Source organism: Bos javanicus, chromosome 19, assembly GCF_032452875.1.
Source record: "Bos javanicus breed banteng chromosome 19, ARS-OSU_banteng_1.0, whole genome shotgun sequence".
Lineage (NCBI taxonomy): Eukaryota > Metazoa > Chordata > Mammalia > Artiodactyla > Bovidae > Bos > Bos javanicus.
This window is the reverse complement of record NC_083886.1, coordinates 45528867-45813481: the sequence shown is the minus strand read 5'-3', so window position 1 is coordinate 45813481 and position 284615 is coordinate 45528867. Positions and strand designations below refer to the sequence as shown.

General features: G+C 45.8%; 7 protein-coding genes, 1 long non-coding RNA gene and 1 pseudogene across 35 annotated transcripts; 5 read left to right on the top strand and 4 right to left on the bottom strand.

Annotated features, from left to right (window-relative positions):
* Positions 1–63274: 63274 nt before the first annotated feature.
* Positions 63275–67813, bottom strand: FZD2 (frizzled class receptor 2). Its single transcript, XM_061392096.1, has one exon. It carries the CDS (start codon positions 66309–66311, stop codon positions 64614–64616), a length of 1698 nt encoding a protein of 565 aa, XP_061248080.1. The 5' UTR covers positions 66312–67813; the 3' UTR covers positions 63275–64613.
* A 42448-nt stretch (positions 67814–110261) lies between these two features.
* Positions 110262–205452, top strand: GPATCH8 (G-patch domain containing 8). 5 transcript variants are annotated; one of them, XM_061392082.1, is made up of 9 exons: positions 131559–131639; positions 137795–137812; positions 139892–139964; positions 157728–157772; positions 159852–159919; positions 161308–161394; positions 181319–181462; positions 194472–194602; positions 199303–205452. In XM_061392082.1, the coding sequence occupies exons 5-9, from the start codon at positions 159893–159895 to the stop codon at positions 203210–203212; spliced, it is 4299 nt and encodes a 1432-aa protein (XP_061248066.1). In that variant the 5' UTR covers positions 131559–131639; positions 137795–137812; positions 139892–139964; positions 157728–157772; positions 159852–159892; the 3' UTR covers positions 203213–205452. The 5 variants fall into 5 exon arrangements, with proteins under 5 accessions (XP_061248063.1, XP_061248066.1, XP_061248065.1 ...); XM_061392081.1 differs by lacking the exon at positions 157728–157772 and adding an exon at positions 132630–132664; XM_061392079.1 differs by lacking the exons at positions 137795–137812; positions 157728–157772 and adding an exon at positions 110262–110558 and having other exon boundaries at positions 131565–131639.
* Positions 161404–181312, top strand: LOC133232548 (large ribosomal subunit protein eL33-like; annotated as a pseudogene).
* Positions 205453–205551: 99 nt separating the features above from the next.
* ITGA2B (integrin subunit alpha 2b) lies at positions 205552–222860 on the top strand. 10 transcript variants are annotated; one of them, XM_061392091.1, is made up of 30 exons: positions 205552–209996; positions 211259–211380; positions 211471–211568; positions 211675–211843; positions 212135–212184; positions 212262–212307; positions 212401–212526; positions 212898–212945; positions 213100–213143; positions 213272–213325; positions 213448–213500; positions 213710–213921; positions 216064–216246; positions 216494–216539; positions 216637–216741; positions 216829–216884; positions 216979–217130; positions 217287–217412; positions 217977–218044; positions 218268–218415; positions 219004–219096; positions 219334–219413; positions 219721–219801; positions 219926–220022; positions 220122–220274; positions 220375–220491; positions 220989–221102; positions 221331–221432; positions 221635–221751; positions 222556–222860. In XM_061392091.1, exons 1-30 carry the CDS (start codon positions 209809–209811, stop codon positions 222610–222612), a joined length of 3105 nt encoding a protein of 1034 aa, XP_061248075.1. In that variant the 5' UTR covers positions 205552–209808; the 3' UTR covers positions 222613–222860. The 10 variants fall into 10 exon arrangements, with proteins under 10 accessions (XP_061248075.1, XP_061248070.1, XP_061248071.1 ...); XM_061392086.1 differs by having other exon boundaries at positions 212262–212526; XM_061392087.1 differs by having other exon boundaries at positions 211259–211568.
* LOC133232549 (uncharacterized) lies at positions 210911–212332 on the bottom strand. The gene is made up of 2 exons (XR_009731396.1): positions 212242–212332; positions 210911–211796 (listed from the first exon to the last, which is right to left on the bottom strand). It is a non-coding gene; the product is annotated as an uncharacterized LOC133232549 (long non-coding RNA).
* Positions 222861–228055: 5195 nt separating the features above from the next.
* FAM171A2 (family with sequence similarity 171 member A2) lies at positions 228056–238761 on the top strand. Of its 3 annotated transcripts, none has more exons than XM_061392075.1 (8): positions 228056–228299; positions 231641–231868; positions 232099–232191; positions 235244–235402; positions 235496–235675; positions 235780–235896; positions 236022–236148; positions 236756–238761. In XM_061392075.1, exons 1-8 carry the CDS (start codon positions 228182–228184, stop codon positions 238227–238229), a joined length of 2496 nt encoding a protein of 831 aa, XP_061248059.1. In that variant the 5' UTR covers positions 228056–228181; the 3' UTR covers positions 238230–238761. The 3 variants fall into 3 exon arrangements, with proteins under 3 accessions (XP_061248059.1, XP_061248061.1, XP_061248060.1); XM_061392077.1 differs by lacking the exon at positions 228056–228299 and adding an exon at positions 228825–229190; XM_061392076.1 differs by lacking the exon at positions 228056–228299 and adding an exon at positions 230878–231178.
* Positions 238762–238872: 111 nt separating this feature from the next.
* Positions 238873–245935, bottom strand: GRN (granulin precursor). Its single transcript, XM_061392078.1, has 13 exons — positions 245836–245935; positions 242988–243132; positions 242745–242870; positions 242543–242627; positions 241742–241854; positions 241508–241643; positions 241298–241392; positions 240937–241060; positions 240568–240665; positions 240231–240476; positions 239769–240002; positions 239435–239665; positions 238873–239345 (listed from the first exon to the last, which is right to left on the bottom strand). The coding sequence occupies exons 2-13, from the start codon at positions 243123–243125 to the stop codon at positions 239208–239210; spliced, it is 1764 nt and encodes a 587-aa protein (XP_061248062.1). The 5' UTR covers positions 243126–243132; positions 245836–245935; the 3' UTR covers positions 238873–239207.
* Positions 245936–264068: 18133 nt separating this feature from the next.
* On the top strand, positions 264069–268655 carry SLC25A39 (solute carrier family 25 member 39). 4 transcript variants are annotated; one of them, XM_061392072.1, is made up of 12 exons: positions 264069–264213; positions 265109–265208; positions 265341–265400; positions 265509–265553; positions 265821–265930; positions 266493–266560; positions 266707–266831; positions 267004–267177; positions 267487–267596; positions 267812–267893; positions 267975–268055; positions 268147–268655. In XM_061392072.1, exons 2-12 carry the CDS (start codon positions 265124–265126, stop codon positions 268260–268262), a joined length of 1056 nt encoding a protein of 351 aa, XP_061248056.1. In that variant the 5' UTR covers positions 264069–264213; positions 265109–265123; the 3' UTR covers positions 268263–268655. The 4 variants fall into 4 exon arrangements, with proteins under 4 accessions (XP_061248056.1, XP_061248054.1, XP_061248057.1 ...); XM_061392070.1 differs by having other exon boundaries at positions 265797–265930; XM_061392073.1 differs by lacking the exon at positions 264069–264213 and adding an exon at positions 264505–264790.
* A 613-nt stretch (positions 268656–269268) lies between these two features.
* RUNDC3A (RUN domain containing 3A) lies at positions 269269–278948 on the bottom strand. 10 transcript variants are annotated; one of them, XM_061392067.1, is made up of 11 exons: positions 278553–278916; positions 274835–274950; positions 274358–274506; positions 274089–274174; positions 272885–272974; positions 272684–272764; positions 272329–272494; positions 272056–272213; positions 271113–271250; positions 270887–270993; positions 269269–269858 (listed from the first exon to the last, which is right to left on the bottom strand). In XM_061392067.1, the coding sequence occupies exons 1-11, from the start codon at positions 278657–278659 to the stop codon at positions 269716–269718; spliced, it is 1341 nt and encodes a 446-aa protein (XP_061248051.1). In that variant the 5' UTR covers positions 278660–278916; the 3' UTR covers positions 269269–269715. The 10 variants fall into 10 exon arrangements, with proteins under 10 accessions (XP_061248051.1, XP_061248048.1, XP_061248044.1 ...); XM_061392064.1 differs by having other exon boundaries at positions 269269–270458; positions 274358–274491; positions 278553–278910; XM_061392060.1 differs by having other exon boundaries at positions 274358–274491; positions 278553–278910.
* Positions 278949–284615: the final 5667 nt, after the last annotated feature.

The window sequence follows — 284615 nt, the reverse complement described above, 5'->3', positions numbered from 1 at the left end:
CCTCCTTCGGGGCAATGGCTACCCATCCCAGTTCACTTCCACTGTTATAGTCAAGTTTGCTTAGAGGAAACATCTAAGCACTCCTCCTGAGGTATATGATTAGGACAGCCAAGGAGTAGCAAAGAAACACCCCTTTCCTCATACAGCACTTTACTTCACGCCCTGGCTAAGCTATCAGGGATCAATGTCACCCTTGCTTCGTAATATTCTGTGTTCTGAATGGAGTCCCATGCTGGCTGACCCAGCTGTTTTTTGTTTGCTTGCTTTGTTTTCTATTTATTTGGCTGTGCTGGGTCTTGGTTGTGGCATGGGGGACCTTGGTTACAGCATGTGGGATCTACTTCCCTCACCAGGGTTGGAATTCAGGCCCCTGAATTGGGAGCACAGAGTCTTAGCCACTGCACCACCGGAAAGTCCCTGGCCCAGCTGTTTTAACTGTCTCCTTGGCTAGAGCTGAAGCTGCTATCTGCAGCTGAAGCCTCAACTGCAAGCCTGGGAGACATCATTAGCCTAAGGGGACGTTTTGAGTGCCATCTCTTCTCAATCTGCTCACCCAGCACCCTCTAGGAAAGGTGTGATGCTCAGGGATGTCAGAGAGCACTATTTGGAGACATTGCTACTGCTGCTGCTAAGTCACTGCAGTCGTGTCCAACTCTGTGCGACCCCATAGATGGAAGCCCACCAGGCTCCCCCATCCCTGGGATTCTCCAGGCAAGAACACTGGAGTGGGTTGCCATTTCCTTCTCCAATGCATGAAAGTGAAAAGTGAAAGTGAAGTCACTCAGTGGTGTCCGACTCTTCGCGACCCCATGGACTGCAGCCTACCGGGCTTCTCCGTCCATGGGATTTTCCAGGCAAGAGTACTGGAGCGGGGTGCCATTGCCTTCTCCAATTTGGAGACATTAAGTGTAAACAAATCAGAAACATGTGGACTGGCTTCCCTCAGAAGAAATTCACATTTTCAAGTGGAAAGAAAAATAAATGGGACAACAATCAGCTGGGCTTGGAGTATTGCAAGGCAGGGTTATAGTACATCAGCAAATCCTAATCACACAGCCCCGGCCCCCCACCCCCACAGGTGCAGAAAGACAGCCCACCTCTGGGCTGGTGTGGTCCTGGGTCTGTGTTCTCAGGAGACAGAGGCCCCAGATGTGGAAGCAGGAGGCGTGGGTTCATGGTGCAGCAACACCACTTAGCACCCCATGTGACCTTTGTGACCTGCAATACACCTGGTCCTAGTACATTTCCTCGTCTGTTAAACAAAGAGGAGGTTTACGATGATAGGATCTTTCTTACCTGATGAAGTTTTTTATGACATCATAGTTACAGTTTAGTTCCGTTTAGTTGCTCAGCCGTGTCAGAGCTCAGTCGTGTCAGTTGCTCAGAGCTTAGTGGCTCAGTCGTGCCACCCCATGGACTGCAGCACACCAGGCTTCCCTGTCCATCACCAAATACTGGAGCTTGCTCAAACGCATGTCCATTGCATCGGTGATGCCATCCAGCCATCTCATCCTCTGTCATCCCCTTCTCCTTCTGCCTCAGTCTTTCCCAGGATCAGGGTCTACTCCAGTGAGTCAGTTGTTCGAATCAGGTGGCCAAAGTATTGGAGTTTCAGCTTCAGCATCAGTCCTTCCAACTGATTTCCTTTAGGATTGACTGGTTTGATCTTCTTGCAGTCCCAGGGACTCTCAAGAGACTTCTCCAACACTACAGTTCAAAAACATCAATTCTTCAGCGCTCAGCTTTCTTTATAGACCAGCTCTCACATCCATACATGACCACTGGAAAAACCATAGCTTTGACTAGATGGATCTTTGTCAGCAAAGGTTACAGTTTGCTGTAAATTATTGTCATTATTATTTAGCTGCATGATAAAGACTTTGGAGAGATAATGAGTAATGATAATGACCAAATGCACTGGTCAATGCATTGGTCAAATGCACTGACAATTTGAGGCTTCCCTGATGGTCCATTGGTTAAGACACCGATCACGCTTCCACTGCAGAGAGCAGGGATTCAATCCCTAGTTAGGGAAGCAGCATGGCCAAAAAATAAGAAAAAAATGTGCTGACAATTTGTAAAATGGCTATAAGATTTTTCCTTCATGAAGAATTTAGATAAACACTAATTTCAATAACTATTTTTATTAGATTACCCTTCATCATACTGGCCTCCTAGGTGACATACTCCGTCAATAATAACAAGAACCCAATCCTGGGGGCTATGTATGAGTGTATTTGGTGGGTGGGAGTATGTGTGTAGTATTGGGAGTAGTAATGAGCTAAAAGATCTTAATACTGGAAGGAAGATAAAAAACCATTAAGTCCAATTTTCTTATTTTCCAGGTCAGAAAAATGAAGCCCAGAGAGACAAAGTAATTTGCCTGAGGTCATACAGCAAATGGCTGGAGTAGGGTTCAGACTCAGCTTTTCATTCTTTTCGCACACTTGTTATTGTTCAGTTGCTAAGTTACATCTGACTCTTTTTCGACCCCATGGACTATAGCCTGCCAGACTCCTCTGACCCTGGGATTTCCCAGGCAAGAATACTGGAGTGGGTTGTCCTTTCCTTCTCCAGGGGATCTTCCCAACCCAGGGATCAAACCTTCATCTCCTGCATTGGCAGGCAGATTCTTTACCACCGAGCCACGAGGGAAGCCCCATACACTTGTTAGCAGTTTCCCAAACCGCAAGTTACAACCCATTAGTGAGTTGTAGAATCAGTTAGAGGTGTAATCAGCGCTGAAAAAGAATAGGTTCTACACACGTCCTCCTACCTGCTTCCTCCTCTCTTCCTTGCCATCCTACGTGTGGTTGAATTTGCTCCTCACCATGTCTTCTCACAAGACGTTCAGCATCAAGTGATTCCTGGCCAAGAAATAAAAGCAGAGTCATTGCTTTCCCCAATGAATTGGAATCAAAACTGGTAACAGAATCAGGTACAACTCCAAGGGAAGACATTGGAGAAGAACCAAGCTGTGTCTCTAAGGAGCCTTGCACATGAGGTGGCACACATATTTATGCTTGTGTCAAGGTCACTTGGGGCTTCCCAGGTGGCACTAGTGGTAAAGAATCTGCCTGCCTATGCAGGAGAGGTAAGAGATGTGGGTTTGATCCCTGGGTTGGGAGGATCCCCTGGAGGAGGACATGGGAACCCACTCCATTATTCTTGCCTGGGAAATCCCATGGACAGAGGAGCCTGGTGGGCTACAGTCCATAGGGCTGCAAAGAGTCGGACACGACTGAGTGTCTGAGCACACACACAGGGTCACTTAGATCTTACCATATTACTCTGAGAACATCACTACTTTCTGAACAGCTGGACATGTTTTATTGGGAAAATGATTTTTCTCTTTGTGTTAGTATTTCTGCACTAGTGCTTTGGCTCAGTAATAAATATGTGAGATCTTTTGTTGGGAAAAAAAATAGAAGAGAATCAAATAGGAAAGATCAGAGTGCATAACCAGTAGGAAGAGTAAGTACATATTGCCTTGAGAAACTTTTGACGCACTTATATAAACAGTAAAAACTGTCTCAGCCACCAGGGAAGCCCAATGCACTTATATACTTTTATAAATATATGTTACCTGGGACATACAAAAGATATATTTCTTGCTGTGGGTTACGGATTTTGTTTATCCGTTTTATTTATTTATTTTTTGCCTTGCCATGCAGCATGTGGGATCTTAGTTCTCCAACCAGCAATTGAACCCACACCCCCTGCAATGGAAGCATGGAGTCTTAACCACTGGCCTGTCAGGGAAGTCCTGGTTATGGTTTTCAAAAGTCTAAAAAACTGACACTCTAAAGGGACATGGTTCTGCCCTCAGGTTCTTATAGTCTAGTAATTCAAAGAAAGAATAAATGAATATGAACTAATTCCTATCTACATTTCACACGCACATGCATACACACACACACACGTTTTACTTGCTGTTTGATGCTGCTGCTGCTAAGTTGCTTCAGTCGTATCCGACTCTGTGCGACCCCATAGACTTCAGCCCACCAGGCTCCCCCGTCCCTGGGTTTCTCCAGGCAAGAACACTGGAGTGGGTTGCCATTTCCTTCTCCAATGCATGAAAGTGAAAAGTGAAAGTGAAGTCATTCAGTCGTGTCCGACTCTTCACGACCCCACGGACTACAGCCTACCAGGCTCCTCCATCCATCGGATTTTTCAGGCAAGAGTACTGGAGTGGGGTGCCATCGCCTTCTCCGTTACTTGCTGTTTAACTATGTGCTAATGATGACGTCTACATCCCTCTAACAAACATTTTGCTTACTAGCTAATTATCTATCCTTAAAACATCTTAAGATATTTCACTCGTATTTTACATACTACACACTTATCTTTCATAACAGGATTGAACAGTCTCAAAGTAAATTGACATTATAGGCTTCTCTTGGCCCACATTCCTGTAAACCCCAATCTATCCCCTGCTGCCCCAAATCTCCTCCTCCTTCAGTCTTCTTCCATCTCAGAAATGACATTTCCTGTCAACCTTGACAACATGTTCTCCTTACCCTTCACATAGCCAATTCGTCATCAAGACTGACCTCACGCTGCTACTCCTAAGAAACACTTCTGTGTGCTTTCGTGCTAAGTCAATTTGGTTGTATCTGATTCTGTGCAACCCCATGGACTGCAGCCTGCCCAGCTCCTCTGTCCATGTTGATTCTCCATGCAGAAATAGTAGAATGGGCTGTCATGCCCTCCTCCAGGGAAGGCACACTTCCAGCCCCATCCAAATCATCACTAGCCTTCTAAGACAATTGCAATTTGCTCCATCCTGGTCACTTTAACCCTGTTCCATACAACATCCCAGAATGAATTTTCTGAGAAATCAGCTGAATCATATAACTCCCCTGCTTAAACTGGCTTCTCCTTAAGTTAGGATCAAGCTCCAGTTCTGAACGTGATATACAAGGGTGTGATGGCAGGGTTGTTCTGCTTCTCCAACCTCATCTTGACACCCTCTGGCTCCCTCACGTGATCTTACATTTCTTCCTTAGGGCCTGGGTGCTTTCAATTTTACCTGGAATGCCCCCTCCCCGCCCTTGGTCAAGACTCTGTCTCCCTCATACATACACCAATCTTTGATTCTTTTTCAAAAAATTAACAATAAAAATATTTATTTGGCTGCACAAGGTCTTAGTTGGAGCATGTAAGATCTTTTTTAGTTGTGGCATGCAAGATCTTTAGTTCTCTGACCAGGGATCAAAGGCAGGCCCCCCTGCATTGGGAGAGTGGAGTCGTAGCCACTGGACCACCAGAAAGTCCCTTGATATTTTTTAACTTTTATCTCTTTATGTGGATTTTGTGGTCAGGGTTCTGACTTTGAGTGTTGATTCTTCCATATACTAAGGGTGACCATTAGCAAGTGATGCTATTGTTGATTCTCAGCATTTCTCATTTATGAAACGAGACAGATGAGTACCTCACAAGTTGCTGTGAGAATCCAGCATGATTAGATCCAGGAAAGCCCCTGGCTTGGCAACTGACATGGAGCAGATGCTCAGGAAACACTTACTTCCGCTCATTGCTCGCCTGTCCCTCACCTTACCCTGCTCTCCTCCATCTGGGTCGTCCCACCTCCTTCTCCACTTGTCTAGGTCCCTCAAGGTCTCCATTACATGTCTTCAGGGAGCCCCCTTCAGCGGCCCCGCCCATGGTGGAGGCTGCTCCTTTCCAGTCTTTGAAATGTACGATGCTGACAGTTTTTTTGTTTTGTTTTAAAATCTTTTATGCATCTGTCCTGTTTCTCCAACTGGACTCTAAGCTCTTTGGCCGAAAAGTTCCTACCTCAGGCTTCTCGCACACCCCACAGCGCCTGGCTCAGTCTCCTGCATAGAGTTGCTCAACTCGAATACAGCTAACACCTGTGAGTACCCACAGGCTACCAGACACTGAATGGCTTTCATGTTCATTATTGCCTGATTTAATATTTTAAAAATTAATTTTGTTGAGGTACAGTTGATTTACAATGGTGTGTTAATTTCTGCTGTACAGCACAATGATTCAGCTATATGTGTATACGCATTCTTTTTCATAATCTTTTCCATTCTGGTCTATCTCAGGATATTGAAGAGTTCCTATACAGTTGTTGTTTTAGTCGTTCAGTAGCTAAGTCATGTCTGACTCTTTGCAAGCCCAGGAGCTGCAGCACGCCTTTCTTCCTGTACAGCAGGACCTTGTTGTGTATCCACTGATATGTAATAGTTTGCATCTGCTTATTCCAACTCCCAATCCATCCCTCCCTCACCTCCTCTCCACTTTGGCAACCACAAGTCTGCTCTCTATGTCTATGAGTCTGTTTCCGTTTCGTAGATAAGTTCACTTGTGTCGTATTTTAAATTCCCCATGAGTGATATCATATGCTATTTATCTTTCTCTTTCTGACTTATTTCACTTAGTATGATAATCTTTACTTCCATTTATGTTGTTGCAAATGGTACTATCTCATCCTTTTTATGACTGAGTAGTATTCCATTGTATTATATATGTACCACATTTTCTTTATCCCTTCATCTGTTGATGGACATTTAGGTGTTTCCATGCCTTGGCTTTTGTGAATAGTGCTGTTATGAATATAGCGGTGCAAGTAATTTTTTGAATTATAATTTTGTCTGGATATGTGCCCAGGAGTGGGACTGCTGGATCATATAGAACTCTATTTTTTGTCAGCTTCATTTTTCATGAGAATCCTGCCAGTCAAGTCATGATGCCTGTTGTGAGAACAGAGGCTCAGAAAGCTTAATGATCTGCCTAAGGGCACCCAGTTAGCAAACAGCAGTCTTTTTTCTCTCTGGTTGATAGCATGGCAGAGTAGATGAGGAACAAATACTTGTTAGTGCTCTTTCTACTACATCGTGTTGCCTTTCTCTGAAATACTTATTCCCAGTGAGGATGATTATCATCATGTTCTCAGTCCCCACCCCACCCCCAGGAACTTAGCTTAAAATCCCTCATCCTTGATCCTCTCCTCTGAAGTCCTTCCAGTTCTGTACTCCTGATTCCACTCGGTTTCCTATTAGTGCTACGTCTCTTTGCTGAATTCTTACCGACCCTGCCACAACATGTCCCTGGGTCTCCCCACAAGTCCTCCTCTCTTCCACATTTTCCTCCCACTAAAGCTTCTCTTCTTCACTGTCCCCCCAACCTCCATCCCCTCTCCAGTCTGGCTCTAACTCAGGTTGCTGGGATTAAATACAGCCCCACCTGAAAATGCCCTCTAAACTAGAGTACTTATGGCTGGAAGGTTCTGGAATCATTACTATTCATTAGTTGAGCAGCTTGGGCAAGTCACGTCCCCTCTCTAAGCCTTAGGCTCTTCGCATAAGAAATGGTAAGTAAGCCAGAAGGAAAAACACCAATACAGTATACTAACGCATATATATGGAATTTAGAAAGATGGTAACAATAACCCTGTGTACGAGACAGCAAAAGAGACAGTGATGTATAGAACAGTCTTATGGACTCTGTGGGAGAGGGAGAGGGTGGGAAGATTTAGGAGAATGGCATTGAAACATGTAAAATATCATGTATGAAACGAGATGCCAGTCCAGGTTCGATGCACGATACTGGATGCTTGGGGCTAGTGCACTGGGACGACCCAGAGGGATGGTATGGGGAGGGAGGAAGGAGGAGGGTTCAGGATGGGGACCACATGTATACCTATGGTGGATTCATTTTGATATTTGGCAAAACTAATACAATTATGTAAAGTTTAAAAATTAAATAAAATTAAAAAAAAAAGAAATGGTAAGACTAGCTAACATTTATAAAGCACCTACATAAATTACATGGGCTTCCCTGGTGGCTCAATGGTAAAGAATCTGCCTGCCAATGCGGGAGACACAGGCTCGATTCCTGGGTGGGGAAGATTCCCCTGGAGGAGGAAATGGTAACCCACTCCAGTATTCTTGCCTGAAAATGTCATGGACAGAGGAGACTGGTGGGCTAGAGTCCATGGGGTCACAAAGGAGTCGAACACAACTTAGCGACTATAAACGACAACTGAAAGCATATAAGCACTGTATATATTATCAGAAATCAGTAACAGCGGACACTTAACTAGCACTTACTGTGTGCCAGGCTTGATACCAAATGAAACACCTATTCACTTAATTGTCACAACAACCATCCGAAAATGTTATTCTAACACTATTTCGCAGATGGAAAAACAGGAGGTCTTCAAAGTTAGTAATTTATCCTAGATCATCCCAGTTGGGGGATGGTGGAGCTGGGCTTACAACTCAGGCAGTTCTAGCTCCAGAGTCCTTTGTCTTGACCACTGGCCTAAACTGCCTCTATTTTCTCATAAAACGAATAGGGCTAATTAAATATAATCCCTTAGCATTTTTATAGCACTTCTCCAATTCTAAACCTCTGCTCACATTCCGTACCTATTTGATCTTCACAATAACCCTAGGGGTAGACATTATTAGCCCAATTTATGGGGCAAGAGCTAAGACTTCTTAAAAAGGTCGCGTGTCCCAGGGCACACAGCCAGCGAGGGCAGATTCAGGACTAGAACCCAGTACTGCTCATTCCCACTGCTCCTCCTATTATACATCAGATGCCAAAGGGCATAGCCTGTCCTTTCTCACCTCCTGCAGCCTCAACATCGTACTCTATTCTTTCTTCTTTGTGTTTCTCTAAAGAGGTCTCTTGAGAAACCTGTATGCAGGTCAGGAAGCAACAGTTAGAACTGGACATGGAACAACAGACTGGTTCCAAATAGGAAAAGGAGTACGTCAAGGCTGTGTATTGTCACCCTGCTTATTTAACTTATATGCAGAGTACATCATGAGAAATGCTGGGCTGGAAGAAGCACAAGCTGGAATCAAGATTGCCACGAGAAATATCAATAACCTCAGATATGCAGATGACACCACTCTTATGGCAGAAAGTGAAGAGGAAATAAAAAGCCTCTTGATGAAAGTGAAAGAGGAGAGTGAAAAAGTTGGCTTAAAGCTCAACATTCAGAAGACTAAATTCATGGCATCTGGTTCCATCACTTCATGGCAAATAGATGGGGAAACAGTGGAAACAGTGTCAGACTTTATGTTTTTGGGCTCCAAAATCACTGCAGATGGTGATTACAGCCATGAAATTAAAAGACGCTTGCTCCTTGGAAGGAAAGTTATGACCAACCTAGATAGCATATTAAAAAACAGAGACATTACTTTGCCAAGAAAGGTTCGTCTAGTCAAGGCTATAGTTCTTCCGGTGGTCATGTATGGATGTGAGAGTTGGACTGTGAAGAAAGCTGAGTGCCGAGGAACTGATGCTTTTGAACTGTGGTGTTGAAGACTCTTGAGAGTCCCTTGGACTGCAAGGAGGTCCAACCAGTCTGTCCTAAAGGAGATCAGTCCTGAGTGTTCATTGGAAGGCCTGATGCTAAAAGCTGAAACTCCAATACTTTGGCCACGTGATGCTAAGAGTTGACTCATTGGAAAAGACCCTGATGCTGGGAAGGATTGGGGGCAGAAGGAGAAGGGGACGACAGAGGGTGAGATGGCTGGATGGTATCACCGACTCGATGGACATGAGTTTGAGTAAACTTCGGGAGTTGGTGATAGACAGGGAGGCCTGGCGTGCTGCGATTCATGGGGTCGCAATGAGTCGGACACGACTGAGCGACTGAACTAACTGACTGACTGACTGACTGAAAGAGGTCTCAGTGTTCCCTCAGAAATCCCTGCGGGTCATCCCCACACCCACTTTGCATTATTTACAAACAGCAGCAGGGGGCGCTGTAGACCAACTCACAGGGACGGTGCTGCCCGGGGAGACCCTGTTGAAGGAAACAGCCACAAGCCTCCCTCTCTTCTTTTTAATTTGTTTGTATTAAAAATGTTTTCGTAAGTACTCCTTGCACATAGAATAAAATTTTAAAGGTACAAATGAGTATGTGTACGGTGTATCTGCTCCCCAGCTACCCAGATCACCAGGCTGGAGGCAAACTCAGGAAGTTTTCTCCTGTTCCTTTTTCAAAGTATTCTATATTTATATAACCAAATACGTATTTTTCTTTCCACACAAATGAGAGCATACAAATATACACACACTGATTTTTTATTGTTCACACGAATGTTACCCTACTACATCTGCTATTCATCCTCTAGTTTTTTGCAGTAATTTATCTTGCAAATCAGCCCATATCATAAGTCACAGTATTTAATTGGATAGGTAAGCCATCATCAGTTTTATCAGCTCTTTATTATTTTTTATCTTCTGCAATTAGAAGCAACTGTACACAGATCACTTTGCACACTTTGTATGTCTGCAGGATAAATCTCCAGAAGTGAAATTGCTTGCTTGCAAATTACACACATTTGTGATGTTGATCTATATTGTTAGCTCGCCTCGCACAGTAACTACCCATTTACAGCTGCATGGGCGGGCCATGCGAAGGTCTGTTTCCAACACTCTTACTAACACAGGATCTTCTCAAGCTTTCTGATCTTTGCCTGTCCCATAGGTGAAAGATGGTTTCTCACTGCAATTTAATTGCATTTCTCTGAAAATGAGTGCCTTCTGACTTCTGAGATTCATTCATGCAATCCATAAATAATCAGCCTCCTGTGTGTTAGGTACCGAGTTGGAGCATCCTCCTCCAGCTCTCCCTGGTCCGACTTCCACTGTATTCTCCTGCCTGCCCTGCACTGGCCTGCCTTACCATATCCTCCAAGAAGCTATTTTCCTTGCTTGGCCATCCTCACCAGGTCAAGCAGGGGCGACCTCGCTTGACCTCTTCTTTAGAGGCTTAGGAGTGAGGAGAATGTAGTTTCTCTGTTTCTCATGACTAATTCCTGTAACCCAATTAAGCAAAGCTGAGAGGTGGGGGACATGTGTCTTGAGGTCAAAGTTAACCCTGAGTCATAGGGCTTCTCAGACCCACCCAGTCTAGTGGGTTAGTCAATGCCTAACACTTTGGGGTGTTAGAAAGGAAGACAGAGAGCAGGTACCTGAACACTTTGTCTGTGTTCTGGACACTTGTCTGTGTTCGTTCAGCAGATGTTATTTGCTTCCTGACTCAGACTACTGCTGCTGCTGCTAAGTCGCTTTAGTCGTGTCCAACTCTGTGCGACCCCATAGATGGCAGCCCACCAGGCTCCCCCGTCCCTGGGATTCTCCAGGAAAGAACACTGGAGTGGGTTGCCATTTCCTTCCCCAGTGCATAAAAGTGAAAAGTGAAAGTGAAGTCGCTCAGTCGTGTCCGACTCTTAGTGACCCCACGGACTGCAGCATACCAGGCTTCTCCGTCCGTGGGATTTTCCAGGCAAGAGTACTGGAGTGGATGCCATTGCCTTCTCCAGACTCAGATTAGGTGCCCCTTAAATGTAAAATATGTTTAGGAGCAGGACCATTTAGTTACTTATTTTTATAATTTTATTTATTTATTTTTGGCTATGCTGGGTCTTTATTGCTGCTCATGGGTTTCTCTTGTTGTGGCAAGTGGGGCTACTCTAGTTGTGTGCACAGGCTTCTCATTGTGGTGGCTTCTCTTGTTGCAGAGCTCGGGCTCTAGGGCCCGTGGGCTTCAATAGTTTCGGCACATGGGCTTAGTAGTTGGGGCTCCCGGGGTCCAGAGCACAGGCTCAGTGGTTGTGTCTCACAGGCTTAGTTGCTCCACGGCATGTGGGATCTTCTTGGACTAAGGATGGAACCCATGTCTCCTGTACTGACAAGTGGATTCTTTATCATTGAGTCACAAGGGAAGCCCAGTAATAGGACTATTTAGATTAAAGTGGGAAGATAAGACATTAGGATCACTGTTCTCTTCTTGGAGAGAAACCTCTGAACTGTTTCCCACATCCTCCTTCTACTGGGGTCCCAGCACACTTGACCTCATCGCAGGGTAACTGCTCCTTTGCCGGCTTTCTCCACAAGGCTAGGAATCAACTGGAGTCTGTGTCTTTGTTTATCTTTGTATCTCTCGTTAGAATAAAGGCAGAATCATCACATAGGCATTTAAAATGAATATCTTCCGGCCTTCTGGTTCCCAAGAACAGCAACCTCGCAAAAACCTGAATCATTCTCTAGTAACTTAACGAGAGAGACCTCCAGAGACATTCAGCTGCCAGAGTTTTCCTCCCAAACCATTCTCTAAGCCAGTCACTTGCAGGGGTTCCCTATGGCCTACTAAATGAAATGCAAATTCCTTAGCTTGGAATTTAAGGGCCTCTGTTTTGATACGGCTCCAATCTACCTTTCCAGTCCTTTTTTCCACTACCTCATGCTCCAATCAAGCAGAATTACTCAATGTTTCTCAAGTGTGCCCACATTCCACTGCATTGCGTGTGCCCTTGGCAGTCTTCCTCTGCCTGGAACACTCTCCTCTTTGTTTTCCTTCCATCACTGATGCCCTCTTCTCTCTCTGTTCGCACTCCACCCTTTGTTTAAAAAGTATAAGTCATCATTATCAAAATTCCAATGGCATTTTTTACAGAACTAGAACAAATAATTCTCAGATTTGTATGGAACCACAAAGGATCCCAAATGGCCATGGTAATCTTGAGAAAGAAGAAGAAAGCTGGAGGTGTCACTCCCTGATTTCAAACTATACTACAAAGCTATAGTCATCAAAATAGTATAGTACTGGTATTAAAAATAGACATATAGATCAATGGAAATGAACAGAGAGCCCAGAAAGAAACCCATGCATATATGATCAATGAATTGATAATGAAAGAGCAAAGAATGTACTATTGAGAAAGGAGTCTCTTTAATTAATGATGTTGGGGAAACTGGACGGACATATGCAAAAGAATAAAACTAGACCACTATCTTACACCATACACAAAAATCAACTCAACATGGATTAAAAACTTGAATGTAAGACCTGAAACCATAAAATTCCTAGAAGAAAACAGAAGTGGAGCTTCTTGATGTTGATCTTAGCAATATATTCATGGATCTGACTACAAAGGCAAGGCGAAACATAAAGTTGAATAACTGGACCACGTTGAAGTAAAAACTGTGCAGTAAAGGAAATCATAAAAAAAGCAGAAGGAAGCCTACTGAGTGGTAGAATATATTTGCAAATCATATATCTGATAAAGGATTACTATCCAACATATATAAAGAACTCATACATCTCAACAATAGCAAAAAAAAAGAAAAGAAACCCAAACAACGTGATTTTAAAAATGGGCAGAGGATCTGAATAAACATTTTTCCAAAGAAGAAATATAGATAGCCAACGAAATGCATGAAAATATCCTTAATTATTAATTATTAGAGAAATGCAAATCAAAACCATAGTGAGATATCACCTCACACTTGTCAGAATGACTTATTTAAAAAAGACAAGAAATGCCATGTGTTTGTGAGGATGTAGAGAAAAGAGAACCTTTATGCACTGTTGGTTGAATTATAAATTGGTGCAGCAACTATGGAAAACAGCATGGAGATTCCTTGCTGCTGCTGCTGCTGCTACGTCGCTTCAGTCGTGTCCGACTCTGTGCGACCCCATAGCCGGAAGCCCACCAGGCTCCCCTGTCCCTGGGATTCTCCAGGCAAGAACACTGGAGTGGGTTGCCATTTCCTTCTCCAATGCATGAAAGTGAAAAGTGAAAGGGAAGTCGCTCAGTCATATCTGACTCTTAGTGACCCCATGGACTGCAGTCTACCAGGCTCCTCCGTCCATGAGATTTTCCAGGCAAGAGTACTGGAGTGGGGTGCCATTGCCTTCTCCGATGGAGATTCCTTAAAAAATTATAATCAGAGATAGAACTACTATATGATCTAGTATTTGACTTCTGGGTATTCATCCAAAGAGCACAAAAACACTAATTTGAAAAGACCTATGCACCCCTATGTTCATTGTAGCACTATTTACAATAGCCAAGATATGGAAACAACCAAAGTGTCTATGGATGGATGAATAGATAAAGAGGTTGTCACACATATACACACACAATGGAATACTACTTGGCCATAAAAAAGAACAGAATCCTGCCATTTGTGAAAACATGGATGGACCTTGAGGGTATTATGTTAAGTGAGGCATGTCAGAGGAAGAGAGACAAATTCAAAATGATTTCACTCCTACGAGGAATCTGAAAAAACAAAACAAATGAACAGGAAATTCTCTGGTGGTCCAGGGGTTAGGACTCCACTCTTCCAATCCAAAGGGCAGGTGTTCAGTCGTTGGTTGGGGAACTAAGATCCCATGTCTGCAGTGTGGCCAAAGCAAAACCCCAAAAACAAACAAACAAAAACCCAAATGCACAAAAAACAAAAACATCAAAGTCAGAGATACAAAAGTAGATTGGTAGTTGCCCAAGGGGAATGGAGCTGGGGGAGGATGAAATGAGTGAAGCAGATCAACTGCATGATGGCGGTACGGGGAGGGGTAGCTAGACCTTCGGCGTTGATTGCTTTGTAGTGCATACTGATGGCAAATTGCGTGTGTTGCACACCTGAATGGGGCTTCCCTGGTGGCTCAGACAGTAAAGAATCTGCCTGCAATGAGGAAAACCAGTGTGTTTGCTCCTTGCATTGGGAGGATGCCCTGGAGAAGGGAATGGCGACCCACTCCAATATTCTTGCCTACAGAGGAACCTGGTGGGTTACAGTCCATGGGGTCACAAAGAGTTGGACACAACTGAGCGACTTTCACTTTCACACCTGAAGCTTGTATAATGTTACACATCAATTTTACCTCAATAAAATAAAAAGAAAGAATATTTTAAAACTTAAATGAACAAACAAAAAGTGGGAGTTATCAAGGTTTAAAAAGTTGAAAGAAAATAAAGCTTACATAACCACCCAGTTCCCTCTCAGATGTAACTGCCCACAAAGACTCCTGTTCAAATCCGTAATAAGCTACTCCCTCCTTCACTCAGCTCCCCAGTCAAACTGTTTATGTGTCTGATGATGCTCTATCTTGCACCCTCATTCCCACCCCACCTCAGAGCAAGTGCTGGAAAGCAGAGCTGGGTGTGGCCTTTTTGTGAACCGCCAAGTATGTTGAGTCGGGCTGAAATGGGAGGAGCCCCTTCTCGAGGCTGCGGGTTCTCTTTTCCACTTTTGAGTATGGGAAGAGTTTGGCTCCTGTCCTGGTGATCTTCACAGTCATTCCTTCAGCCCCTCTTCTAAAAGGGGTCTCAGAACTTCCCTGGTGGTCCAAAGGCTAAGATTCTGTGCTCCCAGTGCAAGGTGCCTGGGTTCAACACCTGGTCAGGAAACTAGATCCCACATGCCACATCTTGTGTGCCCCAAGGATGGGAGATCCAGCATGTCTAAACTAAAAGACTCCACTCAGGACTTCCCTGGTAGTCTGGTGGATTAAGAATCCGCCTGCCAATGTGGGGGTCAAGGGTTCGATCCCAGGTCTGGGAACTGAGATCCCACATGCCCTGAGGCAACTAAGCCAGTGCACCAGCTGGAGAAATCCCATGTGCCACAGGGAGACCCAGCACAGTGAAAAGTAAATAAGTCAATATTTTAAAATGCAAGCTTCCCCTCCAAACAAAGACACAACTCAGCCAAATAAATATTTAAATAAATAAATGAATAATAAATAAATAAAGGCTGCTATGTAAAAAATAAAAAATAATTTTAAATAGGAAAGGTCTCCTTTTGGGTCAGAGTTGCCCCACTGGTGTCAGGAGATAATGTCATACCATATCTTCCAAAATGAACTCCAGACAGAACACCGGGCACCTATGCCTGGGACTTGGGGAAAAAACTGTCCTGTCTGCCCTTGTCCTGAGGGATGGTACAGTGGTTACATGTGTAAATGACCGAAAGGAGGAGCATCTATTCACTTCAAGTTCGTGGAAGGGATGAGGCCAGGAAAAGGAATTGGAAAGTCATCTTCCCCTTTCCCTTCAGCCCTGGCCTCCCCCACTGAGCAGATGGGCTGGGGCACTTTTCTGTTAAAAGTCCTGCCAGTGTGCCGGGGAGGAGGTGTGTGCCTTGGCCAGGCTGGAGGAAGACAACCTGGGCCTTCTCCTGGGCTTGCTTCTGGTGCCTTCCACAGAAGAAAGAGTGGTACCTTGGAGTTCCAAGACCCCAGTTTTAGCTCTCATTCCACATCTAATAGCCAGTTGCCCCTGACCAAGTCTCTTCATTTCTCTTAACCTGAAAATAGAAATAGCTTTACTTTCTCTATTAATGCCTTCCACCTAAGCTATTCTCAACCCTAAAACAGAAAATGTATCTGAGGGTGTTTTGAAAATTGTACTTTTAAAAATGTTATGTATGCTCTGCCTTGTTGGGGGTAATGGATTTCCAAGAGGCTTAAGAGATACAGAGGGGACTTCCCTGGTGGCCTAGTGCTTGGGACTCTGTGCTCTCAGGGCCTGGGTTCCATACCTGGTCAGGGAACTAAAACTCCCACCAGCATGCAGTGCTGTCAAAAATAAATAATATTTTTTAATGATACAGAAGATGTAAGCTAGCATCAATTAAAAGTGAGAATAAAGCAGAAGAAAAAAAAGTAATAACATAATGAGCCCCAAACGAGGTAAAAGGCACCCCTTATTTGCTACAGGTGGATCTCAAGGTTTGCTGGGAAACTAAAGTGTTATCTGAGTCTGTGGAAGGGGTCCCTGAGGTGGTGGTGTTTCAGGGTGTTTGGCGTGGAGACTGAAGGCTCATAGCAGGGCTGACACATTCTGGATGGGCCCTGGATCCCTGTGGGCAGGGACTGGTCCCAACTATCCCCTTGGCACAGATGCTATTGCTTTAGTCCAGCCCAGATCCGCTTGAAGCTGGAGGCAGCCACGTCCTCCTAACCTTCTTGTCCATTTCCCCCACCACCACCTACCCTGCACAGACAGAATTACCTCCTTCTGGAGACAGACTCACCTGCCTCCCACTCAGACACTCCGGAAACAACAACAAACCAGCTTTGTTGATGTATGTAATAGATTGATACATACCATGAATTCACCCTTTTCAAGTGTACCGTTCAGTGGGCTTTGGTATACAAAACACTCAACCTCTCATTGGGCCTTCTTTGCCACCCAGACTAACTCCGTTCCTTTTCCTTTGCACTCCCCTTACCCTAATTCTTCTTCTTCTTCTTCTTTTTTTTTTTTTTTTTTGAGTATGATTGCTCTACAGTGTTGTGAGTTTCTGCTACCCAGCAACGTGAATCAGCTGTACGTACACATAGATCCCCTCGCTCTTCGACTGGCCTCCTCACTGCATCCCACCCGCACGGGGCTGAGCTCCCTGTGCTACACTGCAGCTTCCCACTAGCCTTAAGAGAAAACGTTTACCATTTTATACATGGTAGTGTATACGTCAATTCCAGTCTCCCAATTTGCCCCACCCTCCGCGCGCCCCTCTGTGTCCCCAAGTCCATTGTCTACATCTGCATCTCTATTCCTGCCCTTCAAACAGGTTCATGGGCAGCATTTTTCTAGATTCCATATATAGGCATTAATCTATGATGTTGATTTTTCTCTTTCTGACTTACTTCACTCTGTATGACAGACTCTAGGTCCATCACCCTAATTCTTAACTCCCTAAGAGTCTGGACTCAAATTCTGGAAAAGTTGCCCCATATTTCCAGCATTTTCCACCTCTGACCCATCTCTTTGGCTGGTGTCCCCGTCAGATGGGCTCTCTGGAAAGTAATAACTGGAGCTGGGATGGGGGAGGGTGGGGGGCACAGAAAAGCCAAGGCACGATCTCTGAGTTTTTCAGACTGAGGAACGCCCAGGGAGGATCCGGGCGGCGGGAGGCTGTGGGTACAAGCAGCCCAGGGAGCTGCAGCACTTGACAGATCACATTGTTAGACCGTGACTCACTCCCGCCGCCAGAGTCTGGAAAGCTGAACCTCTCGGCCCAGCCTTCAAAGGAGGGCCGCTCGGACTGTGGGTGGACCCCCTGAGCCAGCCTCAGAGGGCCAGGCTGGGCCGGCAGGGTTGGGATCTCCTCATTCCTGAGCTGGACTATTTCACGCCCCTTGACCCTACATGTTCAAAGGTCACGTGCTGGGAGCCTGCAGGAGGCGAGGAAAGGTGTCCTCTCTGTGCTTCTCAGGAGCGGAGGGGGACTTATCTGAGCTCCTGACCCCTCCTCCCCCAAAGATTTGGGCTCTGTTGCCTGGCTCGGGGGACCCAAACCCCAGCTCTGGAGTTAGTGAGAATCAAACAGCTCCGCCCCAACCCCCCAGGGACGCTTTCATCATTTTCTTCTCCATGTTCAAGACTGTTCCTTGACCTTGTGGTGCTCACATACCTTTCTTCTCACTCCTCTCTTTACCCCCCACATTCTCTTTCCCATTATCCGACTGTTTCTTAAACACTAAATCAGCCCATTAGATTGTTCACGATATACAGAAGAGAGGGGAGAAAGAAAGTGAAAGTCACTCAGTCATGTCTGACTCTTTGTGACCCTGTGGACTGTAGCCCACCAGGCTCCTCTGTCCATGGGATTCTTCAGGTAAGAATACTGGAGTGGGTTGCCATGCCCTCCTCCAGGGGATCTTCCCAACCCAGAGATCAAACTCAGGTCTCCCACACTGTGGGCAGATTCTTTAACTGCTGAGCCACAAGGGAAGCCCAAGAATACTGGAGTGGGTAGCCTATCCTTTTGCCAAGGGATCTTCCCAACCCAGGTATCAAACCAGGGTCTCCTGCATTTCAGGTGGATTCTTTACCAGCTGAGCTACCAGGGAAGATTGTTCACGATATAAAGAAGAGAGGTGAGAAAAGTCTTCCTTCTATACCTTACTCTATTGGTTTCAATTCCCTCTATTTGAGCACCCATTGGAGTCTGGGTCTCTAACAAGATTGTCCCATCCCAGGGGCCCGGGGTGGGGCTGTGGAAACATTTCCCTCTGCAAGTCTAGCATATCACACATCCACTCTCCTGGCATGCTTGGAGTGTTGAGAAGGTGACCCAGAACTCCCTGTCTGGTGGAGAAACTTAGATGAAAACAATGAAATCGTATTTCCCAGAGCTGCTGCTGCTGCTAAGTCACTTCAGTCACGTCGAACTCTGCAACCCCATAGATGGCAGCCTACCAGGCTCCCTCGTTCCTGGGATTCTCCAGGCAAGAACACTGGAGTGGGTTGCCATTTCCTTCTCCAATGCATGAAAGTGAAAAGTGAAAGTGAAGTCGCTCAGTCGTGTCCAACTCTTAGCAACCCCGTGGGCTGCAGCCTACCAGGCTCCTCCATCCATGGAATTTTCCAGGCAAGAGTACTGGAGTGGGGTGCCATTGCATGTTTAAATCCTACAAAGCAATATAAATCCTACAAAGCCCTGAAGTTCCAGAGAGTGGGTTGGATGGTGGCAAGAGTCCTTCAAAAGTTCCTTCCTGGGACTTCCCTGGTGATCCAGTGGTTAAGACTCTGTGCTCTCAATGCGGGGGGCCTGGGTTCGATCCCTGGTCAGGCAACTAGATCCCACATGCTGAAACTAAGAGTTTGCATGCCAAAACGAAAGATCCCGTACACTGCACCTAAGACCTGGCACAACCAGATAAACAAACAAATACTTTCAGAAGTTCCTTCCTTAAAGCCATTGCGGGAACTATCACCTTTAGGTAGTCAAGATTTCTAACCCTCCCCTAAGCAAAGCCAAGTAGAGTGTCCATTATTTGGGGAAATTAACCCTGGGCTGAAATAGGCGAAGGCACTGCTGGACTCTGCTCAGTCGTGTCCAGATCTTTGCGACTCCATGGACTGTAGCCTGCCAACCTCCTCTGTCCATGGGGATTCTCCAGGTAAGAACACTGGAGTGGGTTGCCATGCCCTCCTCCAGGGGCCCTTAGATTGCTAAGTCGTTTCAGTCGTGTCCGACTCTGTGGGACCCCATAGACGGCAGCCCACCGGGCTCCCCCATCCCTGGGATTCTCCAGGCAAGAACACTGGAGTGGGTTGCCATTTCCTTCTCCAATGCATGAAAGTGAAAAGTGAAAGTGAAGCCACTCAGTCGTGTCCGACTCTTCGAGACCCCATGGACTGCAGCCCACCAAGCTCCTCGGTCCATGAGATTTTCCAGGCAAGAGTACTGGAGTGGGGTGCCATTGCCTTCTCCGGCCCCTAGATTAGGTGTCTTTAAAAACAAGATATCCAAATCCAGTGGGGTGGGTTGTGCAGTCAAGTAAGAAAGTTGCAAGATGGGGAGACTAATAAGGGAAGAGACATAAAGAAGCTGATCCAGGGTTTTTTTTAAATATTTAATCTTATCTATTTGACTGCAGCAAGTGGAATCTTAGATTTTTGTTGCAGCATTCGGAATCTTTCACTGCAGCATGCAAAGTCTTAGTTGCAGCAGGTGGGATCTAGTTCCCTCAACAGGGATAGAACTTGGGCCCCTGCATTGGGAGCACAGAGTCTTAGCCACTGGACCACCAGGGAAGTCTTAATCTTTGGTTTCTTGAAACCGTATTTTCTCTTCTGTGGGAATAGCCAAATGTATCTGGAGGAGACAAGGACAGCTTTCTATTTGGGGAGGAGATGCCACTCACACAGGTTGGGGCATCATCTCATAGCCAACAGCTACGCAAGCACTTGGACCAGCTCACTGATTGCTCACAACCACCCCGTAAGGCATGCCGCTGTCTTACTCCCATTTTCTAAGTAAGATTCTGAGGCGTGAAGTCACTGGCAGCTGGCTCGCTGCAGATCTGGGACTCGAGCCCAGGTCTTCTGATTGGAAGTCTACTGGTTGTCGAGCTCTTGTGCTGGTCACTCCATGAGGCTAGTGCCTGGGGTCATTGCTGATTCCGAGGTCCTCATTGTAGACCCTTATCCTTGACCCAAGCAACTTCCCTGTTCAGTGTTTTGGGGGAAGTTGGAAAGGCTCTTGTTCAGAGCTCAGAGACCCCTGGCCACTCTCCCAGGCTGTTCTTTCCCAAGAGGTTCTTAGGCTCAGTTTTACACCCTCCCTCCCACCCACATGCACACCCTTCTAGCCCCAGCTGCCTTGGAAGCAGGGAGAAGGAGGCAAGACCAGAAGGCTTTTGTTTTCCAAAGATGGAGAAATGGCTGAAATCCCGGCATCTCCCCCAGAAGACAGAGGCAGCTCTGGATTTCCTGTTGCTCCCAACACGGGCCAGATAATTGGAGACAGATTTTTGGGCTTGGGTTGGGAGGTGAAGCTTGAAGTACAGTCATCGGGCCTCCTGTAAGTCTGTGTGTGTGTGTGTGTGTGTGTGCGTGTGTATGCGCTGCTTTTTGGAGATTCTTTGTTAGTAGTGAATGTATGTGTGTAGGCGTGTGTTTGAGACAGTGTGTGCACATATCTAAGCGTGTGTGCCTGTGTATTTGTGTGGCACGCCCATGTTCCCTGTACTTTCTTGTTTTCGTGTATAGGACTCTGTGTATGTGTGTGTGAGAGAGAAAGTGTGTAAGCACGTGTCTGGCTCTCTGTGAGTGGCTCCCTTGTTTTGTTTTGTTCCTTTGCGAGAGTCAATCCAGCCTGGGGATATCTCACTGGCTCTTTAGGATCCTATTACTCAAGACTTGGTGATTAAATGTAAAACAATAATTAAGATTAAAAAAAAAAAAAAAAGACAGGAAGGCAGATGGCCTTCAGGGAGAGGATATGAGGGAGAGAAACAGCCAGAGTAGAGTCAGAGAGGAGACCAGAGGGGGACCATCTTACAGAGCAGAGGGTCTCATTTAAGGGGCACAGATGAAACCCCAGCCCCTCCCCCTCACCTCTCTAATAGAGAAAGTCACCACACAAGTCCAGAAAGGTTCAGCTTCCTCCACGTTTCCACGGTTGCGCAGGGGAGGGAGCTACTACTGCCTTCCTGCTGGAATCACCACCCTGGAAAGATTTTCAGCCCCAGTCTTCTGAGCCCTTCTGCGCAGATTCACAAATGTAGGTTCTTTTGGCTACAAATGAGACACAGACCGGTAGGGAAGTAACCTAAATTATGAACCATTTACACCCCACCATTGTGTACCTGCTGCATGTTAGACTCTGGGCTGCACATTCTACATAGTTCTTGTATCAATAGTATGTCTGTCTGTATGTATATGGATGTGTGTGTGTGCATGTATGGTTTCATAAAACCACTTATGAGCTGGGTAATACCTCTTGGCAGAGGACGCTGAAGCGTATGATAGAACCAGGACTTTAACCCTCTGTGGTTCCCCCAAGGGATTGTTCATTTGTTCATTCAACAAACAGGGACTGAACCCCTCTCTTTTCTTAGGCATGGGGGACACAGAGATGAACCAGATGCAGTTTCTGCCCTCCAGGGGATTGCTGATGGTCCAAGGATTGAACTGCCAACTCTTTGGGATTTGACTTACCTCAGTGCCAGAGCCACGTGGCTGTTATGGAATCGGGGACTTTTCAGACTGGGACAAGATTTGTTCCTGGAATCAGTTGTTCCTTATAAAGACATTTAAGATAAGGACTGGCTGAGGAGGAGAGGATGTGGGGAAGTGGAGGGCAGTGACTGTGTGTGCTGGGGCTGGAGGGGGAGGAGGGGAGGACTTCAAGGGGTCAGCTTCACAGCACAGCATTCGCTGGGTGGAGATGATGTTCTTAAATGGTCCAGCCCCTCAGGCAGAAGGAAGGAGGGAAGATGGGAGACAGCACACACCCTCGCCTTTCTGCACTGGTCTCTGAGGTTCCAGGGTGGCTGGTTGGGGGTGGGGAGGGTAGAGTCCTCTACTAGCACCTGGCGACCTGACTCAAAACCCTAATGCTGCCGCCTCAGAGCTGCCGCCAGCATTCTCTGGCCTAAATCGCTTCCAGTTTGTTTAGTCAAAACCCTTGGCCCCAACATCAAAGCCCCTTTGGAGTTTCTGGGGGTTGTTGTTCTTATATGGTGTTTATTTCAGAGATGGTTCTTCTGTTACTGGCTGTGTGGGGTGGCACAGGAGGGGTTGCTGGGGCTCTTGATTATAGAGACAGCAGGTTGGCCTGAGTGGAGGGCTACTGGACAGTGTCCACGACAACTGTTCCCCAGACGCTATCCCCCCCGTACGCCTGCCTGCCTCTGCCTGGGGAGAGCACAAAGGCAAGCTGCCTTCTCACCTGCCTAGGGCCCCACAGAGAAGCCTCCATTCCCTTCAAATTTATGCCAGACATTTGAGTCTGGCCTTCTAGGGGTCAAGTCTATGCCACCTCCCACAACCCCCATCCAAGCCCTGCCCTCACCTCAGGACCCAGACTCTCTCCAAGACAACGGTTCTCCACCCTGCGCCTCCCTGTCTTAGTCCTTCTGGGCCTGGGCCTGGGCCTGGACCCCAGCTCCCTGTACACCTCCTTGCCATCTTCTAAAGAATCTCTCTGATTTTTCTTTTAATCTGATTGGTTGAATGTGTGCTCAGCAGTTTGACTGACTCTTGGCTCTATTTGGCTCTGGAATCTGCACCTTCCTTACTTCTGTAGGACCCCTCCTTCCTGGGGTCCATTCTCCAGTGCCTGGCATGGTGTGTGCACACAGCGAAGAGGGATGCTCTGTCTGGGTGGTGGATGGAGGCGCTGCCTTCAGGGAAGCTGATAGCAAAGGATGCAAGGCTGGTGGCTGGGAGAGAGGTAGAGCTCCGAGGACTTGCCCTGCAAGAAAATCTGCACCGAGTGAAGAGGAAGCCAACTCCAGGCCTTAGCTGTTCGCTAGAGTATGAACAAAGAAGAGAGAGAGAGAGGAAGAGAAGAGGACAGATGGTAAGAGGGCCGGTGTTTGGTAAGCAGTTGTTGAACATAAAAGTTTCCAACCAGGGGCATTCCCTGGCAGGCCCAATGGTTAGGGTTCTGAGCTCTCACTTTGGAGGGCTTGGGTTCAATCCTCAGTTGGGGACCTAAGATCCCACATCCCACAGGAAAAAGAGAGAGAGAAGTAAGATGTTTTCGTAGCAAAAAAAAAAAAAAAAAAACTACCTCTATTTAAAAAAATTTTAAACCATGAGCTACAAGGACAGTCCTCTCTGAGTCAAATACCTTCTTCCTAGGGAGTTCCAAAGAGCCAGAGGCATCTCCATACCCTCCTTAACCTGTCTACTCTCCCTCCACCACCTCATTGACTTCTGTTTTTTTTTCCTTTCATCAACCCAGGCTATGCCTTTCTTGCCTTCTTAACTTCCTCTCTGCTGTCTCAAAAGGATCTATCTTGAGTGCACCAATGGTCACCTTTAGCCACCACCACCACCACCACCCCACCCTCACACACCATCCCCACCCCCACCCCTCCCCCACACACACCCTCACCCCCACATTGGACAAATTCTTTACCATCACAATCACATGCTAAAAATGGGATCCCAGTCTGGGAGGGGTGGAGGTAAGACTAGGAGTGGACTAGGATCCCCGTCATGCTGCTGCTGCTGCTGCTGCTGGACAACGGCAAAGTCTCTGGGTCTGAATCTCCTGCATTCTGCACACACTTGTGAGCCAAGAGCTAGGTCTTTACAGGGGCCCCAGTTAAGAACTTGGCTGACCACAGGTGAGCGCCCTGCCCTGTGGACTCTCCCACAGGGAGCCTAATTCGTGGTTCCCCCAAGATGTGGTAATACAGAATGCCTGGAGATAGGTACCCCATCCCCAAACCAGTGTCTTTAATGTCCTAAGGAGCTGGTCTTCTGACTGGGGTGGGGGCGCGGAATTCCATTTTGAGCCACTCTCTTCCAGGGTGGCCCCTTGGCTCAGCCATCTAGCAGGTGTCTCCCTCTCCACCCCACTCTCTGCCCACCCCGCCTTGCAGACTTCTCATTAGTAAGTAATGTTAATGTGACTGCAGTTAGTGATTAAAACCATTGGTTGGACTGAGGGTTAGCGATCAACATCCCTGGCATAGTTGCTAATTCCTTGGAAATATGTTTTTAATAATCACAGGGGAGGAGGTCAGGGTGGGTGGTCCTGGGAGCTGGGATCCAACGTCTCCTGCTCCCCTCAGCCCTCGGTTCCTGCGGTTACTCCTAGGCAGGCTCTCTGGGGTATGTTGGGGCAGAGGACTCACTTGGGAAGACTGGCCAACTCTGTGGCAGATGGAGGTGGTGCCTGGTACTCAGCTGCCTCTGCTAACAGGGCAGGAACAGGCTTGTGCCAAGGGTGTGGCTTGTGTAACTAAATGAAGTGTGGGGTCAAGAGGCGTTAGCCACGTGGAAGGATTAATCCTGAGCCCTGGATGCCTCACTTCTATGCCAGATGCCCAGAGAGGAATCATGGGTCCCAAGGATCCCCTTACCAAAGGAGCCCAGTTCCAGATGACATCCTCAGTCTCTCCCAGGCAGAAAAGCCTCAAGTTAGAAGAGCTCCATTTCTGTTCCCTTAGGTTTCTTGCGTCTCCTGATCGTCCCATTCAGTCATCTAGTTTATGTAAGGTCTTTAATAATATATCATTATAATTGTCCTATGAACAATATAATAGCAGGCATATAATACATGTAAACTATATAATAATATATTAAGTGTAATAGTATAATTATTATGGTTAACGTTTTATTGACTGCTTACTTTATCAGGCCCTTTATATAGATTACTTCTTGTATTCATAACACCCTGCCAAGCAAGTTTTATTATCCTGTTTTTTATATGGAGAAATCTGAGACTCAGGAAGGTTAACTTGCTCAAGGTCATATAGCTAATAAGGGGTAAGGCCAGCATCAACCCTAGGTCTCTGGTTGATTCCAAACTCATTCTTTCCAAAGCTTAACACTGTAGGGAACTTAAACAGTAAAACAGTACATTGTCAGCACCATTAAAACACTGATAACCCAGGACATCATACACACACGCGTACACTAACAGATGGCAGCACAAAATAGCTTCTCGGGGACTGATATCAGGACTGATATCAGGCAGGATGGGCAAGGAGGACTCAGGGAGTGGTATGAGGAGGAAATAACACAGTTGGGAGGAGGGAGAAGCCACCAAGGACAGCAGGAATCGCTGAAGACTTTGCAGAGGGAGGAGAGGGATTTGAAGGGTGGGTAGGAGTTGGTGGTGGGAAGGACAGGAGTAAAGGTACACAGGTGGGCATTGAGCAGAAGTGAGATCAGGCTGGTCTACTCCATCCTGATAACTTTTGTCTGCCCACTCGCCCTCCCTGTAAGCAGGCCTGCCCTTAACATCTGTGGGGCTTAGGGCAAGAGAACCAATAAAAAGCCAACAGCAGGGGCTTCCCTCATGGCTCAGTGGTAAAGAGTCTGCCTGCCAGTGCAGGAGACACGGGTTTGATCCCTGATCCGGGAGGATCCCACATGCAGCGGAGCAACTCAGCAGGTGCACCACTGCTCCTGAGCCCGGGAACCACAACTACTGAGCCCGTGTGCCCTAGAGCCCCTGCTCTGCAACAAGGGAAGCTGCCCAAAGAGAAGCCCATGCACCACAGCTAGAGCATTGCCCTGCTCACCGCAACTAGAGAAAAGCCCAAACAGTAACAAAGACTCAGCAAGCCAAAAATAAATAAATAAATATTTTTTAAAAAGCCATGAACAAAAAATTTCTAAATATTTAAAAGTTATAATGAGGACCCACTGCAAAGCACAGGGAACTCTGCTCAATATTATGTAACCGAAATAAAAGAACTGGAAAAAGAATAGATATATGTACTTGTGTAACTGAAGCACTTTGCTGTACACCTGAAACTAACACATTTTAAATTATATAATTATAATTTACATTATATATATATATATATATAATTATAGTAGCTCAACTCTCATAAAACTAAGATCATGGCATCCGGTCCCATCACTTTATGGCAAATAGATGGGGAAACAGTGGAAACTGTGGCTGACTTTGTTTTTTGGGCTCCAAAATCACTGCAGATGGTGACTGCAGCCATGAAATTAAAAGATACTCCTTGGAAGGAAATTTATGACCAACCTAGACAGCATATTAAAAAGCAGAGACATTGCTTTGTCAACAAAGATCCATCTAGTTAAGGCTATGGTTTTTCCAGTAGTCATGTATGGTTGTGAGAGTTGGACTATAAAGAAAGCTAAGCGCCAAAGAATTGATGTTTTTGAACTGTGGTGTTGGAGAAGACTCTTGAGAGTCCCTTGGACTGCAAGGAGATCCAATCACTCCATACTAAAGGAGATCAGTCCTGGGTGTTCATTGGAAGGACTAATGTTGAAGTTGAAACTCCAATATTTTGGCCACCTCATGCGATAGTATCAGATCAGATCAGTCGCTCAGTCGTGTCCGACTCTTTGAGACCCCATGAATCGCAGCACGCCAGGCCTCCCTGTCCATCACCAACTCCCAGAGTTCACCCAGACTCACGTCCATCGAGTCAGTGATGCCATCCAGCCATCTCACCCTCTGTTGTCCCCTTCTCCTCCTGCCCCCAATCCCTCCCAACATCAGAGTCTTTTCCAATGAGTCAACTCTTCACATGAGGTGGCCAAAGTACTGGAGTTTCAGCTTTAGCATCATTCCTTCCAAAGAAATCCCAGGGCTGATCTCCTTCAGAATGGACTGGTTGGATCTCCTTGCAGTCCAAGGGATGCTCAAGAGTCTTCTCCAACACCACAGTTCAAAAGCATCAATTCTTTGGCGCTCAGCCTTCTTCACAGTCCAACTCTCACATCCATACATGACCACAGGAAAAACCACAGCCTTGACTAGACGAACCTTTGTTGGCAAAGTAATGTCTCTGCTTTTTAATATGCTATCTAGGTTGGTCATAACTTTCCTTCCAAGGAGTAAGTGTCTTTTAATTTCATGGCTGTAATCACCATCTGCAGTGATTTTGGAGCCCAGAAAAATAAAGTCTGACACTGTTTCCACTGTTTCCCCATCTATTTCCCATGAAGTGGTGGGACCGGATGCCATGATCTTCGTTTTCTGAATGTTGAGCTTTAAGCCAACTTTTTCACCCTCCACTTTCACTTTCATTAAGAGGCTTTTGAGTTCCTCTTCACTTTCTGCCATAAGGGTGGTGTCATCTGCATATCTGAGGTTATTGATATTTCTCCCGGCAATCTTGATTCCAGTTTGTGTTTCTTCCAGTCCAGCATTTCTCATGATGTACTCTGCATATAAGTTAAATAAACAGAGTGACAATATACAGCCTTGATGAACTGGTAGTATATATCATTATAATTATATAATTATAAATTAACTAAATAAAATTAATAAAGAGATAAATTAATTAAATAAAAATTAATAAATAAATAAAAGTTATACATCAAATGTTTAAAAAGATCTATCTCTTTGACAAATCTGCTTTCAAAATTACTGGAGTTTAGGGCTGGAATGTGGTGGCGCCATCCCCTCCCCATCTACCTACTTTCTCTTCCCACCAGCAGTTCCTTTCTGCTCCACTCAGGTGAGGACACCTCCCCAGTCCCCATGTGCAAACCCTGTCCACTCCCAAAGCCAGCCCGCCCTTGACCGCTGTCAGCCCTGAGCGTATGGGCACTTGCACATGGCCTGTCCTCAGTGGGTAGGATGGATGGAGAAAGAGGTCCACAGGCTTTGGAAACAGTCTGGGGTCACTTAGATAGGAAATTCTGAGGATCAGCGAGGCCCTCAGCTCAGGTACAAAATTTAAGGGATGCCATAAAACTCATTAATAATTATAAATAATATTTTAATATGGACTCCCTTGCTGGTGCAGTGGATAAGAATCCACCTGCCAATGCAGGGAACACAGGTTCAATACCCGATCTGGGAAGATTCCACATGCTGCGGAGCAACTAAGCCTGTGCACCACAACTACTGAGCCTGTGTGCTGCAACCACTGAACCCCGTGCGCCCAGAGCCTGTGCTCCGCAAGAAGAGAAACCACCACAATTAGAAGCCCTGTTCACCTCAAGGAGCGTAGCCCCCACTCACCGCAACTAGGGAAAGCCCATGTGCAGCAATGAAGACCCAGCACAGCCAAAAAATTAAGAAGTAAAATTATAAAAGGGAAGCCCCTGAGGATGCATTTTTAAAATATTTTACAGCAATATTTTTTAAAAATATAAACGACCCATAATAAACAAAATATCAAAAATTTTAGTAAAGATGGGTTCAGTATTGCTGATTTCTTTTTGACTCAGATTTCAATATGGTTCCACACTGTGTTTGGCTAGGAACCCAGAGAATGGTCTAGAAGAGAGGGTAGAGGGGGCCGTGTAGACTCTGGGTATGTGCATCTCATGGACTCTGCTCTGTGGAGTGTAAAGCACCTGGAGGCTCCCAGAACAAAGGACCCTCTTGTCCAGAGCTGAAGAGTGACGCATACTAACTGTGAGCTCCTTGAAGGGCATGCAGCATCTAGCAGATGATCTGGCATGTAGCAGGTGCTCAATAAATACTTCTTGAATAAGCAGATGAATAGCACTGACTTCCACAGTCATCACAGTCAGACTCATCACAAGGTTCCTGGGACAGAGGCTCTCAGTGCAGGCCCAGCACCCTTGTCATCATCACCTGTGGGTCAGGGCCATGAGTCGAGGCACAAAGGCAGGGAACATGTCGAGAGTTAGAGAGGAGACTGAGTCAGGGTCCTGGACCGGTTGAGGGCAGAAGGAGGTCAGGCCGTGTTTGAAGAGCGGGTGAGGGAGATCCAGGTGAGATGGACAGGGGTCTCAGAGGCTCAAGCAGAGCAGGGTGTGGAAGAGAGGAAGGGGGAGGGGATCCCGGCTTAGAGTAGTGGGAGATGGGGAAGGGAGGGTGGAGCTAGTTCTGGGAGGACCAACGGGCAGGCCAGGGATGGGATTCAGGGAAGGGAGCTACAGAGCCTGGCAGGACGGGCACAGGTTCCGGACGGAGTGATGGGTGTGTGAGTTTCTGCTCACTAAGAGTAGAGGCCTGGAGAAAGGGAGGGAAAGCCTCCAATGGGAATCCCAGGAGCCAAGAACAGGTCCCTTCCTCCAGAAAGGTTCTGAGTGGACCCCTCCCCACCGACTCGAGTTACACACTGGTGTTTCCTATTTCAGGCCCTAAGCCCTAGGCGATTCCGGGCCTCCACCCCCTCCTCCCTCCCTCTTGCTTCCACCTTCCCCAGGGAGGGACAAACACACTTGATATATGAAGTGTTTCCACCTCGAAGCTTGGGAATCCCACAAAGGCTTCAGTGTGTGGCAGCCCCTCCTCCCCTCCCCACAGCCCCTCCCCTTCCTCCTTCTGTCTGAGAATCTGGGAATGCCTCCTTTTCCTGGGGGTGTCAGAGAGAAGGTGGACTGGCTGTGGGTGGGGAGGTTCCCTGCCCTCTCTAGCTGTGTCCCCCCACCCCATGGAGGCTGGGTAGGTGTGGATGAGTGCTGGGGCCGTGGGATGGTGATCATTGGTTTCTTTGGGGACCTTCCTGGTGGACCAGTGGTTAAGACTCTGCACTTCCAATCCAAAGGCTGCAGGTTCGATCCCTAGTCAGGGAACCAAGATCCCACATTCGGCAGGGTGCAGTCAATAAAACAAAAACAAAAACCTGGTTTCTTTAGCTTCCCACGACAGCCAGGTTCCAGAGCTCAGAGAGGTGGGTGGGAGGACTTTGCTTCTAATGTACCTCTTTACTTACTCTGTCCACCTCACACCTTGCTGCCAAAGTCCCCTCCCACAGGTCAGGGGAGTGTTTCATGTCCCCCTTTCCTCCAAATAGGAACCCAAAGGAGAAATAAAACTGAGTTTTCAAGTGCCAGGCAGTGTGCTAGCCCATTTTACAGAAGTCATCTCAGTTCCTTCCTGAAAAGCCTTTGAAGTAGGTATTTCTCAGCCAAAGACAGGGTGAGGCAAGCAAAGTTGGAGGCAGTATGGCCCAGGGTTCAAGACCAGGGATTTGGGTGGCAGACAGACCTGGGAACAATCCCTGCTCTTGGCCTCCTGAGCTGTAATGAAGGGGTCAAGACTTTTATCCCCCGAAACCTCAGTTTCCCATCCCTATAGGAAGAAGATAAGACTCTTCATGGGCTTTTGGAAGTATTAAATGAGATATGATGCATGAAATATTAATAGCTGGCAAGTGGGATGTAGTAGATGCTGAGGTTATTTTTGCAACGTCCTATATCTGGTAGAGGGCAGAGCAATCCCTCAGCTTTCCACTCCCGGAAAAGGCTCTTCTAAGATGCCAGGAGCCCTGGGGCTAGGTGCCCAGAGAAGGAGGGGAGAATGAGGCTAGGGAGAGGCAGCAGTAAGTGTGTGTATGTGTGTGTGCACACACACACACACACACACACACACACACTGAAGAGAGAACTCCCTTCCAATCCCCAGGGACCTTCTATGGAAGTACAGATGGTGTAAGGACACCAAAAGAGCCTGAAGTCAGGGAACTCTGAGGACACAAACATCCCCCCTCCCACCCACAGGCAGAGGAAGGACCCATGCCAGCACAGTGGGTGGTCTCTTGGGCCAGCTCCTCCTGTGACTCAGGGAGAGGCAGCAGCTGGCCCCGGGCCACACCAGCCACTCATGCCGCCAGCCACACCACATGTGTCCATCACTCTAATTCTTCTCACCAGCAATAGTACAGCAAAGAGTGGAAATGGCACACTGGGTATCTGGGCTAACATTTCCCTGGTGGCTCAGTAGTAAAGAATCTGCGTGCAATACAGGAGTTGCAGCAAACACAGGTTTGATCCCTGGGTCAGGAAGATCCCCTGGAGGAGGGCATGGCAACCCACTCCTTTTCTTGCCTGGAGAATCCCATGGACAGAGGAGCCTGGTGGGCTACAGTCCATGGGGTCGTGAAGAGTCAGACATGACTGAAATGACTGAGGATGCACGCACACATGCACGAGTGAGGTTACAAGCTGAGCATGCAAACACAGATATCAGGCACCCATGCAGGGGATATGCTTTGGGTTTATGTACATTACTTCTTACTTATATGCAAGAGGGTGCCTGTGTGCATACACATTTGTGGTCACACAACTTCCAGACTTACCCTGGGGTCCCTGGGTGCCTGTGCTTACCGTGTGCCAGGATATATGTGTGTGTCCACGTGTGTGACTGCATGTCAGACAAACTCCCCGGAGCTGAAACTCTGCAGGAAGGGTCAGATGGCAGTCTGAGACACTTTTCATGTGTCAGGAAAACTAGGCTCCCCTTTCAGGAAGCCTTCCCAAGCAAAATAAACTAGCCCAGCTCCTGGGGCAAAGGGGGAGGGAGCAGGGGATGAGGAAAGAGAGAGGGTGACTGAACAGGGTGGAGGAGGTCACAGAGCCCGGCAGTCAAACGACACTCCTTTGACCCCACCTCATGACCCCATCCTGATCTCTGGAAATTCTGTTCCTTTCACTTTGTCCTAAGAGGGCTTTGTCCTCTTGCTTTTCTTCAGATCTTTTTTCTCCTTTCCATCTCTCTCCTCTCCCCTCTCTGCCCTTCTCCCTCCAATTTCCTCTTTTCTTCCAACTCCTACTACTCTGGCTGCCGGCCAATCACCTCTGCTATTCTCTCACCTCCACTGCAGGAGTCAGGACCAGGGTCCACCTATGAGAACAGGTGGTCAGAAAATCCTGATAAGCAGCAGTACCGGTGTGCCAGTTGTTTTTAAGAAGCCCCTGGCTGGTGCCTCCAGCAATAGTGAAGTGAAGTTGCTCAGTCGTGTCCGACTCTTTGCGACCCCATGGACTGTAGCCTACCAGGCTCCTCTGTCCATGGGATTTTCCAGGCAGTCGTACTGGAGTGGATTGCCATTTCCTTCTCCAGTGGATTTTCCCGATCCAGGGATAGAACCCAGGTCTCCCGAATTGTAGACAGACGCTTTACCATCTGAGCCACCAGGGAAGTCCATGCCTCCAGCCGTGGAGGGGCTTTTTATCTGTTGATAACTCACTACATCACTTATCAGATGCTTATTAAACACCTGGTTCAAGCCAGGTACCACGGTTGGCTCTAGGACTACAATAAACAGGCTCTGCCTCATGAAAATTTCAGACTGATAGGTGAGTTAGAAATTAATCAAAATCACACACATAATGTAAAATTAAAACAAGGGAGTTCCCTGGTGGTCCAGTCATTTGCCCTTGGTGTTTTCACTGCCGAGGCCCAGGTCCAGTTCCTGGTAGGAGAACTGAGATCCTACAAGCCACATGGCAAAAAAAGAAAAACATCGTTGAGGGCTTCAGACAAAGGAATATACATACATATGGTGAAAGCCTCTGATGGGGGAATTAGCTTGGTCGGTGATGGGAAAGATTCACTAAGAAAGTGATTAGTCTAGGTTTGAGGGAAAAGTAAGAGTTAACCAGACCAAGGAGCAGAGGGGGTGGGTATGACGCAAGACATTATTGTATTGTTGTAGGCAAAGGGAACAGAGTAAGCAAAGGCCCTGGGGCCAGAGGGAAGGAGGTCCTTTCCTATAATTGAAGAAACTCTTGAGTGGTGAGGAGAGAGAGGGAACTTAGATGAGGCTGGAGCAAGCCACACATGCTCTCCTAGGCTGTGTTAAGAATCATTCATCTTGACAAAATGCCAATATGGTTTATAAATATGAATACTTTTTTAAAATTTAAGAAAACAAAAATTCATTAAGACTCTTAAATGATTTTGTGTTTTTGCACCATGACAGCAACCACACATATTTGAAGAACAATAGTGCATGAATTTGCCAACAAAGGTCCGTCTAGTCAAAGCTATGGTTTTTCCAGTAGTCATGTATGGATGTGAGAGTTGAACCATAAAGAAAGCTGAGTGCCAAAGAATTGATGCTTTTGAACTGTGGTGTTGGAGAAGACTCTTGAGCATCCCTTGGACTGCAAGGAGATCCAACCAGTTGATCCTAAAGGAAATCAGTCCTGAATATTCATTGGAAGGACTGATTTTGAAGCTGAAGCTCCAATACTTTGGCCACCTGATGCGAAGAACTGACTCATTTGAAAAGACCTTGATGCTGGGAAAGATTGAAGGCAGGAAGAGAAGGGGACGACAGAGGATGAGATGGTTGGATGGCATCACCAACTCAGTGGACATGAATTTGAGTAAACTCTGGGAGTTGGTGATGGACAGGGAGGCCTGGAGTGCTGCAGTCCATGGGGTCGCAAAGAGCCAGACACGACTGAGCAACTGAACTGAACGGAACACGTGGATCTGGGAGACAGTGGAAACTGTGCAATCTAGAGGTGATGTTTGGTCCAGGGCCCCCACAGGTGGAGGGTCACTGTGCTGGGGAAGAGCAGAAAGGAGGGGATACAGAATCCCCTCTGTGTGTTGCTAGGGTCTGGGTCAGAAGGAAAAGGCCAGGCTGAGCTCAGCTCTGTACACTCTCCTCCTGCAAGATCTGACTCTGGCCCTCTGCCACCCAGCCATGTGCTTAGCCCCTAACAGCTGGGATGGCTTGTGCAGGGAGTGGGCAGGGCCAGCCGGCAGGGCTGGGAAAGGGATGAGACAGCTGGGGGGCAGGAGTGGCGGGTGGGAGAAGAAGCAACAGAGTGCTACTCAAAGCAGGGCCCAGGGGCTTGTTGGAAATTCCCAGCCCCCACCCTTGACCTCCTGACCTCATGAATCAAAATCTTGAAGTGAGGTGGCCTCTACAGCATCATGTTTTGTTTTGTTTTTAATATTCATTTATTTGGCTGCCCCAGGTCTTAGTTGTGGCATTCAAACTCTTAGTTGTGGCACGCCAGATCTAGATCCCTGACCAGGGATTGAACCCCAGGCCCCTTGAATTGAGAGCATGTAGTTTCAGCCACTGGTTCACCAGGGAATGACCACTATGGCCTCGTATTTTAACAGGCCCACCAGGTGACACTCAGGCTAAAGTTTAGGAACCAGTGGTGTAGAGAGGCAGGAAGTGAGGAGTTGAATCCTCATTTGACCATCCAGTCAGCCATCCAGCCATCACCTACGGCTGGGTACTCTTTTCATGGAAGCCTTTCTGAAGGAAAGGCACAGAGATGGAAATAGCATGGCTGTTGTAGGCCCAACCCTACCCCCAATCTCTCCCCAGCCCCTGTCTGGCCTCTTGTTCTGGGTGGGGGCCCCATCCCAGTCCATGTTGGGTGGGGTGGGGGAGGGGAAGTGTCTCAGGAGGGGTGTCAGGCAGGGCTTCCTGGCAGACCCAGCTGTCCTTTCCAATCCACACCGCACCCCCACACCCCAGCTCCCTCACAGCAAGCACACCCAGCAGCTGCAGAACGCCCAGCCTGGCCCAACTCTCAGAACCCTCCCCCAGCTCCGGGGAAGTGGAGTTCAACCTGTTCTTCCCCCGATGATGCTCCCGGACCTACCACAGCCTGGACCCATGACATCTCCCAAAACCCTCCTCTCCTTCCCCACAGACCTCCCCTTCTTGAGGGTATTGGGGAAAACTGTCAGGAGCCACGTCCTCGCCTGCTGTGCCTCCAGCCTGAGTCCTAGACCCAGCTGTCAGCCCCTCAGGTCACAGCCCACCCCCACTGAACGCCACCCCACACTGTGGGTGGGACCGCATCTCCACACAGGCCAAGCAGCTGGCTGGGCCACCTGCCTCAGGAGAGACCAAATGGAAGGCGGGGAGGAAGGGCAGGGGCGGGGGAGGCTCTGAGGGAGAGGAAGCTGGGGTGAGAGGGCTGGGGTCAGGAAGCCTAGGCTGTTAGAGCTGGAAGGGATCTCAGGGATCAACCGGTTTAGTCTGGACAATTTACAACCTTCTCCAAGAAGCAGAGAGAGTCCGGGCATCCGTGCATCGAAAAGTGCCATCCCCTAAGCAACCCAAGGGAACTTCATTCCGCGGGGTCTTCCTTGAATTAATGGCACATTTCTTCTCCCCCATCACTCATTCTACTACTCCTAACTGCCCACGAATGATGCAAAGTTCATTAGGTCATGTCCTATTCACTCCATGTTTATAACTTTTTGTGTCTGAGGAGTGTGTGTGTGTGTGTATGTGTGTGCTCAGTCGTGTCCGATGCTGCAACCCCATGGACTGTAGCCTGCCTTGCTCCTCTGTCTATGGAATTTTCCAGGCAATATATATATAAAAACTGCCTTCACCATCAGACTGGGGGCTTCCCAAGGACAGACAATCTGTCTCTACCATCGGTCTAGGCGTTCCTAGGGGACAAATGATGTCTCCCTTTCACGAGAATAGAAGTTCCCCAAGGGGAGGGGCCATCTCCCCTATTAGACTGGGGTTTCCTGAAAGCAGGAAATGATTCTCCAGAATTTTGTGGGCCTCCTTTCACCTTCATGATTCTCTTCAGCAGACACAGCCTGCTATTAGTCCCTTAGCTATGTGGTCTGGGACCTAAGAGCACAGAGGCCCTTGAACAAGGAGCACTCAGTTTGGAGACTATCTCTGCCCAGAATGGCTAGTGGCATTTGGAGTCACTGGGCCATGGCTTTGGGACTCAGGAATTTTGACAGCTGTTTCCACTCCTTGCCCATCCCCAGATTCCAAATTTTTGTCACTCTCATAAACCAGCCTTGATGTTAGATGGTTCCTGTCCCACCGGCCCTCCAGAGAAATTCTCTGTTTTGAAGGGAGCTCTCCCTCCCTACGGAGAAGGCAATGGCACCCCACTCCAGTACTCTTGCCTGGAAAATCCCACGGACAGAGGAGCCTGCTGGGCTTCCGTCTATGGGGTCGCACAGAGTCGGACACGACTGAGCGACTTCACTTTCACTTTTCACTTTCACACATTGGAGAAGGAAATGGCAGCCCACTCCAGTGTTCTTACCTGGAGAATCCCAGGGACAGGGGAGCCTGGTGGGCTTTCGTCTATGGGGTCGCACAGAGTCGGACACGACCGAAGCGACTTAGCAACAGCCGCAGCTCCCTCTCTAAGCTGCAGACCCTGTGAACTGAGCAAGTCCTATGGGGAAGAAGAGGGAGAGGAGAGGCCTACCTTCCTCCCTTGGCCAAGGCCCGGGAATGGCTAAGGCATCCCTTTTGGGGATGACCCTTCCCCAAAGCTCCCCAGGCCCCCGTCCCCCAGTGACCTTCCCTCACTCATCTGTCCCAGCCCCTCCCCACCATCTCCCATGACAAGTTGCAATGATGGTTTGGCGAAGACATCAAAGCTAACCCACCCTCTAAGAAATCCATCACGGAAACTTCCTCTCTGCTCGCTAAAGAGGGTGCTGAAATTTTTGTCACAGCTCCCAACCTACCAGAGTTCGAGTAGAGTTCCGGAATCTTTCTGGTATTATCATCCTGCGCATCTGATGACCCCAAGCCCCCAAGCGGGATCTGAGTGACAGCAGTCAATACAGGATACCTCGGTCCTCTGGCAGAGGATCCTCCCAGTCTCTTCCCACACTGTGCTGGGCCTCACAGTGTACCGGGCACCCCCACAGATGTCATCCTGAGAACATACAGGTGACAGGCTGGCTAGCAGTGCTTCCTCCTCCACTCCCTTCTGCACAGAGTTAGAGCACTGTCCACATTCACACTGTATGTGTGTGTGTGTGTGTGTGTGTGTGCGACTAACCCCACCCCACTCCATACTGTTAAGGATGAGCTTTTTAAAATCCTTTCATTTCTATTTTTTTAAAAAAATACTTATTTATTTATTGGTCGTGCTGGGTTTTCAGTGCTGTGAAGACTTTTCTCTAGTTGTGGGGAGCGGGGACTATTCTCTAGTAGCAGTGTGCTCGGGCTTCTCATTGAGGTGACTTCTCTTATTGCAGAGCATAGACTCTAGGGCTCTCGGGCTTTAGTAGTTACGGCACGAGGGCTCAGTAGTTGCAGCTCCTGGGCTCTAGAGCACAGCATAAGTAGTTGTGGAGTGGCGCACAGGCTTACCCCATAGCGTGTGCAATCTTCCCAGATCAAGGATTGAACCTGTGCCTCCTGCATTGGCAGGCAAATTCTTTACCACTGAGCCACTGAGAAGCCCCAAGGATGAACTCCTAATGGTCAGGGTCCTTATTCATTTTTGTGGCCCTGGTAACCAGCAGAGCACGTGACATATAGTAGTCATCAAGTCTGTGGGATGTATGGATGGATACACAGACAAGTAAAGGAACATGACTTATATAGATAACCCTACAAGGTGCTTGAGGGCTTCCCTGGTGGCTCAGTGGTAAAGAATCCACCTCCCAATACAGGAGACTTGTGTTCGATTCCTGGGTGGGGAAGACCCCCTGGAGAAGGAGACGGCAACCCACTCTAGTATTCTTGCCTGGGAAATCCCGTGGTTAGAGGAGCCTGGCAGGCCACAGTCCATGCCGTCGCAGAGTCAGACATGACTTAGTGACTAAGCAACAATAATAACAAGGTTTTTAGGACAGACCCTATCCCAACTTGAGCGTAAAGAAAGGAAGGCTGAGAGAGGTAAGAAATGCATCCAAGGCCTCACAGCTAAGCAGTGGAGATGGAACACTGTGCCAGGTCTTTGGGGTACTGTATCCTATAGCAGTGCTAGATAATCAAAACCAGGGCCCAGGATCCCTACACGCTGGGCACCACACGTGGCCGAGCAGGTCACACAGGGCCAAGCCCCTCCCTCCGGACATCTGTCTCCTTGGTAGATGGCATGCCCTGGAGTTGTGGCAGGTTGTGACCCATGCGGCGGCCTCCACACTCTCACCTCAGCCTGCTCTGTGCACACATTCAAGCAGTTGGGGCAACAGCAATTCATCCACTCCTACTCCTCCTCTCTCATTGCCAGGGTGCCAGCCAGCAGGAGTTCCTGCAGGGCTGTGTGAGGATCCCTGAGGAGGACAGAGCACCCCATCCCAGGACCCCTGGGTGCCTCCCACCTCCCCAGGTAGGAGCACTTCTGTCAAACCTCACCATGGCCCCCAAGGGTCCCCCTCTAAGTGCCCACACTCATCTACACAGGCATATGGACACTCGCAAGGGAGGTCCAAATGTCCAAGCTCCTGTCTGAGACTCAACTGGAGCAGGGGGCTGAGGCCTGGGGGCTGGCCTAGGCCCACCCCCCACCCCTTCTTGTAGCAGAGCCTCTTACCCCTCCACTCGTGTGCGGGGGCCCTGGCTCCTCCCGGGGAACAAGGCTGGGATTAATAAGCGGCCCAGCTCCCTCCCCTAATGGGCTCCAGCTGCACAAACATTCCCAGAATTCAGAGCCGGCTCTGTCTGGGGCCGACCAGGCCTCAGCCCCAGCATTCCTGGCCCCCTCCCCCCCAAGTCTGGGACAGCTGCTCCGGAACTCCAGCAACTGGCTGGGGATCGAATCCCAATTCGGCTTTTCCAGAGGTGGGGGGCATTGGAATGGCTGGGGTGGGGCGGGCCGGCAGGGGTGGGGGCGAGGGTTGAGGAGAGGAGTGTTAAGGCGGAGAGAAGGAAAGAGGTGAACAAACTCTGAAGGGACACCTCAGGAGTTCCTGCCCTACCTGCCCCTTACCCCTCCCGCTCTGCTGCCCACCGCCCCCCACCCCCAACCCCACAACAGCGCTCACATTCTGAGTCCTGGGTTCCAGGGGCCCCAACTCTGTCTTACCTGATTCGTCTCACCAGGCAGTGCCCTTGGCTGGCAGTACCCTGGAGGAGGTGACCCAGCAGGGTGGAGAGGAAACATAAACATTTCCCCTTGTGTTTTAAGAGATCCAGCCGTGTCCTGGCAGGCGCTTCACTCAGATTCTTATCAAGAAGTGGGAGGCGGTGGCAAAAGCAGCAGGAAGAAGGAGGAAAGTGGGGGCTTACTCTCTCATTGCCCGCTCAGGGAGGAACATTCAGGGACCCAGTGGCAGGAGTCCTGGGTGGACAAAGCTGTGCCTGTACTGATGATCGCCGTGCACCTGTCTCTCTTCTTGATCCCACCCCTGGTTCCGGGGCCCCGGCTGGTCATTCAGCTGTCCTGGCTCAGGCGCCACCAGTTAGGCCAGTTTGGGGGACACCGAGGGCTGAGGCCAGGTGAGGAGCCTTGTGACTTGTGTTTGTGCTAGGGTTTGTGTGCATGGAGGGGTGACTGCGGAGAGCACAGGCGACCCCCGTGGAGACAGATGTATGCCTTTCTGGGTGTGCACAGTGCGTGAACAGCTGTGTTAAGTGGCACCACTTGACGGTGTTTGCAGGTGGAGGAGTGCGTGTGCCTGTGCACGTCCACATCTCGGTGTGCAGAAGTGGGCTTTGTGAGTTCCTCACTGATTAGGAAAGACTGCCTGCTGGCCAACCCTCCCCTGGGGGAAGTGCTCTTACCCTGGGCCATGGGCTGGAGAGAAGCAGAGAAGAGAGAACCGTAAAGAGAAAGGGGAGAGACTTAATGGCTAAGACTTCACATCCCCAGTGCAGGGGGCCTAGGTTCCATCCTTGGTCAAGAACTAGATCCCACATGCTGCAACTAAGCATTCACATGCTAGCAACGACGATCCCACATGCCACAACTAAGACCTGGTGCAGTCAAGTAAATAATTATACATGTATTTTTTAAAAAAACAGCTCGGTGTCATGAGACCCTCAATTGCACATGTTTTAAAAAGAAAAGGGAACTCAGAGACGGCAGAGCTGGAGGCCAAGAGCACCAGCTTGGGAGTTTAGAAATTTGGCTTCTGGCCTCAGCTCTTCCATGAACCAGCTGGAAATTTTGGACAAGTGACTTCCCTGAGCTGGGACTTTGTTTCCTTATCTTGAATATGAGAAGGTTGGACTATTCTCTTCTGAGTCCCTGCTTAGATTCCATGGTGACTAGAGCTGAGTTTAGGGGCACAGGAAGAAGCTCCATCTCCATGAGGCTTGGAGAAATGGGCTGTAGGCAGGCCACAGAGAAGAATCAACAGGGACCTCATGGAGGATCCACAGGAGGGGCAATTCAGAGGAAGGGGGTAGTCCCTGCCCCGGGAACCACTAAACACATCTAATCCACTAGACAGGGAGGCAGATAATGGCAGACACTCTCCCAGCAGGCTGAGTTCTTGGTGGCAGTCCTGTGTTAGAAGAGAAGAGGGTCACTGAGACAGAAAGCCTGCGGTCAGTCATGGACATGCAGCAAACACATATGCCCTCCTCACCCAGCCCCTGCTGAGGAATGCAGACAGACCTCTCAGGTCTTTGTCCCCATCAATCACCTGCCCACATCACATCACCTGCTTCCTTGTAGCCCCTGCCACAAGGAAGAAATGTCTTCTTGGAGGCAGAGAGGGGACAGTATCTGAGCCATTTAACTCTTCCTTACTCATCTCCACCTCCAGCTCCTTCCTGAGATGGAGAGAGAGAGATGAGACCTTCCTCCTGGTATTAAAAGAGAAACTGGAGAGTTTAAGTTGGGGACTGAAACTCAGGAATTGGACCTCATTTAGGATGCTCTCCAGGCTTCCCTGGTGGCTCAGATGGTAAAGAATCAGCCTGCAATGCAGGAGACTTGGGTTTGATCCCAAGATCTCAATCTCCCAAGATTGAGAGAACAGCCACTTTGTATTCAGGCCTGCATTAGAAAATGAAGAATACAAAGAAATCACATTTCCCGCAGGGGTATGATATCAGAAAAAAAATTCCTTCCCTCAAATCAAAGGTGGAGTTGGAACCAATCCTAGGTTGACTTAAGGAAACAGTTATCAATCCACAATGGATGTCAGAGCTCTTGGTGTGGACAGGGGAGAAACAAGAGTCCAGGACACCTGAACCTCCTAGATCAAGTCTCCAGACTATGAAGCTGCAGGTAAACTAGCAGAGATATTGGGGATTTTAACAATGAAAAGAAGGAAGCGGCTGACTATGGTAATGAAACTCTAAGGTAGAGGTTCAAAATTGGTTCAAAGTTAGGAAAGGAGTATGACAAGGCTGTATATTGTCACCCTGCTTATTTAACTTATATGCAGAGTACATCATGTGAAATGCTGGGCTGGATGAATCACAAACTGGAATCAAGACTGTTGGGAGAAATATCAACAACCTCAGATATACAGATGAAATCACTCTAATGGCAGAAAGTGAAGAGGAACTAAAGAGCCTCTTGATGAGGGTGAAAGAGGAGAGTGAATAAAGCTAACTTAAAATTCAACATTCAAAAAACTAAGATCATGGTATCCAGTCCCATTAATTCGTGGCAAATTGAAGGGGAAAAAGTGGAAGCAGTGACAGATTTTGTTATCTTGGGCTCCAGAATCACTGCAGACACTGACTGCAGCCATGAAATTAAAAGACGCTTGCTCCTTGGAAAAAGGAGCTCCTTGGAAAAAGGAGCTCCTTGGAAGACGCTTGCTTCCTTGGAAGGAAAGCTATGACAAACTAGACAGCATATTAAAAAGCAGTGACATCACTTTGGTGACAAAGGTCCATATAGTCAAAGCTATGGTTTGTCCAGTAGTTATGTACAGATGTGAAAGCTGGACCATAAGGAAGGCTGAGCACTGAAGAATTGATGCTTTCAAACTATGGTGCTAGAGAAGACTCCTGAGAGTCCCCTAGACTACAAGGAGATCAAACCAGTTAATCTTAAAGGAAATCAACCCTAAATTCTCCTTGGAAGGACTGGTGCTGAAGCTGAAGCTCTAATACTTTGGCCACCTGATGTAGAGAGCCAACTTATTGGAAAAGACTCTGATGCTTTGGAAAGATTGAAGGCAAAAGAAGAAGGGGACTGCAAAGGATGAGATAGTTGAATGGGATCACCAATTCAATGAATATGAATCTAAGCAAACTCTGGGAGATAGTTTGGCATGTTGCAGTCCAGGGGTTGCAAAGATTTAGACATGGCTTAGCAACTGAACAACAACAGCAAGAAGAACAGGTAAGAGCTCATATTCTCTCTCTCTCCCACCCCTTTCTACCTCTTTCAACTGTCTATTGAGTAGCAATACACCCCAAAACTGACTGGCTTAAAACAAGAGCAATCTTTTATTTGCCCACAACTCTGCAATTTGGGCAGGATTTGGTGTGGACAGCTCATCTCGGCTCCACGCGGTATTGACTGCAGCCTGGGCTTGCTGTGGCTGGAAGACATGCAGGCAGGCTGGACCTCCCTCTTTCTTTTCATTGTTTCTCATCCTCCAAAGGGTGTCTCTCTCCCTCTCTTTCTATGTAACCTCTCTCTGTTCTGCAGGGTATTTGGACTTCTTGACGTGGTGACCAGCTTCCAAGAAAGCAAAAGAGGAAGCTGTGCCAAGCCTTTTTAAGACTTAGACCTGAACTGTCAGGGCATCAGTTTTGCTACATCCTGTTGGTCAAAGAAAGTCACAAGGCCACACAGATTCAGGAGAAAGAAACACAGATGAAAGTACAGGAAAGGCATTTCTGGTGGCCATTTTGCGGACTATCTGCCACATTCCCTTAACTGTACCCCTTTGGTTCCCCCTTGACTCACTGAAGGGCATTCTCCTCCTCCCTGACATGTCATCTTTAACCCTTCCCTCTTTCATACCCCATGTCTAATCAATGCCTACGTTCTGTTGTTTTTGCTTCCTCAGAGTCTCTAATCATTCCCATGGTTGCTATCATCCTCTCTTACCTGGAATGCTCAATAGCTTCCTAAAAAATCTCCTGTTTTCACTCTTGCTTTGTTGCTGTGTTGCTTAGCACACTGCAGCCAGAACAATCATTCTGAAAGCCACATCTATGGGGAGCAGGGCAAGTCTGGGACAGGAGAGCTAGGGAGACCCGTGCTTCATCATATGCCCTTTTGGCATTTTCTCTAAAAGCAGGATTAAGACCAAGATGCCTATTCTTACCACTTTTATTTAACGTAGTATTGGAAATCCTAGCCACAGCAATCAGATAAGAAAAATAAATAAAATGAATCCAAACTGAAAAGGAAGAAGTAAAACTCATTGTTTGTAGTTACATGATACTATACAGAGAACATCCTAAAGATGTCACCAAAAAATTACACATCAATGAATTGAGTAAAGCAGCAGATACAAAATTAATATACAGAAATCTGTTGCATTTCTATACATGATGTGGCCTTTTTACCATGTGTATACCTACCCTAAAACTAAAAACTAAAATACCTTTTAAAAAATGATTCACAATCAAAATCAAATTTAATAATAGATCAAATAAACCAAGCCCTCATTCACTATTCTAATGAAAGACCCTCAGTGATGGCCCAGGGCTCCCAGATAAAATTTGGACTTCTTAATGGAGCTTAGAAAGCCCCTCATGATCTGCCCCACCTGGCTCTCAGCCTTATCACCCACTTTGCACTCTGTGCTCCAGCCAAGCAAAACTAGTACTTTGAACTTCCTGTAGTTCCTTGAAAGCACCAGTTTTTCTCTTGCTTTGTAGCTTTTATACAGGTGACTGCTCACAACACTCTAATCATCCTTCAGGCCTCATTAGAGGTTTCCTCCGTCACGGAAGACCAAGGAAGTCTTCCGTGGTCCCTAAAGTTGGGGTTGGACGCCTATTCTATGAATATACATGGTGCCCTGGACTTGACAAGCTCTGTGCTCATCATGCTGTACTGTACTGTAATGATCTGGTGCTTCACCCTGTCCTTCCTACTAAGGCACGTGCTTCCAATAGGGCAGGAACCAAGTCTGCCTTGCTCACTGTTGTTTCCTGACCACCTGTGCCAAAGGTACTTATAATACTACACATTGGTAGAAGTGGAAAAGGAAGGGAGGAAGAAAGAAAAGGAGGGAAGTGGAAGAGAAGAAAGGCAAGGGGGTTTAAAAGCTGGAGTGGTTCAGAATGTGGTCAGGAGCCCCCCCATAAGGATGGATCTCATAGACATTAGATACAAAAGACAGCGTATTATATGATCCCATTTCTAGACATTCTGGATAGAAGTCAGAATAGTGGTTATCTCTAGACCAGGACTCACTGGAACATGGCAGGAGGAAAATGTCCTACATCTTGATTTAAGTTGTGTTTACATAAGTGTAGACAAACGTAAAAATTCATTAATCTCCACTTAAAATTAAAATGCAATTTATGCATTTTACTGTTATATCTCAATAAGAAAGGAAGGAAGGATGGAAGGAAGGAAGTAATTATCTGGCCAGAAATTCAGGTAAACTGCCTAGCTGGTAACAGTGATGAAACAGTTATAATCTAGGACTAAGACATAGAAGTGGGATCTGGGCAGAAAAGGTGTGGTGGGGTGGGTAGTGTACACACGTGTGCATGTAAGTGAGAAAGGGAGCTGGTTTATACTAAAAGGAGAACAGTAATGCAAAAACTTTTCTTCACACATCAACCTGCCTGCTCCCAGAGCCTTCCTGTTATTCTGTAACTACAGCATAGAGCCTGGGCTCCTTGAGTTGGCGTTGAAATATTTCACTATCTGTTCACTCCTTGCAGAGCTTCTCTTGTGGCTCAGATGGTAAAGTGTCTGCCTACACTGTAGGAGACCTAGGTTCGATCCCTGGGTTGGGAAGATCCTCTGGAGAAGGTGATGGCAACCCACTCCAGTACTCTTGCCTGGAAAATCCCATGGACGGAGGAACCCAGTAGGTTATAGTCCATGGGGTCGCAAAGAGTCGGACACGACTGAGCGACTTCACTTCACTTCACTTCCACTCCTTGCTCTTCTATGCTTATCTCCTTTGCCTTGTGCTCCTTCTCCCGGAATCCACCGTAGTATGCGGCTTCCACAAACTCCTTACCTTCCTAGGTCTCTCAGTCTACTGAGAGGTCAGCAATCATTGCTGTTTGCTTAAGAGACTTCTACTCACCATCACGGAATTCACTCCTCCTCCATCTTTCGTTTCATGGCTATTTGTTCATAGCCAGATAGCATATAACTTGACTTCTTATAGATACAGCTATTTTTGTATGTTTCTGTTTCTGCCTAGAATGTAAGCTTTCTAGAAGGCAGGGACAATGCTAGTAAGCTCAAACCTACAGCTCAAGCTCCCAACTCTTGTCTGAGCATCAGAATCACATTTCCAATTGCCTACTGGATATCTCTTCCTTAAAGTTAATGGTGTTCAGGGACTTACCTGGTTGACCAGTGGCTAGGACTCAAAACTCTGAATGCAGGGGGCTTGGGTTCGATCCCTAGTCAGAGAACTACATCCTACATGGTGCAACTGAGGATCCTGAGTGCCACAAATAAGACCTGGCACAGCCAAATAAGTAGGTAAATAAATAAATATTTTTTAAAAAGTAAATCTGTTCAAAACTGAGTTCATTATCTCCACGTGGCTGAGATAATCATGCTCACCAGGTATCCCATATTCTCCCCTACACTTTCCAACTCTTTATAGTTAGGACAGTCCACAAGACTGGTTCTGGCAAATTAAATGTGAGGACTAGAGTAGTAAAAGAAACCCATACATGATTTTCTAGTATCTCTCTCTTCTCTTGCCATGTAACTGAAGAGGTGTCTGAAGAAGCCATGAGTTCCAGATGGTGGAGCTACAAGATGGTGGAGCCCCTGTTAGCTTCGGTCTCTGAATGATTGCATGGAGTAGAGACCCCTGCTGACCACGTGTATCTGTAAAATGAGTGAGAAAACAAGAGACCTTTATTTTGTTAAGTCAGTGAGATTTTCAGGTTACTTGTTACTGCAGCATAATCTATCGATACCCGATCCTGACTAATAGATTCTCCACTCTCCCAGTGTTATCTTTATTCTTTTCAATGGTAAATGTCTTATCATCCCAGGTAGAAACCACCTTCAGTTCCTTGCTCCTTTCTTCTTCACCTTCCTCTTGATTTGACAGATAATGCTTGGTCTATGTCTCATCACCTTTCCCTTGGATTAGAGATGTTAGTCGCTCAGTCTACCCAACTCTTTGCAACCCCATGGGCTGCAGCTCACCAGGTTCCTCTGTCCATGGGATTTTCCAGGCAAGGATACTGGCATGGGTTGCCATTTCCTTCTCCAGGGGATATTCCTGACCTAGGGATCGAACCTGGGTCTCCTGCACTGCAGGCAGATTCTTTACCAACTAAGCTACAAGAGAGACCCCCTCCTTGGATTAGAAGCACCATCTTACTTGACCTCTCTGACTTCATCATCCTCTCTCCAACCATTTTCCATATCTTTCAGAATTCTCTTTCTAAAACACAAATCTGATCACAACATGCATTGGCTTAAAACCTCCACCTGTTCTTCAGTTTCTATAGGACAAAAGCCAAAAAACCTGAGGCTGGTACCAAGCCCCCTGTCTGCCTGGTCAGCATCCCCTTGTCACCTAGTGGTCTAAGATCTAGCTGCATGGGATGACCTGTGAGTCCTCAAACATACTGGACTTTTTTTGCCTCTCAGTCTATGTACCTATAGCTCTTGCTATCTGGAATGCCCTTCCTCCCATTGCCCATCTGGCAAACTCTTACTCATTCTTCAAAACCCAGATCAAATGTTCCTATGAAGCTTTATTCATGTCTCCAGGCAGAATTATTTTCTTCCTCTTTTGTGTTGTCCAGGTAACTTGAACCTATCAGTATTTCTCACTAGAACTTCAATAATTCATTTACAAGATTGCCTCTCCCACTAGGCTGGAATTTCCTTAGGAGCAGAAATGGTATCATTCACTTTCATGTCCCTAGAGGCAAAGCAAGTTGAAAGAAAGAGTGAAGGAATGGATGGGTGGATTGAGGAAAGAATTCTCTTACTTAACATATATGTTATTTGTACCCCTGAGTTTCTTCAACATGTAGTGTATTATCTATTGCTATGTAGATAATCACCCCAAACTTAGTAGTTAACAACAAGCAGGAACTTCACTGGCAGTTCAGTGGTTAAAACTCTGTGCTTCCAATGCAAGGGGCAAAGGTTCTATCCCTAGTCAGGGAACTGAGATCTCACATACCAGAGGCACAGTTAAAAAATAAAGTTTAAAATAAAATAAATAACAAGCGTGTATTCTCTTGCAGTTTCTGTGGGTCACAAAGTTGGGCACAGCTTAGGTGGGTAACTTTGGTGCAACATCATGGGGTGGCACTTAAGATGCCAGCTGAGGCTGTGGTCTTACTAAAAGACTTGACTGGAACAGGGCTGGGGGATGAGAATCTGCTTTCAAGTTCACTCACTTGGAGGTGAGCAGGCCCTAGTTCCCTTTGGAAGGAGATTACACAAGGAAAGGAACCCCAGGAAGCAGACATCAATGGAACTAACTTAGAAGTTGCTCACCATGTGCGGTCATAGAGTTTTTCCATTTTAGATGACATGAGGAAAGAATGAGAAAAAAGAGGACAAGAGAAATTCCTTAATGCAGGACCTAGAGCCAGGTTAATGCCTTTGAGAAAAAAATTCCCGATCACTGAGATAGTATCAATATAAATTTTACCTTCCTCTGACGAAAGTGTGTGTGTGCACCCAGAAGTCCTGAGGAGGAGCTAGATTTTTGCACATCTACGGTCAACAGCAGAGGTTGAAACCAAGATTTTTGGTAAGGTGACCCTGGGACAAGAGGCAGTTACTATGGTCCAAAAGGAAAGGGTTTTTCATTTAAACTTATTTATTTTTAATTGGAGGGATAATTGCTTTGCAATATTGTGTTGGTTTCTGCCACGCGTGCGAGCTAAGTTGTTTCAGTCATATCCAGCTCTTTGCAACTCCATGGACTGTAGCCCTCCAAGCTCCTCTGTCCATGAGCTTCTCCAGGCAAGAATACTGGAGTGGGTTGCTATGTCTTCCTCCAGGGGATCTTCCAGACCTAGGGATCAAACCTGTATCTCTCATGTTTCCTGCATTGGCAAGTGGGTTTTTTACCACTCGCAACTCCTGTTATATATCAACATGAATCAGCCATAGATATGTCTCCTCCCTCTTGAAACTCGCTACCACCTCTCCTACCCCATCCCACCCCTCTAGGTTGTCACAGAGCACCAGATTTGGGCTCCCGTGTCATACAGCAAATTTCTACTGGCTATCTAATTTTACATATGGTAATGTATATGTTTCAATGCTACTCTCTCAATTCATCCCCGCTTCCCTTCCAGGAAGGGGGTTTAGAGATAGAAGAATGTTCCATTCTGTGTTTTCCATAAACTTGAGAGTCAGCAAACTTGGGATCTGGTCCTGACTTGGCACAAAGAGACTGCCGAGTCCCAGGGTTCTTCTTTTTTTTAATATTTATTTATTTGACTGCATCAAGTCTTAGTCATTGCATGTGGGATCTTCATTGTATCATGCAGGATCTTTCCTTGTGGCACACAGACTCTCTAGTTGTGGCATGTAGACTTCAGTGGACGCAGCACACAGGCTTAGTTGCCCCATGGCTTATGGGATCTTTGGGCTACTCTCGTAGCTCAGTCAGTGAATAATCTGCCTGCAATGCAAGAGACCCAGGTTCGATTCCTGGGTCAGGCAGATCCCCTGGAGAAGGAAATGGCAACCCACTCCAGTATTCTTGCCTAGAGAATCCCATGGATAGAGGAGCCTGGCCGGCTACAGTCCACGGTGTTGCAAGAGTCAGACGTGACTTAGTGACTAAAGCACCACTTATGGGATCTAGTTCCCCAACTAGGAATTGAACCTGTGTTCCCTACATTGCAAGGCAAATTCTTAACCACTGGACCACCAGGGAAGTCCCCTGGGGTTCTTCTTTTAATTCTCCTGCTGCTTCATTTTTTAAATAGATAAACTGTGGCATGTTCATACAATAGAATATTATTGAGCAATAAAAAGAAATGAAGTACAGATACACAAGTCAGCATGGATGAACCTTGAAAAGATACTTTGTGAAAGAAGCCAGACACAAAAGGCATCATGTTGTATATCATTCATATGAAACATCCAGAATAGGTGCACACTATAGAGATGGAAGGCAGGTTAGTGGACTCTGAGGAGAGAGTGGAATTAGGGAGTGACTGCTGATAGATACCAGGTTTCTTTTTTGCAGGGTGATGAACATGTTGTAAAATGAGATAGTGCTGATGGTTGTACAGCTCTATGAAGAAACTAAAACCATTGAATTATATGCTTAATAAGGGTGAATTTAATGGTATTCCCTTCTTTATCTGTAAAATAAAGGAGTTCAGTCACAGGATCTTTGTGCACACTAAGTCGCTTCAGTCGTGTCCAACTCTGTGTGACTCTATGGACTGTAGCCCACCAGGCTTCTCTGTCCTTCACCATCTCCCAGAGTTTGCTAAAACTCATGTTCATTGAGTTGGTGATGGCATCCAACCATCTCATTCCCCCCGCCTCCCCTTGCCCTCAATCGTTTCCAGCATCAGGGCCTTTTCTAGTGAGTTGGCTCTTCACATCAGGTAGCCAAAGTATTGGGGCATCAGCATCAGTCTTTTCAATGAATATTCAGGGTTGATTTCATTAAGGATTGACTGGTTTGATCTCCTTGCTGTCCAAGAAATTCTCAAGAGTCTTCTCAAGCACCACATTTCAAAAGCATCAGTTCTTTGGTGCTTAGCCTTCTTTATGGTCCAGCTATCAGATCTGTACATGACTACTGGAAAAATATTTTGACTATATGAACCTTTGTCAGCAAAGTGTCTCTGCTTTTTAATATGCTGTCTAGGTTTGTCATAGCTTTTCTTCCAAGGAGTAAGTGTCTTTTAATTTCGTCACAATCCACAGTGATTTTGGATTGCCCAAGAAAACAAAATCTGTCACTGCTTCCATTTCTCCCCCATCTTTTTGCCATGAAGTGATGGGACTAGATGCCATGATCTTAGTTTTTCAATGTTGTGTTTTAAGCCAGCTTTTTTACTCTCCTCTTTCACCCTCTTCAAGAGGCTCTTTAGTTCCTCTTTTCTTTCTGCCATTAGAATGATATTATCTACATGTCTAAGGTTGTTGATATTTCTCCTGGAAATCTTGATTACAGCTTGGGATTCATTTAGCCTGGCACCTCACATGATGTACTCTGAATATAAGTTAAATGTGCAGGATGACAATATACAGCCTTGTTTAATTCCTTTCCCAATTTTGAACCAGTCCATTGTTCTATGTCCAGTTATAACTGTTGCTTCTTGACCTGCATACAGATTTCTCAGGAGATTGGTAAGGTAGTCTAGTAATCCTATCACTTTAAGAATTTTCAACAGTTTGTTGTGAAAAAGGCTTTAGCGTAGTCAATGAAGCAGAAGTAGATGTTTTTCTGGAATTCCCTCATTGTTTCTATGATCCAGTGGATGTTGGAAATTACATCTCTGGTTCCTCTGCCTTTTCTAAATCCAGCTTGTACCTCTGGAAGTTCTTGGTTCCCATACTGCTGAAGCCTAGCTTGAAAGATTTTGAGCATTACCTTGCTAATTATCTGGTGTTGTTGTTGTTGTTGTTGTTTTTAACCTGGGTTCAGTTCTAAGTGATCCCACTTATGAGCTATTCCCTTGAGTTAGGAATCCTCTTCTTAGAAATCAATGAGTTAATACACATCAAATACTTAGAGCAGTGCCAGACACATAGTACGTATTTAATAAACTTAATTATTATTTCCACTTGTTTCAGTTATCTATTGCTCTATAGCAAAGTACCCCAAAACTTAGTGGCTTAAAACCACAATCATTTTATTATATCTCACCATTTAATGGATTAGGAATTTGGACAGGGCTTGGCTGGGTGATTCTTCTGTTTCACAAAGCATCATTGAGGGTACTTGATATTCAGCTAGAAGATAGGCTGGTCTGGAGGATTCAAGATGGTTTCACCCACATGTCTGGGCTCAGCTAGAATAGTTTTTTTTTTTTTAATAATTTATTTACTTATTTATTTTTGCTTGTGCTAGATCTTCATACTGCATGCAGGCTTTCTCTAGTTGCGGCGAATGGGGGCTGCTCTTCCTTTCAGTGCACAGGCTTCTCACTGCAGCAGCTTCTCATTGCAGTGGCTTCTCTTGTTGCAGAGCATGGGATCTAGGGTGTGTGGGCTTCAGTAGTTGTGGCTCCCAGGCTCTAGAGCACAGGCTCAGTAGTTGTGGTGCATGGGCTTAGTTGCTCTGAGGCATGTCAAATCTTCCCAGACCAAGGATTGAACCCTTGTCCTCTGCATTGGCAGGAAGATTCTAATCCACTGTACTATCAGGAAAGTCCCTCAGTTAGAACTATTAAGCAGAACATCTATGTGTGGCCTCACTAGCATGGTGGTCTCAGGCCAGTCTGATTTCTTATGGTAGCTCAGGCCTCTCAAGGGGTTCCAGAGAACATGGTTGAAACTACTTGAGCTCTCCTGACCCAGACTTGGATGTCATAGAGCATCACTTCCATCATACTCAGTTGGTCCAAGTAGCCCAGATGCAAAGTAAGGAGACACAGACCTCACCTCTCATTAGGAGGAGTGTCAAATAATTTGAAATGATGTATTAAAGCCACTTCATTTTTCAAGCCTCAAAGAAATTTCCCCTGTAAATGCCAGAGGGGCATCAGTGGAACCATCTGTCTCTCTCTGGCAAGGAATTGGAATGATATCTCCTGAGATTTTGAATGAATCCCTGCCCAACCCCAGAGGTGTACATGTGTACACTGACACATTTACATGCAAACACACACACAGAGGCACAGTCACACAGTCAGATCGGTCCATACATGTAGCCAAGCCCACCCCCATCTCTAGATGAGACCCAAAAGTGAAAGAAAGTGAAGTCGTTCAGTTGTGTCCGACTCTTTGTGACCCCATGGACTGTAGCCCACCAAGCTCCTCTGTCCATGGAATTTTCCAGGCAAAGTACTGGAGTGGGTTGCCATTTCCTTCTCCAGGTGATCCTTCTGACCCAGGGACTGAACCTAAGTCTCCCGCATTGCAGGCAGACACTTTACTTCCCCCACGATGGAAGCCTGATGAGACCCAAAGTCCTGCCATAAAGTTCTTTCCCTGACCATTTTTGCTCCTGAAAGTAAAAGGCACTCAGTCATGTATGATTCTTTGCAACCTCATGGACTATACAGTCCATAGAATTCTCCAGGCCAGAATGCTGGAATGGGTGGCCTTTCCCTTCTCCAGGGGATCTTCCCAACCCAGGGGTTAAACCCACGTTTCCCGAACTGTAGGAGGATTCTTTACCAGCAGAGCCACCAGGGAATCCCATTCTTGCTCCTACTTGTGTGGAAAGGGGACACTGGTAGGAATGGAGCCAGTCATTGATGGGAGGAAGGGCATAGGTCCTAAATCCACTACCACTTGGCCCTAACATGCTCTGTTAGGGACCTCCCTGATGGTCTAAGATCATGGCATCTGGTCCCATCACTTCATGGCAAATAGATGGGAAAACAGTGGAAACTGTGGCTGACTTTATTTTTCTGGGCTCCAAAATCACTGCAGATGGTGATTGCAGCCATGAAATTAAAAGACACTTGCTTGCTCCTTGGAAGGAAAGTTATGACCAACCTAGATAGCATATTAAAAAGCAGAGACATTACTTTGCCAACAAAGGTCTGTCTAGTCAAGGCTATGGTTTTTCCAGTGGTCATGTATGGATGTGAGAGTTGGACTGTGAAGAAAGCTGAGCGCTGAAAAATTGATGCTTTTGAACTGTGGTGTTGGAGAAGACTCTTGAGAGTCCCTTGGACTGCAAAGAGATCCAACCAGTCCATCCTAAAGGAGATCAGTCCTGGGTGTTCATTGGAAGGACTGATGTTGAAGCTGAAACTCTAATACTTTGGCCACCTGATGCAAAGAGCTGACTCACTTGAGACCCTGATGCTGGGAAAGATTGAGGGCAGGAGGAGAAGGGGAGGACAAAGGATGAGATGGCTGGATGGCATCACTGACTCAATGGACATGGGTTTGGGTGGACTCCGGGAGTTGGTGATGGACAGGGAGGCCTGGCGTGTTGCGGTTCATGGGGTCGCAAAGAGTTGAACACGACTGAGCGACTGAACTGAACTGAACTGATGGTCCAATGGCTAAGACTCCACACTGCCAATGCAGGGAGCACAGGTTCAATCCCTGACCAGGAAACTTGATCCCACAGGCTGGATCAAAGACCCCATGGGCTGCAACTAAGAGACCTGGCACAGCCAAATAAATAAATAAAAATTTTAAAAATGGTGTGTGTGTGTGTGTGTGTGTGTATAAGTGTCTCCTGATTCTAATTGGCTTCTGTGGTAAAGAAATAAGATCTGGTATTGAGAGCAAGCAGAAATGGCTCAGACATGTGCTACAGGGCCAAGCCACCGTGAGATTTACATTTTGCTGGGGATCAGCCCAAATCCTCACTTAGATGGGCCCTGCCACTCTCCTCCACATGCAGCCTATGTCCCAGGCCCTCTCTCCTCCCTGGTCCCTGATCAGGCCATGTTCTTCCATAGCTTTGCCCGTGTTGTTCCCTCTGCACAGAATACCCTTGTCTTTTTCCTGACGATGCCAGGGTCTGCTTTTTGTATCACATGCCATTGCAATTATCTGCTTACATGTCCACTTTCCTCAAGAGCAGAGACCAATGCTCTATTCACTGCTGCGTCCCCAGTGCCTGGCACAGAACAGTTCTTAACAACACTGATTGAACCAATGATTGAACGAGCAGCTATTGCTCTCAGATTCAGCAACCACTTCTGCATGTCTATGTGCAGTCCATCCAACTCCAACCCAACTCCTCGGGTCCCTGTGAGAAGGGGCAAAGGTCTCAAAGCTTTGAGGGGAAAGTTTAGGCTGGATTCTTGAGGCCCCAGGCAGACTCTGCAGAATCTCAGAAAACAGAAAAGGACATGGTGCTGAACTGCAGACCCAAAGGCACCCACATCCCCAGTGGGAAGAACCAGAGAAGCAAGCAAGGTTTTTCCAAAGTAAGGGACGATGTCTTAAAGTCTTTGTATGTGTGCGTGTGCGTGTGTGTGTGTGTGTGTTCAATCGCTCTGTTGTGTCCAACTCTTTGCGACCCTATAGACTATAGCCCACTAGGTTATCTGTCAATGGGATTTTCCTGACAAGAATACTGGAGTGGGTAGCCATTTCCTACTGCAGGGAATAGTCTCCATCCAGGAATTGAACCTGCATCTCCCACATCTCCTGCATTGGTAGGCAGATTCTTTACCGCTGAGCCACTGCCATGGCTCTAAAGTCTTTATACCTCAGTTGAAATAATCCAGGGACTTGCCTGGTGGTCCAGTGGTTGAGACTCCATGCTTCCACTGCAGGAGATACAGGTTCAATTCCTGGTCAGGGAACTAAAATCCCACATGCCTTGCAGCCAATAAATAAATAATAAAGAAAGCATTGGTTTGCTAAAGTATATTATTTATAAAAAAATAAAGAAATTGTCCATAAATACACCTGGTTTTTCTGGGTTAAGTATTAGGGTCCATGGGGAATAAGTAGAACTATACCTGAGCCAACACCTTTCTAGAAGTTGATTCTAGCTACTAAGGTGGGGGCAGGTAAAGAATTTCTTATCAAAGCAAATGAAGACTTTGAGTAAAGAGGTCTCTTGGAGCAGTGCTCCTCATACTTGAATGTGCAGACAAATCCCCTGGGAATCTTGTTAAAATGCAGCTTGCAATTCAGTAGGTATGAGGTCAGACCCAAGATTCCTCTTTTCTAACAAGCTCCTAGGTGATGGGACTGCTCAGTGTGGGGGGAGGCTAGGGAGGGCAGAGAAGAAAGCAGATGGAATCACACTTTGAGTAGCCAAGACCTTGAAAAGTGGCACTGAGATCCAGACACTGAGGGAGGGCTCAGGGCTTAGGCCTCAAAGGAAGAGGCTGTCATCAGTAATGTAAAAAAAAAAAAAAAATATATATATATATATATATATATATACATACATACATATATTCAGGAGATGATATAAGAGGCAGTATAGTATAAAACCAGCCTGACAAGCATCTGGCATGCTTGCTAACCTTTACATTCCCTGATTCTGAGACCATGACAGACATCACTAGTAGATCCCAGCACTATCACCCACTGAACCAAGAGGATGCCTCAGAATCCATCTCAACATGGTACTCCAGGTAGCTGCTACCTGGAGTGGTTAATTGGTAGCCACTACCAATTAGATAAGTAACTCTATTTGCTATTTCTGGTATTGTGGTTAAGAGTCTGATTCCCTTTGCTCTGCTCTGACTAGTTCGATGTTCTCAGAATAGCTGATTCCATGAATCTCAGGTACTTTAATACGCTGTCTATAATTTGAGGTAAAGATAGTACTCATTTCATAGTTCTTTTGAACCTTAAATACTATTATGAATGTATTGAGCTTAGCACAGTGTCTTGCATATAGAAAGTATTCAATAAATGATGACTGCTATATGGAAGGATGAATGGAGTGGCTGCACAATTAGAGGGGCTGTGAGTGGTGCGGGTGGGAAAGAGGAAGTCAAGGGAGAGAGAAGAGCTAAAGACATAAAGGTGGAGAAGAAAAGGTGGACAAGGGCTGTGCCAGCCTGGGGATGGCTGGGAGATTTCCAGCTCTCTTTGGATGGAACTGGGCTCCCTTCTGGCACTATAGCTCATTGACTGGAAGGGGTGGTGGCACTGGTTATCTTGAGGTATCTGAGTTCAGAACTTCTTATCAAAGCAAATGGAAGACTTTGAAGTGGTCAAAAATATTGCTGTACGTCCTTGAAGATTATCTCTGAGTTTTATTATTGTTCAGTTATTTTACAGCTCAAGACGACTGGTAGTAAGGGAAATGATTTTTGTCCATGCAAACTGTGTCTGTGTTACAACTTACTGTTGCCCATTGGAAGCTGCTCAGTTTTGCATTAAATGAATTTATTTCTTGATGGCCTACATTTGTTCTGTGCTTTGGATTCTAGTCTGAATGTTTCATCTTCATATACAATGAACACATCAGAAGTTTCATTTAACTTAACTAACTAAGGAGTTAAATGAAACTTCTGATGTGTTCATTGTATATTTCTATAAGTAATTACTCTTCTTGGAGAAAAAATATTTTTTAAGCATTCTCATTAGCACTGAAGATTGAGCAGAAGGCTTCTAGGACCCTCTGTCCTGGGCAAGCTTCCCATGTGCTCCTAACACCAGATTACATATGTCAGGTTATTAAGGCATTGTCCCCAACTGCATTGCTTGTTTTACACACACCAAGTAGATTCATCGTGATCCCATATTTGAGCCTGCACACATTTTCAAACAATTACATAGTGAGCTTGTTTAACAAGACATGTAACAACCAAACTCACAAGTACCACACCTAATACTTATCCATTCTTTGATGCAAGAAACTGGATGGTAGGCTACATATGGGCAAGGACTGCATGTGTGCATTTCTAGAACTTAGCAAGTGCCTGGCTCCTGGTAACCACTAAATACACATCTACTGAGTCAACACAGGATGAATAAGCTTAACTAGCACTGGTTAAGCACTTACTATGTGCCAAGCACTATTTTAAGCCTTTTACTTGAATTAGTTTAATTCTCCAACCAGTCTTGCATGGTAAACATAACCACTATCCTCATTTACAAATAATACACAGAGAGGTTAATTAACTTGCCTAAGGTCGACAGCTAGCTGAGGCAGGATTCAAGCCCACATAGTCTGGCTCCAGAACCTGTGATCTTGGGCACTTACCATGTGCCAGGCATATTCCTAGGCTCAGGGATACAGAGATAAAAGACCAAACACAGACTCTCTCTCAAGGAGGTCACAGTCAAGAAAGGAGATAAGTAACAGTAATGTGTTATGCTGTGACAGATGAGAGCATAGTATGGGGACAGGACTGGCCTGGAATCTGGCTATCAGCAGGAGGGCCCCCCGACCTCAGGTAAGTTCTGAGGCTCTAGGAGTTCATCATATCCAGGGTAGGGGAAGGGAAGAGCACTTGTGTCACAGAAACAGCATTTGCAAAGTCGCAGAGCACGACTGGTCTGAGGACATGAAGGCTCTGGAGGCTGGCAATATGAGAGTGTAGGGAAGAATGAGTGGACATAAGACTGGAGATATAGCAGCCAGACCCACATCTTGGAAACCTGTATGTGCTCAGGGCAGGAGCTGGGACATTCCTTGGAGGCCTAATAGGATTGTAAGCAAGGGAGTTAGAAGCTCAGATCCCAGGACTTCCCTGGTGGTCCATTGGTTAAGACTCTGTACTCCCAACACAGAGGGCCGGGGTTCAATCCTTGGTCAGGGATTCACGTGCCACAACTAAAGATCCTGAATGTGGCAACTAAGACCTGGCGCAGCCAAATAAATAAATAAAAATGTTTTAGAAAGGGCTTCGCTGGTGGCTCAGTGGTAAAGAATCCACCTGCTAATGTAGTAGACACAAGTTCAATCCCTGATCCGGGAAGATCCCACATGCCTTGGAGCAACTAAGTCTGTGCATCACAACTGTTAAGCCTGTGCCCTAGAACCCTGGGACTGCAACTACTGAAGCCCATATGCCTAGAGTCCATGCTCTACAACAAAAGAAGCCATCGCAATGAGAAGCCCAGCTCACTGCATCTAGAGTGGCACCCCACCTTGTCGTAACTAGAGAAAAATCCATGCAGCAACAAAGACCAAGCACAACCAAAAATAAATAAATAAAATTATTTTTTTAAATATTAAAAAAAAGGAACTCTGCCTTCTCCCCACCCCACAGGACACAGGACACGAAGCCCAGTACACTTAATTGCCTACAAGCCACATCTCATACCAGAGTTCCCTGGGAGGCCTAGACCTGGAGGGAGAAGCTAATTGATTCTGGGACACATCCAGGGCCACCTGGAGCAGTGGCCAGGCATCCTCTCGCCCTCCTGTCCAGGATTCCTGCTGTCACCCCCACTCCCCAACCACCACTGCTGTGGCCACCTTAGGTACATGCCCTCCCGTCAGTCACATGCCAGGTAAGGCCAGAGATGAGAATTAAGTATTATTCCTTCCTACATCCTTTTGCGGCCCACCCTCTAACTCCACCATCCCCATCAACCGCAGAGCCCGGCACACTCCAGGCCACAGTCAGAGGAAGGAGAGTAGGGAGACCGGAGCTCCCTGGGGGAGCCAAGGCTCTGGGCTGTACCCTCCCCTCCCACCAGGCTGAGGTTGGTGATTAGCTGGGTTAATTATATCCAAGCCATTTCCGATTGGCACAAGCCCACCCACCCACAGAGCCTGCCCAGAGGCGTGCGGGCCTGGCCCAGGATGCTAGGGCGCCAACTACCCTGGGAGGGGTCCTGATGCCTGCAATGGTCTGATGGAGGGTAGAGGTCCTTCCCTCTCCAGGACCTCCTTCTCTGTCCCTCACCCCAAGTCTCCTTCTCATTACTTCCTACCCCTATCCTCCTTTTGGCTCACCCCCACACAAACCCCATCCCCTCCCCTCCCTTCCTCTCTCCCCCCAAGGTCTGGAATGAAATCACGGGGCTCTGAGTTCCGCACAAGGCACCGACATAAACACTCTGATTGGGGCTAATTATAAGGGCCAGGTTGGGAGGCTGGAGCCTTCAGAAAACTTGGCTTTCAAACAAAGGGCCCAGGGCTCAGCCCCCAGCCCAGGCCGGCTCCTCTCCAGGCTAAAGAATAGGACAGTCCCAGGCCATAGGCAGTCCTCTCTAAACCCAATCAGTGGCCTGTGATCTTGTTCCATGTCCCAGGTCCTATCTCGTCCTTTCTTGGTTGCTGTCACTTTGGTCCTTCCCGGCCCTGAATCCCAGGGCCTTCCCAGGTGGCCTGGACCAGCCACAAGCTTAGAGGGGAAGGCCAGGCAGCTGGGGAGGGGCTCTCAGGCTGTGAGGCTGGGGACAGGGCTGAACAGAGGGAAGGGGGGAGGCGCCAGGGAAGCCAGCTGTGACAGCCCTAACCCTAATTAGCCAGCTTCAAAGCCGTCCAGAGAGAGAGCCGGCGCGTGTGTGTGCCCTGCTCACTCAGGCGGGTAAGACATTTCAGTCCTAATCAGAGAAGAGAGAGGGAGAAAACCGCTGCCCACCTCCACCCTGGGGATCCCCTAGATCGTGAGCAGGCACCCCAAGTCAGGTAGAGCAAGTGGGAGCACAGGAAATCATTCTATTTTAAAACAGGTAGTTAAAACTACCTGTAAGTCCAAAAGCCTAGAGATGCACGTCCTTTGATCCAGTGATTCCATTTTTAGGAATTTATCCTAAGTATAGAAGATTGTCACAATTTATCGAGCTTCCTCAATGTTAGCTCTTTACATGCATCATCTGACCCAATCTTCACCACGACCTTGCCAGACAGGTACTATCACCTTTTTAACAGATGAGGACTGAGTCTCAGAGGTTAGGAGACATCCACAAGGGCTCACAGCTGGCACTGTGTCGTGCCAACGCCTGTAACTCTCTACACACGTCTGTCTCTTTCTCCTTTTCTCCCTCAACTATAAAAGTCTTATATGTTTATTACATTGTGCTTCATCTTGATACCTGCAGGAGAGACAGGATCTAGAGAATAATCTGGTTTGGAGGTGTTCCTGGTTTTGTAGGTCTGATTGTTTGCCGTCCAGAGCCTCCCTTTTCCATAGCAGAGGGAATTACAGATGGAAAGGGGGACACTGGGGTCTGAGGTGAAGGCTGCCCCAGTGATAAAGACTAGATAATGTCTAACCAGGGATTGAAAAATCAGCTTCGGGGCAAGATGGGGGAGGAGATGTGCACAGATAGACAGACCATACACCCTCTATCAGTTCAGTTCAGTTGCTCAGTCATGTCCGACTCTTTGTGACCCCATGAATCACAGCACGCCAGACCTCCCTGTCCATCACCAACTCCCTGAGTTCACTCAGATTCATGTCCATCAAGTCGGTGATGCCATCCAGCCATCTCACCCTCTGTCTCCCCTTCTCCTCTTGCCCCCAATCCCTCCCAGCATCAGAGTCTTTTCCAATGAGTCAACTCTTCGCATGAGGTGGCCAAAGTATTGGAGTTTCAGTTTTAGCATCATTCCTTCCAAAGAAATCCCAGGGCTGATCTCCTTCAGAATGGACTGGTTGGATCTCTTTGCAGTCCAAGGGACTCTCAAGAGCCTTTTCCAACAACACAGTTCAAAAGCATCAATTCTTCGGCTCTCACCTTTCTTCACAGTCCAACTCACATCCATACATGACTACTGGAAAAACCATAGCCTTGACTAGATGGACCTTTGTTGGCAAAGTAATGTCTCTGCTTTTCAATATGCTATCTAGGTTGGTCATAACTTTCCTTCCAAGGAGTAAGCGTCTTTTAATTTCATGACTGCAATCACCATCTGCAGTGATTTTGGAGCCCAGAAAAATCAAGTCTGACACTGTTTCCACTGTTTCCCCATCTTTTTGCCATGAAGTGATGGGATCATATGCCATGATCTTCATTTTCTGAATGTTGAGCTTTAAGCCAACTTTTTCACTCTCCTTTTTCACTTTCATCAAGAGGATTTTTAGTTCCTCTTCACTTTCTGCCATAAGGGTGGTGTCATCTGCATATCTGAGGTTATTGATACATGCAAAATTGTTTTCACCAAAGTCTGGCCATTTTTTCCCAGGAGAATGTCCAAAGATACTGCAGTTTCTCAGAGGAGTCAGCGGAAATTTAAGATTCATTTCAAGGTGAGGAGACTATGTCCGGAGAAGGAAGGGACCTACTACAGTGAGTAGTGAGTTTACCAAAGGGACAATGCCTTGGAAATGGTAGGAACTTGGGCTCTGCTCCCCCAGACATGTTCCCCAGGGCACCCTGGGACAGCATCTCCCCAATTCCAGAATCCAGCTCAAGTCTAGGATCTCAACACCCTCTCAGAGAGCTTTTTGGAATGATCTAAATTACAGATTCCACTGATCCTCACTCTTTGAGGATGTTCAAAAGAATTTTGTCTTGGAAAACCTTAAGTGTTCTTTTCTGGGGCACTTTAAAGGACAAAGAATTTGCAGGGAAAGGAAGCGTCTTTAGGAGGGGAGTCTGTGATGGGGGGAGTCTCATCTGTGAAGCAGGGGAGCTGGAGGACCAAGCACAGTTGCTGCTTTGTGGGATGGGGTGCGGGAAGGAGGGCAGGTAGAAAGCCTCTGTGGTCTGACACCTGCCCAGGGCTGGGGGCCTCAGGTGAAGGGCTTTCTTACTTGGCCCTTGATCCTCCACCAGACAAAGCTGCCCTCTTTCGGAGGGAGGGCAATACCAACCCACTCACAAGGGGTTGAGGGCGACCCAGAAATCTGCTAAAGCAGACCTGGGGCTCATGAGTTTAACTAGGTTTTCCCAGCTAGGGAGTGGAGACAGATCCCTCTCCAGCGGTGGCAGTGAGCTCAAGCGGTTCACTTATGGGTCTCTTCTCCATGGCACTTTATCCCCTAAATCCTGTACACCAGCAGTCCCCAAGCTTTGTGGCACCAGGGAACAGTTTTCATGGAAGACAAGTTTTCCATGGACCAGGGTGGGGTGGGGGATGGTTTGGGGATGATCTGTGCACAAGAGATTTATGGTGCACTTTATTTCTATTATTATTCCAGCAGCTTCACCTCAAACCATCAGGCATTAGATCCTGGAGGTTGGGGACCCCTGCTCTACACCCTCACTGTAAGAGTTGTTTCATTAGACCAAAGAGAGCAGCCAGAGAGAAAGTTCCCCACTTTCCCTAAGGTAATTCAGTCTTCGGCTACCCCTCTGGAGAATGGGAGGGCATCTAAGAGAGATATCCTTTCCTAGCGAGGCAATTATCTTATTATCTATCCTCTCCCTAGCTGTAAAACCTATTTTTCCAGTTTTCTCAGGTTCTTTTCCCTCTGTTGGCAGACTTTGAGGGAGGAGGGTTGAGAAGGATCTTGACCAAAATTCACTCCCTCCCACCGGGCTCCGGAAAGAAAAAAGTAATTGTTGCTAGTCTACCATCCCCTCCTGCCCTCAGCATGAGGGCCCACTGACAAGTGTACCCAGGGTACAGGGGCCTGGGGTCTGGGAGGCAGAGGAGGCTTTTCCCAAATCTTCAGCAAAGACCAGCACTCCTCTTCCCACTGGGCTCCAGCTCAGCCACTGGAAACCACCCTCCCCCCATCCCCCCTTTCGCAAGCTTTGGCCATTCTTTCCGGGAGAGGCGCTCACAATTTGTTTGTAATTTAACTCTTTCCTGCAGCCTTTGTGGGGTTCCTTTAGAATCTTGCAACAAATGGAGCTACAGGGTGGTGCCACCTCCCTGGCCTGCTTCTTTGATAGTGGAAGGTAACTCCCCATTGGGACTTCACACATATCATCATTTGAGAAACGTCTAGTTTTAACTTACAACATGGGCCACTGCTACAAATCATCTAGGGGAGGGTTATATATTTTGGGAAGGGGGGTTTTCTGAAATCCCCAGGCTTCATTCAATTCCAAACAAAGCCCCACATACGTGTTCAATTACCACCAAACATTTCCAGGTCCCCTCCCCCAACATAAACTAACACACGCCAACACTTCGAACTAGGGGTTCTAACTTACTTTCTCCCTTGTCCCAAAGACTGCCAACAAAGGGTGTTAAGGCACCATTTTCCCTACCACCGTTTAGCTAAAAAAGCAAGATGGGAACTGGGAACCTCTTCTCCATCCTAGCCCCAACCAACCAGGTCAGGGGGAGATGGAAGGAGGAGGTGTGGTTTGGTTAAACTAATAAAATGTTACAACCCTGTTAAATACAATTAAAGGGCTAGATCTCTAGAAGATAATTAAATGCACTTTATTATGATGATTATTAGCTTTTAATCTGCACTATTATCAAGACACAGGAGATGGTGAAAAGTTGAGTTATGGGGGCAAACTTGTTTCACCCCACCCCTTGGTCTTCAAATCAATCCATTGGAATTGAAATTCTAAAATACTTCAAATATTTGGTTGAGGGAAATGATGTGTATTGGAAACTGCAGTTCTCATACCAGCATGAATGATACTTTAAGAAAAGTCTTGACTTTTATTTGGGGGGGTATAAGGGGAAGACAGAAAACATCTGTTATAAACATTCTATCAATCTTGTGATAGAGAATGTCATGTAAACACTCAACCCCATCCCCACAGTCACAAAGAGCCTGCCCAGAGCCTGTGTCCAAAGCAAAGATACCCACTTCTCCCCTCCCCTCCCTTTTCTGGGCAAGTTTGAAAAGAAACCAGTCTTTTGTCAAAGAAAAACTAAAAATCCCACCAGCCCGTCCATCCGTTCCCTCCCTCCAACCCAACCCATTTTATTGCTTTTTGAAAAAAAAACCAAAAACCCACACGGACCACACAAACCACCCACAAACGGCTAACCTGGGTGCCAGAGGAGACATTCAGTTGGGGGCAGGAGTGGGGGAAAGAGCAGGCGTGGAGTAGACAGCAGGGGAAAGGATAGAGATGCAAGGTATCTCCAGACCTATACATCTGAGAACTTGATGATGCTCCCCCTAAAAATGGAGGCAGTCAGGATCCGTACTCAACCTAGTGGGGTGGGGGTGGGGGGTTGTTTCAAAACACACATCACAAAGCACTTTCTGCCCACTCCAAGAGTTCCGGGCAGCCAGTTGAAAAGAAGAAAAGTCAGAAGAGAAAGATCTTCCTGCCAGCAGTGGGGTGGGCCTGGGATGGGGGTGTGTGGAGGCCATTCCTCACTCGATCTCCGCCCTCTCCCCACCACCCCACCCGTCGGTTCGGGTTAGATTTTTTTTTCCCTCCACGTCTTCATCTCCGTTGGGAGGTTTCCAAAGACTGAGTGAAGGAGACAGCATAAGTGAGGAGAGAAAGGGGGAATGGGAAATCAAAATGAATCCAAGTCTTGTTCAAAACTATCCAACAGCTTCCATAGGCCCAGCGTCAGTGAGAAAGCTCACAAATTTGGCTTGAGAAGTTGAATGTGCCAACTCCTCAGAGCCAACACCTCTTCCAGCAGGCCCGGCCCTGTCAAACCAGGGATGGTGTTTGAAAGGGCCCTGAAGAAAGGAGAGAACCCCTCAGATCCCCCACCCCCTACTCCTCAGGCCCTGGCGCCCTTGCCCTCCCCCCGTTTTTTTTCTTTTAAATACAAAATATATAATTAAATTTACAAAGACTATTTACAGTTTTAATTACAAACCTGGTGGGGCTGTTGGGCAGAGTTTTCTTTAAAAAGCGACCTAAAAAAGAAATGGTTTCGATTGTTCTTTATTTAAAAAAATAAAATAAGGAGTCTGTAGGAGCCCCCGCCCCACCCCCTCCCCGCGGGCGGTGAGCGCACGGTGCGGGCCCGGCCGGGGACGCGGCGCACAAGCGCCGGGCTCACACGGTGGTCTCGCCGTGCCGGCTGTTGGTGAGACGGGTGTAGAACTTCCTCCACGAGTGCAGCGTCTTGCCGGACCAGATCCAGAAGCCCGACGTGATGCCCACGATGAGCGTCATGAGGTATTTGATCATGTAGACGGTGAAGTCGGGAGACATGCGCGGCGTGTAGTGCGCCGGGCACGGGATGGCCAGGCTCTTGCAGTGCTGGCTCACCCACGAGCGCTCCCAGTGCTCTCGGAAGGCCTGCTCGTAGAAGTAGCAGGCGATGACGATGGTGGCGGGCACCGTGTAGAGCACCGAGAAGACGCCGATGCGCACCATCAGCCGCTCCAGCTTCTCCGTCTTAGTACCGTCGTGTTTCATGATGGTACGGATGCGGAAGAGGGACACGAAGCCGGCCAGGAGGAAGGACGTGCCTATGAACAGGTACACGAAGAGCGGCGCCAGCACGAAGCCCCGCAACGGGTCCAGGCTATTGAGGCCCACGAAGCACACGCCGCTCAGCAGGTCGCCGTCGATCTGGCCCATAGCCAGGATCGTGATAGTCTTGACGGCGGGCACGGCCCACGCGGCCAGGTGAAAGTACTGCGAGTTGGCCTCGATGGCCTCGTGGCCCCACTTCATGCCGGCCGCCAGGAACCAGGTGAGCGACAAGATGACCCACCAGATGGAACTGGCCATGCTGAAGAAGTAGAGCATCATGAAGAGGATGGTGCAGCCCTCCTTCTTGGTGCCCTGCACCACCGTGCGGTAGCCGTCCTCGGAGAAGCGCTCGTTACACACCACGCGCTCCTGGAGCACGAAGCCCGCGATGTAGGCCACCGACACCATAGTGTAGCAGCCGGACAGAAAGATGATGGGCCGCTCGGGGTAGCGGAAGCGCTGCATGTCCACCAGGTACGTGGTGACGGTGAAGAAGGTGGAGGCGCAGCACAGCACAGACCAGGTGAGGATCCAGAGGCGCGCAAAGCGCGTCTCCTCCTGTGAGAAGAACATGGAGCCATCCGGCCGCGCCGGCTCGCAGGGAGCCGCGCAGTCGCGCTCGCCCAGGAACTTGTAGCTGAGATAGGACGGCACCTTGAGGACGCGCGGACAGTGGAACGGGTGCTCCAGCGTGGCATAGCGCGGGGGCGAGCCGCCGCCACCCGGGCCGCCCGGGGTGCCCCCCGCACCCGGCTGCAGGCCGGGCGGCGGCGCGGTGGTAAGAAGCGCTGGCGCGCCGTCCTCCGAGTGGTTCTGGCCCACGCAGATCTGCTCCGCGCCGTGGCGAGGGAAGTGCTCGCAGCGCAGGCGCTCCGGCCACTGGAAACCGAACTTGTTCATGAGCGCCTCGCAGCCCTGGCGCGCGCGCTCGCAGATGGAGCGGCACGGCGGGATGGCCTGCTCCAGCACGGTGCACACGGGTGCGTACATCGAGCACAGGAAGAAGCGCAGTTCGGGCGAGCACTGCACCTTTACCAACGGGTAGAACTGGTGCACCTCCAGTCCGGCGTCCTCTTGGTTCGTGTGGCCCAGAAGGTTGGGCATGATGGTCTGGTTGTAGGCGATGTCCGTGCACAACGGGATGGAGATGGGCTGGCAGAAGCCGTGGTCCGGGATGGATATGCCCTTCTCTCCGTGGAATTGGGCCGGCCCGGCGGCGGGCAGTAGCAGCAGCGGCAGCAACAGGCGGGGCAGGGCGCTGCGGGGCCGCATGCTGGCCGCCGCCCCCCACTCGGCTCCCGGGCGCCCCCCCGCCCCCGCCCCCAGCCCGGAGACCGCGCGCCTTCCCCGCCGCCTCCTTGCCGCGGCCGCCGCCTCCCGCGCCTCTTTGCAAACTTTGCTCGCGGCTGCCGAGTTGGGGAGGCCGGGCGGGGGAGGGGGGCGGCGCGCCTGCCCGCTAGCTCGCCGAGGTCGGACTGAGCCGCCGGAGACACCGCGCGCGGCTTGCCCTCTCTCCTCCTCTTCCTCCTCCTCTCGCCTCTCCCCTCCCTTCTCCGCCCAGCGACTCCTTTGTGCCTTCCTCCAGCCCTCACCTCGGCCTCTCCGATCCCAATTAGTCGGTTTCAAGGGGGCCCCCGCCGGCGGCCCCGCCCTCTCCTCAGCCCCCCAAAAAAGGGATCCTTGAAACCGCCCCGTCGAGCTCTAAGCACCATCCCAAAATGTTCTCTCGGCCAATGAGATTTAAACCCGAGGACCAGCCCCGAGGGCTGGATTGGTCAACCACAACATAATGAGATCAGAAACCAGATGCCAACAAAACTTTCCCCCCCCTCCTTTTGCTTTTTAAAGAGACAAGCTATTATTATATTAAGGGCTTTTTGCCCAACACGGGATTTCTCTGGAGTCTCGGCGGCGAGATTCGGAGACACACGTTCCTCAGAACTGCGGAGGCCCGCGTCACTCAGCCCTGGATCACTCTTCTTCCCGGGGCCACGGAGCTCTAGGGGTAGAGCCTCTTTAAATCCGTGCCTCCGCGCCTGCTCCTCGAACCCCACTTATTTCAGTCCAATTTTTCAGAACAAGTAAAAATAAATCTCAAATTTGAAAAAAAAATATTGTTTAAGGGAGATTTTTTTTAAATTAAGCTAACAGTTTACAAAGACGCTTCTCTCAGCCCATTTTCATGGCATCCAGACAAAAGTTTCACGTCGCCCTATATGTAGACCTCTAGGAGTTTGCCTCGCTTCTCCCTCTACATGCACCCTTAAATAACCCTCTGAAAAATGAGAGCTTGTCTCTTTAAGAGGCTCTTAAAGGGGCCTGGACTCCGGGGCGTAATTGCCCCGTAGCGAGCACAAAGGAGCCCATTATGGTTCTTTGTGTTCGGTGGCACCTCAAAGTGAGAAAACTCAGGAACTCCGAGGCCCTGAGCCGGAGGGTTGGGGCGGGGGTGGGAGGGGGTGAGATGAAGGAGAATGGCCTAGAGCTGCGGCTTCTCCCTCCCCTTTCTTCCGAGGCAAATCTTAATTATGCAAAGTAAAGTTTAGTTGCCATAACGAGGAGGTCTTAATCGGAGGTTAATGGTGGGGGGTGGGGGATGACGAGCAGTTTTCAGGGAAGAGATGGCTCTTTTAGGCCGTTTGGGGGAATTTTCCTCCTCTCTCTGCACCTCTGCCCCCGCCCCCTAAAAGCTTCCAGATATGCTCTCCTGGGAGAGAGGGGAGTTTTACCCAAATCTTAAGTGATTCCACACCAGAAAGGGGTGGTGTGTGTGGCGAGGAAGGAGGCTGGGGGTTGTGGTAGTTGGAGTGCCCCCCCCGCAACACACACACACACACACACACACACACACACACACACACACTTACTGGGGGTTGTGGTAGTTGGAGTGCCCCCCCCGCAACACACACACACACACACACACACACACACACACTTACTGGGGGTTGTGGTAGTTGGAGTGCCCCCCCCGCAACACACACACACACACACACACACACACACACACACTTACTGGGGGTTGTGGTAGTTGGAGTGCCCCCCCCCCGCAACACACACACACACACACACACACACACACACACTTACTTCTCTCACCTGACTAGGGGGTGGAAGGCAGTGGCCAGCAGGGTTCCGGTTGGTTTAGAAAGGTTTTCTTCTTTTTTCTTCATTCTTGGATTTTAAGTTTGGTGGGGAGGGAGTTCTGGGGCGGAGAGGGGGAATTTGCATGTAAATCTCCTGGGCCTGGTGTTGGATGATGGATCAATTATTTCTATTGTTTCTCAGTTAGGGGAGGGAGGCACTTAAAAAGAGGAAAGAAACTTGAGTTTAGAAAATCTCCTTCTCTTCTCTATATGGTCCAAATCCTCCCAGCCTGGCGAGCTGTTTCCTAATTCAATCTAGAAAAGGATTGCTTTAAAAACAAGACAAAAAACCAAACAACAACAAAAGAAACCTAAAAGGAAAAAAAAAAAAAAAAGGAGAGATTAGGAAAAAGGAAAGAAAAGTCTCAGTCATAGATACAAACAATGGATCCAGGTTTGATAGGATTCAATTTTTTCCCCCTCCTTGGTTGAATGAAATACGGATTTTCAGGTTCTTTACAACATGAAAATTGGCCTTATCATTTCCTGGAGAGGTTGACTTTTCAGAGCTTTCGGAAGAAAGAGTTCCTTCAAAATCAGGGAGGCTATGCCTTAGCTCTTCCGTTTTATTTTCATTTCACCCACAAGTCCACCTTCACCCCAGAGCAGTCTAGGGATGGGAACATTGTGCTGTCTTGCTCTGTGGGGCCCAAACTAAGCCCAAGGTGCTGTGCCTTCAAATCTCCCCTCTTACTCTACCCCTAGGACATCTAGAGCTGGTACCAAGCCTCTGAGCTGAACAGTGAAAAAAAAAAAAAAAAATGAGTAAGGCACACTCCTCCACTCCACTCAGGAAGAGCTCACAGTCTGATAGGAAATTGAGAGTAAATCTCCAATAGAAATGCAGCATCTTCAATTTCCTTCCATGACAAACCTGTTTTCCTACCCTAGGGCCAGGCTTGAGTGACAGTTATCCCTTCCACCCCCAAGGCAAAGTGGGAGCTGAAGCTGCAGAAAGAAAAAAGAAATGAAAGACATTCATTCATACAGTCAACCTTTCTGTATGCATCACACTTTTACTGAGTTTTCTGATTTTAAACCACTGTGGTAGAGGTTGTGGCCAAGACAGAGAAAAACGGCAGCATCCCTGCCCTTGAAGAGTTGAATTGAGGTGGTTGAACCTAGAGCTTGTCATTAAGAGTAAATTAAGTCGAAAGAAGAAAAACAAATATCGTATATTAACACATATATATATGAAATCTAGGAAAATGCTACTGATGAGCCTATTTTGCAGGGCAAGAATAGAGACACAGACATAGAGAACTAGACTTGTGGACACAGCAGGGGAAGGACAGGGTGGGAAGAACTGAGAGTAGCGTTGTAATGTACACATTAGTGAAAGTGAAAGTCACTCAGTCGTGTCCTGAGTGACTGTTTGTGACCCCACGGACTGTAGCCCACCAGGCTCCTCTGGTCATGGGGTTCTCCAGGCCAGAATATTGGAGTGGGTAGCCATTCCCTTCTCCAGGAGATCTTCCTAACCCAGGGATCTAACCCAGGTCTCCGCATTGCAGGCAGACTCTTTACTGTCTGAGCCACCAGGGAAGAATGATATATATACATTACCATGTATAAATTATGATAATATAGCAACTTATATAGTGGGAAGCATAATTGGGAAGGAAATTTGAGTTGGAGAGGGCAGAGGAGTGGGAAGTTGTGGGAGAGATTCACAATCATCAAAGTCACTTAAATTTATGTAAAATGGCCACAGGATTCAGTGCTACAAAGGGAAAGGCGGTGGTGCTAGGAGGCCTCTGTGGTTGGAGTGAGGAGTTAAACAGGATGAAACAAAGGGAGGTCAGCAGGTGTCATACCTTCAGGGCCTTGCAGACCAAGTGTTAGGTGCTAGATGTAGAAATATGACCTTATAATCTCAAGGTAGGGATAGGCATTTCAGACAGAGGGAATAGCATGTGCAAGGGTGTAACGTGGTGAAATGGATGGACTGGGCAGGGGGCACAAGTGTACAAGTACTTTGGTCCTGTTAGAGACCCGTGTACACCTGGGAGAGTGACAGCAGAGGAGGTTTTAAATAAGGCAAGACCTGAGATACTGTGCACACAATCTGGACTCCTGGAGATAGAGATGCACTGGCGTATTTAGGGAAGCAAAATGTTTTTTTCCCTCTTAAGTTTTAGATGGTATATTTGGACAGTTAGGTGGAGCATAATTTGAGTCAGCTAAGTCAGAGATTCTAGTTAGCAATAGATCATAAGAGATCAGGCAAGAGATGCTGAGAGCGTGAACTGAGCTGAGGCAGTATAGATGAAGAGAGAGTGAGGGAGGAGCCCAACCAATGTTTCTGACTTAGATGACCTGATGTCATTAACCAGGATAGGAAATGCAGGGACAGGAAGATAATGAGCATAGTCAAGCGAGGTCAAGCCTATATTATGTTCAAAAGAAGATTATATGTTCAATAGAAGGTGACTATTCTAATACAGGGCTTTCCAGGTCGTGCAATGGTAAATAATCTGCCTGCCAATGCTGGAGAAGCAAGAGACTCAGGTTCAATTCCTGGGTTGGGAAGATCCCCTGGAGAAGGAGATGGCAACCCACTCCAGTATTCTTGCCTGGAAAATCCCATGGACAGAGGAGCCTGGTGGGCTACAGTCCATGGGGTCACAAAGAATCAGACATGACTGAAGTGACTGAGCACAGACACACGTTCTAACTCAGGGGCTTGGAAGGAGCTCTTGATGGATTTAGATCTAGTACCTTTAGCTATAGTTCAAGCTATGAGAGCAGCTAAGATCACCTAGGGAAAGGGGATTGAATGGGAAGACTCAAGTTTTGGGGGCATCAGCATTTAAGGACCATGGGCTGTGGAGGAGGGAGACAGAGAAGGAGCGGTGGGGCCAGGAGACATTCTAGTCAACAGAAGGATGTCCCTGGCTTGTTTTTCCTGGGTCTTGAGAGCCTCAAGTCAGAATTTTTTTATTTACCTTGTTTCAGTTGTGAGACTGAAATGAGATAGATTATGGCACTTGCTTGACCTAATGCTAGGCAAAAAGCTTGGTGAGTAATAGCTATTATTTTAATCCAACAAATTATTGAGCATCTACTATAGGCAAAGTAGACTAAGTCTGCAGAGACCTAGGCTGCAGGTTCAGGGACTTAAAGTCTAAGGGGTGATGGTCTGCAGAGAATTGGGCTGATTTTCCTTCCTGAGAAATATTTCTGGTTGGTCTGGGGCTTCCGCAATAGACTGGAAGCCCACGTTGCTTCCAATGCCGCTGCCACTTCTGCCCCAAACCCTGGGACACTACTGTCAATTATCTCTTGGCTTACAAATCTGGTATCTAGGATAATTGTTGAGTGCCCACTGGAAAGATGCCACCCACTCCATTCAATGGGAGCAGAAGTCTCAAGTCAACAGGAGAGCAGAATAAATAGCTGGTGGAGAGGAAAGAAGCCTGCTCTGGGGCTCATTGAGTGACCTCAGGCAAGACATTTTCCTTCCTTAGCATCAACTGCCTCATCTGCATGAGGGGATTGTTAAAAAAAAAAAAAATCTACCGATTTTACCTTTGGGCCAGATGTAGGGGGCTGTGAAAATAATACTTTGGGATTATCACAGCTGTCCTTACTAGGTGCCTCCTGGACAAGGTGAAAGGCTTGTGTGCTGGAGCCAGTCAACAATAGCCAACACACCACAGGGGTACTGAGAGCACAGGGAACTTCTCCCAGCTAAGGAAACCTGGGTGGCTGGGTGGGGAGGAGGGGTCTGCCCACTCTTACAACACAGCCAGGCTTATGGGATCTTAGTTTCGTGACCAGGGATTGACTGGGCCCTCAGCAATGAAAGCGCAGAATCCTAACCACTGGACTGTCAGGGAATTCCTTCTGACCTTTCATTTTGCCAAGAAGAGTCCTGGAAATTGCGTGTGTCCCTGTCTCCTTGCTTACAGAGAAATCGTCCCACCTAGCAGAGTTAGGAGTCCTCCCTTTGTTTCCTCAACCCCGGTCATTAGGTCAGTATTCTTTCCCTTCAGAAACACTGAGGTCCCTCCACCCTGAAGGGAAGGGGTGTGGGGAAGGGGAAGGGGGAGGACTGAGGCTGAGCCCTGAGAATGAGAATCTTCATGCCACAGTGAAGATCCTGAGGCTGGAACTAAGACCCAGTGTAGCCCAATAAATATTTTTAAAAAATACTCTGTTCTCAGTGGGGTAGGTTCTGGATGCCTGGTGAAAAACAGATTTGAGTCTTCAGAGACTCTACTTGGCTACCCCCATCTTCAACTTACAAGGTATTCCTCTGCTCTTCCAGAATCTTCCTTTTCTTCCCTGAGCCTAGAATCTACCTTCCGGTGAGATACCAAATTCCTTCTCCCTGAACTCCATCCTCCATTTAGTTCTTCAGGCACAGAATAATCAGGAGGTCTAGGACTCCTGGAACCCCCACTTGTAGATCTCCTTCAGCGCACTTCAGCCTTCCCCCTGCCAATTCCCAGGCTGCTCGGCTCTGGGGACAGAGGCGGGTGGGGAATTGGCAGAGTATAGCTCTTATCCCCTTTATCTCTCCAGCACTCTTCCCCCAAGCTCTCTGGATGGCAAAATGGGCCATAAAAGGATTAAACAGATATAACAGATGATGTATTAATTAAGGACTTTAATTAGCCCAGGCCTCGGCCAAGCAAAAGCACCGTGTGGGCTGCTAAGAGCAGACAGGGGAAAAAACAAGCTGAAAAAAAGCAGTGCTGAGTTTGGTTAGTGAGGTTCTTGGGGGTGACTCTGCCTTCTTGGCCCAGGAAATAAGTGTCCCTGGGACTGAATGAGACAGATAAGTTTTCTCCTGGAGACTTCTAGAACTGAATGTCAAGAGGAGTGGAATGGGGGAGCCTGAATCATTGACTTGTAGATGCGGAGGGGCCCTCAGAGGGGATGAGTATGGGGGTGCTCACTGGGGAAGGAGAACCGAGACAAAATTGCTTCTGGGTTGGGGGCTCCCCTCCTGGGCCTGCAGAGCATACCCTTCCTTTCCTAGGATGGCAGCCCATCTCCTAACTTGCTCTCCCCTCACTTTTTCTTTCTTCCTTTCTTTCTTCTTCCCTCTCTCCCTTGTCCCCTTCCCTTCTCCCAGAATTTCTCTCCTTCTCCTCCAGGCTGGGCCACCTCGCCCCCCTCCCCTTTCTCTTTCCTGTAACTTAAGCTGTTGTTGGGAGTTGGAGGAGCTGGGCTGGTTTGAAAGGAGGCCCCACTGCTTTTCAGGGAGGAATTGAAACCATGGAGCTGGGGGTGAGGGGAGCAGAGGGGGAGGGGGGGCAACTTGAGAAATCAAAGCGGCTGCAGCTCCATCTGGGAAACCAACATTGATTTACTAGCAAGGACCTGGCTCTCCAACCCACACCCCAGCCCCAGCCCTGTCCCTCCCCCTCCTTCCCTGGACTTTGCTTTGTGGTGATAACTGGGGGGATGAGGAGGCCTGACGCCCTCCCCGAGCCTGAAAGCCTGTTCCTGTCCTAGAAGAACCAGCCTGGAGGAGCAATGCCGCGCCCCCCCCACCCCCGGGGACCCTGGCTGAGCAGGGCTGCAGATGCTTCTAAAGGAGCTGGGTGTGGGAGGGGACCCTCAGGAAGGAGGAGAGCCCCTCAGTCCAGGCAGCCTAGCCTCACAGACTCAGCCCTGCTCTGGCTTGAATTGACCTCCTTCCCCAGAGATGTGGGGCTGGGGGTGCTGACAGGAGGAGGCCACCGCTGCTTCATCTGTTGTGGCCTTTCCCTTGGAACAGGGCGGGGTTTTGGGGCCTGGAGTGGAAAGTAAGAACTAGAAAAAGAAAAGGAAAATCTACTTGAGTGAATTCGTTTGTGTTGAAGCTCAGCATGGGCTGTGGACACCCCTGGGTTTGAGGGGAGACTCAAGGCCATTCTAGATGGCAGTGCCACCTCCCTCCTCCCCACCTCGCCCCTCCTTTTCACTTTGCTCTTCTTCTGTCAGGTCCTTAAATTCCTTGAGGTGTAAGAGCTCTCTAAAGGAGCCTCTGCAATGGGAATAGGGTCCCAGGAGTCCTAGACACCACTGCCAGATGGAAGTAGAGATCAAAGTGAGTCACAATCCCAGGAAATGTTTGTGCAGGTTTTTGACTGACTACCTGGTCCTCCTCAGTTGGGGAGAGGGGTTGGTTTTGTTTTGTTTTGTTTGGTATGTGCTATGGGCCTGTGGGATCTTAAGTTCCCCAACCAGGGATCAAACCCTTGCCCCCTGAAGTGGAAGCATGAATCCCTAACCGCTGGACTGCCAGGGAATCTCCAAGGGGTGGGGGGTTAGATCCCTGGACTCATTCCCCTGCACACTCACATCATTGGTATTTTTCAGGGTTCAAGCATCCAAAATTTAGGGCTAACTCTCAGGAAAAAGAGGAAAAAGAAAGTATAGTCGCTCAATATGTCCGAGTCTTTGTGACCCTGTGGACTGTAGTCTGCGAGGCTCCTCTGTCCATGGGATTTCCCAGGCAAGAATACTGGAGTGGGTAGCCATTCTCTTCTCCAGGGGATCTTCCCAAACCAGGAATCAAACCTGGGTCTCCTGCATTGCAGGCAGATTCTTTACCTTCTGAGAGATCAGGGAAGTCCAGTTCAGCGTGTGCCCCCCACAAATCGAAACTTTTTAGAGCTCGTAGGACTCTATGGGATGGACCCATCAGAGTCAATGGGAGAAGGGCGCCCAGGCAGGATCTGCCTATTAGAAACACAGATTCCTGGGCCCTCCTAATTATAATCCCCAAGTGATTGTGGAATTTTAGTTCCCTGACCAGGGATTGAATTCTGGGCCCTTAGCAGTGAGAGCACAGAGTCCTAACCAATGGACCCCCAGGGTCCTCCCAATTGATTCTTATGCACGCTCTAGAGCTCTCTGTTTTCCAGGCCAGTCAATTCGCTTTCAGAGCCCTGGTTAATCTTGGCAGCTGCCCAGGCTTGCTCTGTCCCCCATGGCAAATGGCAGACCCATTCAATCACCTTTCAAAATCTGACCCTGAAGTATCTTTCCAGCAGTAATTTCTCCCGCACTTGCCCCATTGTGGACAAGATGGACTGGCCCTTAGCATCCATTCTCACCTTCTTCTAGGTACCTTCCTATACTGCAGAGGTTGGAAAGCCAAAAACCTGAGCCTCCCTTGCAGCTAGAGTTCTGGATGCAAAATGCATTCATTCAAGACTTGGAACGTGGAAGGGAGATAAGGTGATAAGGCCATGTTCTTGCTGCTCTAGCTATTTCTGCTGGCAAAGTCCTAGAGATGGGTTTTTTTTCCCAGCAACAACACCTCATTCAGTCTCTTGATGACAGTAGCAGCCTTGCATCTATTCCTATGGGGCCCTAAGGCGATAGAGGTGTATCTGTGACCTCAGTTCCAGTGGCAGCCTCATCGTGGTTCTCCTTACCTGATTCTGGCAGAGAAGACTGCTTCTATTGGAGGCTCATTTCTATGGCTACATTAGAAAGTCTGCCCCTCCAGTCCCTCTCACAATTTTGCAAGCTCTAATTTCCTGTCATCTTAGTCTGCTTTGGCCACCATAACAAAATGCCATAGAGCAAACGGCTTAAAAAATAGGAATTTATTGTCTCCCTTCTGGAGGCTGGAAGTCTGAAATCAGGGTGCCAGCACAGTTGGGTTTTGGTGAGGGCTCTTTTCCTGGCTTGCAGATGGTGTCTTCTTGCTGTGTGCTCACATGGCTTTCCTTGGCATATACCTGTAGAAGAGAGAAAATAATCTTCTTGTCTTTGTTTAAAAAATTATGTATTATTTTTATTTATTTGGCTGCATTGGATCTTAGTTGTGGCAAGACGGATCTTTGATCTTCGTCGCAGCATGCAGGATCTTTAGCTGCAGCATGCAAACTCTTAAGATGTGGAATGTGGGATCTAGTTCCCTGTCCAGGGATCAAACCCAGGCCCCCTGAATTGGAGCATGGAATCTTAGGCGACCACCAGGGAAGTCCCTCCCTCTTCTCATAAAGTCACCAATCCTGTCAGATTAGGACTCCACTTTTATGATCTCATTTAATCTTAATTACCTCCTAAAAACCCCTCTTTCCAAAAATATTCACATTGAAGGGTAGAGCTTAGGTATGTGAATTTCAGGGGGACACAATTCAGTCCATATCACCAGTATTAAATATCCTTCTGCATAAAGCACCTAGAATGGTGTTCATTTCTTGCACTGAATCCTGACTTTACCCATGAATTACAGCATTTAGTATGTGTTACTTATGGTGTCTAACTAGCATCCACTCTCAACAAGATCATCTCTTGAGGGCACAGGTTGTGTCTTAGTTTTTATACACACCCTATGCTTATATAGTTGGTGCTCAGTAAACTTTTGTTAAGGAATCAATGCCCTCTATAAGCAGGACAGAGCCTGAAGCACTTCTTGGGTTGAGTAGTCTAGAAATTCAAGCATCCTGCTCTGGATGCCTCAGTCCAGCTCCCTTACCCTGACCACCTTGCCCCATTCTGGAACCTATACTTCAGAAGGGGAAGAGCTAAGTTCTCAGGAAGAGAAGTGAGCAAACCAGGTCTGGGTTTCCAGTCTCCATTTTTGACAAGATTATCCAGTTCCTTGAAGACATATTTAATTGCAAACATGTTCTTGTCCCTAATCTTGGAAGGGATAAACAACAAATTTGACATAATGGTGAGAACTCATGAAGTGGACCCAGGAAATCCAAATGCTCAGGCCCTGGCCTTAATAGGCCACAGCTGACCTACTTCCTAGCTCTCCAACTTTCTGTGACTCACTTTGCTTTGGAGTATCAGTATCCCTATCTGTAAAATGGGTACAATAAACCTTATTCCCTTTGAACTGAGGACTGAATGATAAAATGGACTTGCAGGAACAATTGCTTTGGGAAGGGACACTTGACTCTGTAACCTGGAAGCAGAATGTCAAGCAGAGGTCACTCAGAGGCCTGAACACAAGTACACAAGTTGGACCTCCTAACAAGGCGGTGTGTTGGAGCCCGGCATAGGCCTCCACAGCGGAAGAGGGGGTTTAAATCTTGGGTCCACTTCCTTGCTACATTCCCTGAGATGGGTCACTCACACTCTCTGAAGCTCAGTCTCTTCATCTACAATATGGGATATTAACCTTCTCTCTCTGAGGGTTGGGAGGATTAGATGAAGTGGTAAGTGAGCTGTAACATTCCTTAGTAGACACTCGGTACAAGTCGTTAGGAGTTATATTTTCTCCTTTCCCTCAATCAGGTAAAGGCAGCTGAAAGGGAGGCTTCCAGGGAAACTGGAGCAGGTGTCAGACTTCTAATAAGCCCTGAGGAGTTCAGGAGGCTTTGCTCCATGGCTGGGTCACTCCGATTAACCCTTGAGGGATTCTGTAGTCTGAGAACTGGCAACATAGACGAACAAATATGTTAATGTTGGGCTAAAGTAAAAATCTACAGGGGACTTCGTTTTGGGGGACAGGGAGACAAGGCCTCTTTGAAGCTGAGGCTGACCCAGTCGTTCTCCAGGCAGCTGTCTTTTGACACCCTCCTGCACTCCTCCAGACCACTCTAAGCGTCCCAAAAGGAGAGAAGCTGACTCATTAGAAAGCAAAGAAAGCGATTAGGACCTCGCCTGAGCCCTCTAAATACCTCCATTTGTTGGGAAGGGCCTTCCTGTTGAGGGTGCCTTTGCAGGAGGGGGAGGTGTAACACCGAGGATAGAACTGGGAGAGGAAGGCCCTACCTAGAGGGTGGGGGTCATTGGGAGGAGAAAACCCACTTCCCTCCTCTCTCCAGGAAGCTTTCCTACCCTGCAGCTGGTGCCCTAAGGATTCCCGCGCTCCATCCCAGGCCCTTTCCTTAGAGAGAGCCTGCTGAGCCTGGAATGAAAAGAATCTGAACTACAAACAGACCTCCCGGAGGCACCCCCAACTCCCCTCCAACCACTCCAAGGCAGCTAGAGACTGGCTTCCTGGAGCGGGAGACCGGGACTGAGAGGCTGGGATGGGGTTTGGGCTACGCTGGGCTTGGAGTTGGGGCCTCAGTGGGGGGACCTTTTTCCTGGAGGGGGATGGGGTGGGGGAAGGATTGAGGGGAGGGTAGGGACTAGGCCATACAAAAGCCATATTTTTTTCAAACCCCAAATCAGAACTGGGAAGAGTATACTGGCAGGGACCATGGGATTGGGCGTTTGAAATCAAGCCTGGCCCTAGCTGTAAGGTCTCCACCCCAGGAGTGCAAGCAGTCACCCAAATATATGAGGAGAGAAAGAATCCAGTCTCTCCCCCTCCCACCCCACCTCCAGCGTTCTCTGTCTCTCTGGACACTGGGGCGTGGTGGGCCAGGGAGCGTCTTGTTTGGTCACCCCTCCGGGAGCCAGACGCTCCCAGTCCTCAGTCTGGGCTGTCCAGCTGAGTCTGAGACAGCTGCAAATGAGCTTTGAGGAGTCGGAGGGCAGGGGCTGGAATCAGAGGAAAGCTGGACAGACCAGCCAAAAGGACCAAAGGCACCGCGCCGGAGAGGCCCCCTCCTGTCCACCACACTTCCCCAGCCCCTGGCCTCCTGCCCGCTGTCCCCTGGGAATCCCTCCCCGCCCCCCTCCACCTGGATCCAGCCTAGGGCTTGGATGTGAGTTAGCCAGGGCTGTCAGTGGCCACGGATGCCCAGACAGGGCATTAGTGGGGGAAACCCTGGGGAGATGACCAGAGAGGACAGGCTGCTGAAGCTGGAAGCTGCCTTAGGCACGATGACCTCTTTGCAGGGGCCGTTCTCTCCGGCTTGTATAACACAGCTCCTGCCAAGGGTGGTATATAGAAAGGCACGGAGCCCACAGCGGGCTGGGGAAGGCCGCTGAAAAGGCAGCTTAAGGGCTTCCTGCTGGGTGAGATGGATTAGGGGCCTGTGGGGAGAGAGCCAGGCAGTAAGAAAGGCACTGGCCCAAAGCCAGAGCCCCTTGGCCCAAGGCCCTCTGGGATCAGGAGCCCCTGGGTGTCTGGCAGGCGAGGGTCAGCGCGCTCCACCTGGACAAGGGGCAGGGAGGATGGGGGCCCAGTCAGGGTGACACATAGTGTTGAGGAGATACCATGGGTTCCCTGTAACAGAAGGGGGAAGGAGACACTCCTGAGTGAACTAACCAACTTCTAGTAAGAAAAGGGAGAAGAGACAGAGCTGATAGACCCTGCTCTTTGACACAGGAAATTGCTGGGTCTCCCTGCTACCTCCCAGAGGAAAGTTTCATCTCAGAGGCTCCCAGGATGGAGGGGGAACGAACAACCCTTCCTACCCATAGATGGCCCCCTCTGCTTCCCAGGGACCCCCGATATGGAATAAAATGAAGGGGACTCAACTGGTCCTGAAGTTGCCACACAGACATTGATTTAGGGGAAGAGTCTAGGTGGCCACCAAGACAAAGTATCTGACTGAGAAACCCTGGCTGGTGCCCGGACTGTGCCATGGGGACTGGCTTCACTCTGGCCCTCAGCTCCGTGGTCTCATCTGTGAGATAATATCTCTTGAGGCCACACTGTGGAGTGGGGTGAGCAAGTGGTGGAGGAGTCAGGAGATCAGACTATCCCGCTGAATTTCAGTTTCATCATCAGTCAACTGTGGAGAAAAAAATCTGTTCCACTTTGTGTATTGTCAAGAGCTGACACAGGCAGTCTGGAAAATTTAAATGTGAGGTTCCAAGACACCTTTGCCTGCCAATGCAGGATTCATAAAAGATGTGGGTTCGATCCCTAGGTCGGGAAGATCACCTGGAGAAGGGTGTTGCCACCCACTCCGGTATTCTTGCCCAGAGAATCCCATTGACAGAGGGACCTGGTGGGCTACAGTTCACGGGGTCGCAAAGAGTTGGACACAACAGAAGCGACTTAGCATGCACGCACACACCAAGACTTCTTTATCCCTGGAGTGTGTGTGTAAAATGATGAGTGTTTCCTAAGAGGGGAGATAACATGGAGAATAGAGACTGCCCCATGGGGTGCTTTCCATCTCTTTCCATCTTTACAAGGACATTTAGAGCATGATATTATTGCCCCCTGTTTCACAGATGAGAAAAGTGAGGCTCAATAACATTATGCAATTTCTTATCCAGGTTTATAGAAGCTTATATAATGGAGCATCCAAATTAGAAGGCAAGACTCCTGGGTCTTTAAGAGGTTAAATGGCCCCAGGGCCTGGAAGCTTTATTCCTCTGTTCCTATGCTTAGAGGATTTCTCTCCAGGTTTTATTCCTTCTCCTTTCGGGTTGGGCTCAGACAGGAAGCAGGCTTGGATCTCAAGATGCTTCCTCATGGTGCAGAAGGGTTGAAGGGTTGGCAAAGTGGATGAGGAAGTCAGAGAAGGTACACGTGGCCACTGGGGCCGTTCTCTGGGGAGAAGGGGCTCCAGCCATGGGTACTTCAAGCTCAGGGCATCCCTGGATCAGAGCTGCCCTGTCTCCCAACTCAGCTGGGCCAGCCCCCTTCTTTGTGCTCAGTTTTTTCCCACAGCCCTGTAAGGGGGGTGCTGGGATCCCAGGCCCACCCCCTCCTGCTGGGCAGCACCCCACCAAGCCTCACCGCAGAAAGCTTGAGAGTGGAGCAGGAGGGGGGTGTCCTCATTCCAAGGAGGCCTCGGCACCCTTCTCCCTTTCTGGGGAACAAGAAGCTTGCTAACGGCTTGGGCCCCTTCCCCAGCCCCTGGCCCCAGCCCTGGCTCCCCCAGACAAAAAGCTGCTTTACATGAGAAGAGCAGACTGGCCTGGCCTTACCCGGGCACTCAAAGAGACGGTAGCCCCTGACAGCCGGGAGACTGCCCCTTCCCCCACACCGAGGTCTCGTTTAGTTGCAATTAGCAATTCTTTGCAACCCACGGGGCTGAGGGGGACGAGCCCCCTTACCTCGCAAACCCTAGCCTCCCTGCCTGGGCTCCTCTTCCCCCTCCTCTCTCCTCTCTCCCTCCACCCTCTCCTCACCGCTCCACCCGCCAGCTCTCCCGCTAGTCCGTCGACTTCCTTGGAGTTCTCCAAACAAGGAAGCACCTAGAAGTGCCAAGCCAGGGGCGGCTTGGTTCGGGATGGGGCGGGGGTGGAGAGGACCCCCTCCTCAACCCACACTGCACTGCCTCTTCTTCCTTCCTCTCTTCCCACTTGCCGCCCCCTCTCCGTAGCAGGCTTAGTTTTTGGATCTGGAGGAGCGGAGAGACGGAAGGAAGATTTTAGAGATCTGAGGACGGGAAAGAGGGTGAGCGGCGGTTCAAGCACCGGGTGATGAGGGAGGCGGAGGTTCGGTCTCAGACAAAGTCGGACACTCGCCTCTTCTCCGTTGGCTGCCCGCCCCCACACCGCCGCCATCTCCGCCGAGGATGCTGCAGTTTGGGTTCCCCCTTCATTCACCGAGCCTCAGTGTAGGGCTGGGGGCCTAGAGCTCTGATTCAAGCAGTGGGAGGGTGCTGCCGCTAGGGAAATAAAAAAGGTGAAATCGGATCCCAGAGTCCTTTTTCAGTTCAGTTCAGTCGCTAGGTCGTGTCCGACTCTTTGCGACCCCACGGACTGCAGCACGCAAGGCTTCCCTGTCCATTACCAACTCCCGGAGCCTGCTCAAACTCATGTCCATTGCGTGGGTGATACCATCCAACTATCTCATCCTCTGTCGTCCCCTTCTCCTCCCACCTTCAATCTTTCCCGGCATCAGGGTCTTTTCCAAGGAGTCGGTTCTTCGCATCAGGTGGCCAAAGTACTGGAGTTTCAGCTTCAGCATCAGTTCTTAGGCTCACACAGATCCGTTTCTGGTCCCCGCGGAGGGTGGGGGTGAGTTGAGGGGCGGGGTCCAAGCCCCTTACTCCTTTAGTTGTTTCGTCCTTGGTCCTCTCCTCCCTTCGGTCAAAGTCTCTGGTAGTAGGTTTTTCTGTCGCCGCCAGGGGGCAGCCTGGATACAGTGGGGGCTCCGGAGCCGGCGGGGAGTCTGTACCCTATCGCTAGTGCGGCCTCCCTGCACCCACCGGCCTTCCTTTCCCCTTGGACCGCGACTGAGCATCCCCGGAAGAGAAGATCCCATCCTTTAAGGGAGTTCGCCCTGATTTTAAAGAGAGGTAGAAGAAAATGTCCAGCATAATGATTCAGCTGGCCATCGAGGGACATAGCAAGGTGCAGCGACAAAGGGCTCCCCTGGGGTCATCGCAGCTCGCTGCCTCACAGCTTTTTGGGAGGAGTTGGGGATGCTTGTTGGCACTGGGGTCCTCAGGATTTATGAAGGGAATAGGACAAGAATGACTTGGAAGTAGAGCAGGGGATTCATAGTTGAGCTGAGATGAGCTGGGTGGTTTTGGGTGGCCCCCTCCCCTGGAGGAGGAAATGGCAACCCACTCCAATAGTCTTACCTGGAAAATCCCAAGGACACAGGAGCCTGGTGGGCTACAGTCCATGGAGTTGCAAAAAGTATGACACAACTGAGCGACTGAGCACAGCACAGCTTGGCTCCCTGTTTTAAGTATTGATACTATACTAGCCACCTCAGGGTGTGTGTGTTTCGGGGGAGGCATGGTTTAGGCTTGGGAAGTAAGGAAGATCCCACCCCTATTACCAACCTTCAGTGGGCTCTCAAAACTCACATCCTAGGAGCCTCATGACCTCATGACCTAGGAGCCTAGGTGACTGCAGCCATGAAATTAAAAGAAGGAAATCTCCTTAGAAGAAAAGCTATGACCAACCTAGTCAGCATATTAAAAAGCAGAGACATTACTTTGCCAACAAAGGTCTGTCTAGTCAAAGCTATGGTTTTTCCAGTAGTCATGTATGGATGTAAGAGTTGGACCATAAAGAAATCTGAGTGCTGAAGAATTGATCCTTTTGAACTGTTGTGTTGGAGAAAACTCTTGAGAGTCCCTTGGACTGTGAGGAGATCCAACCAGTCCACCCTAAAGGAAATCAGTCCTGAATATTCATTGGAAGGACTGATGCTGAAGCTGTAATACTTTGGCCACCTGATTCGAGGAACTGACTCATTGGAAAAGACCCTGATGCTGGGAAAGATTGAAGGCAGGAGGAGAAGTGGACAATAGAGGATGAGATGGTTGGATGACATCACCAACTCAATGGACATGAGTTTGTGCAAACTCCAGGAGATAGTGAAGGACAGGGAAGCCTGGCATGCTGCAGTCCATGGGGTCGCAAAGAGTTGGACACGACTGAACGACTGAACTGAGAAGCCTCACAGCAGAACAAGGAAGGAAATTGCAAATGGAGGCCCCAGATGGTTCTAGGGAAGGAATCACTTAGCACTGTTTCCTGTGGAATTTGCACACACACCCCTTTTACAAAGCCCTATCCTCTGTTGGGGAAGAAAACCTGCCCTATAGATGAAGAAGGGATGTGAGTTCCCACCCAGAGCTGAGGGGTGCACAGGGGTAAACAGGCCCAAAGGAAGGAAAGCGAGATCTTCACCCCAGGGCAGAGAGGCAGGGTTGGCTCTCGCCTCCAAAATCTGTCCTCGGGGAGTTTCACTGCGAGGCCTGGACTCCAGGTCCTCAGAAGGGTCCGGGGAGGTTGGGCCTCTGGACACCTGGGATTCTGCCTCCTTCTGCGGCGGAGGTGCTGGTCTCAGGATCTGCGAAACCCAGGAGGCCCTTGTGGCCACCCACCTCCCCTGGGAGGAAGGGATTTAATGGGGGTCAAGGGTTTGGAGCTCTGGGCAGGAAGTAGTTGTGAGCCAAAGGCAGGAAATGCTCCTCAAGAGCCATCCTCCCACAGCTAAACTCCTCGGAGGAGTCTGTTCTCCCGCACACCCCTCTAGGAGCTGGAGGAGGGGCGACCTGGGAAGCGGAGAGAAAGCTGGGAGGAGGAGGGGGGCGGGGCCTGACACTCACTGCCCCGCCCTCTCTCCCGTCTCCCCAGGAGCCTCGCACTGGCAATTTCCCCCGCCCCTCCAGGCCCTCCCCAACTTTCAGTGTCTGGAGCTCCGTCCTGCCTAGAGCCTTTGGCCTCACAGTCAAAGCCCCCCACAGTCTGAGGTCTCCTGGCCTTGGCTTCCACTACTTATCCCCGGAGCATGAGCTGCCCCAGCCTCCCTGTCTGACTTGCTGTTCCGGCTGCTTGGCTGCTTTGGCCTTTGCTGTCCCCACCTCTCCTCTCTCCAGGATCTTGGGAAGTCTGCTCAAAGCTACCTCCACGGTGAAAGCGGCCCTGGGCTCCTTTCACACCACCTTGTTTTCACTTGCCATAACACAAGCCGTGTTTTCCCTTATTTTAGAACTGAGAGCCTGTCTGTCTTTCCACCGAGGTAAGAGTTCCTAGACCTCTTTTGTTTCCCACGGAGATAAAAGGTGAGCCACCTAAGCCATTTAAAAAGTTCTTTAAAAAATTACTAAAAAATAAAAAGTTCTAGTAGTCACATTAAAGAGAGTAAAAGGAAACAGGTGAAATTAGTTTTGATAATAGATTTTATTTAGCTCAATAGATTCAAAATATCATTTCCACATGCAATCAGTATTAAAATTATTATTGCTATATATTATATACATATGTATTTCAAGCTAAGTCTTTGGAATTCAGTGTGTATTTAACACTCACAGCACCTCTCAATTTAGATTTGCTCAGTAGTCACATGGCTAGTGGTTACCGTACTGGATATCCATATTGGATAGCACAGTTATAGAAATCAGGGATGGAGCCCCAGGTCTATGCTAAAGGTTCAGATAGCATCTTGTTTAAGAAGACTGGTTGTCTGAAATAGACTTCCAGGCTTTGACTACCAGCTCAGCTATTAGCTGTATGATCTTAGATATGCCCCTGAACCATGCTGTGCCTCAACTGTCTCATCTGTAGAATGGGTCTAACGAGCCTCACAGGATTATGTCAAGTGGTTAGAACAATATCCGGAGAAGGCAATGGCACCTCCCTCCACTACTCTTGCCTGGAAAATCCCATGGATGGAGGAGCCTGGTAGTCTGCAGTCCATGGGGTCGCTAAGAGTCGGACACGACTGAGCGACTTCCCTTTCACTTTTCACTTTCATGCACTGGAGACGGAAATGGCAACCTGCTCCAGTGTTCTTGCCTGGAGAATCCCAGAGACGGGGGAGCCTGGTTGGCTGCCGTCCGTGGGGTCGCCCAGAGTCGGACACCACTGAAGTGACTTAGCAGCAGCAGCAGGAGCAAAACAATATCTGGCACAGTAGTAGTTGCTCTATAAAGATTAGACATCTTCATTTCTGGAGGAGGCTAACTTTGGCCCCAAACAATTGTTAAGCCAAAAGACAGAATGGAAAAATAAAAATAAAAAAATAGTCCTTTGCCTTGCAGCAGCTTGAGGCAAAAGTAAGCTGGGTGGGGTGAGTGAGTTTTTTCTCGAGAAGCTGGAATAGGATGGAAAAGGACAAGGCTGTGGGCGGCTGGCAGAAGGCTCCTTCGAGACCCAGACCAAGGTTTACGGCTGTGCTGTCATGGAATTTGGAAACAGTAACAGGGCTGGGATGATTCACTGCTGAAGTGAAGCTTCAGGGGTTCAAACAAGGGGAGGTCTGGAGGGCTGCAGCCTTGAGTAAATGCTCCAAGGAGCAGCGTGAAGTCTGGAAAACCAGCTGGTGGTGGGTGCCAGAGAGTTTGCCCAGTGCGCGGTGAAAGGGACTAGTTGGGACAAAGGGTCTGACTGGAGTCAGGCCTACCCCCGTCAGGTACTCTCCCTCCCTGGCTGCAGGCTTCCAAGGAAACGGAAGCGTCTGCTGGTTGCATTTTGAGGCCCTAGCGCCCTCTGCTGGACACGGGGACCTGGGGCAGCGGTAGCCGTGTAAAGTGCTGGAAATAAGGCGTTGCTGTTCAGTCAGGTCGTGTGCTATGAACTACAGCCCACCAAGCTCCTCTGTCCATGGGATTTCCCAAGCAGGAGTACTGGAGTGGGTTGCCATTTCCTTCTCCAGGGGATCTTCCCGACTCAGGGATCAAACCTGCGTCTCCGGCATTGGCAGGCAGGTTCTTTACCAGGGATAAAGGGAGAAGAAAGTTCTCTGCTGGATAGGGTCCTTCCTGATCCCCAGACACCACTGAGGCAACCACACAAACAGAATTGACAAGAATATAGGAAGCTTAAGCAAAATGAGCATCCCCCAAGGTGTAATTGTCTATTGGATCATCTTTCTTTGCTCAGTCGGTGTAGATAAGTGTATACATACTAATTTCACCTCCTAATGCTTTGGAGTAGCCCTCCAGGCTCCTCTGTCCATGGGATTTTACAGGCAATAATACTGGAGTGGGATGCCATGCCCTCCTCTAAGGGATCTTCCTGACCCAGGGATTGAACCCGCAGCTCCTTCGTTTCCTGCATTGCAGGCAGAGTCTCTACCCACTGAGTCATCTGGAAGCCCCATGCTACCTACTGCTTCTCTTAAATGCTCAGGACTGCTTTCCCCCTTTCATGAGATATGATAAGTCTGTGTGCTGCATGAATCTGAACCTTCTGAGTTTGTCTCTGAGTCTCTGAGCACCGCAAACTGATGTTGAAAAATCAGGCCTAACATTTATTGATTTGTTGTGTGCTAAATACATGCCAGGCCCTGTGCCAAGCACGCTGTTGGTTTATCTCATTGAAGCTCCATAATGGCTCAATGAGATGACTACTATAATCTCCCCTCTTTTACAGATGGGGAAGTGTATTAGTTTTCTATCGCTACATGACAAATTGTCACAAACCTCATGGCTTAAAACAACACATATCAGAAGTCTGAGGGTTTGATTTCTGATCGGGGAACTAATCCCACATGCTATGCAGCGCAGCAAAAAAGAAGTCGAGGCATGGTTTAGTGGATGGGCCTCTGCTCAAGGTCTCATGAGGCTGCGGTCAAGGTGTCAGCAGGACTGTGTTCCTATCTGGGGGTTTGACCAGAGAAGACTCTGTTTCCAAATTCCATCAGGTTTTTGGCAAAATTCATTTCCTCCAGGGTATACTGACCATCTCAGTTTCTTGTCTGTTGTTGGCTGAAGGCAGTTCCTTTCCACAAGGGGTTTCCCAGTCTATCAGTCAGTGTCCTCCAGAGAAAAAGCACCAGTAGGATGTGCTTTATACCCAGCACCAGTGGGTATAAAGATATTTATTCCAAGAAGTTAGCTTACATCCAAAAGGGGGCTGGCAAGTATGACATTCACAGGGCAGATCAGCAGGGTAGAAACAGTCAGGCAGGAGCTAAAGCTGCAGTCTTAAGGCAGAACTTCTTTATTCCTCAGAGAAACTTCAGTTTTGTTATTCTTTTTCTTTTTTTCTTGTTTGGCACAGCTTGCAAGTTCCCTGACCAGGGATGGAACCTTTGTCCCCTGCAGGGTAAGCCCAGAGTTCTAACCCACTGGACTGCCAGGAAACTCCCCAGTTTTGTTCTTAAAGCCTTTTGATTGATTGGATGAGGCCACGTGGCACTAGTGGTAAAGAACCCGCCTGCCAGTGCAGGAGACATAAGAGATGCAGGTTCGATCCCTGGGTGGGGAAGATCCCCTGGAGGAGGGCATGCCAACCAACTCCAGTATCTTGCCTGGTGAATCCCAAGGACAGAGGAGCCTGGTGGGCTGCAGTCCATGGGGTCGCAAAGAGTCAGACACGACTGAGGCGACTTAGGATGCAGCACACACCCACATTACCAGGAACAATCTCCTTTACTTAGAGTCAACTGTAGTCTTCACCACATCTACAAATTACTTCCACAGAAACATCTAGATAAGTGGATGGGATTGAATAAGGGGGTACTAGAGCCTGGCCAAGCTGACACGTGACACTTGCCATCACACCTCCCATGGCCTCTTGCTTCCCCAAGCCAGCAAGCAGCTTCTCTCCAGTGAGCTGTCTAGCAAGGAGTCATATATAAATCATATATAAATGTAACCAATCATGGGCCTGACATCCCATCCCCTCTGCCAGATTCTACAAAATTAGAACCAACTAGAGGGATCCTCCCACAAGCAAGGAAAAGGGATCGCAGAAGAACATAAACCCCAGGAGGTGGGGACATCTTAGAGTCTGTCCACCACAGAAGCAGAGGCTAGGGAGAGGCCTGGGATCCTACAGTGGTAAAGCCTGGGGTCTGTTAAGGGCTATGCTGGAAGCCCCCTCTCCTGCTCTCTGCTAGTTCCACGCCCACGGGCTAGCCCAGCTGTGTGCTGTGCTTCTCATCTTTCCCTCATGCTTTTTCCCCAGACAACTCGGCCTCTTGTAGGTTCAACTGTCACTCGCAAGCTGAGGATGCCAAATCTGGGTTTCCTGGCTTCTGACCGTCTGATTCTCATGGGCCTGTATTTCCACATGGTTGTTAGCGTGTCTCTAATGCTACATGCTACATTGTGGTGAAGAGACCCTGGTGCAGTCTCAGCCTTGGCTCAGCCACCAGCACTTTGAGGAGCCTGGGAAGTCCCTGGACCTCTGCCTCTCAGTTTCCTGGACTCTTCTCCCCTACTCCCCCCAGTCCTCTCCATTTACTCTTCCACATCTGCCCAACGCACTCCATTCTCCCCGTCTCTCAGTGAGATCTCTATTATAGTTCCCCTTACGTCTCCTCCCAAGTCATTCTGCACCCCAGCTGGCATGATCACCTCATCCACTCCCAAAAACCTGTCAATGACTTTCCACTGCCCTTGGCATCAGTGGTGAGCTCCTTGCTCTGACCTACCAGTCTCTGTGCGGCTGGGCCCTGGTTCACAACTCCAGCTTCCTCTCCGGAACCTACAGTTCCCTGAAAACTGAGTTCAGGCACCACTGTGGCCCCAGTGCCGCTCAGCACCATGCCTGGAACCTAGGATGAACCACCGCATACCTGGTCACGTGAAAGAGAGCAGTGAATCAGGCAACCCTTCAGGTCCTCCTTATGATTCCTCTAATCTCTGTCCGCTCCAACCAGTAACAGGTCCCGGGCAGCCAGTGTTATTGCGAATAGATGGATTGGCCACACCGGGCCTGATTGCCATTTCCATGCCCTTTGTTCCTATTCCTTTACTGATGATTCTACAAATTATATAATTACATAGAGGGCATATTGTTTTGGCCTGTACCCTAAACACTACACTGTGCATCAAAGTCTAAAGCTAATCAATATATTTACTTGCTTTCCTCCTGGACCAAAGAACTCTTTAATATAATTTACCATTTATGTTGTACATTTTAATTCTCTTCTTTAACCTCACTGGACATTATTATTATTATTATTTATGTCATCAATACTTATTTAGATTTGTGTACAGATCTTTTCACTTCTTAAAAAATTTCTTTGAATTGAGATAGAGTTCATCATTGTAAGTGTAGAGTTCAGTGGTTTTTAATACAGTCACAAGATTGTACAATCATCAGACACTTTCATAACATTTTTATTATCCCCCAAAATAAATCCTGTACTCATTAGTAGTCATCCCCATACTTTCTTACCCTAGTCTGGGCAACCACTAATCTACCTTCTGTCATTATGGACTTCCCCATTTTGGATATTTCACATAAACAGGATCACTCATTAACTTAATGTTTTAAAGATTCATATGTATCATCAGATCAGGTCAGTCGCTCAGTTGTGTCCAACTCTTTGCGACCCCATGAATCCCAGCACGCCAGGCCTCCCTGTCCATCACCAACTCCCGGAGTTCACTCAGACTCATGTCCATCGAGTCGGTGATGCCATCCAGCCATCTCACCCTCTGTCTCCCCTTCTCCTCTTGCCCCCAATCCCTCCCAGCATCAGAGTCTTTTCCAATGAGTCAACTCTTCCCATGAGGTGGCCAAAGTACTGGAGTTTCAGCTTTTAGCATCATTCCTTCCAAAGAAATCCCAGGACTGATCGCCTTCAGAATGGACTGGTTGGATCTCCTTGCAGTCCAAGGGACTCTCAAGAGTCTTCTCCAACACCACAGTTCAAAAGCATCAATTCTTCGGCGCTCAGCCTTCTTCACAGTCCAACTCTCACATCCACACATGGCCACAGGGAAAACCATAGCCTTGACTAGATGAACCTTTGTTGGCAAAGTAATGTCTCTGCTTTTGAATATGCTATCTAGGTTGGTCATAACTTTCCTTCCAAGGAGTAAGCGTCTCTTAATTTCATGGCTGCAGTCACCATCTGCAGTGATTTTGGAGCCCCCCAAAATAAAAGTCTGACCCTGTTTCCACTGTTTCCCCATCTATTTCCCATGAAGTGATGGGACCGGATGCCATGATCTTCGTTTTCTGAATGTTGAGCTTTAAGCCAACTTTTTCACTCTCCACTTTCACTTTCATCAAGAGGCTTTTTAGTTCCTCTTCACTTTCTGCCATAAGGGTGGTATCATCTGCATATCTGAGGTTATTGACATTTCTCCTGGCAATCTTGATTCCAGCTTGTGTTTCTTCCAGTCCAGTGTTTCTCATGATGTACTCTGCATATAAGTTAAATAAACAGGGTGACAATATACAGCCTTGACGTACTCCTTTTCCTATTTGGAACCAGTCTGTTGTTCCATGTTCAGTTCTAACTGTTGCTTCCTGACCTGCATACAAATTTCTCAAGAGGCAGATCAGGTGGTCTGGTATTCCCATCTCTTTCAGAATTTTCCACAGTTTATTGTGATCCACACAGTCAAAGGCTTTGGCATAGTCAATAAAGTAGAAATAGATGTTTTTCTGGAACTCTCTTGCTTTTTCCATGATCCAGCGGATGTTGGCAATTTGATCTCTGGTTCCTCTGCCTTTTCTAAAACCAGCTTGAACATCTGAAAGTGCACGGTTCACGTATTGCTGAAGCCTGGCTTGGAGAATTTTGAGCATTACTTTACTAGTGTGTGAGATGAGTGCAATTATGCAGTAGTTTGAGCATTCTTTGGCATTGCTTTTCTTTGGGATTGGAATGAAAACTGACCTTTTCCAGTCCTGTGGCCACTGCTGAGTTTTCCAAATTTGCTGGCATATTGAGTGCAGCCCTTTCACAGCATCATCTTTCAGGATTTGGAATAGCTCAACTGGAATTCTATCACCTCCACTAGCTTTGTTCGTAGTGATGCTTTCTAGGGCCCACTTGACTTCACATTCCAGGATGTCTGGCTCTAGGTCAGTGATCACACCATCGTGATTATCTGGGTCGTGAAGATCTCTTTTGTACAGTTCTTCTGTGTATTCTTGCCATCTCTTCTTCATATCTTCTGCTTCTGTTAGGTCCATACCATTTCTCGGAGAAGGCAATGGCACCCCACACCAGTACTCTTGCCTGGAAAATCCCATGGACGGAGGAGTTTGGTGGGCTGCAATCCATGGCGTCTCTAAGAGTTGGACACGACTGAAGTGACTTAGCAGCAGCAGCAGCAGCATACCATTTCTGTCCTTTATCGAGCCCATCTTTGCATGAAATGTTCCTTTGGTATCTCTGATTTTCTTGAAGAGATCCCTAGTCTTTCCCATTCTGTTGTTTTCCTCTATTTCTTTGCATTGATCGCTGGAGAAGGCTTTCTTATCTCTCCTTGCTATTCTTTGGAACTCTGCATTCAGATGCTTATATCTTTCCTTTTCTCCTTTGCTTTTCGCTTCTCTTCTTTTCACAGCTATTTGTAAGGTCTCCCCAGACAGCCATTTTGCTTTTTTGCATTTCTTTTCCATGGAGATGGTCTTGATCCCTGTCCTCTGTACAATGTCACGAACCTCATTCCACAGTTCATCAGGCACTCTATCTATCAGATCTAGGCCCTTCAATCTATTTCTCACTTCCACTGTATAATCATAAGGGATTTGATTTAGGTCATACCTGAATGGTCTAGTGGTTTTCCCTACTTTCTTCAAGTTAAGTCTGAATTTGGCAATAAGGAGTTCATGGTCTGAGCCACAGTCAGCTCCTGGTCTTGTTTTTGCTGACTGTATAGAGCTTCTCCATCTTTGGCTGCAAAGAATATAATCAATCTGATTTTGGTGTTGACCATCTGGTAATGTCCATGTGTAGAGTCTTCTCTTGTGTTGTTGGAAGAGGGTGTTTGTTATGACCAGTGCATTTTCTTGGCAAAACTCGATTAGTCTTTGCCCTGCTTCATTCTGTATTCCAAGGCCAAATTTGCCTGTTACTCCAGGTGTTTCTTGACTTCTTACTTTTGCATTCCAGTCCCCTATAAATGAAAAGGACATCTTTTTTGGGTGTTATTTCTAAAAGATCTTATAGGTCTTCATAGAACTGTTCAACTTCAGCTTCTTCAGTGTTACTGGTTGGGGCATAGACTTGGATTACTGTGATATTGAATGGTTTGCCTTGGAAACAAACAGAGACCATTCTGTCGTTTTTGAGATTGCATCCAAGTACTGCATTTCGGACTCTTTTGTTGACCATGATGGCCACTCCATTTCTTCTGAGGGATTCCTGCCCGCAGTAGTAGATATAATGGTCATCTGAGTTAAATTCACCCATTCCAGTCCATTTCAGTTCGCTGATTCCTAGAATGTCGACATTCACTCTTGCCATCTCTTGTTTGACCACTTCCAATTTGCCTTGATTCATGGACCTGACATTCCAGGTTCCTATGCATCATAACATATGTCAATACCTCATTCCTTTTCATGACTGAATGATATTCCATCGATGGAAGTTCCACTTCTGTTTATCCTTTCATCTGTTGATAGATGTTTGGGTTGTTTCCGCTTTTGTATGCAAGTCTTCATTCCTTCCTGCATCTTAGACCTTCCCTTTGGCATCCCTCTCCTTCTGCTTGAATTGCAACCTTTAGAATTTCCTTCAGTGAGGCTCTGCTGGTAGCAAAGTTTCTTAGTTTCACTAGTTTTCTTTAAAAATTCATGGTTGAACTCTAGGTCAGAAGTTACTTTCTTCCAGCATGTTCAAGGTATCATTCATTCCACTGTCTTCTAGATTCCATTATCGGGTTGAGAAGACTACTTTGAAGGTTTTCTTTCTAGATTTGTCGTTCTGAAGTTTCATTGTGACGTATCTACATGCAGGTTCTGTTTTATGTATCCTGTTTGGGTATTTGGACTCCTAGAACTTGTGGATTGATGCCTTATCAATACTGGAAAATTTGTAGTCATTATCTTTCAAATCTTATCCTTGCCACACTGTCTTGTCTTTTTCTTCTAGAACTCTGATTAATCTATGATTGACTTTTTAAAATTTATCCTCCCTGTCTGTCAGTCTCCTTTCTCTTTTTGCCCCTCTTTTCCACATTCTGGGTAATTTCTTCTGCTCCATCTTCCAATGCCTTTCTGGGATCCCACTTCACCTTAGGCTTCACCTGGAAATTCATTAACTCTTTTGTCAAATATCTGTGATATCGTTGAGATTTAAAAAATCTTTTATGCATCATTTGCTGTTGTTTTCAGTGGGAAGGTTGGTCTAACAGTAGCCCATTATTACTGGAAATGGAAGTCCTTTATCCTCGTTCCTCCTGTTTGTCATATATTCTCCCTTCCCTGCTGCCCCAAATTGGAGCCATTCTCTGAGGACTGCCTCCCTTCCACCAGCCCTTTCCCTTCCTGCCCTTTAGAACTTTCCTACTGCAGAACTAGAACTGACCGTACCCCATTCAGCGGCAGCACCCTCGGACTTGTCTTGCATGATTCACTTATCAAACAATTTGGGGAATGACTTATTATCTCCCCCACTAGATGATCATCTCAGGGAAGGCAGGAAAAGACCCTACCAGTGGCTCCAAATCCTAGCAAATCAGAAGATGTGGGGATGGCGGAGATTCGAGTTCAGGAAGTTTGAAGCCGTTTCTGGGTCTGACTAGACATCTGGAGGTGCAGGCTAAGAACTCCTCCCCTCTCCGACACACACACACACACACACACAGAGTGGATCTTCTGCCCAGACACACACACACACACACACACACACACACACACACAGAGTGGATCTTCTGCCCCCCCCCCCCCCCCCCCGCCACACACACACACAGAGTGGATCTTCTGCCCAGAGCTGAAGGCTTCTGGGAAAGATTGTTTCTGGTCTGGACCCGCCTGGTCTAGTCTGAGATCTCCGTTAGTCTCCTCTGAGAAGGCTCGTCCGCACTGCCTCTAGTCGACAGTAGGTGGCAGCACACACATTCTCATTGCAGCCCTGCAGCTGTTCGCGGACTTCCGGGTGGGGCTGGGACAGATCCGAACATGAAGGAATGTGACTGTCCCAAGTTGGACCTCCTTTTAGTCCCCGATGCCCAAAACAGAAAACAGTAAACAAGTTTTCCTCCAACCCTCTCCCTGTCTCCTCTCCCCTAAGGCTTCGAGCTACTGCGATCCCCACCAAATCCCCGTCTCCTGTCCAGTGTTGTTTTTTTCCCCTACTTAATTTTGCCCTGGCTGACTGTCTTCTCAAATGCTCACTCTTTCGACCCACTGTCTTAACCATTCTACGTTCAAAAAAAATTTTTTTAATTGATTACAATGATCTTAAACTTTACAGATGATAATGAGTGCCAAGAAAACTATGAAAAGGAACAGAAGGAAAGAGGTCTTGCCTTACAGACTATGAAGCCCCCAGAGTTAAATCGACATAGTATTGGTATGGGAATGGATAAACAGATCAGAACAGAATAGAGAATCCAGAAATAAGTCCCACTACCCAGGTTCGATCCCTGTTTTGGGAAGATCCCCTGGAGAAGGGACTGGCAACCCACTCCAGTATTCTTGCCTGGAGAATTCCAGGACAGAGGAACCTGGCGGGCTACATACAGTCCATGGGGTCGCAAAGAGTCTGACAGGACTGAACGACTAACACACACAAACATCAGTTTCTAAGATATAACACAGGGGGTTGTTAAGTTAACCAGGGAAAAAAAAGGAAAATGATTTTGCAAAAGCAGGCTTTCCAAATGAAAGAAATAAAACTAGAGCTTTATCTTACACCAAATACAAAAAAGAACTTTAGATGCATTAAAATTTTTAAATGTAAAAAAGTGACTTATTTTACAACTAGTCGATAGAGAAGTTCTGGAGATCTAATTCACAACATAGTGAAAGTATGCAATAATACTGTATTATAAACTTCAAAAATGCTGAGAGACTAAATCTTAACCGTTCTCAACACACACAAAAATGAAATGATAAATATGATGGAGGTTTTAGCTAACACTACTGTAGTGATCATATTGCTATATGTAAAGGTATCAAACCAATAATTTGTACACCTTAATATTGTATGTCAATTGTATCTTGAAATAATTTCATAAAATCTTGTATGAAAATCTAGAAGCCTACATGTACAATGTAAGGATGAGAAAATCTTAACCAAGACTAAAAACTCCAAAGCTGTAACAGAACTATATACGTTAAAAAAATCATTTTGCAATATACACATCTATCAAATGATCATGATGTACACCTTAAACTTATACAATGTTATATGTCAATTATATCTCAGTAAAGCTGAAAAGGGGCTTCCCTGGTAGCTCAGCTGGTAAAGAATCCACCTGCAATACAGGAGACCCCAGTTCGATTCCTGGGTCAGGAAGATCCCCTGGAGAAGGGAACAACTACCCATTCCTGTATTCTGGCCTGGAGAATTCCATGGACTGGGGTCCACAGACTCACAAAGAGTCAGACACGACTTTCACTAAAACTGAAGAAAGTTCCATTTTTGGATGGAAAAATAGACCATAAACACAGTTGTTTAGATTAACAATAGATTTTTTTCTAAATGTGCAATGCAGTTGGGAAATCATAGGTTAACAGCTCTACCATACAGAAAATTCTTACAAATTCAAGACAACCCCATAGAAAAATGGCAAGGTCATGCTCCTGCTCAGTCATGTCCGATTCTTTGCGACCCTTTGGACTATAGTCTGCCAGGCTCCCCGTCCATGGGATTTTTCAGCCAGGAATACTGGAGTGGGTTGCTATTTCTTTTTCCAGGGGATATTTCCAACCAGAGATCAAACCTGCAACTCCTGCATTGCAGGCAGATTCTTTACCTGCCGAGCCATTGAAATTCATGAAGAATTACTTGAAATTCATAAGTAGATAGAGAAATGGAACATTAAATAGCAAAATAACATGTCACTTTATACCCACCAGACTTACCAAAATTAAAGGATGCCAAGTCATCACTTTCTGGAAGGAATATGGAGAACGGTGGATTCTAGGATGTTGTCGGGTATTGTTGAGGGAAGGAGGTGGTGCCACCGCTCTGAAAAGTAACCTGACAATATCTATTAATATTTAAAACCCTTCTACTCTTTAACTGAGCAATCCCACTCTTGTGAATTTATCTGATGGAAATGAAACCACCACTACACAGGGACAAGTGTATGAAAGTGTACAAAGATGCTCAGTGTAGCATTAATAACAAAGACACCGAAAACAGTGAACACCTGTCAGTGAGTGGTTGAATAAAGGATGACACACAATGGAATATTATGCGGTTTTTAAAAAGAATGAGAGCTGTACCAATTGTCTTGGAGCAATCCTCATGAGGAATGGTTGTATAAGAAAAGCAAGATGCAGGAAAGTGTGAATAATGTGAACATGTATTTTTAAGACTAACAACAAAAATATTTCACATATATGTGTATATATATGTGTGAGTATACAATTATATGAGTGTGTTTTTTTTTTTTTAATGAATGAATACATGGAATTCCCTGGAGGTCCTATGGTTAGGAGTCAGTGCTTTCACTGCTGTGGACCAGGGTTCAGTCTCTGGCTAGGGAACTAAGATCCCACAAACAGTGCAGTGTGGCAAAAAAAAAAAAAAAAGAGTGAATACCAACTGGGGCTGTAGATATGGATTAGCTGGTCAGGGAAGTAGGAGAGGGAAAACCATGTTATTTTTTTAAGAAGAAGACTGCTTTAAAAATTTGGGGGAAGATTACACTTGTATGTGTAGATTAAATTATTTATGATGATATGTGGAAAAAATAAACACATTTGACAAGAATAAAATTGGAAAATATCTATTTCAGACATTCATCATGTTCTGTCTTCTCCTATCAAAAGGAGGTGACATTCCCAGATTTCAGCACCAAAAAAACCCCAAACCCAAAAAACAAAACAAAGTAACAACCAAGAGTTGACTTTTCCTTTGAACCCACACAGTACCCCTTACAAACTCATTCCTATCCCTACACCTGGCCTGGGAACATTAAGAATTATATCTAAATCATGTTTGTCTTCCACAAAGTTTGGGGGTCAGGGGACATTATTATCACAGTTCAGTTCAGTTGCTCGGTTCAGTCGCTCAGTTCAAACTCTTTGCGACCCCATGGACTGCAGCATTCCAGGCCTCCCTGTCCATCACCAACTCCCGGAGTTTACTCAAACTCATGTCCATTGAGTCGGTGATGCCATCCAACCATCTCATCCTCTGCTGTCCCCTTCTCCTCCTGCCTTCAATCTTTCCCAGCACACAGGTCACACAGGTCAGCTGAAGGTTAAATATTCAGTAAGTCTCCCTAAGTGCCTGGTTCATTGCTCAGCCTGAAGAATCTGCAGAAAGGAAGTAGATGCTGTGGGCTCTGACCTCATAGAATCTCTTAGAGTAGCAGGCTTCAGATTTTCATGGTCATCGGAATCATGTTTTTGGGGGGTGGAGGTGGTGTTCAGATTTGGCAGAACTGGAGACAGGGGACACCATAATCTGCATTTTAAACAGCACTCTTGCGTTATTCTGACCCCATTTTGAGAATCTCCTCTAAACTCAAGATCCACATGGACAATTTCTTTTCATCTCCATTTTAATTTTCAGAGACATCTCAGGCTTATCACATCCAAAATGCAACTCTTTATACCCTCTAAATTTGTCTGCCACCCACCCAACCTTCCCAATCTCAGCAAATGACTCCACATTCCATTGGTTATTCATACTAGGAACGTGGAAGCCGTTCTTGATTCTCTCCTTTTCTTATTAGCAACATCTAATCCATTATATTCGGAGAAGGCAATGGCACCCTACTCCAGTACTCTTGCCTGGAAAATCCCATGGATGGAGGAGTCTGGTAGGCTGCAGTCTATGGGGTCGCTAAGAGTCAGACACGACTGAGTGCCTTCACTTTCACTTTTCAGTTTCATGCATTGGAGAAGGAAATGGCAACCCACTCCAGTGTTCTTGCCTGGAGAATCCCAGGGACGGCAGAACCTGGTGGGCTGCCGTCTATGGGGTCGCACAGAGTCGGACACGACTGAAGTGACTTAGCAGCAGCAGCAATCCATTATCTTACCAAATCCTTCTTCAAAATGTACCTTAAGTTACTTTCTCTCCATATCTATTGTTCTGTCAGTCGCTCAGTCGTGTCTGACTCTTTACAACCCCATGGACGGCAACTGCCACCTTAGTCCAGGTCATCACCATTTATCATCTCTCATGGAATTTACTGCAGTAGATGCATTTCTGTTCTTCCCACGTCGATTCTTGCCCCCTTACAATCCATACTCCTTATAGGCAATGACGGAGCTCTTGAAAATGTTAATAGGGTCACATTGCTTTTTTCCTCTAGATCTGCCAAAGACCCCGCCCCGTGTGGAGCTCCAGCTTCTTGCCATGACTTTGAGGTCCTCCTAGGTAAGACAGTCCCTGCCTCCCTTTCTGTTAGAGGACCCTTGACTGAAACCACTGCCTTGGCCAGGCTTAATGATAACCACTTGCATGAGTTGTCTCTCAATAGGAGGTTTCTCCTTCCCTGGTGGCTCAGGCAGTAAAGAATCTACCTGCAGTGCAGGAGACATGGGTTCGATCCCTGGGTTGGGAAGATCCTCTGGGAAGGGAATGGCAACCCACTCCAATATTCTTGCCTGCAAAATCCCTTGGACAGAGGAGCCCAGCAGGCTACAGTCCATGGGGTCACAAAGAGTTGGACACGACTAAGCGACTCTTTCACTTCACATAAGTAACATGGTGCTGCCACCCAAAACTAACCAGGAAGACTTGGGAGGTGCCCAAAGGAGGGAGTTCATAATATTGTTCTACCAACCTCCCAGACTCCTTTGTGCTGGAATCCATCTTGGCTGAGAGATGTGCACACCACCAGGAAGGACCCTGAGTCAGACCAATATGGACCAAGCGAGATGACTGGCCACAGACAACCCAGAAACTAACCCCATTACCATAAAACCTGAGACTGTGAGCCATGTGGCAGAGCAGTTCACCTGGGTTCCCTTACCTTTCTGCTCTCTGCCTGGGAGCCTCTTCCCAATAGTCTTTTGCTTTATCAGCATGTGTGTCTCCTTGGACAATTCATTTCCGAGTGTAAAACAAGAGCTCAAGTGAAAAATGAAAATGTGGGCCCCTTATTTAAAAATTGTTAAGAATTTCAAGATATGTTAGCAGAGTATTAAACCAAGCAAAGAGCCCTTCTGAGTACAGATCCTTGTGCGACTGGCCCTGTCTCTGTCTGGAACTGTCTGCCCCAGTTTATAATAGCCAGCTCTCAGCTCAAATGTCACCTCATCAGAGGTGTCACCTGATTGTCACTGAATTTAAAGTAGGCTCATCCAGTTCTTCTCTATCACATCACTGGGTATAATTTTCTTCCCAGCACCTGGCCATATCTGAAATGATCTCATTTGTTTACTTGAGTATTGTCTGTCTCTCCCCACCTTCTCCCCATGACCAGAATATAAGGTCAATGAAGGACCTTTCTTGCTGTGCTCAGCTCTGTATCTCCAGCAGCTAGAGCAGGGCTACTTCAGACTAGGTACAGGATAAATATTTGATGAATAAAGGAATGAATATGCTAACACAGTCCAGGAAGCTGGTCTAGCATTGACCACCTACCATGGGGGAATCCAATGGCCAGCAGTGTTTCTTTCTTTATATATATATATATATATATATAATTTTATTTATTTATATATTTTTGACTGTGCTGGGTCTGTGTTGCTGCACAGGCTTTTCTCTGGTTGTAGAGAGCAGGGGGCCACTCTAGTTGCGATGCACGGGCTTCTCATTGCGATGGCTTCTCTTGTTATGGAGCACAGGCTCTAGGGTTCATGAGCCTAGGTAGTTGTGACTCCAAGACTCGAGCACAGGCTCAATAGTTGTAGTGCACTAGCTTAGTTGCTCTGCAACATGTGGGATCTTCCTGGATCGGGGATTGATCCTGTGTCTCCTGCATTGGCAGGTGGATTCTTTACCACTGAGCCATCAGGGAAGCCCCCAGTGTTTTCTTTTTATCCTTTGGGTATTGCGAATACCTTAGGCTCTTTTTCTCCCATTGCCTTAATTCTATCCCAAGTCTCACACTTAAGTTCCTATCTTTCCTCTGAGTGAGGAGGGATGAACAGACTGTGTTTGAATCTGATTAGCTGTGTGACCAAGAACAAATGATTTGACCTTTCTGAGACTTGCCTTTTCATCTACCCACTGAGGAATTTTTTTTTCAATTTTAAAATTTTATAATATGTATATATTATTAGTGTAGTTGACTTACAAGGTTTCAGGTATACAGCAAGGTGATTCAGTTATACATATACACATATATAATTTTTCAGATTATTTTCCATTATAAGTTATTACAAGATATTGACTATAGTTCCCCTGTGCTACACAGTAAATCTTTGTTGCTTGTGGCATATCTATTTTTAAAATTAAAAATCTAGCATTCTACTCATGCTAAGTCAAACAAGTGGAGTCAAAATATCATAACTTTTTAGTTTGGCAAAAATTCAGAACTTTACTAAGATATATAATATGCATACTATTTATATATTTGTACACAAAACTTTTGTATTATGCTTGATAAAGGCTTGAGAAAGAATTTTAAAAAAAAAGAAGAGATGGAGAAATGGAAAACAAACTAAATGAAATGGGAGCACTGGATATGAAATAGAAAAAGTGGAACAAGCTAGATAAAAGTAAACGATCATCATCCAGTCCAGTTGTTTTTAAACGTGGCTGCTCATTAGAAACATATCTAGAACTCTGGAGAACAGAGCAATAACTGAGCATATGTATTTTTCAAAAAATTTCAAGGTAATTCTGATATGCATCTGGATTTTCAAAAGTGATTACAGGTTTTTCTATTCGATCCTAGTTTTGATGCTATAGGGGCTTCCCAGATGGTGCTAGTGGTAAAGACCCTGCCTGCCAATGCAGGAGATGTGAGAGACACAGGTTCGATCCCTGGGTCAGGAAGATCCCCTGGAGGTGGGCATGGCAAACCACTTCCGTGTTCTTGGGCTTCCCTGGTGGCTCAGACAGTAAAGAATCTGCCTGCAATGCACGAGACCTGGGTTCAAGCCCTGGATTGGGAAGATCCCCTGGAGAAGGGAACAGCTACCCACTGCAGTATTCTTGCCTGGAGAATCCCATGGATGGAGAAGCCTGGTAGGCTGCAGTCCGTGGGGTCGCAGAGTCGGACACGAATGAAGCGACTTGGCGGTGGCGGCGGCGGCAATATTCTTGCCAGGAGAATTCCATGAACAAAGGAGCCTGGCAGGTCACAGTCCATGGGGTCGCAAAGAATCGAGCATGACTGAACGACTTTCACTTCCCTTGTTGATATAGAGTTCTATTATTTTTCTGTTGACCAATCATGATACATGGTATTAAGTGAGTAATAGTTACATAATCACAATAGTAAAAGATGTTTGTCAGTTTTCACAATCAACAGCCAGAACCGCCCCCCTAAAAAAAGATAATTACAGTTGCAAGCCATAATGGGAACATGATTAACCTAACAATATAAAATAATTACATACAGTTCAAGGGTGTCAAGCAGAGTGATGTAGTAAGTGGAAGTGCATACATGCACATGTTTTCATTCGCCCAGCTAGTCTATGTCATTTGGTTGGTGCATTTAATCAATTTACATTTAAGGTAATTATCAATATGTAAATTCCCCAAGCCAGGCTTGTGAACTTCCAGATGTTCAAGCTGGTTTTAGAAAAGGCAGAGAAACCAGAGATCAAATTACAAACATCCGTTGGATCATCGAAAAAGCAAGAGAGAGTTTCAGAAAAACATCTATTTCTGCTTTATTGACTATGCCAAAGCCTTTGACTATGTGCATCACAGTAAACTGTGGAAAATTCTGAAAGAGATGGGAATACCAGACCACCTGCCCAGACCACCACCTGCCTCTTGTTGCTTCTTCTCTCTGCACTCTAAAGGAGGAAGCTAAGAGGCTCGTGTAAGCTTCCTGATTGGAGGGACTGGGAGTGGGAAACCTAGGTTTTGCTCTGGTGGGCAAGGCCTTGCTCAGTAAAGCTTTAATCCAATCATCTGCTGATGGGTACGGTGGTACTCCCTCCCTATTGTTTGGCCTGAGGCAACCCAGCCCTGGGGTCTACAGGTTCTATAGTAGGGTTAAAGGCAACCTCCAAGAGGGCTTATGCCAAAAGGGGCCTTCCAGGACTGCTGCTGCCAGTGCCACTGTCCCTGTGGTGAGCCCCTGCCAACCCTCACCTCCACAGGAGACCCTCCAACACTAGTAGGTAGTTTTGGTTCAGTCTCCTGTGAGGTCACTACTCCTTTCCTCTGGGTCTTGGCGTACACAAGATTTCATTTGTGCACTCCAAGACTGGAGTCTCTGTTACCCAGAGTCCTGTGGAAGTCCTATAATCAAATCCTGCTGACCTTCAAGGTCAGAGTCCATGGGGATTTCCAGGCCCTTTGTCAGATCCCCAGGCTGGGAAGCCTGATGTGGGGTTCAGAACCTTCACAACTTCTTTGGTATTATTGTTCTCCACTTTGTGGGCCACCCACCCAGTGGGTAAGGGGTTTGATTTTATTGTGATTGTGCCCCTCCTACCATCTCGCTGCAGCTTCCTCCCTGTCTTTGGATGTGGGATATCTTTTTTTGGTAGGTTCCAGCATCTTTCTGTTGATGGTTATTCAACAGCTAGTTGCAATTTTGGTGCTGATATTTATGTTATCAGCTATTTAGATGATTTTGAGATTAAATATGTGAAAATTAATGAAGGGTTGTTGTTATTGTCATGTTATTGTCATCGCTAAGTCATGCCTGAGTCTTTGCAACCCTGTGGACTGCAGCATGCGAGACTTACCTGTCCTTCACTGTCTCTCAGAGTTTGCTCAGACTCATGTCCATTGTGTCAACGATGGCATCCAACCATCTCATCCTGTCACCCCCTCCTCCTCCTGCTCTCATTCTTTCCAGCATCATGGTCTTTTCCAATGAGTCGGCTCTTTGTATCAGGTGGCCAAATACTGGAGCTTCAGTTTCAGCATCAGTCCTTCCAATGAATACTCAGGGTTGACTTCCTTTAGAACTAACTGGTTTGATCTCCTGGCAGTCCAAGGGTGCAGTCTCCAGCACCACAATTTGAAAGCATCTTCAGCACTCAACCTTTTTTATGGTTCAACTCTCATATCAGTACATGACTACTGGAAAAACCATAGCTTTGACTATATGGACTTTTGTCAGCAAAGTGATGTCTCTGCTTTTTAACAAGTTGTCTAGATTTGTCATAGTTTTTTTCCCAAGAAGCAAGCATCTTTTAAGTTCATGGCTGCAGTCTCCATCCACAGTGATTTTGGGGTCCAAGAAAATAAAGTCTGTCACTGTTTCTATTTTTTCCCCATCCATTTGCCATGAAGTGATGGGACCACATGCCATGATCTTAGTTTTTTGAATGTTGAGTTTTAAGCCAGCTTTTTCACTCTCTTCTTTCACCCTCATCAAGAGGCTCTTTAGTTCCTCTTTGTTTTCTTTTTTTTTTTTTTCCCTCTTCGTTTTCTTCTATTAAAGTGGTATCATCTGCATATCTGTGGTTGATGATATTTCTCCTTACAATCTTGATTCCAGCTTCAGATTCATCCAGCCTGGCATTTCATACGATGTACTCTGCATATAAGTTAAATAAGCCAGGTGACAATATACAGCCTTGATGAACTCTTTTCTCAATTTTGAACGAGCCCATTGTTCCATGTCTGGTTCTAACTGTTGCTTCTTGACCTGCATAAAGTTTTCTCAGGAGACAGATAATGTGGTCTGGTATTCCCATCTCTTTAAGTATTTTCCACAGTTTGTTCTGATCCACAGAGTCAAAGGCTTTAGCATAGTCACTGAAGCAGAAATAGATGTTTTTCTAGAATTCTCTTGCTTGCTCTACAATCCAATGGATGTTGGCAATTTGACTTCTGGTTCCTCTGTCTTTTCTAAATCCCTTCAGGGCTCACCTAGGGGGATGTAGTGGCTTGACGGCTGCATTATCTTTTACCTGATATGGCAGGCAACATTTTTTCATTCACAATATGAACAGGGATCCCAACAGGAAGAGATGTACAGTAAACAAAGGATGTTGCATCCATCAAGTCCACATTATAACCTCCCTAACCACTTCAGTATTCTTGCCTTGAGAACCCCATGAACAGTATGAAAAGGCAAAATGATAGGATACTGAAAGAGAAACTCCCCAGGTCAATAGGTGCCCAATATGCTACTGGAGATCAGTGGAGAAATAACTCCAGAAAGAATGAAGGGATGGAGCCAAAGCAAAAAGAATACCCAGCTGTGGATGTGACTGGTGATAGAAGCAAGGTCCGATGCTGTAAAGAGCAATATTGCATAGGAACCTGGAATGTCAGGTCCATGAATCAAGGCAAATTGGAAGTGGTCAAACAAGAGTTGGCAAGAGTGAATGTCGACATTCTAGGAATCAGCGAACTGAAATGGGTGAATTTAACTCAGATGACCATTATATCTACTACTGTGGGCAGGAATCCCTCAGAAGAAATGGAGTGGCTATCATGGTCAACAAAAAAGTCCGAAATGCAGTACTTGGATGCAATCTCAAAAACGACAGAATGATCTCTGTTCGTTTCCAAGGCAAACCATTCAATATCACAGTAATCCAAGTCTATGCCCCAACGAGTAACACTGAAGAAGCTGAAGTTGAATGGTTCTATGAAGACCTACAAGACCTTTTAGAACTAACACTCAAAAAAGATGTCCTTTTCATTATAGGGGACTGGAATGCAAAAGTAGGAAGTCAAGAAACACCTGGAGTAACAGGCAAATTTGGCCTTGGAATACGGAATGAAGCAGGGCAAAGACTAATAGAGTTTTGCCAAGAAAATGCACTGGTCATAACAAACACCCTCTTCCAACAACACAAGAGAAGACTCTACACATGGACATCACCAGATGGTCAACACCCAAATCAGATTGATTATATTCTTTGCAGCCAAAGATGGAGAAGCTCTATACAGTCAGCAAAAACAAGACCAGGAGCTGACTGTGGCTCAGACCATGAACTCCTTATTGCCAGATTCAGACTTAACTTGAAGAAAGTAGGGAAAACCACTAGACCATTCAGGTATGACTTAAATCAAATCCCTTATGATTATACAGTGGAAGTGAGAAATAGATTGAAGGGCCTAGATCTGATAGATAGAGTGCCTGATGAACTGTGGAATGAGGTTCGTGACATTGTACAGGAGACAGGGATCAAGACCATTCCCATGGAAAAGAAATGCAAAAAAGCAAAATGGCTGTCTGGGGAGGCCTTACAAATAGCTGTGAAAAGAAGAGAAGCGAAAAGCAAAGGAGAAAAGGAAAGATATAAACATCTGAATGGAGTGTTCCAAAGAATAGCAAGGAGAGATAAGAAAGCCTTCTTCAGCGATCAATGCAAAGAAATAGAGGAAAACAACAGAATGGGAAAGACTAGGGATCTCTTCAAGAAAATCAGAGATACCAAAGGAACATTTCATGCAAAGATGGGCTCGATAAAGGACAGAAATGGTATGGACCTAACAGAAGCAGAAGATATTACGAAGAGATGGCAAGAATACACAGAAGAACTGTACAAAAAAGATCTTCACGACCCAGATAATCACGATGGTGTGATCACTGACCTAGAGCCAGACATCCTGGAATGTGAAGTCAAGTGGGCCTTAGAAAGCACCACTACGAACAAAGCTAGTGGAGGTGATGGAATTGCAGTTGAGCTATTCCAAATCCTGAAAGATGATGCTGTGAAAGGGCTGCACTCAATATGCCAGCAAATTTGGAAAATTCAGCAGTGGCCACAGGACTGGAAAAGGTCAGTTTTCATTCCAATCCCAAAGAAAGGCAATGCCAAAGAATGCTCAAACTACCGCACAATTGTACTCATCTCACACGCTAGTAAAGTAATGCTCAAAATTCTCCAAGCCAGGCTTCAGCAATACTTGAACCACGAACTTCCAGATGTTCAAGCTGGTTTTAGAAAAGGCAGAGGAACCAGAGATCAAATTGCCAACATCTGCTGGATCATGGAAAAAGCAAGAGAGTTCCAGAAAAGCATCTATTTCTGCTTTATTGACTATGCCAAAGCCTTTGACTGTGTGGATCACAGTTAACTGTGGAAAATTCTGAAAGAGATGGGAATACCAGAACACCGGATCTGCCTCTTGAGAAATTTGTATGCAGGTCAGGAAGCAACAGTTAGAACTGGACATGGAACAGTTTCCATGTCCAAATAGGAAAAAGAGTACGTCAAGGCTGTATATTGTCACCCTGCTTATTTAACTTATATGCAGAGTACATCATGAGAAATGCTGGACTGGAAGAAACACAAGCTGGAATCAAGATTGCCAGGAGAAATATCAATAACCTCAGATATGCAGATGATACCACCCTTATGGCAGAAAGTGAAGAGGAACTAAAAAGCCTCTTGATGAAAGTGAAAGTGGAGAGTGAAAAAGTTGGCTTAAAGCTCAACATTCAGAAAACGAAGATCATGGCATCCGGTCCCACCACTTCATGGGAAATAGATGGGGAAACAGTGGAAACAGTGTCAGACTTTATTTTTCTGGGCTCCAAAATCACTGCAGATGGTGACTGCAGCCATGATATTAAAAGACGCTTACTCCTTGGAAGGAAAGTTATGACCAACCTAGATAGCATATTCAAAAGCAGAGACGTTACTTTGCCAACAAAGGTTCATCTAAAGGCTATGGTTTTCCCTGTGGTCATGTATGGATGTGAGAGTTGGACTGTGAAGAAGGCTGAGCGCCGAAGAATTGATGCTTTTGAACTGTGGTGTTGGAGAAGACTCTTGAGAGTCCCTTGGACTGCAAGGAGATCCAACCAGTCCATTCTGAAGGAGATCAGCCCTGGGATTTCTTTGGAAGGAATGATGCTAAAGCTGAAACTCCAGTACTTTGGCCACCTCATACAAAGAGTTGACTCATTGGAAAAGACTCTGATGCTGGGAGGGATTGGGGGCAGGAGGAGAAGGGGACGACAGAGGATCAGATGGCTGGATGGCATCACTGACTCGATGGATATGAGTCTGAGTGAACTCCGGGAGTTGGTGATGGACAGGGACACCTGGTGTGCTACAATTCATGGGGTGGCAAAGAGTCAGACACGACTGAGCGACTGATCTGATCTGATCTGAACAGGGAGCCCTAAGGGAATTCAGGTTGTAACAGAATGTCCATGGCTGCAGCCATGCCCAAGGGTTCACCCTCAGGAAACTCAGGATGAGAAAGCACAGGATACCGGCACCAGAGAGCTGAGGTGCATTATCACTGAGCCCAGACTCTTGCATCTTCCCATACATAGAAAAGTGCTAAATTCTTTAACTTGAGGTATCTGGTTTTCTTTAATTAATAGTAATCTTTTGATGTCCTGACTACCTGGTCTTTACTGCAAAAACTTCTATAGATTCTGGCTCTTCCCCTCCCCCCCTCTTCAGAGAAGTTCCTCAGAGTGACCTGAGAGTCCTATCTCTCAGGCTTGAAGTCCTCAGAATATCTGCTAAATAAAACATGCTGTGCTTAGTTGCTCAGTTGTGTCCGACTGTTTGTGACCATAGACCATAGACCATAGACCATGGACTGTAGCCTGCCAGGCTCCTCTGTCCATCAGGATTCTCCAGGCAAGAATACTGGAGTGGGTTGCCATGCCCTCCTCCAGGGGATCTTCCCAACCCAGGGATCGAACCCACATCTCCCGCATTGCAGGCAGATTCTTTACCCTCTGAGCCACCAGGGAAGTCAGAATAAAGCATTAACTCTTAACTTTTAGGTTGTGCTTTTTTGTTGTTGTTGTTCCAGCCTCCAGATGGTATAGTCTCTCACTGCGGGAAGCCCAACTCTGTGATCAGAATGTTGCCATCTACCAAAACTTCCCATTTTCAGCATATCTCCCTCTTTTGCTATCACATGAAGCCTCACTGGTTCAGTCTTTTCAGAGACCAACCCTCCAGTTGTTACCTGGGTGGGAAAGGGATTTACAGTCTAACTGCTCCCTGAACTGCTTTGTAACCAGTCCTCTTGTTTTTAACCCCATTTACACCCTCACCTTCAGTGGTACCTGGCAATTCCAGGTCTTGAGCTTCTCTGCTACACCTTAGCTTCAATCAATTTGTTTCCTGGCTTCTCTACTCCAAGACTTTGTTTCTCCATTCTGCTAAAGCCATTTCCATTTATCTATGCTCTCCAGCTTCCAAATGTTGTTGACATCACATCACTTATTTGCTACTGTCCCGTCTTCAGATCTGTTTGTTCATGGGAGCTTATGCCCTTCTCATCCTTTTAAGTGTCATTTCAGTGGGGTTGGCAGAGGGAGAAGAGGTAAATGTGTCTTGTGACTGCATGGAATTCAATCTACCCTATTTACCCTCAAGTCTCTTTATAAAATGTTTCAATTATGTGTGTTCTGCCTCTCCTTAAATAGAGAGCTCTTTTCACTGCTTAGCATTGTATTCTGCTTGGACTGGGGGTAACGTGAGGCAGAGGGTAATAACAAAGGAATAGAAGATACACACGTTCTCAAAACATTTCATTTGACTCTCTCAGGGTAGGGTAAGAGCCATTTTTCCAACGTGTGATTTCTGTCAACTACTATTTTCAAGGTGGCACTAGTGGTAAAGACCCCACCTGCCAACGCAAGAGAAGTTAAGAGATGCAGGGGTTCTGTCCCTGGGTTGGGAAGATCCCCTGCAGGAGGGTACTGGCAACCCACTCCTGTATTCTTGCCTGGAGAATCTCATGGGCATAGCAGCTTGGCAGGCTACAGTCCATAGGGTTGCACAGAGATGGACAAAACTAAAGCGACTTGGCACATCACACTCTTCTTTTAAAAGTCCTGCCACCTCTCCTGTTTTATGTATTTTGGCTAAGGAGGCTGGAGGGCTAGGTGTGGTGCTCAGGAAGTTCAAAGGATGGAAAAATCTGATTCATAAACCATACAAAGTCAGTGCTGGGCAGGGGCAGTAGAGATTACCGAATTCAATTTTCTTATTTTTAAAATAAATTTATTCAATTGGAGGCTAATTACAATATTGTAATGGTTTTGCCATACATTGCCAAGAATCACACACTCCAGTACTCTTGCCTGGAAAATCCCATGGACGGGGAGCCTGGTAGGCTGCAGTCCATGGGGTCGCTAAGAGTCGGACACGACTGAGCGACGTCACTTTCACTTTTCACTTTCATGCATTGGAGAAGGAAATGGCAACCCACTCCCGTGTTCTTGCCTGGAGAATCTCAGGGACGGGAGAGCCTGGTGGGCCGCTGTCTATGGGATCGCACAGAGTTGGACACGACTGACGTGACTTAGCAGCAGCAGCAGCAGCCATGAATCAGCCACGGATGTACATGTGTTCCCCATCCTAACCTCCCTCCCACCTCCCTCCCTATCCCATCCCTCTGGATCATCCCAGTGCACCAGCCCCGAGCACCCTAATTTCCTTATTTTTTAAAAAAGGAAACTTAAGTCCAGAGAGCTGTAGTTTATTTGGATCAACTGTGGTCTCTTGAGAAATACTCTCAAGCGATCGCTTGAAAATGCCACGTTATTAGCAGTCTTTGGCCCTTTGGGTCTAAAGGTTCTCTCGGTCCCAAAGCAGAGTGCCCCTTGCTGCTTCTTGGATCAAAGGTCGTTTCGGAGGTCGTTGCTCTCATCACCCTGTTTGTTTGTTTTCCCCTAGCACTCGTTAACTTTTAAAATTATGTAATTATTTTATTATTTATCTCATTTTCCCCACTGGAATATAGGCCTTGTGAGAGAAGGGATATTTCCTGTCTCGTTCGACGATTAATCTTCAAGGTAAACAAGGATTCTAAACTAAGAAGTCTGGCTCCAAAATCTGCGCTTTCGGCCACTACATTATGCTGTTATTTGGTGAAGAAAGTAGAGGGTGGGCTTCTGTGTATTCAGGCAAACAAGCCGACAAAAAGAGAAACCACTAACAGAAACGAGCTGAAGAAAAACATCCGGATCCAGGAGCTCAGCGCCCCCTCGTGACCTTTCTCTCCGGAAGCGCTTGCGGCCCTCTAGCGCGAGTACGCACGCGCGGCGCCGGGGTCGCTTTGGGTCGCGCGCGAAACCGAGACGCGAGGGAAGGTTCCGCCTCCAGGACAGAAAGGCGCCTGCGCCGTCGGGGCACTGGTCGGGATACGCATTCTCGCTTCCTCCCTCCCTCGCCTGCGCGCGCGGGTGGGCGTGGGAGGAGGCGGGGAACACAGAAGGAGAGCGAGGGGGCGGGTGTCGCGGGAGGGAAGGAGCGAACCGGAGAGCGTCGTCCTGAGAGCAGTGAAGGCGGCAAAATGGCGGACCGCTTCTCCCGCTTCAACGAGGACCGAGACTTTCAGGTAAACACGGGCGTCGCCGAGGTCCGGGGAAGGCGCTGGCCGAACCAGAACCTCCTCATCCCCCACTCCCAGTTTTCTTTCGCTCGGGGCTCTGCTGTGGCTTCCGAACCTGCTCCCTTTTCTCCCGCCTCCGATTCCTCTAGGGGCCTCCGGGTTTGAGGCGAGGCCGCATCTTCTCTCACTCTGTATCTTACGTCTTTAACTCGGGCCGCTGGGTTTGCGGCCTCGTCCTGTTTGGCCTGCGGGTTTGGGAGCCCCAGCCTGGCCGCTGGGTGGGGTGGCTGTGCTGCCCTCGGGTGTGCCCAGCGTGTGCGGGCGCTGGGATGGCTCCCAGGGGAAAGCGGGGGGGGGGGGCGGTGGGAGGTTTTGGGGCGAGTGTTGCTGAGACTGGGGCTCCTAAACCCCTGGATTTTGCTCGCACGGCTCTTCATGGGATCGGTCTCCCTCCTTGCTCACTGTAACAAGTCGCTTTCATTGTCTATTTTTCCATTTCCTCACCCGGAAAAAGGGGGCTTTAGTTATCAGACGCCTCCATGGTTAGTCAAACATTGAGATTTCCCAGAGCGTAAATGTTGCTGTTGTCATTACGTCGTTAAATGGGCTTGCAAAACAGTAAGTTACAGGAGGATGGTCGATGTAAGCTTAGCCCCAAATGCTACCTTGAGAGATTGTAGAAAGCTTCATGATAATGGACTTTACAAGCGGGTGGTGACTGCTACCAACAGCTTGATTTTTCTTTTCTTCAGTTGCAAACGTTGTATGGAAAAATGTCCTTGCCGTGGCCAGCATGATTGAGGAAAAAATTAAGGCCAAATTAGAACAACACGTCTTTCGGCTGCTTCGAGTACCTTCCTGTTGAGCGTTGTTAACGCAGAAATCTCAGCGACTAAAAGGGATTTAGTAGAGATGGGCTATTTCTAGGGTAAAAGACGTCCTTAGTCTCAAAGAAACCCCTGCATTACTGCCGCAGACCCTGGCAACAGCAGTTTGGTTCAAGGGATGAACGTCCGAACTCAAGTTATTATCCCGCTGCAGCTCTTTCTCAAAGTTACGTGGGAATACTCTAGGTAGGTTTAGGAAGGTAGTTTGAAGGGTTTGAATTCCGCCGAATGTTTGGGTTGGTAACTAAACAGGTAAAGCATTGAAGGCAACAATGTAACAATCTAGCAGCTAGAACGCTGAAGAGAAGTTTTGCAACAGTAGAAGACCTAAGGCTGTTGAAAAGCCTTGTGATCATGCGCCTGCTGAATAGGTGCAGCACAATACAGGATCTCAAGGTGTTTAAGGCTGGAATGCAGGTCCTGGAAAGTTTAAAGCAGTTCTTATTAGCTATTTGATCCTTGGGAAAGGTGAGGTTTTTTGTTTGTTTTTTAGGGAGCACCATAAAATAAGAGTAGGCTGCAAGATGTGGGGGTTTTATTGGTAGTTTTTAAGGAGACATGTTGATAATTAAAATCTTCTAGTGCTTTTCAGAATTTGAAGGTCACTTAAAATTGAAAATAGATAATACGGACAAATAAGTTTTGTGGGAAAATGTTAATTAACCACAGGATTTCAGCAGTGTTGAACAGGCAGGATTTTTAGGACCTTAAAAGATTTGAAAACTGGAGAACAGAAAATGAATGCAGTCACCTGAATAAATTGAGGAAAGCTTCTTTTTCAAGTTAAATGACTTTCTCTTCTCATGCTTTAGTTGTGTATATATGATATGCTTTTGGTTGCTTGGTAGGCCTTTGAAGATATTACATATGTTTTATCTTCTGCTTCTATATTGGTATAGCCAATTTCTGCTGTATTGTGTCAGCCGGGTAAATGTTGGTTTTTAAGATTCACATGTCCCAGCATTATGGGTAAATAGGATATTAGTAATGAAAACCTATTAGACAATTACAGGATGCTAAAACTTCTGTAAATTATTGTGCTAACATTTTTTTTAATCATTCATTTTAAAATATTTTAAGTACTATTTTTTCTGAGTGTTTCAATAAAGGGGAAAATGTAGGTGAATTTTCATTAATGATGTCATTTGATTTAAAGTTATTGGAGAGAAAATGCCCTAGGAAGCTCCTGCATATAGCTTATCTGAAACATTGTTCAAGCTCAGGTTATTCAAAATTAACTTGGCCTTTTAAGGCTTTAAGTGATAAATGAGGTGAAGCTACTCAGTGCACTTGAAAACAAATCCAAAGTAGGTTTCCAGATACAGTACATGATCCTGTTTCTTTAAACAGATCTTCTAGCAGTGGAAATTTTTCTGTGCACCTTCTCTGGTAAGTTCTAGATGACTATCATTTTCTTTGCCTTTAATTTGGCAAGGGAATTTAGAATTGTAGAATTTCACTCTTTACCAGTTTACCATTAGGTGCAAATTTTGGAGAGTTTAAGGGTTGTCTCTTGAATTTAGTATGGAGTCAGAGGAGGCTTCACTATTAGATTTTTTTTTTTCACTATTAAATTTTGTGAACACTTAAAAGTTTCAAAGGTGTTTTATATAATATAGAGAGGAGCCTAATTGGCATATTACTTGAAGCACTTAATGAATATAAAGAGTAATCATTATTATCAGGGATATGTTTGAAAGCATTTGATAACTTCATTTTAATAATAAACAGGTACTATTCTGTGGACTTTACATATGTTGTCTCCTAATCTTCCAATAACTCTATGAGGTGCGTAGTGTTACTCTTACTTTCAAACTATCTGTACCTGAGGCAGCTCAGGTACAGATAGTTAAATAACTTGGCCAAGTATCCGCAGCTGGTAATGGCAGAACCAGGATTTAGACTCCTGCTTTTTGACTTTGAACCTGTGCTCATGACCAATAACTTTACTGGCAATTGTGTATTTTACATAACTGTAACTGAGTCATCAAATATGGAGGATAAACTTATAGGTCACAAAGAATAAATGAGCTTTCAGAGAGGTGATACAATTACAGTTTCTACTCTGTTGCATTTTGTCCAGATCTGTTTCTTGTTGGTCTCCCAAGGGCTTCTAGGAAGGCTTCTGACAGTGATGTTACCCTTTGTCATAGAGGATATATTGTTAACTCTTGTCTTAGTTCTGACATTATTTAAAAATACCCCCTTTAAGTGGTGTTTTATCTTTGGAAACCTTTGTGGTTTGGGCTGATGTATTTATTTTTTAAATGTTTTAAGAGTTTTAACTACTTCTTTAAGAATCTGACCTCAATTTCTGAATGAGACATGACTTCTGCCTACATTTACCAGATTAAGGCATATTTGTTCACAGATTGAAATGTTACAGAAACTAGTGGAAAATAGCATGGTATAATTTACAAATGTAGATATATTTTCAACACTTTGAATTCCAAGTTCACTAAAGAAAGTATTTTTTGTACTGGGATGTATAGCAAGCAATGAGGTATATATACACACTGCTTAGCATTTAGTGGTTGCGCAGCTATTAATGATGATGCAGCTGAATGTTAGTGAGGAAATGTTCCTCAGCTTGTGTGCTTGCAGAGGACTGGTGATTTCAAGTAGCTTCTCATTTCCTCTTGTTCTGAATGCATTCTGCTTGAGGTTTCTAATGAAAAGGAGCTACGGTAATAGATCAGTAGGTGATAAAGTAATGAAAAAAACAACTATCTTAAAGGTCATAATAAAAGTGTAGAAATTACCCAAGAACTTTCTGTAACGTATATAGTAATCATAGTGGTACACAGCAATAAGCTATATAACTTTTATGTAGTATGTTTTTTGTGTTTCATATGTGACACCAGGATGTGACCTTCAGATAATTCTTAAGTGAGACCATTGTCAGGAGGTTTACAGTTTTAAAATATTTAGGTCATAGAAGTATATTAATATATTTTCTATGTGGGACTGTGTAATACAGTTGGCATTCTGATGCAGACATGCCAGAGATCACACATGGGCAAATGTTCTAACCTCTGTTTCCTATCATCTGAAAGATACCACTGCTGTGCAAATCATTGTCAGCTTTGCTTAGGATATTGTAACTTATGCAAAATCATTACTGTTTCGATTCCCATACACATGATAATAGGTGGAAAGGCCTGGAATCAAGGCTGTACAAACTTCAGTATACTTACCATGCATTGGTATAGTTATTAGCAAATGCACCATTACTGGTTAGTATATTCTCAAGGGATTAAGAGTGACCAAAGTAAGGTAAACATAAAAGAAGTCTCCCTAGTTGTGATGTCAAGGGTACAGGGTATATATTTAAGGCAAAAGGCATTTAAAAACATGAGACATATTAAGAAATAACATCAGAGAGAAAGACATTTATTACAACCTTCCTCGAAGGGAGGATGGGGTTGGCAAGAACTGTGATCATAGGGCTTCATTTGATGGCAGCCTTACTTATTTCATTTTAAAGTAGGTATGGAAGACCAAGAAGAAAGATATCTAGATAAATATATCATTAGGCTGAGTGCCAATAAAGTTATGGAAAAATAAATGTTCTGTTGTAGTCCTTCCGTTTATTTTGTATATGTCACAAACTTCTCATTAAAGTACTGCGAGAGATATTTTTATTACATTTTCTCAGGTCTATTTATAAGTTAAATAACCAGAACTAACATTTGTGACTTAAAAAAATTTTAAAAGCATATATAACTGGCTACCTCGATTGTGCTGCTTCATCTCTGGGATAATTTCCATATCAATTCAATCTATTTGGATAACATGATAAAATGAATAAAGGACGGTTTGTTTTCTTGATGTGGTCAAGATTACCATTTTCGGAAAAAAAGCAAAAGTTCATGAAATCTTGAACCCCTCCATGTAGAGGTTTCATCTTTGCTCTTGTGACTTAATAAGTTTCTAATGTTTTATTAATGAAAATGAATTCCAGCTTGAGGTAGACATCCAGTTCTTGAATTCTGTTAAAATTCCTTCCTTGAAACTACTTGATACTTATATGTCTGGCATTCTCTTTTCATATTAGCACTGCCATTTAGTATTAAGTGAAAGCTGACTCATGGCAGTTACTAAAGGCATTACAAATGACCACCACAAATACTGAAAGAAGGCATTGATTTGATATTGCAGTGAATACCAGAAGATGTTGTAATGATTTTCCAGTTATAAAAAGTGAATTGTCCATTTAACTGTGGAAGTCTAACCAAATGTGCTTAATACATGTTGTATTAATCAGTGCAAAAAATTAAATATGCCCAAGCTGAATATAGTGTATTGTTATGCCTATACAAAATGATTTCTTTGAGATTTAACATACACTTAGTATTTTATATCTAATTTAGGAATGTTTGGGGAAAAAAAGTATAGCTAAAGTTACTTTGGCATTGTACACAAGTTAAATGTTTTAGTATGTACTATAGTGAGTAAGAAATTAACATTTGGGCCCCAGAGTTTCCTGTTATTTGCCTGAATTCTTCTTTTTACCAACAATGTTAGAGTAAGGTAAATCTTGTATTTTGTGTCACTCAAGTGACCAGAAAGTTACCTTTGTAATATTACATTTACTCTTGTCTCATGAGTTTCCAATTATTTTTGTGATCCTTGCTAAAGCATTTTATGTTGATTTCAAGGGGGGATTTCAGTTTATGTCTCTGTTTATTAGAACTGGAATACAAAATAGCTCTCCAGGTTTAAAGTTATTATAGAGAAAAGTGATTGATCATGTTCTGTATCTGACATTTTAAATAATGATTGTTGGAAAAGTCAGTATTCATATCTCATGGTTCATTCAATATTATTTTTCCAGAGTTGATGAGAGGGAGAGGCTTAATTTTTCACCCTTTTTATAGGCAGTACTGATAAAATCAATAAATTAATATGATACTTTAGGTCTTGACTATAGAAGAAACTAAAGCTGATGCTTGTGGATTATATGCTGTAGTGTCAATAACTTATCTTGTTCCTATGAGTAAAATTATGGAGTATAAAACGGACAAAAGTAGTTGAAAATCTAATTAATACTACTTTAGGGATTCATCTGCACAAGAGATACAAAAAGGTATATTTACTTCAGAAATATTTTTTAGAATATAAGTTAATTTTTTTGAAAAGTCGTTAAAACAGTATTTGAAGTGTTTGTTTTAGGAATAGTATATATGATTATGTCTTTGGGGGAGTTGATTAAGAAGTGGTGTTTTTCAGGGAGCTATTGTTACAGCTGGAGAGATACCAAAAGTAAAAACAGTATGTATTATACACAAGACTAACATGATTATCAGATAAATAGTATTACAGTAAATAAATGCAAAACCCTAAGGGAGAAAGAGAACCCTTAAAGTGGGATGATTAAGTGTGCCTTTATGAAACATTTAAACTGAGTCTTGAAAGATGGGTTTGCATCCTTGCAAAGGGAAAGATTGGGAGGCATTCAGCTGGAGAAAATAGCCAGGGTAAAAATGTAGAGGTAAAACTAGCAGAATTGGTTGTGGGTTTTTTTGTTTTGTTTTTTTTAAGGACAATGAATAAACCATTGGGAATGGGAAAAGGAAAAGCTAGGGCTACAAAAGTTTTATTTTAATGCTGTAAGCAGGCATGCACTAGCTATTTAAGGTGTTAAGCAGGGGAAAAGATGTAGGAAGACTGATTTAGATAGAGTTGTGTTAGATGTGCTACACATACTGTTAAAGCTGTGATGACCAGTCTCCATTAACTGGAATTAATGTGAATGGGGGCAAGGGAGTAGAGTAGAAGGTGTATACAAGGGAATGATTATGATAGTGGGCTATGTGATTTTAAGCTTGACAGAGACACAAGTGAGGACTTCGAGGGTTAAGGGTAGAGAAAGTTGGATCATTGGGTCGTAGGTTCTGATGAGGCTGAAGGATTCTTGGAATGGAGGTTCTAGAGGAGTTGGAAAGACAGAAGGTTGTGGCTGGAGAGCACAGCGTTTGAAATAGAGATAATGGAAGAGTTGACATCGTAATGACCATGAGAGTGAAATGGCTACAGTAGAATGGACGTCAGGATCATTTTAGGAAAGGAAGTTTGGAAACTGAGGCACCAGGATGTTGTAAAATCGTCTAACCTGGATATTAGAATGGTAATATTGTATAGTTGCATACTGTCATGACAGTTTAATAAGTGCCCTTGTAATACAGTCTTGTCTAATTCTCCCAGTAACTCAGCAAGGTAAATAGAGTAGGTAGTAAGTCTATTATAGATGAGGAAACTTGTGTAATACAGACCTGAGTTTTGAACTTTAATCTTCTCATTTCTTTTATAGCATTCTTTATGCTGTGACTTATAGCCCCTTTGAGGTGATGAGTGTTGGTATGGTCTACATTGTACAAAGCATTGTTTCTCTTTAATACTTGGCAGCATTTTCTACCAGTTAACTAACTGGTCGGAAATAGTTGGTATGCTTATCGTTAATTTTTTCCCCCCAGGAGTATCTTACCTTTATAAGCGTAATTGGTCGTTTATGACTTCTTGCCTGCCTTTTTGCTGTTTATAGGTCTACCAGAAATTCCATTCCATTTCCCAGTCATTTATTGAGTTCCTGTTTGTTGGCACGGCATCATAAAATATAAAAAAGGATAAGAAAAGGTTTTAAAAAATCAGTCTATTTTTTTCATTTATTCCAGTAGAAGAGTAGATGGCAGAGAAGAGTGGTACTTCTACTGGATACTGTCAAAATAAGGTGTCAAAATGTATCCATGACCATTATAGCATCAGAAGTTGACTGCTGTGGAATCTAGTGATGAAACTATCAGCTACTGTTTGTTGAATAGTATTAAATGACAGGCTTTGTGCCAAGGCATTTTGGAGATGTTTATCTAAGTAACCATCCAAGCGAGGTGGTAGTATCCTTCACTTTACAGAAGAGAAAACAGAAATTGAGGCCACACAGTAAACTCAGATTTGAACCTTGTTCTCTCCTAAAATAATGACTTTTCCTGTCGTTCCTGATCGTTTCAAGAATAAAATCCAAATGCACTAATTTGGCTTTTGAGATTGTTAAGCATCTGGTGCCATTGTAACAGATGTGTTTCTTTTCTTGCCCTGTCATTGTCTTGCCATCCTGTAGTTTCTGTTTTTATCTGGACCTGCTAGGCTTTTTTGTTGTTTTTGTTTTTGCATGTCCTCCTACCTGTCTGAAATTCTTACCACTCATTCTTCAAGACTCAATTTGTTGTGTCTCTGACATCTTCCCTAGGCAGTTAGTTGCTTATTTTCTTTGGTCATATTTCAATAACAGCACTTTTATTAGTAATAGTAGCAGCTAACAGTACAGAGTGCTCTCTGTTGGGCACTATGTTATGCTTATTATCTCGTACAGTCTCCCAGTTAGGTAGATTCTATTTTTATCTCCGTTTTACAAATGAAAAACTTACCCACTTCACACAGCTAGTGAGTCGAAGAGAGAGCTTTCAAGTAGTTTGGACTAGTCTCAGCCTTTAACCACTGTGTTGTTTTTATCTCTCCTACTGTATACTTTATGATACTTATTATTTTATTATATTATAATGCTTATAATTTATCTCATCTCCCTGGATGTAGAACTCCTTGAATGCAGATTCTTTCTTGTTCATTTTTCTAGAATTGGTTCAGGGTCTGGCACCTACAAGTTGCTCAGATATTTGAATTAATGGTTAAGTAGAGGCACATACAGAGAAGGCAATGGCACCCCACTCCAGTACTCTTTTGCCTGGAAAATCCCATGGATGGAGGAGCCTGGTGGGCTGCAGTCCATGGGGTCGCTAAGAGTTGGACACGACTGAGCGACTTCTCTCTCACTTTTCACTTTCATGCATTGGAGAAAGAAATGGGAACCCACTCCAGTGTTCTTGCCTGGAGAATCCCAGGGACGGGGGAGCCTGGTGGGCTGTTGTCTATGGGGTCGCACAGAGCCGGACACGACTGAAGCGACGCAGCAGCAGAGGCACATGTGTAGGAAGGAAAGACTGTGTAGAGTCTGAGGATTATGTCTAACTTGGGGGATCAACTTCCTGCTGTGTTGTGGATTATCTAAGTTGAACTGTTAGTTCTGTGATATCCTATAAAGCCAACTGAACGATATTTCAGGAATGGAAGTTGTCTTATGGAGAGTTGTAGTCTCACTTTATATTGTATATGTTAATGATAGCAATCTTAGTTGTGAGTTTTCTTTTGTGTGACATATTGTATATACACATTGTTATTCTGTGGAATAGTGCAGAATTTTTGTCACATGTCTAAATAGACATTTATCGTACCAGCAAGTGGCGAAAGAAATAATAAGCATTGATGTGGATCCCATAGGACTTGTTAACTACTGTCTCCATATCTTTTTGAACACCTCAGAAATTGTTTGCTGATTTTACCCGCATTTCTGAAAAAGGTCTATTTCTATTGTGGGGTTTTTAAAAGATACTAATTTTTCAGTGTAGTTAGTTTTTGGAAACCAGTCCTTTCTTGGTCTGAAGTCCAATTATCCAGAAAATTTGATATGTCAAACAGATGTACATGTATTTTTAGACAAGGGTGTGATATGCTCATACCCTTGACTCAGTGTAGTGTGTTTTCAAATTCTTAGATACTTACTGAGATTGCTTAGCCAATTATCTCTCCTACCAAATTACATAGAATTAAATTTAGTAAGTGGATTTATTTTTCTGGGTTACTGACTGGCCTCAACAATGTCTTGAAACAATAATTTATTACTTTTTTTTAACTCTTTAAATCTCAAAGCCTGTGCAGTAATACAGTAGTGTCATCATCTGGATTTGATAGCTGGGGAAACAGGCCTAAGCCCAGTGAGTGGTTTGGTAATCTGCCTAAGGTTATAGATGGCTCAGCGGGTAAAGAATCTGCCTGCAGTGCAGGAGACAGAAGAGACACAAGTTCAATCCCTGGGTTGGGAAGATCCCCTGGAGGAGGAAAATGGCAACTCTGTCCAGTATATTCTTGCCTGAAAAAGCCCATGAATAGAGGAGCCAGGCGGGCTACAGCCCAGGGTCCCAACTAAGTGAGTAAGCACGCATGTGCGCAAAAACACACATACACCCATAATTGGACACAACTGAATGAGTAAGCACACACACACACACCCCCCCCAGCAGACACACACACACACACACACACACCCCTAGTAGACACACACACACCCCTAGAAGACACACACACCCCCACTCCCATCCCCACCCCCAGCAGACTGCTTTGATTTCTGGTGTCTGACTTCAGAGATCTTTGGCTTTACAGTAATGTACTGAAAGTCATTGGAAATCAGACTGTATGATGATGAAAACAATAGTGAAGAACTTGGGTTTTTGAGGAATTGACCCCAGTGGTGGTTCTAAATTTAAATATGTTTTTATTATACTAGTAAAATGATATCAGTAATCCCCCAGGATGTTCATTTCTTTATTTTTATGGCCAAGCCATGTAGCTTGTGGGATCTTAGTTCCCCAACCAGTGATTGAACCTGGGCCCTCAGCAGTGAAAGCTGAGTCCTGACCACTGGATCACTAAGGGATTCCCCAAATGTTCATTACTTTTTGGATATGTTTTTCATCCTGAGATGTTTTCTTTCTGATTTGAGACCATACTAGAATTAGTTTATTTGGCAGGGGTAAGGGAGAGGGAGACAGAGATGAATTCTCATTATTTGTTGTCAGAGGAGAACAAGTTTTGTTCATAGGTGAAATACGAAGCTGTTCTGTATGGCTCTGTACACTAAACAAAACCATTTTTAATCCATGACAGGTGAAATCCGCATCATTATATGTTTTGAATTTAGAAACTCCAAATTATAAACAGATATATTATTTGAGTTGTGATGTAGGGTTACGATTAATATATCTACTTTGTGACTTTAGACAGTCTCTAAGGGGATAATGGTAAATACAGTAGAAAAAATAAATTTTGATTGCAGAGATTTGGAGCCGAGACAGGAACATCTATAACAGGTAGCTTAATAGCTAGAGACAGGGGCTAAGATGGGTTTGCATGAGTGGTACAATAAAGCTGACAAAGAAAACTTTAAACTTGGCTCATACCTAGTCTAGGTAGGAAAGCCAGACAGGATTTAAATTTTCAGTCTGTATAATCCTCCTGTTAATAATGGATTTGATTCAAATTGGAAACTTTGGATCTGCCGACTTTTACTATGAGTAATACTTTTCATCAAAAAAATTTTTTTTAGAAATGGTATGAAATTTTAATAACTAAGAAGACGGAAGAGGCTCACCTCTTCGGGGTCTTAAATATTTTGTTTTGCTATTTGAAATTACGGGTTGTTGGTTGTGATCCTTAAAGAGTGGTCCCACACTTTTCTTTCTCATTTTCCGTATTAATTACCATATAGTTAATTACTGGAAAAGCTGTGGGATCATGTAGATTCCAAAATCAGCACTGGTTAGCAAATAACAAGATTCATTTATATGGATAAATTTAGGGCAACCTTAGTCTCTATTTATATTGAAATGATCACTGCAGCTAAATTTATAATAGAAAATTTCCACATTTGTCCTGTGCTTGGAAGCAGAATCCTTGACCTGTAAGGAACTAAAGCTACCATGTACTTCAATAATACGCAGGTCAGTCAGGTTCTATTCATTTGTAGTTAAGACCTACCCCAAGTTGATCCTTTTTTGAAAGAAGAGGCAGTTAAAAGAAAGTCAGCTGGCAGTATGTATATGTGGGTGTGCATTTAAAAATCTTTGACACATTATGTGTATGTCTGATCTTTTTGAACTTATATTTCTGATCAGCATAAATGAAAACCTATATTTCACTCTAAAAGCAGGTAATATTTAAAAAGGAAGAATTGATTTGGACAATGAAATAACTGTTCAAAACAGTGATCATTGAAATCAAATTTTAAGAATGCCTTAATAATCACAGGATCTGTGAATTTTCACCAGGATGACTGTTTATACCTCTTGTCCAGGGGTAATTAGGATTAGCACACCCTCTTCCTCTGTCTATGCCCTGGTTTGTATGATACAGTCATCCTAGATCTAATGGGATTTCAGAGATCTAAATGTGGTTTTGGAAGCAGGGTAAAGCAGAAAAAATTACTTCTCTTCAAATCCCTGTTGAGGCCAGCAGATAATCAGATGTCTTGCTGATTATTTTTGGAAAGAACAATCTTACTAAATTTATCAGAATGACTTGGAAAAAACTTGTGGGGGAGAAAGGCAAGAAATATTATCATCATCATCACTGCTACTGCTACTATAGTTTGTGCCCTGGGAGTTTGAAATCGCTTCTTATATCCCGTCCTTCATTTTGCTTTTCTAGTACAACATTCAGAAGAGACAGAAGGATTCAGAGTGAAAAGTTAAATCACTTCTTCTCAAAGACAACCACTGTTTAATTATACGTGGATTCTTTCAGAGTTACTTAATATATACAAGCAGTCTCCATTCTACCTTTCCAAAAATACAGTTTTTAGCTCTTTGATTTTTTTCTCATAATATGCTTTCAATAATAATGATAACTAAAAGGTTTTTGCTTTTATTTTTAACTAATTTTAGACTTACACAATAGTCCCCAAAATAGTGTAGAGGGTTTTGGTATACTATTCACTCAAGTTCTTCTGCTACAATATTTGTATAATAACCATAACATAATTATCAAGACTAAGAAATTATCTTTGGTAAGATAATATTAACTAAATCATAGACCTTATTTGAATTTTACCAGTTTTTCCACTGATGTCCTTTTTCTGTTCCAAGATCCCATCCAGGTTTCCACATTGTTTACATTTAGCTGTTTCTTGGTTGTCTTCTCTCATTTGTAATACATCTTCAATCTTTCCATGTATTTTATGATAACTAAATTTTAAAAAATTTATTGGAGAAGTGAGTTCCAGAAAAACATCTATTTCTGCTTTATTGACTATGCCAAAGCCTTTGACTATGTGCATCACAGTAAACTGTGGAAAATTCTGAAAGAGATGGGAATAACAGACCACCTGACCTGCCTCTTGAGAAACCTGTATGCAGGTCAGGAAGCAACAGTTAGAACTGGACATGGAACAACAGATTGGTTCCAAATAGGAAAAGGAGAACGTCAAGGCTGTATATTGTCACCCTGCTTATTTAACTTATATGCAGAGTACATCATGAGAAACACTGGACTGGAAGAAACACAAGCTGGAATCAAGATTGCCAGGAGAAATATCAATAACCTCAGATACGCAGATGATACCACCCTTATGGCAGAAAGTGAAGAGGAACTAAAAAGCCTCTTGATGAAAGTGAAAGTGGAGAGTGAAAAAGTTGGCTTAAAGCTCAACATTCAGAAAACGAAGATCATGGCATCCGGTCCCATCACTTCATGGGAAATAGATGGGGAAACAGTGGAAACAGGGTCAGACTTTTATTTTGGGGGGCTCCAAAATCACTGCAGATGGTGACTGCAGCCATGAAATTAAAAGACGCTTACTCCTTGGAAGGAAAGTTATGACCAACCTAGATAGCATATTAAAAAGCAGAGACATTACTTTGCCAACAAAGGTCTGGCTAGTCAAGACTATGGTTTTCCCTGTGGTCATGTATGGATGTGAGAGTTGGACTGTGAAGAAGGCTGAGTGCCGAAGAATTGATGCTTTTGAACTGTGGTGTTGGAGAAGACTCTTGAGAGTCCCTTGGACTGCAAGGAGATCCAACCAGTCCATTCTGAAGGAGATCAGCCCTGGGATTTCTTTGGAAGGAATGATGCAGAAGCTGAAACTCCAGTACTTTGGCCACCTCATGCGAAGAGTTGACTCATTGGAAAAGACTGATGCTGGGAGGGATTGGGGGCAAGAGGAGAAGGGGATGACAGAGGATGAGATGGCTGGATGGCATCACTGACTCGATGGACGTGAGTCTGAGTGAACTCGGGGGGTTGGTGATGGACAGGGAGGCCTGGCGTGCTGCAGTCCATGGGGTCTCAAAGAGTCGGACACGACTGAGCAACTAAATTGAACTGACAGTTGATTTACAGTGTTGTTGGTTTCAAATGTACAGTAAAGTGAGCCAGTTATATATATGTCTCCACCGTTTTGGTTTTTTTTAAGATTCTTTTCCCATATAGACCATTACAAAGTATTGAATAGAGTTCCCTATGCTGTATATCCATCCATCTGTACAGCAGGTTATTATCTGTTTTACATATCGCTAACTAAGTTTTGACTATTCTGCTTTCTATAGAGAATATTATTTCAGAATTATGGAGGTAAGGTTATTGTTTTTTTAATCTTTGGGTTTTGTATAGTAGAATACAGTGGCAGGAATATGGGACTAAGAATCAGAAGCCTTTGTGAATTTGTGACAATCTCTGTATCAGTTAATGTATCAGTTCTCTTGTTTGTAAAATAGAGATGATTAAAAAAAAATCCCCTAAATTTAACTGGTTCCCAGATCCTGTATTGAGTATATCATGAGCTTATTAGGGTAAGATTTCTAAAGGATTTTATAAAGCTAAAGAAAGCTATACATGTCTGTGTCTGTGGAATGGTATTGATCCTTCCCAAAACTTTTAAAAATAAACCTTTTATCTTAGAACAGTTTTAGATTTACAGAAAGTTTGCTAAGGTAGCACAGTTTTTTTATACACCACACCTCTCATATACTCTGTGCCTGTTTCCCCCTCATTAACATCTTTCATTAGTACGGCACATTTATTTCTGTATTAATGTCTCTAATCACCATGACCATGATGAATTTTGCCTTATGCCTTGACTCCTGCCATTTTCCATGAAATTAATACTGTTATTCTTTTCCCTTGCATTTTCCTGATATGCCTTTACTGATCCATTTGCTGTAAACCTTTTGTAATTTCCATGTGTCAGATGTTACCAGCTTCTAATTGGACATTGCCTTGGTACCCAATCTAAGTTTCACCCATTTGCATAGAAAAATGTAAAGTTTTAAAGCAATTAAAAAGCAAAAATCAGGAAAAAAAACCCTCCACTAAAACAGAGCAAGTAATACAAATGTAAAAGTAGATATTGTTAAAAGTTCAGGCTACATTGTAATAGGAAAAAGTGAAAGAAAGTGCTACTTTATTTCATTTCTTAGAGATAATCATTGTTATCAATTTTACAATTTTGTAGTCAAGTTTTAAAATGAACATACTATTTTGAAGAAATGCTTTGGAAATTTTGACTATGGGTTTACTCAGATTATTAACTTTTTTGTTGTTTACTTTTTAAAAAATACATAGATTTTATTTTTTAAGTCAGTTTTAAATTAGGCTCAACGTTCAGTTTCCATATATCCATTCCCTCCTTCACATCAGCTGTAATCAACAATTCCCACCAGAGTGGTACATTTGTTACAAGAGGTGAACCAACATTGACACCTAATTATCACCCAAGGTCCTAGTATATCTTAGGGTTCACTCTTGATGTAGTTCTGTAGTTTTGGCATATGTGGTATAATGACATGTATCCACCTTTACAGTATCATATAGTTTCACTGTCCTAAAAATCTGTGTTCCATCTGTTTATCCCTTTTTTCCCTTTAAGCCCCTGACAGCCACACACTGTATGTGTGTGTACCTGTAACTGTTTCCATTGTATTGCTTCTTCCAGAGTGTTACTTACTTGGAGTCAAAATATGTTATCTTTTCAGATTGGCATCTCTCACTTAGTAATATGTTTTCAGGACTCCTCTGTGTCTTTCTGTGACTTGATAGCTCATCTTTTTAGTGGTGAATAATATTTTGTTGCATAGATGTATCATGGTCAGTTAATCTGTTCATCTCTTCAACATCTTGGTTGTTGCTAAATTCTAGCAGTTGTGAATAAAAACTACTGTAACTGTCATGCACAAGGTTTTGTTTGATGTAAATTTTAAACTCATCTGGAAAAATACCAAGGAATGCAATTGCTGGATGGTATGGTAAGAGTATGTTTAGTATTGTAAGAAACTGCCAAACTGTCTTTTGTATTTTGTTTTCCCACCAGCAGTGAGTGAGAATTCCTGTTGCTCCCACATCCTTGCTAGCATTTGATGTTGTCAGTATCTTGGATGTTAGCCATTCTCATATGTAGTGGCATTTCATTTTAACTTGCAGTTCTCTAATGAAATAAGTTGTTGAGCATCTTTCCATATAGTATTTGTTATGTGTATATTTTCTTTGGTGAAGTGTCAGTTTAGATCTTTTGCCCATTTTTTAGTTGTTTGTTTTCTTATTGTTTGAGTTCTTTGTATATTTTAGATAACAGCTCTTTGTCCGATGTGCTTTTTTGCAATATTTTCTCCTGATTTGTGGCTTGTCCTCTTATCCTCTTGACAGTGACTTTCACAGAGCAGACGTTTTACATTTTAATAAAGTCCTTAGCAGTTATTTTTTTTTATGCATCATGCCTTTTGTGTGCTGTGCTGTGCTAAGTCACTTCAGTCGTGTCTGACTCTTTGTGACCCTGTGGACCATAGCGTGCCAGGCTCCTCTGTCTGTGGGATTGATTCTCCAGGCAAGAATACTGGAGTGGGTTGCCATTTCCTCCTCCAGAGACTCTTCCCGACCCAGGGATCAAACCTGCGTCTCCTGCATTGGCAGGCGGGCTCCTTACCACTAGTGCCACCTGGGAAGTCCCGTGCCTTTTGGTATTGTATCTGAAAAATCAACAGCAAACCCAGGGTCACTTAGTTTATTTATTGCTTGCTTTTACTTGATTTTCATGTCATTATGTTTATTTTGGTGTAGATGAAAAATGTTTTATGCTTCACCACTAGGGATTATTAGCTTTTTGGTTAACATTTTACTTTTGGTAGTAATTAGGTTTTTGTAGTGGCAAATTTTAAATGTCAGGTTTTTTTTTCCCTTGTAGGATACTTTTAATTCACTTTAAATCTGCAAATTCGTAGAATTTTAGGCCAAGAAATGACATGAGTGTCTAGTTCAAGTTCATTTTGCAGATGAGTACAGAATGGTTGAAAACTATAACATGATTTGTATGAGGCCAAATACAAGATAGTAATAAAAACAGGACGCTAATTGGTTTATTATGGCAAATCAGATACTCAAAATATTGAGAAGTGATCTCTCTCAATTCCCTAAGTTAGTTATGATAATTTGTAGGATATTTCTTTTCAGGCTGTTTAAATTCAAGTGCTATCACTAAAGTCAGCAGATACTTAAAAAACTAAACTTTAGATGTTGGTTAGTTTTTTTTTTTTCCCCCAGAAATACTTACCAGCTCCTGTTATATTTACGTAACATTGCTTGTTTAATTTTTGTCCACATAGTCTCACACAACCTTTTTGAGTTTTTCCCTTCCATTTAACTTCAAATTAACATACTTCCACATAGTTTTAAAACTTTTAAATGACTCCCTAATTGTTGCATTAATAAAATAGAATTAAAGTCTTCCCTTGTTGGACATTGGTCTCTACTTTTTAAAACAAAAGAGAAATGCTACAGTATTATCTGCATTTTAAATATGTAATAGCTGTGGAAAATGTGATACTCTTCTCTCAGTGTTCCCCCCCTAGTACCTTTTACTTTTGGGGAAAAACTCCCAAAGAACACAGCATAATACATAACTGTATTTTTGAATTAACACCATTTAAAATTTCTGGGGAAATATTTTAAAATTTATTTTAAAGTGATACTGATTCAAAAATACATAGAGCTTTCATTTTAAATATTCAGAGATAAAATACAAAGTGATTGTGATTTCTATTAGGATATTTGAGTATTGGGTAGTTAAGTATAAAATTCAAAAGAAAAAAACATGTGCAGTTAAAAATGGCCTCTGTCTCATCTCTTGTCTCTTAAACAGGTTTCTGAGTTAACTTCTAGAATCAAGCAGTTTTTAGGGGGCTGAAAAAACCACTAGTTGGTGTTTTCCTCTAGTTTTGCTTTTTTCAGAATGCTATATAAATAGAATCGGGTAGCTTCTTCAGCATGACCTCTTTTAGTTAGCATAATGTGTTTGAAATTCATACAGATGTTGCTTACATGAGTAGTTTGTTCCTTTTATTGCTGAATATTTGTCCATGTATGGGTGTACTATAGTTTTTACATTCCTTTCCCAGTTGAGGGACATTTGAGTAATTTCCAGACATTCACAGGCAGGTTTTGTGTGAACATAGGTTTTCGTTTTTCTTGTGTGAATACCTAGTGACAATGTTGATGGGCTCTTTGGATAAATGTGTGTAGAAGTGTGTAAGAAACTGCCAAACTATTTTCTTAAGTGGCTGTACCATTTTACATTCCTACCAGCAAACTTTTGCCTACTTTAGAGCTAGATTTTCTTAATATTGTGTTCTGTGACTTCTTTATATATTCTGGATACAAATCTTTTAAGGTTTGTGAATATTTTCTCTCAATTCAATGTTTCAATTTTTTCTTTCATAAGTTGTGCTTCTGGGATTGTATCTTAAATCCTTGTCTCACCCAAGGTCTGCTTTTAGGTCTGTGATATACGTGCAGTGTGGATTGAGACTTTTTTACATATGAGTACCTAGTTCTAGCACCATATATGGAAAATACTTCTCTAATTGTTTTTGAACCTTTTTGAAGAACAATTAATCAATTGTCCTAAGTCAAATAAAGGTTTAGCTGCTTTAAAAAATAGTAGCCAATTATTGTTGGTAGTTTGAAATTATTCTTTTATAATTAAATTATATCAAGCTACAGAGTAAAAGAACTGACGTGAACATGAGTTTGAGTGAACTCTGGGAGTTGGTAATGGACAGGGAGGCCTGGTGTGCTGCAGTCTATGGGGTTGCGAAGAGTCGGACACAGCTGAGCGACTGAAGTGACTGATAGAGTAAAAGAGAATTATGAAATTTGGCCAGACATTGGTGTCCTATGGGCTTCCCTTGTGGCTAAGCTGGTCAAGAATCTGCCTGCAATGTGGGAGACCTGGGTTCGATCCCTGGGTTGGGAAGATCACCTGGAGAAGGGAAAGGCTACCCACTCCAGTATTCTGGCCTGGAGAATTCCATGGACTGTTTAATCCATGGGGTTGCAAAGCATCTGACACGACTGAGTGACTATCACTTTCACTTTGGTGTCCTATACTGTGAGATTTGGGTTAATCTAATTTATCCGGATATTTATTATTTAGGAATTTAGATGTACTTTGCAGTTAACAACTTTTAAGTAACTGTTAAACTTAAAAAATAAATTTATTTATTTATTTATTTTTGGCTGTGCTGGGTCTTTGTTGCTGCACAAGGTTTTCTCTAGTTGCTGTGTGTGGGCTTTAGTAGTTGTGGCACATGGGCTCAGTGGTTGTGTTTCCTAGGCTTGGTTGCTCTGCAGCATGTGACATCTTCCCAGATGAGGGATCAGACCCATGTCTTCTGCATTGGCAGGTGGATTCTTTACCACTGAACCACCAGGGAAACCCCAACTATTAAACTTTTAAATGCTAGAATAGAAGTTAAATGCCAAGAGGCAGGTGTTACTTTAAAGAGATCATTGGATGAAATATTGGAGATTAAGACAGACTTTCAGGATTAATGGCTATTTTTTTTATATTATTTGTTGATGGTTGTTTTTTCATCATTCTGGGAAGGGAGAGTTGTAGTGTTAGTTGCTTAGTCATGTCCGACTCTTTGTGAGCCCGTGGACTGTATGTAGCCTGCCAGGCTCCTCTGTCCATGGGAGTCTCCAGTCAAGAATAATGGAGTGGGTTACCATTTCCTTCTCCAGGGGATCTTTCCAACCCAGCAGTGGAAACCAGGTCTCCTTCATTGCAGGCAGATCCTTTTACTGTCTGAGCCCCTCTGCTCTTAAATCCTGTTCCATTTTTAAGATTAGCTTTTATCTTTGGAAACCCCACTCCTATCCTATTACTCCTTTCTTCTTTTGGATAGACTTTACCATACAGTTTTATTATCTTTAACCTGGTAAAAACAAATAACATAGCATTTTTTCATTTTAATTAAAGTGCATAGTCCAGTGGCGTTAAATACGTTACCAGTGTTATACAACCATTATTACCACTGTCTAGTTCCAGAACTTTTTCGTCACTACAAGACCCCATTCTTGTCCTTAAGGACTTCACAGTCTGGTTGCGAAAATAAGTAACTTAATGTTTACCATATAGTGTGGCAAATTACATGTCAGAGCTTGCTATAGTTAAGCTGTATTCGTTCAACTAAAATTTTACTTTGAAAGAGCAAAGTAATTTTTGGTTAGGTTAACATCCAGGTTGTCCTACCACTCCATACCTGAATTAAATTTAGGCTAGACTGAAATCTTTAGTCTTCTTGGCTTAAATAAATTCAGGACTCACAACTCCTCATGCTCTTACTTTGTAAGATCATTTGAGGAATAGCTGTATTTGGGATGGTAAAATAATCTGCCTGCAGTGCAGGAGACCCAGATTTGATACTTGTTACTTTATAACAAGAAGGAAACTGAAAAATTGATATTCTGATTTAAAGCTAAATTATGAACTCTTCCTTTTCTCATGGAGCAGAAGAAAAAAACAGAGAGAACTTCCTAGTTGTCTGTTCCCACCTCAGTTGAGCTGTTTTGACTTATTCTAGTTGTAGTGACAGCTTCCTTGATTATGGTCAAATATAGCATTATACAGGCATGCTTGTGTCTTTTAGCAGATCATTTGAGGAATAGCTGTATTTAGGATACTGTGTCAAGAGATTGTGTTTCTGAACTCCTTGAAGCTTTGGAGTTGGAAATTGATGATTTAAAGTTGACCATTTTAGCAGTTTTAGTGAAAGGCAGTGTTAGCAACATTGAACAGTGTTGTAATACAGATTTTATTTGCATTCTGCTGTCAGGGTTTGTTTGCTGTAGCACAAGATTGTTTTGGAAAAGTAAAACACAATACAGCCCTTTGTTTTTACGATTCTGCAGTCTTCCTAATATAGTCAGTCTAAGAAAGAGTTGCTATCTCAAATGATGGTTAATATTTTAGTTAGCAATTTCAATGTTTATCGTAAGAAAAGTTCATATTACTAGATCTAGACTTCTAATAAATTGTGTTTACAGATTTAAGAAAGCCTGAATTTGTGACAGTTTTGGTTGTTTATTCAAAAAGAATGAAAAATTAAAGATAACCCCCTAGTTTGATTAGTTTTACTAATAATTTTGGCATTTGCTTTTAGAAAAATAACTGTAGTCTTGTTTTTTTCAGGGTAATCACTTTGATCAATATGAAGAAGGACATTTGGAAATTGAACAAGCATCCCTTGACAAGCCTATAGAATCGGTAAGATCAGTGCTTAATTTGGGGTCATAGATAGTTAGATAGGTAGTGTTCGTGTGACACTTGATGTGAATGAAGTTAAACTTATTAATTAACTTATAGTACAGTTTAGAGCTGTTTTCTTGCATGCCCTACAGTAATCAAGTAGAGTTTGAGTTGTAATCTAATATTTAATATGTTAGGAAATCAGTGAAAAAAATCTAGAAACACTTTAGAATTTTGATGGAAAAATATCATTTTTGGCCCATACTCTGTTAAAGATAATAAGTTTAAGTTTAGTTGAAGTTTTTGTAAATTGAATAAAGGAGTAAAATGTATTTTGATCCTTTAAAAAACTTCACCTTTCCTGGCAACACAATCATGTGTGAAATGTTCCATTAGGAACAGTTAGGGGCTAATATTTTTATTTACCAGACTCTTGTGAGACATGGTAACTTTGGTTTCTATGGTTTAAGAGATGTCTGGTTTTTGTCGAAAGTTGATTGTATCTATTCACATGACTTAATTTTAAATATTGATACAATGCAACAGAACAAGTAGATTTGTTTTCCTGACTCTTTAATTTTTGAACATTATTTTTATTTTGAAAAGCCCTTTATTTTCAGATTACACAGTCCATTGTTAAAATGTCTAAATTTGTCAGTATTGTCAGTATTTAATATTTGTTCTTAAGTGTATGTATTTAGTAAGGGTTTCAGAGTTATTGATTAACTAGAATGCAAAGTCAACAGAGAGAGAGTCTCTATAACAGTCAAGACGTTCCCCCTTCTCCTTTTAAGAAATACTAGCTTCTCCTCCTCCCTCAGGAAAATAAGGCAATTTAGAGAATACAGATATTTTAACTTTAGCTTTTATTTTAATAGCTGTAGCATAGTAAAGGATCAACATATATTTATGTTCCTAACTAGGTTGGTGTTGTGTGTGTTTGTGTGTGTGTTTAGATGTTTACAGAAATTTACACAACTTGGGGTGTTCGACATTTTTCTTCCACAGCAGTTGGCCCATATTAGCTAAGCAGCCATGATCTGGTTTGTATTGCACGGTCTGCCTTTTTTAATTTCTTCTCTAGGGTTTCTTTCTCCCCACCTCCCCTTCTTATTTCTGTTCTTCTGGTCCAGTGAACACTGCATATAGTACCTTCTGTCTTAATGTGCTGGCATGATGCTAGACTTAGGCATGGCAGTAATTGATGACGCATGTGATAATGCTGCAGAGGGAGAATTCACATCTGATGTTGTGCTGAAAGCCCAGTCTTGTGTTTTGACTTAAGGATGAAATGCCAGGCCCACTTTGATGAGTTAAAAAATATTTGAAGTTTTTGTCTTATTTTACTATCGTCTTGGGAATTATCACAAGGTGGAGTTTTACAGTGAAATCTATGGGCTAGCTAGGTCAGTATTTTATACTTGGAAAATAACTTTTCCATATCATTTAAATGTTTCTTTGGGTCAAAGTTTAAGAATAGATAGCTGTCAAAAGAAAGGCCCAGGTGCCATATTCTGCAAGGTACAAAGTTGAATAATATTATACAAGCTATAATTCAGTGGGTACTCTGACTCAACAGTAGCAGGAAATTTAGCTGGACTAAATTTGCGGCCTAGTATTCATTATTTACTCAAGAAAGTTTTAGTAAAAGCATGAAATTAAATGATTTTTAACATTTTAAAAGCCTTCTTTTAGGACTGCATTTAAAGGTTTTTGGAAAGTTCATTCCTTCGGCATGTGGGACTAGTGCTCTTTTTCCTCTCACAATGTCCAGGAATTTTCCCAGCATATGTCATAGAAAGAACACTATCATAAGGCAGTCTGACTGAGTAATCTCAGTGAGTAGGAGTGGAATTGATATATGCCTTATTTATTAAATAGTATTATCTTCTCCACTAGAAATAGCAAGTATCCTTGGACTGGATGTTTAATTTTTTATGAATAAATATATGTTCAGAGATGTATAGTAGTAAATTGTACTTCTAATGAAAATCTACTCCTGAAACACATTAAAACATGGATTATTTGTGATGTAGTAGTTTAGGTAGTAAGGTGCTTCATAGCCAACGTGGTGTTAGATAGAAGTGGGGCAAAAAGAGAAGGATTTTATTTCTGTTCCCCAATCATTTGGGGGTAAATTTAAAGTTTTAAAAGAAAGTCCTAAAATGATTGGCATAAAAATAGATAGTGTAGTAACCTCCAAGAGCCCTGTCACCTTAGAAATGCCCACCAAGTAAGTGTATATTAGTTACATGTCTGGCTGGCTGGCTATCTTGTTGAGCACTATTGAGCTATCTTCTTCTTAGGGGGAAATAGAGGTTGCTTCTAACACACAGAAAGAGTCTCTGCTGAATTAAAATCTTTCTCTGCAGCAATATCTATTGAGAGGTGCTGACTGTTTTGCTACAGCATGCAACTCAAAAGTGGCTGGAAATATGCAGCTTTGGGAGTCTACAGATCATTGCAGGAGCTAAAGGTCTAGTCATTTTTTTTTTTTTTAAACGAAGGTAATCTGCAGCAGCTGGTAACCGAGGAAGTCTCTGCACAGGTTTGTGCCAAGAATATGCCCGTGTAAGGGGTTATTGTGAGTATAGGATTAAGGTCTTTTTGTTTTGTAATAGGGTAAATGTGTTGCAAACCAGCAAGATAGGAAATGAGATACAAAGATGTAATAATACATTATGATTTTGATAAACTCCTGAAGCTTAGATTTGTTCCTGAGATGATACAGGTATTTCAGTTTCAATCTGGAAATGTTGAAAATACATCAAAATCCAGCATTAATGAAATAGTTCATTATCTTTGGTATAAATTTTTATTTTCCCTGGTTTATTTCAACCAACCAGATATCTTTCAGTGAAGTTTCTGGTCAATAATAAAACAATGTTCCAAGAAAATTATTAAAGAATTGCCAGATAACTTGTTTATCTGAATTAAGGAGAAGGTGGGAAGTATTAACATTTTGCTCTTATTACAAAAACTTTTTAAAATTTATGTTTTAATGTAGCTACTTTATGAGATTTTTAGGTCCCACCTATGATTATGATCTCTACTTTATACTGAAAAATAAAGCATTTAAAAACCAAAATCTTAAAACCATAACCTAGTCTAGGATTCCACCATAGATCCAAAAATTGGTTGATCTGACTTAAGGTATACGGTTTGTTGTGGTCTTTACCATAGAAAGAAGATGAGAAATCAGATGGGAGAGTGATTATAAGCTGTACAAAAGGCAAATCCCTGCGCCATAGACTTAAAATATGTTGTCATTGTTGCAGTTGGAAGTGAAACTGCCCGTCATCCAGTACTTGGTCTTTGTTCTACCTGACTGATTAAAATTCTGTCTTTATAGTTGTCAGGTTGACTGAGCAGGTTTAAAAAAATTAAGTTTTCAAATTCCAGTTGCTGATGTTTACTTTGCATATCTAAGGATTTAGAAGTGTATGTATAAGTGGGTTTTGTCATGTTGCATATCTGTTTAGATCTGTGGACTCCACTAGTTCCAAACTGTAACTCTATAAGACTGCTGATTTGATATTTAGCAGTGACCATATGTGGACTGCACTATAAATAATGTGCTTCTTGGAGCTGAATGGTGTAGCATTACTATATGGCTTTTCTCTCTAGTCTTCATTGTGTCATCTGTAGTGAGCTATAGATTTTTTTGTTGGGGAATTTTTACAACTTGTTGTTTGCATGGGTTCACCTAGTAGCACTTGGTTTTTGCTTATAGAGTCTTTAATACACAATCAGCAAAGCTTACAATCCACTCAAGAGATTTGCCATTTTTGTCACTGTTGAAAATGAGCTAAATGGTGTAAATTGAATGTGGCTGTCAACTAAAAGAAAATTCAGTGTGGAATTAGTATTCATCTAGTCACTGCCATAATTGTAGTATAGTTTTCTCTTGAGACTTGGTATTCTATTTCCTATTATTAAAAAACTTAGAAATCAGCCCCACACAATGAAGTGAATTTTAGTCTATATTTTGGCAGACTCCTATTATACGGATTGGTGGGGTTTGGCAGACTCCCGTTATACAGATTGGTGGGGCTGTTTCCCAAATGGTTATTGTTTCTTTGATGGTATACAGCTTCAGGGAGCAGAGAGAAGTTCCTGGGAAAGTTTTCTACTTGGTATTTAATTAATAAAATTGTTGAGGAATGGCTGAAACAATAATGAGATGGTTTTTTGTGTTTGTGTTTTGGCTGGTATTGTGTTTTTAGCATATTGGTAGTTGTTTCTAATACACATTTCTTGCTATTATTGATGTTCCCATTTAAAAATTATATCCTCCTTTCTTGCACATTTAGTACAGAGGATTAAAATATAGCACTTTAATTTACATTTGAGTTTAGAAACAGAAAAACCATAAAGGCCAATTTAGGTAATCTAGATGAAAAAAGTTTTGAGTTTTTAGCTCAGCTTCATAGTTTAACTAGAATTAAGAACTTCATTCCTAACCAAATAAAATGCCACATTGCCACCATTTTTGGAGTCTTAAGGACAGAGAGTAATGAATAGGTCATGGGAGGAATTCCCTGGCAGTCCAGTGGTTAGGACCTCTGCACTTTTAACTGCCAAGAACCCAGGTTCAATCCCTCATCAGGGTACTGACACCCCACAGGCTGTGTGGGACGGCCAAACAACAACAAATAGTTTGTGGGAATTCTTTATGAATGATCTGGAAAACCACCCTTTTGCCTACCTCCCTTGGGCAAAGTTAGTTGCTTTATTAATTGTTTAAAATTAGTATTTCCCTGCATTTTTTCCATGTGTAGTTAAATTATAAACAGCCTATCACTATACATGCCCCTTTGTCAGTCACAAACCAGGCTGTGTTAAAAAAAGTTATTTTCAGTTCTGTAAGATTATAACTAAACTTCAAATTATTTATTTTGCTTAAAAATAAAAAATCAAGTTTTTTTAGTCACTTTTGTAGTAACCAAAATAATAAACTGTTATTTCAGGAGTTAAATAGTGCTCATTGCCCTTGTTATGTCTAGATTACCAGTTGAGGCCACAGATTGCTGCAGTTTACTGTTATAAATGACATTCATAGAAATGATTGACACCCTAACCAGAGAGAGTAATGATTATCACCAGTTGGCCACTGAATTCCTTGCTCTTTCACAGTGAAATTCAGTGAACAGTTTGATCACTTCAGATTAGACAAGTCTGCTTTGTTCTATTAATACTTTGTTATGAGATATTTTGATGTGCCTTTCTTGTGTTACCCATCATCCTTAAGCCTACTGGATTTTTCACTAGTCTTTATAAAACTTTTTTCTTTTGGTAGGAAGAGGGACCATAGTGAATACTAGTCCTTTCTGCAGAGTTGCAGAACTGCCATTTTTTCTCCAAAAACAGATAGTCTGAAATGATAGGAAAGGCTCAGATTTTCCGTAATAGTCATTCACTTAATCTCAGAGGTTGGTGAGTAGAAGACTTTCTGGGAGATATGCCTATTATTATTGTTGCTTTTTGTTATAATTGCAAGGTCATAGAGTGGCATATTAATAATATTAATACATAACCCCTGACATTTCATTCCCTGTTTATACTTGGGGAAAGTGAAAGAAAATGAAGTCACTCAGTCGCGTCCGACTCTCTGTGACCCCATGGACTACAGCCTACCAGGTTCCTCCGTCCATGGGATTTTCCAGGCAAGAATACTGGAGTGAGTTGCCATTTCCTTCTCCAGGAGATCTTCCCAACCCAGGGATTAAACCCCGGCCTCCCGCATTGTAGGCAGATGCTTTACTGTCTGGGCCACCAGGGAAGTAGATTTAATTAAAGAACAGTTTTCGTTTAAAGATTTAGAAGAGAAGTACCACTGCCATTTTGTATCAATAGCTTTTTTTGAGAAGGTGACAGCCATCTTGAGTGGTTTTGTAAAAGTGATGCTAATGTGTATAACCCTAAATTTTTCTTTTTTCTCCCTCTCCCTTTAACATTTGCTTTTCCTTTCACTGTTGTCAGTCACAACACGCTGCTCTTGAATCTCTCAGCTGGTCTTGACTCGTGAATTTACTTATGCTTTCACTCTTCTTTAATAAATACATTAATTGCAAGCAGTGAATTGAAAACAAGACAAAAAAAAAAAAAAAAAACGACCATTAGTGATTGGACAGTTTCTTACTTTGTGTTACATTTAACTGTTCTTTTGACAGCCCAGTTTTTAAAGCCAGGTTCGTATGGAAATGCTTTCACTCCACTTGCACTGCTTTTGGAAATAGCATACTGCTTCATCTGTCTGTTTATTTTAGTGCATTCATAATATAACACGGTCAGCATAATGTCTCATCTCCACTTAGCCAAAAGATTAAGTTTTCTTAATTTAAAAAAAGGGACAACAATTTTTGTCAGCATGGTTTTAATACCCTAAATCTGTGCCTAGTTATAAAATTAGCCTATTAAGAGATTAAACAATACTTTATTCAGCTACATTATCTTAGAGTCATTCTGCTATCCTTGTCCTTTCTGTAGTTAATTTAGTTGTAGGAATTATGATATAAAACAAGGATTTTATGTGCAGGTAAGTGTATTTCCACAGTAGTACTATAAAGGCCTCTCTCTTTATCTTCATTTTCTGCTAAAATTAGTTGTGTTAAGACTTAAAAAAGTTTTTTTTTTTTTTTTTTTTTTTACAATAAGGTTATTTATATATAGGCATTCAGTACTGGGATTACATATAACCATAGTATTTTCTCATTCTCTCAATTTCTAGCAAAAAATAATCTCTAGTGACCTTTTGTGTACAGTAATGACTGTGTATATGTATGTTTAAAGTAATTGCATGTTTTGTTATAGAAACATTTTCATTATCATTTGCCCATTTTTTCAAGTATCCTGATCTTTGTTCCTCTAATCAATAAAGTAATAAGCTGCTCAGTCCAGTTTTCTAGTTGGCATCCTGTCATAATACTCATAGAAGGAAGTTGACCTTTTTTTTTTTAAACAGAGCATTAAAGAGACCTAATCTTCTTCTTATAACTTACTATCAGAGAATATAATAGTAACATATTTTTTCCTATAATTCCAGAGCATTTTACCATTGAATATGTAGCTGGAAGATAAAAATCAATTTAATATGTCTATTTTTAATTCAGAGATTTATGGTTTAGTTGACTTCATAATTTGATTTTAGGAAATACAAGATTATTTTCAAGTGGTGATACCCAATTAATATTATAAATTACATTTTAATGCATACAGAACACTTTCTGTTTACAATTTTTAAATGTTTTCCTTTTGATAAGTAACATCATTTTATCAGATACAGCTAAATGATTATTTTAGTGTTCTCTCCGTATTTGTAAAAAGCAAAGAATTGGACAAAGGTCTGCAGAGGTTTCTCAGATCTTGAAACCTTACGCAAAAGCTGACATTTAATTGTTGTTTCTAGTGTCTTTACATGTGATTTACATTGAATGATCTTTTCCACTGTGCTCCTAGGAAGATGAGACATTATGTATATTGGTTTTTTTCCCCTACATGCACTAATGGTTCTTTACTGTTAACTTATTGCTAGGCCTGTATCATTCTAACATTTTAGCATTTTTGTTAGATTACATGTTGAAATGCATCACTCAGTCTGTGCTTGAGCTCATTTTATTTTTCTGTTTAATCAATTTAATTTCTCGTTTTACTAACCTCACTGTTTTTTCAGTTTAATATTGGCTGCATGCTAGTTAAATATTTATATTTTATATATATGTATTAAAAAACCAATCAAGTCTAGCCTGGATTTTGCTCTGATTGTGTTTTCATTTCTAGTGGTGGGGCAGTCTTACACTTACAACTTACTTTGTATCATGAAAGCCTGACACATAAGCAAAATAACTAAATACAATGTAGATTTTCTTTATTAAAAAAAAAAGCTCTTAAAGTGGTGCTGTCTAGGTGGTGGATATGATTGTATAAGTACTTTGATTTTATGCTTTTTAATGTTAGTTTTAAACTTCATAAGTGTATTCTTCCCCCTTTCCCCTTCCCTTTTTTCTCTTTTTAAAAGTGTTGTGTATAAAAATTGCCCAACACACCATCAGAAAGGACCCTTTCCCTCTTTGTTCTTCCTGTATAAAATACTAGCCAGTATTTCTTTTTACATTAATGCCCCCTTTATTGGGCACATTTCCCCTATTAGCACCTTTTTTGCATGCATATATGTAGAATTATCTCTTGTTCATCACCTGTTAAATATCACTAGGAAGGGAAGAATATATTATTGGAATATTTTTGGTTTGTCTCTCTGTTCTGTCTGTCAGGATAATATTGGACATCGCTTACTCCAGAAACATGGGTGGAAGCTGGGCCAGGGATTGGGAAAATCTCTTCAGGGTAAGTTTTTTAAATATACCAAGAAAAAAGAAAGAAAAAATGTTTCTGATGCAGATCTTATGCCTGAATATATTTTTTGTCTTTTTGAAAAAGTTTTTGGGCTTTCTCCCACTGCCTTTTATCCCCTAGAGTAGTCTGTTTTTCCTATAACTGTATTTGAAATCACTGTTAAGCTAATAATTTGCAAGAGTAAGCTGCTGTGTCGTGAATACTTTCAGGAAACATACTGTGTATGGCTCAGTCTGTTTTAAATTTCTTTTGGTGGAAGTGATGGTTGGGTAAAGTAAATGAAATACGTAGTATCAGAATGTACTGTCTTTGTATCACTTAGTGATGTATTATGGCTGCTGTATTTTTAAGAGAATTAATTTCAACAGCAGAGTTTAATTTTTGCCCTCCTGAATTCTTCCTGAAGCTGGTGATTGCCCTTGTTCTTTGTCTCTAATCAGAATCCATGCAATAGTAGAATAATTAACCTATATGAAACATAAAATTGAAACAGAGATTTCCTAGGGTTCTCTGAGAGGCCATTTCTTAAGTTCAGGTCAGGCTCTGGGAAATGTGTGGTTTACAGTTTACATTGTATGTAATTTTTTCTTTTAACTGTACTAATCATTTGGATAACAAACACTGCTAACATTTCTGCTTCTGAGTTCTTACTAGTTGAAAACCAGTCAACCAACTCCATTTACTTATTAGCTCCGTCGTATTCAAGGGCTGCTGTTCTCTGCAGATGTGAACAGTACCTCAGAAATGATGGAAATCATTGCACTTCTACATTTGGTCATGAAGGGTCTCATTGTATAAAGGGATATTTGGGGAGAGGTGCACTACTGTTGACTAATTTTTTGAATTTGGGAAATGAATTTCCATAATATGAGTGGGCAGTCTAATCAGTTCAAATGTCTGTATTAAGGGCCACAATAGGACAGGGCATGAAACAGGATGTTTCAGTCTTTAAAGCCTTTGCTTTTTAAAGTATACATCCACAAATTCTATTCAGTTGTGACATGAGAAATGCTCAAAAATATATTTCAAATGAATATTTATTACTAAGCATTAACCTATCCTTTGGGGGAGGTAGAAAGATTTGATCACCACTAAACTTGTTTTCCAGTGGTGCAAGAACTCATTGTACACAGTATAAAGAATACTCAACAACTGAGAGCAATTTGTATGGCATAGACCATAGATTTTCTAAGAGACCAGAAAAGAGAAAGCATCATCAGGACTAAAGTAGAAATGACTTCTTGGTAGGTTTAGTCCCAGTGGTTTGCACAGTTAAATGTTGGGTTGGGTTGAATGGAGGTGATAGTTCAGAATAAGGTCTGAAGATTTTATTTGATCTTTTCCCCTACTATTTGAAACCTCTCTTCCTATTCAGAGATTCCCAGGAGCATTGTTGATTGTTACTGTTTTTGTTCAGGTACAGAGGGGAGTAGAATTTGGGGACATTACGTAGGGGACTAGTGAATCTGTTTGAATCCCAGAGTTTTCCATTGTAAGCATCGGAGACTTCAAAGTACAACTAAAACTGGCAGAGAAAAAGAGTGAAAGAGACGTGTAGCAAGCGAGTTTAGAAAGGTGCTCTGTGATGGTCTAAAGAGGTGGGATGGGGAGGGAAGTAGGAGGGCGGTGTAGGAGGGGAGGGACGTATATATACCTATGGCTGATTCATGTTGATGTATGGCAGAAACCATCACAATATTGTAGAGTGATTATCCTCCAATTAAAAATAAAGTAAAATTTAAAAAAAGATCAGGAAAACGGGTGCTTAACTATTTTTGGGTGATGGAAAATTATTGTTTCATTTTAAGAATACTTTCAAATTTGGGTGTCTTTAAACTTTGAACTCCTTGAAAAGAGAAATCAGATTTTATCCATATTTCACATTCATCTCTGTGGTGATTGGCATGTAATAAGCACTCAATAACTCATCAATCCATTATTTATTTAAAATAGAAATTTGAAGCCCTTCCTTTTTTTCTTTTTAATTGTGGCAAAGCCCACATAACATAAATTTGTCATCTTACCCATTTTTAAGTGTACATTTCAGTAGTGTTTACTAAATTCACAGTGTTGTTCAAAGCCCATGTGTCTTGAATGGCTAGTATGGTCTCTACCCTTCAAAAAGAATGAGACCTTATTCTCCTGCCAACAAAATGGATTTCCCTGGTGGCTCAGACGTAAAGCGTCTGCCTACAATGCGGGAGACCCAGGTTCTATCCCTGGGTCGGGAAGATCCTCTGGAGAAGGAAATGGCAACCCAATCTAGTACTCTTGCCTGGAAAATCCCATGGATGGAAGAGCCTGGTAGGCTACAGTCCACGGGGTAACAAACAGTCGGAGACGACTGAGCAACTTCACTTTCACTTTAATTGTCTTGGAAATGGCTCTTTTATTTTTTTAGTGTCACATTCAACATTGTCCAGGCATTGAGTTGATTTCTCTTACATAGCTCTTTCTGTAATACCCACATAGTTTGGCTAGAATATAGCCACATTTATGACATATTTAAATAATTCATGACAAATTTTTTTCATTGTACCAAACCTTTGCTACAAATAACCACTGAATAAAGAAAGCCCTGTTGCTCTGCAGAAAATCATGCCTTCTTACTACTGCATAGACTAATCACTGCAAATAATTTCTAGATTCATGGCTTTGTAAGTTCTTTGCATTTACTTGTTTATTGTCCACTTTTAGTTGCTTTTGTTTGATTTTAGGCTCTAACATTTTTTAACATGCAGTCATCCACTGAATTTAAGCCTGATCTTTTCGAGATTTTGTTAACATCTAAAAATTATTGAAAGCCCTGTGAGACTTTACGGAGTGCTAGTCTTTGGGGCTGCAGTGTATGTATATAACTTGTCACTGGATAGGTTGGAGAATAGGGCATGCTAACTCTGAAACAGAATTCTTTGTGGCACGATAGAAAATTCAACTTTGTTAGGTGGGTTTAATTTTTACTTGAATTTCCCTTATTTACCTTTTGTTCTCCCCTAATATTTATTAGGGCTTCCCTAGTGGTGCTCGGAGAAGGCAATGGCAACCCCCTCCAGTACTCTTGCCTGGAAAATCCCATGGACGGAGAAGCCTGGTAGGCTGCCGTCCATGGGGTCGAGAAGAGTCGGATACTACTTCACTTTCACTTTTCACTTTCATGCATTGGAGAAGGAAATGGCAACTGACTGCAGTGTTCTTGCCTGGAGAATCCCAGGGACGGCGGAGCCTAGTGGGCTGCCATCTATGGGGTCGCACAGAGTCGGACACAACTGACTCGACTTAGCAGCAGCAGCAGTAGTGCTAGTGGTAAAAGAACCCGCCTGCCAATGGAGGTTAGACATAAGAGACACCAGTTCGATCCCTTTCGGGAAGATCCCCTAGAGAAGGGAATGGCATCCCACACCGGTATTCTTGCCTGGAGAATCCCATGGACAGAGGAGCCTGGAGGGCTTCAGTCCATGGGGTCGCACAGTTGGACACAACTGAAGCGATTTAGCACACATCACAGTGTTTATTAAAATATTCAAAAGTTAAAATTTATATGCGGCAGATAAGTGATTGTTAGTATTAAAAAAAAGACTTGTAGAAAAGGTTGTTGGCAAGATACCTGAAGGAAACAACAATAAAGAAAGGCCTGCGATGAAAAATATTATGAATGGTTGTGTGTGTTTTTTTTAATGCAGGCAGAGGGTATGTTTAATTTGGAATAAACAACAGCAAATGATAGTTGTATTTTGTGGCTGTTGAATTGGATTTGGTTCTTGAAATTGTTTTATGACCTTGTGGCAGCTTTGAAATGGAATGGAATGTAGCTCAAAATCTTTATTTTGCTATGAAATAGGTAAGTAGATGTAGCCCAGAAGTGGTTCCTAAACTTTCTTTGTTATATTGTCTAAGAGCTGTTTGATGATGTGGCTGATTTTTTTGGTCACAAAGACAAATGAAGAGGTATGATATATTTCATATTCCATATTTAGAGGGTTCACTCAGTGACAGTCAATCAGCATTAGCTCAGCTATGAGATAATAATGTATTCTAGTTATACCAGCTGTAAATAATGTAAGTCATGGGCAAAGTAAATAAGATTGTTCCTGCTCTTCAGGTTTATTTTCCAGTCCTCTAAGTCTTGCTTTTTAAACTTACACTACACTTTTGAAGGTTTTTTGAGGCCAGGGACCGTGTTTTATATTTTTTAGTATGTGATCAATTGAATACTTAATTGACAAATTGCTTTAAGTTCCTTGAGAGTAGGGATTCTCTTTTATTTTTGTTTAGAAGCACTTGGTATAGGGTATGAAGCAGTGAGAGCAGCATTTGGAAACTTAGGATTTAGGTTTGAATTTGGCTCTGCCACTTACTTTAAGTAAAGGGACAAGTTGAATTATTTGTTTCAGCAATAAATGAGGATTAAAATCTCTGCCTATATTCTCACAGTGATTATGAGGGTAAAGTAATTAAGTGAAGTTACTTTATGCAGACTGTAAAACACTATGTAAATGCTAATTGTTATTAACACCTCAATTGTATGGTGTGTGTTTAAGTATTTTAACTGAATTTGAGTTAATCTTTAGGTATTCATCAAAAACCTAAGTATCATAAAAATCACAGAGAAGCCTCTATCTTGCTACTCTCTATTTCCCAGAATTTGTAACAGTAGTAGCAGTAGCAGCAGCAGCTAAGATACTGCTGCTGCTGCTAAGTCGCTTCAGTCGTGTTCGACTCTGTGCGACCCCATAGACGGCAGCCCACCAGGCTCTGCTGTCCCTGGGATTCTCCAGGCAAGAACACTGGAGTGGGTTGCCATTTCCTTCTCCAGTGCAGGAAAGTGAAAAGTGAAAGTGAAGTTGCTCAGTCGTGTCTGACTCTTCACGACCCCATGGACTGCAGCCCACCAGGCTCCTCCATCCTTGGGATTCTCCAGGCAAGAACACTGGAGTGGGTTGGCCATTTCCTTCTCCAATGCATGAAAGTGAAAAGTGAAAGGGAAGTCACTCAGTCGTGTCTGACTCTTTGCGACCCCATGGACTGCAGCCTACTAGGCTCCTCTGTCCATGGGATTTTCCAGGCAAGAGTACTGGAGTGGGGTGCCATTGCCTTCTCTGCTAAGATACTAATATGTGCTATTACTGTTTGGATGGCATCACCAACTCTGTGGACATGAGTTTGAGCCAGCTCCAGGAGTTGGTGATGGACAGGGAAGCTTGGTGTGTTAGTCAGTGGGGTTGCAAAGAATCGGACATGACTGAGCGACTGAACTGAACTGAACTGAATATGTGCTGGATATTTGACTCCCAGTTCTGTGCTTTTAATGCTGTGTATGTTTTAGGGTCATAAGTCCCTAATTTTGCTTTTTGTTTCAGTAATTCTGAGCTCTTAGTTACATCTAAAAGAGCCTCAGTCACTAAGCAGTGGGGTTGGGACAAATAATTAAATGTAAAAAATAAAATTGTTAAAATAAACAGTAGGATAATTATTAAAGATAATCTTATAATAAGGAGAACTTTAAGTTCAACTCCAAACCCAGAAATCCTTAAAAGAAGGATAAATTTGACTATATTTCATCATAGTAAAGTAAAAGAACAACAGCTAAACAAACTGGGGGAAATATCTGTAATATATCATTGTAGACAGAGGACAGATTTCTTTATGTATTTATCGGTATGTGAAATACTTGTAATCAAAATAGAAAGGGGGAAATGGCTATGAATACTGTTTACAGAAAAGTATTGCAGATGACCTTTAGGCATATGAAAATATTCTCATTTCTTCTCATATTAGAGATAATGCATATTAAACTATGAGATATGATTTTTTACTTCTTGGCTTGGAAAAGGCTTTAAAAAAGACTAGCCTGGTCAGATTTGGGGAAAATAGGTTCTTACATTATAGCCAGTGAGACTGTAAACGGATAAAACCACTATAGAGAACAGTTGAATTACTTAAAGATTAAAATGCATGTATCCCTTTAGATCCAACAATTCTATCTTTAACTTATTCATGAAATGCAAAAAATAATGTATGATTGAAGTTATTCGTTATATCACTGTGATAAAAGATTAGAAATAGTCTACCATATTTCCTTGATCCTAAGACATTTTTTCATATTTTAATAAAGGTAAAATTAGATGTACCTTATTAATGGCATTAAAGTTACAATGGCAGCTTTTAAAATTTCTTGGTGGCACATAAAACAGTGTGTTTCTATTTTCCATTATTTTAAATGGAATACACATCAACCCAGCAGCTAACCAGCTTCTAAAACATAGTTGCCTGTTTATTGATTTTAAAAAAAATTAAGATATAAAGTATACATTTTTTCCTGATTACCAAATAATTTATATGGTTCTTAACAGTTGCTTTCTCTGTTGTAACATGTCCATAGCTTTTGTTGATACTTAAGCAGCTTTCCCAAAGTCCTACAAGTTGTATATGAAATGTATTATATCTATAGGTTTCTCACATATCTTTTTCTTAAAAATGTTGAATTAGATTTTTGAGATTGAAGCATAAAAATTTTATTGTATGAAATCGTTGGCTGGAAAATATGTCAAGAGAGATGAACTGAAGCATTTCACTGTGAAACATTAAAAGGGTACATTCTGTGGGGTTTGTGCATATATTTGTTTCTTATTTGCTTTACTGTGCAGAGAAAAGTCTTGCCTGGAAAATCCATGGACGGAGGAGCCTGGTGGGCTGCAGTCCATGGGGTCTCGACTGAGCGACTTCACTTTCACTTTCATGCATTGGAGAAGGAAATGGTAACCCACAGTGTTCTTGCCTGGAGAATCCCAGGGATGGGGGAGCCTGATGGGAGGCCGTCTATGGGGTTGCACAGAGTTGGACACGACTGAAGTGACTTAGCAGCAGCGGCAGCAGAGAAGTCATTGTTAAGGCAGACTGTGAAGGGAAAGTGAGTTGCTTTTTACTGTATCCTTTTAAAATTTGATATGATACACTATTACTACTAAAAAATGTAGAAAGAAAATTGTTTTGAAAAAGACTCAGAGTAGACAGAATCCAAGCAGAGTAGAGTTGGTTTCTTTAGTGTTTCTTTGGTTTTATGTATGTATCCCTCCTCCCACTCTAGTTTCAGTTAGCAAACAAATGGTAAATATAGTTGGATAAACCCTGCATTAGCTAAGCCCCAACAGTGCTTATATTAATACATTTTATGACTAAAGAAAAACTAGATTTGAATCCCATACAGTAGAAATATGTAGTGTTAAAATTTGGACTTTATTGTTAAGTTAGAATGTTGATTTTTAAAACCACACTAACTTCTAAGAAAAATCATTCTTTGGCTGGGGAAAAATAGGTTTTCTTTAATACTATGATGACACAGTAAATGTTCTGGATAGGATATTTGTAAAAAGCTGAGTTGTTGTCCTTCCTTAGTTTCCCTTTGAAATTTGTTTTCATGGATTATATGCCACATCTAGAATGTAAACATTCTGCATGTCAGTATGGATTGTCAGAAAGGCTTAGTTATACTTGTTGCTGGTCTAGCTGAAGGAGCCTGGTAGCTATAATGATCTTTGTTCCTAGGTAATTAAATGAGCTGTGCAGTCTTTATGCATTTTCAAAGGTAAGCATAATTTTAGTAATTCAGGTATCAAATTTAGTAAGATAACAGATTATATATAACCCCTGACTATCTTAATGGAATTTAGTTAATATAAACAAATGAATCCAGCTGAATCCAGTTAGTAAACAAAATTTAGAATTGACAATCTGTAGTTAAAAAGTCTAGATTTTAGAGCTAGAGTTATTACCAACCTGCTGCTGCTGCTGCTAAGTCGATTCAGTCGTGTCCAACTCTGTGCAACCCCATAGACGGCAACCCACCAGGCTCTGCCGTCCCTGGGATTCTCCAGGCAAGAACACTGGAGTGGGCTGCCATTTCCTTCTCCAATGCATGAAAGTGAAAAGTGAAAGTGAAGTCACTCAGTCGTGTCCGACTGTTAGCGACCCCATGGACTGCAGCCTACCAGGCTCCTCCATCCATGGGATTTTCCAGGCAAGAGTATTGGAGTGGGGTGCCATTGCCTTCTCGATTACCAACCTAGATGGCATATTAAAAAGCAGGGATATTACTTTGCCAGCAAAGGTCCATCTAGTCAAGGCTATGGTTTTTCCAGTGGTCATGTATGGATGTGAGAGTTGAACTGTGAAGAAGGCTGAGTGCAGAAGAATTGATGCTTTTGAACTGTGGTGTTGGAGAAGACTCTTGAGAGTCCCTTGGACTGCAAGAACGTCCAACCAGTCCATCCTAAGGGAGATCACTCCTGGGTGTTCATTGAAAGGACTGATGGTAAAGCTGAAACTCCAATACTTTGGCCACCTCATGTGAAGAGTTGACTCACTGGAAAAGACCCTGATGCTGGGAGGGATTGGGAGCAGGAGGAGAAGGGGACGAGAGAGGATGAGATGGCTGGATGGCATCACTGGCTTGATGGACATGAGTTTGAGTGAACTCCGGGAGTTGGTGATGGACAGACAGGGAGGCCTGGCGTGCTGTGATTCATGGGGTCGCAAAGAGTCGGACACAACTGAGTGACTGAACTGAATTGAGAAATGAAAAGGGATTGGGGGATATGAGAAGGGGAAATAGTGAACTCAGATGCTGTATAGACTAGTTGCTCAGTATAGAGATTGTTACATTTATAGACAGACATTAAATATATGTTAAAGTGTTATTTAACCAGAAGACATTAAATATATATCAAGTTCATGCAAAATAATTAGAAAGGAAGTAGCAAATTTTTCTAAATTTAGATCAGATACTTTTTTACTAAGAAAAGAGTAGACCAGTTATAGAAGCAGTTTGGACATCCTCAAGGTAGATTACGTTAAATGAAGCATTCACTGGTGAAGAATTACATTAAAATAGTTGCACTTCTATTAAATACTTGTTTTCAAGAGACCATAATAAACAGTATACATGACATTGTGAGATACTACCCTTACTCTCATAAGTTTGCCATTTATTTTAGGAGATAAGTGGAAGAAACCTTAAGAGTAAACTCTGTAAGGATAAATGACTAGGGAAGACCTCACAATGAAGTCTTAAGGAGGGAGGAATAAGTATTACCAAAGAAAGAGACACTGATGTATACAAGGTGATTACAGTTGGTGAAGAGTAGGTGTAGCTGGCTAGAGCAGAAAGTGTCCATTCGGCAGTGAATGTCACACTTTAAAAGCAGAAGAACTTATCAAAATACATATTTTTAAAGTGAACTTTGACATATAAAAGGATGGAAAAAACCATAATTATTTGGTTGAAGCAGGGTTCTGGGTGTCCAAGAGCAGATGAGAAACCATAACTAGAAAGCAGTAATGGGAATTTGGTTCAGATAGGCACAAATCTAGTATTATCTTAACTAAAACCTCATTTAATTATTTTTTTTAATTTTTAATTGGAAGATAATTGCTTTACAGTGTTATGTTGGCTTCTCCCATACAACAACATAAATCAGCCGCCAGTCCATGTATGTCCCCTCCCTCCTGAATCTCCTCCCACTCCCTACCTCATCCCACCCCTCTGGTTTGTCACAGAGCACCGGGTTGAGTTCTCTGTCCCCATATAGCAGCTTCTTCCATTGTCTGTCTATTTAACACATATAATTCTTAAAGCAAGACTATGTTATTCCAGCTTTGCAGAGGAAAAACTGAGGCTTAAAGAAGTTGAGCGAGTTGCTTAAGAATAAACCGTCAGTAAATGACAATATCAGAATTCAAACCTTGGTCTTTCTGACTCCAAAACCCATGCTGCTAACTAACTACCACACTGAGTGTAGAAGGCTGCTCCAATTTGAAACTTTATTTTGTAAACAAAAGGCAGTTTTTTATTAGAAGAGGTATAGACTTATCTAGCAGATAGAAATATTAAAGCTAATTTAATCAGAAATTCATTTTACAAATGAAGAAATGTAGGTTTAGGGTTCCAGAATGTTGAAAGGCAGTCCCTAGTTCTCTTGATTTGTGATCTATTTCTTTCCATTATACCAATTAGCACATTGGTGGTAGAAGTTAAGTACGAATCTTGCCAAAGTATGACTGAAGATGTAAAACCATTTAGAAAGTTGTCTGAGTTGATAAGGGCATAGAATAAAATGATAGCAGTGGAACTGGAAAGGAAAGTGTAGTTATGAAGCATGATAAATCAACTATGAAGCATAATAGTTGATTCATGCATGTGTCTTGCTAGCAAGCCTTTGTTCACTGGGTTTAGTTGTTAATCCTTAATAATAGCTAGTGTTTAAGTGTTTACAAAGTGCTTACACATGTATAGTCTAATTTAAGTCCTCTCTGGGGTAGTTACTCTTTTTTTACAGATGAGGAGATTGACATTTTAAGCAATTCTTTGCCCAAAATCTTACAGCACATAGGTAGTAGAATCATGTTGCTAAAAACCTATGCTTTTAATCAGTATGCTATCTAAAATGTACTTAAATGCTGTGTAGTGGCTTACTTCTGTCTTCTGGAGAAATGTGATGGTGGTGAGAAATAAAGTACTGCATAATTGAAATGTACAATAGTTACTCTGGTTGAAAAAAATGTAGGTAGCTTTGAATGTGATGTTTTTTCTTAGAGCTCGTGAAGTGGTCATTTATGTTCTTGATGATAAATATAAATTTCTGTAAATTCACTGGAAACTTGAAGCTAGATTGAGTAGTAAGAACCTTGGCCACATTTTTAGGAGTGATAGATAATTGATCTCCAAAGGTAAAGAGGATACTGTAATTTCTTGTCTCATACTATAATTTCCTCCTTTATTTTTTCTTACACTTTGTATTTCTCTTGTGGTGTTTTTAACATTCTACCTTGAATAATTTGTATTTATGTGTCTCTTAACTCTCGTGAACCATCTTCCCTGGTGGCTCAGAGGTTAAAGCGTCTGCCTCCAATGCGGGAGACCTGGGTTCGATCCCTGGGTGGGGAAGATCCCCTGGAGAAGGAAATGGTAACCCACTCCAGTATTCTTGCCTGGAGAATCCCGTGGACAGAGAAGCCTGGTAGGCTACAGTCCATGGGGTCGCAAAGAGTCGGACACTACTGAGCAACTTCACTTACTTACGTACTTAACTCTTGTTAGACTGTAAACTCCTAAGTGATAACAATTACAGGCGTTTATGTGTTTTCTGTTGTTGCTTTTCAATATGTTTTTTTATTCTGCATATAGTTACTGAATCTGTAGAATGTGCCAGATCTGTACTAAGTCTTAAGAGTTAAGGAATGAATAAGATATAGCTCTTGTCTCTGGAGGCTTATGTCTAATATAGACACAAGTGTAACAGATAAGTCTAGTGCAATATAATACTGTAATTGTGAAGTTAAAGGTACAGTGGGGGCTTAATAGAGAATTGAAAAACATAACTTAGAATTTTAACTTATTTCTTGAAGGATTTAATAAGTGAAAGATTTCATTGCGAGAATAAGGAAGCAAACAACTGTATTAGCATCTGCCCAACTATACTTGTTAGTTGATACATGGAATCATTCATCCATAAGAACCACTGGTATTTAAAAGGAGGACCAGATATAAACATGATAAGAACACAAAGTTTAAAAATATGATTTGTGAGAAATATATTTTGATAAAGAAAAAAGCTAAAAACGAAAATATTTATTAAAAATGGCTACCAAAATTTGAAGTAATGGATTGTACATTTAGAAAAGGGGACAAAATAATATCATCTTACATGTATAAATGTGGTTTATTAGTTCTAAATTCAGCCTTTTCTGTCTTACTAAGTCTTCTGAAATGTGTGACGTAGATAATTCTGTAACCAAATGAGTTACAGAGAAAATCTAGCTGGAGCTTAGAAGGAAAGAGCAGAGGACAGTCTCAGGAGTAGGACTTGGAAGCTCCGATGCCTGTTGGGGCCAGGTGGTAACATACACAGTTGAAGCCCACTGAACTTGAGACAGTAAGTAGGAAGTAGTGTGAGTTGTGCCATGTCTGGAGAGGAATAACTGCCACTCAGCTAGCTCCTGCTCATTGTTACTGTGTAGGAATATAGTGTCATGTGTTGCCAGACCTGAATTTAAAAAACAAAACCAGAAATCCAGATATTCTGGTGAAACTTAGTAATTGAAAAATGTTGGCTCAAAGTTTAAAGTAATCTGAGATAAACAAACATATGCAAGGCCTATATTTGATTCACAGGTTACTACTTTATGACCTCACTTGAAATTTGACCTGGGTTTAAATTCAAGCTCTGCAATCAGTTAGTGGTGTGACCTTTCTTCAGTATGCTCAAATATTTAAAAGATTTCAGAACTGTTTGGGGAATTAAACATGATGGCATATAAGCTTTATACCTGTATCTTATCTCATTTTCCTCTCCCAATAGTAGGTTGGGAGATAATGCCACTTTAAACAGATTGAGAAACCTAAGTGTTTATCCATAGTCAAACTGCTGAGGATAGTAGCTGTGTTTATAACAAACCTTCCTACCTCTACTCTAGTACTTTTACCATTAGACTGGTGATTCTCAAGCTTTAGTGAGCAGCAGAATCACTTTGGGTGCCTGTTAAAAATGTAGATTCCCAACCAGTACAACTCAGCAGGTCTGCATTGGGGTTCAGGAAATTACATTTTAAATAAGCTCCCTAAGTAATTTGCTTTAGATCATATGAATAAAATAAGCTTCTGAGAATGTTACCTTCACTGTGGCAAGTCGGGGTAGACGGTTCTTTTGCTCATCCAAAATAGATTAGTGATTTTTAGTCTGATTTAGTATAATGCTATTTATTTTTCTTATAATCTTACCTTTATCCTGATTTACACTGTTTCCTACATTATTATTTATGGACTTCGTGCCCTAGATTAGTTTGCATGATTAAAATGAAACTGGTTTCTCGTACTTCTTATGAGAGTGGCATGTCCAAGAAACTTAAAATTAGCAATATATAAAATTAGTATATAAAATATACCAATATATAAAATTAGTATATAATCATCATGATTTTATTGTAATTAGAGTAGTGTTTCCAATCAGGTGAAAACAGTTGAAAATATAAAATTTCACTGGTTAGCCGATATTTGAAAAGTCAAAACTAAGAGGAGACAGAAATGCCTTCAAAGTTGTATGGAATCATAGACTTTAGAACTGGAAAAGAAAATTTCTATGGATAACCTAGGATCTCTGGGCTTTTTAGAAGAAATGCCAGAGGAAATAAGGGAGATTTTTCAGTAATTTCAATTTATTTGACTTTCTCAATTTACTTCTACATTCCATGTAGACTTCATCTGTTACAAATTTGGCATACAGTGGATTAATAACTTACTATTCAGTACACATACATAGGTGTTAGTGTATTTCTCAGGTGACAGTAATAGTAAAATAGTAAGCATTTTGACAGTGTTTAAGTTTTTCTGTTTTGTTTAGGTATAATTTACCTAAGAAAATTGTTTGTACCTGATAAATTTCTTAGGTGATCTGTTTTAATTTGGAGAAAGTCTTGCTAAAGTATACTTCATTCTTTTGGCTTAGATGTAATATTTGTGTAACCTTTTCAAACTCAGTAGTCACTCTTGTTAATGGAATGATAATATGGGAAGGATTTGGGGGTAGATGATAATTTTCTCCTTCAGTAAATAGGACTGTTTCATTATCACCAGGTTGTTGGTAGAACATTAGAATCTATCACAGCTTCTTAGAGTATTTTTAATTTTAAGGTATTTTAAAATGCCAGTTTTGGAAATGAACAAATTGATTTTTTAATTTTCTGAGGCCTTAAGACAACAGTGTTTAGCAGCATCATGGTGAAATGTTAGGGTTTACAAAGCATCTTCTATTGTCTGTTTTGATCTACATGCCAGTCCCGAAAGTGGAGATAATGTTTCCATTTTGCTGGAGAGGCTGCAGGGACTCATGGGCTAGTTGTCCAGAGTGACACAAGTGTTTAGAAGTTACCTCTTACTAGAGAACTGAGATTTTGTAGCCACCTTTTTTAGGGACTACCTAGAAAAATATAGAAAATAAAGGTGAGTTGCGAGTTTGAGGTGTAGGATTAAGGAAGAGCAGTTTAAATGGAGCTGGAAAACATTTTGGGGTTTAAGAATGATCTTGGAATATTAAGGAATTCTCAGTGTAGTTATGGAATAACTTAATAGTAAGTGAATACAACTCTAAGAAAACATTGGATTGTTGGACATTACAATACCATAGGACTAGCTACTCTATACTGTCTACATTTAGCCACTAAGTCGTGTCTCTTTTATGACCCCATGGACTGTAGCCCACCAAGCTTCTCTGTCCATGGGATTTTCCAGGCAAGAATACTGGAGTGGGTTGCCATTTCCTTCTCCAGAGGATCTTTCTGACCCAGGGATCAAACTTATATCTCCTGCATTGGCAGGCAGATTCTTTACCACTGAGCCACCAGGGAGTTGTTTTGAGGCCCTGTCAGCTGACAATGAAATAAATATATGTATGCTTAGCCAAGAGAAACAAAACAAAACTAACCTTTTCTTAATATATTAGATTACATGATTAAAATTGAACTATTTTGTCCTAGAAAGTAGCTCTGATTCTTTGGGAAGATGGAAGGATTTTTAGGTCATAGTTTTTTAAACTTCTGTGCCCTTAAAAAAAAAACAAACACCTGTGCCTGAAAATCAAAATAACCTTGTTGTTATATAGATCATTAAACAGTCTGTGGCAAGAATATAGTTAGTTTTTGTAGCACTAGAGACTTTGGATTCTATTTTGAGTAGGAATTCTTTAAAAAAAAAACTTAAAAGCCATAGGGTATAATTAATATACTTGATGTTTACTAAGAAAAAGATATCTAAATGATGATGAAAATAATCATTATTTTTATGCTACTGAAGACTGTTATTTTAAGGAGAAATTTGCAGAAGTAAAGCTTTGGTTTGGAAATATATATACCACTTTTTACCCAGGAAGTATTTCTGAAAGTTGTATGTAATCACTGTTTTTTTAAATGAATGAAATTATATTTAAACACATTAACATAATGACTTCCCTGGTGGCTCAGACGGTAAAGCGTCTGTCTACAATGCGGGAGACCCGGGTTCGATCCCTGGGTTGGGAAGATCCCCTGGAGAAGGAAATGGCAATCCACTCCAGTACTATTGCCTGGAAAATCCCATGGACAGAGGAGCCTGGTAGGCTGTAGTCCATGGGGTCGCAAAGAGTTGGACACGACTGAGCGACTTCACTATAGCTTACTATAGAGTCTTATTTTGAGTAATTTTACAAATCAGAGAATAGTCACCATCCTAATTTTGTATTATTCTTGATTTTCACATATATATTTGAGTTGCTTAAAGTAAATAAATTTAAGATGTCAGGTCAGATTCTTGACTTTTATCAACTTAGTGGCCTTTTGGAAGTAAAATTTGTGACTTTTTTGATGGCTTTTATATTTACTTTTGCCTTATTAGGGTCAGTCTTTAAAAACAGTTTTAGACTTCTTTGAAAGATGTTAGACATTAAAGCTTTTTGAACCATACATGCATTAGGTCCACAAATGTTATTTTCTACTCCCTCATGCCAGAAGTTTATATTGGTAAGATTATTTTGCCTAATTATAGATTATTCATGGGCTATAGGACTTTGTTTTAATTACTATCACAAAAATATGCCCAAAGCCTTGCAGTAGTGCTTGGTATGTAGAAGCAACTCAATAATTATTTGTTGTTGGATGAATCTCAGCAAAGGAACAGACAGCAAAGGTAAATTGTAGTGTTATCTTATCTGCTGACTATCCAAAAACTGTTTTAATCACTTTGGAAGCTTCTTCATTTCTAATTTGTTTCTGTGGAGAAGTCATGTGTCTTCTGTTTCTGAAATGTGCTGTTTACCAGATTATGGTTGTTCTTCAATATTTTCTCTCCAGTTGTTCTTTTCCTGGGGTTTATTTAAAAATAATGTTTGTTTAAAAAAAAAATAATAATTTCTCTACAGTCCAGTTCTTTGGGCCAGTTTTGTAGATTGGAGTATCCTAAAGTGTTTCAAAATCGAAACTGGTTAATGAAAGGGCTCATTCTCAGAAACTGTGGCTATAAGCAATCAGTGAGTTTTCATATTTGGCCTTATTCTCTCTTGAGTTAAGATAAGTTATAATACCTTTACATTTTAGCAAGAGATGTGTACATGAGTATTTTAGCACATGTGTCATTGTAGAAGTAAGCCTACCTTCTAAAATATAGAGTATACAGTACCAGTTGGTCAGTGAAACCTCATTAAAAGTTTTTTCCATCTCTTTAAAAAAATTTTTTATTGAGGTACAGTTGATGTAGAATATTATTTTGGTTTCAGGTATACAGCATAATGATTCAATACTTGTGTGTGTGTGTGTGTATATATATATTTAAAGTTTTTATTTAGAAAATATGAATATCAATTTTTTTCCCCTCACATGAATACATTGATAGTAGAATTTTCTATAAGTAGTATGTTTTTTTCCCACCCTTGTCCAGTCAGCTAGATCACAGTCAGAGTATCTATATATAGATCTTTGGCTGAAGAGGACAGTTTCTTCTTAAGGAAAGTATTTATTGTTCTGGTTGAAGTTGGCCTCCTTTGAAATGAAATAAACAACAAAATGTTCTTATTTTAATGAATTTTAAGAAATACTTGTCCCTGTTAAGAGAAGCCAAGAAATAAGAGAAACTGGATGTAGTTCAATTTGTATTAAAAAGAAGTTGAGTTTTCTAGGGGATTATTATATTAGCACACATTCTTTTGCTATTTATCATTGAAAAGTCATCACTATGGGTTGTTACTCAGATATTCCTTTATGATAGGATTTGTCATTGATCACAAATGAATAAATGAGGGTTTGTTTTTTTTTTTTTAATACTGCAGCCTCTTCATGTATGTATTCTTCAGTGTCTTTTCCCAGTGGGATTTTTCCTTGGTCTGGAACTTCTAATAATGGAAAAAAATTACTACTTGGCGGAGGCAGCAATGTTACCTTCAGATTGTTTTTAAAGCCAGACTGTTTTCTCTGAGTGGACTAATTGTAAATGTGACAGGCCTTTTGATGCCAATTTCTCTGGAGTTCCTGGTGTTCTTCAAAGTTTGGCTTTATTATGTGCAGAAAGAAAGCTGTTGGTGGACTTGGGAAGACTTGATTAAAAGGAAACAAAGTTCTGAGGAAGTCTACCACAAAAGTTGTATTCATTCATAACAGAACTCAAATGTTCATGTTTTCCAAGCACTGACAATCTAAGGTTATTTTCCAGACCTTTTATTTATTATAATGAGGTCTTGATGATCCCCTCTACGAGACAGTCCTCTTAGAGTTCTTTTAGTGCAGCCAATGACTTGATAATCACTTGATGATCTGTCTTTGATGTTATTTCCTTAAGGAACAAGTCCCACCTCGGGCCTTGAGTACTGATTTGAACAGAATGAGTAGTTAAATGAGAAACTGGAAGGGAGAGATAGTTCTCTCACTTTCTAGGGAGAGATAGTTCTCTCACTTTCTAGCGAGAGATAGTTCTCTCACTTTCTCCCACCTTCCCCCCAACCCCTGCATTGTTGTAGAAGAGGTTGTTCATGTTTTTCTCAAGTAGCAGTACAAAAATCTCACACCCTGATCCAACCGGTATGAAAACAACTGCGGTAGCACACAGTGACCTTCCTGCATCCCCAGCTGAAATTGGGGGAGGGACAAAGCCCAATTTGTTACTTTACCCCATCCTGTCTGCCTGCTAGAAGGCCTGTTTCCTACCCTAATGGTTTCTGCCTAACAAATGGTGTTTCTTTTTTACAGCATTATGATCCTGGACTTGTTGTGGTGATGGTAAACTTAGCAGTGGTAATTTTTTATTTTCAGACTGAATTACTCCTTTGTCATCAGTGCACCAATATGTTAGGCTTACTTTCTCTGTTGTAGCCTTCATCCTTCTGCTTGGTCTTTTTCATTTTCCTTTCCTTTCCTTATGCAACTTGTCTGATCCTTGTTCATGAAAGGGTAACGTTAAGAAGGGATGTACCTGTTTGTGTTAGAATTGCCAAAAAAAAAAAATCAGTTAAAACATTAAATTCTAATACTGTAAAAACTTGATTTCCCCACAATATAATGGGCACTAGCACTTGCTACTGCAATTTATAAATAAATTAAAACAAACTTTGACTGCCCTAGAAGGCAAAAGTACTAATGCAGAGTTTATAACAGGGGTTTACAGAGGTAATGAATTTCTACCAAAATTTTCTTGATTCTTAACAAAGCAAATTCTGACAGATCAAAAAATATATCAAAACAAAAAAAATAACTTTGACATTTCTTTCCAATTCTTTCATTGGACCATTTGTTTTTAACCAGTAAATCCCTGATTGAGACGTTATGAAAGTGATATTGCACCTAGGAAGTCATTTTTATAACCTGTCTTAATTTGGTCCTTTTGCTAAAGATTGCAGTCACTGCTTATTTATTATACCATTGGGCAGAAGGTAGTAACACATTTTTATTTTGTTTAACTGGCAGTTTTTGATAGTATCTAAAATAAGGCTGTTTTACAACTTGGTTCTCTTTTCTGGTGTGAGATGTTCTTTATTTACTTAAATTTTTTTTTCATGTGATAATTATTCTTGATTAGCTTCTTATTGTTTAAAAGCAATAATGGGAGATTGGTGATAAGTAATTAAACTTCTGAATTTGTTTTTCATTTCTTTTTGAAACAAAAATCAATCCCACAAATACAGAGCAACTAGATTCAAGTGGTTGCTGGTCACTTTGGAAACAGCTTTTTTCCCCTCCGAGACTAATCCTAGTCATGGGCATGGCATTTATTGCTTTTTTTTTAACCCCCCAAATTCAGTTTTGGTCATATCTCAGATTTAGCCTGACAAAACTCAACTTTTAGCCCAAAGGTATAATATATATGTGTGTATAACAACAACAAAAAAATAAATTAATTTAAAAAACAATTGTTTACACCAGCCTGAGTGAAATGATGAGGGAAGTAAACATTGTGTTTTTTCACTAAAGGTATACAACGGATAAGGTAAGTCCTCTTTTCAGTGGGCTTACATCACAATAAACAGCGCAAGTTGTGATGTAAAACAGCTGTGGTAGTAAAGTGCTTGTCTGCCCCATTTTGCTTTGTTTGGCTGGTTATGAGTGGATTAAATATACATTTTAAAAAATCTCCAGCATAGATCAATTAGTTTAAAGTCAATTTTCTTCGCAACTAGTCCTTTTCACAGCTTACTGATTGCCATAGTCAGTGTTAAATCCACTCTGGAAAAATGGGACCTTGGAGCACCAGTTTAAAAGTAAAACTAAAAAAAAAAAATAAAAGTAAAACTATTCTTTCCTCAGGGCAACTAACTGTTGCGTTCCTTTTAATTATTTTCACCCCTTCATTTAATTGTAAAGCATGTTTTGAATACAAAGAAATATTAAACACGCTGAGTTGCAGTTATTGAATTTTCCTGTGTCATGTTTGAAACTGTGCTCTTCCGATTTAAACCTGTCAGTTGACATATTTATTACCAGTTTTAAAAGTGTGTGTGGGAAAATGTCAGTGAACAGTAAGAGTGAAGTGATTCTTGATGGAAAGTTATTTGGGAGCCTTTTTAAAAAGGAATTTCTAGTGTTCTTGATTTTAAACTTCCTGGTGCCATTGCTTAGGAATGCTTTGCATTACTTATTTAATTTTGCTTTAGTAATCTGGAATCATCCCCAACTGGAAGGTCAGCCAAGGTGGTTAGTTGGGCTTAAACTGGAGAGGTAGGTTTGGTTGTAAGCTGTGAGAATGGCTTGTGTTTGGTTCACTGTAGCTTTCTGGTCTCTGCACTCCAAGGCAAGATCTCTAACCACCCAAACCCAATGTGTAAAGAGAGCTGTTGGCTTAGCCTTACATCTCACCTTGATTATATGTTCCTGTTACAGGGAGAACAGATCCCATTCCAATCGTCGTCAAATATGATGTCATGGGCATGGGTCGCATGGAAATGGAGGTAAATTGATCTCATTGGTTGACTTGTTTTATGGGGTATTTAAAATGGATACTAATTCCAAAATTCAGGTGTAATTATATTTTTGAGGGAAAATTAAAAAACTTATTTTATATTCTCATTTAGTGCTGTCTTTGAGGTAGGTAGGTGGCAAATAATGCCCCTTTACAAAGAAGTTGAGTGATTGCCCCAACATTATGCCACAAGATCAGATCAGACTTAAACCCAGGCCCTTATGCTCATTTCAGTAGGCTCTGTAGCTCAAATCTTAAAATATTTGTTGTGGTAGAAGCTTTGCCCCTACAGAGCTGTGTCAGCAACCTCAGATATGCAGATGATACCACTCTAAGGGCAGAAAGCGAAGAGGAACTAAAGAGCCTTTTGATGAAGGTGAAAGAGGAGAGTGAAAAAGCTGGCTTAAAACTCACATTCAAAAAACTAAGATCATGGCATCCAGTCCTATCACTTCATGGCAAATAGACGGGGTAAAAATGGAAACAGCAGCAGATTTTATTTTCATCGGATGGTGACTGCAGCCATGCAGTTAAGAGATGCTTGCTCCTTGAAAGGAAAGCTATGATAAACCTAAACAGCATATTAAAAAGAAGAGACATCACTTTGCCAACAAAGGTTCATGTAGTCAAAGCTATAGTTTTTCCTGTAGTCACGTACAGATGTGAGAGTTGGACCGTGAAGAAGGCTGCACGCTGAAGAATCGATGCTTTCCAACTGTGGTACTAGACTCTTGAGAGTCCCTTGAACAGCACGGAGATCAAACCAGCCAATCCTAAAGGATGTCAGCCCTGAATATTCATTGGAAGGACTGATGCTGAAGCTCCAATACTTTGGCTACCTGATGTGAAGAGCCAACTCATTGGAAAAGATCCTAATGCTGAGAAAGATTGAGGGCAAAGGGAGAAGGGGGCGACAGAGGACGAAATGGTTGGATGACATCATCAACTCAATGGACATGAGTTTTAGCAAACTCCGGGAGATGGTGGAGGATAAGGAAGCCTGGCTTGCTGCAATTCTTGGGGTTGCAAAGAGTTGGGCAATACTTAGTGACTGAACAACAATAGAGCTGTGTACTGCTCTCATCTGTGATACCTTCTTTTCATTGCTTGAAATATTATGCTCCATTTACTGCTAATTCTTTGTCATTGAACATTGAAGTAAAATCTGTTATCAACTATGCCTGTTGGGAACCACCAGCATGAGAGGATTAATGAACTATTTTGCATGTTTTTTTTCTCTGTGATGTGACAGTAAAGCAAGAGGCAGTTGAGCAAATTACGTATTTTCATATAGTACTGTAGTTGTGTAAATGACTTTTTTATGGCTAGATGGGAGTACTATGGCAATTAAGTCTAATTGTATCTATTTTTGTTAAGCTTGATTATGCTGAAGATGCTACCGAACGGCGCCGTGTCTTAGAAGTAGAAAAAGAAGACACGGAAGAACTGAGGCAGAAGTACAAGGTACTTAAATGAAACCATTCTTGCATGTGGGGCTTTCACATTGAGATATTCATTTTGGTGAAAACAATCCTTTGACAACAATATTTGTTTGCCATTTGGTATTGATTAGTCTTAGTCCTCAGGTTTCTGTTATTTATTGCTTCTGTTAAAAACTTTAGAGATATTATTATCTCTAAATGTAACAACCACTTTGTATGTCTGTTGTGGAGATTACATTAGGGTTTGAAAACAATGCCTGGAATACATTAGGTAATAATAGTAAGAATTGATGAGTCCTTTGAGAGCTTGATACTATTGATAAGCCTTTTTTTCCTTTTTTAATGGATGAGGAGTTTAAAGAATAACAATGGAGAACTTTAGTATCTTCCTTTTTAAGCTAATAGTAATAGAAAACTGTAGCTTAGAATATAAGTTAGCTTTCAAAAATGACTCACCAGGGGCATCCCCCTTCCCTTCTCTACCAGGAGGACAGAAATTAATCACCAGAGACAACTCTAGACCCTAATCAGCCCAAAGATGGGCACCAGAGAGATCTACGTAGCAAACCTTTATCGTGCTTTGTGCTGAGTCACTTCAGTCATGTCCTACTCTGTGCAACCCCGTGGACTGTAGCCTGCTAGACTCCTCTGTCTTTGGGATTCTCCAGGCAAAGATACTGGAGTATGTTGCCATTTCTTCCTCCAGGGGATCTTCCCGACCCAGGGATTGAACCTGCATCTCATGTCTCCTGCATTAGCAGGCAGGTTCTTTACCACTTAGCACCAACAGGGAAGCAAACCTTTACTAACTAACTCTTATCTTCCATTAGTTCCCCCATTTGCTGTTCTAGAAACTTAAAGTCCTTTTCCTTTGTCTTGTCACTTCTCTAAAAAGTTATTGTTATTTTGTTAAGATGCATATAAGCTCAAGTTTTAACCACCCCTTTTGAGTTAGCCATCACTGACTACTCGGATGTGTATGCATGATGCCCTGGTAATAAATTTCTGATTGTTTTTCTCTTGGAAAAAAAAAGACCAACGTACTTGCTTTTTAAGATGTTTCAGTAAGTTCAATCTCTACTATGAAATAGGTAAATTTGAAGATAAGAAACAGATTTAGTGAAAACTATCATATAGAAACTGATTTTGGTCTTGGTATTTAAGGTAAGCAGAAAGTAAAGGGATTCATTTTTAAAAACCTGTTCTACCATTAAAAAAAAATGTATAAAAAAAAAAAAGTATAAAGCAAAAACTGACAGAACTGCAAGTAGAATTGTTAAATTTACCACAGTAATGGGAGATTTTAATATATATCTCTCAGTAATTGATACAAGTAGAGGAAAGAAATATCTGCAAGGATGTTTGGAAGCTTGGAACAACACATTTAACAAATTTCACCTAATGCTTTTATAGAGCTGTGTATCCAATCACTTTGAAAATAGCAATTTTCAAATGTATATGAAACATTTATTTAAACAAAAAATTTTTTTCTACCATGTTTGGTGTGTCATAAAAGTATGAACAAATTTCAGAGAACTGAAATCAAGTTTTGTGTGTGTGTGTGCTTAGTTTCTCAGTCATGTCCAACACTTTGCGGCCCCACAGACTGTAGCCCTCCAGGCTCCTTTCGTGGAATTTTGCAGTCAGGAATACTGGAGTGGGGTGCCGTTTCCTCCTCTAGGGGATCTTCCAGACCCAGGGATCAAACCAGCCTCTCTTGTGTCTCCTGCGTTGGCAGGCGGATTCTTTACCACTAGCACCACCTGGAAAATCAAGTTATCAAGCCACAAAACAATTAGCTTTTTAAAAGTTTTTTAAAACCTTTCAAAATTAAGATACACATTTTTATTTAACCTGCCAGTAGAAGCAGAAATCACAATCGTAATTGCAAAATATTTTGGACTGAAAGAAAAAAATGTTACACATCAAAATTTGTAAGGTAAGCTAAAGCAATATTATATTTTATAGCAAATACATGTCCTTAAATGCTTACCTCAGAAAAAAAGAAAGGCAAGAAATAAATGAAGTAAACGTTTCTCTTGGGAAGTTAGCCAAAAGAATAGCAAAATAAACACAAAGAATGTTAAAAAAAAAAAAAAAAGAAGTAATGAAGATAATGATAAGAACAAAAAAAGAATGAAATAGAAAACAAATATACAACAGATCCAAAAGTTTGTTCTTTGACATACTTGTGGTGATATTGAGAAAGAAAAGATGGTAGAAAACCAATATCAATAATGAAAAGAGAGGATATCATTGTAGATGTGGCAGGCAGTAAAAGATAAAAATAGTACAGATAACTATGGTTTGAATGTAAAGATAGTTTTAAGTAGATGAATTCTTAAAATATATAACTTCCTAAAATAGACTTGAATAGAAATGGAAAACCTGAGTAATCTTATAATGTGTATAAATTATATAAGTTAAATATGTAGTGAAAAATCTTTCCATACAGCCCAAATAACTTCACTATACTGAGTTCTATCAAAAATCATAAAAGAAATAACTTTGGCCTTGAACAGCAGCTATTCCTGATCTTCAGGGAATTGAAAATGAAGAAAAAATCCTAGCTCATTTAATGAAAGAGACTAGTACCATAGATCCCCTGGAGAAAGAAATGGCAATTTAACTCCAGTATTCTTGCCTGGGAAATCCCATGGACAGAAGGAGCCTAACAGGCTGTAGCCCATGGGGATTACAAAAGAGTCAGACATGACTTAGTGGCTATAAAAAACAACAGAAAGTACCATCTTGAAGATAAATCCTGATAAGGACAGTTAATTATAATGACATATAACACAAATGCAGATTTTTAAAATTTTTTTCCTTTTTTTAAACTTATTTTTTAATCGGAGGATAATTGCTTTACAGTGTTGGTTGGTTTCTACCATACATCAACATGAATCAGCCATCGGTATACATATGTCCCCTCCCTCTTGAACCTCCATCCTACCTCTCACCCCATCTGACACCCCTCTGGTTTGTCACAAAGCACTAGACTGAGCTCCCTGTGCTATACAGCAGCTTCCCATTAGCTATCTGTTTTACACGTGGTAATGTATATCCTAAAGGAAATCAGTCCTGACTGTTCATTGGAAGGACTGATGGTGAAGCTTAAACTCCAATACTTTGGCCACCTGATGCGAAGAGCTGACTCATTTGAAAAGACCCTGATGCCAGGAAGGATTGAAGGCAGGAAGAGAAGGGGACGACAGAGGGTGAGATGGTTGGATGGCATCACTGACTCAATGGACATGAATTTGAGCAAACTCTGGGAGTTGGTGATGGACAGGGAAGCCTGGCGTGCTGCAGTCCATGGGGTCACAAAGAGTCAGACGCGACTGAGCAGCTGAACTGAACTGAACTGAATGTGTATATTTCAGTGTTACTCTCAACTCGTCCCACCCTCTCCCTCCTCCACTGTGTCCATAAGTCTGTTCTCTGTGTTTGAGTTTCTCTCCCTGCCCTGCACATAGGTTACAGATGCAAATCTTAAAATGTGAGAACTAATTTAGGATATACCATAACTAAGTTATCCCAGGAATGCAAGATTGATTTAATGTTAAAATCAGTTTATATAGTCAACCATGTTACATGACTAAAGAGAAAAAATTATGTAATCATCTTAATCATTCATTCATAATCTTGTCCACCTGACCAAGAAAGGACCTTTTTTAACCAGATGGAATGCCTATAAAAACTGTACAGGAGACATCATACTTAATATTGAAAAGTTGAAAACTTTCCTTTTGAGATAGGGAAATGTGACAAGGATGCCTGAGTTATTGTTTTTATTAAATATTGTGTTCGAAGTCTTAAGTAGCAAGGCAGTAAGGCAGACAGGTAGAAACAAAGATATAAGATGAAAGGGAGAGACAACGGTCTTTTGTTTGTAGCTATGATTATATTCAGAGATATCCAAGAGAATTTACACAAGAGTTACAAATAACAGAGTTTAGCGGGATGCTTGATACAAAATCTAATTTAAATTTGCATACAGACTGTAGCCTGCCAGGCTCCTGTGTCCATGGGATTCTCCAGGCAAGAGTACTGGAGTGGGTAGCCATTTCCTTCTCCAGGGGATCTTTCCAACCCAGGGATTGAATCTGGGTCTCCTGCATTGAAGGCAGATTCTTTACCATCTGAGCCACCAAGGGGTGGCATCTGTATATCAAGAACAGAGAATTAGAAGCTGGAGATAACAAAATGTCATCAATTGTAATAGCAAACAAGTATATGAAGCATTTGAGTATAGATCTAATGAGATGTGGGAGACTTAAGAGAAAAATTGTGAAGCATTATTTTCAATGAGGCATTAAAGAACAATAAATTTTAAAAATGAGATTTTTTTTTTATTATGGTCATGAATTAAAAGATCCAGTATTGTAAGGGCATTTGTTTTCCTTCAATCTTCCTATATATTCAAATCAGTCAGATAGAAATCCCAATAAAATTTTGTATGGAATTTGATAAGCTGATTCCAAAATTTACATGAAAGTGCAAAGGCCCAAGAATAGTCAAAGAATTCTTAAAGTATAAGATAGAAAGCTACAGTAATTAAGATATGTTATTGGCACAGGAATAGGCCAATGGAACAGAAAAGAGAGCCCAGATGCAGACCCTTACATATTTGACCACTTGATAAGAGAAAGGTGATATTGCAAATAAGTGGGGAAAAGAATGAATTTTTCAGTAAATGATTCTGAGACAATTGGCTATCCATATGGGAAATAGTGACTTTGAACTTCTGTCCCCATCAGTTCAGTTCAGTTGCTCAGTCATGTTTGACTCTTTGTGACCCCATGGACAGCAGCATGCCAGGCCTCCCTGTCCATCACCAACTCCTGGGGTTTACTCAACTCATATCCATTGAGTTGATGATGCCATCCAACCATATCATCCTCTGTCCTCTTCCACTCCCGCCCTCAATCCTTCCCAGCATCAGGGTCTTTTCCAGTGAATCAGTTCTTTGCATCAGGTGGCCAAAGTATTGGAGTTTCACCTTCAACATCAGTCCTTCCAAAGAACATTCAGGGCTGATTTCCTTTCAGATGGACTGGTCGGATCTGCTTGCAGTCCAAGGGACTCTCAAGAGTCTTCTCCAACACCACAGCTCAAAAGCGTCAATTCTTCAGCGCTCAGCTTTCTTTATAGTCCAACTCTCAAATCCATACATGACTACTGGAAAAACCATAGCTTTGACTAGATGGGCCTTTGTTGGCAAAGTAATGTCTCTGCTTTTTAATATGCTGTCTAGGTTGGTCATAGCTTTTCCTCCAAGGAGCAAGCGTCTTTTAATTTCATGGCTGCAGTCAACATCTGTAGTGATTTTGAGCCCAGGAAAATGAAGTCTATCACTGTTTCCATTGTCTCCCCGTCTGTTTGCCACGAAGTGATGGGACCAGACGCCATAATCTTACTTTTCTGAATTTTGAGTTTTAAGCCAACTTTTTCACTCTCCTCTTTCACTTTCATCAAGAGGCTCTTTAGTTCCTCTTCACTTTCTGCCATAAGGGTGTTGTCATCTGCATATCTGAGGTTATTGATATTTCTCCCAGAATCTTGATTCCAGCTTGTGCTTCATCCAGCCCAGCATTTCTCATGATGTACTCTACATATAAGTTAAATAAGCAGGGTGGCATTATACAGCCTTAACGTACTCCTTTTCCGATTTGGGATCAGTCTGTTGTTCCATGTCCAGTTCTAACTTGCTTACTGACCTGCATTCAGATTTCTCAAGAGGCAGGTCAGGTGGTCTGGTATTCCCATCTCTTTAAGAATTTTCCACAGTTGGTTCCAAGTGATCCACACAGTCAAAGGCTTTGGCATAGTCAATAAAGCAGAAGTAGGTGTTTTTCTGGAACTCTCTTGCTTTTTCGATGATCCAGCGGATGTTGGCAATTTGATCTCAGGTTCCTCTGCCTTTTCTGAATCCAGCTTGAACATCTGGAAGTTCACGGTTCATGTACTGTTGAAGCCTGGCTTGGAGAATTTTGAGCATTACTTTGTTAGTGTGTGAGATGAATGCAATTGTGCAATAGTTTGAACATTCTTTCGCATTGCCTTTCTTTGGGATTAGGATGAAAACTGACCTTTTCCAGTATGGCCACTGCTGAGTTTTCCAAATTTGCTGGCATATTGAGTGCAGCACTTTCACAGCATCATCTTTCAGGATTTGAAATAGCTCAACTGGAATTCCATCACCTCCATTAGCTTTGTTCGTAGTAATGCTTCCTAAGGCCTACTTGACTTTGTATTCCAGGATGTCTGGCTCTAGGTGAGTAATCATACTATTGTGATTATCTGGGTCATGAAGATCTTTTTTGTATAGTTCTTCTGTACATTCTTGCCACTTCTTAATATCTTCTGCTTCTGTGAGGTCCATACCATTTCTGTCCTTTATTGTGTCCATCTTTGCATGAAATGTTCCCTTGGTGTCTTTAATTTTCTTGAAGAGATCTCTAGTTTTTCCCATTCTATTGTTTTCCTCTATTTCTTTGCACTGATCACTGAGGAAGGCTTTCCTATCTCTCCTTGCTATTCTTTGGAACTCTGCATTCAGATGGGTATATCTTTGCTTTTCTCCTTTGTTTTTTGCTTCACTTCTTTTCTCAGCTATTTGTAAGGCCTCCTCAGACAGCCATTTTGCTTTTTTGCATTTCTTTTTCTTGGGGATGGTCTTGCTCACTGTCTCCTGTACAGTGTCACGAACCTTTGTCCACAGTTCTTGAGGCACTCTATAAGATCTAATCCCTTGAATCTATTTCTCACTTCCACTGTATAATCAAGGGATGTGATTCAGGTCATACCTGAATGGTCAATTTAAGTCTGAATTTGGCAATAAGGAATTCATGATCTGAGCCACAGTTAGCTCCCAGTCTTGTTTTTGTTGACTGTATAGAGCTTCTCCATCTTTGGCTGCAAAGAATATAATCAGTCTGATTTTGGTTTGGGCCATCTGATGATGTCCATGTGTAGAGTCTTCTCTTGTATTGTTGGAGGAGAGTGTACTTCCATACTGTACACTAATCAACTACAGGTGGATTAAAGATTTAAATCTAAAAGGGAAAAACAGAGTTTAGAAGATAGTATAGAGGATTTTCTCTTCTAGTTGTACCTAATTTATCATTTACTTACTTTTATTTCAGTGATACTTCATAATGAAAATTGTTGAGCATACAGGAAAATTGAAAGATCTGTACATTTAATACTTATATACCTACCATGTATATTCTAAAATTAATATTTATAGTTTTATTATATTTCAATGACTTCTTTAAAAACAACTGTATTGAAAATCAGTGCCTTTTAAAATATCTTTTTGATTCTTTCCCCCCAAAATTGCCAATTTTTTGGAAAGCAAAACCTTTGCCTTTTGGTTACTATTTCTGTCTTATTTTTCTTAAAACATTCTAAATTTTCTTATTTTATAATTTCTTTCAAGTCTCTATCATCTATAGTACTTTATAAATGTTTTTGTAATTTGCTGCTTCTGACTTTCTCACAGTGGTTTGTTTCCTTGTGTAGTTTGCAGTTTTGATTGTCATCTCATTTGATACACTGTCAGGAATATAAACATTTTAGAGAATGCATTTTTATTGTTTTTCAAGTAAAAGTTATCAAGTAATGAATACATGAAATATCTGAGTAGTACACAACCTCATTAAATTATATATTATATTTTGAGACTCTTTCTCTCCTGACCAAGAAATTATTTCACTTTTGAACTCTTTGTGGAGATAGAACAGGAATTATCCTCATTTTATTGATCAGATTTTTTTTTTACTCAGAAATCTTATCAACTGTGAATTATACAGCTCCTAAAACCCTCTCCATTTCTTGATGTTTCACTCCTTTATTTCATGTTTGTTCTTCACCTTCACATGACCTTGGAACCTTGACTTTAGTAACTTAGCCACTCCTTAATTTATAGGTCTTGAACACCACAGATTGATCTTTTTCCTTCTCTCAACACTTCAATTCCAGCTTCCTTTCTTCCCAGTCCTTTTTGTCATGCCTGCTTACCAAGAACCTATCTCCACTCAGTACAAATACTTGCATCCTTCATTTCTACATCATTGCAGTAGCGTAGTCTGGGACTGGTGCCAACTCAGTGGACTCTCAGAACTGTCAAGGAATCCTTTCATGCGTTATCTTCCTCTTAGTCTGTTCAGCGGTCATTCTCAAAACATTGATCCTCAAGCTCTTACCTTCCCTCAGCTACCCTTGTCCTTCTTGCATCTTTTCTTACTCCTAGTAGGAAGCGTAGAGACAATTTAGACTATCAAATGAGAGTGCCTTCTTCTATCTATAAATCTGCGATCAAACTTTGGTCTATCTGTTCCCATCCTTAAATGTTTTTCCCTGGTTTCATGGTTTGTCAAATGAACTTCCTACCTACATCTGAATTCTGGATCCTAATCCTCTCTGTCTTATCAAGAAGTTTACATCTTTTTTCTTGTGTTGGCAAACTCACTCATACATTTCCTATCACCAGTAAACATTCTCACACATTCTTAGGGGAAAGGAACCACTAAAACCAAAATAAACTTCACTCTATTGACTCTTAGTCACTGCAGCTACTATTTTTGAAAAAATAGTCTACACTCACTGCCTTCTATTCTTTGTGTGTGTGTGTGAAAGTTGTACATAGTTTTAAAGCCAAATAGCTCTACCACACTTTTAATGGGGGGGTGGGGGGTGGAAATGCTGTCCTATTTTGATACCCTTAGCATCAATATTGATAAGGTATTTAGCAAATATGTAGAAGATATAAAAAGCAACTATAGACACTTGTGTTTAACACTCTGCTCTATTTAAGAAAAAGAACGTTATCAATAACTTTATGATCCCATCCCATTCACTTCCTCTTCCTGAGGTAAGCACTATTCTGAATTTCGTGTTTATCATTCAGTTATGTTTTTTCAGGTAGATTTTTTTTTGCTGCTGTTCACCCATATGTAATATAGTTTAGTAATTCAGCATATTCACAGTGTTGTACAACCATCACCATTAATTCTAGAACATCTACTTTACTCCCAGAAGAAACCGTGTACTTGTCAGCAGTCACTCCTCCTTCTTCCCCCACCCCACCACGTCTCCCTCCCCTGGCAGCCACTGTTTGTCACTATAGATCTGCCTATTCTGATCATTTCATGTAAATTATTAATAAATCATTCAATATGTGGCTTTTTGTATCTGACTTCTTTTACTTAGCATAATGTTTCCCAAGTTCATCCATGTAAATAGTATGTATCAAAACTTCATCCCTTTTTAGGACTGAATAATATTGCATTATATGAGTATACTACAGTGTGTTTATTCATCAATTAATGGCCATATGAGTTGTTTCCAATTTTTGGCTATTGTGATAATCCTGCTCTGAACATCTTGTGCAAGTTTTTGTGTGAATATATTTTTCAATTCTCTTTTGTGTATACCTAGGAATGAAATTGCTAGTTAAATGGTAAGTCAGTGTTTAACTTTTTAAGGAACCACCACTCTTTTCCACAGATGGTTGTACCACTTTGCATTCCCACCAGTGCTATATGAGAGTTACAATTTCTCCACATTCTTAACACTCGTTTTCTTTTTTATTATAGTCATTGTAGTAGGTATGAAGTAGCAGTATCTTCTTTTGGTTTTGGTTGAGCACCTTTTCATGTGCTTATTGACCTTTAAATGATGTTTTTTTGAGAAATGTCTATTCAGATCTTTTGCGCATTTTTAAAAAATAATACTGTATTTCTTAAAATTAAAAAAAAAATTTAATTTGTTTTATTTTTGGCTGTGCTGGGAATGAGTGGGGGCTACTCTGTAGTTGTGATGAAAGGGCTTCTCATTGTGTGGCTTCTCTTGTGGTGGAGCACCAGCTCTAGGGTGTGTGGGCTTCAGTAGTTGTGCCACACAGGCTTAGTTGCCCCATGGTATATGGAATCTGCCCAGACCAGGGATCAAATCTGTGTTGCCTGCATTGGCAGGAGGATTATTAACCATTGGACTACCAGGGAGGTCTGTCTTTTGACAGACTGTGTTTTTATTAATTTTATTAATTTTATTTGTCTGTTTTATTAATTTTCATTTTATTGTGTTATAAGAACCTTTGTCAGATGTATGATTTGCAGATATTTTCTTCCTTTTTTTTATTGTCGTTTCACTTGATAATGTCCTTTGTTGCTCATAGTTTTAAATTTTGGTGAAGTCCATTTTATCTTTGTTTCTTTGGTTGCTTGTGTTTTTGATATCATATCTAAGAACCCATTGCTTAATCCAAGACCATGAAAAGTTACACCTATGTTTCCTTCTAAGAGTTTTATAGTTTTAGCTCTTATAGCTTTGGGTCTTTGGTATATTTTAAATTAATTTTTGCATGTCAAAATTAACAGAAAGGGGTCCAAATTCAGTCTTTTGCCTGTGCCTGCACAGTTGTCCCAACATTATTTGTTGAAAAGACTATTTTTTCCCCATTGAATGGCCTTGGCACCTCATCAGAAATCAGTTGACCATAAATGTGTGGGGTTTTCCCTCTCATTTATATTCCATTAATCTACATGCCTTTGGAGAAACACACTGTCTTTACTACTGTTGCTTTGTAGCAAGTTTTGCAGTTGAGAAGTGTGAGCCTTTCTAATTTATTCATTTTTAGGATTGTTTTGGCTGTTCTTGGTCCCTTACAGTTCTGTGTGCATTTTAGAATGAGCTTGTCAATTTCTACAAAGAAGGCAGTTGCAGTTCTTTCATTATTTGTTTATTAAATCTTTTTACTTATTCTGTTTTTGGCTGTACCTTGCAGCATGTGGCATCTTAGTTCCCTGACCATGGATTGAACCCATGCCCCCTGCATTGGAAGTGCAAAGTCTTTTTTTCTTTTTTTTTAATTAAAAAAAAATTTATTATGTGTTCATTTATGGCTGTGCTGGGTCTTCATTGATGTGCACAGGCTTTCCCTAGTTGCAGTGTGTGGGCTTCTCATTGTAGTGGCTTCTCTCGTTTCAGAGCACGGGCTCTAGGACACAGTGGCTCCAGTAGTTATGGCACTGGCTCATGGGCCCAGTTGCTCCATAGCATGTGGAATTTTCCTGGACCAGGGATTGAACCCACACCCCCTGCATTGGCAGGCGGATTCTTAACTGCTGGACCATCAGGGAAGTCCGGAAGCACAGTCTTAACGACTCGAGTGCCAGGGAAATCCCCCAGCTGGGATTCTGATAAGGATTATGTTGATTCTATAGATTGGTTTGGGGTGTTTTAAATTGAAGTATAATTGCTTTACATTCCACATGTATGCACTAAAATATGATGTTTTTCTCTTTCTGACTAACTTCACTCAGTATGACAGACTGTAGGTCCATCCACATCTCTACAAATGACTAAATTTTGTTCTTTTTTATGGCTGAGCAATATTCAGTTGTATATATGTACCACCTCTTTATCCATTCATCTATCATTGTACATTTAGGTTGTTTCCATGTCCTGGCTTTTGTAAATAGGGCTGCAGTGAACGTGTGTCACTTTGAATTTTGGTTTTCTTAGGGTATATGCCTAGTAGTGGAATTGCTGGGTCCTAAGGTAGTTCTGTTTTTAGTCTTTTAAGGAACCTCCATACTGTTCTCCACAGAGGCTATATCAATTTACATTCCCACCAACCTGTAATAGGATTCCCTTTTCTCCACTCTCCAGCATTTATTGTTTGTAGACTTTTTGATGATGGTCGTTCTGACCTGTGTGAGATGATACTTCATTGTAATTTTTATTTGTATTTGTCTAATAATTAATGATGTTGAGCATCTTTTCATGTGCCTTTTGGCCATCTGTGTCTCCCCTGGAGAGATATCTGTTTAGGTTTTTGATTGACCCATTTTTTTAATTGGATTCTTTGTTCATTTTTTGATACTGAGCTCCGTGAGCTGTTTGTATATTTTGGAGACTAATCAATCCTTTGTCCGTTGTTTCGTTTGCAGATATTTTTTCCTGTTCTATGGGTTGTCTTTTTATCTTGTTTATGATTTCCTTTGTCATGCAAAAACTTTTAAGTTTAAATAGATCCCATTTGTTTATTTTAAATTTCATTCTTTAGAAGGTGAGTCAAAAAGGTCTTGCTGTGGTTTATGTCAAATAACATTTTGCTTGTATTTTCCTCTAAGAGTTTTATAGTGTCTGATCTTACATTTAGGTCTTTAATCCATTTTGAGTTTATTTTGTGTAGGGTGTTAAATAGTGTTCTTATTTCATTCTTTTACCTAGAGTCATCCAGTTTTCCCAGCACCACTTATTGAAGAGGCTGTCTTTTCTCCCTTGTATATTCTTGCCTCCTCTGTCATAGATTAGGTGACTGTAGGTGCTTAGGTTTATCTCTGGGCTTTCTATCTTGTATCATTGATCTATATTTCTGTTTTTATGCCAGTACCATAGTGTCTTGATTACTCTAGTTTGTAGTATAGTCTGAACTCAGGGACTCTGATTCCTCCAGCTGTTTTTCTTTCTAGAGATTGCTTTGGCTGTTTGGGGTCTTTTGTGCTTCCATACAAATTCAATGTTTAAGTTCTATATTTCTCTTGTTAATTCAATCCTATGTATTGTGGTTTTTTGGGCTTCCCAGGTAGCTCAGCTAGTAAAGAATCTGCCTGCAATGCAGGAGACCCTGGTTTGATTCCTTGGTTGGGAAGTTCCCCTGGAGAAGGGATAGGCTACCCACTCCAGTATTCTTGGGCTTCCCTGGTGGCTAAGATGGTAAAGAATCTGCCTGCAGTGTGGGAAACCTGGGTTCAGCTCCTGGGTTGAGAAGATTCCCTGAAGGAGGGGATGGCAACCTACTCCAGTGTTCTTGCCTAGAGAATCCCCATGGACAGAGGAGCCTGGCGGGCTACAGTCCATGTGGTCGCAAAGAGTGGACATGACTGAGTGACTAGGCACACACACTCTAGTTTTTTATGATATTGTTATTTTTTTTATGTTAATCTTGTATCCTATCTTGTATCCTACAACTTTGCTAAATTCATTTAGCAGTGAAATGGCAAAAGCAGATAACTGTCTTAGAAGGGAACAGACATCTCTCTTCTGATTTTAGGGGGCTAGCTTTTAGTCTTTTAAGTGTGATGTTAGCTGACGTTTTTCATAGATGGCTTTATCAGATTGAGGAAGTTCCCTTCAATTCATAGAGAATGCATCTTTTTTCACCCTTTTTCTGTTAACTTTTGTAATCAATATTTAATTGGATTATTTAGAGGTGTTTTATCTAGTCTGTCTTCTAATTTCTTTTTTCCTCCTAGTCTTTCTTAATTGGAATATTTAATCTAGTAATAAAGTCATTTCAAGTATATTTGGATTTAAATCTGCCATCTTATTTTGTCTTCCCTGTTTTCCCACCTTCCCTTCCCCTACTTCTTTTCCTCTTTAAAGCTGCATTCTTTTGTTGGTCTCAGCAAGAAATATTGGACTGGGAGATTTGTAGCATATCGATGATGTTATTGTCATGAAAATGGATTAAATCACCCAGGGAGAAAGGGAAAATACAGTATCAGAGATGAAGATTGAACTTAGCAGCAGACTAAACACAGAAGAGGATAGAATCTATAAATTTGAAGGCAAGTCAATAGAAATTATCCAAACTGAAATTGAAAGAAAACACACACACACACAAAAAAAAAACCCAAACAGAACAGAATATCTAAGATCAGTGGGGTAATAGTTTAATGCAGTATTTTAAAAATCCTAATAGGAGAAAGTAGAGATAATGACTGAGAAGTTGTTTCTTTTTTAGTGGGACATAAAATAAAAATGGGACATTTTAAAAACAAATGAAATACATGATAAAATGATCTCAGGCCCTTGGGAAGAAGAAAATTCAAACTTCTGTGAAACAACTTAGGCCTCAAAGAACTCCTATAAAGGGAATTTACCTGATGGTGCAGTGGCGCTTTCACTGCTATAGCGCAGATTCAGTCCCTGAATGGGGAACTAAAATCCTGCTAGTCGCACACATGAAAAAAAGAACTCCTAAATAAAGCTCCCCCAAATAAGAAATCATAGTCAAATCATAAATCCAACTGAGAAACTAGACACTATGGACTAGAATTAATGAAGAAAAAAAGAGACGGGTCAGACCTCTTTAAGATTTAAGATACTAAAATTGTAAGCACAGATTAAAGCATGTAAGACAAGCATATTTAGTATGTTTAAGAATAAATTGGGCTCTTTCAACCATCTTGGACTCTGGAGGCTTGCTGGAAATAGGACTTCTAAAACAACAAATATGTCTGGAAGGTTGTGGTCTGAGGCCATTTTTGCTGTCTATAAGCGAGGTCTATGGAACCAGCGGGAACCACACAACTCGCCTGAAAATGGAAGGTGTATATGCTTGAGATGAAACTGAATTCTGTCTAGGCAAGAGATGAGCTTATGTGTGCAAAGCAAAGAACAACTCACTAACTCCTGGTGGAAAACCTAACAAAACCAGAGTAATCTGGGGAAGGATAATTTACACTCATGGAAACAGTGACATGGTTCATACCAGTTCCAAAACAATCTTTCCTGCTAAGGCCATTGGATCCGGAATCTGTGTGATGCTGTTACCCTTTGAGGATTTAAACTTATTAAAAAATAAATAAAGTGGATTTGTTTAAAAAAAATTTTAAGAATTCAGATTATGAGTAAGGAAGGGCACAAGACTTAAGGGGAAGATTTAATAGCATTTTACACAAAGTTGAATTTTGAATTGTAACACATCTGAAGAATGTAGCAAAAAGTGGAGAGAGGGAGGGCAAGAAAAGGAGAAATGGAAAATACATGAAAAAAATGTAGTTATATGATAAAGAATGTAAAACTAATGTGTTTAGGTAGAGTTCCAGAATGAAAGAAAAATGGCAGAGGCAGTGTTCAAAGAAGAGATCCCAGAATTTGACGAAAGACACAACTCATATATTCGGGAAGCCTAATGAATCTCTGGAGCAAGATAAAAAAGAAGGTGTACACATAGATAAAACTGTAATATCCTGATAAAATCCTGATAAAACTGTACAATATCAAACAAAAGACAGTCTTTGAAGAACTGTTACAGTAACAAGGAAATCAGAATACAGTGTCAGTTCTGTTACTGATGCAATCTAATGGAATGTTGAATATGCTCAGAACAAACAACCATCAACCTATAATTGTATACCCAGCAAAAATATCTTTAAGAATAAAGATTAAAAATAAATTTTCAGATTAAAAAAATCCATTTGCTAGCAAAAGACTATCTAAAAGAAATTTCAAAGAAAGTACTTACGAAAGAAGGAATGTGGTTCCCATTGAAAGACTTGAGATACAATAATCTCTTGTAATCAATATGCTTTTGCAGCCACCATTGCTAGAAGATGGATTCCACTTGGCACTTCTTTGTACTGCTCACTTTTGAATCAAAGTCTCATATAAAATACATTTCACAGGAAGAGATGGTAGATCATATGTCTTCACCTTAATTTTAAGGAAAATTGGGCAAGTGAACTTTCTGACTTCTTTCTGGGAAACCAGCACTGATAAGGAAGAATATCCACAAATTGCTTTTAGCCAGACAACATGAAGTAGTCTAGGAAGCTTAGAGAAAACTAGTGAGAAGGACTGAAGAGGGGAAAAAATCATAATGTGCCACATTATTCATTTTTCAGTCTTAACTAGTCTGTTCAAACTAGTTTAGTACTGGCCTTACACAAAACACAGCAACCTTTTCTTGCTTACTAACTAAGTAGCTCAACTTGAATAGTTGTAGAGAGATGTTAGATGATAGAGATGTTTTGAAACTGTCCAAAAGATACTAAGCTGAATAAAAAACTGATTGTAGAACCTTTGCAATGAGATTTATCTTTAGGTCTGTTAACTAGAAGGAGCTGCTCATGAGAGTAATGGCACCTACTAAAAGGCTAGCAAAGCAATCATGTTACCATTCCTTTCCCCTTCTCACTCTTTTGTATTACCTTATAGCAAATGAATTAAGCCACTTGCTTTGAGATGTGTCTCGATCTCTGTTTAAGTGGAACTGCTGAGTCAAACCAGACCACCTCTTTTTGCCAGTCCCCACAGTTTTGAGCCAAAACCTCATTAAGACTAATGTAAAACCAGCATATCTTTGTTGGCTTTTCAAACTTACCAGTGCCACTTATTTGGAGAATAATCTTGTTATGTTTAAGTCCATAGCTAGCCACAAACTCAAGTAAAGTTTTCTACTATAAAGTCTAAAAACTTGAACATTAATAGTCATTCCAACTTCTTTTGGTTAGTAATTTGCCTGGCATATCTTTTTCTGTCCTTTAACTTTCAAAGTCCTCATAGGGATATCTCTTCTAATCAGCTTGTAGTTAAATTTTTCTGACAGTTTTATTTTAGTGCATTTACATTTCTTGTGATTACTTGTAAGTCTGTTTCTTAGATCTTTTTACTTTCTATATTCTTAATTTTTCTGTGTTTTGTTGGCCTGTATTACCTTTATAAAACTGAAGTTTTCTTAATCTTCCCCCCTTTAGTATTCCTCAGTTCAGTTCAGTCACTCAGTCGTGTCCAACTCTTTGCGACCCCATGGACTGCAGCACGCCAAGCCTCCCTGTCCATCAGCAACTCCCGGAGTTTATTCAGACTCATGTCCATTGAGTCGGTGATGCCGTCCAACCGTCTCATCCTCTGTCTAGGTTGGTCATAACTTATTCCAAGGAGTAAGCATCTTTTAATTTCATGGCTGCAGTCACCATCTGCAGTGATTTTGGAGCCCAAGAAAATAAAGTCTGCCACTGTTTCCACTGTTTCTCCATCTATTTGCCGTGAAGTGATGGGGACTGGATGCCATGATCTTTGTTTTCTGAATGTTGAGCTTTAAGCCAACTTTTTTACTCTCCTCTCTCTCTTCTAATAATGATCTTTGAAATTTTAATACAAATAATGCTTAATTTAACAAAGTCTAATGTTCAATTCAGTCACTCAGTTGTGTCCAACTCTTTGTGACCCCATGGACTGCAGCACACCAGGCTTCCCTGTCCATCAGCAACTCCTGGAGCTTGCTCAAATTCATGTCCATCGAGTCAGTGATGCCATCCAACCATCTCATCCTCTGTCGTCCCCTTTTCCTCCCACTTTCAGTCTTTGCCAGCATCAGGGTCTTTTCCATTGAGGCAGTTCTTTGCATCAGGTGACCAAAGTATTGGAGTTTCAGCTTCAACATCAGTCCTTCCAAAGAACATTCAGGGCTGATTTCCTTTCGGATGGACTGGTTGGATCTGCTTGCAGTCCAAGGGACTCTCAAGAGTCTTCTCCAACACCATAACTCAAAAGCATCAATTCTTCAGCACTCAGCTTTCTTTATAGTCCAACTCTCAAATCCATACATGACTACTGGAAAAACCATAGCTTTGACTAGATGGACCTTTGTTGGCAAAGTAACGTCTCTGCTTTTTAATATGCTGTCTAGGTTGGTCATAGCTTTTCCTCCAAGGAGCAAGCGTCTTTTAATTTCATGGCTGCAGTCAACATCTGTAGTGATTTTGAGCCCAGGAAAATGAGGTCTATCACTGTTTCCATTGTCTCCCCATCTGTTTGCCACGAAGTGATGGGACCAGATGCCATAATCTTACTTTTCTGAATTTTGAGTTTTAAGCCAACTTTTTCACTCTCCTCTTTCACTTTCATCAAGAGGCTCTTTAGTTCTTCTTCACTTTCTGCCATAAGGGTGTTGTCATCTGCATATCTGAGGTTATTGATATTTCTCCCAGAATCTTGATTCCAGCTTGTGCTTCATCCAGCCCAGCATTTCTCATGATGTACTCTACATATAAGTTAAATAAGCAGGGTGGCATTATACAGCCTTAACATACTCCTTTCCCAATTTGGGATCAGTCTGTTGTTCCATGTCCAGTTCTAACTTGCTTACTGACCAGCATTTAGATTTCTCAAGAGGCAGGTCAGGTGGTCTGGTATTCCCATCTCTCTAAGAATTTTCCACAGTTGGTTGTGATCCACACAGTCAAAGGCTTTGGCATAGTCAATAAAGCAGAAGTAGATGTTTTTCTGGAACTCCCTTGCTTTTTCGATGATCCAGTGGATGTTGGCAATTTGATCTCTGGTTCCTCTGCCTTTTCTAAATCCAACTTGAACATCTGGAAGTTCATGGTTCACGTACTGTTGAAGCCTGGCTTGGGGAATTTTGATCATTACTTTATTAGTGTGTGCTGCTGCTGCTAAGTCACTTCAGTGGTGTGTGTGAGGTGAGTGCAATTGTGCGATAGTTTGAACATTCTTTGGCATTGCCTTTCCTTGGGATTAGGATGGAAACTGACCTTTTCCAGTCCTGTGGCCACTGCTGGTTTTCCAAATTTTTTAGCATATTGAATGCAGCACTTCCACAGCATCATATTTGTATTTGTAACAGTCTGCTAAATCAATGTCATGACCCACTAGTGGGTCACAATCTATGATTTCAAAAATTCTGCTTTAAGAAGGTCCTTTTTAATGAATCTCTTGGTAAATTCTCTTTTTATCTAGAAATGCCTTGATCATTTCTAAAAAATTTTCTTTTGGTATACAATTGAAAATGTTTTCTCTCACACTGAAGCATACTATTTTCTATCTTTTTTTTAATTGCTTTTGAATCTGCTATTAGTATAATTATGGGTGATCCTTAATTTTTTTCTGGGTAGTTTTATGATTTCATTGTCTTTAATCCCATAACGTACAGTTTCACTAGCATGTATTAGGTGCTTATTTTTTATTTAACCTGTGTGGTTTACCTTATGCTTTGTGTACCTGTGAAATCCTGTCTTATCACTTCTGAAAAATTTTCAGCCTTTATGTCAGTTCACCTACCATGAAACTCATCCTTTTAAATTGTACAGTTCAGTGCTTTTTAGTATATTCCACAAGGTCATGCAGCTATTGCTGCAGTCTAATTCCAGAACATTTTCACCACCCCTGCTTTATCTATTTTGAGCTGTTTCTTGACTGTCTTTAAACCTATCCCCTAAAGAGTTAATGCATTTAAAAATATTTTGCAATTAGGTTTTTCAGTTGTAAAAATCTCATTTGGTTCTTTCTGCAATTTGCATAGTTTTTTGGTTTTGTTTTGCTTTTTTTATAATAGTGTTTTGTTTGCTCATATCTGTAACTCCATTTTATATTTTAAACATTTTATAATTACTTTATATTCTATAATAGAATATTCCAAAATCTGAGTTCTTGGAGGCTTAAATCTGCTGCTTATTTTTTGTGACTCTTGCTTTTGATAGATTTATTTCCTCTTATGTGTGTACTAATCTTTGATTATAACTCCTATTTTGCTGTTCCTAATCTAGGGGAAAATTTGGGACCAAAATTGAGGATGCTTTCTGAGAACATTTTTTATCCCTTCTGCCAAGACCCAGAGATGCTGAAATTTCCAGCCACTTCCAGGCTCTTTTCCTTGTTAGTGAGGCTTCTCAGGTTTAGCTGCACCACCTTTCTCCAACCTCAAGCACCATTGTCACCCATATGTCCTAAGGCGAGCCCTTGCCTATCACAGCTCTAATTTCAGTTTCAGATCATGGCTGATTTAAATTTTGTTTTGTTCTTTTTTTTCTTCTTTGATTTCCCCTTTTGGGATTTGCTTTTCTTTCTATGGTTCCTGCAATACAGTGAAAATTGTGTTTTATGTCGTCTGGTTGGTTGAGGGGCTTTTAGCCAGGGATAGGAGTAGGGGATGCCACAGTATCTAGTCCATCAGACTGCCAAAAGCGAAGGTGAAATTAAGTTCTTTCGACTTTTGTTTATTTGAAGACAGCTCTTAGTATAACCACACACTAATTACCCTACCAGATTGCTCCTTGTGTTCTATCTGACTTTAACTGGTACCATTAAATATTATGAAAAGCCCTTTTTCTCTCTTCCAATAAGACTACTTTTTTATAACATTCGCCAAGTTCATTTTTCTTTGTTTTATTTTGTGGTTCCTGTAGGATTATGTTGACAAAGAGAAGGCCATTGCCAAAGCACTGGAAGACCTTAGAGCCAACTTTTACTGTGAACTCTGTGATAAGCAGTATCAGAAACACCAGGAATTTGACAACCATATCAACTCCTATGATCATGCACACAAGCAGGTGAGGAATAGTTAATTTCTAAAAAAGAAAAAGATATGTTATTTGTTGTTATAAATTTTAAACTTTATGAGAATACTCCCCCAAACTTGTTGACTGTGGTTTCTTGTATCTGCCTGTCTTTATCTGAGGTCATCTGACTGACTTGATTTTTTTTCAGTGACAGAAGTCCTGACATAGACCTCATCCTTCTAAGATTGTAGAGTGAAGAATTGTGAGGTTCATGCATAAAATTTTTGGCTTTGAATGGTTTCTAAATTTGCATTTAGTTTGATAATTCAGCTAAGGATCATTGGGAGCTTTTTTCCAGTTCTCCCTGTTCCTGAACTTGTTAAACTTTGAACAGTTATCTCAGGCTTTGGTCATTTCATCTTCTGTTATCTAAGAATTCATGCTGTGTTGGGTATTTCCTATCAGTAAGTCATTTTGTTACTTGGTATACCTTGGAAGATAGATAAATCTTGAAAAGAGAAATAAAGTTAGATGCTATTTTAACTTTAACAAAAAATTCTGATGCTGCATGTTGAAGAGCTTGTTGAAAAACAAATTACACCTTCTTTATGGCCTTTTTTTCTTTCTTCCGTTCATTGATTTAGAAAAGTAAATGATTCCTAACTAGTTACCAGCATAAAGAAGGTGGCATTAATTCCCTTGGGAAATTTTAGAAGAAGGAAATGAGTCCTTAAACCTGTAGGACAATTTTGAGACATTTGATCATAGGTGACTTTAGCAGAACTTGCCAGGTCTTTGGGGGCACAGTGGTTGTATTTGATAAATTTGTAAGCTGTATGAGCATTGCTGAAATGCTCTTATAAGCTGGACATTTTGAACCGTTTTTCTAATCTTTGCTTCATCTCCCAGCCAACCATTTCAGTGCACGTAAAAGGCAAGCTTTGACTAAGTTTTCTTTTACTAGCATAGGAATAGTTTATAAGCTAGTTGTGGTCTTCCACTTTTTTGCAGCAATCTTTTCCATAGTTAACCACACCTAACCAGTTTAAGATTTAAGAATCTTTCATTAATAGAGTTGTATTGAAGACAACTTTTCAACTTTATATGCAACTTTAGACATTGTTTTAATATATTGTCAGCTCTGCTTGATTTAAGGAAGAGAAAACTAGAGAGCATATATATGGACAAGATATATTAGCAATTACCTCACTATTTCAAAGAATCAAGAAAGACAAATGTAACAGTGCCTGTTGCATCCAATTTATTGCATCCAAATTATTGTATCCAATAATTTTTCTCAGCTTTTTGGTGTGTGTGTAAGTCAAATTTGGGAGTTTTTTGTTTTTGTTTTGTTCTCTGGAGTTAACAAAGACATTTAGCATCTAAATATATGTCTACCATTTTGGGCTCATGAGAATTTCTTTAAGAAATTTCTTTAAGAATTGTATTTGATAAATTAAAAGAGTAGTTACATGTATATGTATAACTAAATCATTTTGCTGTTTACTTAAAACTAATGCATTACAAATAAACTATACGCCAATATAAAATAAATTTTTAAAAAAAAATTAAGACTCCAGAAGAAACTTAGACACCAAAAGAACATTAAGAAAGATTACATTTGTAGTTGATAAGTTTCTTGACTTCCCTTTCTTAGAAAAAAATGAATGAGGAAGTATGATTCAAACTTGAATCATGTGTTGACTTGCTTTATAACGGGAAAAAATTGTCAGAGCAAAACAGTTTGGCAAATTAAATCTGAGATAACTACAAAACTAATAAAATTCACATTGACAACAATTAAAGTGATGATGATTTTTAGTGATGTGCTCTCAGTTTGAGAATAGTAAAATTATTATAGCTCTGGTTCATTTGAGTTTCACATGTTTATTCTCTTGTGCACCTTGTGTGGACTCAGTTCTCTCACCACTTTTCTCTTCTTTTGTGATTCTTCACCTGGGGAGATTTTGTCTCCCAAGGGACACTTGGCAATGTCTGGAGACATCTTTGATTATCACAACAAGAGAGATGGTGTTAATGGCACCTAGTGAGTAGAGACTAAGGATGCTGCTAAACATCCTACAGTTCACAGAAAAGCTCCTTGCAACAAAGAATCTGGCCCAGAATATTGATCAGTAGTGCTGAGGTTGAGAAACTCTGTTCTCTTAGAACTACTGAAAAACTTTCAAGTACCCATGATACTGTGTGGCCTTTGTTTGATACAGACCAGTTTCTGTCATTATAAGCCCCTAGTTATGTTGTAAACATTTATACTGTTTTCATCTCAGTGATCTCAGATATATTCATGCATTACTCTGTTTTAGAGATTCATCAAAATGAAAGTAAAAAATTAAGGATTTCTTATATTGAATTACCTTATCCATTAATATAGAATATATCTGTGATTCCTGGTCTGGCAAAAAAAATCTAGCTGGTATGATTAATGAATGTATGTAAGTTGATTTCTTCATCTTAATCAAAAACCCATCTTAGGTATAAAACAAAGAACAGATGCAGTCTAAGTTTGTTATTATAGTTCTTTTTCCTGCCTTTAGGATTTCTAAGGAGACTTTAATTGACCTTGGTACAAAACAGCCACAAAGCAGCTAAATAACTCCTAAGAGGAGGAGATAGGTCCTATTTTTCATTCCTCTTTGATGGACATGAACTTACCATACAAATGGACCTACCATTTTCCAAATTTATGCTCTAAAATCATAGACACCCTGTCTTGTCTTCCAGGCAGGCACACAGGATTATTATGAATCTGAGATAATAGGTAAGTACTTTCAACCCTATATTAGTAATCCCTAGTTTGCATCTTCTGTCAAAGTTACACCATTAAAACTTTCCAGAGAAATAATCTATATGTTAGTGGTAAACTTCCTAGTATAGGTAGGATCCTGAACACGCCCTTATCTTTATTAAGCACAAATAATCGCTAGTGGTTAAGAACCTGCCTGCCAATGCAGGAGACATAAGAGACACGGGTTTGATCCTTGGGTTGGGAAGATCCTCTGGAGAAGAATGGCTGTCCACTCCAGTATTCTTGCCTGGAGAATCCCATGAGCAGAGGAGCCTTGTGGGCTGTAGTCCATAGGGTCGTGAAGAGTTAGAGACGACTGAAGCAATTTTGCGAGCACACACACACAATGTCTCAAAAAGGATCTATTTGGTCACCTTCATTTGTGGTGATTTTTGTAATCCTCCCCACCTCCTTGGTGCTATGTACATCTCACTATTCACTAGTTTTTCTCAGTTTTCTGAGATATCTTGTGAAGAGAGTCATTAATATGCAAGTATTAAGACCCAGCTTGATTTTCAGAGATGAAAATCCTAATTAGACATTTTGGCTGTTTTTAGCAGTTTAACACTCTTTAATAGTGATAATTTTGTACATTTGAGATCTCCAAGGGTAAGCCTTCCTTTTCATAAGAGGTAATCCAATCTGTGATGCATTTTTATATAAGTTTCATATGCCTGAGTGTTCAATAAACGTTAGTATTCATCTTCTACCTTTGTTGGCTTAGTTACAAAAGTTAAAGTTGACTGTGAAGCAAAACATTTTTCCATCTCTACCTCTGTGCCTTTTTATTTTACATAGCTTTTAAAAACACGTATCTGCTAATGGATATACAGTAGAAACCATTTTCTTTAGCTTTGCAAGATTTAAATTCCAAACTCCAAAGAATAATCTCTTTCCCATAGGTAAATTTGTAGCAGCACAGTGGTCGGTGCATTATTTTAACACTGATGTGTTTTAGTTTTGCTTTCTTAGTGCCTTGTTACTCATTCAGGATTCTTCCAGTCTTACTCTTTTATTTGTGCCACTAAGGGGCCCTCCTCACTAGCTTCCAGTACATAAACTAGAGATCACAAATTCCCCCAGATGCATGCACAGTTGACCCTTGAACAACAACCCTCCATTCAGTCGAAAATCTGAGTATGATTTGTTGTTGGCCCTTCGTATCTGAGATTTCTCTCCCTCTCGATGGTTCCATATCTGTGGATTCAACCAACCCCAGATCTGTAGTACTGTAATGTTTATTATTGTACTGTAGTATTTACTATTGAAGAAAATCCTGTCATATAGTACTGTAGTATTTACTATTGAAAAAAATCCGCATATCAGTGGATCTACACAATTCAAACCCATGTTATTCAAGGATCAACTGTGTTTGTCTGGTATTTGTGGTGGTAGTTTTTTCTCCTTTAATTTCAGTTGATTCCCAACATTTTTAAATGAGATGTTACATAATTCAGGTTTTGATTTATCTTGAAAAATTGAAGCTTCTGAGAACATTGGGCCTACATAATCAACATAACAGTTGGCTAAAGCTGAAAGCTTACCTTCTCTTTAGAAATGCATGTGCTCCTTCTCCAATTATATATATATGATTTCCACTTCATCTTCTCTCTTACACCAACCTGTGTTACCTGCCAAATCCCGCTATAAACATTTTTAAGTTTGTGACTCAGGACTATACCTTTCCCTCACCTCCAACAAGCTTCCACAGGTTGTAGTTGATGCTAGGAAAGTAGCACATTGAAAAGACGCCTGCTTGTTCCTGCTTAGTTAGTGTTTGTATAACTTCCTTGCAGTTTCAAAACCATGTGGTAGTACGATCCAGTTATCAAAATCTGGTACTGTAAAGCAACCTTGAGAAATTGCTTGAACTTGTTCATAGAATCAGTATCTCCATCAGAGTAAAGAATGCTTTCAGCCTGCCTCTTCTTCCTGCTAAAATAGCTTCAGTATGAAAACCCCTGTACTGTTCTACTTTTTTAAAAAAAAAGAAATACCAAGGTCTGTTTTAGCTGTAAAAATAATGGTTTCCTGGATTTTGTAAATGACTGAACTAAATTAAATTACTAAACCATTTAAGCCTGTAACAGGTATTAGTGACTTCTCTATTCTGAACTATACAGAGTAGAATCTCTAACTACTACATGATTTAAATTAACTTTGTCTAAACTGTTGACTTTCTGACAGGATTGCTTGCTCTTAGTTAACTATAGCACCTGGTAATATGTACCAAAAAACAGAAATGTTCAGAGTTTTCCTCGCCTCTCAAAAATAAAATAGGTTCTGAATTGAAGTATTTTGAGAAATTGTTTGGTGATGGAAGGAATGATCATTTTTGGACTTCACATGGGCTTCATTCAAGTTTAGTGTACTCTCCACTTGAAATTTCACTACTTGTCCAGTTTTTGCCAAGATACATTCAATCCTCTATGCTTGGCACTTCCTACATCAGGACAGTAAGCATACCAAAGCCAGTTGAACCTCTGGCAAGACCACTGCAGATTTGAAATGTAACTATATTCCTTTTTCAGTGCAACTTACGATGTTCAGTGCAGGGGTCACAGTGGATGGGACACAGAAAAGTATCAATAAAAACAAAACTAAAAAGGCAAGGTGAGAAAAGATAATTCTCGGACTAAAGTAAAATGAAAAAGATCATTCTAAGTGAAACCACTAAGATTAGCTACCATGAAGATATTTCATAGCTGCTGTATATTTGAAGTGTTGATAGAAAATTATAAATTAGAAAAATAATAAATTGATTATTGTAAAAATGTGAAAAAGGTTAAGAAAATCATAAAGTATTTATGAATGCCAAAGCTTTATAAATACTGACTTAAAGAGCACAATTCACTTCTGAAGAGATTTTTCTCTGAGAAGCAAAAGCAAATGTGATGAGAGAGGAATGTATCTCAGAACTTAAGCATATTGTAGTTGTAATTTAATAACCTACAGCAGAGAGGTGAAAATTTTAGGTTCGGTTGTGTTTTGTATTGCTGTGGATGCCATTTTCTTTGGGACTGTTTTAGTTAATAAAAGAATGACTTCATTTGGCCAGTCTCCCAAAAATTGAGCATGATTTGAGCCTTTTCACCTGTTAAATCTTACCCACCACCTCTGCTTTTGTTGAAAATAGACTCCTTACACCCTGCTATCACAGCATAGTTAATCTTGGAAAACTCTGTGTCTGTTCAGGGAAACTGTCTGCTTTTGTGATCAGGGGTAACCCTAAGCAGACCTTTTCGGAGCTAAGGTTGCTGGTAAACCCTATACTTTAATACTGTTAGTATGTATTTCTAACTCTGTTCTTCCTTTTGGCACTCAGTTCCAAAGTGAATAAAAGTGATTCTGCCTTATTTACATTCTGTAGCTTTCAACTGGTTTTCTGCTCGTGTACACATACATTCTTCACAGTGGTGCACCATGGGAGATTCTGGCATATGAGGCTATATGTTCTGTTGTAATCTCAAAAGTTAAAGCAACTTCAGGAATGATAAGTTTATGAACAATATTACTGAAAAGAGAACTCTGAACTAGGATGTTGCTGTTTCATTTGCTTTGGGCCTAAGCAGCTCTTCTGAATTATGCTCCTTCAAATTTTACATAGAGGGCAAATCTTTGTTTTCAGATATGATCTCAAGGATTACATAAATATTCTTAAAACTTGTTATCTGCAAAACCACAATGGTATACCATTTCACACCTACTTAGGTTGCCAAAATGAAAGAAATTCAGTAAGCGCTAGAGAAGATATGGAGAAATTAGAACTTTTCTACACTGCTAGAGGGGTAATAAAATGGTGCAGCCCCTGTGGAAAACACTTGATAGTTCCTCAGAATGTTAAATATAAAGCTACCATATGACCGATATATACTCAAGAGAAATAAAAATAGGTCCACATGAAAACTTGTACAGGTTTGTTTACAGCAACACTATTCATCGTGACCCAAAAGTGGAAACAACTGAAATATCCATTAAGTGATGCATATACAAGATGTGGCAGTCATACAATGAAATGTTATTCAGCAATAAAATAGAATGACTTACTGATAAATACAGCATGCATGAATCTTGAAAATATTATGCTAAGTGGAAGAAGCCAGTCACAAAAAAACCTTATATTGTATGATTTTGTTTATATGAAAAGCTTAGAATAAGCAAATCTATGGAGAATACAGTTCAGGTTTCCACACATTGGGTAGCAAGGGACAGTGAGGAATGAATGCTAATGGTTGGGTTTTCCTTTGGGGATAATGGAAATATTCTAAAATTAGTGCTGCTGGTGGTACAACTCTGAAAATATACTAATAAACCCACTAAATTTTACACTTTAAATGGATTAATTTTATGATACATGAAATACATATTAATAGAATTATTTTTAAAAACTTCATTATCAAAGTTAACTTTTAGTAGTGATGATGGTGACTTCATGTACATAGATATGTGTGTGTATGTTTAGGTATGGATGTGTGGAAAATACCTTAAAGCAGTATATGCATGATGCTATTCATACCATACTTTTAAGGTTTTTGCTGAATTTCAGAACATAAATATAATGCAGTGATTTTATGACAGATTAATTTGACATTCACCAAATGATATTAAGTTATTGTGTTTCAGAGTAATTGTGCACAAATAAAGTATTGCCATAAATGACTAATTAGAATTACAGTTACTTAGCCCCAAAAAATGTATACTTGTCTATTTCCCCTCTGACTTTTTTCAGTATCTGTAATCAGCATTAGTTTTAGTTTTCTGTTACAAAACATTTGGGTTTCTATGTTACTGAATAAAACTCATTTTCATCACTTACTGATATGCACGTGCTAAAAGAATTTACACCTAATGCCCAGTAACTTGGATTTCCTTAATCTTTCAACTCGAATCTTTTTTCCCTGAGTGGTTTACTGCTGAGGCTCTCTGTGTTCTCTGCTAGTCTTTTCCCTCCCTCACTGCACAGTGATTTCCTGGACTGGCTCATCCAGAGGCATCACACACACTGAATCTTGAATTGGCCAAGTAACTGCAGCATGACTGCTCCGGTTTGGGAGAGGAGAGACATTCCTCATTAATGTTCTGTCATTGGAGAGAGGCTGGGAACAGTGGGGAGAAAAGCCATGGATTTAGGGGTATGTGGGATCGTTGACATAATGGAAAGGGAGTAGTTGAAGCTCAAAAAAGGCTGGATTATGTTTGGGCAGAAAAACAGATTGAGTTATAAACAACCACTGCTTCTTTGCTCACTATTTTCCATCTCCGTTCATGAAGTCTCCTGTACCATAGATAAGGTGTGTGTGTTGGAGGGTTAGTTATGAAGGAAGACTAAGAGCAGTCTGTCTCCTTGGAGAGAGGGATTGCTGTCTGGTGAGAGAAAGAAATCACAGATAATCTTCTGACCCCAAAGAGATAGAATTCAGTTTCTCTTTAGAATTGCATGTGTATTGGAACATAGGATGTTTAGTGGCAATAGAAAATACTCTCTGCCTATTTTCTAATACCTGAAATTCTCTTCACATGGAAATAACGGTTTTATTATTTAAAGTGCAATAATAGATTTTAAATACTTGAGAAAGATAATAGATTTATTCCTAGTGAAGTATACTCAATCAAATATAAGCTTCTAGCATCAAATTTTGTTGTGGTTCAAGAGAGAAGTGTAGCATCAAAAGATATTAAAAGTATTTTATTAGATTGAGGTCGTTACTATCTTTTGTTGGTAGGGAAAACAGTGTGCAGAAGTCTGTGGCTCATTCATTCCTGGCTCGCATACATCACCACTCCTTACTGTTGACACTCCACATTATTAATAACGTGGGCAAGCTTATCACCTGCACCAAAAACCTGGTAAGATATACCAGATTCTCAGTTCCTTGGTTTAATTGTTCAGAGTTGAAAGGTAGAGCAGGATTTTGTGTCTGGAGCAGATATTTTTCTGCCAGTACACTGCGGTTTAGCCGGTTTTAAGAACTGGAAATGTCATTTACATTTGAAGTGGTCTTTAGCCCAACTGTGGATGGATATTTTAAGTGCTGGGTTATTTGTTAAGTTCGTCCCTCTACTGGTCTTTTGGGAAATTTAATGGAAATGCCAGCTACCATGTGATTGAAATCAATGAGAAATTATGTTTCCTGCCACAAGTGTGTATACTTTTTTGGACATTTGTTGTTGATTTTTTAGAAAAACAGGATCTTCAAACCCTTTCATTATGAATGGGGTTTGGTCTCCTTTCCTTTGAATCAGATATTTTCCAGCTAAAATTGTGTTATATGGCTTAAATTTATATTAATAAACATTAATAGTTGAATAAATACGTAAATTTATTAGCAACTTTCTTCAGAAATTATACTTTATAATTTTCAGAGATAATATATAGGACATAGTAGCTTTGGAGTCACCTAAATGATTAATTAGATCCATTCACATTAGACAGTGTGCTGGTTTGAAGGTTTTAACTTGACTTTGTGTGTACAGTATGGAATTTGCTCAGCCTTTGAAAATAGTTTTGGATTGATGACACATCTGTACTTTTTGGTTTCCTTACTGGAACTCTGTCTTCTTTGACAGACAGATATGTTGCTCTTTTATTCTTGTTTAGAAAAGGTTATCTAAAGTTTAGTTCCCCTCAGAATTCAAGTGGAAAGTAAAAGTACAGGTCACAGGGAGAATTTCATGTGGGTATTCAGTGACAAATGAGCTAAGCTTGGTAGCCTTTTGAAATAAAATAGGCAACTTCGGAAAACTGACTCTGAATTAGGGTCTTATACCTTTATAAAAAATTACTTTTTAGATTGGAAATTGAGAAGTTTCTGGTCAGTACTTTTTTTGCCATTGGTCCAATTCTGTTCAGAAGTTAAGGGGCTTAAAATTCTGACCTTTTGGTTCTCTAAAGAACGAGATTTATGAGAATTCCCTGGCAATGCGGTGGTTAGGACTCAGCACTTTCACTGCCAGTGCCTGGATTCAACCCTGACTGGGGAACTTAACCTACATGCCAAGCAGTGTGTCCGGACAAAAAAAGAGTAAGACTTCCTTACTATATAATAGTAATACCTAGGAAAACTATGTTATTTAACTTGACTATGTCTCTAGCCGGAGAAGGCAATGGCACCCCACTCCAGTACTCTTGCCTGGAAAATCCCATGGATGGAGGAGCCTGGTGGGCTGCAGTCCATGGGGTCACTGAGGGTCGGACACGACTGAGCGACTTCACTTTCACTTTGCACTTTCATGCATTGGAGAAGGAAATGGCAGCCCACTCCAGTGTTCTTGCCTGGAGAATCCCAGGGACGGGGGAGCCTGGTGGGCTGCCGTCTGTGGGGTCGCACAGAGTCGGACACGGCTGAAGTGACTTAGCATATGTCACTAGTAAATATAGGAAAATATTTCTTACCAAACTTTCCTACGGATGATAACAAAAAGAAATTGTTGAAAATCAAGGATCCAGTGTTTTAAGCCATATTATTCACCAGCCACTTACCAGATGCAGTCTGTGGGTTTAGTGCTGCTCCTTAACAATGCAGGGTTGATTATAAAGATAAGCCAAAGTTCCTGCCCCAGATACAGGGGAAGGGGCAGAATTGAACCATTTAGATATAAAAAATGCTTTACATGTATTTATTTTGACACTTAATCTTGTTAATCTATTGCTATATAGCCCTGTTTTTCTAATGAGGGATTTTGAGTTCAGAGAGGTGAAACTGAAATTTTATACATACTGCCCTTCTGAAAGACAGGAATAAGTAGTCAGACAAAATGATGGTTGCTAGGTGAGCACTGTAACAAAGTGCTAGTAAGACAGCTCAGAAAGAAAAAGAATCCCATCTTATGTAGAGATCAATAGAAACTTTGTGAGGGGAATTCAGTTTGACCTTGAATAGAAAGAAGAGACTTGGGTTTAGGAATCCATTTTTACCATTGGAACACCCTTATCTAAGAGAGACCTCAAATAGACATTTTGGGTTTGGGAAAGTTGCCAAGTCTTGTCTTTAAGATTTGAGTTAAATTCTAGGGTTCCAAATTCTCTTTTTAAAACCCCAGACTTGACCATAGAGTTTATAGAGGTGATATAGGAGTGTTGCCTATATCTTGTATAGGATTGGAATTTGCACTTGTTTTATTGATATCATCCTATTTTCTTCCTTCCCTACTTCTAATTATTGTGGTGGGTGGGAATTTGAGATGGGAGGTCTTCAGGATGATGTGGAAATAGTCTGTCCCTTCAACTTCAAGTTTGTACCAAGTGGCTGCTGAATGACTGGAAATCATTGACTTGGCCTGGAGACTCAAGACTTTGATAAAATGCTCATTCTTTTAGACAGGGTCCTTTAGTTTGGGAAATAACTCCTAAAAGTGTAAGACGGAAAGGAATGACTGGGTGTGGGGAGATTTTTCCCACACCCAGTGGGAGAGGGCTGGAGAGGTGGCTGGAGAAAAAACAGTAGAAATGAGAAGAAATATGACATTTTATTTATCTTGGCCAGAGAGCCTGTTAAGTGTTTGGGTCAGGAAAAAAACTAGGTTTGTGGCCTAAAATAATCATTCAGTAGACCTGATAGACTCTCCATGCCCCATTCTCCTTGGAAGGAGGAATTTGGAATTCATGTTTATTTAAAATAGTTGCTCCTTCATCTTGAAGTGTTTTTTATAAAAAGCTTAATTCTGAGTAGCCAGCCTCAGTAAAACAATTTTGCCAGCCGTCGGTTACTTGAACATCCCCCAAATAAAGGTAAATAAGACTAACTACTCATAGACCGCAGTGGTCTCTCCTGAAGTTCTGTAACCATTTTTCCTAAAGGAATGGAGACAGTTCCATTTATCTAGAAGGGATTATTACTGTGTCAGTCTGTGTATGTACACATACATGTTTTGTGCAGGTGCTTCCCTCTCCTCAAACGTTTTAGAGTTGATGGCTTTGTCCCTGATTGTTCAGTATAATAGTTTGCAGTCACTAAGAGAGCTTGTGTAGTAATGCTTGCTTTATTTTTTTTCTCTTCCACTCTTGTTTTATTTTTTACTTTTTTTTTTCTTTGTGATGTGACATTTTCAGCTGATGTATTGAAAGCAAATCCTTCTAATTTGGAAGCCCAGATCACAAGAGTGAGTTTTTCTACTAGTGTCTTTAGCTGTATATCTTTTTCTGTGTGTGTCTTTCCACCCTTTCCCTCTCCCAATTCAAAAATACTCAAAACACATTTCATAAATATTAGATAAGAAAATTCCTCTGTCTGTTCAGCATCATGCCTTTCCACAAAGCAATGTCCACTTTATATTGGGTCAAATTCCTTTTCTCAGTGCTGTTGTAAAAAGCATAGGTTAATGTATGTGTTTTGTTTTGGTTTGTTTGCTTTTATATTCTCTAGTATGTTGAAACTGATTTTAGTTCTGTCTTCATTGCAGATAGATATGTCTGGATTCTTGTCATCAGTGTGTCATAACACTGTTGTTATTTTTTGGTTGTTGTTTTTGTTTTAAGGATAATTATGTATAGTATCTTCTGAGAATAAAAGACCCATTCTTTCATCAGGATTTTAAGTAATAAATTCTTTGGCTTATCTATTCTCCCATCTCATTCCCTGGTTGTTCCTCTTGGGGCCATGAAGGAATGAAAAGCCACACCTATTACTTTGTAATTTCAGCAGACTGACCAGATGAAAGTGGTCAGACTGGTGAGCTCTGAACATGCAAGCATTGGAAGACGGTTTGATTAATTCACAGGAAAACTGTTCATGATGAAAAGAATAGCACCTTTTAATGGGGAAAGCAAAGTAGGCTTTCTATTTGTTAGTCTGATTCAGATAACCTTCCCATGTAAGCTGTACATTGCTTTTTAAGATCTTACACCTGGGTAATTTTCTGTACTGGCTTAACCCCTTTCTGTTCTCTTTGGCTTGTGTTATTACAGTTTAACTCATATTCTATTTGTCTAGTTTTGCATCCTGAAAGAGCAGGTGATTAAATAGTCCCTTTTCTTTTCTCCTAGTGTTCTAAAATTTGTTTGTTGCTTCTGAAATTATTTAATTTTGGCCAATAAAGCAAATGGTATGCTGTCCTAATTAGGAATGCAGATACTCCAGGTGCTTTACCCAGAGTAATCAGCCATTGTGTTTTCAATTACCATAAGAGTACAACAATGTATATTCTACACTATGCTAAAACCATTGATTATGGATAAAAATTCTGAAGGCCTTGCTTTCAGGATCCCCAAGTTATTCTAAATCACCCACTCCCTGTTCCTTTCTTTTGTTACCTCAGAGATTGAAAGATCTCAAGCAGAGAGAGTTTGCTCGAAATGTCTCCTCAAGATCCCGCAAGGATGAGAAGAAACAGGAGAAAGCCCTACGGCGGCTCCACGAGTTGGCAGAGCAAAGAAAACAAGCTGAATGGTGAGGACACTGTCTCTCTGAGGGCTTACAAATAATTAATAATTTTTAAGATTTAAGAATTTAATAATCCTTTTCTTAAAAAATTAAGGTATAATTGACATATAATCCTTAAATTTTAAATAGATCTTCTTTCAAGCTAAAAGAATATCTATACTTGGAGTATAATATACTGATTAAGAATATGCACTCCTGGAACTTCCCTGATGGTCCAGTGGTTAAGGGACCATCTGCCTTGCAGTGTAGGGGATGTGGGTTCGATCCCTGATAGAGGGAACTAAAATCCCACATGGATCAGAGCAGTTGAGCCTACATGCTGCAACTAAGACCCAACACAGCCAAATTAAAAAAAAGAAGAAGAATATATGCTCCTGAGGCCATAAACCTATGATCTGTGTGACCTTAATTATCTAAGCTCTATGCCTCAGTTTCCTTATCTGTAAGATGGAAATGATAATAACTTAATTCTTACAGTTCTTGTGAGAAGTCATTAAGTTGTTATATCAAAGTGCTTACAAAAGAATTCTAGCACATAGAAGATCCTCAGTAAATCAGTAAGTTATGCAAATATTATTCCCATTCTCCATCTTTCCTTGCCTCTCTGCTTGAGGGATCTCAGTGCCCAACCAGGGATTGAACCCCGAGCCATGGCAGTGAAATCGCCAAGTCCTAACCACACCAGGGAATTCCCCTCCCATATTATTCTTATGTAGAAAAGCACATACCTTACAGTATTCTACTGGAGCAGATTTCAGTGTTTTAACTGTGTAGAGTTCAGTCAGTTCAGTTCAGTTCAGTCGCTGAGTCGTGTCCGACTCCTTGCAACCCCGTGAATCGCGCAGCACACCAGGCCTCCCTGTCCATCACCAACTCCCGGAGTTCACTCAAACTTAGGTCCATCGAATTGGTGATGCCATCCAGCCATCTCATCCTCTGTCGTCCCCTTTTCCTCCTGCCCGCAATCCCTCCCAGCATCAGAGTCTTTTCCAATGAGTCAACTCTTCGCATGAGGTGGCCAAAGTACTGGAGTTTCAGCTTTAGCATCATTCCTTCCAAAGAACACCCAGGGCTGATCTCCTTCAGAATGGACTGGTTGGATCTGCTTGCAGTCCAAGGGACTGTCAAGAGTCTTCTCCAACACCACAGTTCAAAAGCATCAATTCTTCGGCGCTCAGCTTTCTTCACAGTCCAACTCTCACATCCATACATGACCACAGGAAAAACTATAACCTTGACTAGACGGACCTTTGTTGGCAAAGTAATGTCTCTGCTTTTGAATATGCTATCTAGGTTGGTTATAACTTTCCTTCCAAGGAGTAAGAGTCTTTTAATTTCATGGCTGCAGTCTCCATCTGCAGTGATTTTGGAGCCCCAAAAAATAAAGTCTGGCACTGTTTCCACTGTTTCCCCATCTATTTGCCATGAAGTAATGGGACCAGATGCCATCATCTTCGCTTTCTGAATGTTGAGCTTTAAGCCAACCTTTTCACTCTCCACTTTCACTTTCATCAAGAGGCTTTTTAGTTCCTCTTCAGTTTCTGCCTTAAGGGTGGTGTCATCTGCATATCTGAGGTTATTGGTATTCCTCCCGGCAATCTTAATTCCAGCTTGTGCTTCTTCCAGCCCAGCGTTTCTCATGATGTACTCTGCATATAAGTTAAATAAGCAGGGTGACAATATACAGCCTTGACGTCCTCCTTTTCCTATTTGGAAACAGTCTGTTGTTCCATGTCCAGTTCTAACTGTTGCTTCCTGACCTGCATATAGGTTTCTCAGGTGGCAGGTCAAGTGGTCTGGTATTCCCATCTCATTCAGAATTTTCCGCAGTTTATTGTGATCCACCCAGTCAAAGGCTTTGGCATAGTCAATAAAGCAGAAATAGATGTTTTTCTGGAACTCTCTTGCTTTTTCGATGATCCAGCAGATGTTGGCAATTTGATCTCTGGTTCCTCTGCCTTTTCTAAAACCAGCTTGAACATCTGGAAGTTCACGGTTCACATATTGCTGAAGCCTGGCTTGGAGAATTTTGAGCATTACTTTACTAGTGTGTGAGATGAGTGCAGTTGTGCGGTAGTTTGAGCATTCTTTGGCATTGCCTTTCTTTGGGATTGGAATGAAAACGGACCTTTTCCAGTCCTGTGGCCACTGCTGAGTTTTCCAAATTTGCTGGCATATTGAGTGCAGCACGTTCACAGCATCATCTTTCAGGATTTGAAATAGCTTAACTGGAATTCCATCATCTCCACTAGCTTTGTTCGTAGTGATGTTTTCTAAGGCCCACTTGACTTCACATTCCAGGATGTCTGGCTCTAGGTGAGTGATCATACCATCGTGATTATCTTGGTCATGAAGATCTTTTTTGTACAGTTCTTCTGTGTATTCTTGCCACCTCTTCTTAATATCTTCTGCTTCTGTTAGTTAGTAATAAGCAATAAAGCCTAGGAGATTCTATTTATTTCTCTACAGATTCCTGCCTTCTTGAGTATTGTTTTTAATGTTCCTTCATGGTTCTTGATGATAAGTATGGGGCTGGTATTTAGCCTTAGGTGGAATTAGCCCCCCTTAGCCCCACCTAGGGCTGCATTCCCAAGCAGCTAGTCTTTGATGGACCTAGTCTTTGAGCATCTGAGAATTCATGAGGTATGTGCCTCAATCTGAAGGATTTAGGTCCCTCTGTTTGTTTTTAAAGGCTGGCCAGGAACAAGAGGAGCTGGTTACAGTGGAAAGAAAAACTATGTGACTTTTAAAAGTTTACAGTGACGTTGAGGCCAGAGTTTTCAAGATCGTGACCTTTCTAGATTTTTGGGTACTTGTTTACTTATTAACTTCTCTTGTGTTTTGGAAAAAGGAGGAAGGAAGAGAACACATATAGTGTAAGTTTTGAAACAGAATTAACCCATGACCTCTAATACTGAGTTACAATGCCTGTAAACTGATTCTGATTCCTTCTTAGCAGTTCTTTATGTAATAAATACATTCCTCTTGGACTTGTTTTAAGGATACTTTCTTTAAAAATATATACCAGACCACTTTTTAGTTCCAGACATATTTTAGTACATGTTTTTCTTCATTGGTGACTTTTAGTTCTTTTTTATGTATTTATTCAATCAAACTGTGCAGCATTAGTACTGTTTAAGAAATAAACAGTTAAAAGATGACCAAGTAAACTCTTGGGAAGATAGAAGAAGGTTTTGATCCATCATCAGGTATATTTCATCATCCTAGGAGTAATGCATGACCCCATAGTATATTGGAGTTGCATGGCAAAGAGTAAGCAAAAGGTCACAATAAATTCTTTTTTATTTCAGTTTGAAGGTTTCTTTCCTATGGGGTGGATTTTGTGACACAGTGAGAGTATCTCTTGCTACCCTAGTCAGGTGGGTTCCATCTTCCAATAACAAGAGTTCAGATAGCAAAGGGGTTACCATATTATCTGAATATATTTGGTCCCTGAGTTTAGGACAACTAGTAGTTAGGGTTTAGATTAAGAGAATTTCATCCAAATAATTGTCTTCAGGTCTTGAGTTTGGCTTAAGAGATACCTGTATAACCCACACTGTAAAAATTTCAGATGTGACAGGAGTTTAAAACACTGGCTCTGAGGCTCCTTGGTGTTTCTGTTTTCAAAGCTGAGAAAGTACTTGGTAGAATCATGATCGTTGTATGGAGTGCCCAGAAGATGTCATAAAACCAAAGCAAATGTTTGGACATGGTGCCAGGAGATAGACACAGACTCTTCATTTCTGTAACAGACATGCTAACCTAACCACAGACCATCAGAGAGTAGCACAGTGGAGGTCTCTGACTGTGTTCAACTCAGGGAATAGGCACATTTTAAAAAATTGAAATCTGAAAGCAGAGAAGAAATCGAGGGTTGTGTTTTTGTTTTGTTTTGTTTTTTAGCTGTACAAAGTACAATTGATCCTTGAACAATGTGGAGGTGAGGGGTGCTGATGACTCCAGTCCCCACACAAACTCATACACCTACACAGTCAGAAATTGTGTATAACTTTATAGTCAGTCTTCTGTATTTGCAGTTCCACATCCAAAGATTCAGTCAGCTGCAAATTGTGTGACATGTATATACTAAAAAAAAAAAAATCTGTATAAGTGGGCCCTTGTATTTCAAACCTGCAAACCCATATCATTCAAGGGTGAACTGTGCAACCTTTGGGAATAAATTTTCAGCCATATGTTTGGTAGCATAATGATGGGTAGGATGGTACAGTAAAAATTGAGAGCAGATACAAGACAGGTGGGCTATGCCAGATGGTAATGATAGTGTATTCAGTTGTGAGGTTAAACCTCAGTATTTAGACAGCTTAGGAAGAAACAGCAGTAACTGTCTATCCCTATGAATGTAGCTCGGTAGATTAGCAATATGAGACTTTGCCTTACCTTACTGAGCAAGTTCCTTCCGTTAGCATAGTGCTGAGGAAGGACCACCATTCAGTGTCTTTAAGATCTGCCTGTGATGAATGGTCAAACATAAGAGAGAAGTGTTTTAGAAGTATGAGGGACTTCCCTGGTGGTCCAACAGTTAAGACTCTGTGCCTCCACTGCAGGGAGCATGGGTTTGATCCCTCCTCAGGGAACTAAGATCCTGCATGCTTTGTGGCACGGCCAAAAAAATAACATAGTATGAAATGTACCCCTAAACCTGTTTTTTTGTTTGTTTTTCATTTTTCTAAACCATTGTATAGTGCACCTGGAAGTGGTCCCATGTTCAGACCAACCACAGTGGCTGTAGATGAAGAAGCTGGAGATGATGAGAAGGATGAATCAGCAACAAACAGTGGCACAAGTACCGCTGCCGCTTGTGGCCTGGGATCTGAATTCTCCACGGATAAAGGAGGCCCATTCACTGCAGTACAAATCACTAATACCACTGGGCTGGCACAGGCTCCTGGGCCAGCCTCTCAAGGCATCAGTTTTGGCATTAAGAATAATCTGGGGACCCCACTACAAAAATTGGGAGTGTCATTTTCCTTTGCCAAGAAGGCTCCTGTCAAGCTCGAATCAATAGCATCAGTTTTCAAGGACCACGCAGAGGAAGGGACCTCTGATGATGGAACAAAAGCTGATGAAAAGGGTGCAGACCAAGGACTGCAGAAGGTGGGAGATTCTGATGGTAGCAGTAATCTCGATGGTAAAAAAGAGGATGAAGACCCTCAGGACGGAGGGTCCCTTGCCTCAACATTATCTAAGTTAAAAAGAATGAAGCGAGAAGAAGGAGCTGGGGCTACAGAGCCAGAGTATTACCACTACATCCCCCCAGCACACTGCAAAGTAAAACCTAATTTTCCTTTTCTGCTCTTTATGAGAGCCAGTGAACAAATGGAAGGTGATAATAGTACACACCCAAAGAATGCCCTAGACAGCAAAAAAAGTAGTTCTCCCAAGCCTAAAGGCTGCATCAAGGTGACAGCAAGCCAAGGACCAGAAAAGACAGTCAGTGAAGTCTCCGAACAGCAAATGGAAACCAGTGCGGCTGAGCCCTCAGAGCCTGGAAGCAAAGCTGAGACAAAGAAGCCCTCAGGAGGGGATGTAAGTGAGCATAGTTTAGAGATTCAGAGTCAGAAGGATTCAGAGATCCAAATGTGTGAGTCTGACCCTCATAAAGAAACTTCTCAGGCTACTCCAGCAGGGAGAGAAAGCCGGGAGGGACCCAAACATCCAACTGGTCCTTTCTTTCCGGTTTTAAGCAAAGATGAAAGCACTGCCCTCCAGTGGCCATCAGAACTGTTAATTTTCACGAAGGCAGAACCCTCCATTTCGTACAGTTGTAACCCTTTGTATTTTGACTTCAAGCTTTCAAGGAACAAAGATGCCAGAGCAAAAGGGACAGAAAAGCCAAAGGACATAGGAGGCTCCTCAAAGGACCATCTCCAAGGCCTTGATCCTAGTGAGCTACATAAAAGCCAGGAGGAGGAAGAGAGTGTTCAACATTCTTCAGGAGGCAGAATCGATGCACCTGCTTCAGGGGCTGCCTGTAGCGGCCTAAATAAGCAGGAGCCGGGGGGTAGCCATGGATCAGAGACAGAAGACACAGGGAGAAGCCTTCCTAGCAAGAAAGAACGATCTGGGAAGTCCCACCGACACAAAAAGAAAAAGAAGCACAAAAAATCCAGCAAACATAAACGGAAACACAGGGCTGACCCAGAAGAGAAAAGCTCTAAGGCAGAATCTGGGGAGAAGTCTAAGAAGCGCAAGAAGCGAAAACGAAAAAAGAATAAATCATCAGCCCCAGCAGATTCTGAACGGGGGCCCAAACCAGAACCCCCTGGTAGTGGTAGCCCTGCACCACCAAGAAGACGGCGGCGAGCCCAGGATGATTCGCAGCGGAGATCCCTTCCAGCTGAGGAAGGGAGCAGCGGCAAGAAGGATGAAGGCGGAGGCAGTGGGAGCGCCCAAGATCATAGTGGGAGGAAACACAGGGGTGAACCTCCCGCATCATCCTGCCAGCGAAGAGCTGGCACCAAGCGGAGCAGCCGATCCAGCCATCGAAGTCGACCCAGTAGTGGAGATGAGGACAGTGATGATGCATCATCACGCCGGCTGCACCAGAAGTCTCCATCCCAGTACAGTGAGGAGGAGGAGGAGGAGGAGGAGGAGGAAGAGGAAGAGTCGGGCAGTGAGCATTCCCGAAGCCGCTCACGGTCTGGCCGGCACCATTCCTCTCGCCATTCCTCCCGGCGCTCTTACTCCAGTAGCTCAGATGCTTCTTCAGACCAGAGCTGCTATAGTAGACAACACAGTTACTCTGATGACAGCTATAGTGACTATAGTGACCGGTCACGAAGGCACTCCAAGCGCTCCCATGACTCTGATGACTCAGACTACGCCAGCTCCAAGCACCGGTCCAAGCGGCACAAATATTCATCTTCTGATGATGACTATAGCCTCAGTGGCAGCCAATCCCGAAGCCGATCTCGGAGTCATACCAGAGAGCGCTCAAGATCCAGGGGCCGTAGCCGCAGCAGCAGCTGTAGTCGCAGCCGGAGCAAAAGGAGAAGCCGCAGCACCACAGCCCACAGCTGGCAGCGGAGTCGGAGCTATAGCCGGGACCGCAGCCGCAGCACCCGGAGCCCTTCACAGAGATCAGGCTCCAGGAAGGGATCGTGGGGGCACGAGAGCCCTGAAGAGAGGCGTTCTGGTCGTCGAGACTTCATTCGCTCTAAAATCTACCGCTCCCAGTCTCCCCATTACTACCGATCAGGCCGGGGAGAAGGTCCTGGGGAGAAGAAGAAAGAAGACGGCAGAGGAGATGATGGTAAGGGAATAGGCCCACCCTCCCAGAACAGCAGCGTTGGCCCAGGAAGAGGGTCAGAAGGTGACTGCAGCCCTGAAGACAAGAACTCTGTCACTGCCAAGCTGCTGCTGGAAAAGATTCAGTCAAGGAAAGTGGAGAGGAAACCCAGTATGAGTGAGGAGGTGCTGGCCACCCCTAATAAAGCCGGTCTCAAGCTCAAGGACCCCCCACAAGGTTATTTTGGACCCAAGCTCCCCCCTTCTCTTGGCAACAAGCCTGTCCTTCCTCTGATAGGGAAGCTCCCAGCTACCCGAAAGCCCAACGCCAAGAAATGTGAAGAGTCTGGCTTAGAAAGGGGAGAAGAGCAAGAACAGTCAGAGACAGAAGAAGGGCCTCCAGGGAATAGTGATGCTCCATTTGGACATCAGTTCCCCTCAGAGGAGACAGCTGGCCCCTTATCAGACCCACCCCCAGAAGAGCCAAAGTCTGAAGAAGCTACTGCTGATCACCCTGTGGCTCCGCTAGGCACCCCAGTGCACTCTGACTGCTATCCTGGGGACCCATCCATCTCCCATAACTACCTCCCTGACCCCAGCGACGGGGACACCCTTGAGTCCCTGGATAGTGGCAGTCAGCCAGGCCCCGTGGAGTCCAGCTTGCTGCCTATAGCATCAGACCTCGAGCCCTTCCCCGGTTACGCACCGCCCAGTGGGGAACCCAGTATTGAGTCAGTTGATGGAGCCGAGGATGCATCCCTCGCCCCACTGGAGAGCCAGCCCATCACCTTCACTCCCGAGGAGATGGAGAAGTACAGCAAGCTCCAGCAGGCCGCACAGCAGCACATCCAGCAGCAGCTTCTGGCCAAGCAGGTGAAGGCCTTCCCCGCTTCGGCCGCCCTGGCCCCAGCCACTCCAGCCTTGCAGCCTATCCACATTCAGCAGCCGGCCACGGCCTCTGCCACCTCCATCACAACTGTGCAGCATGCCATCCTACAGCATCATGCCGCAGCAGCTGCCGCTGCCATTGGCATTCACCCCCACCCTCACCCCCAGCCACTAGCCCAAGTGCATCATATCCCCCAGCCCCACCTGACCCCCATCTCCTTGTCCCACCTCACTCACTCCATCATCCCTGGTCATCCCGCCACCTTTCTGGCTAGCCACCCCATCCACATCATTCCTGCCTCAGCCATCCATCCCGGGCCCTTCACCTTCCACCCTGTTCCACACGCTGCCCTCTACCCTACCCTGCTGGCTCCCCGGCCTGCTGCAGCAGCTGCCACTGCCCTCCACCTTCACCCACTACTTCACCCCATCTTCTCAGGTCAGGACCTGCAGCACCCCCCCAGCCATGGCACATGAGTTAGGGGACAGGAGCCCAGACAGGGCCAGGGAAGGTGACCCATGCATCTTCCTTTGGGGTGTCGAGCCATTAATACCAGCAAGTAGAAGCTGGAATGGGCAGTGTCTGACAGCCAAAGAAGTGAGTTTTGGCTTGCAGGGGTGGTTTTAGATTTGAGGTTTGCTTTGGGTTTACTATCAGGGATTTTTTTTCCCTTTTTCCTTTTCTGTTTGTCCCTCCCTCTCCTGTGTTTCTAGGCTAGGGAACACCAGTAAGTGCTACCCACCCCTCTTCGGCAACATCCCCAAACTGTCGAGTTTAGATACTCCCCTCCTCCCTCTACTTTTTATCCTCTGCACTTCTGTGTATAAATTTTAAAACATTTTCCTCCTCTCTGGTTGGCGGGTTGTCCATCCGGTCCTGCCTTCTCAGTGTCTTTGACCTTGGTGACCTTATTTATCCCGAGTGAGGTGGAAAGGGAGTCTGACCTGGAACCAGATGCCACTCAGGCTGTCATTTGATCCACTTCCCACACAAACAGAGCCACACGTTTGGCACTGTTGTCCTTGTGTCCCTCATCCCAGAAGAGACATCTGCATATCCCAGAAAAGAAGATCGTATCATGAATAGAAGCTGCGGAACAGAGAGGAGCTCATGTGTCCGAAGGGTGTATTTTCTTCTGTCATGTTGATGTTTCCTTCTTAATTTATAGGATTTTTTTAATGTAAAAAATTGCACTGAACTCTATAAACGTAAATGCTGCTTTTTGTAGCTCATATAAAAAAGGTTCCATATTTGTAGTATACTGCAATAATATTTTTTACATCCAGCTCTTTAAGTGATCCTTGTTCTGGTGGCTTTGTGTAAATATGTTTGCCCTAGTTGAATTAAGAAACTTTAAAGGTTATCAAATGAAAACAAAACAAAAAATAAAGTATTTGTTTTCTGCTAGATGCAAAAATGACTAAGCATGTATATTTTATCAAGTTCATGTATTTTTTGAAGTTATGAACCATAAAAATGTTAAAAAGAGGAACATTGCTTAACTTTTTTTTTTGCTGAGACCTAATTTGCAGTAAGTGGTGCCGCCAGTACTGGGAGTTTTGAACTAACGGGCTGCAGTCAGCTAGGGGTATTGAGGAATAGTTTTGACAGTCTCCCTTATGTGGTTTGCCATTTCATACAGAGAAACTGGTGGGCCCCACGGAGGAGGAGAGAGATTCAAGAGCTTTATTCTCTGGAAGCAGTGAGATTCAAAGTGATTGTCCTTGGGGATTCCTGGGTTTCCAGGGTGCCTGTCCCAGGCAGTCCATTTGCCTTCCTAGTACTTAGCCCCCTCTGACAAAAATTTTTCATGTGCCTTTTGGGTTGGCTAGAAACTGAAGTAGAAGTAGACTGGAGCGTGGTAGAGTTGGGACGGTCTTCCTCCTCTAATTGAGGTGAGCACATTTTTAGATTCTGCAGATTTTTTTGCTTTATAGTTTCCATGCCTCTACCCAGCTTAGTTTAGGCAGTAAAGATTCCTTTTTTCTTTTCTCTCATGACACTTAGCAGAGGCAGTACCACCTGAATTCCTCTTCCTCCTCTTCTTACCTTTCACCTGGCTCTCAGTCCTGATGAGTACAATGACCCAAAGGTGTTCATCTTGTAGATCTCGTCTTCTTTGATGTAGTTAGAACTTCCCTGTTGGGAATTTCCTTACCTACTCCTGTGGCTAGAATTGGTTGGCTGGTCACCTGACAGGAAAAACAAAACCCTACGTACATGGGCCAGGGCTCCGTGTTCTGCCTTTCTTCTTCAATGTCCAAGACAGAAAGGCTTTGAGTTCATGTCAAGCAAGTGCTGGGCAAACAGAGACTCTGTTGAGCCTTCTACCTGTTCAGTGCTCCTCATCTGATTCAGAAGCATCACTTTTTTGATAAATAGCACTGGAAAATGAAATCATCTGTTTGAAGTGAAGGGACTCATTTTTCTTTGCTTTCAGCCCATGTAAATATTTAAATAATACAGTATTAACATTTTTGTGCTGCTTCCCATTAGCTTGTAGATTGAGCCATACTCTGGCTGCCTCTCTACCTTCCTGGGGGCAGTTTCCTTTAATTTCCACAATAGTGATTTTAAAACTAAAAGGAGAAACAAAATAATCTATCCTTACTTACAAGCATAACAGATTGTATTTAACTTTATCACATATGATAGAGATATATACGCTGTAAAATTAGGGAAAGGAACTTTCTAATAAACCAATGATTTGTGGAAACTTTAGAGTCTGTCGTGATTGTTGCCCCATCCACTGAGTGGGGAAGGGATGGAGTTATGGGTCACAAATAACATCTTGTATGAAGTGGTCAAAGGATAGATTCTTATGAACCAGCTGTTTATGATGTTTAGATTGTGCTTCTCAAAGCTCAGTCTGTGCAAGTAGAGGTGAAACGTTGTGTTGTGGGAGGAAGTGATGGTTAAGTTTCTGTCAGTCTTACGTAGATGTCTTGGAATGTATATCTCCTTTCCACCAACTCTCCCAGATTTGTTTTTCTTTTTGGCTGCATTGGGTGGCATGCAGGATCTTTCCCTGACCAGGGATTGAACCTGTGCCCCCTACAGTGGAAGCGTGGAATCTTAATCTCGACTACCAGGGAAATCCCGATTTGGGGGCTTTTGAGTGGACTTCAGGGCAATTGAAATGAGTCACCTGCCTGGCCTTCCCTGCCAGAGTCCTGAGTCCTCCAGTACCAGTCCTGAGTTATTCTCAACCCTTTACTATGAGTACAGTGCTAGAGAGCTACCTGGTAAAAGGAAGAATGTGCTAATTGTTACTGAGCAGATAAAATTCTCTACTCTTCTATATGCAAAAGGCAGGGGAGATTGTGCATCAAATGCTTACCATAGTCCTGTAGTGATGAATTCGTTTCCTCTCTTCTTCAGCCTTTCAAGAAGGAACAGTACAATGTCTATTTCTATTTTCCTATTCTTACACAGTTGTATTCTCCCCTTGAAAAGAGAAGCTATTCCACTTGAACCTTGAGTTGGATGCTCAACTCAGATCTGCCTATTTCTCTAAAATAGCAAAATCCCCGCCCCCAAGTAAAGGATGTTAGAAAATGAAAAGTGGAAATTCCCTGGCGGTCTGGTGGTTGGGACTCTGCATTTTCACCACCATGGCTTGGGTTCAGTCCCTAGTCAGGGAACTAAGATCCCCCAAGTCTTGTGGCACAGCCAAAAAAAAAAAAAGTGGTGTTCTGAGCAGGCAAGGTGTCAGCAAAGAGGCAGACTGACCTGTAGAGATCCTCCATGTGAAGGTCTGTGCGGCTGCCTGATTACAGCAAGGGTTCTGCTACCTGCCTCAGCCGCCTGGGCTGCAACATGGAAGTTCTTCCTCCTCTACACCCTCAGTGACTAATTCAGGCCTTGTCAACCCTTTCCATTCTTGTTTGCCAGGGGTACCATCACCTCATCCCGTGTCTGAATTATTGCAGCCTTTTCCTGGCTGGCCTCCCTGACTCGGATATACTGGATTTTCAGAATTGTGGTTCATTTAGTACTCGCTGCTTCCCAGTAAAATAGTAAACTCTTGAGAGTGTAGGGACCAATTCTTATACTTTTTTTTTTTTTTCTTAATCCCTTAGACTAGTGTTTTATGTAGGGAGTTGAACACTTTCAGTAACATTTTGATTATGTGTTCAAGAAAGATAAAAGCAAAGCAAAATACTATTAGTAACAGGATTATGCAGGATTTAGCAAGGAAACATCAAAGATGAAGATTTTTCTCTATATCCTCCACATTGCCTAGCTCACTGCCAGACCCATGGTAGTTCAGCAATTGTTGACTTCATGAAGGCTTAGCATTCATTGAGAGATTCGAAGACTTAGGCTGATGGGATGGAAAAGTGAGAGCAATGTGTCAGCCCTCCTCTGCCTACTGTCAACTCAGCTGTGTCCCCAACAGCACTCCCACAAGGAATAGAATCTATTGAATACCAAAACTGTCCCTTCCCAAATCTGATCCTGTTTGAGTTAATGATACTACCCATCCTACCAGCCAGCCAGCATAGCTCTGAATTACTTTTGACACCTCCCTACCACATGGCAGGTGCTGATTGTGTAATCTCTGCCCTCCTTTGCTCCTGCCACCAGTACCCTGGTTCAGGCCTCATCACCTTTAACTGAGAGGATGGTAGGCACCATCCATCTGATCTTCCCACTAAGTCCTGCCTTTTCTAATCCCTTCTATCCATAGGCAGCTAGTATAATTCTGATTGGAGCACCATTTATCATGTATCTTATTCCCTGATTTATTAATTAAAACATCTGATTCTCCATCTCCTATGAATTAAAGTTCAGATTTCTCAGACATTCAGGGACCTGCAGTGATGAGACCCCAGCCTTCATTCCACCCTCATGCCCCAGTCCTCCCCTGTGTTGACTACTTACCTTTCTCTATAACTGACCTCTGTGTTCTGCTGTTACTTCCTTTGTCGAAAAACCCCTTCATTCTCTGACAAAAGGCAATATAGTACAATGGTTAAGAACGTGAGTTCAAGCACAAATGTGTTTGACACACAGTTTTTGCCACTCTGTGTACACTTGGACTATTTACCTAAAACTCCATGCCACAGTTTTAGCATTTCTAAAAGGGACATAATAGTAGCTAATTCATAGCGTTGTTATGAAGAAGCTGATAATATAAATCACTTCAGCTAGGTATCACCCCTACCTTTTTCAAGGCATTTACTATTCTGCTGCAGTTATATGTGTTCATGTCACGTCTTAACTCTCTCTGGACTGTTTTTTAAGGATCCTTGACAACTGTCTTTATATCTCTTACCACTCAATGTCTTGAACAGAACGAGAATTTATTAAAAACCTTGGTGAAGTGTGAGTTAATTTGGGGCTACACGGTACACCAGTAATACAGTTCCACTCAGCTAAGGACTGGGAGGGTGGAAGCTAAGTACAGGACTAAGTATTACGTGCTTGCTGTGAGCTTGGCACTGGGAATTCAGCAGTGAAGGAGGCCCAGACTAAAGTTCAAGGTGCTTCTAACCTAGAAAGGGATAGGATTTTGAGCTGTGTGCTCAAAGGAGGTGAATTATGAGGGCAAAGGCGGTGCTGCAGGGATTCCAGAATGGCCTGGGGAGTTGGGCGGGATAAGATGATGGTTAAGTTTGATCAGAAAATCTAACAGCCCTGGTAGTCCAGTGGAATCCACCTTGCAATGCAGAGAACTTGGGTTCGATCCCTGGTTGGGAAACTTAAGATCCCACACGCCAAGGAGCAACAGTTCCCACACCGCAACTACAGAACCCGTGCACTGCAAGGAAAGATCCCAGATGATGCAACTAAGACCCAACGCAGCCAAATAAATATTTAAAAAGAAAATATGAGCAAAAGCAATGTGACTATGTTCTTTACCCCAGCAGATCTCTCAAATTTCCTTCCTGACAACCTGCTTTTTTGGGAAGACAATGCAGTGCGCCAGTAAGACTTGCTTGGCACGCCTCTTCCTCTGAACATCCGTTAAAAAGTGCCCTTTCTGCTCAAAACTATTCCTTTTCTTTCCACTGTGTGAGCCTGCATTTGCATCTTCCAATCCTCAGTGCCTGCTGCTATTCAGTCTGTCGGCAATGCCTACAGTGTGATGGGCTCTTGGCTAGGTCCTGGGGCACCAGAAAGGAACCTCATTCTCAAGGGGCCTGTGGACAAAATCCAGTGAACAGACCATGACTAAGCAGAGTGATCAGTGCTGCATCCCTGTGTGTTAACCCCAGAGTGCCAGCCCGAGGAATTGAGGGAGGCATCCCCTAGGCAATGACCCCACTAGAATCAGGTCTTAGTGATTGGACAAGAGCTCTGTCACCCAAGAAGGAGTTAGACCTGCCTTCAACTGAACAGCTGGTGCAAATCTCAGAGCCTGTGAGCCAGAACACCCTGGGATGACTCCACTTTATCCCCATCTCCTCCCTTCAGCCAGGATCCATTCACTACCCCTCCCCCAGCACTGGCTACATTGCTGTGGCCACATTAAGACTTGGCCCTGGACGGAGGGTGAGTGAGGAAGCTATTGTGCCAATATGACTGAGTGAAGCTGCCAAAGGTCCCAGAAGGAGGAAGTGGATAAGTGCCTTATTCTTTTAAGGATACAGCAGCCTCGGGTCTTATCAGGGCCAGGAGCTTCCTCACTCCTTCCCCCACTTCTGACCAAGTCACAGTGTGCCTTGGCAGCGCAGGGAACTGTGGGGGGCGGGGAGGAGGACCTGTAGAACTGGGCTAGAGTGGAGGCATGTTGCATTATCCCAAGCAGGAAGCAGCGGTGGTTTAGACTAGTGTGGTGGTAGCAGAAATGGAATGAAGATTCAAGAGATATTGTTGAGCAGAACCAGCAGGACTTGATGATAAAATACGTTCAAGAAAAGGGAAGAATTGGCTTTCAACCATAAGCATCCACCCCCAGGGTGGACTTACTCTCTTCCCAGCAACCCTAGAAACCATATGGCCCAGGACTCTGCCTACTACTCAGCAAGTAGGTTTCAGGTTGATAAGAAAAGACTTCCTGTGGTGGAACTGAAAGAGGAAGCCACTAACCCAGTACTGCCTAGGAGGCTGTGGGAGAAGGAAGATGGCCAGAGCTCTTTGTCTACTTCGTGCCCTCTGGCTTCTGGAGTGGGTGCAGCTGCTTTTGGGACCCGGTGCTATGCCTCCAACCTGGGCCTTGAACCTGGATTCAGTGCAGTTCACTGTCTACACAGGCCCTAATGGCAGCCACTTTGGGTTTTCACTGGACTTCTACAAGAACAGCAATGGGAGGTGAGCCCTGGGAAACTTCCCCACCATCACTGCTTCTGTGGGTCTTGAGTTCCCCATTTGTGATAGAGGTTGAGCAAAATGATTTCCAGGGTCTATTTGGGCTGAGTTCTTGTTAGGAATACTGGGGTGTTAGCAAGAGGCACCAGTGGGGAGCTGAGCAGAGCAAAGACAAAGGGGAGACCCATGTTGATGCCTTATTTTTTCCTCAAGGGTCAGTTTTATGACCCACTCCACCCTCATCCCCTTGAAATACAGAAAGGAGCACATGTCTTAAGTTGACCTGCAGAACTGTGAAATTGTCTGTCTACTCCCATTTTGCTTTTCTATTCCAATCCCCTCAACCCAGCAAAATGATTGATATTTGAAAAGAAGCAATAGAGCATTATTGGTTGGGATTGATCAGGCTGCAAATTCAGACTGCTAAAATTAGAGTCCTGGCTCTTTCTCGCTATAGGAACAACCCTGAGCTCATTCCTTATTGCGATGGACACTAAGGTCCAGCTTCAGAGCCTAGCAATAGCAGATGAACTTTAAGTATCAGCACCTTGGGGAGTTGCCTCTGCTGAAGAGAGCCACCTCCCTCAAAGCTCCCCCACTTCCAAATGTGCCCCAGGAAGCAGTCAATGAGGAATGTGGAGGGAGGGGAGAGGTTAAGGGTCTGACTCTCTCATCTCAACTCCAGACAGTTCTGAGGATCTTTCTAGCTCCAAAGTTCCCAGGACATCGACCCATGGCTATTATTCGGTCTGAATCTCAACTCAATGCCCCCTGCCTGCTCCTGCTTCTTTCTCCTCTTTTTCAGATACTGGTCTCATGGGCACTACTTAGTAAACATCCTTCAAACTAAAAAGAAAAAAAAATTACAGCATTTTTGGAGCCCTCGTTATGTATTATTTGTCTGGCACTGGCATAAATGTTTTTCATGCGTTTATTTCATTTACTTCTCCTGACAGCATTGATTGGTATTGTCCACCTTTTATATACAATAGAGCTGTCATTTGAACCTAGATCTACTAAGTTATAGTCTCAGTTTTATCCTTAAGTTCCGCGGTTTCTGATGAGTATGTGACTTTCCTCGCTGGGAGTCAGTTTCACTGGCCATAAAATGAAAAGATTGGCTTCTATGGTCTGTGTCATCTCACTGAGAAAAGATCCAGTGACCCTCAAGGCACACCGCCCTTCCGAGGTGTGCTCCCGGCACAGGCATTGTGGCACGGGATACCCCAGAATCCACGGAGCGCTCACCCAGCTTTCTTATGCAGTGTGTACGTCGTGGTGGGCGCCCCACGGACCCTGGGCCACAGCGAGGAGGAGACCGGCGGCGTTTTCCTGTGCCCCTGGAAGGCCGAGGGCGGCCAGTGCATCTCGCTGCCCTTCGACCTCTGTGAGTCTCGCACAAGAAGAGAAAGGGAGGGGCTACAAGGAGCGCGGACGGCCGGGCTTCAGCACCCTACCCCCTTCTTGTGCCCTCCAGATGATGAAACACGAAGCATAGGCACCCAAACTTTCCAAACCTTCAAGGCCGGGCAAGGACTCGGGGCGTCGGTCGTTAGTTGGAGAGACAGCATTGTGGTGGGCGCTACCGGACCGGGATCAGGGAGCAGACGGAGGGCGGGGACACGTGGAGGGAGGAACCCGAGTCCCGCCCCTTCCCCACTCCCCTCTGGCTCTGCTTCAGGCCTGCGCCCCCTGGCAGCACTGGAACGTCCTAGATAGGAACGAGGAGGAGGCTCAGAAGACGCCCGTAGGTGGCTGCTTCGTGGCTCAGCTCCAAAACGGCGACCGCACAGAGTACTCGCCCTGCCGGGACAACAAAATGAGCCAGTTTTACGAGAGAAATCATTTCAGTGAGCTCCGCTCTCCGTTTCGGCCCCGCCCACTCGCGGCGGTTATCCATTAGCCCCCGCCCCCTTCACCCGATCTTTCCTGGCCTCCAACTCTCCCAAATCCTGCTTGCAGTCTGGGGTCGCCCAGATGGCCCAGTTCCTGACTCCACCCCCATGTCATGTCCACTGGGTGTCGATAGGAAATCACGTCCCTTATTACCCTGTGGCCCCGCCCTCGTTTGACTCCGCCTCCCGGCTCCGCGCCACCCCCCAGAGCGGGCTTCGCTGACCCTTCCTTTTTGCCTTCTCTAGGAGACGACAGGCGTTACTGCGAAGCCGGCTTCAGCTCGGTAGTCACTCAGGCGAGTAGGGAGCATAAACGGCGTGGGGGTGTCCCCCCAAACAGGACCCTCTCTCACCTTCAGAGCTTCTATTTCAGGCTGGGGAGCTGGTGCTTGGGGCTCCTGGCGGGTACTATTTCGTAGGTACGTGCCCATCCGTACACCTCCCTCCCTTCTCTCGACCCGGGCAGACCCCAGATTCCTGGGCGCCCATACCAACTGTCGCACGCGCCCTAGGTCTCCTGGCGCGGGCTCCAATCGCCGATATCATCTCAAGTTACCGCCCAAGCACCCTTTTGTGGCACGTGCCCACCCAGTTCACCTACGACCAGAGTCACTTACAATACTACGACGGCTACCGGGGTAACGTGGCACCTCCCTTCGAGGCTTCCTAGCACTCAAGTGTCACCGCCGGCCCGGTCCTACCCCTGCAGGAACGCCCCATTGTCAACTCTGGCTGGCCAGCCCCAGGACTAAGGCGCCCCCACTCTGCTCAGGCAGCTCCCTCTCCCTACCCTCTGCAGACAGCCCAGCTCCCAATGGCGAGCATGTCGACTTCTCGCACTGAATTCGCTTCGCGGCCTCGGGCAGGTCTTGACCTCTCGGTGGCCTCGATTTCCCCGTCTCCGAAATGCAGAGTTTGAACTGGGTGGTCTCTGAGTCCCCTCCCTTCCCACTCGGGCCCCTTCCCTGCTTCACCCTCCCGGAAGGACTAATTCGCACTGTGCCTTCAGGGTACTCCGTGGCCGTGGGCAACTTCGACGGAAATCCCAACACTACAGGCAAGAAATTCACTTAGGGGTGGGGTTTGGGGAGTCCCGCCCGGAAAGGAGCACTTCCAAGACCGGCATCGAAATCTCGCTGGGATTCGGAAGGGCAGGCGGGAGGCAGGTGGGGGTTCCAGAGACCTCACTTTCTGGGCCCAACTCTCCCCAGAGTATGTCTTCGGTGCCCCCACCTGGAGTTGGACCCTGGGAGCGGTGAGTGCCCTCTGTCCACCCCTCACTGATTTCACTCTTCAGCCTGAACCGCGCCCCCCGCCCCCCCAACTTCCTGCCCTTCTGCGGTGAGGTCAACTGTGACATGCTCCTGTATGTTTTCTGAGCAGGTGGAAATTTTGGACTCGTACCACCAGATGCTGCACCGGCTGCATGGAGAGCAGGTGAGGATCAGGTGGGGATGGCCAAGGCAAGGGAATTGAGACCCTGGAATATTCCACGAGACATGGTGGGATCAAAGTGTGAGTATGAGGACAGAAATTAAGGTGTGCCCCATTTCCTGCAGATGGCTTCATATTTTGGGCACTCAGTGGCCGTCACTGACGTCAATGGGGATGGGTGAGAAGCCAGGCGCCCCCACCCCTACCCACTTGGGTCCCAAATTACCAGAGGTGTTGACTGCCCTCAGTCTCCCATCTCTTCCTTTCCCAGCCCTCACTCACACATGACCACTGAGGGGAGCGGGAGGGCAAGGATGGGTAAGCCTGAGCTCAGGCCCACAGCATCCCTGTAGCCCATCCCCACATAACCACCCATTGGGCCTGCAGGAGGCATGACCTCTTGGTGGGTGCACCACTGTACATGGAGAGCCGTGCTGACCGCAAGCTGGCCGAGGTGGGGCGTGTGTACTTGTTCCTGCAGACTCGAGGCGCCCGAATGCTGGGGGCCCCCAACCTACTGCTGACTGGCACACAGCTCTATGGGCGATTTGGCTCAGCCATTGCACCTCTGGGAGACCTCAATCGGGATGGCTACAACGGTAAGGGAAGAGAGAAGGGGTTTATGCCATGGCAAAGATCGTGGATTTGACCTGAGGGCAGAGGGAGCCAGGAAGGGCTTTGAGCAGGAGAGAGTTAAAGGAGACCAGTCGGGATTTGTTTGCATTAGTCCAAGCAAGAGATGGTGACCACTGGGATGTGGGCTTTGGCAGCAGAGTTAGAGATGAGGGTGATTTCTAGATAGTTATTACTTAGATTACTAGAACTTGATGGGTGACTGGAGGTGGGGCTAAGAGAGAGGAGTTGGGTGGGTGGTGGTGCCCTTCACTGCCTGAAACTCAAGTCTTGCCACAGGCCTGGAGAGAGATCAGCAGTTCAGCTCTGCTCTCATTTGGTCTTTCTCTCTCTTTTTTGGCCATGCTACACAACTTGCAGGATCTTAGTTCCCCAATCAGGGATCGAACCCCATACCCCTGGCAGTGAAAGTACGGAGTCCTAACCAGTGGACCGCCAGGGAATTCCCTGGACTTGTTTGATCATGAAAGGCTTGGGAGCCTTAGGCAGACGTATCCAGAGAACAGTTGGGTGTGACTTCCTCCATTTCCAGCAGAGAGGTCTGAATGGGAGATAGGGGATTGGGGAAGGTCGATGAGGCCCTGGGAGCTTGCAGTGTGGGAAGAAGCCCAGGAGAGAGCCCTGGGGAGCAAGAGCACTTAGGGGACTCCCAGAGAAAGTAGATCTAGAAAGGAGACAGAGGGATGTTCAGAGGGGTAGGAGGGAAACTAGGAGATCTGATGGCCCAGAACTCAAAGGAAGAGTACTGGAAGCAGAAGGAAGCTGGGTCAGTGGCTCCAGATGCTGCTAAAAGATACAATTAGATGGGGCTAGAGAAGTAAGTATTCCTGGGCTTTAGCAAGAAGGAAGTCATTGGTGACAGTGACAAGAACCAATTCAGGGCTAGCATGGTGCAAGGTATGAATGAACGTGAAGATCTGATGGCAGCCAGAGTAGACTGCTCTTTCTACCAGTTTGTGAAAGGAGAAAGAGAAAGGTGATGACTGAAAGGAGATGAGGATCAAAGGAAGGCTATTTTAATTGTAAAGACTATGGAGTAGGTGGAATGTGGAGGAAAATGATCTTGTGGGGAAATAGGGGCGGGGAGTGAGCTGGAGGTGGGTCCCTGCAATGCCTGAGAGATGCAGGGCTGGGATGCTCAGCCTAGTGGCAGGGGTAGGAGGGACACTATTCTAGGGTCAAGAGGGGAGAAGAGCAAAAAGCACAACAGTTTGGTTGCTTCTGTTTGCGAAGGAAGTGAGAGGCAGGGAGCTTGATTGAGTAGAGAAGGTTTGAAATAGGTGCTGAGCAGAAAACCCTGAGGGACTGCTAGGCATACACGGAGGCCCCTAGTGATGGCTGGAGGTCAGGAATTCATGGTGCCCAGTGTGGTGGGGTCTGGCCAGGACTGGCAATGGGGCGGGATGGCTGAGGATATGGCAAGGGTAATTGAATGTTTAGAAAATAGGTGGAGAGATGGGGAAGCCAAAGATCAGGTGATTGGACGAGACTGTGCTGAGTCTGTCAGAAAAGTCAGTAGATCTTTAAAAGAAAAAAACTGCACAGGAAACATACCATGAAGTCAGAAGGCAAGGGAAAGACAGTTACAATATATATATCAAAGATCTTAATTGCCATCACATGCAAAGAATTCTTACAGATTAATAAGATTATTAATGATGATTACATTTTCAAGAGTGGTCATTAAAGTTATTAGTGATGACAACCCCATGGTGTGACCCTGGGTTTACATGGTGGGAGTGGAATGCCCCAGCTGAAGAGGGGGCAAATATTTAGCAGGTCTTGGTTACTTAATCTTCTGGGACTCTATTTTCTCTTTTAAAATGGGAATAATAGTGCCTAGTTTTCAGGATGAAAAGAAATCATGACAATATATTGTCCTCAATAGATAGTGAGGGCTGTTAGACTGTTTTTACAATAATCTGACTTGATGGGTCTTCCTCCCACCCAATTGTAAACTCTTGGAGAGTGGGGCAGATGCCTCCTTGACCCCCACATTCCTCTCCTGGTTCCCTGGGGTCTGCCTAGAGAAAGAGCTCAGGAAAATGTTACAGGGCCTGGAGAGACTGGATAACAGATAGCTACTCCCTTTCTGTTGTTCTTTCCAGATGTCGCAGTAGCCGCCCCCTGTGGGGGTCCCAACGGTCAAGGCCAAGTGTTGGTGTACCTGGGTCAGAGTGAGGGGCTTAACCCGTCCCCCTCCCAGGTCCTAGACAGCCCCTTCCCCACAGGCTCTGGCTTTGGTTTCTCCCTTCGAGGTGCCACAGATATCGATGACAACGGATACCCAGGTGCCCCTGACCTGCCTCCAACTAGACAGGAAGGGCCCTTGGGCATTAGCTGGAGATACTGAGAGACACAGCAAGGGGCTTGAACCTGACCTGGTGCCCCACTGAGAACTCTGTGGGTTGGGGGGCCAGATCAAACCTCCTATGGGGGGGAGGTAGTGTGGGAAACCCCTGAGAAAATGAGATGAAGACCCCATAACTCTCTAATTAACGATTCTGACACCTCCCCTCCTTCCCACAATGTCTATAGACCTGCTTGTGGGAGCTTACGGGGCCAGCAAGGTCGTGGTATACAGGTGAGCGCTGGCTCCAGGGGTGGGATGGGGAAGAACCCACCCCATCAGAGACTAGGTCAGGAGGGGCCACCAAGGCAAGCCTCCCAATTCCCACCAGGGCTCAGCCCGTGGTGATGGTCACTGTCCAGCTGATGGTGCAAGATTCACTGAACCCTGCTGTGAAGACTTGTGTCCTGTCCCAGACCAAGACCCCAGTGAGCTGGTGAGGAAACGGAGGGTGTGGGCCAGGCAGGATCTGGGACTTCAGCTGGGCGACCCTAGCCCCAGAGCCCCATTCATCTCTCTGCAGCTTTAACATCCAGATGTGTGTGGGAGCCACTGGGCACAACATTCCCGAGAAGCTGCGTGAGTGGCACCCTGGGGACAGGAGGCATGTGGGCCTGGGCTCCGCTGGAGGCTGGCCTGGGAGACTCTGACGTGCCCCGCTTGCCTGGGCCAGACCTGAATGCCGAGCTGCAGCTGGACCGGCAGAAGCCCCGCCAGGGCCGGCGGGTCCTACTGCTGGACTCTCAGCAGGCAGGCACCATCCTGAACCTGGATCTGAGAGGCAGACACAACCCCAACTGCTCCACCGCCACGGCCTTCCTTCGAGTATGCCCAGGCTGGGGGTGGGCAGGGCTGGGTGTGCAGAGCCTGTTAATCCAGCCCCGGGGCATGGGGCCAGGCGCTGCAGGGGTGGTCAGCAGGACACACAGGGTAGGTAGGGTACGTGGTAGCAAGACAGCCGTCTCTTGCCCCCTTCCCTAGGATGAGGCCGACTTCCGGGACAAGCTAAGCCCTATCGTGCTCAGCTTTAGTGTGTCCCTGCCGCCGGAGAAGGATGGAGGAGCCCCTGCTCTCGTGCTGCATGGAAACACCCACGTCCAGGAACAGGTAGAGGTGGGCAGGTGCAGGCAGGGGAGGGGGAGGACCCCTGCAAGATTGTCAAGGTTTGGGTTGGTGTCCATACTGACATCCAAATAGACATCCAAACCTGGATGTCACCTCTAATCTCTGGTGTTACTCTAAACCCTAATGAAAACTGCCAAATCTCAATACCCCCAAAGCCTCATATAAACCTCAGATGTTGACATCACCTCTAAACTCTCATTTAAACCCTGATGTCTACCCGCTCATCTCCCACCTGAGAGCTTCCACTTCTCCGTGCTTTCCTTTAAGAGCTGTGATTTTTTTCCCCCTTAATTTGGAAGAGGGATATTTGCTGATGGTATCCAATTCAAGAACTGAGTTATAAAATCTGGAAATACATGTTAACAGGAAATATTGTTAACGTTTGATGGATTTCCTTGCATCATCAAAGCCCTGACATCATCCCAAACCCTGAGGCAAACCCCAAAGCTCTGATATCATCATCAACCTTTTCTTCTCAAACCTTCTAATTCCCCAAACCCACTGTGACCCCCAAACCTACCCACCCACATGAGATGTCCCCTCTAGACCCGCATCATTCTGGACTGTGGGGACGATGACCTGTGTGTGCCGCAGCTGCAGCTCACTGCTAGCGTGTGAGAAGACCGCCCACTGCCCCCCCACACCACCCACTGCCCCCCTACACCACCCACTGCCCCCCAACACCACCCACTGCCCCCCCCCACCCCTCCCTGTCTACCCTGACGACAGCCCCTCCTCACCTGGATCCTGATACTCTGGCCTCAGTCCGTCTCCTCATCCCAGCCCCTGGGCTTGGACCCAGCCTCCTTGGCTTTACTCCCTTCTCAACCGCCACAGGAAGGGCTCCCCACTCCTAATTGGAGCCGACAACGTGCTGGAGCTGCAAATGGATGCGGCCAATGAGGGTGAGGGAGCCTACGAGGCTGAGCTGACTGTGTACCTGCCCCCAGGCGCCCACTACATGCGGGCTGTCAGCAACATGGAGGTGAGCCCCAACCTGGGCGTCCATGGGGACCTGGGAAGTGTGGGAGCCTTGATTCTCATCTCCCACCTGATAGCTCCCGTTTCTCTATGCTTTCCTTCAAGAGCTCTGATTTTTTTTACCCCTCTAATTTGAAAGAGGAATATTTGCTAATGGCATACAATTCAAGAACTCGATTATAAAATCAGGAAGTAACTGTTAACAGGAGCCACCGTTTAGATCTGGTTTTGGATTTCCCTTAAATTTCTGTACTGTTAAATTTGGATTTTCTTGCGTTCTTTTTTCTTGAAATGGATACTTACATAAGTGTATATTTATTTTTTATTTTACTGATGCAGTTTATAACAATGCAGTTACCCTCCATATGATGTTTTGTGGTTTTCATTTTTTTTTAATCATTAAAAAGAATAGTAAGGCATACAGTAATACACAGTAATACATAAACAGGAATGTGACAGTCCTTGAATTCCACCTCCCCTTGAAACCCTCCATCCCACCCTGGAATCCTCCCCACCCTGACTTTCCAAGGGACCTTAAATATATAAGGGATGCTGTGTAACCATCTTCTTTCTCGGAACTGCTTCTCTGAAGGGGTTTGAGAGACTCATCTGTAACCAGAAGAAGGAGAACGAGACCAAGGTGGTGCTGTGTGAGCTGGGCAACCCCATGAAGAGTAACGCCCAGGTGAGGCCACTCAGGCCTGGGTGCTGGGTCTCCTCTACCAGGGGTTCATAGACAGCTGGGTTTCGGGGGCTGGGTTTGAAGTCAGATGGCTCCAGACTGGAATCCTTGTCCTCTCACTCCCTGGATGTGTGGTCTTGGGTGAGTGACTCCCTCTCTGAGTGGTCTTCAGGACGAGGACTGGAGGCCACATTCAGAGTGGGCATCTGGACAGTGACTCTGGCCCTCCCCGTGTCTCAGATAGAAGTCATGATGTGGGTGAGCGTGGAGAAGCTGGAAGAGGCTGGGGAGCAGGTGTCCTTCCTGCTGCAGATCAGGAGGTATACTAGACTGGGGGGCACTCCCTCCCCCTGTCTGATCCCCACACAGAGACCCTCAGATGCCCGCCACACAGAAGGGTTCTCTAGGAGGCATGCTCTTTAGACTTCCCTGTTTCCTTTCTTCCTCAGAGACTTGAGTTTTGGAGCCCTAGAGGAACTCACTTTAGTGTGGTGTGCTGTTTATGGAGTTAGCTCTTCCTGAGCCCTCTGATATTCTGCCCTCCCTCCCCTGCCCCCCGCCCTGAGAGTCCTAATGTTCACTGGGCTGATATCCCTAATCTGTTTCTCCTCGGCCCCCTTCCTACAGCAAGAACAGCCAGAATCCAAATAGTGAGATGGTGGAGCTGGATGTGCCAGTCCGGGCAGTGGCCCACGTGGAGTTGAGAGGGTGAGAGGCCAGGGAAACAAAAGGGAGTTGGCAGGCACAGCCCTGAGGCTCAGGGGGTCCTGGGCAAACCCCCACAGGCAAGTCAGGGGGCCAGGCTCACTCTGGGGGTCTCGGGCCTCTGCAGGAATTCCTTTCCAGCCTCCCTGGTGGTGGCTGCAGAAGAAGGGAATGGGCAGAACAGCTCTGACAGCTGGGGCCCCAAAGTGGAGCACACCTACGAGGTAGGAAGGAGGCTCTGGGCCCCAGGCTGGGGTAGGAGGGTCCCAGGAGCTGGTTTTGGTGCTGAGCCTCCTAACATCCTGCCGCCACCACCCTGCCAGCTCCACAACAATGGCCCTGGTGCTGTAAGTGGTCTCCGCCTCAACCTCTACCTCCCCAGCCAGTCCCAGCCCTCAGACCTGCTCTACATCCTGGATATTCATCCACAGGGAGGCCTTCAGTGCGCCTCACAGCCCTCTCCCAACCCCCTCCAGGTGAGAGCCTGCGTGAATCCCTAGCCATCAACCAGGGCCCCTGTGGGAGGGCTGGCAGATGGGCAGAGCGTGAGACCTGAGGGCCTCTTTGCCTCCTCAGCTGGAATGGAGGCTGCCCACCCCCAGCCCTTCCCCAGCCCATCACAAGCGGGATCGCAGACAGGCGGTCCTGCCGGAGGAGAAGCAGCCCTCAAGGCTCCAAGATCCAATCTTGGTGGTGAGCAGGCTCTGTGGTCTCCAGCTGGGGCCACCCTGGGGCCCAGAGGCAGAGGGGATGGGAGGCAGAGGAGAGAGAAGGGTGTGGTGGGGACCTCGTGTGGGTCACCTTGGTCTCACAGGGACCTCCAGGTGAATATGAAGGATTGTGCTCGTCTTGTGTCTGGGGTGAGGGTGGGGGGGAGCACTTGTATATTTCAAGGTATCCAGTACATTAAAGAAAATGAATAAATGCCAAAGCAGGGTTACAATAAGGCTTAGTGCTGAACGCTATACGATTGACCCACTTCTTCCTGCCCTTTCCCTGTATCTCTGGGACAGTGTGAGCAATCCCATTCAAAGATAACGTCCCAAGCTTGAATCTGAGGCCCTTCCCGACAGGGAGGCCTGGCCCAAGCTCTTCGACCCCCAACCCCGCTCTGACTTGGGTCCTATGATGGGGGTGATAATGGATCAGTAGGGGCTGGGGACCCTCAGAGCTGCGACTCGTCCCCTCAGAGCTGCGACTCGGCGCCCTGTACTGTGGTGCAGTGTGAGCTGCAGGAGATGGCACGCGGGCAGCGGGTCATGGTCACGGTGCTGGCCTTGCTGTCAAGGTCCATCCTCCAAGAGGTGAACCCGGATGCGGGTGGGCGGGGCCTTCTAGAGGCGGGGCCTGATGTACTTGGGGCGGAGCTTGGGAGGAGGCGGGGCTTTAGGGCGGGGAGAGAGTGAGGGCTGGGTTTAATTTGGAGTGGATAGAATTAGGTCCGGCGGATCTCCCGTACAGCCGAGTCCGAGGCCGGGACTCCTGCAACCAACAGGCCTCGGGTGAACGCCTTTCACCTCCACCCCATACAGAGGCCCCTGGATCAGTTTGTGCTGCAGTCGCACGCTTGGTTCAACGTCTCCTCCTTTCCCTACTCCGTGCCTGCCCTCAGCCTGCCCAGCGGGGAAGCTCTGGTGGGTGTGGAATGGTGGTGGCAGAAAGGGTCCCGCGGGTCTCCCATTGGTCTTCCCCTGAGTCCCTGCCCAGCCGGGACTGCCTGGATCTGAGAGGTGGGACAAGGAGGTGGCTTGGCCGCAGGTCACCGGCTCGCAAGTCTGAGTCTCTGGGAAAGGCAAGTGTCCCGTTGACTGAGTAGACCCGCGGGTCACCCCTCAGGTGCAGACGCAGCTGCTTCGGGTCTCGGAGGAGAGAGAGATTCCAATGTGGTGGGTGCTGGTAGGCGTGCTGGGCGGCCTGCTGCTGCTCACATTCCTGATCCTGGCCATGTGGAAGGTGAGGCATGAAGCAAGGTTGAGGTGGTGGTGGGCGGGGCGGGGGGGTGGTGGTGCGGGGAGGGTAGAAGTGAGGTGGTGGGGGTCGGAGGTGAGGAGGGCAGGCAATCCCACTGGGAGGCAGAGAGAGATGGTGGCCCAAGTAGATGACCCAGGGTCCATCTGATTTCTATCTCCACTATTAGAATGTCACCTTCCAGAGGATCTCTTCCAGGGCACAGGTCCCTGGGAGAGGTGGCACCTGAAATCCTAAGTCCTTTAGACCCGTTCCCCCTGAGAGCAGGAGTCCCAGGGACTGAGTCTTGCCTTCTGGAATCCATTGACCCCTGAGAATTTTCACCTCCTCCCTGCTCTGTCCCTCCCCCAGAAGGACCCAGGTCTTCCTGCTCCAATGTGTCCCTGGTGGGTCATTCCCTCCTCTGCCCCTGGAGAACACCTGCACTGTTCTCAAACTCGCTCAAGTGTCCAAACCCTAAAAAGCCACAGTGCTTTTAGGGAAAACATACATTAGACTTATAATAATCAAATATATACCATCACACGCTGGAGTCATATAGAGACATAATCATCAGTACTTAAGAAAAATTCAGGAAGTGAAAAGCAAAATTTTAAAATCTTTTTTTTGTTTGTTTCATGCATTATCTCTAAATGGGAAACGCCTCCACTTGATCATATAGTGGGGATTGTGTTGGTCCAGGTTGAGGACCTTGTGGCTGACTGGTTTCTAGCATACATTCTCCATTGCTGCTCTGGGGCTGAAAAAATCACCTTTACACCCCATCCCTGGCCCCTGTGCACCTCCTAGGTTGGCTTCTTCAAGCGGAATCGTCCACCCTTAGAAGAAGATGATGAAGAGGAGTGATGAGCCCACACATCTCTGTCCTGCAGCAAGGCTGGGTGTGATGTTGTGTCCCTTCTCCAATGAGTGCCCCCCCCCAATCTCTGGTTGCCCAAGGCTGGGAGGGTGCCACTCTAATAGTGGAGATGGAGATCAGATGGACCCTGAGTCATCTACTTGGGCCAGCATCTCTCTGCCTCCTGATGTCCTCTCCCTCCCTTCAGAGCTGAGTCACCCCCTCTTCTGCTGCCTAATAAAGAACTTGGAACCCAGCTCCACAGCATGCTGCTTCTTCTTGGGGGTCAGAAGAGGAGAGGGGCCTGAGGTGATGTTTGGGCTGAGGAATCTAGGACTGGAAGAAGTGTGAGCAGAGAGGTCTCTGCCAGGGTTAGGGTGCAAATTACTGTCTTTGGGGAGTATCAGGAGCGAAAGAGTAGAACAAGGGAAAAGGGATGGCAGAGCCTCCAAGTGAGACTGGAGGAGGATGGGGTGTCTCAGGGTGGTTGGGTGAGAGGGGGGTTGGGCGCATCAGAAAAGGGAGGCTGAGTCCCTGGTGGGTGAATTTAAACAATATTTTTTTCCATGATTTTGGAGGAAATAAACCCCGAGTTGAGAGTTGGGGAAGTAATACGCTGTCTCCACTCTCATAAAAGAAGGTCCTTAAAGCTGTATTCAGGGATTTCCTTGGTGGTCAGTGGTTAAAACTCACCTTCCAATGCAGGGCGTGTAGATTCGATTTCTGATGGGGTCAAAAAGTCAAAACATAAAACAGAAGCAATGTTGTAACATTCTATAAAGAGAAAAAAAATGGCCCATATAAAAACGTTTTGTAAGATTTATTTATTATTTTTTATTTTTGGCTGCTCTGGGTCTTCCTTGCTACACCTGGGCTTTCTCTCGTTGCTGGGAGGCGGGACTGCTTTTCCTTGCAGTGAGCTGGGCTTCAGTAGTTGTGGCACACAGGCTTAGTTGCTTCCAGACACGTGGGATCTTCCCTGACCAGGGATGGAATCCATGTCCCCTGCACTGGCAGAGGTATTCTTAATCACTAGACCACCAGGGAAACCACACCCCCAAAAAATCTTTAAAAAAAAAAAAGATGTTCAGAGTGAGAAGGGGCAGAGGGAGGCTGAGTAAGCCCTGTCTGAGGAAGGCAGAGTTTCAGCAGGCACAGAAGAGCAGGCATTGCTCTCTGGCTACCCTGCTACTTGCTGTTCCTTCTTCCCCACTAAGGGGAGGGGTGTTCAGTTTGGAATGAGGGCACAGGAAGGGAGCTCGCAGGAGAGCTGGGAGTGGAACACAGCTGTCCCATGGTGGAGGCTGGAGCCAGTGAGTAGCGGTGGGGGGGTCCTCCTGGAGTCCTGAGAGATGTGTTGATTCGTAAGTTCAGTAAATATTTATGGAGCAGCTACCATGTGCCTAGTCCTGTTCCAGTGCTAGGATGGAGCAAGGGATGAAACAAAGTCCCTGAGCTCATGGAACTTACATTCGACCAGGAGGAAAGAACGAACAAACTAATGTATGATCAGTGGAGGTCAAAATAAAGATAAGGAGACAGTGATCGAATAATTGGTGCTGGGAGAGGGCTGACATTTTAGGGAAAGTGGTCAGGGAAAGCCCTTGTGATGAGATAAGCAGAGAGATGAATGAAAAGATTCAGGAATTAGATCTGATAGAGTGCCTGAAGAATGATGGACGGAGGTTCATGACATTGTACAGGAGGCAGTGATTAAGACCATTCCCAAGAAAAAGAAATGCAAAAAGGCAAAATGGTTGTCTGAGGAGTTCTTACAAATAGCTGAAAAAAGAAGAGAAGCTAAAGGCAAAGGAGAAAAGGAAATATATACCCATTTGAATTCAGAGTTCCAAAGAATAGCAAGGAGAGATAAGAAAGCCATCCTCAGTTATCAATGCAAAGAAATAGAGGAAAACAATAGAATGGGTAAGACTAGAGATCTCTTCAAGAAAATTAGAGATACCAAGGGAACATATCATGCAAAGATGGGTACAATAAAGGACAGAAATGGTATGGACCTAACAGAAGCAGAAGATATTAAGCAGAAGTGGCAAGAATACACAGAACTGTACCAAAAAAATCTTCATGAACCAGATAACCACAATGGTGTGATCACTCACCTAGAGCCAAACATCCTGGAGTGTGAAGTCAAGTGGGCTTTAGGAAGCATCACTATGAACAAAGCTAGTGGAGGTGATAGAATTCCAGTTGAGCTATTTCAAATCCTAAAAGATGATGCTGTGAAAGTGCTGCACTCAATATATTACAAATTTGGAAAACTCAGCAGTGGCCACAGGACTGGAAAAAGTCAGTTTTCATCCCAATCCCAAAGAAAGGCAATGCCAAAGAATGCTGAAACTACCGCACAATTGCACTCATCTCACACACTAGTAAAGTAATGCTCAAAATTCTCCAAGCCAGGCTTCAACAGTACATGAACCATGAACTTCCAGATGTTCAAGTTGGATTTAGAAAAGGCAGAGGAACCAGAGATCAAATTGCCAACATCCATTGGATCATCAAAAAAGCAAGAGAGTTCCAGAAAAACATCTATTTCTGCTTTATTGACTATGCCAAAGCCTTTGACTGTGTGGATCACAACAAACTGCAGAAAATTCTTAAAGAGATGGGACTACCAGTCTACCTTACCTGCCTCCTGAGAAATCTGTATTCAGGTCAAGAAGCAACAGTTAGAACAGGACATCGAACAACAGACTGGTTCCAAATTGGGAAAGGAGCATGTTAGGGCTGTATATTGTCACTCTGCTTATTTTACTTATATGCAGAATACATTATGCAAAATACCTGACTGGATGAAGCACAAGCTGGAGTCAAGATGGCTGGGAGAAATATCAATAACCTCAGATATGCAGATGACACTACCCTTATGGCAGAAAACGAAGAACTAAACAGCCTCTTGATGAAAGTGAAAGAGGAGAGGGGAAAAGTTGGCTTAAAACTCAACATTCAGAAAACTAAGATCATGGCATCTGGTCCCATCACTTGATGGCAAATAGATGGGGAAACAATGGAAACAGTGAGAGACTTTATTTTGGGGGGCTCCAAAATCACTGCAGATGGTGACTGCAGCCATGAAATTAAAAGACGCTTGCTCCTTGGAAGAAAAGCTATGACCAACCTAGACAGCATATTAAAAAGCAGAGACATTACTTTGTCAACAAAGGTCTGTCTAGTCAAAGCTGTTGTTTTTCCAGTAGTCATGTAAGGATGTGAGAGTTGGAACATAAAGAGAGCTGAGAACGGAAGAATTGATGCTTTTGAACTGTGATGTTGGAGAAGACTCTTGAGAGTCCCTGGGACTGCAAGGAGATCAAACCAGTCAATTTTAAGGAAATCAATCCTAAATATTCATTGGAAGAACTGATGCTGAAGCTGAAACCCCAATACTTTGGCCACCTGATGTGAAGAACTGATTCATTGGAAAAGACCCTGATGCTGGGAAAGATTGAAGGCAGAAGGAGAAGGAGACAACAGAGAATGAGATGGTTAGATGGCATCACCGATTCAATGGACATGAGTTTGCATAAGGTCCGGGAGGTGGTGATGGACAGGGAAGCCTGGAATGCTGCAGTCCATGGGGTCACAAAGAGTCAGACACAACTGAGCGACTGAACTGAACTGAAGTGGGAGCAGGCTTGACGTATTCAAGCAAAAGAAAGGAGACCCTTGGGCTGAAGGCAGGCGAGGAATCCAGATGAAGTTAGGGGTGGGGGCAGGCATGCAGCACTTTGCAGCCATGGGGAAGAACTTTGGACTTGATGCTGAGTGTTGAGGGAAGCCACTGATGAACAGACTTACCACACAAGAGCTGCTGGCATTTGATTTTACCCAAAGGGGTAAAAGGTAAATTATGTAAAGAGAACAATTTGACATCCATGCATGGCATGTTCCAGAACAGGTTTCTTCATGGGTGACTGTGACCATTTAGGAAAATATTAAGCTGTGATCCTTAAATAGCAGCCAAACCCTCTCTTCCCGTGGCCATTGTAATTGGATGGCCCCAGACAATTTATCTTGATCCAGCAAAGCATTTGGCATTTGTCCTTATAAACAAGACAGAAATGTGACCTGGATGATAGAGATGCGGATTTAAAATTGAACAATTTTGATAAAGCAGAGGCAATCTCTGTGGGGGCGTCCCAAAGCTCCATCCTCGGGATGCCTGGTATTGTCATGAGTCCCGTGAATGGAGGCAGCAAAGCTGCTTTCACCCTGCAGATGGCTGCTGGCTGAGAGGCAGCTCCAATACAATGGGTGATGAAGCAGATTCAAGGCAGCCTTGACAGATTGTAAAGTTGGGTTGAAACCAACAAGATGAAATTCACCAGGAATGAGTGCTAAATCCTGTGTTGAGGTTGTGAAAAAAAAATTGGTTACATAAGAATTAGAAGGGGGAAATATGAATAGATGGAAATTTGTGAAAAAGAAAGAAAAAGGGATAGAGGGAGGAAGGAAGGGAGAACGAGAGAGAGAGGGAGGGAAACAAAGAATCAATCAGGTGGTGTGGTTTTGTTCACAAGCTCATAATTATGTGTCCTTGACAGGAGACCCAAAAGAGGCACCTAACCAGGAAAAAAGCTTGACCTCTGAGGGACAGGGAGTTCCTTACCCTAAGTGTCCAGGCCCCTTCAGGGCACCATATTGTGAGAAAGAGAAGGTGACAAGCAAAAGAAAACCAGAAGAGGGATGCAGATTAGATGAGGATTTGACCAAGTTGAATGATAAAGATGACCAGAAACTGGAAAGGAGAGATTGGTGGGTGCCAGGGCAAGCTTCCAGTGCGGGATTCAAACGTGCGGTTCTAAGCATTTGGTTTGCCCTGGGATGGATATACTACTGGGCAGTGGTGAGCCTCACCCCGAGGGTGAACCTCACCCTGAGCCAACAGCAACATCTGTTGCGCTCCAGTAAAGCACCCTTTACATCATTATCTCTTTTAATCCTTACAATAATCCTACAAGGCAGAGATTACCACAACTCTCATCTTAAAGGAAGGCTGTGGAGCAGAAGGCTAAGGAACTTGCTTAGAACTCAAGAGGAGGAAGACTAGACAAGAACCCCCGGACCGAGGTTATTCCCCCATGGGACTGCGCCCTACCTTCCTAGCACCGCGCAGGTTGTTTGTGCGGAGAGGACTGCGCAGTTCTTGACAGTTTTTGGAGACACTCATGAGCAACTCTTTGTGTTGTAAGCAACAGCAATTCTCCCTACCCAAATTTTGCACCCAATTTTGAGGGCTCTGGAACTCCGAGAACCCCAGTGGTCGGACCCTATTCGCTACACTCCCTTGCAGCCAGGGGTCTGGGCGCGCAGCAGGGGGCTGCGGAGTGGGCTGCGGGCATCGAGGGGGCGGCGCCCGGAGGCCCGCGGGGGTGGGGCGCCGCCTGCAGGGGGCGCTGGCGGCGGCTCCGGGCGGAGACAATCGCGCTGAGCGGCCACCGCAGCCAGAGCGGGAGCCCGAGCCGCGCGGCGCGGCGCTGAGCTGGGGCTGAGCGGGGCCGGCCGAGCGGGGCCGGGCGGGAGCCATGGGCCGCTAGGGCCGGGCCGAGCCCCGCGATGCCGCCGCCGAGTGGCCCCAGCGTCCTCGCGCGGCTGCTGCCGCTGCTGGGGCTGCTGCTCGGCGGCGCCTCCCGGGCTCCCGGCAAGTCGCCGCCGGAGTCCCCCAGCCCGCAGGGTGAGTCTTGGCCGGGAGGGGCACTGATCCTGGGCCTGCGTACCCCCACTACCCCCGATCGGGACCCGCCCGCCAGCCCCTTCTTCGCGGCGCTTGTGAATTGAGGGGTATTCTATTCCCTGGATTAGGGTGGGGGGAGCTAGGCGACCTGGGGTCGTCGCTTACGGGGGAGAGGAGAGAGAGAGAGGGAGACCGCCAGACGGGGGTCTCGGAGAGGCACAATGGGGAGGGCCGGGGTCCCCAGGCTCCGCGCCACCGCCCCCTCCCGCCTTGTTTTTCTCCCTCCTGGTCCGCGAGGCGCTGCTGCCTGAGCCATTGTCTATCGGAGACACCCGCCCAGGGGCGGGCTGGGGCGGGCGCCCGCTCCGCAGCCCCCAGCGGGTTCCTCGCTCCCGAACCCCGCTGGGTTGGGGGCGCAGGCAGCGGCTGCCACCCTGGGCCCGGACGGGGGTTGGGCGCCTGGAGCTGGGTTTGAAGGGGGGAGGGGAGAAGGGGGAGTGGGTGAGGCGGTGGGCGGATTGGCTGCTCGAATGGGGTTCTTCGCCCTGGAGCCTGACAGGCCCCCGCCGGCCCCCAGGTTCAGAATTTGGGGTGCACCAAAGAAACACCGATTGGCCCGTGATGGAGGAGGGGCTGCAGTTGGGGGGCTGTCTGGAAAAAGGGGTACGTTGATTCCAAGCTCAAGGCGCATGGCAGGGCTGTGGTTGGTGGAGGAGCCATGCTGAGCTGGCTAACTGGCTGTGGGCAGTGTCGGCTGGAAGGGCAGGTGCCTAGGTCCCCGTCCAGCAAGCCTCCAGCCACTCCTGTCCCAGCCCGCCCCCAGCTCACCCCCTCCTCCTCTTACCTCTCCATCGCAGTGGAGGAGACCCTCCCAGCGCCTCACGGGCCCAGGTGAGAGTGTGAGGTGGGGGCGGGGCTGGCTCCTGCCACGGGAGAGGCCGGGAGGGCTAGACCATGACTCCCTACCGATGCCAGGGTTCTCAGGGGCGTCCACCCCACCCCAGCCCTGCGCCTGCCTCCTAGCCCCTGACCCCACCACCCCAGCCACTGTTCTCCCCACTCCTGCCTCTGAGCCCCATCCCGGCCTGACATGGTGCTCTCTACTCTTTGCCTTTCCATCAAGGAGCTGGCAGGAAAAGCAGGGGGGTGGGTGGTGTCTGGATGAGGGAAGTAAGGTCCGGATGAAGGGAGGGGGTCGGATTTCCTCCTGGAATGGGGCAGGGCTGAAGCCTGGACAGGCGGATCCTGGGTGGAATGTCAAGCTTGGAGGAATGGGGAAGGATCTCCCTGGCCTCAGTCTCCCCTCCTCTCTGCAGGGGTGGAGGCTTTGATGGGTAGGAAGGGGCCCTGTTTTTTCAGGAAGCCTCTTCCTCAAGAGCTGCACGCCTAGGGAGGGAGCCCAGGGAATTGGCTGGAAATGAGCCAGAAGAGGGGGTTCTCCCAGGTTGCTGGTTGGGGCCCAGGTTGAGGAGAAAGGGGGACTCTGCTAGGCACCTGCCCACCCCCTCCCCAGCTTGGCACTGATGCCTTCTCAGGCCTTACCTGCCCACCCCTGTCTTATTCCCTAGGACCCCTCCCTTTTTCTGAGGCTCTGGCCCTTGAACCCAAGGCATTCCTTCAAATGACTGTATTCCAGACTCCCAGGTCCCTTCTTCCCAGCTGCTCCATCCAGCTGCTCCTAGCCCGGGGCAGGGGTGGGGAGCCTGCAGGCCCCTCTGGCTTCTCAGAATTCCTGCTGGGTGGTGGTGGGGAAAGGGGGAGTGTGGACAGGCTGTCAGTACCCAGGAGAACCAGAAAGCAGGAAAGGGTCGAGTGCATGCACACCCACCCTCTGAGTTGGGCTCTGGCCTGGGAGGCGAGAGGGAGGTGGGCTCAGGCGAACAGCTGGACGGGATGCCAAGGGCAGGCGTGGCGCTGGCCCTGGGGTTGGTTGAAAGCCTGAGACGAAACACCTGTCGCTGTTGCGTGTCAGGCTCCACCGGGAGGCCCCATGGCCTCCTCGTGCCCGGCTGCCCGCAGTTCCGGGCTTGTCCTTCTGCACCTGGACTCTCATAGGTTTGTGTCTAGCAGCTCGCCCACTCCCCCGGGGCCGCCACACTGAGCCTTCTGTACCTTTTCAGGCAAGATACCTACTCCCATTCTTAGCAACAAGAGAGGGATGAGGATGCTCTTGAGGAAGAACTGCGCCGAGTAGGAAGGGGAGTTAGCGCTATGGGTCAGAGAGAATGCTGCAAATCCATGAGAACAACTCTGGCCTGGTCCCTCCTCTGTCAGCTCCTCTGAGCTCAGGACACCTGCAGGCCCATCCTGGCCAGACCATCCTGGGGCCAGGGGCCAAGTGGCTGGAAAGAAAGACTTAGCTTCCCAGCCCCCTCCACACTGGTTACCCTTAGGCCTGTGTCGGCCCCCCAGATCTCCTTCCCCTTGCCAGGGCCCCAGCTCGCTGCCCATCTCCTGGGAGGAATGAGGGCGTTGCCATGGTGACTGGCTGTAGCTGACCAGCTGGGAGGGGGCTGGCAGTCCCTGTGAGGGGGAGGGGTCAGGGGGTACTTGTTGGAGCTCAGGGGTTGTGTGAGTCCCTAAATCTGAAGGGAGACAGGCTCATGCACAGGGTTCTGGGAAGAGGCTGAATGATGGGAATGGCCAGCCTGCTTGGTGTCCCTTTCTCGGGTTTTTTCTTGAGAACTCAAATTCTGCCCCAACTCCTCTTCCTTCCTTCCAAATGACTGACTCTTGACTACTCTCCTCTCTGCTCCACTTGCAGATCCCTGGTTTGCCGGTTATTCATCCTTTCTCAGCTCTCCTTCCCTCTCCTCTCCCTGACACCACTCCCATAGAGTCCAGTGGTTAAGGATCTGGGTCTAGAGACAGACTCCCAGGTTTGGATCCCAGATCTCCCACTTAACTGTAGGGCAAGAATCTAAACCCTTTGAGCCTCAGTTTCCTTAGCTATAAAATGGGCTACGAGCATATTTTATTGGGTCTAATGCATCACTGACTGTAAGATACACCATTATTTCATGTGCCAGCAAAAAAAAAAAAAATGCTGCCGATTAGAATTATGGCATCATCAATCTTAGGCACAGCCTGAGTTCAGAATGTTAAAATGTCAAAATGTGCATGTGTTAGACTTGATGAAATATGTTAATAGTACCGCCTACCTCACGGGCTAATGTGAGGTTTACATGAGGGCTCTATATATGCTGGCTCATAATACCTTGTCTAGCCTGGGTCCCAAAGCCACTCCCAACCACAGCTCCCTCTTCTGATCTTGAGGCTCCCCCTGGGCTTCTCATCCCCTCTCCCTCCTCCTTACTCCCCTCACCTGATCTTGCCCACAGAGATCCTGATCAAGGTGCAGGTGTATGTGAGCGGGGAGCTGGTGCCCTTGGCCCGAGCCTCAGTGGATGTGTTTGGAAACCGGATGCTGCTGGCTGCCGGCACCACGGACTCAGAGGGCGTGGCCACACTGCCCCTCAGCTATCGCCTGGGCACCTGGGTGCTGGTTACTGCTGCCCGCCCTGGGTTCCTCACCAACTCTGTGCCCTGGCGTGTTGACAAGCTGCCCTGTGAGTGCAGGGGCAGCTGGAGTGGGTGGGGGGGGAGCAGCTGACCCCATCAGCCCCTTCCCAAAATAGCTCTTGGGGGCGGAGGGGCAGGCTTTCTAGCAGTTGCTGCCTGGGCTGGGGTACGCAGAAGGGGCTGAGAGAGGATGAAGTCACTGGGATTCAGATGGTGGGAGTGCCCGGCCTGGGGGAGGGGGGCTTTCTCTGAAGCTGACAGGCCACCCCTCCTGCAGTGTATGCGTCAGTCAGCCTCTACCTGCTCCCTGAGCGGCCGGCCACCCTCATCCTCTATGAGGACCTGGTGCACATCCTGCTGGGCTCTCCTGGTAAGACTCTCCCTTCTCCAGTCCCCTCCCCTCCACCCACTCCGGCCTCCCTTCCCTCTCCCTGACCTGGGTACAGAGTGCTTCCCTCTGCCACAGTTTGGCTGGGTGCCCTTGGGCAAGTCACTTAACCTCTCTGAACCTCAGTTAGTTCCTCAGTAAGATGTGAATATTGATAGGATCTATGTTGTCAAATTGAGCTAAGGATTAAATGGCATCAGGCAGGCGAAAAATGGCACAGAAGGTGGTCAATAAATGCTTGCTGTTTGGGGGGCTTCTCGTGGTTTCTGTTCTCCCTGTTCTACCATTAGAATTCCTACTTCCTGCCACCATGTCTTCAGTGGATCTACAAGCACTTCTTGTGCACCTACTGGGTGCCCGACTATGTTCGATACTAGGGTCAATCCACAGACACAGAACACCTATCAAGTGCAAGGCCTGGAGCAACCCTGCAGTGGACCTTGTCCACCCCTAGACTTTTGGTCTCACCCAGTTGATACTTGCTGCAGCCCCTGTGCTGTGCCAGGTACTGTGTCGTGCTGGGGGACAATGGTGAGGAAGAGCTAACTGGCTCCTCGCCTTGTGGAGTTCACTGACAAACAGAAAGACAGATCGCTGCAAACCCTGAAATAACCACAGAGCAGGCAGGGCCATGGAGTGGAGGGCAGCTGTGTTCAATACTGAGAGGACCTCCACGTGGGACAACAGCAGGGTGAGAGGATCTGGCGAAGGGAGCTGTGGGGCAAGTGGGCTCATGAAGAGGGAGCAAAGGCACCTTCACTGGAGCGGAATCGAGATTCAGGGGCAAGGACTGCCCCGGTGGTCCAGTGGTTGGGAATCTACCTTCCAATGCGAGGGATGTGGGTTCGATCCCTGGTCTGGGAACTAAGATTCCACATGCCATGGGGCAACTAAGCCCACGTGCTCCAGAGCCTGTATACTGCAACTACAGAAAGTCCACACGCTGAAACGAAGAACCCATGAGCCACAAGAAGACCCAGCACAGCGCCCCCTGCCCCTCCCCCCAAAAAATAGATGCAGGGGCAGAAAGGGACTGTAAGGGTGCTCTGGTCTGGCTGTACAGGAGGGGTGTCTGGTGCAGACTGGCTGACGCAGCCAGGCAGAGGATAGCTTCCATCTGGCTAGTACTGGGGCGCCAACGTGGGTTCTGAACAGGGTGCCTCCCCTCCCCAATTTATATTCTTAGCTTGAATCCTTGTCCCCACATTACTCTTTTTGTTTGCTCATCTCCTCTCTGATCCTGAACCAGAGGCTTCTAAAATGTCTTTGGAGGTTTCTAAAATGCCAGAGGAACCCTTTATTGCCCCCTAGCTGAAAGCCCTCCCACGGCTCCCACTGCTTTCTGTAGAAAGCCTAGACTCTTTCACAAAGCTGGCAGCGCCCTCCAGGAGCCTGTGCGCTGCTGGCTGCCTTGCTTGCCTCCCACTCGAGTCACCTGTCTTCCCCCAACCAGCCAGTTGCCTCATGCCCCAGGCCTTCCTCCTGTCAGTCCTCTGAGAAGTTCCTTCCCACCTTCTTTCCTGCCTGAGCCTTACTCACCCTGCAGGGCTCCATAGACTATTCCCAAGATGGGCAGGGCAAGCTCCCCTTGCACCCTGCTATTTCAAGAGGGAGGCAGGATGTAATGGTGAGTGAGGGGAGGGGCCCTGGTACCCAATTGCCTGGGCTTCGATCAGGCTTCAGTGACCTTGGGGAAGTTACTGAACCTTTCCTGCCTCTAATTCTGCATCTTTAAAATGGGGCTGATAATAAAGGCACCTACCTCAGGGGCTGTTGTGCTAATTACAGGGGTTAATGTAAGTAACCTGCTTAGAACAGTGCCCAGCATATCTTAAAGCTTAGTAAATGTTAGCTATTACCATACTATATTGGAATATTATTTATACATTCCCTCTGCTTCAAGACAGACAGACAGATCAGATCAGATCAGTCGCTCAGTCGTGTCCGACTCTTTGCGACCCCATGAATCGCAGCACGCCAGGCCTCCCTGTCCATCACCAACTCCCGGAGTTCACTCAGACTCACGTCCATCGAGTCAGTGATGCCATCCAACCATCTCATCCTCTGTCGTCCCCTTCTCCTCCTGCCCCCAATCCCTCCCAGCATCAGAGTCTTTTCCAATGAGTCAACTCTTCGCATGAGGTGGCCAAAGTACTGGAGTTTCAGCTTTAGCATCATTCCTTCCAAAGAAATCCCGGGGCTGATCTCCTTCAGAATGGACTGGTTGGATCTCCTTGCAGTCCAAGGGACTCTCAAGAGTCTTCTCCAATACCACAGTTCAAAAGCATCAATTCTTCGGCGCTCAGCCTTCTTCACAGTCCAACTCTCACATCCATACACGACCACAGGAAAAACCATAGCCTTGACTAGCCAGACCTTTGTTGGCAAAGTAATGTCTCTGCTTTTGAATATGCTACCTAGGTTGGACATAACTTTCCTTCCAAGGAGTAAGCATCTTTTAATTTCAGACAGACAGACACACATCCAAAACCTAAGTTGTCAAATGCAGGAGCCACATGTAGCTATTTAAATTTGAATAAATTAAAAATTCATTAAACTTCTTAGAGTTAGAAATAAATGCAGTTCCCCAGTCCCACTAGCTACATGTCAAGTGCTTAACAGCCCTGTGTGTCTAGTAGTTACTGGAGCAGATTTCAGGTTCCTGCCCCTTCAAAGTTACCATTCTAAGCCTTCCCAGTTCTCTCCCCAAGTTACCACCCTCCCTGGCCTTCCCACGTGTCCTGACCCATTGGCTCCCCTTCTTAGATCAGTGGTTCACAACCTTTCTGGCACCAGGGACTGGTTTTGTGAAAGTCAGCTTTTCCACAGACCGGGCTTGGGGGTGACTTCAGGATAATTCAACTGCATTACCTTTATTGTGCACTTTCTTCCTAACACCACTGCTGATCTGACAAGGAAGTATTGTCCGTGGCCCAGAGGTTGGGGACCCCTGCCTCAGATACTTGCTTTCTATTCTGGTCTCTGGGGCAGCTTGTCCCTGGCCAGGCCACTGCAGCCCTTCTCTCCATTCCAGGTGCCCGCTCCCAGCCCTGGGTGCAGTTCCAGCGCCGGGCTGCCCGCCTGCCCGTCACTTCTACCTACAGCCAGCTCTGGGCTTCACTCACACCTGCCAGCACCCAGCAGGAAATGCGGGCTTTCCCTGCCTTCCTGGGCACAGAGGCCTCCAGCTCAGGTATGCTGGGTGCCAGCCACGGAAGGGATTCCCCCTGCCATGCCCCGCCACCACCAGGACTTAGCCCTCAGCCCTTGTGTCCCCTTCCTGCAGGCAACGGCTCCTGGCTGGAGCTGATGCCCGTGGCCGCTGTGAGCATACACCTGCTGGCAGGTAATGGGACAGAAGTGCCGCTCTCAGGCCCCATTCACCTATCCCTGCCAGTGCCCTCGGAACCTCGTGCCCTCGCTGTGGGCACCAGCATTCCAGCCTGGAGGTTCGACCCCAAGAGTGGTGAGTGCCTGGCGGGGGATGTATGTGCAGGTGCTGGAGTTTGGGGAAAAAAGTGGGACTTAAGTTGGGGACACGGAGTTTACTGAAAGCCCTGCCTCTCCCAGGGCTGTGGGTACGCAACGGCACAGGTGTGATCCGAAAGGAAGGCCGGCAGCTCTACTGGACCTTCGTCTCCCCTCAGCTGGGGTACTGGGCAGCCGCCATGGCCTCCCCCACGGCTGGTGAGAGTTGAGGGGGCAGCAGGGACCGGGGGCGGTGTTAGAAGGGGAGGCGGGGAGAGTGGACTCCTTCTGAATGGCAGGAGGGACAGCCACCCCTGGGAAGGCTAAGCCCTCGCCTGGCATAGGGCTGGTCACCATCACGTCGGGCATCCAGGACATCGGCACCTACCACACTATCTTCCTGCTCACCATCCTGGCAGCCCTGGCCCTGCTCGTGCTCATTCTGCTGTGTCTGCTCGTCTACTACTGTCGGTGAGTGCCCTGATCCCCTCCCACTGCCTCCTGATGCCCAAGCCCCCTCATTCCAGCCATGGCCTGAGGCCTGCTCCATGCCTGGTCTTGAGCCAGGTGCTGGGGCCCTAGGGATGCATAAAACACCACTGGGATTCTTAAGGCGCTGCCAAGAAGGCAATGCATATGCACATGCATATGTAAAGACAGAAAGACTGGTGACTTCAGAGAAGTTGGGGTGAGGAGGCAGGAGCTGCAGGCCAGGCCCCTCCAGAGACCATCCACAGCTGCTTCTACCACCCCAGTCCCCACTTCCAGGGGACCTGAGGCCACACATGCCCCTGGTTGGCCTAAGTTCCTCCCTGGCTTTCACTGCACCTGCCATGAACCACGGAGTGCGGTTTACCCCGAGGTAGGACCCAGATGGATACCGCTGCCTGCTGGACCTCCCGCAGACATTCCAACTCTGTCCACAAACCTCTCCCAGGACCCACCTGGGCTCCCCATCCTCTCCTGAGTCCCAGGCATTGTTAGGACCCCTCCAACTATACCCAAACCCATCTTCCAACTTCAGGGTCAGGGACCCCCACCCTTTCCTGACACCCCGATCTGCCCCCCGTGTCTCCAGGAGGCGCTGCCTGAAGCCGAGGCAACAGCATCGCAAGCTGCAGCTCTCCGGCCCCTCTGACGGTAACAAACGAGACCAGGCCACCTCGATGTCCCAACTCCACCTCATCTGTGGGGGATCCCTGGAGCCCGCGCCGTCGGGGGACCCCGAGGCTCCACCTCCAGGGCCCCTCCACTCCGCCTTCTCCAGCTCACGGGACTTGACCGGCTCCCGGGACGACTTCTTCCGTGCCAAGCCGCGCTCCGCCAGCCGCCCGGCCGCCGAGCCTACGGGTGCCCGCGGGGGCGAGGGCGCCGGGCTCAAGGGCGCCCGCTCCGTCGAGGGTCCCGCCGGGCTGGAGCCAGGCTTGGAGGAGTACCGGCGGGGGCCCCCGGGGACCCCGGCCTTTCTGCAGGAGCCGCCCTCGCCGCCACCGCCCTTCGAGCACTACCTGGGCCACAAGGGGGCGGCCGAGAGCAAGACCCCCGACTTCCTGCTGTCGCAGTCGGTGGACCAGCTGGCGCGGCCGCCGTCGCTCAGCCAGGCCGGGCAGCTCATCTTCTGTGGTTCCATCGACCACCTTAAGGACAGCGTCTACCGCAACGTCATGCCCACCCTGGTGATCCCCGCGCACTACGTGCGCCTAGGCGGCGAGGCGGGCGCAACGGGGGCAGGCGAGGAGTCGGCCCCGCCCGAGGGCGCGGCCCCCGGCCCCGCACGCCCTTTTCCCCAGCCCGACCCCCAGCGCCCTCTGATGCCGGGCCACTCGGGCGCGGGGGGCGAGGGCGGCGGGGGTGGTGGCGGCGAGGGCTGGGGGAGTGGGCGCTCGGCGCCCGTCAGCGGCTCGGTTACCATCCCGGTGCTGTTCAACGAGTCGACGATGGCGCAGCTCAACGGAGAGCTACAGGCCCTGACCGAGAAGAAGCTGCTGGAACTGGGCGTGAAGCCTCACCCGCGCGCCTGGTTCGTGTCCCTCGATGGGCGCTCCAACTCGCAAGTGCGCCACTCGTACATCGACCTGCAGGCGGGCGGCGGCGGCCGCAGCACGGACGCCAGCCTGGACTCGGGCGTCGACGTGCACGAGGCGCGGCCGGCCCGCCGGCGGCCCCTGCGGGAGGAGCGGGAGCGCGCCCCGGCCACCGCCCCGCCGGCGCCCCCGCCGCCCCCGCCGGCGCCCCCGCGCCTGGCGCTCAGCGAGGACACGGAGCCGAGCAGCAGCGAGAGCCGCACGGGCCTCTGCTCCCCGGAGGACAACTCGCTGACGCCGCTGCTGGACGAGGTGGCTGCGCCCGAGGGCCGGGCGGCCACGGTACCCCGGGGGCGGGGCCGCAGCCGCGGGGACAGTTCTCGCAGCAGCGCCAGCGAATTGCGGCGCGATTCGCTCACCAGCCCGGAGGACGAGCTGGGGGCGGAGGTGGGCGACGAAGCGGGCGACAAGAAGAGCCCGTGGCAGCGGCGGGAGGAGCGGCCGCTCATGGTGTTCAACGTCAAGTAGCGCCCGGCCTGGCGCCGCCTCCGGGCCGGCCCCCGCCCCCTCCGCCCGGGCCCGCCCCCAGGGTGCGCGCTCCGGGGGGCCGCGGGGGCCCTCGCCCTTAGCCCACAGCCCGGCTGGAAAGGGGCCCGGGGCCCTGCGGAGCTGTCCGATGGTATGTGCTGGGTAATGTCTTGGGAGGGACCCGTGTCTGCCTCCGACAGGGAGGTGAGGGAGGGGGGACCAGACCCCCGATGGGAGGTGCTGGGGAGGAGGGCTGGGTGGGGGGAAGCAGTGCCTGTATAAACGTGGCTGTACATAGAAAGCTCTATCGTGGGAAAGCAGGAGGGGCAACGAGGCCTCAGCCGCTAGCCTGAGGGCCGGAAAGGGAGGGGGCGTTCTAGCGGACCCCTGGGAGGGGAGGGGTTGCTGCTTGCTGACTAGCCCACCTCTGGGCTGCGATGTCGCAGGGCTGGAGGCTGGGGCGGCTCCGGGGACTAGGGAGTAATGTGATGGGATCACTGTGGGCAACAGCAAATATAAAACGTGAGATGAACTGCTGTGTGTCTTTCTGTGGTCTGGGGTTGGGGAATGTGGCCACTGGATGGGGACCCTGGCTCAGGGGCCCCCTAGGGGAGGGCAGGCAGAGTGGCCAAATCAGACACTGTTAAGAAAGTGTACAAACTTTATTGCAGCACGCACACACACACACATACACACGCACGCACACCCGTGGATAGGAAGAGCACCTGGCCACAGAGTTGACAGAAATTGGGGGAGGGGATGGCAGCTTGAAACGTGGCTTTTGCCACAGCCCCCCCCCCCACCACCTTGGCATAAGGGAGGCCTTAGATTGAGGCCCCACCTCCCAGGGTGATGAGGGACTCAGAAGGGGGTCTGGGAGAATGTGGTGGGGGAGAGGTGCTGGGGAGGCCTGAGCAGTGGGGACCCTCTGAGCAGGGTCCTGAGGGCTGCCAAGTGTCTTCAGTCCTCAGGCCCTCCTCACAGCAGCTGTCTCGGTGTCGGGTCCCTCCAAGGAGCGTCCCAGCGCAGGGCCTCCCGACGTAAGCACTTGGTCCCCCTGGCTGCACAGCGGAAGCCACTGGGACAGCAGTGATGCTTGTCCCCACAACAGATGCCCTTGATGGTCAGAGTAGGGGGTGAGAGTTGGACGTGGCAGGACCCGGCCCAGGCCCTTACCCAGCCCCTGGGTGGGGGTTGGCACTGACCTTGCGGTAGGGGCAGCAGGCCCAGCCCCCCTGGCTGTCTGGGCAGCAGGTCTGGTTATCGTGGCAGAAGTGCCTCGCCCCACACTCCACGTTCCCCATGCCCACAGGAGGGCCGCTGGCCAGGCGGACGGCAGGGTGCACAGGGTCCACCTCCTTCTCACAGGATCGGGCCTTCACGTTGCAGGTGTAGCCAGCCGGGCAGCAGTGCTGGCGGTCCTCACAGCACACGGCCTGTGGGGGACAAAGGGGCCTGGCACACTCACCCCCACTAACGTCCCCTCCCACCTGAGACGGGGCCCCCGTCCTGACCAGGAGTGGGCAGGTGGGCACTCACGTGCGGCAACTTGCAGCAGGCCCAGGCCCCCCTCAGGCTCGGGCAGCAGGTCTGCCCCACCGGGCAGCTGGTGTGCTGGTCACAGCCCATGTCTCTGGGGTGGGACGGGGAGGCCCTGTGGGCAGGCACTTTGTCCAGTCCGGTCACCACCTGTTTCCCCCTCTTACAGTGCCTTCTGGCCACACACGTGTAGCCCTTCGGGCAGCAGTGCTGGTGGTCCGAGCAGCAGACAGCCTGGGGAGATGGCAGAAAAGGGTGGTCTAGGCAGCTACTCTGGGCCCTGAGCCCCTGCAACCTCCAACCTGACTCTCCTGCTCGGCTCCTCCAGCTGGGCATGACTGTGACTGAGCTGGGGTCCCCCGTGGGCTGGCAGAAGGTAGAAGAGCAAGGCAACAGGAGCCTGGCCATGTGCCCAGGCCAGGACACTGCCCCCTCCCCCAAATCATCCCCCTCCCCAGGCACCTCTGGAGCAGGACAGCAGGCCCACTCCCCAGACTTGAGTCGACAGCAGGTAGTGGAAGAAGGACAGCTGGTGACGTTATCACAGGGGACGTCCCCCTCCACGGCTCCGAGGTCCAGCAGGCTGAGGTGGGCTGGGGCTTTCTTCATCCACGGCACCTGGCGGGTCCCCTGCTCACACACACCCTTCTCTGTGTCACACCTAAACCCGGACGGGCAGCAGTGCACGTGGTCCTCACAGCACACGGCCTAGGGTGGCGGGAGAGGGGATGGTGGGCCTGGGGGGACTGGCTGGTGGCTGCCCTCTGCTCAGCCCGGGCCACTCCCAACTCCTCGGTACCTGCACAAAAGGGCAGCAGCCCCAGGCCCCGGACTGTAGGCGGCAGCAGGTGTAGTCGTCTGGGCAGCTCACCTCCATGTCGCACTTGACATCCTGCACTGTGAGACAGGTGAGGCGGTGGGTCAGCAGTGGCACTGGGGACCCTTGGGGGTGCCCTCCCTCTGCCAGCTCCACAGTGAGAACCAGATGCGGAGGACGGAGGGTACGGCTCAGGCCACCCCTGGCAGTGATCCTAAGGCGAGGCCCAGTGTGGATGGAAGGGACTGTCCCTGCTTCAGCCCCTCCATGCATGTGGCAGTCAGTCCCCACCCCCATATCTGTTCACTCCTCATGGTGTAGGTAGAATGGGGTCTGCGGTCTCCCCGGTACCTGTGTGTGCGGGCAGCTTGGTGAGGAGGTCCGTAGCGTTCTCCTTGGAGAGGCACTTACTCTGGGTCAGGTCACACACAGTGTTCTGGGGGCAGCAGTGCAGGTGGTCGGAGCAGCAAATGGCCTGGGTGAGGGCAGGGTCTTTGGGATTTCCAGTCTCCCTGGTGCAGGGAGCAGCCAGGCTGACAGCAGGCACTTCCCCAAGTCTACCACTAGGGGGTGGCATGAGTCCTGAGCAGTCAGGCTCCCAGCTGCCAGCAAGCCAGCCCCACCCCCTGGAGTCACTGCTGGGTAGGTAGGTGGGTGTCCAGGCCAGGTGACTGCGGGCACACAGTCCAGCTGACTATAGCCCCTCACTTACATTGGGCATCGGGCAGCAGCCATACTTTCCAGTGGGCAGCTTGCAGCAGGTAGAACCATCGGGGCACTGGGACTGTCCATCTGGGCATAAGATCACTGGAAGGGGAAAGAAAGGTGAGGGGCAGCCAGAGTGGAGGGGACAGTCTCTTCAACTCTCTCCAGCTAGGAGTTAGAAAAGGTCTCTCTTCACCCCAGACTCATACCTCCTTACCTGAACTTTTAGTCTTGTGTGCAGGCACCTTCTTAGCCAGGGGGTGGGTGCCTGTGGCCGAGAGACAGCGGCCACGAGCCAGGTCACAGGACGTGCCATGGGGGCAGCAGTGTATCTTGTCTTCACAGCAAGAAGCCTGAGAAGAGATGGCCCTGACTCTGTCTTTGCTCCCTCCACCCCTTCCTCTGCCCACACTGCCTTCCCCCGCCACCCTCCATCTTCCCAAAGTTGTACCTGGGGCATGGGGCAGCATCCCCAGGAGCCATCAGGCATGGTGCAGCACGTGGAGGAGTTGGGGCACTGGAACTGTTTGTCGGGGCACTGGACGGCATCCAGGGGCTTGGTATCTGTAGACGGGATGACCCAGGACTCCGCCCAGTCAGTGACTGTCATTCCCCCCATCACTCAAGGAGCTGCTGGCACCAGTGCCTTCCAGCCCAGCTACAGGAGGATTCAGGGGCTGGCACTAGGGCTCAGGGCTCCCCCAGCTCTCTTAACTCACTCTCCCCCAGGCCAGTCCTTGTGCCAGCAATATGCCTCAGGGCAAGGACATCCACTGACTGGGTAGGCATTAAACCAGTGCAGCTTTTGGACTTTCCTGGAGTCCAGTGGTTAAGACTTCACCTTACAATGCAGGGGCTGTGGGGTGATCCCTGGTCAGGGGGCTAAGATCCCACATGCCTCAAACCAAGCAAAACCAAAATAATATAAATCAGAAACAATATTATAACAAATTCAATAAAGATTTTAAAAACGGTCCATGTCAAAAAAAATCTTAAAAACCCAAAAAACAGTTCAACTTGGCCTGTCCTCACCCCCACAGTGCTTGGTCCTGGGCCTGGGGTCTTGCATTCTCTTCTGACCCCTACGCGCCCCTCTGTCCAGAGCAGGGTGTGGAGGGGTGTTGCTTAGTACAGATGTCATACAAATGAGGGCACAAAGGCAGGAATCAAGGTCACTCTGCTGGCGGGGTCCTGGATGCTCCAGATTCTTCTGCTCCCACCTCCCTGCCCTCCACCTCCACCTCTGCCGCACCTGATCTTTGGAAGCAGGACCGCCCGTCAGCGTTGCAGTGGAAGCCCCGGGGGCAACAGTGGCGGCCATCCCCACATGACACAGCCTATGGGACACAGAAGTGCCTTGGTTACCGAGGCCCATTTCCCTGGGAGGGTGGGAGAGTGCAGGAAAAGTGTAAATGCAGACCCAAGCTTCTCCATAGACCTAATGGCACCCTCACCTCTGGGAACGGGCAGCAGCTGGAGGTCCCCGAGACAGTGAGGATGCAGGAGTAGCCAGGAGCGCAGTGACCATCGGCCTGGCAGGGTCGGCCCAGACGCTGGCTCAGCACAGACGGCCGCTGGTCCTGGGAAGCGAGACGAGGAGATAAATCGAAGGACCTGAGCTTGGCCCGCTCCTATAGCCAATCCAAGAGGCCGGATCCCAGGCTGCCAGCTCTTTGCCTGGGCCATAGGGCACTCACCTGAACGGGATTGCAGCAGCTGTAGGTGGCTCCATTCGGGTCCAGGCAGCAGGCCACAGGGCAGAGCTGACCGTCTGGGCACTGTGTTCCAACCACCAGCCCTGTCACTAAGGCCACCCAGCTCACCAAAGTCCACATGGTCCACCTGCAAAGTGCCAAGAGGCATTTGGCAACTGGCTTAAGCCGAGGTCGCCCTTGATTCTGGGACCAGTCACTCCCCCCTGCGAAGGCCCAGGACCATCTGAGCCTCCACAACAACAGCCTGTCCGGGCAGGAAGAAAGATGCAGGGCTTGAGGCTCAGCTTCCTACGTGTGTCCTGTGCGGGGGTCACACATGCACCAGCGAGTGTACATCCATGAGCATGAATGCTGGCGTGAGTACGTGTGTGAATCTGTGTCCCCAATACATGGCCTAACAGTTGAATCTCTGTGGCTGAGTGTGTGCAGATGTGGGTATGTGAGAGTCCGGAAGACCTGTGGGTTTTGTGGGCCTGAGCTGTGGGGACGTAAGCCACCTCCATGGGGGTGGGAAAGACATCAGTTGCCCTAGGAAGACAGAACTGAAGTCTCCCCTTGAAGGAAAGCCAGGGTTTCACTTCCCGAGCCAGCCCCTCCAGTTGCCTTCTTACCCAGTGCTGTGTTCACACCTGCCCTCTGCTAAGGCCTGTTGGCAGGGGAGGGGAGGTCACATGATGACATGATCAACCACGGGGTTGAGAAAGTTGTGAAAAAGGAAGTATGATGTTGACGGAGTCTGGGCTGCCTTCCCCAAAGGCCAGCCACCATGTGCCTGCTGACTGTCCCCTCCCCATCCAAAGGAGACACACAGGCTTGGTCAACCTTTGGGGCACCTGTGTTCCATGGGCCCCCAATACCACCAGGCCCTTTCTTTTTTTAAAATTTTTTTAATTAAAAAAATTATGGGGCCATGCCCATGCCGCATGTTGGTTCTTAGTTCCCTGATCAGGGACTGAACCCATGCCCCTTACATTGGGAGCTCGGAGTCTTAACCACCAGACTGCCAGGGAAGCCCCACACCAGGCCCTTTCAGGATCTTCAAACATACCCACCACCCTTCCCCTCTACCTCTCTCTATCCTGGAGCAGAAACCCAGCTGCATGTAGAGAGCTCAACGTGTGCCCACCAGGCTGCCATCTGCATCAGCAGAAGGAAGCAAGCCTCATTCTCTGAAGGGGAGTGGCCTTTCACTTCCTGAACAACTCTTCCCCCAAGCTCAGCCAGCCCTGCTAGTTCAATGGGGCAGGCCCAGGAGATCTTACCCTGTCTAGAAGGGCCAAAACAGTCATGTATGCTGAACCTTTTAGAAGCCAGTGACAACATTCTATGTATTTTCTTTTCTTTTTCTGTAACAACCATCCAAAGTGAGGCTCAGAGATAGGAAGTAACCCGCCCATGTCATGTATCAAGACATAGAGATGACAGGCTCTGATGGCTCCAGAGTATATTGCACCTGGGTTCACAAGTGGTACCATGGACAGTGCATGGGAATGGACCCCCCCAAACCCAAGGAGGATAGAGGCCTGGTGTCCAAGCAGAGAAGAGGGATAGAAATGTTTCTCTGGGCAAGTGGACTGGACCCAGACAGAAATGTGGGGGTACAGGGGCTGTCTGGATACTGCACATGAGTGCTAGAAGGAAGGCCTCAGAAGTTGCTTCCTGTCTTTAGGCCTCAGTTCTCAGTGTGGACACTGCACACTTTGTGTGGCAGGGAATAGCACACACAGGGTCACTCACATCCTCTTTCCCTCACCTGGCTTTCCTCACTGCCCTCTCTCCAACTCAAAGACCATCCCCAGGAGCTTATCTCCTGTACAGGTGAGGCTGAAGAAGACTGGTCCTGGACGTTGGCCCCTTTCACTCTCTTCCCCAATGCCTACAGCTCCCTGGAAAGGGAGCTGGCCGCCCTGCTTTTTAGGAGTCCAACCATAACCCTCTGCAGGCTCGCTGGGCTGCCCTGGCCAGAAGGAATGCCTGTCTGCACACATCTCTGACTACTCAGCACCCTAGTGATTCATTTAGGTACATCCTTCTTCCTGGGTATCCTGAGGTTCGGAATAGTGTACACTTCTACTGAATACACATGTACGCACACGCGCAAAAACACACACTCCGGACTAGAATGGGGAAGAGGGAACCCAATTCATCTCAGTAGGGTTCCAAGTGGTGACCTCTCACCCCCACCCGACACTGCCACTACAGAGAGGGAGGACAGGAGCCTCTTCAAGCCCCCAGCTCCGTCATCTTCCACTAGGTGGCAGCCCCCCACTTCGAGTGCCAGGAGAAAGATTTCCCAAAAGGTGAGCCAACCCAACAGCGGAGAGAGCAGGAAAAAGTGGCCGGGGGAGGCGGAAGTTAGCCCCACGAGAGGAAGTTAGAGAGAGTCAGACACGACCCAGGGGTTCAATCACCACTCCCGAGTCCCTGCTGTCTTTGAGGAGGCCAGGGTCTCAAGCCCCACTCCCAGCCCTCTGAGCTCCGGGGCCGGGGCGGGAGCCTCGCTTGCTGCCAGCCGCAGCGGGGACTGCCCACCAGCACCACTACCAGCACCTGCCGACGGGGGCGGAGTCGACTCAAGAACAGAGTGATCTCTGCTTTGGGAGAAGGGGCTGCAGCTTCCAGGGGTGCTCGAGAGAGAAAGAGCCCCTTCTAATGGGGGTCACTGCAATTACCGTTTACTCCCACCACCCATAAAACTCCCTCCAATGCATCGGAGTTTCTATAAGGGAATCTTTTTTTGTATCCCCGCTGAAACTCCAGAGGAGCCCCATCTCCCATGTCCTCCAGGCTGGGCCCCTGGGAAGGAGCAAGCGAAGTCCACCCTCCTTACCTGCGTCGGAGTCCGCGATCGCTGGGTAGCAGCGGTCAGGCAGCTCATCCACTTGGGCCACTCGGCTCGATGGCCCACCCACCTCAATTTCCATTGGTCAGGTGTCCGGAATGTCGCACTCCCATTGGCTACTGGTCGACGTAAAGGCGGGGCCAACCTGGAATCCTGTGTTTCTTTTCCTACTCAATTCACTCCCCTCCCTCCTTCCTCTCTCTCCCCAACCCCCCATTTCTAGGGATCATGTGATTGGAGAATCATGTGACGCCCTGGGCCGGCTCAGCCTGCTTGCGGGTGCCCGCTGCCTTCTGTTAACCCATCCCGAGAGTCAGCTCCTTTTCGGGGACATTGAGAGCCAAGAGATCTGTCCCGTAATGGGTGCGTTCAAGAGCGTTTAAGGGGTGTCTCTTGGATTTAGAACATTTGTGCATCCTGTCTCTATTCTGTTCATCCCATGCAGATTTAATGCTCAGCAGCCGGGCCCCAAAGAGGACTGAAGGAGAGTTGTGAGGGCAAGGATAAACAGACCTCAGGCCCTTTCCTCAAGGTGCTCACAGCAGGGGATGGGGAGGGGGTTGGAGAATCGTGTTCCAGGTGCTCCAGGTGTGTGTAGAGAAGAGGTAGTAGGTTAGATCTGAGCAGGAAAAAAGTGCCACCTTGGGGGCACTTTTTGAAGCTGAGTCTGGGAGGATTATAAGTGGCAAGTGGAGAGGGGTTGGAGAAGGGGCTAGACCAGCGGGTATTGGGAAAAGCATTAGAAAACCAGATGGAAGGGCAGCCTTGGGCAGGGATTGAATGCCAGGTTCAGTGGAGTGGACTTGTGGAGTTGCTGGGTGTGTGGCACCAGCCTGGGCTGACTGTGGGTGTGGGTGCATACCGGAAGTAGCTCCTTAGTTTCAGCCAAGCCCTACCTTTCAGGAACTGACTTGTTGATGTGTGTGTGTGCGCGCGCGCGTGTGTACTCAGTCGTATCCGACTCTGCGACCCCATAAACTATATAGCCCACAAGTCTCCTCTGTCCATGGAATTTTCCAGGCAAGAATATAGGAGTGGATTGCCATTCCCTTCTCCAGGAATGAAACCGCAGTCTCCTGCATCTCCTGCATTGCAAGCAGATTCTTTACCACTGAGCCACCAGGGAAGCCCCAAAGTGAAAGTGTTAGTCGCTCAGTTGTGCCCGACTTTTTGCGACCCCATGGACTGTAGCTTTCTAGGCTCTTCTGTCCATGTAATTCTCCAGGAAAAAATACTGGAGTGGGTAGGGGATCCTTCTCTAGGGGATCTTCTCAACTCAGGGATCAAACCCATGTCTTGCACATTGCAGGCAGATTCTTTACCATCTTAGCCATCAGGGAAGCCAGTGAGGGAGAGAAAATAAACCACACAGAACAGATTCACCAGTAGCAGGAGCTAGAGTGCTCGGTGCCCTTTATGGGGCCTGGCCCAGGCAGAGATGGGTGATGGGAGATGTACCAGGAGATACTAAAGGAAGCCTGATGCCGTAACTTGGAGGAAGGGCAGTGTTTGGTTGCCAAGTGGATGGGAAGCACTGTAGGTTAAGCAGAGAGCTTGGGGTGCGGGTGAGACTGGGGTTGGGAACAAACAGGCAAACTCAGGGGTGGTGGGAGTCTGTGTAGGGAAGAAGTGGCAGAGTTGAGGAACTGTGTAACAGCGGTGCTCAGCCTGGGCCTGCAGAGGGTCCAAAAGGTGGATAAGGATCCTGCTGAGAATCAGGACTATTCTGTATACTGGTGACTGTATGCTTATTCTCATATATCCATATGCTTCTATGGACACAGCAAGCACAGATACACAAATACCATGCAATGTTTGGCAAATCAATACATGAACCTATAATCATGACTACACGGAACCAGAAAAAAAATACACAAAGAGGGGAAAAAAAACAACACCTAGAATGACTGAAACAAATATCACAAAATCCATAACAGAGTGATTTGCCCACTGGGGATATTAGGCAGTGTTTGGAGACATTCTAAATTGTCACAGTTGCGGAGAGATGCTACTGGCATCTAGTGGGCAGGACACAGGGATGTTCTGAACAGCCTACAGTGCACAGGATGGCCCCCACAACAAGGACTGAAAGTGTTAGTTGCTCAGCTGTGTCCGACTCTTTGTGATCCCATGGACTGTAGCCCCCCAGGCTCCTCTGTCCATGGGATTTTCCAGGCAAGAATACTGGAGTGGGTTGCTATGCCCTTCTCCAGTGGATCTTCCAGCCCAGGGATCGAACCCAGGTCTCCTGCATTGCAGGCAGATTCTTTACCATCTAAGCCACCAGGGAAGAACAACAAAATGTCAGGTGTGCTGAGGCTAAGAAACCCTCTCTGAAGGATCATAAATGTTCTCCATGAAAGCACTAGTGTCCCTCATGCAGTGCTTCTTTTATTTTATATACTTTTAATAAATGCTGTCACCTGACTTCCCCGCAACGGTAGATTACCGAAAGATCAGGGGATTTATGCGTTGAAGTTTTTTAGAAGCAGTCACTTGCAGTTTAGCAAGGATTAAAAGCATTCAATAGGAAAAAGTACAAAAAGCAGCCTGAAGAACTTAGAAGCCAAATGTCCTGGGGACATTGAGTTTAGGGACAAACAGTCCTGGTCAACTCAATGGATCTTATGCCGTTCTTAAAGAATGGTAATTAACAGTTAAGGTACGAGCCTGAGCAGTTAGGAGAGTTTTAATCATATGCAGTTACTTTGATTACTGTGGCAAAGAAACATAAGATATTTACTTAAAGTATCTTTACTAAAGGTCTTGTCAAAATGGATGCAGCGAACCTCCACGTCAGTGGAGAGGGTACAGTTCCCCCAAAGACTGAAAAAAAATCTCTCCCACATTCCTCAACAAACACGCATGTCCTTAAACCTCCCAAGTCAGGAATCTCTCTCCCTCTGCTTTTTGCTTTTAAGGAGGAAGCGTCATTTTGTGAACAGGGTAGACTGAGAAGAAGCAAAAATTTCCAGGGTCACAGAAAGATTTGATATCAAAAGGTCCATCCCTTTTTGCCCTATTCCCTGACTCCTCCCAGGCTCCTTTGGTCAGGCCTTTTGATTTTTTATTTTGATAGAATCAACTGGCTGTAAATATGAGGAATGGACTCTAGACAATTAGTTCTATTGTATTGAGGTATAGGTCCATCCTTAAGGTCAGTATTACACTGTCTTAATTGCTATAGCTTTGTAGCAAATTTTGAAATGAGGAGAAGTAGGAGTCCTCTAACTTCTTTTTCAAGATTATCTTGGCTATTCTAAGCCTCCTGAATTTCTGTGTGAAATTTAGAATCTGTTTCTGCAAAGACAGCTGAGATTTTGACAGAGAATACACTGTATTTGGGGTATATTACCATCTTAACAATACTAAGTTATTAAGTCTTCCTGCCCATGAACATGAGATGTCTTTTGACTTATTTATCAGTTTCTTTCTGACAATTGCCAAGTATTCCACACTATAGGTGTTACATGTTTATTTAACTAGTCTCTCTTTTTTAAGTTTTTTTGGCCACGCCATGTGGCTTGTGGGAACTTAGTTTCCCAATCAGGGATCAAACCCATGCTCCCTGCAATGGAAACACAGAGTCTTAACCATTGGACTACCAAGGAATTCCCTTAAACAGTGTCACTGTGGACTTTTATGTGTTTCCAATTTTTGCGGTTACAAATTATTATACAACGAATATTTCTGAACATGGGTCTGAGTACACATATGGGGGTTAAATTCCTAAAACTAACATTTTTAGGAATGTTAACTTGTTAACGTTGCTGGCTACCTGAATATGCACATTTGAAACGTTTATGCCTAATTGCCTCAACATTTTCCAGTGTACACTCCTAGGCTCAGTATTTGGGGGAACTTTTTTCCCATATACTCGCTAACGTTGGATGTGCGTGTGTGGGGTGCTAAGTCACTTCAGTCATGTTCTTCTCTTTGCGAGCCTATGGACTGTAGCCTGCCAGGCTCCTCTGTCGATGGGATTCTGAGGCAAGAATACGGGAGTAGGTTGCCATCCCCTCCTTCAGGGCATCTTCCTGACCCAGGAAATCAAAAAAATTTTTGCCAATCTAATGACGGAGGATATTTCATGGTTGTTTTATCTGCATCTCCTTGATCTCTAGGGAAGCTGAGCATTTTTATATATGTTTATTCTGCACGTGTATTTCTTCTGTGAAATGCCTGTTCTTATCCATGTTAGTCAGGGTTCTCCAAAGAAACAGAACCAGTTGATGTGTGTATAGAAAAAGATTTATTAAAAGGAACTGGCTCACATGGTTCAGGAAGCTAGTGAGTCCAGAATCCACAGTGTGAACCACCAGACTGGAGATTCAGAAGAGCCGATGGAGCAGAGGAAGGCTGAAGACAGTTGCTGGAGAAATTCCTCTTGCCAGGAGGGGCCAGTCTTTTTGTTCAGTTCAGGCCTTTACCTGATTGGATGAGACCCACCCACATTATGGAGGACAATTTGCTAAAGCCAAAATACAGTGATTTAGATGTTGAAGTGAAAGTGAAAATCACTCAGTCGCATCAACTTTTTATGACCCCTTGAACTATACAGTCCTTGAAATTCTCCAGGCCAGAATATGGGAGTGGGTAGCCTTTCCCTTCTCCAGGGGATCTGCCCAACCCAGGGATCGAACCCAGGTCTCCCACATTGCAGGCAGATTCTTTACCCACTGAACCACAAGGGAAGCCCGATTTAGATGTTAATCTCATCCAAAACACCTGCCATGTTGACACACAAAACTAGTCATCACACAATGGATTCACAGATACGGAGAACAACCGAGTGGTCATCAGTGGGGAGAGGAAAAGGGAAAGGACAATATAGGGGATTAAGAGGTGCAAACATAAAATAATCTACAAGGATATAATGTACAACACAGAAGATATAGCTAATATTTAAAAAAAATACTTTATTTATTTTGGGCTGTGCTAGGTCTGCAGTTTACAGAGATCAGAGACTATTCTCTAGTTACAGTACACAGGCTTCTCATTGTGGTGGCTTCTCTTCTTGTGGAGCAAGGCTCTTGGGCACACGGGCTTCAGTGGTTGCAGCTTGTGAGCTTTGTAGTTGCGGCTCCAGGGCCCCAGAGCAGAGACTCAGTAGTTGTGGTGCCCAGGCTTAGTTGCTCTGCCGCATGTGGGATCTTCCCAGTTCAGGGATCAAACTCGTGTCCGAATTTGATCAAGCGCATGTCAAATCCACATTGGTAGGCAGATTCTATACCACTGAGCCACCAGGAAGGCCCCCGAATATTTCATAATAACTGTAAATGAAGTATAACCTTCCAAAACTGTGAATCACTACATTGTATACCTGAGCGCCAAAGAATTGATGCTTTTGAACTGTGGTGTTGGAGAAGACTCTTGCGAGTCCCTTGGACTGCAAGGAGATCCAACCAGTCCATCCTAAAGGAGACTAGTCCTGGGTGTTCATTGGAAGGACTGATGCTGAGGCTGAAACTCCAATATTTTGGCCACCTCATGCGAAGAGTTGACTCATTGGAAAAGACCCTGATGCTGGGAGGGACTGGGGGCAGGAGGAGAAGGGGACGACAGAGGATGAGATGACTGGATGGCATCACCGACTGGATGGACGTGAGTTTGAGTGAACTCCGGGAGTTGGTGACAGACAGGGAGGCCTGGCGTGCTGCGATTCATGGGGTCGCAAAGAGTCGGACATGACTGAGCGACTGAACTGAACTGATACCTGTAACTTACATGATATTGTACATCAACTGTAGTTCAATAATAAATAAACTAACCATCACATTATCCTTTGTTCGTTTTTCTCCCATGTTTCTCTTTTGCTCACTGAACTGCGGGAGTTTCGTTTATAATCTGGATGTTATATGCGTTGCACACATCTCTTCCCAGTCTGTCATTTGTCTTTTATCTTTGTTTTTGGTGTCTTTTGTGGTCAGAAGTCGTGTTGTTATGTCATCTGAAATCTAGCAATCGATCTTTTCCTTTGTGGTTTCTCCCTCCCCACCACCCCCTACTTGCTTAAGAAGTTAGAAATATGTTCTTCCTGCTGTAGTCCCATCTCAAATGCCAGCACTGCCCTTGACTGAGGCACCACAGGGACAGGAGATCCCTGTGATCAGACACAAAGAAAAGCCTGGATGTGACTCTGGCTAAGAAGTCCCTCTGGCTCAGCCCCAAGGCTGCTTTCAGAGGTGGTGGTCTGGATACAGGGTCGGACAGCATCCCTTTCTCTCCCTCCTTTTACTACTCTCAGCCTCTCTCCAATTCTGCCCATCACCCCTTCAGGATTTTCTTCATTCAGACTTCCAGTTCTGCCCCACAGCTGCCCCAGAGCAGGGGCCTTTCCCCGCAGGATTGTTTTTTTATTTAATTTATTAATCTTTGGCTGTGCTGAGTCTTTGTTACTTCTCAGACGTTTCTCTAGTTGTGGTAGCCGGGGCTAGTCTTTAGTTGTCATCTGTAGGTTCCTCATTACAGTGGCTTCTCTTATTGCAGAATATGCGCTCTAGGGCATGCAGGCTTGAGTAGTTATGGCTCCCGGGCTCCAGGGCACAGGCTCCATAGCTGTGGTGCACTGTTGTAATTGCTCAAGCCATGTGGGATATTCCCAGATCAGGGATCAAACCTGCATCTCCTGCGTTAGCAAGCAGGTTCTTTACCACTGAGCCACCAGGGAAGCCCCCCACCAAGATCTTGAGTTGTGCAATAAAACATCAGATGCCTTGTTAAATTTGAATTCCAGATTAAAGACACACTTTTTAAGCATAAGTATGTCCCATGCAATATTTGACATGTGTGTGTGTTAGCTGCTCAGTCATGTCTGACTCTTTGCAAGACCACGGACTGTAGCTCACCAGGCTCCTCTACCCACGGGATTCCCAGGCAAGAATACTGGAATGGGTTGCCATTCCCTTCTGCAGGGGATCTTCCTGACCCAGGGATTGAACCCAGGTCTCCCACATTACTGGCAGATTCTTTACCATCTGAGCCATCAGGGAAGCCTTATTCGACACATACTTACACTTAAAAATTATTCCTTGGGAGTTCTCTGGGTTCAATCCTTGGTCAGGTAGCTGAGATCCCACAAGTTGTGTGGGGCTGTGGCTAAAAAACATTTTATCCCTTGTGTTTCTGAAATGCAGATTTGACTGGGCATCTTATATTTTTATTTCCTAAATCTGGCAGCCCTGAACAGTGAGGCCTGGGTGAGGGCATAGAAATGGCCTCTGTCTCACACACACCTACTCCTTCCTTCCCTTTCCTGCCTGAGTCACCTTAGGGTGAGCAATTGTTGCCCAGTTCCTGTGGCGCCAGCCCTCATCATGGGGCATCTGACTGGTGTCTGTAGGGCTCAGCTTGGCCCTCCAGCCTAGCTGGGTAGGTGTGGGGGAGGGGAGGCAGGAACTGGCCAGCACCCAGGCCCAAGTCTGTGGCGGGATAGTTGGCAATAGAGGCGCCAGATCTGGACTCCTGCCCGAGCAGAGGCCCTGAACTTGCCCAGTGCCAGTGGGCAGGGCACTTCCCTTGTTGTTTTTTAATCCATGACTATTTTTTAACAAAGTATAACATGCAAATAAATTATAGTCAAGTTATAACACAAAGCAGCACTCTTTTTTTGGCTGTGCCGCACACCTGCAGGATCTTAGTTCCCCGACCCAGGCTCCCTGCAGTGGAAGCTCAGAGTCCTAACCACTAGACCACCAGGGAAGGCCCCACACGAAACAGCATTGCTATCCTCTCTTTTCCCACCCCAGACTTCCACTTTCAAATCCTCTAACAGTTGCTTCTGTGACTTTCCCCTGTGTGCTTGTATATGAGTTCTTAATTTTTCTTTGGCCTCAATGTGCTCATCTGGGCAGTGAGTGAGCATTGCCCTGCCCTCTGTCAGTTAGGAGATTCAGAGTCTACACAGGGTGGTGGCTTCTCCACCTGGCCCCAGGGTGGGGTGGAGGGGTAGGACCACCCCTCTGTGCAGGCAGGCTGATACTGGACGGTACCTTTAAATCCAGCTCTCAGGACACAGGATGCAGGGTAGGGATACAGAGGGAGAGAAGGGAAGGAAGCAGGAAAGGAAGGCAGCTATGGGAAGTCGATTACTTGGCTTTGCAGAGGCCCTGGATGGAGGGAGCTTCAGGGATCCTCTGGCCCAGGGTTCACAGCTCGAGCGCCTGTCACTCAAGGAGCTTCAGCAGCAGCAGAGGGCTGAGGTGCAGGTCTGAGAGCCCCTCATCTCACCAGACACCCTTTTGATGCAATGAAGAACCAGTGAGGACATTCTCTTCTAGTCCCGTTTCCTCTTATAAGCTGTGTGACTTGGCTTAACCTCTCTGCCTCAGCGTCATGGTCTGTACATTGAGGACATCGACCACTTCCCTCCCCATGAGGTATTGTCCGAGGAGCCCTCAGCGTGGGGCCTGAGCCATGAATATGCTCAGTTCACAAAGCTGCCACTGTAACGGAGATACTTCCCCTTGGACCCTCTCAGGCCCCGCTCCCCCGCAACACACACACACCTTAGCATGGGCAGCTGCCCACCCATCCTTCAGCCCACCTCACCCTCTCCTTCCATGTATCTTTCTTCCCAGAAATTCACCTGGATCCCCCACATGCCTGGCTGCACCCCATGGCATCCTCTTGGTCCAGGGTCCAGGACCCTGTCCAATAGGGGCTCTTTGCACCTTGTCCATTTCAGACTCCTGAGAAGGGCATCCCTCAGGCTGAAACCATCAGGATCTCTCAGCCAGACCAGGATGGAGGGGGCAGAGGAAGTATCAGCCCCTCAGGAACGGGGTCCGGACAGAGAGACACGGGGTAGGGTGAGCTGGGCTGACTTCTCCCATCAGGACGTGGAGTCAGCACCCAGCTTCTGAGGGAGAGGAGGGCACCTTCCCAGGTAAAGTTTGTTTCTAACGTGCTGAGAGCAGGGGGGTGACCTGGAGAAGAACTTCCTGGTTGAGGCAAGGACTGACCTCTGCGACTCTCCAGGAAGCCAGAGTGGTGTCCGGGAGAGGCAGGTGCCCGGGGCCAGAGATGGGAATTAGCTTTTTCGGGAAACCTGGGCGGTGGCCTGGGATTGGGACAGCAGGACCTCATCTTTGCCTGTTGATCTCAAGTTCCAGCTCAGCCTCTTGCCAGCTGGGTGACTTTGGCTTATTTCTTTGACCCCAAATGCCTTCATCTATCAAATGGAGTAATCGTAATTACCTGCCAGGGCTTCGAGAGAATGGAACGTGCTCACAGACGTATGAAAATTGCCAAGCACACAGTCGTCCTTTATAAGCTGTCATCTCCTTCTCCACAACTCCTATGCTTGAGAGAATTCTGATTAAAGCACATTTATTCAGGACTAAAATTTGTTTTCCAAATAAAATGTACAAAATCACAGAACTCCCTGGCGGTCCAGTGGTTAGGACTCCATGCTTTTACTGCTGAGGGCCCAGGTTCGATCCCTGGTCAGGGAACTATGATCCCATCAGCTGCTCAGCATGACCCAAACAAGAAACAAACAAAAATTACAAAATCAACAATGTAAAAATCTGACGCCACTCAAGTCAAAAAGAAAACATCCAGCCAAACCTAAGACAGAGGCTAAGGTTCCACCAAACCCTTCCGAAGCTCCTTCAGGGTGACTGCCCTGCACCCACATCTAAGGACACCCCACCCCTCCCCTGGAAGGCTTGGGAAAGGCTGGGCAACAATGGTGGTCTGGCCAGAGTTATGCCTCCCTGTGGGTACAGGGAGAAACTTTCCCCCCCTGGTGCCTTTTTCTGAACTTGAGAATGCCCTGGGGGCAGCTGTGGCCCTGAGTGGTTGCTTCACTGCCTGTGGACTCCCAGACTTGGCTCCTAGCTGTTGTCAAGGGGGGCAGGTGGACAGGTTGGGTCACAGAAGTGAAAGGACAACTTGTGGGCACAGCTGACTCATTGACAATTAGGGCTGGGATGTTCATGAACTTGAGTGGGGGGAGTGGAGGGAAGAATCAAGACCACGTTTTGCCTGGCTCATGTCTGCCACATCACTGAGTCCTTCTAACAACACCGCAGAGTGTTAGCTCCATCTCACGGATGTATGAGACACTAGGGTCTTGTCCAGGGTCAGCCAGCTGCTGAGCAGTGGTGACGGTATCCGAGTTCAAGCTGATCAGGCCTCAGAGCTTTGCCTGCATCTCCAGGCTCTCCTGGATGCTGACGCCAGTTCAACCAGGTCCTTCCCCCCACCCCAAGCCCTTCCAGCCCACCTGAGTTCTCTGTCCCTTCTCCAGGCAGTCCCCCTACGCGTCAGGAGACACCCACTCTGAGTCACTTGGACAGGCCACTTCACTCCTCTGAGATTGTTTCCTCATCTGTAAGATGGGTACACAGTAACCCCCACATGCTCTCTTACACAGTCATGAGAGGCTCACATGGGATGACAGATGTAAAGAAACCTTGTAAAGTAGCGCATTAAATGGGAGGAGGAATTCTTTTTAGGACATCAAAGAGGTTCCTCTTGTTAATCTAATGATCTGCCTCTGAAGCATAGGGCCAGGGCTTCAGTAAGGAAAACTGCCTTCCCCAGAAAACTCAGAGAAGTCAGGTCAGTGTCATGTCCAGGAGCCCGAGGAGGAACAGAGAGAGGAGGCAGGACAGGAGGGAACTCCCCCCTCCTCAACCCAGGTCACCCTTTCCGGGTCACAAACCTCCTTCACAAGCCTCATCTGTCATCTTAAACCTCTCAGCAATCCTGAAAGGGAAGTAGGGCTGAGAGAATTATTGTTTCCATTTCAAAAATGACGAAAATGAAGCCCAGAAAAGAGACAAATTTCCCCAACAAGTTAGCAGAGAAATCTGTGCTCACATACACATCAGAGGACATGATAATTCAATTTCTTATGTTAGGATGGTCACTGGTATACTGGATTTCCTGTTTTTAAAAAGTAGTTCTGGCTAATGTTTATGGAGACTCAGGTTGTGTAAGGTTCCATACTAAGCTCTCCTTTAATCTTTAACACAGCCTTGTGAGGGAGGTACAGTTATCATTCTCATCTTACGATGAAAGGAGAAAGACTCAGAGAGGTTAAGCAACTTTCCTGGGGCTCTGTAGTTGGGAGGGGGTGAAACCAGAAACTGGACCCAGGTCTGGTCTGGAGCCTATGTTTGTAACCATCATAGTTGTTCTTTCAGTGTAAGTTACTATGACATCTGAGCCGTCATCTGAGCACTCCCCTTCAACCCAGCCTGCCCTGCTCTCCCTTGGCCTTCACCATGGGTTAATCTCCATCGATGTTCCCTGACCCCTACTTCTCCCTTTTTCTAGGCTAACTCAGGGCCTCTCCATCACATGACGTGTTTCAGTGCTTTCACTAAATTGCAGATGTCCTCCAGGTCTGCAGTTGTCTTATTTACTTGTTTGTGTGTGTCTCCTGTATTAGAAGTATTAGCAGGGACCCCAAATGGCTTGTTCCCTGCTATATCCCAGGGCTTACAACAGTACACTCAAACTTTCTTTTTTTTTTTTTTTCACGGCACTCTGAGCTATATGGGATCTTGGTTCCCCAATCAGGAATCAAACCAACACTCCCTGCCTTGGAAGTGTGGAATGTTAAACACTGGGAAGTCCCAAATATTTTTAAAGAGAGAAAAAGACAAACACCAAAAAAAATCAAAGAGAGAGAAGGGGAGAGAGAGGAACACAGGTCAGGCCTTTGGTCTGGGCCCAGCTGGGACAGCACTTCCTCTGTTTGGGTTGATGAGACATGGGCTCAGCCCTGCACCATGGCCACCCTGTTCTGGAGGCTGACATATTCCTGGCAGACTCGGTCACAGTGAGAAGCAGAGCCTGCAGCTCCCAGGAGGCAATGACACTACACGGGACTACTGGTGCTTGGTTAGCTCCTGGTCCTTTCTGAGGTTCTCAGCAGAGTCAGATCCGAAGTCTTCTTCTGGTAACAGTTTTATATCTCCTGCAATACATTTTCAGAAGTGAAATGTACAGATAGTATATTTCCTATTCACATTAAAAAAATCTGTATGAAATGCAAACTGTAATAGAGAGGAAAAATAAAAGAAAGTAATTTAGAATAAAATATTATGTATTTTCTGTGCGTGAAAGCTCAGGCTTGACTCCATGTAAGAAAAGAAATTTGTAGATGCCCATGAATCTCTGGTGATGGAGAACCAGAAATGGAGACTGGGCTGGAGTATTGTGTCAGTTTCTCAGCTCACACCGGCCAGGTGGCCAACAGACCAGAAATTCTGAACGGTCAGTGATCGTCGGTAAAGTTCTAACGGAGACAAAGACGTGTCTTCCTGAAGACTGCATGATTGTTTTATTCCTGGGAAATTCAACATATTATAAAATCATTTAAGAAGATGTGGGTGAGGTGGCGCTAATGGTAAAGAACCCGCCTGCCAATGAAGGTTAGATGTAAGACACACCAATTCGATCCCTGGGTCTGGAAGGTCCCTGGAGAAGGGAATGGCAATCAACTCCAGTATTCTTGCCTGGAGAATCTCATGGACAGAGGAGCCTGGTGGGCTACAGTTCATAGGTTTGCATGGAGTTGGACACAACTGAAGCGACTTAGCACTTCATGGCACGGGTGAAATAGAGCTGGCTTCCAGGTCAGATAATTACCAACAGATTTTTTGAATCCACAGAGGTGAAACCCGCGGATACAAAGGGCCGGCTGTATTCACTCTCCTAGGCCATTTTATATAAGGAATTCGACCATCCCTGGATTTTGGTATCTGCAGGGGCTCTTGGGACCAGTCCTCCATGAACACCGAGGGAAGAATGTATGCGGTTGTCCAGAAAGACCGAGGAAAGCTGAGAGGTGTATGGGGATAAATTCTTGTTATGTCAGTCAGTCCTATTCTTTACAGGACATTGAGCATCCCTGCCCCGCGCTCTATCAAAATGCCAGGGCTTCGGGAACTTGTGAAAACCAGAGACTGCCCCTTAAATTCCCCAAACTTCCCCTAGGGGGCGGTAGAGCTCCGATCGAGAACAACTGCCCGCTTTTCAATTTAACACCTTTGAGGTTGTTTTACACTCGGAGGTGAATATCAGCATCCCTTTCAGGGTGGTGTTTGTTATACGGGAATATTGTCAGGCAGTCCCCTTCCACGGCTTTCTGCCGTTACACACAGGGCTACGATGAAGGAAACTTGCTGGGAACAGCAGCAAGCCAATCAGCAGAGGAATGCTCACAAGTGGCCTGGCTGAGTCCATGGGATTCTCCAGGCAAGAATACTTGAGTGGATTGCCATTCCCCTCTCCAGAGGATCTTCCTCATCTTCTAACCTGAATTGGCAGGCGGATTCTTGACTTTAGCGCCAGGCTTGGGTATGTGGAATTTTGATAGTTATGGCTCAAAACTGCCCTCCTCCAAGGTAGATTAATCCACATTCCTCCAGCAGAGTACAAAGAGCCTGTCCGAGTTCCCGGCAGGATGGGGGAAGGCAATTCTACAGAGTCTTAGCCAGGACTATTCCCCTCTAGAGGCCACCCCCTCAGACCACACCCAGGTCCCCCTATTCAGGCCAGGGAGGTCTGGGGTGGGGGTCAGATAGAGGACTCTCTGCAGGTGGGCTGATTCTAGCTATTACATTTATTTCTTATTTTTTTTTAACCTTCAGAAAATGAAAGACAGTTTTGTTGTATGTTTTTTGTTTTTTCTTATGCACAGTTCCACGAACAGGGATTGAACCCAAGCCCTCCACAGTGAAAGCGGAGTCCTAACCTCTGGGCCTCCAGGGAATTTCCAGCTTCGTTGCCTTCTGATTCTGTACATGTGTGCTAAGTCCCTTCAGTCACGTCTGACTCTTTGCAACGCTATGGACTGCAGCCTGCCAGGCTCCTCTGTCCATGGGATTCTTCAGGCAAGAAAACTGGAATTGGCTGCCATTTCCTTCTCCAGGGGATCTTCCCAACCCAGATCGAACCCAGGTCTCTTATGTTTACCTGCATTGGCAGGTGGGTTCTTTACCACTAGCACTATATGTATATATATATACACACACACATATATATACACACACACACACACACACACACATACCATACATATATATTTCAGAGGGAGAAATCCTTTTCCCCACCAGCTTTTAATTTTGAAACCTTTTAAAACTTCAGAAAAATTTTGAGAACGGTACAGTGAGCAGCATATACCCTTTGCTTTGATCCACAGTTGTTCACATTTTGTTGCTGCTGCTCCTAAGTCACTTCAGTCGTGTCAGACTCTTCGCGACCCCATGGACTGCAGCCTACCAGGCTCCTCCGTCCATGGGATTTTCCAGGCAAGAGTACTGGAGTGGGGTGCCATTGGCTTCTCCTCACTTTCTGCTACATTGGCCTTATTTCTTTCTTTTTGCTGAATCATTTGAGACTAAGTTGCAGATATTCACCCCTCAGCACTCCTAAGAACATTTCCTGAGAACAAGGGCATGCTCCTACAAACCCGCTGTATGATTATCACACTCAAGAAATTCAATGTTGATAAAATAATATTGACCATAGAGGCCTTCCTCAGCTTCCTCCAGTTGTCATAATAAAGTCCTCTCTAACTCCCCCGGGCTTCCCTGGTGGCTCAGTAGTAAAGAATCCTCCTGCCAATGTAGGAGACGTGCGTTCAATCCCTGGGTCGGGAAGAGTCCCTGGAGGAGGAAATGTCAACACACTCCATATTCTTGCCTGGGAAATCCCAAGGACAGAGGAGCCTGGTGGGCTACAGTCCACGGGGTTGCAAAAGAGTCGGGCTTGACTAAACAACACTAACTTCCCCACCTCTCCCTGCCCACTGGGCTTAATCAAAGCTCTGACTTGGCATTTAGCTGGGAGCCTAGAATTCAGCAGAGGAGCCAGACAGGCTACAGTCCATGGGGTCACAAGAGTCAGACACAACTTAGCAGCTAAGCCACCACCACCAGAATTTGGATCTCTTTTCTCTGGTTCTGTGATCCAGCAGCCTGGGGACTGGCCTCCAGCAAGGCACTTCTGGTGGGAACAGTTCTGGCTCTAAACTCAGAGGTGCTGGTGGAGTCCATGGGAGGGACCTGAACCCTACTTCAGGGCCCTAAATGTCTTCCTAGGCCCTAGGGGTGCAAGCTGGGGCTTGCCCTGGAAGAACTGAGCCTCACAATAAACTATCTTCTGTTTATATCCCTTCCCCAGTGCCAGGCAAGGACTTGCCCATCAGTCCCTGAGATAACCCCTGGCGCTGGTACTGTTTTCTCCCCTTTTACAGTTGAAAGGAGTATCTGTTTTTCCCATCTGGCAAGGAGGCTGGTGATGGCCACATGCTGCCTCTAGGACTTTTGGGTGCCTGGTCAGTGTGAACCATGGCTGAGTCAGCCAGGACAGTGGCCGTCTCCTCCTCAGGACTCTAGGCTTGCTTCTCAGGACAGGCCAGTCTAGCCAGGGTCCCACAGTTATGAGCATCTCAAGCTGTGGCTCCACCCTGAAGTTGCTCTGATTGCCCTTGGATGGCACCTCCATCAGCTCCAGTGGTAGATAACGTCTCCCAGCTACCCACACTGCTGCCAGTGTGCTGACCTTCGGTGCCCAAGGTTTTCTCAGCCTCAAAGCATTTACTTGTAGGGTATGGCAGGGGCTGTGATCTGCTCAGCTCTGGGTGAGGCCACAGAACTATTTGTCAACTCTTTACTTAGCTTTTTACAGTCTTGTCTTCAGCTAAGAGTCTGTAAATCAGCAGGCAAGTGGCCTCATCTTTATTTTCAGTCGAGGAAACTGAAATGTAGTGACAAACCTCAAAGGCATCCTTTTGTAAGAAGAAACTCAGAAATGCAAGGAGTGCAAGCCCCTCCTTCTACTGTGAAGGAAACTGAGGCTCAGAGATCACCAGGTTTGATTCCTGGTTGCTCTGGGGAAGAAGGCATGTGAGGAGTCATCACTATCTGCGTCTGTATTTAGAGGCAGAAGTAGGATCAGAATCCCTGGTTGCTCTAAAGACCCTTTCCAGAAATTTCTGTGCCAAGGGGGAGGGGACAATGAATAATAACAGTGCTTTCCCCAGCTGGCTCAGTGGTAAAGAATTCGCCTGCTAATGCAGGAGACCCAGGATTGATTCCTGTGTTGGGAAGATCCCTTGGAGAAGGACATCGAAACCCACTCCAGTATTCTTGCCTGGGAAATCCCATGGACAGAGGAGCCTGGCAGGCTACAGTCCATGGGGTTACAAAGAGTCAGACAGGACTTAGCAACTAAACAACAACAGTAATAGTAACAGTCACTGACTGCTTGCCAAGTGCCAGACAGGGCTCTATGTACTTTAGAGCTATTAACTCATAAAATACAAAATTCCTGGGAGGTGCAGGTATTTTGATCCCCATCAGCTCATTTTATAAATGGCTTAAAGACCCCTAGATATTTGCTAGATGTCCCACAGCTGCTGCAGGAGGCAGCTCAGACTGGAACCACTTCCTGGAGTCCCAGAACTCTGATCTTAGGCAGGTAAGTGGTGTGGGCCTGCACATGCTGTATCTTAGAGTTCTTGGGACCTAAGGCCTGAGTAAACCTTTGCCAGGAGCAGAGAGCCCTGGTCGAGAATGGGCTGCGGTGGGAGGTCCTCTGGACAGAGGAAGGTGGGAGTTTGAACTCAAGCTCTTGCATTCATGTGATTTTGATGCAACTTGACCTCTAGGGTCCTCATTTTCTCACCGTAAAATGCGAAGAGTGCATGGGAGAAGTCTGGATTCTAATCCACACCAGGAGTCATTACACACAAGGACTTCAGTTTCCTCCTCTGTAAAATGGGAAGAGATATCTCTTGGCTGATGGCTGTGAAACTGTTTGTAAGCCATGTCTTTAAGGCGGTAAAGGACCTTAACTGGGGCTGGGCTCTCTCCCTGACACTTGATAAAATAATTTTGTGTCGTTTCAAAATTCACTTGGTATAAGAAGGGAATGTGAATGGCGCCTTCTCTCGGGGCCCTTTAGACCAGCAGCACTTCACCGGTCACTCCCCACCCCCCACTTCGGGTTTCCTAGCCTCGCAGAGCCCCAAAGACTTTTCTCAGGGAAAGCGCATGGTTGGCCCCATGGAATCCACGTGCTAATCCGGCGTGCACAGGCTGGCTGGGTTACTCCCGGCCGGGAAGAAACCGTTCTGGGGGTGAGGGGGTGGAGAAGCAAGTGACGTCAGAGTCACGGCCTACCCTTCTTAAAGGCGCAAGCCCGTGTTCGTTTTTCTGTAGAGCAAATAATCAGTAAGCGAAAGAAAAGTTTTAAAGGCGAGGCATTTGGTGGAGTCTCGGCTAACGGGGCTGGCCTGGAAGAAAAACTGAGTCTCCTGAGAAGCAGGATCGGAGACGTCGTTACAGGATTCACGCCAACCCGTGAATTCACGTCACCCCAGAGAGACAACTTGAGGGGAGGGGTTTGGTATTTGTCAACTTCGAATTCCGGGTTCTTAACTTTGACCCTCAGTTTCGTCTTCCGTAAAATGGGGAAGGCGAATAATAATCTATTTCTAAAAGTGTTGAGACGTAGAAATAGGTTTTGTGAGAGTAACCAACACAGAAATGTCGGTCCCCTTTCCCCCTACTCGATCCTATCTCAGTACGAAGAAGAAATCCGAGGCCCAGAGCGGCGTTGTAACTTGCCTAGGGTCACAAGGAGGTGGGACGAAGCCCAGGTTAAATCCAGATCTCCCAGGGGCTCCCGGGCCAGCCGTTCCTCGGGCCAGCCTGTCTGGCTCCAGTTGCTTACTCGTTAACTCCATCGCCCACACCCGCATGGTACCCCGCAGTTTGCCAAGTGGTTTTGGCGTTGCAACCTCGGTGGATTGTCTGTTAAACGGGGACGACCCTGTTTGATACGGTCGTCATGAAGTTGTAAAAACCTCAAAAAAGAGCCGGGTGGGTTGATGTTTGCCATCACTATCTGATCGCCCTCGCGATCGTGAAAGAATTGATTCAAATCTCTTCCGGCCCGCGAATGAAGAAAACCGGGGGAGTGCTTTACCTATGCTCGTCTGGAAAGTTTGCGGGAGCAGCGCTCTGCCGGGGTAATGGTGGGGTGGTGTTTGGGACAATAAGTTGTCGAGTACAGCCCTGCCGCCAGGTCGAGCGCGGCATGGAGACACGCGACCTTGGCGCGCGGGCGGGACTGGGCATCAGCCGCGCGGGTTCAGGCTAGCGCGGGACTGGGAGGAGGCCGCGAGTGGGCGGGACGGCGTCACTCCGGGCAAACGGTCGGTCGGCCCGGGGGGCGGGGCCTCACAGGGCCAACCGGGGGCGGGGCGAGCTCGGCAGCTTTCCGAGTCGGCCTCTGTGCCGAGTGAGCGCGCGCGGAGCCCGCACCGGCGGCGGAGCCGCTATGGGTCCGCCCGGCCCCGGGCACCGCGCCGCTCGAGCACCGGCCTAGAGCCAGGTGGGCGGGACTGGACCAAGGCTGAGGGCCAAGCGGGAGGCAGAGGCGGGAGTTGGGTTCCTAGGGGTCCGAGGGAGCCTGAGCCGGGCGGGCCTGGGCTAGGGGCCGGGAGTCGCGGGCCGACCTAGTCGGCCCCACCCGGCGCTCCCTGCGCGAGGAGTCGGAACAGAATGTCTCTGAGGGGTGAAGAGCGATCTTGTCGTCCTATCCCTATTTCTAGCACTTTCGGCCTAGCCTACCCCCACCCCCACGCCACCGCCCCCGCTCGCAAAAGAAAGCAGAGAAATTTGTCTTTACCCTTCGGACCCGGGGCCTAGCCCTTCGGGCCTCGAGAGGACGGGTGCGGGGGAGGTCTGGGAGTCCTCACCTTCAGTCCCAGGAAAGGGGATGGACCCTTCGCCGCCCTCAGATTTGTTACCTTTCCCTCGCCGCGCGGCCTCACCTCTCCACGCTGTGTGCGTGACTCGAGGCTGGCATGCACCCATCTCGGGCCTGGGCGCTGGAGTTGGGGGCGGCTCAGGCGCTTTGATCGTTGGTCCCCAGGCCTGCCAGGGCACCTGCACTGAACTGGATCACAGTATGCCGGTGTGGCGAGGGAGAGGGAATGGCGGTGGGCCGTTAATGTCCATTAACTGATGGGTGACTCTCCCAGTTTCCTTGCTGACTATTCCCAGTATGACCTTGGCCCGGTCAACTCACCTCTCTGAGTATGTTCCCCACCCCCACGCCCCCAGCAAAGTGAAGCTGAGAATAACTGCTTTAGAAAGTGGTTGTGAGAAACTCATGCTCAGTGAGTGAATGGGGTGAGAGTCCCCGTAGTGTCCCCAGGCACCCCTGCTTCCTTTCTTCCCCTTCCTGACTCTGGTTTTTGCTCTAGTTGACACTTGCTTTTCAGAACTGAAGCTACAAGATGGCTGACCAGGACCCAGGGGGCATCAGCCCTCTCCAACAAATGGTGGCATCCGGCGCGGGGGCTGTGGTCACCTCCCTCTTCAGTAAGACCTGGGAAGGTGGGGTGGGAGCAGCTGGGGCCTTGGGCCAACCAGACGTTGACAAGTGACTTGGCTCTGGATGAGGGCTCAGGGAGGGGTCCTGAAGGAGCCTCCAGTCCTGCCCTTCTCCCTTAGTGACCCCCCTGGATGTGGTGAAGGTACGCTTGCAGTCTCAGCGCCCCTCAGTGGCCAGTGGTGAGTGTCTGACTTTGGAGCCAATGGGGGTACAGGGTTCCCCAGGGATGGGGTGCCTGGGGGCAGGTGGGGGACACTTCTGACTTGAGGTACCGTCTTGTGTTTTAGAGCTAATGCCTCCCTCCAGACTATGGAGCCTCTCCTACGCCAAATGTGAGTGCCCGCACCACGGTGAGCCTGTAAGGGTTCAGGGGAGGGAGTGTCCCAGTCTCTCAGGGCACATGGGGGTCTCACAGCTGTGAACTGGCACACACTTATAGATCTTATCAGCCAGCCCTCTGTCCTACACTAGAATGTCCACCCAGGGACCCCAGGCTCCTTCCAGGGATGGGAGCTCACCACCTCTCTGTGAGGTTCCAGGGCCCTGTCTTTCTGACGCCCCCACCCCTTCCCCAGTGCCCTCCTCTCTCCCATCCACAGGGAAGTGCCTCCTGTACTGCAATGGTGTCCTAGAGCCCCTCTACCTGTGCCCAAATGGTGCCCGCTGTGCCACCTGGTTTCAGGACCCCACTCGCTTCACTGGTACCATGGTGAGGAGCAGCTGTGCCCCTGGATGGGTCTATAGGCATTCGGAGGGATACAGATTGGTAGGGCAGCAGACCCAGAAAACAGTGGGTAGCCTAAAGCACGTAGAGATGGCTAGTTCATTTTGGGAAGCGCTCCCCTGAGCGGGCAGGGCCTTCACGAGGTTTGAAAGGTGATTAGGAGTCTCTCCTGTTCCATGCTCAGTTGTGTCTGACTCTTTGAGACCCCATCGACTGTAGCCCACCAGGCTGCTCTGCCCATGGAGTATTCCAGGCACCAGTACTGGAGTGGGTTGCTCTTTCCTGTCCCAGGTTATCTTTCCAACCCAGGGCTTGAACCCACGTCTCTTATGTCTTCCTCATTGGCAGGCATATTCTTAGCAGTAGCACTACCTGGGAAGCCCAAGTAGGAGTCTGTCTGGAGTCAGTTAGGGAGTTACACGTGTGCAGGCCTGAAGGGCTCCTGGGTAGAAGCAAGGGCGTTGGGAGGACCCAGCCTGGGCCACCCCTGCCACGAGCCTTGTTCATTTCATCCTTCCTCCTTTTGGGCTGCTGTCTGCATGACCAGGATGCTTTTGTGAAGATTGTGCGACATGAGGGTACCAGGACCCTGTGGAGCGGCCTCCCAGCCACCCTGTGAGCACCCCAGTTCTGCGGCTTACCTCCCCCGATCCCCCCATTCCGACCTCTTACTCCCAATGTTGGCTGGCTGAGTGGGGCCAGGGAACCTTGGGAGGTTTGGGAGCTTTGGAGAGTTTTGCCTAACCTATACACACCCCCAGGGTGATGACTGTGCCAGCCACTGCCGCCTACTTCACCGCCTATGACCAACTCAAGGCCTTCCTGTGTGGTCGAGCCCTGACCTCTGACCTCTACGCTCCCATGGTGGCTGGCGCACTGGCCCGCCGTGAGCACAGCCCTGGGCCCGCCATCTCCCTTTGACCATCCCCCCGTGCAGGAGCCCAGTCCAGACTCCCAACCTATGCCAGCCTTGGGGTGGGGGGATGTTCAAGGCCCCCAGACTCTGGGAGGGCTGCCACTGGGACCTGTGAGCTGACCCATCTTCCCATTCCCCGCAGTGGGCACCGTGACTGTGATCAGCCCCCTAGAGCTGGTGCGGACAAAGCTGCAGGCTCAGCATCTATCATACCGGGAGCTGGGCACCTGTGTCCGAGCAGCTGTGGCTCAGGGTGGCTGGCGCTCACTCTGGCTGGGCTGGGGTCCCACTGCCCTTCGGGATGTGCCCTTCTCAGGTAGGCACCTGGAGTGCAGGGGTTGAGGAGGGGCCCTAGAAGGACTACAACTAAAGCCCAGTTTTGCTACTACTAATCTATAAGTCATGTAACTTCTCTGAGCCATGAGTATCCATCTCACGTGTGAAGTGGACCCCACGTTTTCATGAGACGCTTCCTGCCCAGGGCCTGTGAAATCCAGTGGCACATAGCATGCAGGCTTCATAATTGGGAGGGAGTAGTTGTGATGTAGGTCCGTGGGAGATGGGAGGTCTGCGCCTACCCCACTGCCCTCCCAGTCTCTAACGAGTGCACCCCCATGCCCCCAAGCTCTGTACTGGTTCAACTATGAGCTGGTGAAGAGCTGGCTGAGCGGGCTCAGGCCAAAGGACCAGACCTCCGTGGGCATCAGCTTTGTCGCTGGCGGCATCTCAGGGATGGTGAGTCGATCATGCTGGGAGTGAGGCCATTGATGTGTGCTTGAAGTGACCAAAGGGTTGTTGGAGATGTTCTGGAAAAGAATCTTTGCGTGCCTGTCCAGGGGTATGCTCACTCCATTCCCCTAGTGATATTCTAGCTAAGGCCAGGAGGCCCTGGTTGGATGCAAGGGATGAGGGTTCTGGGAATGGAGACAAGCCTGTCCCCACCCCACCAGGTGGCGGCCACCCTGACTCTACCCTTCGACGTGGTGAAGACTCAACGCCAGGTCGCACTAGGAGCAGTGGAGGCTCTGAGAGGTGAGGAGCCCTGGCTAGTGTGGGGCAGGGCAGGCGGGGTTGGGGGTGCCCAGCGGGGTCTTACTGGGCCTGGATTTGCAGTGATGCCCCTGAACACCGACTCCACTTGGCTGCTGCTACGGAGGATCCTGGCCGAGTCAGGCACCAGGGGCCTCTTTGCAGGTGGGCGTCTTTGTGTGTCTGTCCACACCCTGGTGAAGTTGGTGCTCCCTGGGACTCGACCTCTGACCCTAGCCTCCCCCCGTGACTGCAGGCTTCCTCCCGAGGATCATCAAGGCCGCCCCTTCCTGCGCCATCATGATCAGCACTTACGAGTTCGGCAAAAACTTCTTCCAGAGGCTCAACAGGGAACAGCTTCTGAGCCCTTGAAAGGAGTGAGGGGACAAGGACCCTGCCTCTTCCATGGACAGGGTGGGGCAGGAGGAGACTGAGCCAAGTGCCTTTTCCTTCAGCACTGAGGGGAGGGGCTCATTTCTCTTTCTTCCCCACTCAGCCCCAGGGGTAGGGGAATGCCCCTCTGCACCCACCCAGAGCACCCCCCCAACCCCAACTGCTTCCTGTTCTTCCCCATTCCCCGGCCCTGAGAATCATCACTCTGTCCCCTCAAGTTCAAGACCAAATCTGCTCACTTCTCCCCTCCTTTCCCTGTGGGTTTGCTGTAAGTGAGCTTGTCTCTAGGAGCCACAAAACCCTGGGCTGGTGTAGTCTGCATCCACCCCTGTTAATTTGTTGAGTCTAAAGATGATAAACTTCTTTCCAGTGCTTGTGATTGCAGGAGGTGTCTGGGGTGGGTGGGAAAACAGGGCTTGGTGAGCGATTTGCACGGAAGAGGCCTGGAAGGGACCTTGACGTTGGCTTTGGCTGACCAGGTGGCATCCCTGTAGAGGAGCCCTCCTGCGATGTTATGAGAAGTGGTGGGGGTGAGACCTTTACCCAAGAGCACACTTAAGTGATAACCCAGGAAGGAAGGTGGCTTCAATGCCAGGCTTTGGCCTAATGGAAGAGTCTGGACCTGTAGGCCAAAGCTGAATTGCTCAGGATAATGGATGGGAAATGGGGCCCTGCCAGGGCTTGCCTTCTCCATCTCTGCCCCACCTCCAACTCCCTGCCCAGGATGTCCAACATCTTCTCTGCCTGGGGTAGATGAGTTATCCAAGGGGCCCTTAACACATTTTGGTGTTTCCCTGGGCTGGCCTACTATTTCAGACACTTCATACCAAAAGCCACCCGCTCCCTGAATTATTCCAACCAGTCTGTTCCTAGGGTTTAGCGGGTCCAGCATCACCTGGTTGTGGGCCCAGCACTAACTCCACCACATTCTGCCAACCTCAGGAGCGGGCCCCCTGTCCCAGCCCCTCCACAGACAAGGCCGCCCTCAGTCCTCTGGTTTTTATTTGCCTGATACCCTCATAGCTGCCCCCCGCCCCCAGCCAGGGGGCTGAGAAAGGAGTGACTCCAGGGCATACACAGGGGCAGACGAAAGAGGCATGGGAGGTGGGGCTGCTGAGGCTGGGCCGCCAGCCCGAGGAGGGTGGGGTGATGAGCGAAGGAGAGTCCAGCTGGGAGCTAACCAGGCATCGGGGTCACCGGAAGAAGCAGCTTCCTGAGGGCTCCCCGTGGCCTTGGTGCCCCTGCCTCTCAGCCCCAGCGGCCTCCCTCTGCAGCTCCGGCCTCCGTGGGCAAGAAGCTGAACTGGGCTAGAAGCAAAGGGTGTCTCCAGAGAGACTCCTGGCTGAGTGGCAGCGTTCTCTGGAGGGTGGCCTGGGTTGGGGAGGCTCTGAGGAAGGGCAGCAGGTGGGGCTGGCACTGCCCACGCCGCTCCTCAGCTGGGGCTCAGTGCCGGGCTGCCCTCGGGACTGTCGCTCACCAGGCACTCGTTGGATTTGAAGCTCGCCAGGGACTTGCAGCTGGGGATGGAGGCCAGGGAGCCGCAGAGGCCCAGCATGGAGGGCGTGGGGTCCTTCCCTGGGGAGAGAGGGCGGGTGAGGCCTCCGCAAGTGAGTGGTGGGCGGTGCTCGGGTGCAGGCAGCGAAGGGACAGCCCTCGGGTCACCCGCCAGGAGACCCTCATTCCTGGAGCGCTGGCCTTTTGCAGTGAAGCCCGGGAACAGCACCTGGCGCTGTCATGCACAGAGCTGGGGACAGACACTGTATTGGAATCGTCAGTTTCTGTCTCTGTCTCCCCCTGAGGGTTCATCGTCTCTTTGTCCGTTTATTAAACACGTGGTGAGCACTTGTTCGGTTCCAAGTGCGGGGGATACAGAGAGCGGACGAGACACGGTCCCTGCCCTCACGGAGCTCACAGTCTGGTGGGGAGACAGACACACGGACAATCACAGACACAGTGTGGCGGGGTTCCACGGTCCATAGCCTGCCTCGTCTCAAAGAAGTTCTAGGGTCATCCAGTGCGGTGTGGATTTTAGAAAGAAAAGACAGGCGGTCCAGGCACCAGGGAAACTAGGGTGGGAAAGCCAGGTGAAGCCAAGGAGGGAGGGCAACACAAAATGCATGCGTTGAAGTCCTGGACATTCGCTTGAAGGGAGCCACTAATTTGTTTCTGAGCTTCCTGGCAGCCAAAGAGAAGGGGGAAACAATGGTCAGGCAACTGGTTCATAGAGCGCAGGAAATAAGAGCAAAATAGTTAGGCAGAGAACTCCCGAAGGATCTGTAGGGCCTTTGTGGGGCCTTTGAGGATGTAATGGGGCCCTCACCATTTGCCAACACTGGTGACTGTTCTAATCAGCACCCCCATTTTACAGATAAGAAGGGCTCAGCAAGGTGGACTCAATGACCAAGCTCCCATGACCAGAGAAGGCACGGCTGGGATTTGTGCCAGGGTCTGCCTGATACCCCAAACCAAGCTCTCAGTTGCTGTGCTAAGCTCCCAGGCAGGGTGGAGTGAATGAGGGAAATGGCTAGGGCCTGACTACAAGCCCCAAGGCCTGGCCTCAGCCCTTCTGGAGTGGGTACTGGGTGCTGGATTGGGGGGCTCACCGATGGGGCCCCAGGGCTCCTCGTCCCGCTTGCCCTCTCCCAGGCGCTGAGAGTCCGAGCTTAGACTGGCTTCAGCAGATAGGGGCTCCGTGCTCATGAAACTGTGTCTGTGACAAAGCAGAGAGAGAGCCAGTGGGCGGACAGAGGCCCACAGCCCCTAGCGCCCCTCTTCTGTAGGAGAGGCGGGACCAGCACTGAGCCCAGGCTGAGTCTGGCTGGGGCTTACCTCCGGTAGAGCTTGGGGTTGTTGGCACCCTCGGCCCCACTGAGTGTGCCCAGTGATGGCCATTGGTTGACCAGGCGTGTGGTGAGGTCCTTGGAACCCTGGGCCAGGGGAGCGTGGTCACCAGGGATCAGACCTGTCCTGGGATGGGGAGTGGGGGTCAGGCCTGGCTGGAAGAGGGAGCAGAAGTGGGGAAGAGGGGCTCAGAGAGAGGTGCGGGGAGGGGCTAGGATTGAAACCTGGGTGGCAGAAACATTGCGAATGTTGAGAGTCAGTGGGGCAGATCCTGGGAGTCAGTGGAGTGTACTGGGGGGTCACAGGGGTGATAGGAATTAGTGCACTTATGTTGAGGTTTAGCGGAATAATGAGATGTGGAGTCAGGGTGGTGGGCAGGGGGCTGCAGAGCAGGGCAGGGATCATGAAGAATAATGGGGTGTCAGGGGATCAGGCTGGGAGGCCTCAGGTGATGAAAACGTTTAAAGAGGAACTGTTAGAAGGATGGGTAGAAGTGAGGTTGGGGGTCACTGTGCCTGATGATGCTCAGTGGGCCTACATTGCTGTTCAGATGTGTTGAACAGAGGGAATGATGCAATCATGTTGAAGGGCGTTGAATACTATTAATTAGAGATGCTTGTGAGTAATATTGGGGCTCCTGTAGTGCCGGAATCCCAGGAGTACTGCTGAGTGGCCATTCTAGCTGGTGTCGCGTAGCTGAGGATGAAGTGGGGAGCCGGCTTGGGGCGGGGGTGGGGGAGGGGGTGGGGCGGGTCTTAATGTTGAGAATAAAGCTAGGTTGCCCGGGGAGGGGGAATCTCAGGGTGGTGGTATCGGGCTCAGTGGTCTGATGTTGGTGGATGGTATCAGGAAAGGTGATGTTAGAGTCAGCGGGGGCGATGTGGTCGGGGTGGCGGGGGACCGGGGTCAGGGCCGCGACGGCGGCACTCACAGCTGCTCCTGGAGCTCCAGGATCACGCCTTCCAGCTCCCGCTTCTCCCGCTGGTTCTGCGCCGCCGCCTCCTCCAGCTGTAGTTGCAGCCGCCGGTTCTCCGCCTCCAGGTCCTTCAGCTGCGACTCGCGCAGACGCACCAGCTCCTCCAGGTAGCCCTGCGGGGCGCCGGCTCAGCCCGGGCGGCGAAAGAAGGGGGTCCCCGCGGCCGCCCGCCCCGCCTTCTGCCGGGCTCGCCCCGCTCACGCCCCGCCCACACCGCGCGCCGCGCACCTTCTGCGCGTAGACAATGCGGAACTTCTGTTCCATCTTGTGCCACTTGCTGTACCAGCTGTCCTCGTCGGTGACGAGCGGCAGGTACGGGTGCTCGGGCGAGTTGTCCTCGCTCGTGCTGCTCTCGGCGCTGTGCCGCTCCTCCTCGTCCGTCAAGTAGTCGTAGCTTGAGGGAGGAAGCAGTTACACAGCCAAGGTTACACAGTTACACCGACAAGCCTCCTGGGCCGGGGGCGGGGGGCGGGGAGGGGGGCGGCATGATGCCCAGACCGCTTGCCTCCCGGCCGCCATCCCCACCCCTCAGGGCGGTTGTCTGTCCGCACCCACCCACCTCCGTAACAATCGGGCTGCTCACCTCTGAGTGAACTTTAGGTAGGGCGTATAGTCGATGACCACGGGGGTCTTCCCGTCCAGCACTTCGCCCTTTAGGCAGAAGCTGGAGGCAGAGCAGCCACAGGGTAGGGGGCAGGTATGAGAGGATGCGAGTGTGGACTTTCGCAGAGAAACAACCCCAATCCCACCGTCACGGCGACCGCCACCGCCACCCAGACCCCACCTGAAGTCTATGGCGCTCAGTCCGATCAGCATCCCAGTGAGGACCGTGGCTTCCTCCCGCATCATGATGGCTCCTGAGTCGTAGAAGCGTCTGTGGGGAGGAGGGAGGTACCGGCAATGTAGTCTTCCCAAGGAGCCCCACACCTCAGGCTTCTGTTGGTTTATCACAAACCTTGCCGGGAGGAAGGTGTCTTTTTTCCTGCTCACCCCTCACTGTGTCTCCTCCTCAGGCTGGGGCCCACTGGGGATAGCGCCTGTGTCTCCCACCTATTAAAACGCGTGTCCCGGGAGATTCGACCTCCATCCCTCTGAACTACCCCTTCTCCACCAAGTACAGAGTCACCCAGATCCTTAAAATCAGGAAACAAGTCCTAAACAGTGCTTGGCATATAGTGAAATGTTAGTCTCTCAGTCGTGTCCCACTCTTTGCAACCCCATGGACTGTAGCCTACCAGGCTCCTCTGTCCATGGGATTCTCCAGGCAAGAATACTGGAGTGGGTTGCCATTCCCTTCTCCAGGGGATCTTCGCGACCCAGGAATAGAACCCAGGTTTCCTGCATTGTAAGCAGATTCTCTACCATCTGAGCTACCAGGGAAGTATTCTGGCATACAGTCGATTTGTAAAAATAATGTGAATCCTGAAATGTGAGGACACACCAGAGATACAGTGCAGCTAAAAACATCAGGTTGGGTGTGACCACGTGGGGGGTAGCAAAGCACATGGCCCCACTGTACCCATTTTCCCCTTTGGCACATCTTGCCTGTGACCCTGCCTCCCAGACCCAATGTCTCTGCAGACCCACAGGGCACGGACTGGAACTCTGTAGTCCATGGGTAGCAAGTACAGTACTGCTGCTGTTTGCAGAGCAGGTAGAGCTGTGTGCTATAGGTCATGGAACGAGGCCAACAAGTAAAATAATACATAGTTGAGGCTTGTCCAGAGCTGTGTGTGTGAGACCAGCACTGGGGTCATGGGGGATAATGAACTTGACTTGGAAGAGATGATGGTGGTGCTGAAAGTGTGTTCTGGGAAGGGCTGGCCCAGCTGACGGGTGGATGGTCTGGGAGAGGGAAACTAGCAGTGCATGCTGGTAGTTGTAGTCCAGATACTGAAGGTTGCTGTGGCAACTTAAGGATCAAATGTGTTTAGGCAATGAATGTACACCCTGAGACTTGTGGTCCACACTGATTGAGGGGGTCTGACCTGGTGGTCCGAGTGTCCCGCAGGGCTGTGGTGATGTATTCCGACATGCGTTTCTCCATCAGTGCCACCCGGATCCATGCCCGGCCCTGGAAAGCACATTCACTTTTACCGGCTGCCCCAGAGGGACCCGCGTGTGTGCCCCTGGGTCTGGACCTCCTGTGGCCCTTCTCCCCAGTGCCTGTGGGCTGGGGCGAGGACCAAGGAGCAAGCAGCCCCTCTGTATCCAGAGGAGGGGGCAGCTGCCCTCCTGCCCGCTGCAGGCCCCTCACCTTGGCCCGGGCAGTACTGATGTTTTCCATGTTCTCAATGCTGCTCACACAGTTGTTGGGCACTTTGCTGCAGGCCAGGCGGATGTAGTCCCAAAAGCCTCGCTGCCCATCTGAGCTGAACCAGCTCACCGGACCTGCTGGGGCACAGGCTGAGCCAGGGCAGGGAGCGGGCTCAGCAAGACCAGGGAGTTTGGAGAGGGTCCATGTAATGGGGCATCCACATGCATAAATAAAAGCAGCCATGCCCATGCATCACGCTACCCCAAACAGACATACCCACACATGCGTATACACACAAGGCTCACTGCTGGGGCTTGTGGGTACCCCTTGTATTGTGCCCCCCCTTCCCAGCTCTGTGCTTGAGCTTCTGTGCATGATCTAGAATTGGGACCAGGGTCAATGAAGGGGTTCAGACAGCCACAGAGTAGATCAGAAGAGGGTAGCTGGGAGCAATAGGGGACAGGAACCTGGACCCACCTTTGAAACGGTGACTGAGGATCTGCTCTAAGATGGCTGCAAAATTCACAAACTCCTCGGATGAGTCATCGATGGGCTCCGTTGTGTACTTCTCCAGCAGGGTTTTCACGGAGAACCTGGGTGAGAGGGAGGGAGAAGGGGCAGTGGGGTGTCAGGTGAGAAGACAGGGTAATGGGGGTAAAAGGCAGGATAAGAAGAGATCACCAGGAGCATGGATGTGGTAGGGAGGCAGAGGGAAAGAGGGTGGGGGACAAGTGAGGCTGTAGTGACCAGAGAGGGGCTGTGATGTGAGTGAGTAGGGTGGCAGATGGGAGATTGATTGACAGAGTGGGTGATGGAGAGGTGACAGGCAGAGAAGGGAAGCTTCAGGAACAAGGTATGAGAGGGGATGAAACAACAGGTAGAAGGATGAGGCGCTTAGAGCCAGGGGGCCAGCCCAGAGCCTCTTCCTGATCACCCACCCTTTGGAGTTGCATTCTCTCTGTCAGAGAAGGGTAGGGGTTGGCTCGGAGGTGGGAGCTGCTTTGTGCCCCTGTCCTGAGCTGCCTTCTGCCATTGCTAGAACGTCTCCAGTCCCTTCTGGGGTGGGGGTGGGGTCACCTGTGCCAGAGCATGTGAGTTGCACCAAGCACATGGAGCGTGGGCATGGATGGGTGGCCAGGTGGACCCCCAGCACACGGATGCTCCCCTTCCCCCTTTTCCTTCCTAGCTCGGCCACCCACACACCAGCTGCCCAGAACCAGGCAGTGCAGAGCTGGGCTGGGGGAGGCGCAGGGTGCGGGTCTGACACACACAGTGGGTGGGAGGGGTTACTGGCAGCATCTCTAGAAGGGGGCTTGAGGGCCTGGACACCTGGCCTCTCAGAGAGGAAAGAAGCCAAGGGAAGCCAATGGGGCTGAGAGACTGGAGCCCAGCAGCCCCCACCCTCCCTCCAATCCACCCAGAGCCTGGGCTCCCTCTGCAGTCCCTACGCCTGCAGTCTCCACCTGCCATCACTGCAGTGGGGTGGGGCAGGGATGAGGACGTGGTTCCCAGCATCCCATCATGGCCCCTCTGTGGGTGGTACAGCAGGGGGGATGTATCCAGGGACATGGGGGCTGCTTGGAACCATCCTTCTTTCTCTAAGCTCATCCAGTCCTGTAATGTGCCAGCGCTATACTCTGTATGTCATTTCATCTATCCCGACAGCCTTGGGAGGAAGGTCCTCTTAGTATCACCATCACCCCGATTTTACAGATAAGATAACTGAACGGTCTAAGAGATTCCCTGATCTGTTCAAAGTTACACCACTTGTGAGGCGTCAACAAGTATGTCTGATCCCAATGCCCTTGCTCTTTCTGGGGCCTCCTGGTGGATGTCAGGATCAGTGAGGCCCCAAGCAGCCCCTGCCTCCTCCACACTCTGTCCTCCACTCCGTGCTCCAGCCCTCAAACACTGGCCTCCAAGGCTCTAGGCCAATGGCACAACTAAGCCCACAGACCTCACTCCCTTGAGTTGGTCTGGCCTGAGATAAGAGTCAGGTCAGTGCTGGGGTTGTACCAAGGGAGGCAGCCTGGATGGACTCAAATCCTGTGTCCTGGTGGTGCCTTTGTGGCCTTGGACACGTCACTCAGTCTCTCCAAGGCCCATATTCCCCAGGTGTAAACAAGAATAATAGTACCTGTCTCATCAAATTTTGGTTCAAATTCTGGGAAAAGTCTGGGAGAAGGTGAGTGAGCAAGCCATGGGGCAGGGGTGGTAAAGTACTGGGCCATTAATGGCATAACCAGAAGGAGTCTGTGTTTAGGGCATTATCTGGACTTTATTATACAGCCCTGCTCCTGTGATGTCTTCTGGTCATTTGGGTCAGACCTCAGTGGGGGCCTGTGGCTGGTTTCAGCATGGCAGCCATCTGCCATCTGTCCTCAGGGGTGCTGTGGTGCTGGTCATTGCCCCCAGGAGCCCCATGGTGTGTTCCCTGCTCAGAGGTGCAGTGGCTGCTGCAGGTTACCATGGAGACAGGGCAACCAGGGCCCAGGGGAGCCCTCGGCCTGCTAAAGGGAACTGTTCTCGGAGCTGGAGGCAAACCACGTGACTGTGATGAGGCGGCAGGGGCCGGAGGGGTTTCTGAGCCTCTGTCATGCTCCCAATCCCCCCTGCCAACTCTGTCCCTCACATTCCAGCTCTAACCCCACTTCCAGTCCCCCAGAACGTCTGCTTCTACAGCTGAGGCCCAGGGGCGTTTGTCTCTTCCCTACACTTTCAACAGTCCCAGCTGTCCTGGAAGGCAAGAGAAGGAAGAAGAACCTAGGAGCTCAAGAAAGATGAGAGGGACAGGAAGGATGGCATCGGAACAGGCTGTTTTCATGTGCCAGGTACTGTACTAGGCTCCAACATGCATCGTGTCATGACCATTCCTTGGTGTGACTGTTACATCTACGATGGAGATGGTGAGACACCCAAGGCTCAGAGTGGTTAGGAGACTTCCACAAGGTGGTACAGCTAATAACTGAAGAAGAGCCTGAACCCAGGACCGTCTGTGTTTTACACTGGCAGGGCCTGGGAGGTGAGCATGGAGGCAGAGGCCTGCATTTGGGCTGGGCCACTGCCACACTCATTCCTTCTCTAACGTTCCAGGCATTTTTACAGAGGTCATGTGTGCACAGCACCATGCTAGGCACTGGGGATATAATGGTATGAGACAGATGTAGTAGAGCTGAGTGTGCACCCAAGAACCTGGGAGAGTTATAGGAGACTGACCCAGGGCATCAGGTGGGCACTGATCCCTGGGGGAAGGAGCAGGACCAAGACTGGTATGCAGGCAGGTGGGTCTGGCAAGGGAAGACAGCTGAGCCCTCAGAGGTGGCGTTGGGCAGAGGAGAGATTGCAGGTGGAGAAGGCAGCTGGCAGGGGGCTCCAAGGGGGAGATGAGTGCAGGTAGGGGGTGAGGACTGGTCATTCCTGGCTTCAGGGCAGGGAGAGTGAGCCACTGCAGGGCTGGGGAGTGGGAAGGTTCACTTTCTGGGCCCCAAGAAAGCGGGCAAGTCTTCCCAACACTGCGACAACCCCACCCTTGGGAACCAAGGGCTCGGCCCTCCCAATCTCTTCCCCTTGAACCCAGGAGAACCCAGCTTCTGTGGTCAGGCCCTCACTCCTTCCCACCACAGGGGCAGTGCTGTGTCTTCAGTGGATGGATGCCAGGACTTCACCTACATGCCCGGCTGACCCTGCCATGGGCTGCAACTGCCCAGAGATGGAGGAGGGCACCACCCCTGCTCCAGGATTTGAGCATTGGGAAATCTCCCAGAAAAGCCCTACCCCACAGAGGCCAGGTTGGAAGGGGTGGGAGTGAGGACATGCTTGGAGGGCGTTCATTCCCCTCTCCCATCAGTTCTCCTCTGCCCACCCAGCTCCCGCCCCCAGCAAGGGAGCCAGCCCTCCCCACCCCTCCCCCTCACAGACAATGTCACTTCCTGGTTCTCACAGGAAGCTGCAGTGCCAATTAAACACCCCTCACCCTCCAGGCCCCAGGCTGGGCACAGGCCTGGCCTGGCCTGGCCTAGAAGGGTAGGGACCAGACCTCCAGACCCTCTCCAAGCCTGGGTCTGAGGATAGCGGACGCGTGCTCCTCAACCCTGTGCTGCTTCCCTTTTCTTCGCGTCTGCTGTGCATCCTCGCATCCAGCAGGCCCCGTCGCCTCTCCTTGACCACCCCACCCCCGCCCGCCGGCGGTGCCCACCTGCACACGGTGATCAGGTTCCTGCGCTCCACGGCCACATTGCGGGAAGACGCTTTCTTGGAGGACAACCCCAGAGCCATGGTGGTCTGGACAAAGCTCGCTTCCATCCAGATGTGTGGCCACTGCTGCCGCCGCCAGCTGCCCCTCACCCTGCCCGGCGCCCCGGCCCCCCCACCGCCGGATCACCGCTGGGCCTTCTGCCCGCCGGGGCACATCGACCCCTCCACGGCCATCCTTCAGCCGCTGCGCGTGTTGCCCGGCCCCCTGGCTCCCTCCCCCGGCGGCGATTCCGAAGCAAAACAAGGCCGGGGAGGGAACTCTCCGAGGTGCTGAGCCGGGGCCCGTCACCCCCTCCCCTAGCTGCCCGCCCCCCTCGGCCGGTGACGTCAAAGCCCTCGAGCCCCGCCCCCCGGCAGGCCGGGGACCAATCCGCAGAGGGTGCAGGATTTGGAGGGGGCGGGTAGGGGAGGGGGAAGGGGCCTCAGGGAGCGCCTAGAGGGTCCCAGGAAGAGGCAGCGATGGGAAGGAAGAAAGGGGGCTTCTGGCTTGCCCTCCACCTCCAGGCTCAGAGCCCAGGACCCCACGTCTCGCGTCTCTGCGTCCCGACGTCTCTACTCCCTTGTTTCTGACCTCTGATTAGTGGTGTCTATCTCAGATGTCTTCTCATTTCTCCTCACCTTTATCCCGGCCCCCTCCGCCCACCCGTTGCCTATCGGCATTCCCAGCGAGGCCAGGCCAGGTCTGCGTTCAGAGACCCTGGAGACCAAGGAGCAGTCGGAAACTGCGTATCTGTCTGCCCCCGGGCTTGGTTCGTCTGCGCCAGCCGGCAGAGTCCACCGCTGTAGGGTGGGGGATGGGAATCCAGAATAAGCCGTAGGAGCCCTGCGCCTGGAACCCCTCGGGACAGAGTGGAGAGTAGACTGGCAGCTAAAGGCCTGAGCTCTGTGGAGGTTCCCAGCCGTAGAGCTGATGCCCATAGTGGTGCCAAGTAACTGCTTCTGAGTCCTACCTCCTCACACCACCCCAGAGGCAGCTGGTTTGAGGATTAACCCCTTGGCTGCTAGAACTGCTGCAGGGTCCATCAACCCTCTCTTCAAGGCCAGAAAAGCTGGTTGCATCCATTTTCCGTGTTTTTTTTTGTTTTTTGTTTTTTGTTTTTAATTGAAATATAGTTGATTTACAGTGCTGGTTGCATCTTTTAGGGAAGGTGGGGGAAACAAACAGAGGGACAGTCTAGCTTCCCATACTACCCGTTGCTCTCTCACATCACTGCTCCCACATGCTCCATTCCTCTATTCCTCTATTTAGCCTGTTCTCTTTCAACCACTGAAATCCCCAGCTCCCACAGAAAGGCTTTCTGTGTTGATCACAAGAGCTTCACCCAGTTTCTCCATCTGGCCTCGGGGATGTCCATTCTCCATCTCTGCCCACTCTCTGGGTTGACGCTGCTCGATAGTGGCTGGTCAGTGTCTCCACATTGATCCAGATGGATACCCACATCTGAAAATGACCAGAAGGCAGGGACCCTCCATTAGCACAAACAGAGGAGGAAGAGATGAAAGACCTGTAGAAATTTCCAATCTTGGTCTGACTCCCTGGGGACTGGGGAGAAGGTCCTGACTCCAGAACAGATCTCCTGTTCACTCAACCTCAGCCTCAATTCTTGGCTTCTGGGGGCTCAGACTTAGTCTTTTCAGCCCCTCCTCTCTGCTTTTTCCCTCTCACCTCACCTTCGTCTTCCTTCCTCCAGATTCATTGCCAGGGGCAATCATGATGTTTGTTCTTTTGCTTTTCAATTGCAAGATATATCAGATGCGTGAAAGAGCATCTAAATCACATATGTGCAGCTTAAAGAATATTTACAAAGCACACAGCTATGTCATAGCCTCAATGATCAAGAAATAGGACATCACCAGCCCCACAGGACCTCTCATAATGCTTTTCCCAGATCTCATCTTCATCCATCCCTGTGAGAGATAACCACTATCCAGACTTTTGCAATGAGCATTTTCTTGCTTTTCTTTATAGTTTTACCACCTACCCATCCATCAGTTAAAAAAAAAAAAAAATACAGTTCAATGTTGCCAGTGTTTAGGCTTTGAAGAAATGGAGTCATTTCTGAATTCATATGAATTCAGTTGTAATTTGCTTCTTTCAGTATCACATTAGCAAGATTCATTTCCCCTATATACTATTCCAGTGTATATCTCTACCACAATTTATCTGTTTTACCATTGAGGGTCACTTTGTGCATCAGACAGGGCCAGGTCAGAAAAACAGAAACCATATGATTTTAAATGGATGAGATTTGGTCACACTGGAAGACTAAAAAAGCGAAAAGAGCAGGCATAGATACCATGGAAGTAGTGGAACTCATAACTAGAGAAAGAAGCAGGGCTGAGAGAATACGAGGGAAGAGGCGGGAGCCCACAGGTAGGGCTGACTCAGCTAAAGCCACCAGTGGCCTGCCGCTGGTGCCATCCACAAAAAAAAGCCATCTAGAAAGCTGGTTCTCAGAATACAGAAAAAGCTGAAGGCTGGAGCCAACTTCCAATGACAGAGTGACCCTGAACAAAACCCCTCAAACAGGAAGATGTCCCTTCTCTTCTCCTGCCTTCCGTCTCCCTCTAGTGCCTCCTATTAGAACCTAATGGGAAGTCAGTTAGTAATGAAGTCTGGGAAACAAATTTGCAGAGTTTTGCTCTCTCTTACTAGCATCAGTGAAAAGAGTCATGAAGAACAAATTTGGAGCAGAAAAGTGTTAGTGTTAATCATTCAGTCGTGTCCGACTCTTTGCAACCCCATGATTTGTAGCCTGCCAGGCTCCTCTGTCCATGGAATTCTCTAGGCAAGAATACTGGAATTTGATCTTCCCAACCCAGGGATGCAACCCTGGTCTCCCACATTGCAGGCAGACTCTTTACTGTCTGAGCCACCAGGGAAAGCAAGAACTAAATAATCTGCACAGAAAAAGCAGGGGCCTTCTGCTCAGCATGTGCACACATCTTTTCTATACATATTTGAACAATAACAACTTCATGCCTTTGCCCATTAAGATGCAATTGTCCAAAAAAAAAAAAAAAAGATGTAATTGTCATTGGTACAAAGGTCTGTTGTCTAGCGAGCACAGGGAGTCCGTGCTCAACTCCCACAAAGTGGAGTTGCAAAGTCTCTGCAGTAACAATATCCATCTCTGGGTGATAGTAACACCTTTCTGAGTTCAGCCACATTTTCTCTTTTGTTGTTATTTAGTTGCTTTTACGGAGAAGGCAATGGCACCCCACTCCAGTACTCTTGCCTGGAAAATCCCATGGACGGAGGAGCCTGATGGGCTGCAGTCCATGGGGTTGCTAAGAGTTGGACATGACTGAGCAACTTCACTTTCACTTTTCACTTTCATGCATTGGAGAAGGAAATGGCAACCCACTCCAGTGTTCTTGCCTGGAGAATCCCAGGGACAGGGGAGCCTGGTGGGCTGCCGTCTATGGGACTGCGCAGAGTCAGACACAACTGAAGCGACTTACCAGCAGGAGCAGCAGTTGCTGTTACATCTGACCCCTTTGAGACCCCATGGACTATAGCCTACCAGGCTTCAATGTCCATGGGATTTCCCAGGCAAGAGTACTGGAGTGGGTTGCCAATTTCTTCTCCAGGGGACTCTTCCTGGCCAGGGATCAAGCCCACGTCTCCTGAATTGGCAGATAGCTTCTTTACCACTGAGCCACCAGGGAAACTTCCATTTTTCTCTAAAGGAACCTAAAGACTAAATAAGAAAGCTCACTACCAACAACAATCTTTTTATAAGATGATAAAGCAAAGGAAGGAAGGAAAAAAATTATATACATACATATATACATATGCACACAGAGTATATAATATAAAACAAGCAAGCAAGAAAATACCCATAGCTTCTACAGTCCTTATTTCTGTAACTGGTTAGAAGTTGATATTTTTAATTTCCTGTTTCACTACTCATTTCATTTTCACTTTACCCTTAGCCAGCACTTCAGTTAGCTGTTGTTTTTTAAACCATGTCAGGTGACCACTTCGTTTGTGAAGAATCAAGATCCTCAGAATTGGATTGCTGTCAGTTGAGTAGAACCATTGTTGTATCTAGTGAAAGGATTCCTCCCTTGGTATAGCAGATGTTATCAGCATCCCTCCCACACTCCCTAAGCACCGGGGTACAGTGGGCAAACTTCCAGCTGCCAGAAAACTGCAACGCTACCCGAGGGCTCCTCTCTCTGGCCACTGAAGCTGAACTACTCAGATGCTAGGCAGGCAGAACATTCTGAGGAATTCTACTCCAATCTTCAACAACCCTCAGGCAATAACTGATGGTGACTGGTGGATAAATATCCCAGTTCTCTCAGCCATCTGGTGGGATAGTCCTGAGGCTTCATCATTACTGACTTCCTGAGTCCCCAGCAGGACTCATTTCCAGCCCACAAGCTTAATTTCCTTGATAGTGCAGCCTTTCGGAGAAGGCAATAGAACCCCACTCCAGTACTCTTGCCTGGAAAATCCCATGGATGGAGGAGCCTGGTAGGCTGCAGTCCATGGGGTCGCAAAGAGTCGGACACGACTGAGCAACTTCATTTTCACTTTTCACTTTCATGCGTTGGAGAAGGAAATGGCAACCCACTTGCCCAGAATCCCAGGGATAGGGGAGCCTCGTGGGCTGCCATCTATGGGGTCGCACAGAGTCAGACACAACTGAAGCGACTTAGCAGCAGCAGCAGCAGTGCAGCCTTTATCAGCCTTCTTCTCTTTTCTGTGTCAATTTCTCACTTGGAGGTGGTTCCTCATGTGTGTGCATGCTAAGTCATTTTAGTCGTGTCTGACTCTTTGCAACCCTCTGGACCATAGCCCGAGAAGCTCCTCTGTCCATGGGATTCTCCAGGCAAGAATACTGTGGTGGATTACCATGCCCTCCTCCAGGGGATCTTCCCAAACTAAGGATATTACCTCTCCTGCATTGGCAGGTGGGTTTTTTACCACTAGCATCAGTTCTCAAATATGGGAATTCCCTGATAGTCTAGTGGTTAGGACTCTGAACTTCCACTTCAGGGAGCTTGGGTTCTATCCCTCATTGGGGAACTAAATTTTTTACATGCCTCATGGTGTGGCCAAAACAAAACCAAAAAAACCTCAAAAAATGTACATGCCTTCAAATCTTGAACTGAGGTTTTATTCCTAGGGGGACCTCCCTCCTCTGCCAAACCCAGTTGGTATCTAAAGTGATCCTAGGAAGCAGATCCCCTGCATGGGATTCTGGAATTGGATCACTCACCATCCAAATGACAATAAGAATTCCATGGCTGGGGTAAATACCCAGAGCACCAGCACGATTACTAAAACTCTCACTCTGGTGAATATAGGGACACACCACCTGTGCATATTTCTAGTAATTGTGATATGGGAGGGAGATGGGAATTAGAAGGATTGTGGAGTCAGTCAGTCTTTGGTAAATGCCATTGAATTGCTAAAAGAAAAAAACACAACAGACTCACAATGGCGATTAACTCAGGATACAGTGTAAAACCCAGGAGTCTTCTAGGGCAGCACTCAAGGAAGTGCTCATCTGTAGCCAGTGTGGCTGCACTGTGCTGAAAATCAATCCCATGATGCTGTGGAAGTAGCAGGAGGGAGGGAAGGAGTGGGATGCTGAGGCCTGGTATGGAAACATCTGTTCTAGAATCCCCATATTATCCTGAACCAATAGGGCCAGTAGACATGGCCTCTCTCCCTTGATGGAAGAGAGCAGTGTCTCCTTGCCAGATAAGATGCCAGGTCCTCACCTGAGGCAGATGCCTCACAAGATGATACTTGTTCTCTTCAAGATCTGGCCCTGACCCCACTCCAGGATTCTAGAGACATGACCGTGGGCAAGTCTCAACCTGGAACAAGTGGAGAAGTACTATCCTAACCAAGGGGAGAGAGGGATTATTTACCAAAAAGTGCTGCAGGATCTGGCAAAGGTAGCAGCAGAAATTGGGAGAGAACAGTTCTTGAGGGTGTTAGCCTAGAGTCAGAGAGTGGAATAAAAGGCTGGAAAGTGGA

What these genes read in the sequence shown, in the direction of transcription:
- FZD2 (XM_061392096.1), bottom strand. Translation starts at nt 66,311, where the DNA reads ATGCGGCCCCGCAGCGCCCTGCCCCGCCTGTTGCTGCCGCTGCTGCTA.
- GPATCH8 (XM_061392079.1), top strand. Translation starts at nt 110,514, where the DNA reads ATGGCGGACCGCTTCTCCCGCTTCAACGAGGACCGAGACTTTCAG. An exon ending in AACTGAGGCAGAAGTACAAG is followed by an intron (nt 161,395 to 181,318) that starts GTACTTAAATGA and finishes TGGTTCCTGTAG; the next exon opens with GATTATGTTGACAAAGAGAA. An exon ending in ATGATCATGCACACAAGCAG is followed by an intron (nt 181,463 to 194,471) that starts GTGAGGAATAGT and finishes TTGTTACCTCAG; the next exon opens with AGATTGAAAGATCTCAAGCA.
- ITGA2B (XM_061392085.1), top strand. Translation starts at nt 209,809, where the DNA reads ATGGCCAGAGCTCTTTGTCTACTTCGTGCCCTCTGGCTTCTGGAGTGG. An exon ending in TCAGCTCGGTAGTCACTCAG is followed by an intron (nt 212,185 to 212,261) that starts GCGAGTAGGGAG and finishes CTTCTATTTCAG; the next exon opens with GCTGGGGAGCTGGTGCTTGG. An exon ending in ACACCCACGTCCAGGAACAG is followed by an intron (nt 217,413 to 217,976) that starts GTAGAGGTGGGC and finishes TGTCCCCTCTAG; the next exon opens with ACCCGCATCATTCTGGACTG.
- FAM171A2 (XM_061392075.1), top strand. Translation starts at nt 228,182, where the DNA reads ATGCCGCCGCCGAGTGGCCCCAGCGTCCTCGCGCGGCTGCTGCCGCTG. An exon ending in CATGGCCTCCCCCACGGCTG is followed by an intron (nt 235,897 to 236,021) that starts GTGAGAGTTGAG and finishes CGCCTGGCATAG; the next exon opens with GGCTGGTCACCATCACGTCG. An exon ending in CTGCTCGTCTACTACTGTCG is followed by an intron (nt 236,149 to 236,755) that starts GTGAGTGCCCTG and finishes CCGTGTCTCCAG; the next exon opens with GAGGCGCTGCCTGAAGCCGA.
- GRN (XM_061392078.1), bottom strand. Translation starts at nt 243,125, where the DNA reads ATGTGGACTTTGGTGAGCTGGGTGGCCTTAGTGACAGGGCTGGTGGTT. An exon ending in ACACAAGACTAAAAGTTCAG is followed by an intron (nt 241,393 to 241,507) that starts GTAAGGAGGTAT and finishes TTCCCCTTCCAG; the next exon opens with TGATCTTATGCCCAGATGGA. An exon ending in CCTGCTGCCCCTACCGCAAG is followed by an intron (nt 239,346 to 239,434) that starts GTCAGTGCCAAC and finishes CTGACCATCAAG; the next exon opens with GGCATCTGTTGTGGGGACAA.
- SLC25A39 (XM_061392070.1), top strand. Translation starts at nt 265,124, where the DNA reads ATGGCTGACCAGGACCCAGGGGGCATCAGCCCTCTCCAACAAATGGTG. An exon ending in GCGCCCCTCAGTGGCCAGTG is followed by an intron (nt 265,401 to 265,508) that starts GTGAGTGTCTGA and finishes CTTGTGTTTTAG; the next exon opens with AGCTAATGCCTCCCTCCAGA. An exon ending in CTCGCTTCACTGGTACCATG is followed by an intron (nt 265,931 to 266,492) that starts GTGAGGAGCAGC and finishes CTGCATGACCAG; the next exon opens with GATGCTTTTGTGAAGATTGT.
- RUNDC3A (XM_061392067.1), bottom strand. Translation starts at nt 278,659, where the DNA reads ATGGAAGCGAGCTTTGTCCAGACCACCATGGCTCTGGGGTTGTCCTCC. An exon ending in TACCTAAAGTTCACTCAGAG is followed by an intron (nt 272,495 to 272,683) that starts GTGAGCAGCCCG and finishes TCCTCCCTCAAG; the next exon opens with CTACGACTACTTGACGGACG. An exon ending in GCATTGTCTACGCGCAGAAG is followed by an intron (nt 272,214 to 272,328) that starts GTGCGCGGCGCG and finishes GGCGCCCCGCAG; the next exon opens with GGCTACCTGGAGGAGCTGGT.